This window comes from Oncorhynchus clarkii, chromosome 32 (assembly GCF_045791955.1).
Source record: "Oncorhynchus clarkii lewisi isolate Uvic-CL-2024 chromosome 32, UVic_Ocla_1.0, whole genome shotgun sequence".
NCBI classification, from domain to species: Eukaryota; Metazoa; Chordata; class Actinopteri; order Salmoniformes; family Salmonidae; genus Oncorhynchus; species Oncorhynchus clarkii.
The window spans coordinates 30,441,349-30,729,706 of NC_092178.1; the positions used below are offsets into that span (position 1 = coordinate 30,441,349).

General features: G+C 42.5%; 9 protein-coding genes and 3 pseudogenes across 34 annotated transcripts; 7 read left to right on the forward strand and 5 right to left on the reverse strand.

The window, feature by feature from the left end:
• Nucleotides 1–22,618: 22,618 nt before the first annotated feature.
• Nucleotides 22,619–28,527, reverse strand: LOC139392348 (proteasome subunit beta type-4-like). Its single transcript, XM_071140275.1, has 7 exons — nt 28,362–28,527; nt 27,612–27,818; nt 25,186–25,332; nt 24,840–24,921; nt 24,321–24,437; nt 24,100–24,188; nt 22,619–23,886 (listed from the first exon to the last, which is right to left on the reverse strand). Exons 1-7 carry the CDS (start codon nt 28,475–28,477, stop codon nt 23,874–23,876), a joined length of 771 nt encoding a protein of 256 aa, XP_070996376.1. The 5' UTR covers nt 28,478–28,527; the 3' UTR covers nt 22,619–23,873.
• Nucleotides 28,528–31,328: 2,801 nt separating this feature from the next.
• Nucleotides 31,329–43,435, forward strand: LOC139392346 (DNA-binding protein RFX5-like). Of its 6 annotated transcripts, none has more exons than XM_071140267.1 (11): nt 31,329–31,406; nt 34,391–34,540; nt 34,730–34,763; nt 34,862–34,944; nt 35,472–35,555; nt 37,062–37,196; nt 37,380–37,496; nt 37,829–37,907; nt 38,026–38,224; nt 38,344–38,438; nt 38,567–43,435. In XM_071140267.1, exons 2-11 carry the CDS (start codon nt 34,431–34,433, stop codon nt 39,485–39,487), a joined length of 1,857 nt encoding a protein of 618 aa, XP_070996368.1. In that variant the 5' UTR covers nt 31,329–31,406; nt 34,391–34,430; the 3' UTR covers nt 39,488–43,435. The 6 variants fall into 6 exon arrangements, with proteins under 6 accessions (XP_070996368.1, XP_070996370.1, XP_070996367.1 ...); XM_071140269.1 differs by lacking the exon at nt 31,329–31,406 and adding an exon at nt 33,590–33,725; XM_071140266.1 differs by lacking the exon at nt 31,329–31,406 and adding an exon at nt 33,753–33,915.
• A 1,532-nt stretch (nt 43,436–44,967) lies between these two features.
• On the forward strand, nt 44,968–71,262 carry LOC139392125 (phosphatidylinositol 4-kinase beta-like). Its single transcript, XM_071139844.1, has 12 exons — nt 44,968–45,149; nt 56,749–58,022; nt 65,569–65,796; nt 66,059–66,292; nt 66,409–66,518; nt 66,616–66,720; nt 66,993–67,116; nt 67,222–67,335; nt 67,594–67,745; nt 68,009–68,141; nt 68,369–68,489; nt 68,629–71,262. Exons 2-12 carry the CDS (start codon nt 56,763–56,765, stop codon nt 68,808–68,810), a joined length of 2,763 nt encoding a protein of 920 aa, XP_070995945.1. The 5' UTR covers nt 44,968–45,149; nt 56,749–56,762; the 3' UTR covers nt 68,811–71,262.
• Nucleotides 71,263–72,280: 1,018 nt separating this feature from the next.
• LOC139392126 (ubiquitin carboxyl-terminal hydrolase MINDY-1-like) lies at nt 72,281–88,766 on the reverse strand. 3 transcript variants are annotated; one of them, XM_071139845.1, is made up of 10 exons: nt 80,893–81,099; nt 78,979–80,593; nt 77,919–77,976; nt 77,492–77,556; nt 76,197–76,355; nt 75,989–76,091; nt 75,562–75,704; nt 75,143–75,340; nt 74,687–74,836; nt 72,281–73,970 (listed from the first exon to the last, which is right to left on the reverse strand). In XM_071139845.1, the coding sequence occupies exons 2-10, from the start codon at nt 79,693–79,695 to the stop codon at nt 73,890–73,892; spliced, it is 1,674 nt and encodes a 557-aa protein (XP_070995946.1). In that variant the 5' UTR covers nt 79,696–80,593; nt 80,893–81,099; the 3' UTR covers nt 72,281–73,889. The 3 variants fall into 3 exon arrangements, with proteins under 3 accessions (XP_070995946.1, XP_070995949.1, XP_070995948.1); XM_071139848.1 differs by lacking the exon at nt 80,893–81,099 and adding an exon at nt 88,576–88,766 and having other exon boundaries at nt 73,769–73,970; XM_071139847.1 differs by having other exon boundaries at nt 73,769–73,970; nt 80,996–81,096.
• On the forward strand, nt 82,431–103,900 carry LOC139392127 (exopolyphosphatase PRUNE1-like). Of its 3 annotated transcripts, none has more exons than XM_071139850.1 (9): nt 82,431–82,559; nt 83,655–83,755; nt 93,249–93,353; nt 94,317–94,522; nt 94,807–94,991; nt 95,237–95,395; nt 96,303–96,397; nt 99,684–99,842; nt 100,395–103,900. In XM_071139850.1, exons 2-9 carry the CDS (start codon nt 83,717–83,719, stop codon nt 100,878–100,880), a joined length of 1,434 nt encoding a protein of 477 aa, XP_070995951.1. In that variant the 5' UTR covers nt 82,431–82,559; nt 83,655–83,716; the 3' UTR covers nt 100,881–103,900. The 3 variants fall into 3 exon arrangements, with proteins under 3 accessions (XP_070995951.1, XP_070995952.1, XP_070995950.1); XM_071139851.1 differs by having other exon boundaries at nt 82,440–82,559; nt 83,686–83,755; XM_071139849.1 differs by lacking the exon at nt 82,431–82,559 and having other exon boundaries at nt 83,197–83,755.
• Nucleotides 103,901–105,375: 1,475 nt separating this feature from the next.
• On the forward strand, nt 105,376–126,139 carry LOC139392370 (BCL2/adenovirus E1B 19 kDa protein-interacting protein 2-like; annotated as a pseudogene).
• LOC139391596 (guanine nucleotide-binding protein G(s) subunit alpha-like) lies at nt 109,089–109,761 on the reverse strand (annotated as a pseudogene).
• Nucleotides 126,140–130,066: 3,927 nt separating the features above from the next.
• LOC139392371 (CDC42 small effector protein 1-like) lies at nt 130,067–151,116 on the reverse strand. 6 transcript variants are annotated; one of them, XM_071140319.1, is made up of 7 exons: nt 150,918–151,053; nt 141,334–141,465; nt 139,682–139,832; nt 138,774–139,076; nt 134,547–134,651; nt 132,944–133,015; nt 131,468–132,559 (listed from the first exon to the last, which is right to left on the reverse strand). In XM_071140319.1, the coding sequence occupies exons 4-6, from the start codon at nt 138,945–138,947 to the stop codon at nt 132,947–132,949; spliced, it is 348 nt and encodes a 115-aa protein (XP_070996420.1). In that variant the 5' UTR covers nt 138,948–139,076; nt 139,682–139,832; nt 141,334–141,465; nt 150,918–151,053; the 3' UTR covers nt 131,468–132,559; nt 132,944–132,946. The 6 variants fall into 6 exon arrangements, with proteins under 6 accessions (XP_070996423.1, XP_070996419.1, XP_070996418.1 ...); XM_071140322.1 differs by lacking the exon at nt 139,682–139,832 and having other exon boundaries at nt 130,067–132,559; nt 134,547–134,648; nt 150,918–151,110; XM_071140318.1 differs by lacking the exon at nt 139,682–139,832 and having other exon boundaries at nt 130,067–132,559.
• Nucleotides 151,117–151,718: 602 nt separating this feature from the next.
• Nucleotides 151,719–157,148, forward strand: LOC139392458 (protein AF1q-like). Of its 5 annotated transcripts, none has more exons than XM_071140454.1 (3): nt 151,719–151,865; nt 153,342–153,448; nt 155,084–157,148. In XM_071140454.1, exon 3 carries the CDS (start codon nt 155,090–155,092, stop codon nt 155,363–155,365), a length of 276 nt encoding a protein of 91 aa, XP_070996555.1. In that variant the 5' UTR covers nt 151,719–151,865; nt 153,342–153,448; nt 155,084–155,089; the 3' UTR covers nt 155,366–157,148. The 5 variants fall into 5 exon arrangements, with proteins under 5 accessions (XP_070996555.1, XP_070996553.1, XP_070996554.1 ...); XM_071140453.1 differs by lacking the exon at nt 153,342–153,448 and adding an exon at nt 154,731–154,943 and having other exon boundaries at nt 151,739–151,865; XM_071140456.1 differs by lacking the exon at nt 153,342–153,448 and adding an exon at nt 154,833–154,943 and having other exon boundaries at nt 151,754–151,865.
• A 9,552-nt stretch (nt 157,149–166,700) lies between these two features.
• LOC139392369 (GA-binding protein subunit beta-1-like) lies at nt 166,701–182,112 on the forward strand. Of its 8 annotated transcripts, none has more exons than XM_071140308.1 (8): nt 166,701–166,867; nt 173,315–173,422; nt 173,633–173,800; nt 174,069–174,263; nt 174,584–174,803; nt 175,385–175,558; nt 177,868–177,986; nt 178,270–182,112. In XM_071140308.1, the coding sequence occupies exons 2-8, from the start codon at nt 173,315–173,317 to the stop codon at nt 178,564–178,566; spliced, it is 1,281 nt and encodes a 426-aa protein (XP_070996409.1). In that variant the 5' UTR covers nt 166,701–166,867; the 3' UTR covers nt 178,567–182,112. The 8 variants fall into 8 exon arrangements, with proteins under 8 accessions (XP_070996409.1, XP_070996414.1, XP_070996416.1 ...); XM_071140313.1 differs by having other exon boundaries at nt 174,584–174,737; XM_071140315.1 differs by having other exon boundaries at nt 174,584–174,737; nt 175,388–175,558.
• A 3,005-nt stretch (nt 182,113–185,117) lies between these two features.
• Nucleotides 185,118–196,074, forward strand: LOC139391952 (phosphatidylinositol 4-phosphate 5-kinase type-1 alpha-like; annotated as a pseudogene).
• Nucleotides 196,075–254,522: 58,448 nt separating this feature from the next.
• LOC139391874 (tumor necrosis factor alpha-induced protein 8-like protein 2) lies at nt 254,523–262,445 on the reverse strand. The gene is made up of 3 exons (XM_071139484.1): nt 262,288–262,445; nt 256,880–257,204; nt 254,523–256,603 (listed from the first exon to the last, which is right to left on the reverse strand). Exons 2-3 carry the CDS (start codon nt 257,195–257,197, stop codon nt 256,361–256,363), a joined length of 561 nt encoding a protein of 186 aa, XP_070995585.1. The 5' UTR covers nt 257,198–257,204; nt 262,288–262,445; the 3' UTR covers nt 254,523–256,360.
• Nucleotides 262,446–288,358: the final 25,913 nt, after the last annotated feature.

Here is a 288,358-nt window from a genome sequence, read left to right on the forward strand (position 1 = left end):
ACCAGCTGAAAATAAAATATTGTTGGTTATGGAAAATATATTTCATAGCGGTTTAGATGGTACAATGATTCTCTACACTATTCTTGTTTTGTCACAAACTGAAATTAAGCAAACTATTAGAATTTTAGCATCCAGGAAATGGAACAGTGATTTCTGTATTGTGCATCTTTAATGGGATTTATACACACAGTTCATGCACAAAATTAGGTAAAGACAATAAAAATAACATACATTTTCTCTTCCTCTAACTACAACCACACCAGCTTCCCCCTTAACTGGACAACACATATGCAGCGAATAAAATACACAAGGAGCAAGAGCTGATGCTCCACTTTCTGACTTTGCATGATTGCCACACTGCCTTGTCCAGGTCATGTGCCAATATTCTAAAACATGATCATAGATATCATCATAACATCCATATTATATCAACTAATCTACAGTAATGAGCATGGCGGACTCAGACGTCAATATGACAGACTCTGAGGTCAACGCCACAGACTCGGAGCTCCACATGGAGTGTGTGGAGGAGGATCTGACACCGTGGCAACAGCACCCAGATGAGGAAATGGAAGAAACAAGCAAGGGACCCAGTAAAGGTGAGCGTGCTGTGTGCAGACTCAGTGTAACCTGCTTCCCCCGGTCATGTCATTCTGTATGTTTTGGGACTCAATAGCAACAGTTTCATCAGTATCATTGTCATTCTATCTTCGTCAGTTCACGGTTCTTTAAATTGCCTTCCCAGTACCTCCCGATGACACTTTGGTGATGCACCTAAGCCGCCGCAGTAACATCACAACCAAACCCATGCCTGCCCTTGGGGAGTGCTCTGGCATGATATTATTTTTATTTTTTTAGGAACATACAGGTAACTGGCAAATGAAGGAAAACTACGTGGTCCTAATAGGGTGTTGGGCCAACACAAGCCAGAATGGCTTTAATGCAATTTGGCATAGATTATACAAGGGTCTGGAACTCTATTGGAGGGATGCGACCATTCTTCCACAAGATATTCCAGCATTTTGTGATAGTGGTGGAAAATACTATCTTGGGCACTGCTCCAGAATCTCCCATATGTGTTCAATTGGGTTGAGATCTGGTGACTGAGACGGCCATGGCATATGGTTTACATTGTTTTCATAATCATCTAACCATTCAGTGACCTGTGGGTGGGTCCATTGTCACCCTATGGGGGCGTAGCCATGGTAGCCTAAATATTGGCTGCCTTTTTATGCATGACCCTAAGCATTGTGGGATGTTCATTGCTTAATTAGCTCAGGAACCACACCTGTGTGGAAGCACCTGCCTTCAGTATATACTGAACAAAAATATAAATGCAACATGTAAAGTGGTGTTTCATGAGCTGAAATAAAAGTTCCCAGATATGTTCCATGTGCACAAAAAGCTAATTTCTCTCAAATTTTGTGCACATTTGTTTACATCCCTGTTAGTGAGAATTCCTCATTTGCCAAGATAATCCATCCACCTGACAGGTGTTGCATATCAAGAAGTTGATTAAACAGCATGATAAATGTACAGGTGCACCTTGTGCTGGAGACAATAAAAGGCTACTCTAAAATATGCAGTTTTGTCACACAATACCATAGATGTCTCAAGTTTTGAGGGAGCGTGCAATTAGCATGCTGACTGCAGGAATGTTAATTTCTCTACCATAAGCCTCCAACATTTTTTTTGAGAATATGGCAGTATGTCCAACCAGTCTCAAAACAGCAGACTGTGTGGAATCACGCCAGCTCAGGACCTCCACATCAAGCTTCTTCACCTGTGGGATTGTCTGGGGGGGTGCTGAGGAATATTTCTGTCTGTAATTAAAGCCCTTTTGTTGTGAAAAACTATCTGATTGGCTGGTTTTTGTTTTCCAGTAGATGGGCCTGGCCCCCCCATGGCTGCGCCCTTGCCTAGTCATGTGAAATCCATAGATTAGGGCCTAATTAATTTATTTCAATCAACTAATTATATATAAAACTGTAACTCAGTAAAATCTTTGAAATTGTGCATGTTGCGTTTATATTTCTTTAACAGTATACTCTATCCCTCAGTTACTCAAGTGTTTCCATTATTTTGGCAGTTACACATACGCTTGGCAACTGTTTTGACTTAATTTATTTTTTGTTGACTTACTGACCTGTAGCATAAAACATGTTTCAATGGACACATGCAACCAACATGTTTAAGCCTCATAGGGAGTATATTGACTTTTGCCCATCTCTGCAGCACCATTACTACCCAAACCAGTGGCCCTGACTCAAGTGCTGCAGCCTCTTCAGACCTCCATGCCTCAGGTGCTGCAGATGCCGGCCACTATGATGCCTAGCACAAGCAGCACCACTGGGAAGAACATCATATTCACCACACAGGTACACAGACATGCTTCTCTGACATTCAGAATCATGTTTGTTCTACATCAAAAATGTATATATGAACTAGTGATGGAGGGATTGTTCTTAGTAGATTGCTGATGAGCAGCAGCACGTTTCTGGTTGACACATCTGAAATCAGGGTTCGGGATAGAACTTTGATAAATGCAGAAAATGTCAGATTTTGCCCATTCATCCTCAATGGCACACATACACAATCCATTTCTCAATTGTCTCACAGCTAAAAAATCCTTCTTTAACTGTCTTCGCCCCATCATCTACACCAGGTATTCCCAAACTGGGGTAAGGGGGTATGCGCAATACTGTCTGGGTACGCCAATTTAAAATGTTTCTTCACATTTTCAAACAGTCCATTTATGTTTTCCAACGGGGCTATACATTTGGGTGAGTTTTTTATTTATTTTTTCAAAAAAAATTCAGAGGGGGGGGCTCATTTCACTGCCAAAAATAAAATGAAACCATCTAGTGTTCAGCGAAATAACAACACAATGTCAAATACAGGTAGCCTATTCAAATAATTACCATCCAATCACATTAACTGTTACCCTCTCACAGGAATTCCACTAATGGTCCGTATGTAACCAAACGTAGCTGCTGCTCATGTTGGTATCTGTACTGATGGCGCAAAAGCCATGACAGGGAGACATAGTGGAGCGGTAACGTGCATGAAAGCAGTTGCTCCCGACGCCACTTGGGTACACTGCAGCATCCATGAGAGGCTCTTGCTGCCAAGGGAATGCCTGACAGCTTGAAAGATGTTTTGGACAGTACAGTGAAAATGGTTCACTTTGTTAAAGCAAGGCCCCTGAACTCTTGTGTATTTTCTCCACTATGCAATGATATGGGCAGCGACCATGTAACACTTCTACAACATACAGAAGTGCGCTGGTTATCAAGGGGCAAAGTATTGACACGTTTTTAAAAATTGAGAGACGAGCTTAGTTCTTTACTGACCGTCATTTTCACTTGTCAGACCGCGTGCATGATACGTTTCTCACACGACTGGCCTATCTGGGTGATGTTTTTTCTCGCCTGAATGATCTTAATCTAGGATTACAGGGACTCTCCGCAACTATATTTGATGTGTGGGACAAAAATGAGGCTATGATTAAGAAGTTGGAGCTCTTCTCTGTCTGCATTAACAAGGACAACACACCGGTCTTTCCATCATTGTATGATTTTTTTGTTTGTTGTGCAAACGAACTCAAGCTTACGGACAATGTCAAATGTGATATAGCGGGTGCAAATGTGGGTGCGTAATTACGCAGATACATTCCCGAAACGGATGACACAAACAACTGGATTTGTTATCCCTTTCATGCCTTGCCTCCAGTCCACTTACTGATATCTGAACAAGAGAGCCTCATCGAAATTGCAATAAGCGGTTCTGTGAAAATGTAATCAGAAGCCACAGACAGATTTCTGGATTGGGCTGCGCTCTGAGCATCCTGCCTTGGCAAATTGCTCTGTTAAGACTCTGATGCCCTTTTCAGCCACGTACCTAAGTGAGAGTGGATTCTCGGCCCTCACTAGCATGAAAACTAAATACAGGCACAGACTGTGTGTGGAAAATGATTAAAGACTGAGACTCTCTCCAATACAACCCAACACTGCAGAGTTATGTGTATTCTTGTCATGTATTCTTGTCATTAACATGTGGTGAGTTATCATTTTTTGATGAACAAATAAGGTTTTATATGTAAGATGGCTAAATAAAGAGCAACATTATTATTTGTGCCCTGGTCCTATAAGAGCTCTTTGTCACTTCCCACGAGCCGGGTTGTGACGACAACTCCCACTCTTATGTTTAATAAATGTATCATATAGTGTGTGTGTGTGTGGCAGGCTTACAATGATGGCAAAAAAACAACATTTGAGAGTGCGCTGACCCTGGTGCTGGAGGGAGTACGCAGCTGGAGGTTGAATGTTTGAAGGGGTACAGGACTATTAAAAAGTTTGGGAACCACTGATTGAAGTGAATTTAACAGTAAGGGATCACAGCTTTCACCTGGATACACCTGGTCAGTCTGTCGTGTTCCTAATGTTTTGTACAGTCTGTATTTCAAAGATCCACATTTAGTTCAGAAAAACTAACTTCACTCGCGCAAAAGAAGGAAGCTCATTGTCACGATCGTTATAATGAGTGGACCAAAGCACAGCGTGATCTGGGTTCCACATATATTACTAGGTGAAACTAACAGCAAAACAAAAACAATCATTCTCAAAACGAAACGTGAAGCTAACAATAGTGCTAACATAGTCAAGATCCCACAAAGGGGAAATGGCTGCCTAAATAGGATTTACCCCCCCAATAATAGACAACGATAAACAGCTGCCTCTGATTGGGAACCATACCAGGCCAACAGAAATATAATCACCTAGATGACCCACCCTAGTCACACCCCGACCTAACCAACATAGAGAATAAAACGCTCTCTATGGTCAGGGTGTGACACTCGTGCAAGCCTATGTGCAGATCAAATGCAAATCTAGAATGCTGATTAAGGCGTTTGCTTGTCCTAAAATTTCAAAAGATTGCTCAGAAAACCAGTTGTTTTAATCAGCGTATGCTTACTTTGATTATGACTGTACGTCAATTTAAGATATGCAGAGTAGAGGTCGACTGATTTAAAGTTTTCATAACAATCGGTAATCTGCATTTTTGGACGCCGATTACATTGCACTCCACGAGGAGACTGCGTAGCAGGCTGACTGACCACTTGTTACTCGTGTGCAGCAAGAAGCCAAGATAAGTTAGCTAGCATTAAACTTATCTTATAAAAACCAATCAATGTTAATAACATAATCACTAGTTAAACTAGTAATATTATCAACCATGTGTAGTTACCTTGATTGTCCTGCGGTGCATGTTTAATTTAATATCGAATCACAGCCTACCTCGTCAAACGGGTGATGATTTAACAAGCGCATTCGCGAAAAAAGCACTATCGTTGCACCAATGTACCTAACCATAAACATCAATGCCTTTCTTAAAATCAAAACACAAGTATATATTTTTAAACCTGCATATTTAGTTAATATCGCCTGCAAACATGAATTTATTTTAACTAGGGAAATTCTGTTACTTCTCTTATGTTCTGTGCAAGCAGAGTCAGGGTATATGCAGCAGTTTGAGCTGCCTGGCTCGTTGCGAACTGTGTGAAGACTATTTCTTCCTAACAAAGACCGTAATTAATTTTCCAGAATTTTACATAATTATGACATAACATTGAAGGTTGTGCAATGTAACAGCAATATTTAGACTTAGGGATGCCACTCGTTAGATAAAATACGGAGCGGTTCCGTATATCACTGAAAGAATAAACGCTTTGTTTTCTAAATGATAGTTTCCGGATTTGACCATATTAATGACCTAAGGCTCGTACTTCTGTGTGTTTATTATATTATAATTAAGCACTCATTCAAACAGCACTTTCCTGCATTTGCCAGCAGCTCTTCGCTGTGCTTCAAGCATTGTGCTGTTTATGACTTCAAGCCTATCAACTCCCGAGATTAGGCTGGCAATACTATAGTGCCTATAAGAACATCCAATAGTCAAAGGTATATGAAATACAAATGGTATAGAGAGAGAGAGAGAGAGAGTCCTATAATTCCTACAATCTAAAACTTCTTAACTGGGAATATTGAAGTTCATGTTAAAAGGAACCACCAGCTTTCATATGTTCTGAGCAAGGAACTTAAACGTTAGCTTTCTTACATGGCACATATTGCACTTTTACTTTCTTCTCCAACACTTTGTTTTTGCATTATTTAAACCAAATTGAACATGTTTCATTCTTTATTTGAGACTAAATATATTTTATTTATGTATTATATTAAGTTAAGTGTTCATTGTCATTATTACAAATATATATATATATATATATATATATATATATATATATATATATATATATATATATATATATATATTTGTAATAATGACCATTTTTATATATATCATCGGTATCGGCTTTTTTTTGGTCCTCCAATAATCGGTATCGGCGTTGCAAAATCATAATCGATCGACCTCTAGTGCAGAGTAAGGTGTTTACATGACTAATGTCATATTCGGCCTATTTCCATAATCAGTTTAATATTGAATTATTAGTGTGCATGTAAACGTACTGATTGCGGTGTCATTTCTGTGGCGTAGAACAGTCAAGTGGCCACACGGACCATAAGTGTCAAACCAGCGGGGTATATCCTGAATCGAGTAGACGTGATTGCTTCTTCTGAATTTCAGAGAGAGACGTGTTTGTTCTATATCATATTTCTAACTGAACCCTGCCCTGATTGTTCTCAATTAGATTACTGCTGAGCAGCGAACGTTTAGGTTGATGACAGTGGGCCAGGCTGCGCTTCACGGACTTGTTTTTCTATAGGAATAATGAGGTTAAGTCATTGCTAGGATCTTTTGTCTTTCTGTGGTGCAGAACATTCAAGGGGGGACACAGACTATAAGTGCCGAACCGGTAGGATATATCCTGAATGGCCAGCCCATCACCGTGCTGCCTGGTGGTAAGTAGCTAACCATTAGACATGTCTGTTCTTGTTATCTTATCAATGTCCTGATAACCCAAGTATTTCACTGCCCACCGGAAACCTAGAAGTAACCACCTTTTTAGTGGGATCCAGAGAAATGTGACAGGGAGTGTTTTGTGTTCTGTAATTGTGTCATGCAAACTTTGGGTCATAAAATAATGGATATATTTTTTCCAGTGGGAAGTGTTTTGTAAAGTGAAAATAGACAATAGCTATATTTCCATTATTATTCCAGTGATACATTTTTTTTTGTCTACATTTAGAAAGTTTGCATAGAAATAGATGCTACAATTGCCTGCTACAGTGCATTTCCATTAAACTGTCTTGTGTCGATTTAAAAACGGCTGGATGTAATAATGTCACACCTCGCAAAAACCTTGTGTCAAATAGAAATGTAAGTGGTTCATAAATTGGCAACCGGCTGCATGCCCTCCCACCCATCCGTTTCATGTCTTAGGTAGGCTGCAAAAGCCAGCATGGGTAGAATGCAAGAATTGACTAATATTTGTCATATTCTAATAATTGTTATATGCCAACATATCCTAACGGTCCGCGCCATGGTGAGACTTGCACTCCTGTAGATCTGACGTAATTTGATGGTGAAACTTGCATCCAGCCAAGCAGAAAAACAAAGCGTAGCAATTTTAGGCATTCTTGAAAGTCAGGACAATCTTTGTCCTGCAAACAGTCAGCATTTCAAATTAAATGTGGAGTAGAGCTTTATAGATAACATCACGTACCCCCGCATGCCATCAAAATGATTTGGCAATAATAATTTATTCAGTTTGACAAAAGTAAAAATCCACCTCTGTCGCACAGATAAAAATGTTGTCGACCATTAAGAACATTTCTCCTGTAGCTTCCGTCGCAATGTTATGTTTTTATGCGACATTGCTTTTGTTGAATAAACCTTCCTATTGTGAGCGACTCACTACTGTTTTTCCTCCAGGCCAGGGAACCCAGCTGCAGCTAGCGCCCCAGCAGGTCCCATCTCAGCCCAGGGGCAGACCGTCCACCAGCGGCTTCACCACAGTGCGGATCCCCGTCACCCTCACCATCCGCACCACTAACGGAGTCCAGACCATCAGCACTCTGGCCTCCGCCGGGGTCACCCTCTCATCCTCCCCCACGACCCTCCACACCACCGCTCCATCTGTCACAGGTAAGGAAGGCTCTATTCCTTGTGGGCCATCAGTCTCTCCACAAGTTGAACACAGGGATTGTAAGTTAAATTACAGTCTTAGCAAACCAATTATTGTCAGTATGAATTTAAGTCTAATCTCAAAGGGTAAACTTTATTGTTAAAAAAAAAGCCACCTTCTGATTTCTGTTATGGATCATTGTCTTGGACACTAATCCTGGTGTGTGTGTGTGTGTGTGGGGGGGGATTGTTTCAGACAGTTTTTCAGGTGCAGCAGGAAGCCATGCTGTGAGTCCCCTCACAATCTCACCCAGAGCACAACAGCATCCGACCCCGCAACCAGCTCCCAGCACTAACCCTGCTACCAGTGGTCCGAGCACGGCTCCCTCGCCTAGTGCACCCCTCAGAGGTTAGTAGTCTCCAGGAACACACAGCTTTCCTGTAACAGCTAACAGAAATAGGATGGTGTACTGCATACATCGTTCAGATATTACTACTGTGTAGCCTGTTGCTGTTTCACCACTCCAAACAAGACATTGTCTATACTAATAGAATATCCTATTGAAGTCAAAGGTAATTTACTACTGACCAAGCCCCCCATTGTGTACTGTGATTTGGCACATTAAATAGTTTTCATACCCAGTGTACTGGTGTTTGTTTTGCAGTGAGTGCACCAGCCCCCCCCGCCAGCCCCAAGATGTGCAAGCGCTGTGGATCAGAGTACAAATTGGTCAACGCCCTCCGGGGCTTCATGTGTGTAAGTGTGCCTTAGGTAGACTTTTTGTACTCTCTTTGGGAAATGGATATAACTTTTTAGTGGATGTTGACGTTCATATAGATATTATTAGCCCAGGCCCGACCGTGAAGGACTGTTGTGGAAAGCTCGTCCTTATGTGGCAAAATCCTCTGCTATTATGTCATTTTCTCTAGAAGCGTCCTGTGAAGTGTTAAACACTGATAATGGTAATAGATAGAGATGTGTGAATATTGATATTTACCATGCTGGTCCCTCTTCTAGCTCTGCAGCAAGCAGATCGCCCTGAGCCTGGATGCTATCAATGCCACGCTTTCCTCCAAATCTTCCAAGTCCTCCAAATCCACCGCCTCCTCTCCCTCCTCCTCCTCTTTGTCCTTCTCCAAGACCTCCAAGGAGCCAATCACCACGCCGGTGCGACCGGTGTGTGTGCCCGAGGGTGGCAGCTCCGTCGTGGAGACCGACCAGCAGGGCAAGCTCATCATGCTGGTGGAAGACTTCTACTACGGCGTGGACAAGGGCCGCAACCTGAGTGGTGCACCAGTGGAGAAGCCGCCGGGCGTCTTCAAGTGCGTCCACTGTGAAAAGACCCTGAAGACTAACATCAAGTGAGTGGATGTAGTGTGGGGAAACAGGAATTCATGTTCACGTTTTACTGAATTGACTGAAATCTTACCCTCTCACCCGCTTTGTCCTCCATCTTCTACTCCTCACTCTCTTCCAGGCTGATGAACCACATGCGTCACCACGTGGAGATGACGGCGCAGCAGAACGGCGAGGTGGACACGCACACCGCCTGCCAGCACTGCTTCCGCAACTTGGCCACGCCCTTCCGCTTGCAGTGCCACGTGGAGAGCGTCCACAGCCAGTTGGAGTCCACCAGTAAGGACTAGCTAGCTCCCCACTCGCCCACCAACCATTCAGTCATACCACATACAGTCACTGTCGCTAAAACAAAGTGAATCTATCGGCACTTGCCGTCCCACCAAAATTCTCCCACGTAGTCAGAGCACATTATCAGCACTAGATGCTGATATATTGCCTTGTTGGGAATTGGGTGAATTGAACCCTTTGCCTATGATGGTCACGCCCACCGCAGAAATCAAATGAACATAAATCCCCATCAAAATCCGTCTGTTTAAACTCGAAATATCCATTTTTTTTGTTTGTTTTTTGCATGGGCTGCAGCTCTATCCACCGTATTCACTGATATATCTGCGGTGAATGTCAGACCATGAGACATCCCGATAATCTGTCTTGTTACGAAATCGTATGTAGCGTCCGAATGATTTTGGCTACACACTAATATGACCCCTCTGTTGAAAGCTGAGACTCTCGTGAACATGCTCCAGGTCGCTCACAAGACTTGTCTCAAGGTTCCCGGTTTAAAAAAATAATGGAAGTGTATATGGAGATAGTTTAGTGCCTAAAATACATGTAAAAAAAGAAACAATTGTTTCCTGATCTTTCTTATCTCTCAGATATTAGGACCGTCACTTCAGAACAAACTTCCTTTAGATTTTTTTTTTTTGGACTATCTGTTGGACTATCTGTTCTTCCATGTAGTGAATCTGTTATTTAATACGTTTCTATTGGTTAATAGCAGTAATGCAAATTCAATGTTTCATGTTCTTTTTTTTGATACCTTAATAATTAAGGGGTCTTAAAATTCAAAACCAAATAGTTAAATGATCCTTGGCATGACCATCTTAAAACAAGTTCATGTAATAGTTTAGAATTTCATTGCCGCTCTAGTAAGCAGTCACTCTTATTCAGTGACTTTCAATACGTGCATACAACAAGAGGACTGAGCACTTAGACTCTCTGGCCTTTTTTCTGTTTATCACAGCTAAGTGTAAGATCTGCGAGTGGGCATACGAGAGCGAGCTTGCCTTCCTGCAGCACATGAAGAACACCCACAAACCGGGAGAGATGCCCTACATTTGCCAGGTAAACAGTGCCCACTTGGGGCCCGATTCAGACATAGGAAATCTGTTCCTTTTTTGCGCATTTTGATTGAAGCACTTTTCAGTAGTTGGTATTCAGACTTACCATATGCAGGTGTGTAACGGGCTTTGTTGGTTGTGGCTTAAATTTGATTAAACTGCTAAAAACACTCCCACTTGCTGGCCAACCATTTTTCATTCAATAGGGATTTCAGTACATTTATCAAAAGCCATCCCTTTAAATAAAATTAGAATTCTCTGCAGACTCAATATAATATATATCAAGCGAAATGCAGCAAAATGCGTTATACCGGGTTATTTCTGTATTTTGCAAGTTATAGATCTTCAAAATGTGATTGCTGACATGCAAAACATTTTGGGACTATATCAAAAATGGTTTACTGAAACAAAAAAAACAAAACAAATTGGTAGAGTTTTCCTTTACGTTCATGGTCATAAAACCCTTAGAGAAAAGTGCATAAAGGAATTGCGTTCCATTTAAGCGCACTTAACTCTGATCGGAATCGGCCCCTTGTTCATTATTTATACTGTCTCTAAGTCCATATACACTCTCCGACCAGTTCATTAGGTACACCCATGTAGTACTAGGTCAAACCCCCATTTGCCTCCAGAACAGCCTGAACTTTTTGGATAATTATGCAAGGTGTCGGAAATGTTCCACAGGGATGTTGGTCCATGCTGACGAGATGGCATCACTGCAGATTGGACGGCGGTATATTCATGCTGCGAGCAGCCCATTCCATCCATCTCACCCCTATTGGGTTGAGGTCCAAGGACTGACCAGGCCACTCAAGTAAACTAAACTTGCTGTCTTAGCATAGTTACAAATAGAAATCAAACTGGATGGACATCAGAAATAGAGGAAGGACTAAGAACAAACAAGAGAGAACTATTGTAAAGTAGACTGTGTATAAGATGTATGGATTGAAGGTAGAACCAGAAGTGTTTATTAGTTTACTTCAATTGGGGGATTGGCGGTAGAGTTTGCGGGGAATAATAATAAAGGTACATTTTTAAAGAATATATGTATGTCTATATAGGTATGTGTATGTACAGTGGGGCAAAAAAGTATTTAGTCAGCCACCAATTGTGCAAGTTCTCCCACTTAAAAAGATGAGAGGCCTGTAATTTTCATCATAGGTACACTTCAACTATGACAGACAAAGAGAAAAAAAAATCCTGAAAATCACATTGTAGGATTTTTAATGAATTTATTTGCAAGTTATGGTGGAAAATAAGTATTTGGTCAATAACAAAAGTTTCTCAATACTTTGTTATATACCCTTTGTTGGCAATGACAGAGGTCAAACGTTTTCTGTAAGTCTTCACAAGGTTTTCACACACTGTTGCTGGTATTTTGGCCCATTCCTCCATGCAGATCTTCTCTAGAGCAGTGATGTTTTGGGGCTGTTGCTGGGCAACATTGACTTTCAACTCCCACCAAAGACTTTCTATGGGGTTGAGATCTGGAGACTGGCTAGGCCACTCCAGGACCTTGAAATGCTTCTTACGAAGCCACTCCTTCGTTGCACGGGCGGTGTGTTTGGGATCATTGTCATGCTGAAAGACCCAGCCACGTTTCATCTTCAATGCCCTTGCTGATGGAAGGAGGTTTTCACTCAAAATCTCACGATACATGGCCCCATCCATTCTTTCCTTGACACGGATCAGTCGTCCTGGTCCCTTGGCAGAAAAACAGCCCCAAAGCATGATGTTTCCACCCCCATGCTTCACAGTAGGTATGGTGTTCTTTGGAGGACAAAGAATGCTGAGTTGCATCCAAACACGACGAGTTGAGTTTTTACCAAAAAGTTATATTTTGGTTTCATTTGACCATATGACATTCTCCCAATCTTCTTCTGAATCATCCAAATGCTCTCTAGCAAACTTCAGACAGGCATGTACTGGCTTAAGCAGGGGGACACGTCTGGCACTGCAGGATTTGAGTCCCTGGCGGCGTAGTGTGTTACTGATGGTAGGCTTTGTTACTTTGGTCCCAGCTCTCTGCAGGTCATTCACTAGGTGGTTCTGGGATTTTTGCTCACCGTTCTTGTGATCATTTTAACCCCACGGGGTGAGATCTTGCGTGGAGCCCCAGATCGAGGGAGATTATCAGTGGTCTTGTATGTCTTCCATTTCCTAATAATTGCTCCCACAATTGATTTCTTCAAACCAAGCTGCTTACCTATTGCAGATTCAGTCTTCCCAGCCTGGTGCAGGTCTACAATTTGGTTTCTGGTGTCCTTTGACAGCTCTTTGGTCTTGGCCATAGTGGAGTTTGGAGTGTGACTGTTTGAGGTTGTGGGCAGTTGTCTTTTATACTGATGAGTTCAAACAGGTGCCATTAATATAGGTAACGAGTGGAGGACAGAGAAGCCTCTTAAAGCAGAAGTTACAGGTCTGTGAGAGCCTATATTCTTGCTTGTTTGTAGGTGACCAAATACTAATTTTCCACTGTAATTTGCAAATAAATCCATAAAAAATCCTACAATGTGATTTTCAGGATTTTTTTTCTTCTCATTTTGTCTGTCATAGTTGAAGTGTAACTATGATGAAAATTACAGGCCTCTCTCATCTTTTTAAGTGGGAGAACTTGCACAATTGGTGGCTGACTAAATACTTTTTTGCCCTACTGTATATATGTGTATATATATGCATGCGTGTATGGATATATATATTTACCAAAAAAATATGGGGGATTGGAAATGATGCAGACAATTACATTGGAAGCAACATTCTTTTCCGCAATATTAAGCTGATCCACCCTCTACAAAAACACAAAAACAAACTTGCTGTCTTGTTCCAGGTGATGTTTTTCCACAATTGTCCAGTGTTAGTGATCATGTGCCCACTGGAGCCACTTCTTGTTTTTAGCTGATAGGAGTGGAACCCGGTGTGGTTGTCTCCTGCAAAAGCCCATCCTTGATGAGTTGTGCATTCCGAGATGCCGTTCTGCATACCACTGTTTTACTGCACCATTATTTGCCTGTTTGTGGTCTGCCTGTTAGCTTACACAAAATCCCCGAATGGCCGCCATTTCTGAGATATTGGATCCGGCGCACCTGGCACCGATGGTAAAACCACGCTCCGTCGCTTAGGTCACTCGTTTTGCCCATTCCAAAGTAAAACTGAACAATAAAGGAATGCCCTGATGTTTGTCTGCTTGCAAGCCAAGTGACTCACTGTCTGTATGAGCGATCCATTTTCATGAACGGGGGGGTCGAATAAACTATCCGGTCAGTGCATTTCTACGCAATGTCCTGTCGAGGGGAAAAGCTCACTATATCAACATGTAATGTCTCCTAATGCAATTCACCCCTCCCTCTTCTCTCTTCTTTGTGAAGGTGTGCGACTACCGCTCGTCCCTGTATGTGGACGTTTTTGCCCACTTCCATGAGTTCCACAACGGCACGGCCAATCTGCTGTGCCCCTACTGCCTCAGAGTGTTCCGCTCCAGCAGCAACTACCAAAACCACTACAGCCGCCACCAGGTAAACCCAATGAGGCTATATGCCACATCAGATACATGTGGTACATCTATGGCCATTGGCAGCCAGTCTATTCCACTCCACCCATTTTCCTATGTGTTTGTGTGCAGAAAAAAAAAGTGTTTAAATGCGACCGGTGCCGGCTTCAATTCCTCTTCGCCAAGGACCGGGCAGAGCACAAGGTGCAGTACCACAAGACCCACCTCAAGCCACGGCAGCTGGAGGGCCTGAAGCCTGGTACCAAGGTTTGTCTGTGTGTGTGTGTGATATTTTGAATTTGTGTGTGTGTTTTATTTATATATATATATGTGTGTGTGTGTGTGTGTGTGTGTGTGTGTGTGTGTGTATATATATATATATATATATATATATATATATATATACACTGCAAAAAAAAAAAGGGAACACTTAAACAACACAATGTAACTCCAAGTCAATCACACTTCTGTGAAATCAAACTGTCCACTTAGGAAGCAACACTGATTGACAATACATTTCACATGCTGTTGTGCAAATTGAATAGACAACAGGTGGAAATTATAGGCAATTAGCAAGACACCCCCAATAAAGGAGTGGTTCTGCAGGTGGTGACCACAGACCACTTCTCAGTTCCTATGCTTCCTGGCTGATGTTTTGGTCACTTTTGAATGCTGGCGGTGCTTTCACTCTAGTGGTAGCATGAGACGGAGTCTACAACCCACACAAGTGGCTCAGGTAGTGCAGCTCATCCAGGATGGCACATCAATGTGAGCTGTGGCAAGAAGGTTTGCTGTGTCTGTCAGCGTAGTGTCCAGAGCATGGAGGCGCTACCAGGAGACAGGCCAGTACATCAGGAGACGTGGAGGAGGCCGTAGGAGGGCAACAACCCAGCAGCAGGACCGCTACCTCCGCCTTTGTGCAAGGAGGAGCAGGAGGAGCACTGCCAGAGCCCTGCAAAATGACCTCCAGCAGGCCACAAATGTGCATGTGTCTACTCAAACGGTCAGAAACAGACTCCATGAGGGTGGTATGAGGGCCCGACATCCACAGGTGGGGGTTGTGCTTACAGCCCAACACCGTGCAGGACGTTTGGCATTTGCCAGAGAACACCAAGATTGGCAAATTCGCCACTGGCACCCTGTGCTCTTCATAGATGAAAGCAGGTTCACACTGAGCACATGTGACAGTCTGGAGACGTCGTGGAGAACATTCTGCTGCCTGCAACATCCTCCAGCATGACCGGTTTGGCGGTGGGTCAGTCATGGTGTGGGGTGGCATTTCTTTGGGGGGCCGCACAGCCCTCCATGTGCTCGCCAGAGGCAGCCTGACTGCCATTAGGTACCGAGATGAGATCCTCAGACCCCTTGTGAGACCATATGCTGTTGTGGTTGGCCCTGGGTTCCTCCTAATGCAAGACAATGCTAGACCTCATGTGGCTGGAGTGTGTCAGCAGTTCCTGCAAGAGGAAGGCATTGATGCTATGGACTGGCCCGCCCGTTCCCCAGACCTGAATCCAATTGAGCACATCTAGGACATCATGTCTCGCTCCATCCACCAACGCCACATTGCACCACAGACTGTCCAGGAGTTGGCGGATGCTTTAGTCCAGGTCTGGGAGGAGATCCCTCAGGAGACCATCCGCCACCTCATCAGGAGCATGCCCAGGCATTGTAGGGAGGTCATACAGGCACGTGGAGGCGACACACTACTGAGCCTCATTTTTAGGACATTACATAAAAGTTGGATTAGCCTGTAGTGTGGTTTTCCACTTTAATTTTGAGTGTGACTCCAAATCCAGACCTCCATGGGTTGACAAATTTGATTTCCATTGATAATTTTTGTGTGATTTTGTTGTCAGCACATTCAACTATGTAAAGAAAAAAGTATTTAATACAAATATTTCATTCATTCAGATCTAGGATGTGTTATTTTAGTGTTCCCTTTATTTTTTTGAGCAGTGTATATAGATATAGATATGTGTATGTATGTGTGACAAGAAACCTGGATTTCTGCATAAATTGGTCATAATGTCATCTGATCTTCATCTAGGTCACAACAATAGACAAACACAGTCTGCTTAAACTAATAACACACAAACAATTATACGCTTTGATGTCTTCATTGAACACACCGTGCAAACATTCACACTGCAGGGTGGGAAAAGTATGTGAACCCTTGTATTTAATAAATGGTTGACCCTGCTTTGGCAGCAATAACCTCAACCAAATCTTTTCTGTAGTTACGGATCAGACCTGCACAACGGTCAGGAGGAATTTTGGACCATTCCTCTTTACAAAACTGTTTCAGTTCAGCAATATTCTTGGGATGTCTGGTGTGAACTGCTCTCTCGAGGTCATGCCACAGCATCTCAATCGGGTTGAGGTCAGGACTCTGACTGGGCCACTCCAGAAGGTGTATTTTCTTCTGTTGAAGCCATTCCGTTGTTGATTTACTTCTGTGTTTTGGGTCCTTGTACTGTTACGTCACCCAACTTCTGTTGAGCTTCAATTGGTGGACAGAGCCTAACATTCTTCTGCAGAATGTCTTGATAAACTTGGGAATTCATTTTTCAGTCGATGATAGCAAGCTGTACAGACCCTGAGGCAGCAAAGCAGCCCCAAACCATGATGCTCCCTCCACCATACTTTACAGTTGGGATGAGGTTTTGATGTTGGTGTGCTGTGCCTTTTTGTCTCCAAATCAAAATCAAATCAAATGTATTTATATAGCCCTTCGTACATCAGCTGATATCTCAAAGTGCTGTACAGAAACCCAGCCTAAAACCCCAAACAGCAAGCAATGCAGGTGTAGAAGCACGGTGGCTAGGAAAAACTCCCTAGAAAGGCCAAAACCTAGGAAGAAACCTAGAGAGGAACCAGGCTATGTGGGGTGGCCAGTCCTCTTCTGGCTGTGCCGGGTGGAGATTATAACAAAACATGGTCAAGATGTTCAAATGTTCATAAATGACCAGCATGGTCGAATAATATTAAGGCAGAACAGTTGAAACTGGAGCAGCAGCACAGCCAGGTGGACTGGGGACAGCAAGGAGTCATCATGTCAGGTAGTCCTGGGGCATGGTCCTAGGGCTCAGGTCCTCCGAGAGAGAAAGAGAGAAGGAGAGAATTAGAGAACGCACACCTAGATTCACACAGGACACCGAATAGGACAGGAGAAGTACTCCAGATATAACAAACTGACCCTAGCACCCCGACACATAAACTACTACTGCAGCATAAATACTGGAGGCTGAGACAAGAGGGGTCAGGAGACACTGTGGCCCATTCCGAGGACACCCCCGGACAGGGCCAAACAGGAAGGATATAACCCCACCCACTTTGCCAAAGCACAGCCCCCACACCACTAGAGGGATATCTTCAACCACCAACTTACCATCCTGAGACAAGGCTGAGTATAGCCCACAAAGACCTCCGCCACGGCACAACCCAAGGGGGGGGGGGCAACCCAGACAGGATGACCACATCAGTGACTCAACCCACTCAGGTGACGCACCCCCTCCAGACATAGTGTTGTGTGTCTCTTCCAAACAACTCAACTGTAGTTTCATCTGTCCACAGAATATTTTGCCAGTAGCGCTGTGGAACATCCAGGTGCACTTTTGCAAACTTCAGACGTGCAGCAATATTTTTTTTGGACAGCAGTGGCTTCTTCTGTGGTGTCCTCCCATTAACACCATTCTTGTTTAGTGTTTTACGTATCGTAGACTCGTCAACCGAGATGTTAGCTGACACTATAGGATTCTTCTTAACCTCCATTGAGCATTCTGCATGGTGCTCTTGCAGTCATCTTTGCAGGATAGCTACTCCTAGGGAGAGTAGCAACATTGCTGAACTTTCTTCATTTATAGACAATTTGTCTTTCCGTGGACTGATGCAGTGGAATGGTGCATAAGCTGAAAACTGTAGTGTTTATTAAAGAAGCAATACAACTGGCCTTCTTTAGACTAATTGAATATCTGGAGCATCAGCATTTATGGGTTCAATTACAGGCTCTAAATGTCAAGAAACAAAGCACTTTCTTTTGAAACTGTCAGGCTATTCCATGTGAGAAATTGCCAAGAAACTGAAGATCTCGTACAACCCTGTGTATTACTCCCTTCACAGAACAGCGCAAACTGGCTCTAACCAGAGTATAAAGAGTGGGAGGCCCTGGTGCACAACTGAGCAAGAGGGCAAGTACATTAGCATCTAGTTTGAGAAACAGACGCCTCACAAGTCCTCAACTGGCAGCTTTATTAAATAGTACCCGCAAAACACCAGTCTCAATGTCAACCTTGAAGGGGCGACTCGGGATGCTGGCCTTCTAGGCAGAGTTCCTCTGTCCGGTGTCTGTTATTTTGCCCATCTTATTCTTTTATTTTTATTGGCCAGTCTGAGATATGGCTTGGATGGGCAAAATAACACACAGATGACTTGTGAGGCGTCTGTTTCTTAAACTAGACACTGTAATGTACTTGTCCTCTTGCTCAGCTGTGCACTGGGGCCTCCCACTCCACTTTCTATTATGGTTATGGCCTGTTTGCGCTGATCTGTGAAGGGAGTAGTACACAGCGTGGAATAGCCTTCATTTCTCAGAACAAGAATAGACTGAGTTTCAGAAGAAAGTGCTTTGTTTCTGGACATTTTGAGCCTGTAATCAAACCCACAAATTCTGATGCTCCAGATACTAGTCTAAAGAAGGCCTGTTTTTATCGCTTTTTTAATCAAGAGAACAGTTTTCAGCTGTGCTAACATAATTGCAAAAGGGTTTTCTAATGATCAATTAGCCTTTTAAAATTATACATTTGGATTAGCTAACACAACATGCCATTGGAACACAGGAGTGATGGTTGCTGATAATGGACCTCTGTAGATATTCCATAAAGAATCTGCCGTTTCCAGCTACAATAGTCAATTACAGCATTAACACTGTATTTCTGATCAGTTTGATGTTGTTTTAATGGACAAAACAGGGACATTTCTAAGTGACCCCAAACCTTTGAATGTGGGGAGTAACACACACACATTCGTGAGTGATTGCTAGGGTGTGATATTCTGAATTTTTGTGTGTGGTAGACCAAAAAATACATATTTTTGTCTCTTCTCCGTGATTCAAAAGTATATAGTGGTGTGAATGTTATGCATTTTCCCTGTGCATTATGGGAATATTAGTCATGTATATTAAGTGGTCTAAGAATATTTCTGTGTTCCAGGTGACTATCCGGGCCTACGCGCTGCAGGGCAAGCAGTACTACTATCAGGAGTCTTCGGGCCGAGGAGACCGCCGACCCTCCAAAGTGATTGATGTTCCGTCTGCTCCCCAAAAACCAGAGCCCAAGAAGAAGCCTGTTGAGAGCCTGATGAAGCTGCTCACTAAGTTCCAGATGAGGTAGAGGGTTGATGTTTTTCCCCCTGATTGTATTGGCACGAAATGGAATTGACGCCAAGCTTTATTCAGACTCGATTGAATTTAGCGTTTAGCTTTGCCGTATAGCAAAATTGTTGACCATTTTATCATTTGGAGCAGTTGTCTAGGATGATGCGGCTAGAAATGGAATATCAAAAATGGATAAGCTTGACATTCCATCGCTGTGCACCATGGGTAACCTGTCTCTGCCTTCCTTCCCCACAGTGCATCGCTGGCCCAACAGAACTGCATGGAGTGCACCTTTAAGATTCCCGACTTTGCCAACCACTTCCCCAGCTACGTCCACTGCTCCTTGTGTCGCTACTGCACCTGCTGCTCCCGAGCTTACGCCAACCACATGATCAAGTGAGTGACATTGTTCAACTGAAGATTCCTGAAATGTTGGTTTGGAGAAAGGTGTATGACACGTTTTCTGTCTCTCTTTGCAGTAACCACGTGACTCACAAGAGCACCACCCAATATCTGGCCATGTACGAGTCATACTCAAGGTAACAATCATTTCCTCAATTTTTGGGGGGCAGTGTTTAATTGAATGTAGTGTTTTTTTTAAAATCCTGATTGCTCAAAACCCTCTTGGTCCCATTTCAGAATGGATGAGATGAGGTGCACGTCGTGTAACTACAGAACCAAGGTGGGTGATATGATGGCCAACCACCTGGTGGATCACCCAGACCATGATGCTGCAAGCTTCAGCAAGCTGGAGGTGGAAGGTTATTAAGTTTTGAGTTCCACCTTCTGATAGTTAAATATCTTTGTAAAAGGTCAATCCTTTCTATATGGCAACCTTTTTGTTGATTTTTTTTCTCTCATTCAGATGTGCCCGAGAAGGCTTCTCAAAGGTATTTAATATCCTCTTTATATATAGAGTGAAATAACTTAGTAGGACAGAATTGAACTGGCTCTCAAGTTGAAGCCTAGTTACACTTTGGTTGCACTGTGACACCATTGCTTCATCAAATGTGTGTCATTGACTGAGCTTCCTGAAAACTAAAATGTTTTTCTTTTCCCCCTGTAGCATTGTTGTTCCAGAAATCAACCCAGGTCAAGGGGGGTATTTTGTGCCTATCCATCTGCTACCAGCTGGCAATAGTTCCACCCTGCTCTCTATCAAACCACTCCTATCCTCCAAACCCAGCATGACCATCCTTGGTCCCAATAAAACCATGCACTCCACTGTCCCTGCTGCATCCAATGGTGTCTGGACAACCCCCAAGGTTGATGGCTTGGGCCAAGGGATGGAGCCCCAGGCAGTGGGGTCCGAGGGGCTGAGCCACAGAGAGCTTTTCCACGGAGGAGAGGCCAGGATGGACAAATCCAGGAAAGAAGGGTCAACCAAATTAACGGTGCACCAGCTGAAGGTGATGCTCTATGCCCTGTGCAATGGCTTCTCCCAGGCATCCCTGCACTTTGGCACCCAGCCAGAGCTCATCCAGGCCTGGATGCTGCAGCAGGAGATCCAGCGCCTCCAGAAGGACTGGATCTGGAGCACAGACCGCATCGCAGAGTGGGTGATGTGCCAGCGGGAGCAGCAGCTGCCAGTCACAGAGGAAAACCTGCTCCAGACAGCCGCGCAGGCCTTGGAGGAGTCGCACGAGATCGGTGAGTTCTACGAGTGGGCTGTGGACTTCATGCTCCGCCACAACCTCAGCCTGCAGGCCACCTGCTCGGCCAAGCACCCGCTGCCACGCAACGTCTACGAGAGTGTCCGCATCTTCACTCGCTTTGTCTGCAAGCAAGTCAAAGATGTCGGTTTCCGGCCAACCTCCATCGGATGCATTGACGAGCTCTCTGTGTTCGTGGACCTGGATAAGCTCAAGACAGACCCCGAGGCGTTTCAGTTGATCGGCACCGGGGAGCCCCTGATAGAGGTGGTCCTAGCAGGGCTGGCCGACGGCACCATGCTGCCCACCATGGTGTTCCTCAAAGGCAACCCTCCACACCTCCCGAAAGCCATCCCGGACTCTGTCTTCCTGGAGGCGCGCCCGCAAGGCTTTACGGACAACGAGCGGCTCCAGCTGTGGCTCTCTAAGGTGTGGCAGAAGCATGTGAACCCCCAGGCAGGGGGAAAAGGTCTGCTGATCATGGACACCCACCACGGCCACCTGGCTGACAACTTCCTGGCTGCCCTCAACAGCAGCAACACCCTGCCGGCGGTGATCCCCATCGGCTGTTCATGCCGCCTGCAGCCCCTGGAGCTGTGCGTGGCACCTGTTTTGAAGGAGTTTCTACAGGCCCGCTGGTATGCAATGCACACCCAGAATGAAGGAGCTGTGACTCTGGGGCCAGGTGACCTGGCCTTACTGCTGGTGGAATGTCTAGGTGACGTGGTCTCGTGCTTGGCAACGCAGCCCCAGATCTTCCAGCAGTCCTTCATGATGGTTAGCATACCGCATGAGGAAGGAGAGAAAGGTCCGGCAGAACTGGTGCAGAGCCTGACCGAGGCTCTTGTCATGTTTTCTCCAGCAAGGTCGAAGAGCGCTGAAGTGCTAATGAAGGACAAAGGGGTGAGCTCGGACATTATGTCGGCGTACACCTTGCCCTCGCCGCCACCCAAACCGCAAGCACGTGTTTGAGAAGGACAGCGATCTGGAGTCTTTTCACGGTTTTGAGGAAACTGATTGTTCATCATTGGCGGACCGACACCTCAGACTACAGACTTGGATCTTTTGACACTTTCAAACCAAGGGAATTGTGACATTTGAAGCAGAGATGGGATAGCTCTGGAGACCGTACCGGACCAGTTAAACTGTGCACATGCTTGTTCCTTTCACTTGGGAAGGTGATGCAACTTTCAATGACAAGCTGCTGTGTTTTACATGTAACCCTATAAGGTTCAACAATGACTAATACAACCTGTCTGTTATAGGAATTAAATTCCTCTATGTTCATAAAGCAAAATACTTTGTCCACTTAAGAATTAAGGTTCTTATTTTTTATAAAATTAGTTTATATACCACACATAACGTCATGTCTTACAAAAATGTCCCTCCTCCTGGATCATGACAAAGCTGCTTTTCAATTCAATTCCAACACATACACATTGTGTATCTTCTGCTACCATGTTACAGAATCTACTGCACGCCCAACGGTTTCTCCCCTCCCTGGTTGGGGACCAGACATCTTTACTCTTTGTTTCACTGTGATCACGAGTTGTCTGTTGACCCTTCCTATTGGCCTATGTACCAACATATTCTTTAACAGACCACGCCGTGAATTATAACTCGACGCCAAATGTATACATTGTTTAGTCATTATTGATAAAAATCCTTCAACATTGTCTTATGCAATTAAAAAGTATCTTCCTGTCAACACTAGACTACACGCTTTGTAAATAATAATAACTTTGTAATTTCTTATCAGTGAGATCAGAATGTCACTTCTAGTAGGGAATGTTTGATATTCTATTAACTCAAATGTATGACTGTATGTGGATGTAGAAATGGTGCCAGAGCTCTGACACATCTTCCGATCTACTTTATTTATAAAGCTGTGATGGATTTAGCTAAGACAAACAGCCCATCCCTTATCAATTGGCCATCGTTTCAATTTATTGAAAGCAATGTAGCCATGTCTAATGAGAAATTACCTCAGACCAACCATGCCGTTCACAGGAAATCTCAGATCATGCCTTAGGATGGAATCCAAGAGATGGCAGTCTACCTCTCAGGTTTGTCTTTTATTTTCTTCACCTGAACGATTAACTATTTTTTAAATATGAAATAAAGTGTTGGGTCTGCTTTAATGGTGGGTTTCCCTTTGTGGTATTAACAGCATATAGTCTGGTGCAGTTCTGTATGGTTGAACCAAAAATGTGTTTAACATGGAAACAGACAAGATGATGTGGATAAATCTGGGCATTACAGAAGTCCAAAGATGTAATTTCTTCTCATGAATGTTTGCCCGCAGCTCTGCTTGTGTGGACCTTTCCAATTACAGTATATGAATATAATCCCAATTACAGTATATGAATATAATCTCAATTTCACCAGATTTAATTTAAGCCTGACTGTCATTCAAGTTTAAATAACTCACCCATTCTGAAGTTTACAACATTTATTTTTCATATTACAAAAGCGGGGTGGGGGGTAAATTTGTTACATAGCAGTCCTATCAAAGCGGTAACATTGTAGAATGGACAGACCAATAGTGTGGCTTAACGTACAGTCCTTATCGTCATCATTCAAACCCACTGCAAAAGAAAATGTACATTATTACGTTGTCATATTATATATAACAAGCACATGCTGTGTGAAATATTCCACAAGCTCTACATAGTTGTTCAATTTAGGACAAAGAAATGACAATTTTAAACAATTTTCCTGAAGTGATACTACAATGCCAACTATGGGCCTTTGACACTTCTGACTGGACAGTCGAAACAAGTTATGTGGCTATAACTTACCTGACCATGTGGGCAATTTCCCAGTTGGTCTCACAGGACATGGGGCCAACAATCTCCACGCCTTCTTTTGTCACAATGGCAATTTCATGCTATAAATAGACAAACAGTAACGTCACAAATAGCTACGAGACTGGTAGCTTCAAAATAGAAACATTGACATTCCCAATGTGCTGTTGAAAATAACATTAAATTCTGGACAGTTCCCGAGACTAACAACTCACCCTGTTGTAGGAGCGAGCGTCGCGATAGTATAGCACCTTGAGGCAGCGCTCAATTAGAGCCCGGGCCTCATCCTTCGTGATCTCTACCTTGTTCTCTACCACCTCCCTCATCAGGGGCTGCATGGACACAAAGAATAACCGTACACTAAACAAACCCAGACATACTGTAAGGTTCTGTGTAGTACTTCCAACTGTGGAACATCCATTTTTACATACAGTATCAACATGAGGTAACATCTTAATTTTATGCAGAAGCATCATGCAGTACAGATTACTTCCAATTATATTCATACAATTTCTTGTCCCAGAAGGGGTTGCCACTATTTCAATATGAACTAGTGTAGCTCAGCTCTACAACTTGGAAAATGAATTACAACTTTAGCCAATCTTTCAAATAGAAACTATGGCATCTTATCTTTCAATTGCTAAAGATAAGTTATAAACTATGAAATGTATAGAAGTTAATACTGCCACACAGTAGTAGTCCCCTCGTGTTTATTAGCTCATTTGTCCTCTCACCTGTGCCAGGTAAGCGCCAAACCCTGTAGCCACTGTAGGTGCCTCATAGGCCACACCCAGCTTGTCCACGTAGCCCAGGAAGCTAGAGAAAAATACAAGTTATTAATCTATTTTGTTGTAGCTAGCTACTATAATTATTTATAGCTGCAGATCCCCAGTCAGTTTGATGTTAACTTCGAAACCAGGGTAGGAGGTTTGTTAAAGGCAAAAACTAACCAGGATCATGGTTAAAATAGTCTAACATGACAAACGGGCACTCCCACATTTCTAAGCAATTTTAAGAGCTCCACCTCTTGGCATGAACTCTGATAAGGACAACAAAAAAAGTGCTGAAAACTCAAGCCACCTCTCGTCATTGTAGAATCCACCGATGACCACAGTGTTCCACAGTGGGTTCATCTTGCTGCGGCGGTTGTACATTACCCGCGTCAACCAGGAGTGGATGGCTTTTGGGCTGTAGCTGTGGCCGTCACCTAGGAGCTCCTCATCGATCCTGGGACACAACCAGAGAGATCTGATCACTGGTGGTCCTCAGGGAGATAACCAAGCAAAGGAAACGATGCCAGAAACCATTCAAACAAAGCAGCCCCTCCAGAATGTTTCTCAGTCTCTTCCCCACCTTTAAGATATCTTTAATGCTTCTAGAAAAATTGCAGGACACAAGATCAATTGGTGGAAGTCTGCATTACTACCACTGAACAATAACCCAGAGTCGTCTCTTCCTATATATCCCCCAGTAGTCCAATGTTTTATACATTGTCTGAATGTATCCTTCCTTGCTAAATATTGTACTGACATTTTAATAAAAAGTATTTAGATGTAGAAACAGATGGACTACATCTTACAATTTCACATTTCAGTGGTTGAACCATCCATTAATATATATTTTTCCCCCCAGTTTCAACACCACTTGATGGAGATTTAAATAAAATGTACTCCTTAAACTCCCATGTATCTGGAGGAACAAAACAAAAAAAATCCATATTACAGAGACAAAAGACCTCAGGTGGAATAAACCTCCCAAACTTCCATTTGCTCTGCATTCACTTGCTACTTGGCGAAATACAGAAGCCTCCTTGTCATGGCATGCAATTGTCAAGTTGACCTGCACAGATTACAAATGTTCCTCTGAAACAATCTAAATAAATTAGGATTTGGCCCTATTATTTCTCTCCATTTGCAGAATCACACCCAACTCCAACCGGTACCTCCAATTGCACCATCCCTACGGTGAAGTGTGGTGGCAACATCATGCTGTGTGGATGTTTTTCGGTGGCAGGGACTAGGAGACTAGTCAGGATCAAGGGAAAGATGAACGGAGCAAAGTACAGAGAGATCCTTGATAAAAAATACCTGCTCCAGAGCACTCAGGACCTCAGATGGGGCAAAGTTTCACCTTCCAACAGGACAACGACCATACGCACACAGCCAAGACAATGCAAGAGTGGCTTCGGGACATGTCTCTGAATATCCTTGAGTGGCCCAGCCAGAGCCCGGACTTGAACCCGGGGCGGCAGCGTAGCCTAGTGGTTAGAGCGTTGGACTAGTAACCGAAAGGTTGCAAGTTCAAATCCCTGAGCTGACAAGGTACAAATAGTTCAGCCACTGAACAAGGCAGTTGTTCCTAGGCTGGCATTGAAAATAAGAATTTGTTCTTAACTGACTTGCCTAGTTAAATAAAGGTAAAATATTTTTTTTTAAATGAAACCCGTTCGAACATCTCAGGAGAGATCTGCAGAGAAGAATGGGGAAAAACTCCCCAAATACAATGTGCCAAGTTTGTAGCGTCATACCCAAGAAGACCCGAGGCTGTAATCACTGCCAAAGGTGCTTCAACATAGTATTGCGTAAAGGGTCTGAATACTTATGTAGATGAGATATTTCAGGGTTTTTTTCCCAGTCTAAAAACCTGTTTTTGCCTAGTTAAATTTTTATTTATTTAGGACAAGGCTGTAATGTAAAAAAAAGTGGAAAGTCAAGGGGTCTGAATAGTTTCCGAATGCACTGTAGGTAGCACAGGTGACCAGGAAGGATTAGCACAGGTGAACAGGAAGGATTAGCACAGGTGACCAGGAAGGATTAGCACAGGTGACCAGGAAGGATTAGCACAGGTGACCAGGAAGGATTAGCACAGGTGACCAGGAAGGATTAGCACAGGTGACCAGGAAGGATTAGCACAGGCTAGAGAACAGGACATAGAACAGGACATACAGTTCTTACGGTATCACTGATACAGCTTATAGAATGCATCTCTCTGCACCTTCTGTATAGGAGCTATTTATATTTCATATGTGCAATAAAATGGGAACTTCACCCGAAAAGGTTAACGTTTGTACAGCTGATTCTTGTGGACGTGTTATGAACGGCTCTCTCCTGTGCCAGTAACTTTTCATAGGGAATCGCCACTACATATACTATGAACTACTCTATTTGTTGTGTATGTGCCTGCTTGTGTATTTGCTATACATGTGCCTTGGTCCATGATTGTGAATGGAAATATTTACCACATATTGGGCTCCCGAGTGGCACAGCGGTCTAAGGCACTACATCTGAGTGCTTGAGGCAGCACTACAGACAATCTGGTTCGAATCCAGTCACAACTGGCCGTGATTGGGAGTCCCATAGGGTGGTGGACAACTGGCCCCAGTGTCGTCTGGGTTTGTCCAGTGATGGCTGTCATTGTAAATACGAATTTGTTCTTAACTGACTTGCCTAGTTAAATAAAGGAATAAAAAAAAATATTTAGGTTTCTGAAAGAAACCTTAAACTTACACCATCTGTTCGATGATCTGCTTCATGTACTGGTAGTCTGCGTAGTCGCCGGAGGCACCCAGAATGGTGCTGTCGTTCACTTTCATGAGTCGAGAGATGTTACGGAACCGTGCTAGGGAACCATAGGAGCCCAGCATATCAGCTGCGATTATGACGCCACCTGTAAACTTCACTCCCAGTACTGATGTTCCCGTCACCATGGGGTTTCTTGAGTTCAGGGTGGGAAAAATGTGAAAGTTTGTCATGAGTAAGTCTAACGTTACACTACAATGCAATACAGAGCGATGCATGCTGGACGTTTATTTAGACTCATGCATTTATAATGAAACCATGCCGGGAGTAGGACTAGTTAAATAATATGCTTCAATAGTATCCTTTATTGTGGTGAGTTTTGTTAGCTAGCATTAACCACGTATTGGGCTCCCGAGTGGCACAGCGGTCTAAGGCACTACATTTGAGTGCTTGAGGCAGCACTACAGACAATCTGGTGACTATGAATAGGTAGCCAGCTAGCGAGGCATAGATGTGCAATTTATCATCAGCCAATTTGTTGGAAATAGAATAAGAAATCCCGAGAGCATATCAAGTTTAGTTAGATAACGTTACCTAGCTAGCGTTAGTAGCTCAACATAACTAGCTAGTAGCTCCATCGGCTTGCTCCGCCATGATGATGCAGCTTACCGAGGAAATCGAAAGCGTGAGGACATTATTAGGGATCTCTACTCAAATTACTCAAAATGATTCGCTTACAGCGTGTGTTTGATAGGTCCGCATCCTGGGGTTAGACTACTGCCTGGAAATGAATAAAATTGTCCGGGTTTTGGTCCATTTTCCCAGAAATTGAGTTTCAACCCGCTTGAATCCATGTTGCAAATTTGCGGATGTGACGACAAACCTTGTTTTGTGTTCTGCTGCAAAGAATATGGAATTGTGGGAAACAGGAGGCAGATCATTTTAACTGAAGCACAAAATTACATATCTTATTTCTAACCACATGTAAACGTTTACCAGTAGCATAATCAATACAACAACAAACTCAACAATAGCTGTATTAGTTTTATTATAAATGTTCGATGATTTAGTCCAAATGAAAGGAGTAGAAACAGAGTGGAGTTAAATTGTGCTGAATGCTGGTAGAAGGTCAAGTTTACATATGGTGCGTTCGTAAATGTACTCTGGGGTGCCAGATTGCACTGAAAGTGTGGTCTGGGCGTTCGTAAATTCTGAGCGTGCAGCTCTCGGAGCATTCAGGGCGCACATTGGACGGGGAGTAGAGTTGATCCGAGTGTTTTGACCTCACAACAGCTGTCAAGCACCCAAGCTAAAGCTAGCTAGCTTGCTATCTACTTCCAGACATAAATGAGAGAACACCTCACTCTGACCATTTTCCTCGACCTAAGCAGAGCTGGTTAGGCAGTGTTCATGTTATCCTGAGCGCTGGTGACTGTAACTGTGCAACAATTTCATTACGCTTTTTTTTGCCGACGTTTACTGACACCGGGCATTTTCAACGGGTGTTGGGTGTTCGTAAATTCATCAGTGCGCTCTGGCAAAAATAAGAATTTGTTCTTAACTTACTTGCCTAGTTAAATAAAGGTTAAATAAAATAAATAAACCCTCAGTCGAGAGTGCTTTTAAAACGGATAGCCAGAGCGAATTTACGAACGCACCCGTAGTAAACTGATTCTGAAAATCCGCCCCAATAGGAAATAACATATTCCCATACGTGTAAACCAATCAAGTTTCTGTCACTAGGCAGAATATTGCCAGACGAGCCATCAGCTCAGTTACTGGGCAGACCAGTCATAACGCCTCCTATCAGAATAATATTTAGCAAGAAAATAAAGCAATTGAACCAATAGAATTTAAGTTGCACTTGGTATCTGAGTAGAATTAGAACAATCCACCAATTGGAATTGACGTTTGCTTTGTAGTCAGGCAGACATAACATAGTTGTCCAATCACAAAAAATTCTGAAAGGGGATTTTTGCTGTAGCTTTGGCTCAGGTACTTTCTTTTTCTTTTATAAAATAAATACTTAAATAGGTTTTTATCATATATATCACAGAATAGTATGTGCAATTTAAACATTACTTTGATATATTGTTGAAAAAGTTTGAATTCTGTTACAATTCATGTTTCAAAAGATGTTTCAATGCTTGCTAATGTTAGCATTTAAAGCTAGCCCAGCTAGCTAGCTATTAAGCTTAGCTAACGTCAGTCACTTGCTAAGATTAAATAACAGCATTCCGTAAATCTACAAGTGTTAAATGCCTGTCGAATTTGTTTTGTTATCTTTGTTATATGTGCATTTAAATCCCCAGAAAACTGACAACCAGTGTGTGGCTAGCTAGCCACAGTGAATTGAAACATGTTGTGTCGATAAACCCAAAAAGCGGGAAGTATGCAAATTGTGGAATTGCATATGCCGAGACATGAAACATACATTGTTAACGGTCTCAAATAATTAAAGTTGGTAGCTAGCTAAGAAGGCGAAGCGAATAGCTTGCAACGCTAGTGAGATAAAGACCCGTCATGGCTGGTAGTGTTACTCCAAAACCATGCCTCTTATAGTATTTCGGCACCGTGCTACTGTAGTGACAGCCTGGTGAGCCAGCTTCACAGCGGCTGCACTCTGTCATTGCTCAATGCGCCATTGCATTATGCCTATCAAGCTTTATAATAATGAACACTTCTGTTTTAATTCTCCTACTTAATCGCCCTATTGTCATGTTTTGGAAACGCAGACAGCATCGTGCATGTTTTACTCCCATTTGTTATTATTATTCCAGACACTGATAGTGCCGTAGTGGGAGTGTCCCTGGCTGTTCAATTGACTGATGTGTTTTCTATTTTGGTGAAAGCCTTGTAGCTGTTGCACGCTTCATTGTACTAGATCTTGGCTATACAGTACACACCAGACTTTTATCATAAAAAAAAAAAAAAAAAAAAAAAAAAAAAATGCAAATATTGATAGTACATTGAATATATTAACAGGAAAAAAATATTCTATTTCACTTTTGCAGTACAATCCATTATGAATAATCCTGAATTAACCGTGAATAACGATGAGAGAGAAAGTTACAGAGGGTCAAATATCATACCCCCAGCCAAGACATGCTAACCTTTCCCCATTACCAATAACAGGAGAGGAGTACGATCTTTGGCCCTTTGTAACTTTCTCACTCATTGTTATTCACTATTAATTCGAGATTATCCGTAATCATGGTAGAATCCACATTAGGTTAATGTAGAAGTTTTTAGAGACATATTATATTCCAATTTACAATAAAGTGACTCAAAAATGACACTAAATTATTTACCATTAATTTATACTGGGCACAAAAGTATCTGAAACAACCAAAACGAAGTAGAAATGCATCCAACAAGTTTGTAGTCACAAGCTTGATGTAGTCATTGCGTGCTATGAATATGGGACAAAATTCTAATCTTTTGACTACTTTATTTATAAGAATCTTTAGACGTGTCAGTAATTTTGACCCCTATCTTTTTGAGAAAAAAATTATTACTTGTTAAACAAAATCAAATCATATCAAATCAAATTTTATTAGTCACTATTATGCTTGGGAATACTTTGGAACAGATTATTTGATCCATTGGTCAGAATATGCGGTTTTGATTGAACACCCTACTTCATTGCATTCCATTAAATCTTATAATTGAACCTGGCTGACAACTCCAGGGGGAAGAAAGTTTCTGATGAACTCCACCAACGGAGCGGAGCAGAGAACAGGCTTTGTGGAATTCAGCTCCGACTACATCGATTCGCTCAAGGTCAATACAAAACATTTCAATTATGAAATGCTTACCTTGTACATACAGTGCCTTGCGAAAGTATTCGGCCCCCTTGAACTTTGCGATCTTTTGCCACATTTCAGGCTTCAAACATAAAGATATAAAACTGTCTTTTTTTGTGAAGAATCAACAACAAGTGGGACACAATCATGAAGTGGAACGACATTTATTGGATATTTCAAACTTTTTTAAAAAATCAAAAACTGAAAAATTGGGCGTGCAAAATTATTCAGCCCCTTTACTTTCAATGCAGCAAACTCTCTCCAGAAGTTCAGTGAGGATCTCTGAATGATCCAATGTTGACCTAAATGACTAATGATGATAAATACAATCCACCTGTGTGTAATCAAGTCTCCGTATAAATGCACCTGCACTGTGATAGTCTCAGAGGTCCGTTAAAAGCGCAGAGAGCATCATGAAGAACAAGGAACACATCAGGCAGGTCCGAGATACTGTTGTGAAGAAGTTTAAAGCCGGATTTGGATACAAAAAGATTTCCCAAGCTTTAAACATCCCAAGGAGCACTGTGCAAGCTATAATATTGAAATGGAAGGAGTATCAGACCACTGCAAATCTACCAAGACCTGGCCGTCCCTCTAAACTTTCAGCTCATACAAGGAGAAGACTGATCAGAGATGCAGCCAAGAGGCCCATGATCACTCTGGATGAACTGCAGAGATCTACAGCTGAGGTGGGAGACTCTGTCCATAGGACAACAATCAGTCGTATATTGCACAAATCTGGCCTTTATGGAAGAGTGGCAAGAAGAAAGCCATTTCTTAAAGATATCCATAAAAAGTGTCGTTTAAAGTTTGCCACAAGCCACACCAAACATGTGGAAGAAGGTGCTCTGGTCAGATGAAACCAAAATTGAACATTTTGGCAACAATGCAAAACGTTATGTTTGGCGTAAAAGCAACACAGCTCATCACCCTGAACACACCATCCCCACTGTCAAACATGGTGGTGGCAGCATCATGGTTTGGGCCTGCTTTTCTTCAGCAGGGACAGGGAAGATGGTTAAAATTGATGGGAAGATGGATGGAGACAAATACAGGACCATTCTGGAAGAAAACCTGATGGAGTCTGCAAAAGACCTGAGACTGGGATGGAGATTTGTCTTCCAACAAGACAATGATCCAAAACATAAAGCAAAATCTACAATGGAATGGTTCAAAACTAAACATATCCAGGTGTTAGAATGGCCAAGTCAAAGTCCAGACCTGAATCCAATCGAGAATCTGTGGAAAGAACTGAAAACTGCTGTTCACAAATGCTCTCCATCCAACCTCACTGAGCTCGAGCTGTTTTGCAAGGAGGAATGGGAAAAAATTTCAGTCTCTCGATGTGCAAAACTGATAGAGACATACCCCAAGCGACTTACAGCTGTAATCGCAGCAAAAGGTGGCGCTACAAAGTATTAACTTAAGGGGGCTGAATAATTTTGCACGCCCAATTTTTCAGTTTTTGATTTGTTAAAAAAGTTTGAAATATCCAATAAATGTCGTTCCACTTCATGATTGTGTCCCACTTGTTGTTGATTCTTCACAAAAAAATACAGTTTTATATCTTTATGTTTGAAGCCTGAAATGTGGCAAAAGGTTGCAAAGTTCAAGGGGGCCGAATACTTTCGCAAGGCACTGTATGTTTGTCCTCTGTAATTGCGTGTCTTTCTTTGTTTGCTGAAATCCATACTTTTTCAATATACGTTAATCAAAAACCGCCGACTTGTTCCTTGTTGAGATTCAATTGGCACATGCACACTTGCTCTGATTTGCCATCTTAGTGCAACAGCGATGAGCAAACAGTCTGTGGTTGTATTTGACTAACAATTATAGAAAAAGTATGGATTTAAGCTGTTGGGTTCTAACTTGAAATACCCTTATTCATGTTACCATATTAGAACTGGGTGTATGGAAATCTACTGAGTAAGAAATGGGAGTGCAAAAAGTTTACATTCCATCAGAACATGTTATTGTTAAATCTCATGTATCCTTTGGAGAGGAGAAGGGCAACAGCCTGGTTTCAGTCACTGGTAAGGTAGGACAGACATGAGTTAGGGAGGAGTGAAGAATGTGGGCCGAGATGTATTGGCTATCCAGATGTTCAAGGAGGAGCCTCCACCTAGAAGGAGGGTATAAATATATGGGCCTGTGTAAACATGTCTTTTCAGCTGTTTGACCCAATGGGTGAATAAACTTGGTTTGAGCTTTGACTGGTTGTCTGTTAGTTTTTCACTGTGTTTGTCAGAACCTAACAAAGCAAACAAAGGCACGCAACTCCAGAGGATAAACATAGGTAAATGGAAGCGTTGCATAATATTTTTACTTTTTTTATTGACTGTGGGCATGTTGTCTGAGCTGAATTCCACAATGCATTGTCTTTGCTCCTTGGTGCAATTTATCAGAAACTAACTTCACAATGGAGTTGAGTTTAGTCAGCTATATTGAACCCTGCCAACTCATATCAGTACTACCATCATAGTCAGGTATGATCCTCAAGTTTTACCTTCCTAAACAGCTGCTATTGTCAGTTTGCATTTAAATTTAAATTGAAGGCTTCTTCTTTTAAACCTTTATTTAACTAGGCAAGTCAGTTAAGAACAAATTCTTATTTTCAATGACAGCCTGGGTTAACTGCCTTGTTCAGGGGCAGAACAACAGATTTTTACATTGTCAGCTCGGAGATTTGATCTTGCAACCTTTCGGTTACTAGTCCAATGCTCTAACCACTAGGCTACCTGCCGCCCTGGGCAGCATTGCTGTTCTTGGGCAGCTTATCAGATGAAAAATCACTAACATTGTGCATGTCCAATAACCAGCATTGTTGGATGTGGAGGGATATATTTTCCATCCTCAACTAAAACTAAAATGTACTTTTAAAATGTAAAATGACAGCCCCCAGCCAAATGCCATAGTGCTTTGAACAGTTTTATCACATTTACCCTCCTCTCCTAATTTCAGAGGCCTCAGGGTGCGTTTGCCACCGCTGTGTGAGCAAACAATGACGGAGGACAGGTTGAAGGCAGACCCCTCCAAGCGGGAGGGTCTGGACTCAGGAGAGGGAGACACAGAGCCTAGCCTGCTGCTGCAGAAACTAAAGAGCAACATCTCGTAAGTCCCACCCCTCTGTCCACACATCCACTGCTTAAATGATCAAAATGGACAATAAAGTATTGTGTCGTATCAGCACCCTCTCCAACATTACCTGCTATTTATCTCATACAGCTAATCCATCAGTGTCATTAGAAAGTCTTCAGAAATGTGTTTGTGTATAACTGTAATTGTTGTTTCTTTTCGTAGTAAGAATATACAGGGGAAAGTGGATGTTATCCTGGTGAGTGCCGAAACATCTTTGGTATTGTATTGTGTATGAATGGCCTTGTCTATGAATGGTTTAAGACCCAGATTTTCCTATGTCTCTCCTACCCACAGCAAGATGTGCAGCGCTTCTCTGACAACGACAAACTCTACCTTTACCTCCAGCTGCCTTCTGGCCCCAGTTCAGGGGAGAAAAGGTGAGCATCATTATCATCAGCAATCACTCTGGGTCTAGCACTCTATGATTGTCCTCCTGGTGGGACATATTTGTGTCTCTTCAGATGACTGAAGAGGCTGATGTATGACCCACAAATCCCACTAAAGAGGCCAGTGTATGTGGCGGTAGTGGTTAATAGTGGTTGATGTTTAGCCTCTCCTTTTGTTGTTGCCGCTTGTCCTCAGTGGCATGGTTGAGGTCTTTTTCATGTTGTGCAGCCCCACTGTGTATGGCCTTCCCCCATTTGTTTTATTTCCGTTCAGTCTGTTAGAGATGCAATAGGTGTCATGCAATCAAGCATTGAAGCAGTGCTCCATCCAGATGGGGTGTACTGTACCTACCTACTGGTAGTTTAAGGTTTGTAGAGAAGGAGTTTTGATCTGGATGTTATTGTGTGCTTTTGAGATGCAAAGATTCTGCACAGATCAACAGATTTCAACAGACCATGCAGATCTATGTATCTCGAACATGCACACATCTCCAAATTCCACAAACTCTTTTTCTCAGTCTGGCAATGGCCCCGCTGGCACAACTTAGGCGGTGGTGTATTTCTGCATCGATGTCAGCTTTGGAGGACAGAACACTGCCAAGGTAAGGGAAGAGGTCCACGTTTTCAAGGGTGTTATTGTCAACATGTACACACAGAAACTCAAGGAGCATACAAAGCTCAATAAAGGTCAGAGATGTACTACATCTGTTTGATAACCAGTGGCCCAGTCACATAGACTTTTTCCCCAGTAACACTTAAAAATATTTATAAATGCTGTTATAAGTAGTTTATAAACTCTTAATTATTTAGTTAATAGTTTATCAATCGGTTAAAAACAGTTATGACACAATGATTGAAATTGTGTGATTGTTATTTTGGTGCATGTCAAAATGTGAGTGCACATTGACTATTATTATTGCCAGTTCCACAGTGCATGTTTGAGCTGGAATAAAACAGCAGCAACATGAACCGTGTGCTGGCTTTTCATCTTATTATTTGTTAACATGTTCTGGGGCTCTGAAAAGTTTGGGATGTGCATATCTTCTTACATTTAAAAAAAAAAAATCACCACCTTAACTATACTAAACAAAAATATAAAGGCAGCATGTAAAGTCTTGGTCCCATGCTTCATGAGCTGAAATAAAAGATCCAAGAAATGTTCCACGTGCAAATGCCACCAAGTTTTAGGCGGAGAGTGCAATGGGTATGCTGACTGCAGGAATGTCCACCAGAGCTGTTTCCAGATAATTGAATGTTCATTTTATAAGCTGCCTCCAACGTCGTTTTAGAAAATTTGGAAGTACGTCCAACCGGCCTCACAACCGCAGACCAGGTGTAACCACGCCAGCCCAGGACCTCGTCTGAGACCAGCAACCCTGACGGCTGATGAAACTGTAGGGTTTGCACAACCGCAGACCACGTGTAACCACGCCAGCCCAGGACCTCGTCTGAGACCAGCAACCCTGACGGCTGATGAAACTGTAGGGTTTGCACAACCGAAGAATATCTGAACAAACTGTCAGAAACCATCTCAGGGAAGCTCATCTGCGTGCTCGTCGTCCTCTCCAGGTTCTTGACCTGACAGAAGTTTGGTGTCGTATCCGACTTCAGTGGACAAATGCTCACTTTCAATGGTCATTGGCACGCTGGAGAAGTGTGCTCTTCACGGATGAATCCCGGTTTCAACAATATTCCACAAGCCACAATCAACAGCCTGATTAACTCTATGTGAAGGAGATGTGTCACGCAGCATCAGACAAATGGTGGTCACACCAGATACTGACTGGTTTTCTAATCCATGCCCCTACCTTTTTTAAAAATGTATCTGTGACCAACAGATGCACGTATGTATTCCCAGTCATGTGAAATTCATAAATTAGTGCCTAATGAATTTATTTAAATTGACTGATTTCCTTATATGAACTGTAACTCAGTAAAATCTCTGAAATTGTTGCATGTTGGGTTTTATATTTTTGTTCAGTGTAGTTTCAAAATGTCGACATTGAACTGTCACTTTTTTCCTCCACAAGAAAAATATATTGTTTTATCAGCAAAAGATGGCTGCTGAGATATACTGATAGCTTGGTTATGTTTGTCCTGAGCAGCAGCAGCAGCAGCAGCAGCAGTGACCCTAGTTCCTTCAACACAGCTGACCAGCTGCACACCTGCAACTGGATCCGCAGCCACCTGGAGGAGCACGTAGACACCTGCCTGCCCAAGCAAGACGTCTACGAGACATACAAGTAAGTTATTGTAATGAGGCACAGCTGTGACTGTGAATTAGAAATGTACTTGTGAACCCGGACTACCTGGACATCAATAAGAAATACTCGTTTTTTGTTTTCCATTGCAAATGCTTTGCTACGGTGTGCCGTAATGAAATCGACACAGCTAATGTTATGATCTATTGCCCCGTAATAACCCAGGAGATACTGTGAAAACCTGCAGCACCGGCCTCTGAGTGCTGCCAACTTTGGGAAGATCATCCGTGACATCTTCCCCAACATCAAAGCCCGGAGGCTCGGTGGCAGGGGACAGTCCAAATATCCTTTTAGTCTGTCAGGAGGTTGTTTTGGGAGGCCCTTTAAGTATTTTAACACAATTTTACTTTTGCTTGCCACAACTGCACTGACACCTGCAAATTAGGTATTCAAGCATCTCCCTGAATGCTAGATGGAAATCAGGGATTCACCTGAACTTCAATGCATCCTATTTGCATCCTATTTTTATATTGTTGCACAATGTGGGAAATGTGGATAGAATGATGCCACCGAGTACGAAGGATCAAACAAGTATTACCATACCCTCTCCACTTATCAATAGGTTGCGGTTCCCCTTTCTGTTTACAGTTCATCCTTAACTCCTCCGCTGACACATATTGTTATAGTGGAATCCGTAGGAAGACAGTGCTAAACATGCCACTGTTGCCAAACCTGGACCTGAAAAATGACCCAGTACGTATGACTAGTCAACTGCACTTCCTGTTTATATGATAGGACACAACCATTGCTTTTGCTATAGTTGTGTGCAAAAATGACAGTCAATGGTGATTAAAACTATTCTTCCATATAGTCGGAGCTGACGGAGCTGGTGCAGACCTACAAGCAAGAGGTGACGGAGGCGGCTTGTGAGCTCATCTGTGATTGGGCCCAGAAGATCCTCAAACGTTCCTTTGACACAGTGGTCGAGATCGCCCGTTTTCTTGTGCAGGAGCACATCGTCAACCCACGCTGCAGCCAGGCTGAACTCGTCACTTCTGCCGCGATGGCAGGTGAGTCTCAGTTTCCTCATCTCCATTACACTGTGTTCAGTCATCTCCAATACCATCCGCAACCGTCTCATGATTGGAATTTCTTGTAACCATCAGTCATTTTTCTTTGTGTCTCACAGGAGGACCTGCAAAGCCCCACAAGGTGATCAAGAAGAACCCAGTACCGTCAAAAGGAGGTGGGCCGGAGACAGAAGGGAGCAGCTCTGATGCTAAGGTAGAGCATCAACAATACCCTTTCAAAGACTAAATGCAAAGTACAGAAACATACTTCTCGAAGTTGTAATAATGAGCCATATCTACTCATATCGACTTTATGTAACACAATGATGTTGTTTCTCTCAGAGAGATAAAGAAGTTGGGGATCAGTCGTCGCCGGGGACACTGCAGTCCAGTGACAAGCCAACCAAAGGGGCGGAGTCAGTACGCCCGGGGGATCGTGACCTGCAGGTGGAGGCTCTGATGAAGCACCTGCCCCGAATCCTGCCTCGCAGCTCCGTCCCGGATAAGTCCCAAGGCGGCGCCCTCCCCGTCATGATCCTCCCCCACACCGTCAGCCTATCCTACCCCGAAAAAGCCCCGCCGGTTACCATGGTGCCCGTGGCACCGACGTCGGTGGTGCAGAGGGCCCGTGCCGTGACCAAACGGGCCCTCGAGGCTCCGACTGCAACCAGTGGGGGCCCCGAGCCGGGAGGCACGCCGGCCAAACGGAAACGAGGACGACCCAGGAAGCCACGGCCAGAGGACACCACCTCTCCACAACCGCCCCCTCCGTCCCTACCTTTGGTCAACCAAGCCCACATCATGAAGTCCCTCACTGGAGGGGTGATCCAGAAAGCCTGCTCGTCCTCCTCCTCTTCCCAGGTGGTGGAGGTCGTGTTCCAGGACCAGCATGCCGTGGTGCTCGGCCAGCTACATTCGGTAGCGGACTCTGGCAACCCAGAGCACCGGGATGTGGTGCTCGAGACTGACCAACGGCCCTTGCTGCTGCTGCCAGGGACCAGCCACGCAAACTGGGACATGGGCAGGGCCATGGTAGAGGTCATCCAGAGGGCACCGAGACCCCCCACCACCAAGAACAACAACAACTCCCAGTCTATCCCCCAGCACCGCCTGCCCCTGCCCACTTTGCTGGAGGATCGAGGTGAGGTGGAGATCACCCTCACCCCCATGGAGCCTTCGGAAGATCTGCCGACCCCCACCACCCAGGCTAGCTTGGAGGGCCGCCCTGCGCCTGATGACAGCACTAAGGTTGAAAGACCCTAGCACTGGCCCTCCCAGTCCCGAACCTCACCCTCCTTGTCCCAGAGACTAGGGAGCACTAAGGGACTTTATACTACCCTCAGCATGAAGATAACCACCCCCAATCCCCCAATCATCTTCTCCCAGGTAGCAAGCTTCATCTGGCTCCACACAGTCCCTCTCCCATCTTACCGATTGGTGGAAATCCAAGATTGGCGGCACAGAGAGCCAAGAAGGATTGATGAAGCCAAACCGCTACATACCCCTGTTGACCTTCCATTAGCCCTTGCATTTGACAATGTAAAAAGGGCCGTTTATAACTCTTTGCTGTGACTCTAACTGCATGTTTTTCTTTGTAATTGTGAGCGAAGATATAGACAAAGGCGGCTCCATACTCCTGAGATTGGATTTCTTGTAGTTCTGATGACGAGGAGGGGCTATTTACGGGTTCAGACCATTCGAGGTTCTAAGTGCTACTCTCCCCGAGAGGAACTCCCCTCAAAGCGTATTTTTTTTAAATATCTTTGGTTGTGTTATGTTGATGTTTGTAGTTGTGCTTTCAAATAGACTTCCAGAGTAAAGGCGTCCGCATGCTTCCCAGACTAAACAGTTCGGAAGAGTTTGTGCATATATTATGATGACATTTTGTGACGTTTCTGTTCATTTTGGACTTCGGTAAGGATTTTTCGGCTGTTCGGGAACACCCCAAAAAATTCTAGAGGCAAGCCAAAGTCAGTAGCCGAAGTCGGTAGCCAAAGTCGGTAGCCGAAGTCTACGCCCATTCGTCAGTAATTGGTCAACAGTCGGGATTCTTCAATAAAGTCTTTGTTGTCATTTAACGAGAGACGACTCATTTTCATGCACATTATTTCATTGAGAAATACTGCAACAAACATCTTAGTTAGATGTAAAATTGCGCGACTAAGATCTTTGTAAAAACGTCCAAATTAATGACAGATTTCTTGAGTTATCTTAGATTAATTCTGTCTATTTAGAGGAAGTGTATACTGGCTACGGCATCTCAAAATGGACAAACAGTACTATTGCTGCACACTCGTTGGGTTTGCCAAGCCAAGTGTGGCTAGTCGCCAACCAGACTGAAGCATGCTGACGCCCTAAGAAAGGAGAAGGCATGACACTGCTGGTGGAACTACATTTAAATGATGCCCCTGTCAGGCATCGGAACTGGATCTGCGACTGTATTCTAAAACATTGTGTGACAAGATTGTGAGTTTGCCCCCCTTCCCCAAAACCCCTAAACTGGAGTATGACGGAAAAGCGAGCACTTACCTGGGCGTAATTCCAATATTACAGCACTTCCTGTTAGCGACTTAGTGTAAATGACAAAAGATTATAGACACCATATAGGCAAGACTATGACAAACAGTCGTTTAGGTTTGCCTTTGCATTTTGAATTTACAGCACCTCAGACGAAAGCATTAAAGCACAAACCTGCGAGCCTAGTGTAAAACCTTGAGCGTGGCAAAGAGACTTAATGGAATATTAGAGCTGATTTAGTAAATAATTTAGCCTGATGCTAATGCTAATGTAGGTTGCCAAACCCTTTTTTATAAGTACCTGTATACACTCTAGTACTATAATATAATTTTCACAAATTCAAACTGTCTGGCAGAGACAACTGTTTTTTAGCCACCATTGCCAAACGTTCAAACTCTGGCTTTGCCTAGGGGTGCATACATCTTATATGCATTACGTAGCAGTACATGATAATGTAAGATACTGATACCCTTCTCTCCAAATCCAGCATATCATCCAAAGTATGATCAACCTTAAATAGGCTGGTTATGTGTTTTTTTATACCTTCCATCCTTTGACAAGGGTAGATTTAAATTTGTAATCTCCAGCCTTAGCCCTTTTGGAATTAAATTGAAACAGATGTCAAGAATATTTGCACTGATATGAAGAAAGCAAAAAGGGAAGAGCCTGTTAGTTAATAATAGTAATGATTACTAGAAATTATAAACTGGGTGGTTCGTGCACTGAATGCTGATTGGCTGAAAGCTGTGGTATATCAGACTGTATACCATAGGAATGACAAAACATTACGTTGGTAACCAGTTTATAAATTCAATAAGGCACATCGGGGGTTTATGTTTAAAGGCTGTGTTTAGGCACTCCCCGTTGCGTCGTGACTAAGAACGGCCCTTAGCCCGTGGTATTTTGGCCATACACCACATCCCCTCGGGCCTTATTTCTTAATTAAACTACGATTAAAAACATGATTGTTATGCTTGAGGTAGTTTTGGAACAAGCAATGTTAGCTTTATTTTTCAATGGAGTTGATGGTCAAATTTGACTGAATTGAGAATAAGCACAACAGAATTATACTTTATTATTAGTTTATGCCACATTATTGTCCTTCTGTAAACTATGGGCTTATGAAGAGACAAACTGGATGTAAATTCATGGTGCATGCATTTGGTGCTGTAATGGTGATGACTCAAGATTGTCTACACACTACGCTATTTTCCCGGGAAAACAGGGATTCCCTATGTCTGTCTTCAAACCCTGACGATTTTCTTCCCTGCCTGTATGTAGTACAGGGGTGACCAACCATAGACATACATGTGGCCAACCTTCTTGTAGGCAGGCTTTTGTCCCTGCACTGTTCTTACACACCTGATTCTATTCTACTAATCAACTGCTCATTATTAGCTAAATCAGTTGTGTTAAAGCAGAGCTAGAACTAAATCCTGCACACTTTGTAGCTCCACGGTGAGGACGGTGTGCCGCCCCTGATCTAGTATATTCTATTGGTCTGTTAATTGTGTAATTACATGTACATGGTTATAGTAACTCACCTTATCCTCATTCATGACATTGGACTATGAGCTAGCAATGATCTCCTGAGTTGTATTAGTCAATTGACAGATCAAGTTAATATCAGTAAAAGAGGTAGGTTTGAATGACGACTACAGATTAACTGCAGGCCCAGGGGACTTACATGGGGAACCTCTTCCATAAATAAGTACATGTCCTTTAGTGTGCATTTAAATGAGTATTGCAGTAAGTGAATGAGTGAGTGGGAGAACTTTCACTGTGGAGCCACGGTGCTCAAAAGAAACGGGTCAGAGAATCAAAGATAAGGATCGGGATACGGGTAGCAGTGCCTTGACCTTAACTGCCGGTTAAACCACATCATGACCGACCACGGTCAAGCTTTGCAGATGCTCTGTTGATGGTGGTAACACTCTAAACTAGCCCGGCTAGCTATGTAGGGGTTAAGTAGCTTCATAGCTTTGCTTTGCAGTTTGTTTGAGTTCATGCAAATAAAAAGATTGCAAATGAGTAATTTTGTTAATATTGTTGTTTTATCAAATCTACGAAAACATTTTATCATATGTGCTTTTGTTGATATACGTCTGTGAAGTTTTTATGTATTGTACAGGTCACTTGATGTGCTGTTTTAACATGAATGTCTTTGAATTTCAAAGACACTTACAGTTCAAAGAAACCTATCCATGCATGGTTTTATGTGACAGTGATTCTATTACTCTAAAATAAAAAATAAAAACACTGTTACTCCTAGCTTAGAAACATGTCAAAACATAAAATGTATTGACTAGGGGGTTTATTAAAAATGGGATGTATTATCTGTTTTAGTTTACATGTATAATCCCCCAGGTTGTGTTTTGCACTTTATTCATACCGGAAGACTAAGTCATTTATAATTGGTGTACACATAAAAAACAGAATCCTGATTTGATAATTAAGTGTCACACCTTACATGTTAGTAATTTTATACATGCGACTCTGAATGCCCTTGTTTGAAATTGTTTCCAATTCGTTTTTTTTGTAAATCATCGTCTCAGAGATTTTGTGACATTTACATCTATGCTTCCTTTAAAAAAACACAACTAAACAAAATGATGCCAACGACTAATGTGAATATATTTTCCTATGCTGACTGTAATAAATGTTGTTAAAGGTAACTGGAGAGATGTTACAATATGTGTTGATCGTTTTTGTGTCATTTTTTTAACTCTTCTCTTGAAGTGGCAATAAGCAGTTGAAACAATAAGAAAGTGTCCTCTGTTTTGCTAAAAAGCTGAGGGATGGGGCTAGAGAAATGTAACCACTTCATAGACAGAGCTATGGATGCAAGGACTGACAATCCATGATATCACAATTATAGTTTTAGTCATGTTTTGAGGCTATACAGTGTATATTTACTTTGGGAGTAAAACAAGCTTATATTTTGGGTTCTGAGAGGGTATGCGAGTTGAACTAAGCTCATGAGGCATTTATAACCCACTGGGCACAAATTGGTTGAATCAATGCTGTTTCCACTTCATTTAAATTACGTTGAACCAACGTGGAATAGACGTTGATTTGACGTCTGTGCCCAGTGGGAAGCTATATTCTTCCAATAATTAATGGGTACGTATAATTCATGTTCAAGAGGCCTTTACTTTGAGCTCTTCCTAATCTCGGAACCCATATTAAGCTCTTCCAGACCAGATGCTATCACTGGAGAGTAAGGAGATTCTACAGTCATATGAATCAAATTCAGTCAATGATTGACAAGAGGTAAATCAATGATTGAATTGAAGTTTGCTCTGCCTGGCCACAGTGGCTAGGGGTCCCAAAATGTTGTTTTTTTCCTGCCAAAGTATTTTCAGAATTGCAGCCCTGAATTTTGAAAGGTATGTTATGTATTGTCTATTCATTTCCTTGTAGTTTGGGTAGTGTACCACAATGCCCTTTCTGGTCCCAATGATCAACCAATTTACAGAAATTCACCCGTTTTACTGGTACCAGTGATTTTACTGTACCACAGTGGAGTAAAAGGGAAATGAGGGTTCAGGCCAAGGACTGGTGTCTCTTCCCACATTGGCCACTGGGTGGCATACTATGCACAGACCAGTGGAGGCTGGTGGGAAGAGGTATAGGAGGACAGGCTTTTTGTAATGGCTGGAATTGAATTAGTGGAACTGAATCAAAAATGTGGTTTCCATATCTTTGATGTGTTTGATACTGTTCCATTCCAATCCAGCCATTACAATGAGCACATCCTCCTATAGCTCCCCCCACCAGCCTCCACTGCCACATACATACAATTAGTTAATGCAAATATGAGCACATCCTCCTATAGCTCCTCCCACCAGACTCCACTGCCACGGACATATGCAAATTAACGCAGTGAGTGCACAAGACAAATATAAAATCTTCCTGATATGCAGAGAGAAGTCACACAACTCAGTTGGGAAGATTCCAAATACTCGTGATTTTATTCTAGGTTGAGTCTTGGAGAAAGTTGTGTCATAGCAAGTTGATATTCCAATGTTATTTATTTCCAACATTGGTTATTCTGAGCTTTTCTTTTCAAATCACACAATGTAAAGTAGAGACCATAAACCATCATTTGGGTTTATGTATGTATGACTTTGGTACTGAACAGATAGGACCAATGACGCATCAAACGTTGGTTTCATGCCAAGGGATGTGTTCGCTCAGATTCTCTGCCCATTGATGTGATAACGCTGGCGTCAACAGCTCTTTTAAATATTTTGAGGCGGATCCGTCAGCTGGAGGAAGGCATTTCTTTCGGAATTTGCGCAGCATTAGAATGAGATTCGAGCTGGGGAGCTAGAGTCGTTCCAAATGGAATTACAAATCAAATGGATTGATTGAGACCCTAAAATCGACATTGTTTGTCAAGAAGGTAAGTTTGTTTTAATATATTTAATCAATTTACTTACCCAACGTTAGTGTTTCAACAACTAATATTTGTTGCTCCAGCTGGTCTGTTTAGCAAGGAATGTTTTCTCTTCCAGGGCGACGCAGTAACGTTAGCGAGCAAATCAGTCAGAGAAGCAAGCCTTTATTTGCTCTTTTTGAGTTTAGCTATATGAATGGATTTGTCTCTTTTTTTAAAATTATATATTTTTTTTTACGACGGGAGGTTGAAGCCAGTGATTTTGAAGAATCTAGCCTACTATGTATAGCATTCAGGATATTTTAAGTGGTAGCTAGTTAGCAGAAGTGTTGGGCTATGGGGGCGGCTAGCCTGGTTCTCTCACGCAGCTAGCTAACGTTAGTGCCAAAACATCCGGACAATGTGAGATTGTTGAACTGGCCTTCTGTGAACATTAGCCGAACAATGTATGTACGACGGAGACGGGGCATTGAATACAGATAGGACGCTAGTCATGCTCAGGTGTGCATTGGGCAGTGACGTGGATTTTGATTGTTTGATAGGTAACGTTAGCTACTTAGCTGCTGTGACTAATGACGATGGCGTTGTGGCACGCCTTGATAGCAAGTAAACCAGATTCTTGCCTAAGTTAAATCTCCATAGTAAATATATTATAGTTGATTGGTTTCGCCTATTCCTCTCTGGCTATAGCCAACAACTAACTGACTTTAAAGCGTAACCAGTTAGCTATCGTCTATGTACTTAAAACATTAAAAAATATATATAATGCCGGTTTAGGAGTCTAACATGACGGACCTTAGTGCACTGTTTTGAACTGCACGTGCCTCTTGACACTTTGCCCAGGACGAGACGTCACACCACTGTCCATCATTAACGCTCGAGAATTGACCCCTCTATCAGTTTCATGGAGATGTCATCATTCCTCCTAGTTAGGTAAATTGATTATTTGCCTGGTCATTTGTAACTGAAGAATATAGAATAATGCACTTTGTTCCCTTGGTCATGTCCAAGCAAACTGATTCACTTTCAGGTGGTTTATCTTACAGTGCACCAAGCATTTGCAATACAAACCAGAGTATGTGAACGGAGCGTGCCCCATTTGACTGGAGCGCTGGGCGAGATTTCCAAAGCCTGGGGCGACTCCGATTTCGTTCCAGTAGCGCTCACTTCAGGGCATGCCCGGGTAGCATGCATTTGTAGTCTGCATGTATACTGCTATAGTCCCTTGCTTATTAAGCTACTCGTCATGGAGTTCACTAAATATTTTCATAAAGAAACTGATGAAACACACAGGTCCAAAATCAAGGTGACTTACAAAGATAAGGACCAAGATGGAGAGCAGTGATGTAGTGTCCACAACGAAACAATCATTGTGGGATCAGAAAATGCACATATCCCGAAAGCATGATGGTGTACTTGCTACTTGCACATGCTAAAATAAATAAATTAGGTGGGTAGATGCCTAAGTGTGTCATTGTAGCAAAGTATTTATAAACAAAAAATCAGATCTCTTAAAAGTTTACTTCATTTTTGTTATATCTATACATGTATTTTGGCCCAATAGCCATGGCATATTCCCGCTTTCTGTTTTGATTAGGTTATTTTGCCTAAACAAAACGTGTATGTATAGCTCTCTCTTTCTCTGCTCACCTGGCAAGAATGTGGACAGGATATTTATTCTCCGCTGCTGGCCTGCTGGCACCATCGCATGAGCCTGGCCTAACTTGTGTTTCAAAATAATTAATGCAACGACACAACGAAGTCACAGCATATATGTACATTTTATAGACTAAGGATTTAATACAACTAAATGGCCCTACCAGCCCAGTGTCGCACTCGCAAATGCTTCACAATGTATTTCTTTGTAGGCTATAGCCTTGAAGAAAATAGCCTAAATAATAATTCATTTTCGTTCCTTCTTAGGCATCCTGTCTCCTAACCAATGTAGTGTTTATATGCTTTTTAATACATGTAGCCTATTTGAAATGACTGCTTCTTACATTCACCCTTTCATATTTATTAAAATAATTTTCATTCAAATCATATAGTTTGGTTTCATTATTTCAAAACCAAATGGTATGTCCAGGTAGTCACACAACTAGATGGGTGTTGGTTAAATTGTGATTTCTTTTTTTTAATGAATGGCAGTTATTTTTAATGGCAGTTATTTTTTCTCCATTTGCTCTAGGAACGTTTTTTTTAGCGGAGTGGTGGAACGCTGCAGCGGTGTGTAAGTACTGCTCCATGAGCGATGAACGTGATTTCCGACCACTCAACTCACTTACTCTGATACCAACCCATGTCCCCTAAAAGAAACACCAAAATGGTGTATAATCAGGATTGTGTTTTATCCAGACAAGATAGACCAAGTTCACTGCAAACATTACTTGTATTAGCTGGTGACAATGTGACATTTAGTTCAGGCCCATCTGTGTTCAATCGAACACTGAATTTCAAGAGCACAAGTTTCAATGTCACATGCACAAGTAGTGAAATACCGTTCTTGTAAACTCTAAACCGAACAATGCAGTGATCAATAACAATGTAATAGAACAATAACACAAGAGAAATACAAAAAAGGACAGTTGGTATCAGGAAGTGCTGTCTACCAGCATATGGACATGGAAGAGTAATTTAAAAGAATAAGCCAGCCAGTTCTCTTCCTGTTTGGTTGCTCGCTTCTATTGAATACAATCTTACTAGGCTAAACCTATATGGACAAGCTGCCTACTGAAGATGTATGTTGGAGGGTTTTTGTTGATTTATTGACGACACAACCACACATTCCCACTCTAAAATGACATGTAATATCATTCAGTTTATTCAATGTAGGTCTTCTAATAGCCAGGGGATTTTCTTGGTGAAGTCCTAATGTGTGAGAGATCATGATTTGAACCGGTGCCAGATTACTCACTCCCCTGCTATAGCAGAGGAACTTTACCATCTGTGCTGTGATGGAAAGACTGAAGTAACTGATCCTCCTGGTCACGGTTTCGGAGCGTAAGCGAGACCCCAATCAGGGTGTTCTGCCTGGGTGTGCCGCTACCTCATTAAATAATAAACAGGGACATGAGAGATGTAGGGCTTTGTGCGCTTGATATAACTGCCCTTCCTGTTATTTTGACTGTCCAGTGTCCACACTATATACAGTGCCTTGCGAAAGTATTCGGCCCCCTTGAACTTTGCGACCTTTTGCCACATTTCAGGCTTCAAACATAAAGATATAAAACTGTATTTTTTTGTGAAGAATCAACAACAAGTGGGACACAATCATGAAGTGGAACGACATTTATTGGATATTTCAAACTTTTTTAACAAATCAAAAACTGAAAAATTGGGCGTGCAAAATTATTCAGCCCCTTTACTTTCAGTGCAGCAAACTCTCTCCAGAAGTTCAGTGAGGATCTCCTGAATGCTCCAATGTTGACCTAAATGACTAATGATGATAAATACAATCCACCTGTGTGTAATCAAGTCTCCGTATAAATGCACCTGCACTGTGATAGTCTCAGAGGTCCGTTAAAAGCGCAGAGAGCATCATGAAGAACAAGGAACACACCAGGCAGGTCCGAGATACTGTTGTGAAGAAGTTTAAAGCCGGATTTGGATACAAAAAGATTTCCCAAGCTTTAAACATCCCAAGGAGCACTGTGCAAGCGATAATATTGAAATGGAAGGAGTATCAGACCACTGCAAATCTACCAAGACCTGGCCGTCCCTCTAAACATTCAGCTCATACAAGGAGAAGACTGATCAGAGATGCAGCCAAGAGGCCCATGATCACTCTGGATGAACTGCAGAGATCTACAGCTGAGGTGGGAGACTCTGTCCATAGGACAACAATCAGTCGTATATTGCACAAATCTGGCCTTTATGGAAGAGTGGCAAGAAGAAAGCCATTTCTTAAAGATATCCATAAAAAGTGTCGTTTAAAGTTTGCCACAAGCCACCTGGGGGACACACCAAACATGTGGAAGAATGTGCTCTGGTCAGATGAAACCAAAATTGAACTTTTTGGCAACAATGCAAAACGTTATGTTTGGCGTAAAAGCAACACATCTCATCACCCTGAACACACCATCCCCACTGTCAAACATGGTGGTGGCAGCATCATGGTTTGGGCCTGCTTTTCTTCAGCAGGGACAGGGAAGATGGTTAAAATTGATGGGAAGATGGATGGAGCCAAATACAGGACCATTCTGGAAGAACCTGATGGAGTCTGCAAAAGACCTGAGACTGGGACGGAGATTTGTCTTCCAACAAGACAATGATCCAAAACATAAAGCAAAATCTACAATGGAATGGTTCAAAAATAAACATATCCAGGTGTTAGAATGGCCAAGTCAAAGTCCAGACCTGAATCCAATCGAATCTGTGGAAAGAACTGAAAACTGCTGTTCACAAATACTCTCCAGCCAACCTCACTGAGCTCGAGCTGTTTTGCAAGGAGGAATGGGAAAACATTTCAGTCTCTCTAATTTTGCACGCCCAATTTTTCAGTATTTGATTTGTTAAAGTTTGAAATATCCAATAAATGTCGTTCCACTTCATGATTGTGTCCCACTTGTTGTTGATTCTTCAATGTTTGAAGCCTGAAATGTGGCAAAAGGTCGCAAAGTTCAAGGGGGCCGAATACTTTCGCAAGGCACTGTACATGAAAACAAATTTAAAGATAGTAAATACAGGCTGAAATTCTATTTCTCCTACATTTGAGTAATTTAGTAGATCCATATGCATACGGGTCCCCCACGGGAATCGAACCCACGATCCCGACATTGCAAGCACCATGCTCTACCAACTGAGCTACACAGGACCACCTGTCACACTCATTTTCACCTTCTCTAAATGCCTTAATTTGTGGCAGTGAAAATGCTCTATACATACAAGCTTTTGTATGTTACGGGGTCAGTGGAATGGTCGTTTTCCAACAAGGTTTTACATGCTGTTTAAGGGGTGATGTACACTGGCTGAAGACAGAATTTCAACTGTAGATTCCCAATAACTGAGGGTTGGCATTCAGGAGGGAAGGACAGCAGATGGGCTCCTCCTGCTACATCGCTGGTCGGTCAGTCCAACTAGGTCAGATGTTTTTTGTGTTTGGAGTGAGATTGGTAACAGTGAGCACCCTGCATTTCACTCCAGCCTTTACCACCCATCCACAATAAAAGCCATTCAGGCTGGCACACTGACTATTTGTGCATAACACATTAAGGGGCTACATTACATAGACTTGAAGGCCAAGTTGTCTACTGCCATGGTTTGGCCTACATTTACCTGCAAATATCTCCAGCCCAGTTGACAGTTGTAATACTTTCCTTAAATGAGAAACAGAGGTGCCAGCATGAGTCCTCATAATTATCAAGTGCAAATCTGCCTCAAACCTTTGGTCTGGTAAATAACTTTCTCACTGCCTCTGACATGCTCACACTCACACTTGTTGACGCTCTCTTCTTGTTGGAGGCTCTCTTGCCTGTACTGTATTTGACTTGCTCTGTGGCACAGCAGACCAATTTCCTGCAGAGTGCAGCAGCTGTGTGAAGGAAGAAAGGAGGCAGACGCCCACTCTCACATCCTCCAAACCCCACATCTGGAAGCCATCGTCCCATACACTGCCTGGAGGAGCCGACACGGGCTCCGTTATTTCATAATGTTTGTTTAATCTTGATCGTGTCGCATCTGTGCTGTATTATACAGTTGGCCGAGTGTGCAACCATTACAACCACAGAGCCTCGCATGGCCTTCACTTGTCGAAGTGCACTTTTTAAAATATATATTTTTTAATTGCTGTAAATATTTACTTCCAGAAATTCCGCATAAAGAATTTCTGATGGTGTCAACTGGCACATCACTCATGAAATCGGAACATCAAGCACATCCCACAAGAATGAGTCGTGTCCTAGGTTACAGCTTGTAAAGTCGGTTAAACGTTTATCTGAATAACTATTAGGCAGGTCTATCCATATCTCTGAGCAATACTTTTTTTTTAAAGAGCTTTCTGTGCTGTAGTAACATTTGTGGGAATGTCATTGGAGGTCAATGTGTAATCTTATCAGTACCAAATCAGAGCTTTGGGCACGTGTCACTGTTAATTGATACTCTAGGCCTATAGGCATGGGAAAGTCAATCTCCATTGTGTGCTAATCTCAGATCGGCTTCTAAAACAACATTGGCTGGCTGAATTAATTAGGCTTGGCCTAGCTTATACCTTTTGACTCTAAAGCTGTAGTAATAAGAACAGGCTTAGGCTAATAGCACAATGTGTTCTTGGGACCTGAAATAAGTGTCAGAATATTGTATTGTGGTCTGTGCTTAACATGTAGGCTAAGTGTTAAAATGCAAACATTGAGAGGGAAGTAGATTACTTGTGTTCTTTCAAAGTTGAGGCTGGAATGGCAATGTGTTTGCCACAAACTGTTCAGCTTAGCTGTGACGTATCAGTGCCCTCTGATTCTCTGAAACTGCAGGGACGGACGGGACTTTTGGACAGACATCGCTGGAGAGAACAACCTCTACACAACATTGTGTGTGTGTGTGTGGACACCCCTTCAAATGAGTAGATTTGGCTATTTCATCCACACCCGTTGCTGTGTACTCAACGTAAACAATTGAGTACACAGCCATGCAATCTCCCATGACAAACATTTGCAATAGAATGGCCTTATTGAAGAGCTCAGTGACATTCAACGTGGCACTGTCATAGGATGCCACCTTTCCAACAAAAGGTTTGTAAAATTTCTGCACTGCTAGAGCTGCCCCGGTCAACTGTAAGTGCTGTTATTGTGACATGGAAACGTCTAGGAGAAACAACGGCTCAGCCGCAAAGTGGTAGGCCACATAAGCTCACGGAACGGGACCACTGAGTGCTGAAGTGCGTAGTGCATAACAATTTATCTGTCCTCAGTTGCAACACTCACTATCGAGTTTCAAACGGCCTCTGGAAGCAACGTCAGCACAAGAACTGCTCGGCTGGAGCTTCATGAAATGGGTTTCCATGGCCGAGCAGGCACACACAAGCCTAAAATCAGCCTATACAATGCCAAGCGTGGTGTAAAGCTCACTGCCATTGGACTCTGGAGCAGTGTCAACGTGTTCTCTGAAGTGATGAATTACACATCACCATCTGGCAGTTCGACGGACTAATCTGGGTTTGGCGGATGCTTTGAGAACGCTACCTCCCCAACTGCATAGTGCCAACTGTAAACTTTGGTGGAGGAGGAATAATGGTCTGGGTATGTTTTTCATGATTTGGGCTAGGCCCCTTAGTTCCAGTGAAGGGAAATCTTAACGCTACAGCATACAATGACATTCTAGACAATTCTGTACTTCCAACTTTGTGGCAACAGTTTGGGGAAGGTCCTTTCTTGTTTCAGCATAACAATGCCCCTGTATACAAAGGGAGGTCCATACAATGCTCCTGTGGCTGAATGCTGCGGGGACTCCAATGTTCCAACATGTAGTGTAAAGTTTTCCCAGAAGAGTGGAAGCTGTAATAACAGCAAATGGGGATGACGTGGAAGCCATAGGTCCACTTTCAGTCTGTTATAAGTGTCAAACTTTGAAGGTACAGATAAAATAAGTGATTTATCGTCTTTTTCACTGTTATTGGTCAGACCTGTGGTATAAATAGGTGGCATTTGCACACAGTTTCCAGCCCTGTACCTGACTGCATGCTGAAACTTGTTGAATGACACGCATGCGGGTGATTCTCATTAAACCAGTTTTAACAATGGCAGTAGCAAATTCTGTTAGAATACCATTATGTATTTGCAACAAACCACTGTAATTCTGAAGACTGATGCCTAGTTTATGGCAGTGTCTTATTTTGAATACATTTGACATTTTTGCCAGAATTGAGTACATTTCACCCCAAATTCTCATTATAGAAATCTATCCATCCAAAAAGGCCTGGTTTTAGCCTCCATCGTTTAGCCCCCCCTTGAATTCATATTAAATACTACATGATAGTATTTTAAGGCAAAACCCTAGCTTTAGCAGAGATTTTATGAAAAGTGCCCATCTCCCTGTTTGCTGAAAATGACTAGCATTTTGTTCTCCTGACATTTCTATTTATGAATGATGGACACACAATGGATGTGAAATCTTGAGCTTACTTTCCCAGACATTTTGACTGGAAATGCTGTCATGGACACTGTCACATAAGTACCATCCTCTCCCCTTGAAGAAATGAGGTGAATCTGCCTGGTTGCGTAATGCTCTAATCCTTTCCGTTCCCCCGGGAATTGGAAAGGGCCTCAAGCACATCTGTGAGGCTTTTGATTCATTGGCTCAGACCCATTCTGGGAAACCTTGGCCGTGCAGCTGTGTAGAGTGCTGTTTGTCATGGATTTGGACTTGGTTATAGCATGAGTGTGATCACAGATGTCTGGAAGACTCTGACCTTGTGACCCAGTAGATCTTATGCTGATTGGAACTGCATGCTTTGTGAATTGATTTTGGTAAATGTACTGAACTAGATTGTTGATACAATGAACAAAAATATAAATGCAACAATTTCAATGATTTTACTGAGTTACAAATGCATTCATTAGGCCCTGATCTATGGATGTCACATGACTGGGAATACAGATATGCATCTGTTGGTCACAGATACAGTGGGGCAAAAAAGTATTTAGTCAGCCACCAATTGTGCAAGTTCTCCCACTTACAAAGATGAGTGTTCTGTAATTTTCATCATAGGTACACTTCAACTATGACAGACAAAATGAGAAGAGAAAAAATCCTGAAAATCACATTGTAGGATTTTTAATGAATTTATTTGCAAATTATGGTGGAAAATAAGTATTTGGTCACCTACAAACAAGCAAGATTTCTGGCTCTCACAGACCTGTAACTTCTTTGAGGCTACTCTGTCCTCCACTCGTTACCTGTATTAATGGCACCTGTTTGAACTTGTTATCAGTATAAAAGACACCTGTCCACAACCTCAGTCACACTCCAAACTCCACTATGGCCAAGACCAAAGAGCTGTCAAAGGACACCAAATTGTAGACCTGCACCAGGCTGGGAAGACTGAATCTGCAATAGGTAAGCAGCTTGGTTTGAAGAAATCAACTGTGGGAGCAATTATTAGGAAATGGAAGACATACAAGACCACTGATAATCTCCCTCGGTCTGGGGCTCCATGCAAGATCTCACCCCGTGGGGTCAAAATGATCACAAGAACGGTGAGCAAAAATCCCAGAACCACACGGGGGGACCTAGTGAATGACCTGCAGAGAGCTGGGACCAAGGTAACAAAGCCTACCATCAGTAAAACACTACGCCACCAGGGACTCAGATCCTGCAGTGCCAGACGCTTAAGCCAGTACATGTCCAGGCCCGTCTGAAGTTTGCTAGAGAGTAATTGGATGATCCAGAAGAAGATTGGGAGAATGTCATATGGCCAGATGAAACCAAAATATTACTTTTTGGTAAAAACTCGTTGTTTTTGGAGGATAAAGAATCCGGAGTTGCATCCAAAGAACACCATACCTACTATGAAGCATGGGGGTGGAAACATCATGCTTTGGGGCTGTTTTTCTGCAAAGGGACCAGGACGACTGATCCGTGTCAAGGAAAGATTGAATGGGGCCATGTATCATGAGATTTTGAGTGAAAACCTCCTTCCATCAGCAAGGGCATTGAAGATGAAACGTGGCTGGGTCTTTCAGCATGACAATGATCCCAAACACCGCCCGTGCAACGAAGGAGTGGCTTCGTAAGAAGCATTTCAGTCCTGGAGTGGCCTAGCCAGTCTCCAGATCTCAACCCCATAGAATATCTTTGGAGGGAGTTGAAAGTCCCTGTTGCCCAGCAACAGCCCCAAAACATCACTGCTCTAGAGGAGAGCTGCATGGAGGAATGGGCCAAAATACCAGCAACAGTGTGTGAGAACCTTGTGAAGACTTACAGAAAACGTTTGACCTCTGTCATTGCCAACAAAGGGTATATAAAAAAGTATTGAGAAACTTTTGTTATTGACCAAATACTTATTTTCGACAATTTGCAAATAAATAAATTAAAAATCATTTTTCTGATCCTGATTTAATTTTTTTCTAATTTTGTCTGTCATAGTTGAAGTGTACCTATGATGAAAATTACAGGCCTCATCATTTTAAGTGGGAGAACATGCACATTTGGTGGCTGACTAAATACTTTTTTGCCCCACTGTACCTTAAAAGGTAGGGGAGTGGATCAGAACCAGTCAGTGCTTTGTATGCCCACCATTTGCCTCATACGGCGCAACATCTCATTCGCGTAGTTGATCAGGGTTTTGATTGTAGCTTGTGGAGTGTTGTCCCACTTCTCAATGGCTGTCTAAAGTTGCTGGATATTGGCGGGAAGTGGAACACTGTTGTACACGTCGATCCAAAACATGCTCAATGGGTGACATGTCTGAGTATTTAGGCCATGGAAGAACTGGGGCATTTTCAGGACATTTTCAGCTTCCAGGAATTGTGTACTGATCCTTGCAACATGGTGCATTGCGTTATCATGCTGAAACATGAGTTGATGGCGGCGGATGAATGGCACGACAATGGGCCTCAGGATCTTAAAATGCAGTTGTGTTTGTGTAACCGATGTGAAATGGCTAGCTAGTTAGCGGTGGTGCGCGCTAATAGCGTTTCAATCGGGTGACGTCACTCGCTCTGAGACCTGAAGTAGTTGTTCCCCTTGCTCTGCAAGGGCCGTGGCTTGGGGTCGTGGCTGTTGAAGGGGAGCGTTTGCCCACTGAAGTCGGTTATGATGACAAACTGCAGTCAGGTCAAGATCCTGGTGAGGAGGACAAGTATGCAGATGAGTTTCCCTGATATGGTTTCTGACAGTTGGTTCAGGAATTCTTTGGTTGTGCAAACCCACGGGTTCATCACCTGTCTGGGTGGTTGGTCTCAGACAATCCCGCAGGTGAAGAAGCCGGATGTGGAGGTCCTGGGCTGGCGTGGTTACATGTGGTCTGTGGTTGTGAGGCCGGTTGGACATACTGCCAAATTCTCAAACTATGTTGGAGGCGGCTTAAGGTAGAGAAAGGAACATTAAATTATCTGGTATGCTGGTGGCATGCTGACTGCCGGAATATCCAATTGCATGCTCCCTCAACTTGAGACATCTGTGGTGTTGTGTGACAAAATTGCTAAAATATTTGGTGGACTATTTATTGTCCCCAGTAAAAGGTGACCCTGTGTAATAATTGTGCCGCTAATCAGCTTCTTGATATGCCACGCCTGTTAGGTGGCTGGATTACCTTGGCATAGGAGAAATGCTCACTAACAGAAATGTGAGAAATAAGCTTTTGTGCGTATTGAACATTTCTGGGATCTTTTGTTTCAGCTCATGATACAAGGGACCAACACTTTACATGTTGCATTTAAAAACATATTTTTGTTCAGTATACTTGGTCATGGACAAAGGCACCCATCTTATTTTCCAGATAATGAACATTTTTCAAATGGCGAAAAACTGACTCGTTCAGTAAAATTATAAAATGTATGTATGACTTCAAGAGCAAGCCCAAAGCATAACTTAACAAATCTATGTGATGTCATTTTTTTCCCCCCTGTTTGTACACTGGTCTCTTGGTTCACTGACTCATCTCTCCTTCTTCCAGATTTGACTGCCACCATGGCTGACATGGAAGTGTCTCTCTCCCCTGCCCAGATCGAGGCACTTTACCTCAGCCCCTCGCTGTCCTCCACCTCCACATTTTCCTGCCCTTCCTCACCTGGATCCTCTTCTTCCTCGTTCTCCTGCTCAGACTGCTCCTCGGACTGCCCCAACCAGCACCAGTCGTCTTCCAGTCCCAGAAGCTCCAGCCCCAGTGGCTGCAGCAGCAGCGACAGCGATGGCATGCGGGGCTGCAGCCCTCCTCTGGACATCATATCTGAGGACGCTGTGGTGCTGGACCTGGTCATCAATCCCGAAGTGGCCTTGAAGGCTTGCCAGGAGGTCCTGCAGAAGGTTAAACTCCTGAAGGTTGAGGAAGAACCGGAGTTGTTGCAAAAGTGCAGCCCACAATGGCGGCTGCCCAAAGAGACCGTCTACATGGAGCCTTGCAACACGGGTTCCACTAAAGAGGAAGAACAATGTTATTCTCCTCAACAAATAACGCAGAAATGCCCTCCGTCACAACAGCCTTGTGACACAGGTTCGATTAAAGAGGAGGAGGAGGAGGAAGAAGAAAAGCGTGACCCTCCCCGACAAATTACGCAGACATGCCCTCAGTCGCAACAGAATGGCGACCAGTCCTCTGCGGCGGCCAAGCAGTCCTTGCTTTTGCGGCTCTTTGAATCTAAGCTCTTCGACGTCTCCATGGCCATGTCCTACCTGTACAAGTCCAAAGAGCCCGGTGTCCAGGCCTACATTGGCAACCGCCTCTTTAGCTTCTCGGACGAAGACGTGGACTTCCACCTGCCCCAGCTGCTCAACATGTACGTCCACATGGACGAGGATATGGGCGACGCCATCCGACCCTATGTGGTGCACCGCTGCCGCCAGAGCATTGCCTTCTCCCTGCAGACGGCATGGTTGCTCGGCGCCTACTCCTCCGACATGCACATCTCTACCCAGCGCCACTCTCGCGGCACCAAGCTGCGCAAGCTAATCCTTTCAGATGAACTAAAGCCCCATGCAGCTTCTAAAGGTGTGGGTGCTGCGGATGCCAGGCCTGGCCTGCGGGTCGGTGCCCGCATTCACCACCACCAGCGGCACACCATGAAGCCGTCCCTGGCCCCCGACAGCCAAATCAAACCCGCCGATGCCTACCTCTCGCCTTCCAAGCGGACACACCAGCGGTCCAAGTCAGACGCCACGCATTGCACAAGCCTGGGGACTAGCCTCAAGAGAACAGCCAGCAACCCCAAGGTGGAAAGCGGCTACGATGAGGTGAGTGGCTTAACATATTTTGCCATGCTAAGAGGGACGGGAGAGTGGTGTCAGTTGTTGAGTATAGAATGTGTTTATGTTTTGTTTTTAATCATGTCTTTTAATAGTAGGCCTGTTGCATACATGTTCTCTCTTTTTATAGTCCCTATGTATGATAAAGCACAGTAAACCCTGTGTGGATTTTAGTTGAGGAATCTGAACCCCTACCCTGAATCCCAAGTTTTTCTCCATCTGTGTCAGTAGTAAGTAGTTGTCCTACATAACACTGTGGGAAACTTGGTTCAACCGTTCTGAATTGTGCTGTGCCAGCAATACTTTTATTATTTGCAGGTGCGGCCTCTTTCATATGGAAAAACTGTTCTGTCAAAATTGAACATTCTCTGGGAGCCCGGGATTACACGTGTTGGACCTTGAGGAGCTCTATTCCAGCTCTTTCTTATGGTCTAGCCAGACTACCCTCAGCCTAACTAATAAAGGGGTTGGGGTTAGGTAGCATCTGTCCCACATCTCCAGAGTTCCCTCCCTATTGTTTTGGGCGTGCAGTCTCCTCCCTCTCCATTTTGGCTGGACTTCTCAGCCAGATTGCTCTGCAGCTGGTGTCAGAGGTCAGAGTGAGGTTGAGGGTGGGTCCCTCTTGAATGGAGAGATGGTGAAAAAATGGGTCACTTTCTATCATTGCAGACAATGGATTGTTTTAGCAGATGTTTTTGTGAGCATGTTTGTGTGTTGGTAGGATTTGTCAGTGTTGACGAGTGATATAGTCCTTGTGGTAAATCGTATGAAAGCCATGCCTCTTGTTTGGAAGAGATACTTTCAGACTAGTTTCCCTATGATTGCTTTGAGTGCACAGGGAAAGAATGATGGAGAGTTTGTGTGCTTCCCCTTGTCTGGCCTTTCTCTCAGTCTCACTGTTTCTCTGGCTTGCAGCCTTCTGCCAGTCCTCTCTCTCATCAGGGATCAGTTATTTTATGAGAAATAAAATGGGGTAGTTTTAGATGGGACAATGTCCTGAACCAGAGCAGAGTGATGGTCACTCTCCCCTCCTTGATATATTTTACTGTCCTCACAGTTACACGCCTTAAAAAATAAAATAAAAAAATTAAGAGAGACTTTCTGGGCAAGTGGACTCCAAGACATCTTGCTGCGTTATGCATCATCTCGCTACTACCAATGTTTCCCCTCCCACCTCTTCTGTTTTGGTGCCTGTTTTTGTCATCCTTTTTAATATCCTCTACCAATCCCTCTCTCAGCTAATATCCTCTCACTCTCCCTCTCTCTTTTCCTCCCCTCCCTTCCCCACTTCTGCCTGCATCAAACCTCCCTGCAGACGTTGTGTCCAGTGATCCCTGTTTAATCTGTGTCGGTGCTGTGAAGAATCGTGTAGGGCACAATAACAATCCACAGCCCAAAGGACTTCAAGGGCGCTTCATTTAATTGACTTTGCTCTTTAGGATTTGTTAGCAAAGATGGGTAGAAACTGCTTCTCCAATAGAAATATCCGATCACCCTAGTAGGTGATGTCATGGTAATGTTAGCTAGCGAAGACCCAATGTGTTTCTGCACAGGACCTAACGGTCGTGCAAGCTGTCAAATCAAAGGCACTCCTTTTGATATAAAGTTGGTTTTGTTGGAAATAAAAACGTGTCACTTTCGAGGTTGTAGTAATTACAGTTTATGCTACTTAAGCTCGGCTCGAATCTGTTTTTGGGATTTAAAAAACAATTAACAACGAAGTTTAGATTTGTCACTTCTCCCATTGACTTGCCAAACTCCGGTCTGGTCTGCAGAGTCTGCTTCGCAAGCGTTACGGGAAGTCTCGCTGTTTGCGCCTCTGTTTAGAAACTAGTGATCACTAGTTGGATGGCAAGCAGTCCATTTTGCTTTGTAATAATAAATACTGTACTGATTGTCCTTATTGCTAAGGCTTCACTCGCCATCTTGTTAGTCCTGGTTATTTGCCTAAGAACTGACTCATTTTGTTTTGATCTTTTTACTTGGCCTCTGGCTGGATTGCAATAGTGAGGAAAAACCAAGAGGCACCAATCACAGTGAAGAGGAAGAAGAATGCTGTGAAATATGTCCACCATTTTGAGCCGCACTGTAATGTGAGTGGGACCGCCCCCACAGTGCAGGTTGGGTTGTGTGTTGCATAACGGCCCTTTTGTTTACAGTCTGGGCTCAGCTGTCAGTGCCCAGCATGCCTTCTCTGCCTCACTACTTCCCTCTTCCTGCCCCCTCGTGTTGTCTTGGCAACAGCTACTGGGCTGGGGCACTGGTGGATTCAGATGGCTCCCTTTTTCCCCAGAGTGGGTTTCAATGTAAACATACACTACCGGTCAAAAGTTTTAGAACACCTACTCATTCAAGGGTTTTCTTTATTTTTACTATTTTCTATATTGTAGAAATAATAGTGAAGACATCAACTATGAAATAACACATATGGAATCATGTAGTTCCTTTCCTGTGGTGGCCCTCATGAGAGCCAGTTTCATCATAGAGCTTGATGGTTTTTGTGACTGCACTTTAAGAAACTTTCAAAGTTCTTGATCTGTATTGACTGACCTTCATTTCTTACAGTAATGATGGACTCGTTTCTCTTTGCTTATTTGAGCGGTTCTTGCCATAATATGAACTTGGTATTTTACAAAATAGATAAATAAAATCTTCTGTGCAATTAACTTTTAGGGCTATCTTCCACAAATTAACTTTTAACGAGGCACACCTGTTAACTGAAATGCATTCCAGGTGACATCCTCATGAAGCTGGTTGAGAGAATGGCAAGAGTGTGCAAAGCCGCCATCAGTGCAAAGGGTGGCTATTTGAAGAATCTCATATAAAATATATTTTAATTGGTTTAACACTCTTTTTAAAAAAACATTTTTTTTAGTTACTACATGATTCCATGTGTTAATTCCTAGTTTTGTCTTCGCTATTATTCTACAATGTAGAAAATAGTACAAATAAAAACCCTTGAATGAGTAGGTGTTCTAAAACTTTTGACTGGTTTTGTATGTGTTTATATAAATGTTTTACTTATCCGTTCGGAACAAGTGTTAATGTCGAGCCCTGCGTTGTTGACTTGGACATCAAGACATTTGGTGGAAGGCAAATGCCTCAACATTGATTTGACTGCTGTGAAATCAGTTGTAAGTCTTTAGACTGACTTCCTTATCAGACAGCTCCTCTGTACTAGCCTATCTGTTGTCACCAGATTAGCTCCACCCTCAGAATACCGTGTTAAGCACTGGGCAACGTGTTACAAAAATCACCTGGACTGCAGGTGCAAAGGACATGTGCTCTACTGCTGACGTATATGCACAGACCATGTATTTCTGCCACACCTTGTTGCGTTCTGCAGGTAACCCAAGCCTCGGGCTCTTGTCTCCCTGTCGACTCTATCCCCAATGTAGTTGTCATCAGCAACGTGTACTTTGGTTACATGTCTATTGGGGGCGCAGCTAATTGCTCATTTTGGCTAGACTCCTGAAATGCATCACAAGAGGGCGACACGAGTAGCTCAACCTATTTTTGTGTCATTACGCACCAAAAGTATAATCGGGCACACAGCCATGCAATCTCCATAGAGAAACATTGGCATTAGAATGGCCTTACTGAGCTCAGCGACTTTCAACATGGCACCGTCATAGGAGGCCACCTTTCCAACAAGTCAGTTGGTCAAATTTCTGCCTTGCTCTGCTCTGCTCCTGCCCTGCTCCTGGTCAATTGTAAGCGCTGTTATTGTGAAGTAGAGATATCTAGGAGCAACAACGGGTGTGCCGCGAACACATTTTTATTTACAATGACGGCCTACCGGAGGACAGCGGGTTAACTGCCTTGTTCAGGGGCAACAACAGATTTGTACCCTGTCAGCTCTGGGATTTGATCCAGCAACCTTTCGTTTACTGGCCCAACGCTCTAACCACTAGGCTAACCACCATCTGGCAGTCGGACAGACGAATCTGGGTTTGGCGGATGCCAGGTGAACACTACCTGCCCAAATGCATAGTGCCGACTGTAAAGTTTGGTGGAGGTGGAATAATGGTCTGGGGCTGTTTTTCATGATTCAGGCTAGGCCTCTTAGTTCTGGTGAAGGGAAATATTAACGCTACAGGATACAATGACATTCTAGACAATTATGTGCTTCCAACTTTGTGGCAACAGTTTGGGGAAGGCTCATTTCCTGTTTCATCATGTCAATGCTCCCATGCACAAAGCGAGGTTCATACAAAATTGTCAATCGGTGTGGAAGAACTTGACTGGCCTGCACAGAGCCCTGACCTCAACCCCATCGAACACCTTTGGGATGAATTAGAACGCTGACTGCAAGCCAGGCCTAATCTCGACTCTATGATAGAGCAGGTATCCACTCAACCTTTTCAAATCTATGAATTTAATTTAGTATTACCCAGCCACTTTATTTGTTTGGAAAACAAATTATTTTTGCCTCATTAAGCACTGGTCCAGAATCAGTTTAGGTATTTTTCTGTTTAGAACAGTTGATTGGTTTGAATCGGGTCCCAGGAACACTCAGGGACCCTTCCTCAACAGGACGTCCTGTCCACTGGAAATAATGCTCAGGCAGTCTGCCGTTTGGTCATGATCCAGAAAAATACACATCTTCACAGGAAAGGCATTTTGACATTTGACTACAAAAGTAAAACACAAAGGAAGCTGCTTGGTTTGCCTGTCAACACAAAAAGACCAAGGAAATCCTATGAAATATGGGTTCCTCATTCTGGAAAATCAGTGCTTTTGAATATGCCTAACTAGGGCTGTGGCGGTCATGAAATTGTCAGGCGGTAATAGTCATGCAAATGACTGCCGTTCTCACATAAACATGTTTAGTGTGCCCTTTTGGGACATCTAGATTTTAGAAAGTCTAATACATTTTATATAGCCATCACAATAAAATCCATTATTTAGTTGTGATAGGCCTATAAACCTGGGAATGTCTTAAAATTCAAAATGGGCTGCATGATGCAGCTTTGTATATTGATGATTTGTAAGAGGGGGAGATCTAATCTATGGAATTAAAAGGGAAATGAGAGAAGGGTTACAATGACCAAAAGCCAACCGGTATGCTGCTATTTACGTTATAATCTGAGTGGAGTTATATGTAGGCTAACTGTAGGACGGTGAAAAGCGTGTTTAACTTTATGGCTAGCCTCAATTAGCCTAGTTAGCTTGCTTCTCTGGGTTTGATGCAGTCAAGACAGGTACTGTGTAATCAGATGGGAGGATGAATAACTAGCAAGAAGTTAAGGGGTTGCGGTCTCTACCTCCTGTGCCTCCAAGCTCATAGTGCTCCGAGCCTCCCGTGTTTTACTCACATGTTCACACACACCGAACTTTCTCCACTCACTAACAGCCTACAGCTTCTGTCTATGGCTCCGGTTGAATAAAGTAGCAAAGCAATTGGATCTGCTGCTTCCCTCACTCTGCTCGAACCAGTTGTCTTTTCGGATAGATGTTTTAAAAATATGCATATTGGGTCTGGTCCTTTTCGGGAACGGGAACTTTAACTCCAGTCACTATTTGTCCTCATCATTTAGATTATTGCAAATTCAATCATGATGTGTTTAGAGTGATTAGAGGGACAATAGAGTGCTGAGTTCTGGGCCATTAGCAAGTTTGGTAGGCAATCCATCAGTGCCATTAATTTGTGCAGTTTTGGATTGGGATTACCATTCCCAACGGTCATGGAATTTAACTGCGGTCAAGACCCGTGACTGCCGGTGTGGCGGTAATACAGCCCAAGGCCTAACCCATGTATGTCAACGCCACCTTTTTAAGGCTCTGTTTCAATGTCTACACCAACTAAAAAAAATGATGCATTGGGCATGATTTCTCTGTAGGATACTAATATGGACATTGGCATGTAGTTCAATGGTCTCTAACCCCTTGCGTTTTCGCTCTGTAATCGGATAATTTGCGTCATGTTTTTTTTTTAAATACTCCTGGGATTTTTGGAATCGGGAGACTCGGCTAAATGTAAAGACACCTGGAGTAACCTGTACTAAATGAAAGGTTAGTATGGGAACATGTTTGAATGGAAAGCTCCAAATTGAAATCCAATTTTATTGGTCACATGCAGATGTTAATGCAAGTGTAGCGAAATGCTTATGCGTCTAGTTCCAACAGTGCAGTAATATCTAACAAATTCACAATGACTACCTTCTATATACACACAAATGTAAAGGGATGATTAAGAATATGTACATATATGGATGAGCAATGGCCGTAGGCAAGATGCAGTAGATGGTATAGAATACAGTATATACATATGAGATGAGTAATGTAGGGTATGTAAACATTTATTGAAGTGGTGTTATTTAAAGTGACTAGTGATACCACTTTTTAAGATTACTTCATTTTAAAAAAGGTCAGAGATTTGAGTCTGTATGTTGGCAGCAGCCACTCTGTTAGTGATGGCTGTTTTAACAGTCTGATGGCCTTGAGATAGAAGCTGTTTTTCAGTCTCTCGGTCCCAGCTTTGCTGCACCTGTACTGACCTCGCCTTCTGGTGGATAGCGGGGTGAACAGGCAGTGGCTCGTGTGGTTGTTGTCCTTGATCCTGTGTCACATGCAATGTTGACACACAATGTTTACACATTTTATATGGTAGTCCTAAGCCACAATCATGCCACTGGCAGTAGTTCATGTTGCAAAAATTGTCCTACCTGGTAGTAAAGGTAGACTCAGCGGTATGATGTAGATGCAGAAAGTAAACTGCATTGTGGGTGAATTTCCGCAGCAACGAGGAGTATTGAAGCGCGAGGCTCAACATCTTCGTTGTTTTGGTCACCTGGCTACCGTGCTGTAGCAGTGCGACTGTGTGAGCGCAAAGTCTTGTATCTCGCTCATCTCAATATCTGCAGTGCTGCTCGTGGCAACAAATTTCATTGAGTCTACCTTTTTTTTCTTAAGTATTTTAACAATGTTAACCGTCCCATATGTTAGCCTACTTGGAGCTTGTTTCATTGTTTCCATTAAAAAAAACTAAATTTAAGTACGTTTTTAAATGGTAACATCTCAATCACAAGGTTATCTAATTTCAAAGTAGCCAAAATGGTGGACTGTAGAAGAAATAACTTCCTCAGTGTCGTTTTACCTATTATAATGGTATTGAATATTGCTCATACTTTAGATATGAATATTGGACACCATAAGTTGACTAAACATCTCCAAGGCCTAAGGTATCTGGGTGTCGCTCAACTCTATCATTTTAACTATTGTGGTACTGCAATGGTTTGACAGAATTGATTTGCTTCCTTCTCCCTGTGCCCATGCATTCTTAGTCTTATACCTCCCTTGGTTCTCTTCTGATTCCGCTCCTAAAACATCCTCCATTCAATTCCCATCATACCCATCTTCCTCCCTCCTTTCTCAGCCTTTTAATTTTGTTTTTGTAGTCATTCAAGAAAGGACCTGAAAGTTGTGCCACTTGTTATTTGCTGTAACTCATTGTACATTTCTTCAGAACACAAAAAGACATCGGTCTTGATCGAGATTCTAACTCTCCTCCTTACCTCTCTCCTCTCTGTAGCCGCTGCGCCTGACGCCGCAGAGGGAGTTCATCAAGTCTCTTATAAGCATCGGAAAGCAGCTGGCCACACTGCCCACCAAGGAGCAGAAGACCTGGCAGCTCATCTCAGAGCTGTCACAGCTCAACCACAAGCTGCCCGCCCGCGTCTGGCTGCCCACTGCAGCCTTCGACCACCACGTGGTGCGCATGCCCCACACACAGGCCGTGGTGCTCAACTCCAAAGACAAGGTGAGGCGACTTGTTGTAATATATATGTATGAGGTAAACACATACTACAGGCTCCAAAAACAAGGTGACCAGAAAACCTAGTAGTTTGACACGTTAGTTTTTGTTATTATTAATTTCCTGAGGAGCCTTGAGTGTAAATGGAGTGGGCCCCAATGCTCTTTGTCAATGGAACTTCCTGCTTAAATGTGTCTTAGAAAAATAGGTCTAGAACTCCAGTCCCTAAGTATGCCTTCTGACCTCTTCTTTCTCCCCTTCCTCTCAGGCCCCATACATCATCTACGTGGAGGTGCTGGAGTGCGAGAGGTTCGAGACATCCGGCATTCCCCTGCGCATCCCAGAGACACGCATCCGCAGTGCCCGCTCTGCGGACAACCTCCTCCCGGAGTGCATTGGCATCACAGCCGAGCAGCGCGCCGTCAGCTTCTCCACTGTGCCCAACTACGACAACGACGACGAGGCCTGGTCCGTGGATGACATTGGCGAGCTGGAAGTGGAGGTACCGTGTGGCACAATGTGACTTCTTCAAGTAACATTTTGATGATTAGGCTGTAAGGGAAGGAGGGAGGGAATCAGATTTGAATGTACTTTAACCCTGGGGTCCTATGGTTCCAGCTCCCAGAAGGCCACACCAGTAGCAGTGACAACATTTCCCAGTTCTCTGTGGACAGCATCACCAGCACGGAGAGCAAGGAGCCTGTCTTCATCGCCGCCGGCGACATCAGGTATAGTGTCACTGTCAGACAGAATTTCTCTGCTAGCTTGTTTCTCTTTAAGACATTCTTGTTATAGTTTTACAACCACATGTTTCTTTTGTCTTAGGCGACGTCTGTCAGAGAACCTGGCCCACACCCCCACAACGTTCCGGAAAGATCCAGAGGACCCGTCCGCTGTGGCGCTCAAGGAGCCCTGGAAGGAGAAAGTCAGGTGGGTGATTGGTACATAGAAATGGAATTACTAGAAGATACAAAAAATTGGTGGGCATACACAATCTCCCACTGAGGATGCATGTCTATCCCACTTTTTTATTTAACCTTAATTTAACTAGGCAAGTCAGTTAAAACATTCTTATTTACAATGACGGCCTACCCTGGACGACACTGGGCCAATTGTGCACCTCCCTTAGTTCAGCGAAGAACAATGCATTGTTAAGTAATTTGCTGTGTCCTTACTATTTCCTTCCTCTCTCCATCCCTCAGGCGGATAAGGGAGGGCTCCCCTTACGGTCACTTGCCAAACTGGCGGCTGCTGTCAGTCATCGTGAAGTGTGGGGACGACCTGAGGCAAGAGCTACTGGCCTTCCAGGTGCTCAGCCAGCTACAGGTACTTGACTCTCCACAGTAGAGTCCCATTCCACAGAAAAGTCCTCTGGTAGTATTATTAGTGTTCACTCACTAATTCGCTCCACTTCTCCTCTTTCTTCTCCAGTCCATCTGGGAGCAGGAGCGCGTCCCCCTGTGGATCAAGCCCTATAAGATCCTGGTGATGTCATCAGACAGCGGGATGATTGAGCCTGTGCTGAACGCTGTGTCTCTGCACCAGGTGAGCAGAGAAAATGAAATGGACCCAATTGGGCACTTGCTCTCATGACAAAGTTGCCTAACAATAACTTCAGGCCGTGTTGTTTAGCTTTGTAGTCCAGTTCCTCTTGGGATGACAGATTTTGGTAATATTAGTAATGGTTTGATCACACACTGGAATTTCGTGTCGGATGCTAATGGAATGCCGTGTCGGTAGCTTTTTCTAATGGACTACTGTGTCTGTTGCTATTTTATGCAAAATGCTATCTCTGTGCTCCAGGTGAGGAAGCAGAGCCAGCTGTCTCTGCTGGATTATTTCCTGCAGGAGCATGGCAGTTACACCAACGAGGCCTTCCTCACTGCCCGGCGCAACTTTGTGGAGAGCTGCGCCGGCTACAGTCTCATCTGCTACCTGCTGCAGGTTAAAGACAGGTGGGCAGCCCTCCCTTCTCACCCCTCTTCAGTTTCACTAGTTCTATTACTCATGTTCCATTTCCGCTCTTCTTTTGTCTTTGAGCCTGTTTGGCTGCGTTTACACAGGCTGCACAATTCTGATCTTTTTCCAATAATTAGGCAGAAGTGGGCTGCCTGTGTAAACTGTTTTTGTGGTTTGATCTCAACTACCACATCCCACCCTCTCCTGTATTCCTAAACTGTTTATTCAGTCCCCCTAACCCTTATCTCCATTTTTCCAGACACAATGGAAACATCCTCCTAGACTCGGAGGGCCACATCATCCACATTGACTTTGGCTTCATCCTGTCCAGTTCTCCCAGGAACCTGGGCTTTGAGACCTCTGCTTTTAAGCTCACCAGCGAATTTGTGGATGTGAGTCAAATAAATCCTACTGCATGCATAATTGCATTGTCATATAAAAGTGTAAACCGGAAAACACTGTGGAATTGATCATACAACTAGCTCCCTAACAATCTGCGTAAATACATTTGTCAGTGTTCGAAGACGCTATTGGCGACAATGAGTTTGCTGGTTAGCTGCAGTAGCCTGCTGGTTTTGTATGTGTAAAGACTAACCTCTTGTCTGTGGTTCTCTCTCAGGTGATGGGAGGCCTGGATGGAGACATGTTCAACTACTACAAGGTGCTGATGCTCCAGGGCCTGATCGCTGCTCGCAAACACATGGAGAAGGTGGTCCAAATAGTGGAGATCATGCAGCAAGGTACTGTTAGCTAAAACCGTATATTAGCATGATCAGTGTGTTGTGTTGGTTTTCCATAAACATGATCTATCTTTCTCTGTGGTCTTGGTATTGCAACTCCTCTGACTCCCTCTCCCTGGGTCCCCCCCCACCCCACCAGGCTCTCACCTGCCCTGCTTCCATGGTTCCAGCACCATCCGCCACCTGAAGGAGCGTTTCCACATGAGCCTGACGGAGGAGCAGCTACAGGTGCTGGTGGAGCAGATGGTGGATGGCTCCATGCGCTCCATCACCACCAAGCTTTACGACGGCTTCCAGTACTTCACCAACGGCATCATGTGAACAGTTCCCACCAAACTCTACCACATGGGACAACCACATGTGCGAGCAAGCGAACATGCATATAAAGATGGTGGTAACCTGTGCATATGGACTCACGCATGTGTGCTTGCCATAGCAGCACATTTAGGGAAATGGACTCTTGTATAGACAAGTGCAACAAGGTCCTGTTTGCGAACTATGTATGTTCTTTGTCTTAGACGGACCTCTGTTTTCCCCCTCCTTGTTTTGGCCTTGTGGAGGGGGGAGTCCGCACCTTCTCTCCCTCTTGTCCTCCTATCCATAGGACTTTTAGCGCATTGACTGTTCTAAAACGAGGCATAACGCACAGTTCAAATCACACGCACGAAAAGGATTTAAGTATCAATATCGGAGGAGGTACTTCATTGGAAAGGGGGAGGGGCAACACTGGAGAGGGTGTGGTCTATATTCAGAGGAGCCAAGAAGACTTTTATCAGAATGGATGAAAGACGAATAACTGTGGACCAATTGTGCAAGAGCGTCACAAAGCAGTGCATATTGAATATATTGACTTATTTTTGTTCTTAGAGAGCAAAATGGACTTTGAGAAGCCACTGTGTAACGACAAAGAAAGCACAAGACATATCATTTGCGGAGGTTTTCTAATGGACATTTTCTTTGTTCTCTGAAAATTCCTATGGTTATCAAGAATGAGCCAGCCCGAAGAGAGGGGGGAAAAAAAGGACTATTAAAAACCATTGGTGTATGAGTGTTATCTGTCAGGGAAAACAACTCCTTAATCCAAGGTTTAATGCATTTTGAACAATGTTTAAACTGGAAAGTTATGAACTAGGACCAACTCCTCTCTTATTAGGGGTCCAAGCATATGCAGCAAAGCTGCTGGTTGTATGTGTTTTTGTTCCCATCCTTGATAACAGGTGCAGTTTCATTTCAATCTGGGTTTTGGACAACTGGGGCTCGTTCAGTAGAGCACATCTAACACATTTAGTGTTATAGATAGAAATACCATGAAATAGAAAGTTCTTTATCTCAGTTCTCCAGGGACTCTTGTCCTTACTGAATAAGCACCAAGCATCACAGACGACCAGGAAAGGGCAGAATGTTTTACCATTTAATATGCCGACTGTGTTATACCAACATGCATCATGTAGAACTTTGCTTTGCTTGTTTCACTCTTTAAACCACCATACTTGAAGGAACGCTAGCATAGTGATGAGCCTCATGCACTTGAGTTATGTTGAACCAAAATGGCTACCTGTGGTTAAATTTATGCAAACACTCAACATTGATGTTCCACTAATCTCTAACGAAATGTGATTATTAATGCATTATTATTGTATGTTTTGTTAACTTAGGTTGCATATTTAAAGAATGCTCAACACTTTCCTCTCTGGTTGGCTCAGATGTATTCCTGTGAATAACTCGGGCCAATCTAGAGCGAGGGTTGTCCTTGAGCAGATTATGTAAATAATGGGAGTGATTTCTCATTCCTGTCCGTTTGTCTTGGTCTGTTTTATTTCTCCTTTGTTTTGAACAGTATGAGCTCACTATCACAAGTCTACTTCCTTTGTGACTTTTTTTTTCTTTTCTTGCGGTCTCAAACACACATGTATTCAGTATTGAAGAGAGTGGTTTCAAGAGCTACATGCTTGGATAGCCTATAACTTATATTACCTGCTCATGTCTCATGTTTGAAAGCTGAGTCGTTGGTGGGGGGGCTTTTGTGTGTAGCAAAAGTGACAACTTTTCTCTCATGCAGTCATTCCTGTGAGAGAACCGATGCCTTGACGTACGAGAGGTACAACTTTTATCAATGCAACAGTTGGGACAAGGGCATGCAGGTCATGGACCCAGGAAGTGCTTTTATCAGAAGTTGAACACTCCTGCTTACTCTTCTCTAAACACTACTACTGCATTGCTTTTCCCTTCATTAATTCCAACCCTAACCTTATTCTATAAAGTGCATTTTATCTTTGCTGGAGCGGGTGCTGTCCGTCAAACCTTTGTGTTGATTTTGATGTCTCCCCATTGAGAAGCAGAATTTTGTCCTTGTCCAGTGTCACACCAGATACATGCTTGTCCGTTCAGATGACACTGAGGCCAAGGGCTAAATTCAGACTGCTCCAGATAGAAATGTATTAGATCACTTGTTTTCAAATAGAAAGTGATGTCTGCTCTATATGAATGTTTTTTTTGCCTTCTAAGTTCTGAACATTGTGCCCTCCTGAAAGAGACATGGGTTTTATACAGAATTGGTCCACACCAAGCAAAGCATTTTTTCCAGTAATTAACTGTGGTTGATATGGAGTGCCTTTGTCCTTGATACTAAAGACATTTAGAATGTACAGGGGAAGCAATTGTCCACTTTACATTGTATCAAAACACTAACACTTAAGCTTCCTGATTGTTTAACTTTTCATTTGTGGTTGAGACTAAATGCATGACTCATTCAATAAATCAAATAGTTTTTTAACGAGTGATAATTTACATATTCAGACTAGTAATTTGTGTTGCAGTAGGTTTCTAGTTTCCCAATTAAATGACATTCCACTCTGCACATTCATCCAATGAGAGAAACACTGAGTAGACTAAACATTAGGAACACCTTTGTGTTGCCCTCACAACAGCCTCAATTTGTCAGGGCATGGACTCTACAAGGTGTCGAAAGCGTTCCACAGGGATGCTGGCCCATGTTGACGCCAATGCTTCCCACAGTTGTATCAAGTTGGCTGGGTGTCCTTGGACCATTCTTGATCCACACGGGGACTGTTAGTGTGAAGAAAAAAAAACAGCATTGCAGTTGACACTCAAACCGGTGCGTCTGTCCCCTACCATAACCCGTTCAAAGGCTCTTTTCTTGCCCAATCACACGTCTTAAAGCGTAATAGTTCTTTAACCTGTCTTCTCCCCGTCATCTACTGATTGAAGTGGATTTAACAAGTGACCTCAAAGGGATGATAGGATTAATCTGGTCATGAAAAGAGGTGTTAATGCCTTTCTTGGACTCCCATCCAAAGATGGAAACGAAAGAGGGGCAGAGAAGTTGAGACAGAGGTTTTTCAATAAAACATTTTTTATAAAAGGGTCAAGGAGTTGAAGTAGCTGGCTGCTTTTGAGAGAACGAGTGGGACAAACTTACACAAACACGGGTTCAAGTGGACAAGAAACAGGAGGACCTCGAAAGGAAGAAACCAAAAACAAAGCCAGAAGAGGCTGCCAGAGCAGAAGCTAAAACAAGAAAAACCTATGATTGATTTTGAAAAAATGCAATGGTCCTGCAACAAGTAGAAGTGTTTGTATGCGTGTGATTAACTTCCACTTTAGTGTCCAGTTCCACTGTACCCCTTTAACATAAACTATTCCACAAGAACTGGAAAATTAAGCTTTGCAGGTGAAAACAGCAGATAAGGATACGGAGCTGGTTTTATGAGTCGATGTGAAATAATGACATTCACCAGACAATAAATGAGTCATTGGACACCATGAGTTTGTTTAGATTTTCCTTTATTGACATGAAAAATTAAATACAAATGAAGAAGTGGCGAAGATTAAGACTTGGCGTCAAGGTGTGGTCTAGTACTGTAGCGTTGCTAAAAGCCCTTCCACCCTAAAGCTACTTCAAAAGGGCTTGTATATCTGACCTTTGCAAAACTGCAGTAACCGCCTGACCTGGCCTTTGTCCCTAAGTACTGTAAATCAAATGCAGACTTCTTACAGTTGGTTCAAATGCCAGGTTTGCTTAAAAATCTAGTGCAGTCAACGTGCTTTTCCTGTGTTATATATTTCCACACTGAGGTTGGAATAATATTGTGAAATTCTGAAAGATTATAATGCCGTTTTAGTAATAAGGGCTATTTGAAAAAAACGCCTGAAATGTCATTCTGTGATGAGAAAGTTTTGGCTTGCCTGGTGACATTAAACATGGTCTTGAGTGGGGAGGGGAAAACTGTCCTATCAAAATTCTTGCTTGAGAAAAGGCTCTTTGCTAAGAAGCTATTTGTTTCTTTTTGACCATTTTAATTGAAAACAAATCACAGTAAGGTACTTCAATTGTTACCCAGAAACAATTTGAAATGGAGATTAAAAAAACAGCTGCATTGGACCTTTAATGGGACTTCTCTTACTCCCATATAGTTATCTTTAACACCGCCCCCTACTGGTCTTAAGTCGTCCATAACAGATGCTCCAGAAGAACACCTTCACTGTCCTTATCCATTCACCTTTTGCATAATTCCTCCCTGCTACTAACTACAGCACAGTACACTATCGGACAGGGAAAGTAAGGCCAATGCTTAGTCTAGCAGATAGGACCTTTGGGAACTCAGCCCTCAAAGCCATATCTTTGTTTGGGCTCGCAGAATCCTCGTCTCGGGCCCTCGAGCCAAGCATAACTGTGCACCGTTCTGTATAGGACAGGAATGTACTCAAGTTTCCATCATGGCGTAAATGCAGATGGCGACTTCCCCAGAGTTCGCTTAAAAACCCGGGCTTTCTAAGGCTGTGAGGATGGCAAAAGAGTGTCGCAGAGAAGGGGGGGGGGGGGGGGTCGTCGTCTTTGTGCTCTAATTTTAACCAAACTTTCTTGCATCTCCTTTACACAATTTAAAAAGCTGCATTATCCATTTTAAGATACATCATCTGGTCTGAGCTGTAGTGACTGCCCTTTCATTTAGATCTTAGCTTTCTTTACACATTTGTTACAGATGTGTTTCATGACTCTACCTGGGTTGTAATGGGTCTTGGACAACTCAGCTGCGGCAACCCACCAACTGCAAAGGATTTCCTGTCTGGTGCCTCAATTGACATTTATATTCTATTCTATGGTTTTGCGAAGCGTGACTAGTACTGCCACCTTCTGGCCTGGATGTTCAAAGGAAACAGTGTGAGGGGTGGGTTTGGCATTGAGGTGGCAGGGGCACAATCCCCTAACTCTCTGTGTGTGTGTGTGTGTGTGATATATATATATATATATATATATATATATATATATATATATATATATGTGTGTGTGTGTGTGTGTGTTAGGGGTTGGCTTAATGCAAAGAAGGGCAGGCTAAAATCATAGGGAGATCATGGAGACTAGGGTAAGGTTAGATGCCGCTATAATATGGCACAGTCCGAATCATCCTTTTTCTCCCGTCTCCTCGAACCTCCCGGCTGGGCCGCCGCTTGACCTCTCACCTTGAAGCAAAACAAACCGTCATAGAGTAAGGAAGTGGAGAAGCTTCTATGTAGGTATTTTGTGATGATCAATGGGACTTTTTCAGCAGATGTGAATCAAAGATAACAGAAACCCAGTACCAGAAACCCAGTACCAGAAAAGTACAATAATGCTCTGTGGTGAGAGAATCTGTTTTCTGCTCAAATAAATTGTAGTGTAATTGAAAAAGCACCAGTGGGCACTGTTTCTTTACCAATCGCATATACCAGTGGTCAAACTTTTTACAGCAGGGACCCCACTTTTTCCACCAGAATTTCTGGGGACCCCATTTTTTACCACAATAATTTCTCGCGACCCCACCCCAGATCGAATGACAAATCTTCAAAATCTGAACATGTAGAATTTTTACATCAAGAAATAACCTTCAATTCATTACATTTTCATTGCTTATCCAAATTAAAACAAATACATACATTTACTCAGTTACATTTTTCAAATCTTTCTCAAAAACATTTGTATATTATGCCATACAATAATCTTTACTTTTACATTTTAGTTCTTAAAGTTTGTACAAAAATAGATATGGCGACCCCACTGCAGTTCCCCCTCAACTTTGAATACCACTGGTCTATACTGGTGTATTGTATTTATCTTTCATACTGTTGAAGTATTGAATTAAAGCCTAAAGAGGAGTCTCTTTCCTTCTAGTATATGCCCAGACAGTGTGGTTGGTTACCTGCTGTGCTGGGGCCTGGGAGGGACCTCCTTGTTGTTGTTGCTGCTGCTGGTACTCCTCCTCCTGCAGCTGTCTGGCCAGGTCCAGGTCACTGAGGGGCCCCGGGGCCACCCCCTGCTGCTGCTGCAGAGACATGGCCACCAGGTAGTCCTGGCAACCAAGCATACACCACAGGGTGAGTGAACGTGTAGTCATGGAAATGTGCAGAGAGGCTTAAATCCTTAATATCAATGCATGATTTCCTGTACATAGAGATCTCAAGTTAGGATCAAGTTAGACACAGACAGCGTGGCAGTTCTACCCATAAAAAACCTTAATAAGTATCTAGATGCAGCTTAAGATACGGAGATTGTCTCAGTAGTGCATTAGATACTGCATCTGGGTGCTTCTCAAATAACAGGCATCCTCAAACTGAAACCGGTGAGGCTGTGTGGTGGAGTGGGGTGGGTTACTGACCTGGTCGATCTGTCTCTGCTGCTGCTGGGGCGTGAGGTCTTCGGGCTGTGTCACGGGGACGCTCCTCTGGGGCGGGTGGCACAGGCGGAAGTCTGAGTCGCAGAAGTTGCCGTCACCCTCCACATTGTGCAGGCTCTCCCACACCAGCCCCCCCTCCTGCAGGAAGCCCTGGTCTGTCACCAGCAGGTACAGGTGGCCCTGTGGGGTCAAAAGTCATTCACTGGAGGGGAGTGAGCAGCGTTTTAGAGAATGTTGTGCTACTGCAGGGCACCTGAGGAGGGAACGTTACAGAACGTGCTACGTGCCTCATGTAGAATAGTCTGTTTTATATATTACATTTCTATCTGCAAGGTTCTATATGTTACACCCTATAGATTGATAAACACACACACTATAGATTGGTAAACAAACACACGCACCTTATGCTTTATCATAGTGCTAAAGTGGTTGTTTCTGAAGAACACAGACAGCTCGCCCTCCTTGGCCGTAGTGTTGAGTTCACAAAGTCCATGATACGACAGCTGGGTCGCTGTGGACTCCAGAAACTGCTCTGCCACCAAACCTGACAGCACGGAGATGGAGAAGTAGAGGCATAATAAAGCAAAGGGAATGGTTGTATTACAGAGGAAATGGCCAAGTGAACATGTATGCTTGTGAGAAAGAGGGGGGAGAGAGTACAGAATGCAATTGGGATTAAATGATCAACTTCCCATCAAGACCCTCGTAAATAAAACCAGTTTATTAGAGCTGGGCTTGAATTGAAGTCTGAACCACGTGTAGCTCACCAGGACAAGGGTTAGTGACAACTCAAATGTATGTGAAGTAAGGATTTGGAAAGTCCTGTACCTTCACTGACACGGCTGCTGTTGGCCGAATGCTTGTAGTCAATGATCTTCTCTACCAGCTGGTTGTAGCTTAGCTTTCCCACCGCTGCCACCATCTCAGGGCTCTGGAGAAAGAAAATATTTTGAAACTGATGCCCAAAACAAGGGATTTGGGGCATTAATTGTGAAAGGAGGGCTTTTACCTTCACATGTTCTACAATGTCGCTTACCTGAGGGTCCACCAGCCAGCCATGGTAGAGTGGGATGTCCAGCAGGTCAAAGGCGATACACTCTGGAGTGTACTCAAAGTCTGACACGCCTGTGAAGCGCACGTTGACATCAAGGCCCGTGGACAGCTTTGGCAGGACTGCCATGGCATCGCTCATGTTCTGCGGAATCAAAGATAAAAATACATATCATACAGAGGTTGGAAACCGAGTTGGAAACCAGGGTCAGGGGGTTACTTCCGTTTCGATTACAGTCGATTCAGAGATTGAACGAAGGTTAACTTCGTGAATTGGAGATCAGACCATTTTGAATTCATATTTTGAGCTGGAATGGAATCGTACATGCATGACACGTAGAGTTGGTTGCACAGAAGGCCAGTATCAGCTGTTCCTAGATTGATTTCTCATATGGTTAACACCACGGTTCCAGTGACATGTACGGTATGGAAATTAGATTGATGTGCGAAGAGGCAAAGTGAATATGCAGGTTAATCTTGTTGTACAAAATTCACAAGGGCTTGTAAGAGACCGGCACTCAATCATACCAGTCCACATCAGTTTTGCCTATAGTTTCTTTATCACTGTCGAGCAGCGAATGACAATCCTCTGAGCTCAGCCATGAATAATGAACCAGATTGTGGTTATACACACCCACAGCTCTGATGTCAGAAAACAAAAGCTTTCCAGTCGAAACAGCACATCTAATTGAGCTTCAAGTGTCAGAGCCAGGTGGTTGGATCATGGTGCTTACAACACCAAGGACAATGGGTTTGATTCCTGCAATCAGCCACACATACTGAATAGAATGGGCTGACTGTAAGTCACATTGTATTAAAAAGCTGCTAATGACCACATCATTGAGTTAATTGGCTGCATCCACACAGGCACCATCTTGCCACCTTGGTACAGTATAGTATGTTTTAATCCTTGTTCCCTAAACTCCTTATTCTTGTACTCTAGTGGCAGCTGGTGAGGCTTAGCATCGATGACACAGCTGATTTTACTGTGAGAACAGCCCCTGTGTGGCTTCTGCCTCTACAGTGAACTCCGCTTCCCCTTAAAAATGACTCAGTCTCAACCACAAACGATTTTGTGCCACACAGCTACAAAATAGATAAGACAGCACCTGCAGAAAAACACGCATGCGCACAGCTTCAGAAAAATGTTCTGACAACACACATAAGTGAGTGTCAAGTAAGTGGACAGACACTTACTTGAGTTTGTGTGTTAAATGTGTGTTAAATACAGAGGTGAGTTTACCTGCTGTGTTTGTGTGTTAAAAACAGAGGTGAGTTTACCTGCTGAAAGTTGAGCTCCATTCCCTCAGCCTTCTCCCTGGGTTTGATGGACAATACACACTCTCCTGAGGCAGAAACATCAGAAAGACAAATTGTGGGAGTTTAACGATAATGTGGTTCTCAGACAGTCAGAGACCAAACAGGAATGTGTGTTATAATTTATTTCCCCTATGGTAATGGTCAGATTTATCAAATCTGCTAGATATTTCAATGACGTAAGCCCTTGGCTCCTGGAGCACAGGGCCAGGGATGAGCTTTTGTTTACGGCCTGATAATAAGCAACCTCTTTAGTTGCCTGTACTTTCATGCATTGGTTGCATTTTCATGTGCCAGTGACAACCTCAGTGTATAAATGTGTGAAAAATACAATAGCTTCAGTGTTAAAGTCTGTATGGAAGTGCAGATAATACAGTCCCATGTTTCTTACCAAGGTGAGCCATCAGGTCCTCTGTGGTGATAACTTCTGTCTGGGCAGGTAGCTTGGCCTGGGGACAAATCACACACACGATTTTCATTCATAAGCCCTTTCCTTGATCCATGTTTGTTTATCAACAGATTCTGTGAAGTTGGATACAGATGTTATTGGAAGTTATAACATTAGAATGAATGGTGCTGGTCAAGGAACAATCGAGGCCTGGACAAATATACTTGCCTCTGAAGAACGATCTCAGCTAAAGCCTAACACACATAGAAACAAACTATAAAGCCCAACACGTACACACACATATATATACCTATTTGTATCTTTTTACTTTCAGGCCCACAGGAATGGGTGGAATGGGGAGGGCTTTTTCTCTTCTGAGTGAAATAAATATAAGTGGAAGAAATGTAATATGAAGGGAATATGAAATTATATATGAATTGGAATACTGTACCTCTAACCCCCCCCTAACAAAATACATTTAAAAATAAATTGAAATTGTCACAAAAAAAATGCATTCTCTGACACAGACATGCGGCCCTTCATAAACTTTAATTCTGCGTTGCTTGATTTTAAAAGCTAAAAGTGACAGACTGCTTTCATGTTGATAGTACAAACAAGATTATAGGATTCAGAAGTCCTCTGTCCTCTCTTAATACAACTCCCCAACATGAACCTGTAATTCCTGACTCTAGAAACTTCCCTCCCTCTAGTGTCATATCACTAATTCTGGCCTGCCTACACACCTCGGCTGTGTCATCCTCAGAGTGTGTCAATCTCATCCTTATTCTCAGTCACCTTAAGAAGGCCACTGAAGTCCCTCAACAGCAAAAGTGCATCTCAATAGCCTAAAGTGGCTTCCTCTCTTGGCTCATTTCTTTGATCTGCACCGATCTGGACCAGTGAATGCAAAATCCCCCAATAGTCCTCCAATATAGTGCTTTCCCCTATCATATGGTTTGACATCAGTGCAGATGAAGTAGGCCTAAAGCCACTTAAGACGATTGAGATGCGTAGTCACGGACCCCATTAGTCCCAGCTAGCTGGTTCTACAGTCCGACTTTACCTTCCAGCGCAGAAACAGGGTGTTCATGATGGCGAGCAGGGGACAGGGCCCGTTCTCACTCTGTGTGATGATGGGGGTCTTCTTCTCTTTCCAGGTGATCCACTTCACAAAGTAGTAGGCCGGCATCATGGGCTCTAGGTCCGCGGCGGTGGCCCCTCCTGTGGCTGCGGCAGCAGCGACGCCAGCCAGGACATCGTCGGCCAGGCAGGGGACGTCGGCAGACAGGGAGCTGCCCTCGACGCCCAGGGCAGAGTAGGAGGACAATGGCTCGTCGTTCCCGTTGTTGCCCTCAAAGAACTCTAGGCTGGGGATGGAGAAGGAGGCGGAGTCGGTGGTTGCTGACTGGCTATACTCGTCTGACCTTCCAAATGTGGCCTCCGAGCTCTCCCCGTTCCCTTCTGTCAGAGTTTGGCTCTGCAGGGTGGATTGAGCGTCTTCTGTCGTGCCGTTTTCAGACATGGCCGCACACGTGGTGGTTGGTGTGAGTGAGGTTTCCCTGTATCCGTCAAAACCTTCTGCTTCCATAATTGGAGTCTTAACTGATGGGTCTTTGGTGGAGTCTTCATGGTCCAAGGGCTCTGCTTCGTGGATTTCTTTAGCCGCAGACGATCCTGCTGTAAGGCCGCCCTCTTTAGAAATGGCCTCTGTCAGAGAGCAGTCATCTTTGACAACGCTCAGGAGATCTCCTCCAACTATCTCTGTGCCAGAATCCGCCATAGCTGGGCAATGTTCAATGTAGCACTTAATCAACTGAAAATAAGGCCAAGTCGTCGGTAAAGACTACTTCAGGCTTAGGTTGTATACGAATAGAAAAACAAACTCAGCCCTTTACATTAAGTATATTCACAGATTTAAAAGTTGGCAGTGACCTTATAGGTGAACCTTGAAGGAAATCTTGATGATCAGTTCCCTGGCATTCCTGAGTAACAGTGTCCTTAGTTTGCAAGACGGGGTTGATGGATGGCTACAGCAGAATCCACAGTGGCTCTGTCTGTTTTATGTCATACAGACTAAGAGAGAGTGGATTTCATACGGCCTTAAATATCTACTTGCACATTTTCTTTCAGTTCAAGTGTGGGATGTCATAACAAATTGGCTATCTTTTCGACATTGCACATGGGCTTCTGGTAAATTTAGTGCAAGTGTAAAACTACAAGCTTTCCTCCAACAAAAAATAAATAATTATCTTTACACAAAATATATACACACATTTAAACTTTAACAACAAATATCTTATAGATCATTTTCAGCACTGCCGCTGTCCATTAACGTTATAGAGTAAGATACCTACAGCTCCCTGTCAAATAGGTTTGGTTTGATAGCTTCTGGCAAGCTACAGCTGCAAACTAGAGCAAAGTTATCTTTGGGGGGATGCAAAACTTATCTAACTAGTTATAAAGTTGTGCTTTTCCTGACGATACAAGGGAATATACCAATTGAAGACTGACAGAAAAGCTACAGCGAAAACAAGTGAAGAGCGGGATGGCGCTAGTCAAGCTTGCCCCTTGTCTTGTGACATGAATGACTCGTAGGTTTTTAGGATATTAACGCGGCATGGTTGTCATCTTAACGTCGTCCAGAATGCGAGTAACCATACTCTTAAATTGTACCAGACCTGCAAGAAAAAGATCAGTGATCAGTCCGTCAAATAATACGCTATTCTCCAACAACACATCTCATTCCTGACCCTGGGTTTGACAAAATACTGAGAACGGAACTATAAAGCCGTGGTAGAAAATATTGCATCTGTCAAGTGACACCAGAACTGGCTACTGACCATAGCTTGCTAACGTTACACCCTCGTGTTGACGCTCAGAAGTTGGTAGCGCCCATCACTAACATGCAACAAATATCTTGATGATGGTGGCAGCTTGTTAGCTTGATAGCTGACCAGCAGAAAATAAAACAACTTACCATCAAAGCCAGTTGACAGCGTAAATTGGCAAAACGTCGTGAAATTTAGACAGGTGTTGGTCCAATCAAGAGCAAATTGAGATTTTTACGAAAAGATACTGACCGACTTGTCCACATTAACGAGCTTCGCTGGCTGACAACAGGCATGCTATTTACATTCCACGGTCTCTTCGCAATCTTGACTTCGCTTTACTCCACTTCCTCTACCACAGTCTGTAAACAATGATGTCACGAGCTGTATTAGCCACAGGGGGGAAACTATTTTTTAGATGTCAAGCACCAAGTTACATACATAAAATACATGTCGTATAATATGCCAACCAAAGATATTTCAGAAAAACTGAAGAAAAAAACATAGCAAATATGCGAATTAATTTAAAAAACAGCTACCTTAAATTATTTTGAAGTTAATCTTCATGGGGACACAAGTGGTTGGAGTACTGAACTGCAGGTGTTATAATGCTGGTAGTGTTCATGAGCATCATGTCTTCTTCTTGCTGCGTAGTGCGCAGTATTGCAGAGACAAAAGTCTAAAATGTGTTTGTATTATGGATTATAAACTGGGTGGTTCGAGCCCTGAATGCTGTTTGGCTGACAGCTGTTTGGCTGACAGCTGTGATATATCGGCAGCGTAGCCTAGTGGTTAGATCGTTGGGCCAGTAACGAGGTACAAACGAGGTACAAATCTGTCGTTCTGCCCCTGAACAAGGCAGTTCCTAGGCCGTCATTGAAAATATTAATTTGTTCTTAACTGACTTGCCTAGTTAAATAAAGGTAAAAAAAAATATATCAGACCGTATGTCAAAATGCCTATTTTTACTGCTCTAATTACGTTGGTAACTAGTTTATAATAGCAATAATGCACCTTGGGGGTTTGTGGTATATGGCTAATATACCACGGCCAAGGGATGTATCCAGGCACTTCGTGCTTAAGAACAGCCCTTATCCGTGGTATGTTAGCATATACCACACCCCCTCGGGCCTTATTGCTTAATTATGTGTCACATACTGTGTGTGTATAAAGACAATAAACACCTGCACTCACTAATGTAGGAAATGAATAAAATAGTATAATTGTCAAATTCTCACACAGCTTCATTTTTCCATTTATTGTCTTGACCATCAATGTGATTCTAATAATAGGATTTGTGTTGGCAAAATGTAGAATACTTAGCAAAGTTCTGGAAATATTTTCTGTTGATGTTGTCATTAGGCAAAAAGCAAGGGACACATAAATAGCCATAGGAGCTCTGAATAAATATATTATAATTATTTTTAAGCGTATTTTTGTTTTGTTTTTCGGGCTGCTCTAGAGTTTAATCACTATATCCTACCTTGACGCTCAGAGACGCAGGATCGTGATTAAAAGTATACATTTTGACTTGATAGCTAGCTAGGTAGCTGGCTGTTTGAATTCAAATCATGTGGCATTTTGTTTAATCTGTTTGGAACTATTACACCATGGACAGCATGCTGTGTCCAGAGGTAGCAGAGGAAGTTCAGGGACTTGTCAGGGAATGCTCCTAACCACTTCCAAATTGTGGTATCTTTTCGTGAGCTTTTTAGCAGCCGTGGCATCACCCAGGTGAGTGCTACATTCCTGGCAATTGAGGACCAGTACCAGAGGAGTGGCTCTAATGGAACGACTGACCATTCCCGAGAAGCAGGTGTGGTGCATTGTTAACCTGTTTTTTGTTGTTGTCAGATTGTCATTGTTTATCCTTGCCTGTCCCATCAATGCCCTCTCTATTGAACCTACGATGAACCTAGACTGCCTTTCCAGCCCCAAATGCCTCAACTTCATCCGAAGCCGACTGACTTTCAATCTCCAACATTAACATGTTTTGTTTGTTTGCTTTTTTTTTTTGATTCTTTGAAAATCGCAATATAAGTTAAAAATGTTATTCATCAATATACCTAAGTATGCCTAGTACGCTAGATCTACTGCGTAGCCTAGGCCTACGATGTTATTTGTTCGTAAATGTTTTGAGACATTTTTTAAGAGGACCACAATTCAAACTTTTTTTAATGTCATTCTCGATCATTTTACATGCATGTGTGGTTGTATTATGTTTTAACTTATCAAATAAATATATATATATATCTACCACACAGTTCTGTAGTGGATTGCTTTTTGGCACAACTCCGTTTGTGACATCACGAATTTAGTGGAATATTTACCCGCTTTCCGAGTCTTTTCAGTGAACCGGCTCATTGCCTCCGTTAAGCTAAAAGAGCCGCTCATTTGGCGCCTAAACGGCTCTTCGTTCAGTAGCGCTTTTAAAAAAAATACATAAAACCATGAAAACCATGCAAATATCAAATTTAAACCAACAAAGTTACCTCCCATTGTGTCAGATCGTGACATGTGTATTCAAATACATTTTTTTACCGGAGCATATTATTAGATGACCTGCAAAAAAAGGAATGTACAGCTAAATGCGTGTGGACTTGAAAACGTATCTCACCTCACTATTTATTCTTCCTGCAGTGAGGAATTACACTCTTCATACAATGTTTTTATAATTTATCTGCAGATAATCGTTGTATGTAGCTGAAAAAGCAGTAACAATATGCAAATCAGGGAGCTAAATGAACGGCTCTTTCACAGATGCAATTCGGATCCTTACGTTCACCAAAAAGAGTCGTTCATTCGCGAAGGACCCACCACTGCCACTTTCTACATTATAGCCGCTACACTTCAGGAGCTGCTGTTTTTCAAAACGTGGTGTTGAAATATTTGTCAACTTGTCTTTGCACAGGACCCAGGTCTGTAAACATTCTGTTTTACAGAATATCCCGGGCGTGCTCTACGCTGGCGAAAATGGAGGGGTTTCTACAGAGATGTAGTGCTGCAATAAAGGTAGGCAAACACACGAACACGTTTACTATGCATTGCATGTTTTACAAATGTCTCAGTTGCTCTGCTCAATAACTAGCCCTGTCCATCGCGTGCTCTCTCTGCTGTCTGTCATGCCATATTTGTTTTTTTCCTATTGAATTAGCTAGCGTATTACTAATATATTACTCATCATGTACTATTCTATTACTAAACCATTCCAACGTTTCTGCAACTACCTCCCCCTAACAAGTAACGTTTGAAATGTATTCTACCCTCTTGTGGCTTTGAGTCAGTTACTCTTGTCACGGAGTGAAATGTAAAAGTTTAGTCTTGACAGCCAACTGTCAACTAAAATTGAGAGTTTATTGATTGAACATAGAATCAAATGCAGTTTGGTTCAAGATTAATTTTTTTTTTGCATCTTCCTGTTGTAAAAGGTCTAACATACACAAACCACAGAGCCCCGTGACTAATGAGGGGGTAGTGTGTGGATGAGTTGTCAGAGAGCAAGAGGTAGAATATTGCCCACCGTAACTTCCATTACAGTCATTGTCGAATATTGCATGATGCAGTTCTTGCACAGCAAACCCTACACCAGGCCTCGTTGGTATGTTTTCAATATATTTAGCAAAGTGTTGTCACAGTAGAGTCAGGTAACCGATGCCGTGAGGGTTAATCATTTGTGTGACTTTGAGTCAAGTGCAAAGAGCTAGACATGGAAAACAATCTCTTAAGCAATTCCCTATCTGCCCCATTCCTGGCATTTACTGACCATGTATTCTCTCAGTGTGTGCCGAAAGCTGCCATGTGTGGTGGGTTCGCCTGTCTATATACAGTGCAATTGGAAAGTATTCAGACCCCTTGACTTTTTCCACATTTTGTCACGTTACAGCCTTATTCTAAAATGTATTAAATTGTTTTTTTCCCCCTCGTCAATTTACACACAATCGCCCACAATGACACAGTTAAAACAGCTTTTTAGAAATGTGTGTAAATTCATAATAAAAATAACGGAAATATCATATTTACATAAGTGTTCAGACCCTTTTCTCATTACTTTGTTGAAGCACCTTTGGCAGCGATTACAGCCTTGAGTCTTCTTGGGTATGATGCTACAAGCTTGGCACACCTGTATTTGAGGAGTTTCTCCCATTCCTCTCTGCATATCCTCTCAAGCTCTGTCAGGTTGAATGGGGAGCGTTGCTGCACAGCTGTTTTCAGGTCTCTCCAGAGATGTTAGATCGGGTTCAAGTCCGGGCTCTGGCTGGGCCACTCAAGGACATTGAGACTTGTCCCAAAGCCACTCCTGTGTTGTCTTGGTTGTGTGCTTCGGGTCGTTGTCCTGTTGGAAGGTGAACCTTCACCCCAGTCTGAGGTCCTGAGCGCTCTGGAGCAGGTTTTCACCAAGGATCTCTCTCTGTACTTTGCTCCATTCATCTTTGCCTCGATCCCGACTAGTCTCCCAGTCCCTGCCGCTGAAAAACATCCCCACAGCATGATGCGTCCAACACCATGCTTCACCGTAGGTTTCCTCCAGACGTGATGCCAGGTTTCCTCCAGATGTGACGCTTGACATTCAGACCAAAGAATTCAATCTTGGTTTCATCAGACCAGATAATGTTGTTTCTCATGGTCTGAGAGTCTTTAGGTGCCTTTTGGCAAACTCCAAGTGGGCTGTCATGAGTTTTTTTTTACTGATGAATGGCTTCCTTCTGGCCACTCTACCATAAAGGCCTGACTGGTGGCATGCTGCAGATATGGTTGTCCTTCTGGAAGGTTTCCCCATCTCCACAGAGGAACTCTAGAGCTCTATCAGAGTGACTATCGGGTTTTTGGTCACCTCCCTGATAAAGGCCCTTCTCCCCTGATTGCTCAGTTTGACCAGGCAGCCAGCTCTAGGAAGTCTTGGTGGTTCCAAACTTCTTCTATACATTTTTTTTTGTATTTTACCCTCTTTTTCTCCCAATTTCAATTACGATCATGTCTCATCGCTGCAACTCACCAACAGGCTCGGGAGAGGCAAAGGTCGAGTCATGCGTCCCCCGAAACATGACCCACCACTGCACTCCTTAACATCTGCCCGCTTAACCTGGAAGCCAGCCTCGTCAAGGTGTCGGAGGAAACACCGTTCAACTAACGACGAGGTCAACATGCCATAAAGAGTCACTAGAGCACTATGTGCCAAGTAAAGCCCCCCCAGCTAAACCCTCCCCTTACCCGGATGGCGCTGGGCCAATTGTGCGCCAACCTATGGGACTCCCAGTTACGAACAGTTGTGACACAGCCTGGGATCGAATGCGGGTCTGTAATGATGCCTCAAGCACTGAGATGCAGTGCCTTAGAACGCTGCTCCACTCGGGAGGCCCCCAAAACTTCTTCCATTTAAGAATTATGGAGGCCACTGTGGTCTTGTGGACCTTCAATGCTGCAGAACGGACAATTCCTTCGACCTCATGGCTTGTTTTTTGCTCTGACATGCACCGTCAACTGTGAGAACTTATTTAGACAGGTGTGTACCTTTCCAAATCATGTCCAATCAAATCAATTTAGCACAGGTGGACTCTAATCAAGTTGTAGAAACATCTCAAGGATGATCAATGGAAACAGGATGCACCTGAGCTCAATTTCGAGTGTCATAGCAAAGGGTCTGAATACTTATGTAAATAAGGTATTTCTGTGTTTTATTTTTAATACATTTTCAAAAATGTCTAAAAACCTGTTTTCACTTCATCATTATGGGCTATTGTGTGTCGATTGCTGAGGAATTTTTTAAATATATTAATCCCTTTTAGAATATGTAACGTAACAAAATGTGAAAAAAGTCAAGGGGTCTGAATACTTTCTGTAGTCTAGGTGGGCGTAGTCTGGGCTAAAGCTCTCACATCCAAATTCCTGTGGCCCAACTGCTTTACTGTTGTGCATGTGACATTAATAGTGACATTAGGTGGCACCTCTGTCACTATGCCTGGATGGCAGACATCTCATCCCCCCTTCCTTCCACTGTCTTTGGCTGTCAGGCACAGCAAAGGTTTAAAGGGTAGGTGTCTAATTTCAAGGGGTCGGCCATTTCTTTTTAGTAGTCACCATTAACGCTCTTCACTTTAGTTTTTTTCTTTCCGTTAGAGAACAGCTGTGGTTGGAGAACACATTTGAGACATGACGTAACACAAATTAAAACATGAAATGGGCTGAATTGAATTCCCTTCTTAAAACCCTCCCTGTATGACACTGTAGTACAGTATGGACTGTAGTAGCCCAGGTTGTAGTTTGTAGTGCCTATTTTCTTTTAGAAGTGCAGCGAGCAAGGGGCAAGCATTCCTTAACCCACCATTACTCCCAAGCCAATGGGCTATGATCTATTCACTTAAAAGTTCTTCACTCCTGGCATCCTCCAAGTATGATTTCCCATTTTATGTGGGCGTAATCAAAACTTTGTGGCATACTTCCTGGCTCTTGTCGCCTGTTAGATTGAATGTTTCTGCCCTCCAGTCAGATGCTTCTGTTTGGTTCATATTAGAGGTCGACCGATTAATCGGAATGGCCGATTAATTAGGGCCGATTTCAAGTTTTCATAACAATCGGAAATCTGTATTTTTGGGGGCCGATTAAAAAAAAAAATATATATATATATATATATTTTATACCTTTATTTAACTAGGTAAGTCAGTTAAGAACACATTCTTATTTTCAATGACAGACTAGGAACGGTGGGTTAACTGCCTTGTTCAGGGGCAGAACGACAGATTTTCATCTTGTCAGCTCGGGGGATCAAATCTTGCAACCTTACAGTTAACTAGTCCAATGCAACAACGACCTGCCTCTCTCTCGTTGCACTCCACAAGGAGACTGCCTGTTACGCGAATGCAGTAAGCCAAGGTAAATTGCTAGCTAGCATTAAACTTATCTTATAAAAAACAATCAATCATAGTCACTAGTTAACTACACATGGTTGATGATATTACTAGAAATTATCTAGCATGTCCTGCGTTGCATATAATCTGACTGAGCATACAAGCATACAAGTATCTGACTGAGCGGTGGTAGGCAGAAGCAGGCGCGTAAACATTCATTCAAACAGCACTTTCGTGCGTTTTGCCAGCAGCTCTTCATTGTGCGTCAAGCATTGCGCTGTTTATGACTTCAAGCCTATCAACGCCCGAGATGAGGCTGGTGTAACCGATGTGAAATGGCTAGCTAGTTAGCGCGCGCTAACTAGAGGGACGGAAGCTATACTGTTACACTGGCAATACTAAAGTGCCTATAAGAACATCCAATAGTCAAAGGTTAATGAAATACAAATGGTATAGAGGGAAATAGTCCTATAATTCCTATAATAACTACAACCTAAAACTTCTAACTTGGGAATATTGAAGACTCATGTTAAAAGGAACCACCAGCTTTCATATGTTCTCATGTTCTGAGCAAGGAACTGAAACGTTAGCTCGTCTTACATAGCACATATTGCACTTTTACTTTCTTCTCCAACACTTAGTTTTTTGCACTATTTAAACCAAATTGAACATGTTTCATTATTTACTTGTGGCTAAATTGATTTTATTGATGTATTATATTAAGTTAAAATAAGAGTTAATTCAGTATTGTTGTAATTGTCATTATTACAAATAAACAAAAAAAATAGTCTGAGTAATCGGTATCGGCTTTTTTGGTCCTCCAATAATCGGTATCGGCGTTGAAAAATCATAATCGGTCGACCTCTAGTTCATATCAACCACTTAGGTCAGGTTATGTCTGGATACTGCCATACAGGAGGTCTCTGTATTCTGATGGGCACTGAGCAACCTTAGTTTAGCCACTGTCACTTCACATTATTGCTTCCTCACCTGGCTGGAGACTAAGGGCTGGTTTGGGCCAGGAGCATACCACCCTGCATCCCACTGCTGGCTTGCCTCTGAAACTTAGCAATGTTGGTTCCTGGTCAGTCTCTGGATGGGAGACCAGAAGCTGCTGGAAGTGGTGTTGGAGAGCCAATAGGAGGCACTCTTTCCTCTGGTCTAAAATAATTATCCCAATACCCCAGGACAGTGATTGGGGACATTGCCCTGTGTAGGGTGCTGTCTTTCAGATGGGATGTTAAACGAGTGTCCTGACTCTTGTTGGTTACTAAAAGTCCAATGGCACTTATCTTAAGAGTAGGGCTGGCTAAATTCCCAGTCTTTCTCTCATACCTCATGGTGTAAGGGATTGGTCTCATTCATCCAGGTTGTTGCTGTAAATGAGAATGTGTTCTCGGCTAACTTACCTGGTAAAATAAGAGTTAAATAAAAATCAACAAATACACATTTCTGGACATGGATTAAGCCTAGTCCTGGACTGAAAGTCTATATCAATGGAGATTCTTAATTAAATGGGATTTTTAGTTGTAGGACTAGACTAATCGGTGTTTGGGAAACCAGCCCTATGTGTTAATGTTTATGTCTGGGGTCATCCCTGACTACCCTGCCTACTGTGGAGCTAGTATAAGAGAACTAGCCTAACGTTTTGTATGCCTGTCCTGTCTCATGCCCACACACTGGGGTTGGGGAGCCCACAACATGCTCATCCACATGTTCATCAACATGCTCACCTTTCCCATAATAGAACACTTAGAGTCAATATAAGGTTATTGGCTGCAGCAGTCTTTCTTTTCAGTGATGGGGCAAGACTACAGGTATGTTCAATAGATCGAGACAGTAGAGATCTGTAGAGGTCAGACATTTCCTTCCTTGACTATGTGTGCCATAATTCTGTTGTTATGACATTGTAATTACCGGCAGGATATATTGGTATTGGGAAATTCTGACATTGTTGAAATGGTCCATTTCTTTTCCTAAGATTTGATTTGATCTTTTATAAACAATACAAACACAATATTAAAACATATACATACAAACGACAACATCATACAAACATCAACTACATCACACCTGCCCAGACCCAGGAGCACACACCCTCATCTCCAGCGCCCGCATCACTTTCCGCCACATGGCCTCAAACTGCACCATTTTTGTTTCTCTCCGTAGACCACACACTTCCGTTAACGACGGACGATTGGTTCATTTCCAGTTTTTAAGTATACGTTTTTAAAAATATGATTGACGAGAAAAGTATCGTCCAACCCGTCGGGTATCTCACTGCACCCTCATATGTCATGTCTTGAAATATGCCGACAGACAGATTAAAATACATGTTTGCCTATCTAAGGTATTTCCAACTACCGAAGTTCATAACCGTTACCTACAATTACACCATTACCTACATAAAATAACACTGTTCCCAACAAAAGGGGACTCAAAGTGGAATGTATTTAACTGAAATGTTATACTGATGATGAGGATGAGAAAGAAATGTAGAATGAGGAAGAATAGGGCTTGTCTCTCCTCCCTCTCTCCACACGCCTTGCGACTCTGTCCACCAATTCCACGGTTTAGCAGGGTGTTAGCCTTACCTCTCCAAATCCCTGAGGCCTGTTCTAAGTGGATTGGAGAGAGAATGCCTCAGTGTGGTGTGGTTTTACATTAACCAGATGGAATGAGAGCTATGATAGGTCACTCTGAAAGGGAGACAAGTGAGAGTAGCCAGTGTGCGTTACTGCATTTGATTTGTGCTTGAGTAATAATGGAACACTGTTGACTCATCAATATCAACTCAATGAAGCTGACAAAGTGTCTCAGTGATCCTTGCCCAGAACGCTGCACTCAAATGCAGGCCTACATGGATTGTTCTGTTAAAGTGGTAGAATTCACATTAGCGTGGGATATGAGGATAACTGTTATAAAACAGCAGTGCCCTGTTATAAAACAGTAATTGACATTTCTCAGTAATAGAGTGAGCTGCATATGAAGCCCGTTGCAAAACAGTTAGCATTTCCCATTAACGCCATTATCTACAATTGATGGCGAACAAAACAGTCGCACAGGGACATGCATAAAGTTCAGAGCTGCGTGAATCAGAGCATCCTATCATGATCATTTTACTATCATAACATTCCCCCTCTGCACTTCCATATTTGTGTCACAGGCCTACATTTTCCCACCAACCAAGTTGTTCATCTCTTATCTAACCCTTGTTTATATTTCTGGCCTTGTCCTTGAATGGATACTGCAATACTGGATTACTATAGCTGTAGTAGAGGTGGCCCTGAATCGTTCTATTTGCCATGGAACAGTCGTGGAGTCACAGTTGGAGAGCTCTGCTGCACACACACTCTGTGGTTAAATATAGCCTCCTTTTGGTTCCTGCTTGCCTGCCCGGGTCTGACCACTACTACGGCTTATAGGAGGTGACAGGCACGCTGGGAAGAGGGAGATGCGAGGGAAGGGGAGGCTGGGCGGCCATGACACCATGTCGTAGTACACTCACACTGGCTGCCCATTACCGTCACCCTTGGGGCCCTTAACATGGGGCGGAATGGCTCTCTCCACCCAGTTAGCGACACCCCATACTGATGGTGAGAAAAACCAGTCTAGGAGACAGACCTGGCTATATTTCTTGATTTACCATTGAAGTCAATAGGATGCACATCAACTCCCAATATGTTGAGATCAACAGGAGAGATCCTATCCTTGTTACGCTGGTTCACAAAGTACAATCGTGGACCCACCTTATATATTCATTGTTAAATATATGGTGGCCTGAAGGGGCGAAGTAGTTGTTAGCATATAATACCTGCTAAACCGTTTGTGTTTGGGCCTTTTCTCCTAATTTACAGATAAATATAGGTTGAGAAACTAACTGAACTAGGTCATTCAAGTGTTCACAATGCAGAGGATAGGGGTCAGAATAACTTTGCTGAACCCAGATGGCTGTTTTTCATTTTTTGTGTTTATACTGAATGCTGCCACACACACTGGTAATTAGTGCTTTCACTGCTTTTGAATCATCACATCACAGCAAGGCCATCTCCCCCCGTTGTCAGTAATAACACTGTTTCTTACATCATGTCACAGATAAAGCGAGACTAATCACACTCATTATCACAGTGGGTCTATCAACCGAAAGCTAAATGGTCCAAATGAAAACATCCCGCTGAGTCCAATAAGGCTATATCACAGTTTCAGCTGCACATTCACTCACTGTTATTAAACTTAAGGTAGTTGATGTTCGTTGATACGCCTAATTAGATTATAATCAGCAGTCCAAACATGTTAGCATAGGCTAGATGCTAACTAACTACTGTGAGCCTGACTGGCAACCATTTCAGGCTGTCAAAATAGGATTTGTTTCAGTAGGCTAAATTTTGGCTAATCAATAACTGACTGCAGGTAGGTATCAAACATTCTGACGACTGTTTGGGTCTCCAACAGGTTGATTGCGAGCTACCAGAAGCTTGCAGCACACCTATAAGTAACTCAATAAACAATTCTGAAAGTGCATGTATTTTTCACGTGTTCCACCGCAAACTGTCATAAACAAATCTCACAAGTATCAGACACCTTAAGTTCATTATCCCGCCCCTAGTTAGCCACAATTGGCTTAAAAAGACAAACATAACACTATATCTGCCAATTAATTTCAAGCTATATTGACCCTGTATGTATTGTGTGGTGCACGCCTTTGTCTCTACCATTCACTTCGTGTAGCTAGTTAGCAATCATGATAACTGTCTTCTGCGTAGACAGAAATACTTTCTCCAACACCGTCTTAATTAAATATTAACTGAAAAGTAGGCTTAATTTCACGCCCTGACCATAGAGATCTTTTTATTCTTTATGTTTGGTTGGTCAGGGTGTGACTCGGGTGGGGAACTCTATGTTCTTTATTTCTGTTTTGGCCAGGTATGGTTCTCAATCAGGGACAGCTGTCTGTCGTTGTCTCTGATTGGGAATCATACTTAGGTAGCCTGTTTTGCCACCTTAGTTTTGTGGGATGTTGTTTTTGTACAGCTCTTGTAGCCTACCAAACATTACGTTCGTTTTCCTTCTGTTGTTTTTAGGTGGCCTACCACGCTGCACCTTGGTCCGATCATTTCCACGAGCATAACACATACCTGGCAGAATTATGGCATGATTATTTCTATCAATCGGGTTGGCTTTTGTTTATCAAACTCTGTCATGACATGACATATGCAGCAGCAAAACAATTGTTAGACAAGCACAGGACTTTTTAGCAAAATGCCCTCAAAAATGGTCTTCTGATGTGATTTAAGCATTGACATGGGCTCAGAACATCCAATTCCATTGTTTCTCTATGAACAATTGTAATTTTGAGAGTGTAAAACCAAGAAAAACGAATTTGGAAAAGTATAAAGTGTGCCTATTTGAAAGCTAGAGAAAATGTATGAGTAGCTCGCAACGTTTCATAATTTTGTAGCTCTCATTTCATGAAGAAACTCATGCTATAAAAGGTTGGAAACCCTTGGTTTAGATGATACTAATACTTTAAATTTTGACTAGTGTAGCCTTGGCTGTGTTAAAAAAAACTTTACAAATCTGCAAAGTATAAAGCTGACAGAATTTTACCACCCTCTTGCCCCCCCTCTTTTTCTTCCTCCTTTATTTTTTCATAACCTCCTTAGGGCAGTGCGGAGGGAAGCTCTGGGATCCACGTCATCCTTGGCAACGAGGCCTGTGACCTCGACTCCATGGTGTCGTCCCTTGCCTTTGCCTACTTTCTGTCCAAAGTGAGTCCAAAGCTAGCTTCTAGCCTGTACCGCCTCTCATTAGGGAATCCCTCAACCCAGGTCGGAAATAAGTTAGCATACCTGAATTATTCATTCCCCTCATATGTTTAGGTTTTTATACGGTAATAAATATTGACACTACTTCAGGGCTGCCGAAATTGGGGCCCGCGGGCCCTTGACAACATTTTAGGCTCTCCAGAGGCTTCCAGAATGAGCTTATGTAATTATGAGCAATATATATTTTTAAGTTCTATATCTTCAAAACTTGATTGCTGGCATGCAATACATTTTGGGACTGTATCAACAGTGGACTAATGAAACAAATACCAAAAGATAGTTTTTGACTGGAATTTTCCTTTTAAGTCCCATACAAGCAAAATGACAACTCTATAGTGCAGTTGTTTGAAAGCAAATTGGTGGACGAATACGTCCTGCTATGCGGTACTGAATAAGTATCTTCTCTTTGACTTGTGAACAGAGTTGAGAGAGCTGGGCCAAAGTCCTGAAGCACCGCAGGCGCGGAATTTGCGCTGAGTGACTCATTTGTAAGTCTTAGGGCCATGAATAGCTTGACCAAGCGTAATCAAAATGCACAGCATTTTCCAAAATAGGAGCAGACAACCCTCAGAGTCACTCAAGCATAAAAACAGTGTCGGTGCCCTGGCCATCGGGCACCAGTCTCTTCTTATCTTTCATTACTGCATTGATCCATCCGTCCTCCCTAACCCCTGGTTTAAGCTGCTCGCTAGCCTATACGCCCCCGCTACTCATGAAATATTCACACAACCTCAGATACTCAAGATCCCCCAAGGCCTGTGAAGATGGACAAAAACATTGCAGAGGAATCCCAGCTAGCCTCAGCAGGAAGGTGCGTTGGTGTCAGATATCTGTTTTGATCTGGTCTCCCTCTTCTATCCTTCCCTCCTTTTCTCCTCCTCTTCTTTTGTCCCCCTTTGTTCCCAGACGTCTGGCAGCTCAGGTAAGACTGTGGTGCCGGTGCTGAACATCCCGAGGGCTGAGTTCCCCCTGCGGTCCGACAACGTGTTCCTACTGAAGGAGAGCGGTGTTCCGCCTGAGGCTCTGGTGTTCCGTGACGAGGTGGACCTGGCAGGGCTCCATAGAGCCAAGAGGTTGATGCTCACCCTGGTGGACCACAACGTGCTTCCTAGGTCATCGGTTGCAACATTACTCTTTCTATTTATTTTCTGTTCTAAACTCGCATTCTCTTTCTCTCGTTCTCTCCGTTGCCATCGCTTTGCCTTTCTCTCACTCAGATTTTCTTCCACTGATACCTACAGTATCAAGTAGTATTGACAACACAGGTCACAGTTATGGGAAATACCTGATATGTGGAGGGCCAGTTTTCTGGACCAAGATTGAGGAAACACATAGTTAAAGATGTATGACACAACGTATTTCACAACATTCACTCAACCCTGACTTTTCCCTGTAGTGCCGACATCGACTTGGAGGATGCAGTGGTGGAAGTCATTGACCACCACCACCTCGAGAGGACACCCTCCATGTCCTGTTCCGTCACCGTGGAAACCGTGGGTTCCTGTGCTACCTTGGTGACAGAGCACATTCACCACAAGGCACCTGAAGTGCTAGACAGACAGGTGGCTCAATTATTATACGGTAAGGTTGCCACAGCAATAATTCTCTTACATCCAGCATTCTCTATAACGTGTCAAACTCCAGTCCTCGAGGGCCACAATGTCTCAGGGTTTTTAATCAATGTATACCTCAGAACTAGGCAGTGGGGAATATGGCAGGATGAATTATCACTGAATCCGACAATTCTCTTGTAGTTGCACTTGTTTGTCAATACCAGCAGTAACCATTGGCTCAGTTCACCTATACTTGGCAGTGTGCCCACACAGGGGCCATCGTGCTGGATTGTGTCAACATGGCCCCTGAGGCGGGCAAGGTCACACCCAAGGACAGACAACTGTCCTGCCTGCTGGAGTCGCGTTTCCCTGACCTGCCGCCCAGGGGCGCCCTCTTCCAGTCCCTACAAAGCGCCAAGTTTGACATCTCAGGTAAAAAGGTGGGAAAAACATGCCATGGGAGAGGTGTTGAGAGGTGCACAAAATGAATCTGCCTTGTCACTTGACATAAGATGTCATGACAATATGACATTATTATGTCAGTATTATGACACTGTTATGACATATCATTTGAATAAAGATGTACCATTATTTAAAGAGAATGTTGTAGAGTAAGTTTGAGATTTCACACAACCTCAAAAGAATGTTGTGGAGTGACCATCTAGAAGTAAACAAAGTAATATGTCAAACCCCTTAGGTGGGAACCTCTGCTCTGTTGACCCAATGACTGGAAAAAGACATTGATCACATGACACCATTCATTCCTATGTAAAACTTAATAGCACATTGAAGCCAAATAAAGTCTGTTAAGATGGCATCTCATAGAGAATTAACATGCACAGTTTGAGCTACTCCAGGAAGTGATGTTGCAGGCTAGCTCAGTGCTGCCCCCTCTCATTGAGTAACTCAAGTTGAAGGCCGACCGGGGTACCATGATATTGGTACCACTATTGTCTTCTTTAAAAAATTTATTCACACAAAGATTGCAATTCCGTTTTCTGGTCGGTCGGCCTTGATCTTCCATAGCTTCAAACCGAGGTGATGGTCGTTCTGCCTTGTGTTGACCAAATTCCAGGTTTGTGTTATGTTATACAGTGCCCTTGACTTTTTCAAAATGTTGTTGTGTTACAGCCTGATTTTAAAATTGATGAAATTTAGATTTTTAGTCACTGGCCTACACACAATATCCCATAATGTCAAAGTGGAATATATGTACATATGATCTACATGGTAACTTATGATATGCTGTAGTGTTTGTCATGTAGTGTTTGTAGTGTCTATACCCAATTCCATTGTAATGCCATTGTAATACTGCTTGTCCCATTGGTTTGTGTTACAGGTCTTTCTACAGAGCAGATCCTGCTAAAGGACATGAAGGCTGTCTCTGGGGGCGACCTGAGACTGGCAGTCTGCACTGTGTATATGACACTAGATGTACGCACTGTCTAGCCATGCTGTTACTTCAATTAATCCACTCTGCCACCACCATGCTTAAGCCACCATGCTTTAAACTGAGACTCAACGACATTAATAATCACAAGAGCAGTGCAGCAAGAGAGTGAAAAAGAGAGTGGCTGCACTCGTCAGCACCAACACATACACTGTTAAACATCTGCACAGGAGTTTGCATCTCTCTAATGCATTGTGACAGCTGCCTGACAACAAATGCCTCCTGCTTCACGCAGTCTTTGTGTCGGAAGTTGCCCTGCTCCTTGTGGTAAAGGAATATGGCTGAGTCTACCTTTAACAGCACCCTCTCAGGATCACACTGGGTGTATGTGAACATTTACTCTTCCCTATTAACAACAATGCATTAGAATTGCCTAATTTGCCTTTGAATGACCAACCAACTCTTTAACAAATTTGGGTTTGCAGATGATTCACCAAGTCATATTTCCTACTCCTTTGAGAGAATTGTATTCCACTATTATAATCTTAAATCTTCATTAATGCAACAATGCTACCAATTTGTCTATAATCTTGGGAGAATATCAATTTTCTAATTAATTTTGGCAATGGAGCCTCTGCCTCAGGGAGGTGCAGCTACGCTATATAGACAAAAGTATGTGGACATCCCTTCAAATTAGCGGATTCGGCTATTTCAGCCACAACCATTGCTGAGAGGTGTTTAAAATCGAGCACACAGCCATGCAATCTCCATAGACAAACATTGGCAGTAGAATGACCTTTCAACGTGGCACCGTCATAGGATACCATCTTTCCCACAAGTCAGTTTGTCAAATTTCTGCCCTGCTAGAGCTGCCCCAGTCAACTGTAAGTGCTGTTATTGTGGAGTGGAAACGTCTAGGAGCAACATCGCCTCAGCCGAGAAGTGGTAGGCCACACCAAGCACACAGAACGGGACCGCAGAGTGCTGAAACGTCTATCCTCGGTTGCAACACTCGCTACCAAGTTCCAAACTGCCTCTGGAAGCAATGTCTGCACAAGTACTGTTTTTGTCAGGAGCGTTCATGAAGTGGGTTTCAATGGCCGAGCAACCGCACACAAGCCTGAGATCACCATGCGCAATCCCAAGCGTTGGACTCTGGAGCAGTAGAAACACGTTTTCTGGAGTGATGAATAACGCTTCACCATCTGGAAGTCCAACAGACAAATCTTGGTTTGGCGGATGCAAGGAGAACGCTACCTGCCCCAATGCATAGTGCCAACTGTAAAGTTTGGCGGAGGAGGAATAATGGTCTGGGGCTGTTTTTCATGGTTTGGGTTAGGCCCCTTAGTTCCAGTGAAGGGCAATCTTAACGCTACAGCAAACAATGACATTCTAGACGATTCTGTGCTTCAAACTTTGTGGCAACAGTTTGGGGAAGGCCATTTCCTGTTTCATCATGACAATGCCCCTGTGCACAAAGCGAGGTCTGTACAGAAATGGTTTGTCACAATCGGTGTGGAATAACTTGACTGGCTTGCACAGAGCCCTAACCTCAACTCCATCGAACACCTTTGGGATGACTTGGAACACCAACTGCGAGCCAGGCCTAATTTCCCAACATCAATGCCTGACCTCACTAATGCTCTCGTAGCTGAATAGAAGCCAGTCCCTGCAGCAATGTTCTAACATCTAGTTGAATGTCTTCCCAGAAGAGTGGAAGCTGTTATAGCAGCAAAGGGGGACCAACTCCATATTAATGTCCATGATTTTGGAATGAGATGTTTGACAAGCAGGTGTCCATATACTTTTGGCCATGTAGTGTATATGCAGTGACAAGCCATCTAGGAGTGAAAGTGGCATGTGAATTTTCAATCCCAATGATAATAACTAACAATCAATAAGCTTTGACCAATCCCCAATGTTTGTAAGACCCTGGGTTTAATAATAATTAGGCAAAGACTCAGCTTATGTAAAAGGCTCGTATACATTATTCACGAGAGCGCTCTGAAGTCCATAATTCAAAGACATCCATTTTATAACTCACTCCCTATTTACGCACATACCAAACCGTAGATATCCTACCCACATACATACACACGAACAGTAGATGAGTTGTATCTTTTCCCCATAGTTCTCACCACTGTTTATCACTACCAAACCGACAGTTCCATTCCCCCGAGATTAGAGGAACCTTGAAAGGATTCCCTGTCCTATCATAAGTTTGTCAGAGTTCTAGCCAGGTCGGGTCAAACACAGTTGAATTGTTCTTCGTATTTTCTTAGACACACACACACACACACACACACACACATATCTCTCCCTCACATGTCTCTACCAAACCTTATTGGACGTATGTTTAGTACTTTAATCATTCATTATACATGCTACATAAACTAATAATCACTAATAGTTACGTTTCAGGGCGGAATTTTTTAATCATTACCTTTAAATATATAATTCCCTTATCAGAAAATGACACCTATATTAAACGTCTCTGAGTGTAAAATGTAGAGTCTGATTAGCGTAATCAAAATAGATCAGTAGCTACTGTGTTGCTTCAGACCAGGCTAAACAATAGTGACAGAGTCATGTCTGTTAGTTAAGAACACTCCCTGATATCTGAGTGGCCGTCGCTGCTGCAATGCAGTAGATCCCAGAATGTTAAAAAATGTACCGCTTTTTCTAGCTTGTCTCATCGCTGCAACTACCCAAAGGGCTCAGGAGAGGCGAAGTCACGCATCCTCCGAAACATGACCCACCTAACCCCACTCCTTAACACCCGCCAGCTTAACCCGGTAGCCAGCCGCACCAATATGTCGGAGGAAACGGCAACGACCGGGGTCAGCCCACAGGCTCTAGAGCACGAGGAGCCAAGTAAAGCCCCACCGGCCTAACCCTCCCCTAAGCCGCGTCGTCCTATGGGACTCCAGGGTTCATTTCTGTATCCGGGTCTGTAGTAATGCCTCTATCACTGCAATGCAGTACCTTAGACCGCTACGCCATTCAGGAGGCCAAATATATTATTTTTTACAAATACTTTCTATTTTACTGGCTTCAGCCCCATGCCATCACATGTATCATGCGTTGACTGTACACACATGCATGACACAGTTTTGTTGCATGCCAGAATATTTCTCTATCAGACCTCGGTTGAAATACTATTTGAAATAATTTATACTGTATCTGTACTTGATTGAACTTGGTCTTTGGAACGGAACCAAGCAAACGCTCAAAGTATTTTAAAGATTTTGAATTGTGTTTGAACCAATTTCTGTTCTCTATATAATAAAGTTTTTTTTGCTGTTGTACGTCATCCCGTTCGTTCGACAGGTGTTCCTACAGCGGAGGAGCCTACAACAGGAGCTTTGTGAGTTCTGTCACAAACATCGTTTCGGTGCGGTGGTCGCCATGACAATCTCTTTTAACGAACGCAGTGAGCCCCATCGGCAGCTGGCGGTCTACAGTTCCAGCACCCTCTATAGGGAGGAGGTATGAACTGCACTGTCATGCCCACTCTTACAATATATTGACCCCTAAGCCATATGATGTGTAATGATTTAATATTTATAGGAGTAGTAATATAATAGATTTGATAGGGGTAGTTGTATCATAAGTAGTAGTTCCACGTAGCCCTCTAATAGACTTGGCTGAATTGACCCATTTTGTGCTTTCCTAAATATGCGGCACATTTGTGTTCATGATCATGAAAGGTATTTTATAGGAGTTCAGTTTATTGTAAAGAGGCCATTTGAATATCGATGTGAATCTTTCCTCCCCACTGTTTAAAAATATCCCCAAAAAATGGTCTACTTTTGTGCCAACCAACCTATCTTAGTTAGTTTAATATTGGCCTTCAGAAACTATTCCTTGGTGTGAAAATAAATGGTATTGTTATGTATTATTCTTTGATATGTCTGTAAGTGAGATATATCAAAGTTGCCTTTTGGACAAATGCAGGCATGACAATTTGAGAATATTAGTCAATGTTAAAAAGGCAACTATGAAATAGCAATACACTGTGTGTTTCTCATTCTGCTGTAGGTGAGCCAAGCATTAGAAAAGTCGTGCAACCCCTCTCTGAGCTTCTCTCCAATGAGCAGCCCCTTCAACAACATCAAGTCTTATCTCCAAGGCAATGCACTGGCCTCCCGCAAGAAAGTGCTGCCTATTCTCAAGAACTTCCTGAAAGAGTGGGACAAGAAGCAAGTGCATTGTGGGGAGGCGGAGGACTTTGAGGAGCTGGACGACCACGTTGACCCCACGGGGTCGCCTAGTTTCGACGACGACGCCCGCCCCCGCTGCTTCTCAGCCTCCCGGCACCACCGCCGCCGCCTGCTGGGCACCGAGGACTCTGGGATGGAGGAGGACTTCCAGGTGCCGGCCACTCCCATGAACAGCCTGGTGGAGGGCTGTCCGCTGGACGCCGGCCTTCCCCGGATCAGCGCGGAAGCCATTTTGGAGAAGTTCAGCCGCATGGGAGGGGAAGCAGGAGAAAATAAAGATGGCAACTGGCCAGGTGAACAATAACCTTCTGTTGATGCCTTTTAATCCTAGTACCCCTGGCTGACTGTCCTCATGCACCTCAATCCAACCAACAGACTATAAGGAGTGTTCAAAGTTCATATTCAGAAGCATATCAATCAATTGTATGTTTCATAAGGGACATCTCATAGCAAATTATAATGACAATCCAAAGGGGCCATGTTCAGTAACTCACTGGTTATATAGCAATCCTAGGTTTGCTATCGGCAGCTCCGTTGACATTAACTGGAAACAGGGCCCTGTTCAGGAGGAACAAAACGGAACAAAACAGGGAGGTACCATCTGAACTAAGAAATGCTTGTTTTTGTTTTCCGTTGCAACACGTTTTGCTGCGGTGTGCCCAAATGAACACAACCCTGGACTACTGTGGCTGTCAGACTGATCACCAAGCTCTTATGGATGCTTTACTCAAGTCAGGACTAACAACACCATAGAACATTATGAAGAATAGGATATTCTTTAAAAAAATGGCAACCTGAAGAAAAAAGGGGATGACTAGTAGCACTGTATCAAGGACTCCAGATGGAGGTTGAATGAGGTGTGTGTTTTCTCTGTATCGCATCTGAGTACATGGGACTGCCTCGTTGGTTAGTTGGTGCCATCTCCAAGTGTAGGGGGAGTGGATTGGAAATGTGGAGAATACATAATGGACTAACATAATTAATCTTTGAAGGGCCTATTTCAATGTCACAGGCATTTGAGTGAACCTTTATGATGAGGGGGGAGAATCTTGCAGTGGAGAGTGACTTCATCCATTATGACAGCATGTGTTTCAGCAGTCCTGGTCCTGGAAGACTGCTGAGTCTGCTGGTTTTTAGTGCAACCAATCTATGTACAGCTTCATATGTGCGTTATTGGGCTGATGACTGGACGCGTGATATCTCTTGACGTGTGTGTGCGAGCACATGTGTTTGTTTCGTGTGTGTGGAGTTTTCATGGTTAGTGGGACGTCTTGATGACATTATCACCAGTCACAAAGTTCTCCTCATTGTCGGGATCCATCTGAAAAGGGGGAAGAATTCACATCCTCCCCACAAAGAGAGAGAGAGGTGGATAGATAGATACCAGATGATGGATGCAACTCTGCTGCTCATTCATGCATACGAACCTCCTGCCCCCGTTCAGAGACCTAACTATACTCAGTCACCTTTGCTCTCTCTCTCTCTCTCTGACTGAGATTTATATCGCAATGCTACTTCAGCTGTCCAAATATACTTATCATCTAGAATCACCATTGATTATGTTACCAGTGAGGAATTAGCCTGATCTGAGATCTGTTTGCATTCCTGCCAACCCCTATCATCAGAGTTGACTATACAGCACCAACAGATCTGGGACCGAGTTAGTGATGAATTGCTCTGATCTGTAATCTGTGTCGCTTACCCAGAGAGCCTCGTGGCAGTTAATTTGAGTTAACATTAGTTCAGATGTCTGCTTCATTAGCTGGCTGTAGTTGGGGCTGAGGAGTAGTTTTCAACTTACTGTACCACAGAGACGTGCAAACACACCCAGGCCAACCCACATACAGATACATGCATAGACACAAACACATTGGCTGCTATGCATGGTAATTATGTTCAGGCTGGTGCCTTGCCATGTTTTAATCGTTGAGGATGTGGAGTCATTATATGTCTGTTTGGGTAGACCTCTGTTCTCGACATACAGTACACTGCAGCTCTAATGTTATCTAGTTGGTGTGAAAATCTTCAAATTCAGTTGACCAAGTGAAACTGAGCAAAAGACAGAGACACTATTGCATTTCAGTCTCTTGTCTCTTCCTTTGGATCCTACCCTTTCAGTGTTCCCAGATCACAATGTTTCGTCACGTGGAAGTAATAAGATGATGGCTTCCTCTGATAGGCTATGTGAAGCTTTCACCATACTACTCTCACCTATCCAGTCCTTTAGGATCTTGGATCAAATGCAGGGAGGATGGTAGGGACTAAAATTGTATTTTGTTATAATTTGATTTAATATATTTGACAAAATAAAACATCTTTAAGTGTTGACTAGCACTGTGTTGAACCATTTAATTAAGATATTAAATTAAGATAGTATAGTTGAAGATACTTGATTATATAAATCAACCATGCAGTTTCATTGATAACCTCCCTACATCACAGTGAGAAGGTATGTTCAGTCATCTCGTTCATAGTTAAACAATATATAGCGTCTAAGCTAGCATGGTATTGATAATGAGTTTGCTAATAAACATACTCTGAAAGATTTCTATATTGAGCCTCAGGTATTAAGGATTTGGCAATCATTGGCTTGTAGATGTTCAGCAAGCTTAGATTTTAAAAAATTAAAATGTTTTGCCAGCTAAACATGCATGAGCAAATTTGTTTTTGACAATGTCAACACCAATGTACTGTATCTTGTATCCCAAATCCGTTGTTCCCAAGAGGGGTCACAAAAAAGCAAAGCTAATTATGTTTGTGTTATTTTTTATATCTCCAGTCCACATACCTTTTGTGGAAGTGTTTCATGGGAAATGTATTTACAATGCAATGGCTCAGTGACTGTGCAGTTTAAAATGAACACTAAACACTAGTTTGCCTTTTCATTTGAATGCCTTTCCCTATACCATTTGTCATGGTTACATGTTTTTGTATGTGCTCTGTGGTGTTCTAATTTCTCCATGTGTTTAAGGTTTGAAATGTTAGCTAGCTCGACTTGTTTAGCTTCTAAACAGGTTGAACAAAGACAAGTCATTCACAATGTTTTGTTTTTTTACCAAATTGGTTCCCTTTTTCAGTTTCTCATGGTTTAAATCAAAAGATGCCCCCCCTCAACATGCAGTTCCTTTCAGCATGGGTAGTTTTGTGAATTTTATGCAGTACAATCAGGATTCAACTTTCCTTGTATTCAAGTATGCAATATGAAGTGTTTGCTGTGTGGTTCCTTTATTTAAGTGAGAAAAAAACTGAGTGTGAAAACCACGTGTAAGAAAATATTCTAAGAGTAAAAATATGCTGTTCTATTAAAGATGGATTTGAAGAGTTTGTGTTGTAGTCCAGTTTCATTCAGGCTTCTTGCTGATTCTGGGTCATTGAGCTGATTCAAAATCATAACCTAAAGCTAATGTTTCTGCAAGGCACTATTGGAATCTTTAGTGTCCTGTCACTAACGCGCACCCCTCCAGTCAGCTGTGTCACATTGTTTAGAGTGCGCTCTCACCATTTTCCCCACCATATGCTGTGTGCTTCCACGCCCGGCCATTCCTGGTCATGTCCCAACATGCTATTGTGTGAATATACAGGGCTGTGAAAAAGTATTTGCCCCATTTCTAATTTTGTCCACTTTTACATATTTGTTTAACACTTAATGTTATCAGATCTTCAACCACAACCTAATATTATATAAAGTTAACCTGAGTGAACAAATAACGCAACAATTTCATACTTATTTCATAAACAAAGTTATGCAACACACAATGCCCCTGTGTGAAAAAGTAATTGCGCCCTTACACTCAATAACTGGTTGTGCCATCTTTAGCTGCAATTCCTCACATCACTGGAGGAATTTTGGCCCACTCTTCCATGCAGAACTGATTTAGCTCAAGAGACATTTGTGTGTTTTCAAGCATGAACTGCTAGTTTCAAGTCCTGCCACAACATCTCAATTGGGATTAAGTCTGCACTTTGTCTAGGCCATTACAAAACTTCAAATGTGTGGCTTTTTAGCGATTTTCATGTAGACTTGATTGTGTGTTTTGGATCATTTCTTGCTGCATGACCCAGCTGCGCTCTAGCTTCAGCTCACAGATGGATGACCTGACAGACGGATTCTCCTGTAAAATTACCTGATACAGAGCATAATTCATGGTTCGTTCTATTAAGGCAAGTCATCCAGATCCTGAGGAAGCAAAGCCGTCACACTACCACCACCATGCTTGACCGTTGGTATAAGGTTCTTACTATGGAATGTAGTGTTTTGGTTTTCGCCATACATCATGGGACCCATGTAGGCTAGAACTGGTTGAATCAATGTTGTTTCCACGTCATCAACCCCAATATTGTCATGTGATGACGTTGAATCAATGTGGAAAAGATTTTTCCATTATGAAAAAAGATTGCAGTCAAAGTGCAGTATAACTGCAGTATGCAGCAAATACTTCATCCAAAATAACACTGTTTATTTTACTGCAGTAATTTTGAAGTGTAACTGCAGTTAGAGTGCAGTATAACTGCAAATGCAGTGCACTGCAGTTATTCTGCAATTATTGCATCCAAAATACCAGACTGCAGTTATTGCACATTTACTGCAGTTTCAAAACTGCCATCTTTTTTTGTAAAGGTTACACCCAACTTGTGCTGCCATCCTGTTAGAAGGTAACAGATTATTTTATTACAAGGGTTCAATTGGATTTTCATTGTGTGCAATGGTGTTATTTGCCCCCTAGTGGATGCTTCTGGTACTTAGAAAGACAACGCAAACAGGAAGTAGAGAATTTGTTCCGCACGCATAGAAGCAGCTACAAACAACGCTACGGTGCAGGTCTTTCAATGTAGTTATTTCTTGTCACGCTTCAGCCTTGGAAAACATTTGTTTGTAAGTTCAATTCAAGCATTTAGCTAATGATTATAATCTTGTTATTGATAGAGTTGCTTACATGTCAATGTTGGTTGCATTTACTCACAAATTGCAATGCTTTTCATGTATGTCGTTAGCTGTATTACTTTGCTCGTGCGTCATGCAAACGAATTGTAAAATATACAATACTGTAGTTTGTTACTGTTCCTAGTGTAATATGCTTTGTTATTCTACATAAATGGTTGTACACTATTAGAGTAATGAAAGGAGCCAATTACCATATGAGTAACAATTAGCTATATGGTTTGGCATCATGCCAGATGCATGGTACCTTAGCGCGTGCTTTGTATTTATGCAACTTCAAATGTATAATGTACAGCTACTGTCGGTGTGAATTGAATACTAAAGTATATTCTTTTCTGTATTTTGCAGTTTCACAACATACACGTTTTCAATATATTCATTCAAGAAAAGTCACGCCTTGGGAGTTTTATTGAAGACTTAGTTGTTAGCTATCTGTCTAGTTTTGCATGGGAACGCAACTCAAGGGCAGAATAACTAAAATCCAGTGTCATGGTGAATGTTTTGGTTGAATTCAAATTAGTTGACAACTCAAGGATGTTTTGTGCCCAAAACATCCCTGGGTACAAAATCTATTATGTCAATTTTCTACGGGCCTTTCAAATCTACAGAAGCACATACCTTTTAGTATCAGAATAGGGGTTATGATATTTGTATGTGTTTTATAGTATAAATATCATTGAGACAAAGCTTTTTTTCTGCCCATGTTGTAATCATTTGTTTCAGTGCTGACGTTTTTGTTTGATTCTAGATGTCACACAGCCCAATAGCCTGATTACTGAACAAGCATGCACACGTTTTCACTCTAGAGTTTGTGCAGTCAATCCATGTTGCCTTGGTTACAGGGATGGGCTCCACTGGCAATAAATACACCACACCTTGACTGACTCTCAGGTGTGGCAATTGTGTCCGCGCAATTATGAGTTCAGCAAGCCATAACGTTTACCTCTTTCACTGAAAAGTTACTGTACTTTTACAAAGACATTGAAAAGCTTGTCGGCCCGTGAACCAAATACCATCAACAAGGTAATGTTACACATGTGTTGCTTCGTATTGTATCTACGCACATGCATTCATGTCTCAAGTTGTGTTTACCACTTCATCGCATGAATCTAAGCAAGACAAACGTGGTGATATTGGAGCAATTTAAATGTGTTTTAAGGGTCTTACAAAAGTCATTTTAAATTTCCATTGTAATACAAGTTTTGAAAAATAAAGTCCAAAACGGTGAAAGTCAGGGGTGTTGAATGCCTTGCCTTAGATACCGTACTATATATAGTACATTTATTGCGATCCATAAAACTGAACAGTGTACGTCTCTACGTTTTCCACTAGAGGCCAGCATAGGAAAAAATCCCTCAGTATCCAATAATTTGGCAGAATTGATCAGACATTAACTTGTTGGTGTTATATTTTTTTGTATCGTCATTTCTTTTCACACTCTTTATTATTCTCAAATAAAAATATGAAGTTACAGCAAAAGTTGCTCCTCAGTTGTAATTAGCTGTTTGGACTTGGTTTGCTGATACTCTGACATCAACTGTGTTCACCGCTACTATCAGGAAACTTGCCACTGTGACCTACACAGCAACAACATGGAGCAAAGAGAGGAGGCGCAAGAAGAGGAGGAGGAGGAGAAGGACATGCACATTCCCAGGTTATGGTCATCAGACTGAATTGTTTTGGTTGGACTAAATTCAATACATTAGTTATATTATCAACATACTAAATATCCAAACATCTGTTTTTTTTTGTACAATGAAACATCTATATCTAATTACAAATCCGTAGGTATATAATTGTTGACCTTTCTTAACATTGTAGGTCACCTCCCAGGAATGCTCATGGCACAAATGAAGTCTTGGGGAACCCCACATTAGCTGATGATGACAGACCAGGTAACACTTCAATTCAAAATGGCAATGTTGTAACAGAACAGTCACTGTTATAAAGCTACATATAAATACAAATCCTAGTAATTAAATGTCATGATAGACCCGCCCAGCAGCCTGGCTCTGATGGAGCCCCGACCCAGGAAGAAACGCCTGATGGCCCCTGCCCTAAGTCTGACACTGGATCGCAGTGACTCGGCGGTGTCTGACGACTATGCCACCGCTGCCCTCATTCCCTCCCCCGACGACGACGACCTGGGACTGGACTTCGACTTGGATGCCATGGAAACGCCCTCGGACAGCGAGTCCCTCCAGTGCACGACATGGATTTGGAGGGTGAGGAAAGGATGCAGTGGACAGGACAGACTAACAGCCTTTATCTTTGGTCTGTTTCTTCACTCTCACAGGTTCAAGATCAACCCATTAACTTATTGAACCACTTTCACTTTGATTATATTTGACATTTTTCACATTAGATAAGACACAAATGTTGTATAATACATAATATAGCTATTATCTTAATATATGCTTTGTATTAGGTGATCTTGACCCCATATATATAATATATTATAGATAGTACACAACCACTCTCTGTCTATGCATTGTGTTACCTACCAGACATTATGGGAAATTTACCATTGAAACATTATTCCCATTCAAAGATGATCTGGGAGTGGCATCATGTTGCCATAAGGCCCGTGGGTCAGTACCAGAGCAGATAGGAGTGGGCTCTCTTGACCAAGACCAGGTGGACAGCCAGGGCACTAGGTGGCGCAAGTTCTGCATGGGAGACCCTCCTCAGGAGAGTCTGGTCAACATGAGTGTACTGGAGCCTTACCTTCGAGTCTTGTCCCATGGGGGTGAGTCCAGATTCCCAGCACTTACTTAACCTATCGGACATTATGTGAGAATGTGAGTTTTTTTCAGGCCAATGGAATTTGGCTAATGTGAGCGTTTGTTGTGAGATCAACTTGGATGACACAAAGAGCGTCTTCACTTTTTTTTTTTCATCTTTATTTTTCCCTCATCCAAATGTTGTTTTCCTTCCAGGTTACTATGGAGATGGGTCTAATGACATCATTGTGTTCTCTTCCTGCTATCTCCCTGAAATCACCATGGAGAACTACCAGTATGTCATGGACAACCTATTCAGGTGTGAGAGCTAATAGTAAAACACTATCTGAATTGGCCACTCTTCAGGTCAACATAACTAACCCCAGCACCACTAAACATTGCAGGTACATTGTGGGAACATTGGACCTGATGGTGGCGGAGAACTACGTCATTGTGTACCTGTGTGCCATGGCCCAGCGCAACAAGCTCCCCGGCATTGGCTGGCTCAGAGAGTGTTATACCACCATTGACAGAAGGTTAGTTCTGTTTACTCAAATGGGCTTAGTTTGTGGTCCTATTTCAGAAAACTATATGCCACAGTGAGTAACAAAACAGAACAAAATCATTCAACTCATCAGTCTCTCATGTAAGTCAAGTCTCCAAGTTGTAGACCACGTTCCAAGCCGTCTACATTACCGTCATCAACTGTGCAATCAGAATGCTCAGGATGTGGTTAGTGGATATGTTTAACAGCTATCCAGGCATTGTGAGATCTGGAAACTGCAATGTAGTTGGCATGGAATGCAGCCAAAGTCAAGTCTAAAGTTATTTTATGCCAAGTAATTAAGTCTCAAGTAATCAAAATCGTTGAAAGTTGTCTCAGTCTGTGAAAAATATGTATCAGAGTGGAAAATCAACTAAGCAGGCTATCTCAAGACTTCGAAGGAGAGCAGGATGTTTTCCGTGTCAACTGTACAGGTGAAAACTGGATGACAATAGTGCCTAGTGTGTTGCATATTCAAGTGTGCAATTTTAGATTTTCCCGCCAAAACCCTCTCTGCTAGCAGGTTCTGTTTGTTCAGTAAGACCCAGACAGGAACGGTCCTTAGCCACCCGTTGTTCCAGATGATCTTGAAGAGGTTTAGTGCATCCTGCGTCGCCATGTCATAGCTGCTGCTGTCCACCACAAAAAGAACATCCCACACATCAGCAAAACATTGCATCCACTTTCTGCTTTTGTACCTCTGACCTCTAACATTAGATAAATTAAACCTTGAAAACATCTCACATCCCTGAAGCCTTTTTACTGTTGTTTTGTATGGAATGCATTTTCCACATGTAAATATGGCATCTGATTTACTATCCTGCTTTTCCCAGATTCACCAGCTCCTAATGGTAGTAACTGGCGCTGGCAAGTTATTTGGTTATTCTGCTTGTCTTCTCGTAGCTGTTTATTAAATCCTTTTGTTTGCTTCTCTCTGTGCCTTCTGAACACGTTGGTCTTTACTGCACAGGCAACCCATATTAAATTAATAATACTAGATTCCGAGACTTACCAAAGAAAAACAAACTTTTTCAAAATGTTAGAATTAGTTACGTTCGTAGGCCTATTGCCAGTTACAATTAAAATACAACCGGTCGATTAAAGCCTTGACCGTATCAGTAAAGCCTACTTCTTTATACACTTTCCCTAATTAGTTGATAAGTGTACATTTAATATATATATATATATATATAAAAAAAATAAGTCTACTTTCAGTCTGAGAAATTAAGAAAATGGCAAAGTGTTACAACAGACCCCTTCCTCCCCTAAAATGGCACTCTGTGTCTGGCAACGAAGTGGGACGACACAGAACGCGTCCTCTGCCCCTCTCAGAAAGTTGATTCCTAGAACGTTTTCACTGTGAATCCGCAATGAAGTCATCAAGCATAATGAAGATGTAAATGTTCAGCAATGAATCTAAATATAGGCTATGTGTTTTCAAATCGAAATTCCCACGATGTCTTATTGTGGAGACACAATGAATTTCAGCGCGATTCTCTAGAATCAATCGATTTTCACGAGTAGCCCAGAATTCTGACATTCTAAACAATGCAGTTCCGTCAAAGCGGAAGCGGTGGCTATATGTTCCTCTTCACTTCCCCACAGCGAGAGTAAAGCAGGTGGAAGAACGATAATTTAGAATGAAACTTCTGAAACAAATGTTTCCGCAATTCCTCTAAAATGGACGCATGCGATCATTACATAAAGCTTGTTGCTGATTCGAAAGTCTTGCTGTAGCAGCATTGCGCAAATTGTATATGTATATTCTTTATTGCCCAACTTGTAATTTCCCCAACTTGGCATCTAGTGAAATAAATGTAGGACTCGGCTAGTGGGAACGTGTTGTTTGTGTTAGGAAGTTGTGTAGAAGAAGAATTATTGTATCGAATGTGAATGATCCAGGGTGTAGTCCTTAAAGTCCAACTTGCTCTGATATGATCTGGCTGGATGCAAATCAGGGCAAAACACTCCACCCAAAACCTGTTAATTTGTAGTATTCTATGGTCCATTCAAATAAATGATATCATTATATGACATATTTTATTCAGCTGGGCAATTTGTTGTATGAATGATATAGTAGTGTCCCTACTCAAAGGCATGTAAGCCTAGTAGTTGATTAGTCTGGCTAACACATAACACTCAAAAGTCCTCTAGAGTCAGGAATGGCTCTTTGATGTTGTCGTCACAATGCGTCAATGATGGGGGCTGTGCTTTTACAGGTTGGCTCTACTCTGTGTCTGTCACTCAAACACCCACAGGCACAGCCCCAGAGTGCTGCCCCTTTCATTACAATGTTTTGATTTTCAAATCCAAACAACAAGAGGTCTCAACCCCCGAGGAAAATAACTACATTTGAGAGAACCAATCAGACCAGTGTGGTCAAAGCTCTCCCTGCGCTGTGAGTCACATGGGTTGTGTCATCCAGGTTAGTAGCCTGAACACCCATCCTGACTGCTGCGCTCTCCTTTAGTGAAACAGAATATCAGCTACCATGTCGAGTCTCAAGTCATCAAATTTGTGACTCATCGTGATCTAACTCAAGTCTGCACGTCATTAGGTAATTACTATGTAATGAATATTTAACCATACTATCACAAAGTAATACCAGTAGGTTACTTTTATACCACTACCAGTACTTGTATTTTTTTTAAAACAACTTTTAAAAAACAAAAAAAACAACTTAAAGAATAAACCTGCAGTTAAACCCTCAGTAAATATTCCCAAGTAATGCCATGTACTGTATACTTAAACAAATTGTGTATGAGAGTTTGAATGTGCAGTGTAGCAACCATACTGTATGTACAGTATAGGAAGCAACACACAGCAAGTAGCTGGCCATAAGAGTGTCCCATTGGGCCTTAGCATCCAACAAGTTCACGAGAGCCTGCTTTGTAACTCCTCCTTCTTCAGCCAGAGGATGGCGTCAAAGCCAAAGTGTAGTTATGAGTTTCCTCCTGACTTCCCTCACAGCCAACCTATAGTTCTCAGTCTAGGAGGAAGTAGATTCCAGGGTCGTGTCCATTAGGCACCAAATGGAAAAAAATGGACTGAAACAGGTACGGACAACATGGACTTTTAAAACGTTTGACATTGCGTGCCCTAATGAACACAACCTTGTCATGAGTGTTATTTTTTTCAGGATGGTTACAACAGTGTCCAAAGGCTTGTGTGCAGTATGGCCACTAACATACATTTCGAGAAAGCTTTGATGTTCTATACCTCGACCTGGGTTCTCCTTGATCCTAATAATGTGACTAAATGTCTGGACCCAGTAAAGGTTTCAAGTGAACTGCAGGAGGAAAACAACTGCTAAGACCATCACACTAACCTAGTATCTTGTTGAACTGAAGGTCTAAACTTGACTATTCATGTCCCTTTATGTTACCTGAATATACTTAGTCACATATCAAATACAGTGCCTTGCGAAAGTATTCGGCCCCCTTGAACTTTGCGACCTTTTGCCATATTTCAGGCTTCAAACATAAAGATATAAAACTGTATTTTTTTGTGAAGAATCAACAACAAGTGGGACACAATCATGAAGTGGAACGACATTTATTGGATATTTCAAACTTTTTTTAACAAATCAAAAACTGAAAAATTGGGCGTGCAAAATTATTCAGCCCCTTTACTTTCAGTGCAGCAAACTCTCTCCAGAAGTTCAGTGAGGATCTCTGAATGATCCAATGTTGACCTAAATGACTAATGATGATAAATACAATCCACCTGTGTGTAATCAAGTCTCCGTATAAATGCACATGCACTGTGATAGACTCAGAGGTCCGTTAAAAGCGCAGAGAGCATCATGAAGAACAAGGAACACACCAGGCAGGTCCGAGATACTGTTGTGAAGAAGTTTAAAGCCGGATTTGGATACAAAAATATTTCCCAAGCTTTAAACATCCCAAGGAGCACTGTGCAAGCGGTAATATTGAAATGGAAGGAGTATCAGACCACTGCAAATCTACCAAGACCTGGCCGTCCCTCTAAACTTTCAGCTCATACAAGGAGAAGACTGATCAGAGATGCAGCCAAGAGGCCCATGATCACTCTGGATGAACTGCAGAGATCTACAGCTGAGGTGGGAGACTCTGTCCATAGGACAACAATCAGTCGTATATTGCACAAATCTGTCCTTTATGGAAGAGTGGCAAGAAGAAAGCCATTTCTTAAAGATATCCATAAAAAGTGTTGTTTAAAGTTTGCCACACGCCACCTGGGAGACACACCAAACATGTGGAAGAAGGTGCTCTGGTCAGATGAAACCAAAATTGAACTTTTGGCAACAATGCAAAACGTTATGTTTGGCGTAAAAGCAACACAGCTGAACACACCATCCCCACTGTCAAACATGGTGGTGGCAGCATCATGGTTTGGGCCTGCTTTTCTTCAGCAGGGACAGGGAAGATGGTTAAAATTGATGGGAAGATGGATGGAGCCAAATACAGGACCATTCTGGAAGAAGAACCTGATGGAGTCTGCAAAAGACCTGAGACTGGGACGGAGATTTGTCTTCCAACAAGACATTGATCCAAAACATAAAGCAAAATCTACAATGGAATGGTTCAAAAATAAACATATCCAGGTGTTAGAATGGCCAAGTCAAAGTCCAGACCTGAATCCAATCAAGAATCTGTGGAAAGAACTGAAAACTGCTGTTCACAAATGCTCTCCATCCAACCTCACTGAGCTCGAGCTGTTTTGCAAGGAGGAATGGGAAAAAATGTCAGTCTCTCGATGTGCAAAACTGATAGAGACATACCCCAAGCGACTTACAGCTGTAATCGCAGCAAAAGGTGGCGCTACAAAGTATTAACTTAAGGGGGCTGAATAATTTTGCACGCCCAATTTTTCAGTTTTTGATTTGTTAAAAAAGTTTGAATTATCCAATAAATGTCGTTCCACTTCATGATTGTGTCCCACTTGTTGTTGATTCTTCACAAAAAAATACAGTTTTATATCTTTATGTTTGAAGCCTGAAATGTGGCAAAAGGTCGCAAAGTTCAAGGGGGCCGAATACTTTCGCAAGGCACTGTATGTGTAAAGATTTCTAGAGGTTGCCTTTTGTTCAGACACTCATATACAGTCGGAAGTTTACATACACTTAGGTTTAAGTCATTAAAACTCGTTTTTCACACCACTCCACAAATTTCTTGTTAACAAACTGTAGTTTTGGCAAGTCAGTTAGGACATCTACTTTGTGCATGACACAAGTAATTTTTCCAACAATTGTTTACATACAGATTATTTCACTGATTACTGTATCACAATTCCAGTGGGTCAGATATTGACATACACTAAGTTGAGTGTACCTTTAAACAGCTTGGAAAAGTCCAGAAAATTATGTCATGGCTTTAGAAGCTTCTGATAGGCTAATTGACATCATTTGAGTCAATTGGAGGTGTACATGTGGATGTATTTCAAGGCCTACCTAAAAACTCTGTGCCTCTTTGCTTGACATCATGGGAAAATCAAAATACCTCAGAAAAAAAATTGTAGCTCTCCACAAGTCTGGTTCATCCTTGGCAGCAATTTCCAAACGCCAGAAGGTACCACGTTCATCTGTGCAAACAATAGTACGCAAGTATAAACACCATGGGACCACGCAGCCGTCATACCGCTCAGGAAGGAGATGCGTTCTGTCTCCTAGAGATGAGCGTACTTTGGTGCGAAAAGTGCAAATCAATCCCAGAACAACAGCAAAGGACCTTGTGAAGATGCTGGAGGAAACAGGTACAAAAGTATCTATATCCACAGTAAAACAAGTCCTATATCAACATAACCTGAAAGACCGCTCAGCAAGGTAGAAGCCACTGCTCCAAAACTGCCATAAAAAAGCCAGACTACGGTTTGCTACTGCATATGGGGACAAAGATGGTACTTTTTGGAGAAATGTCCTCTGGTCTGATGAAACAAAAATAGAACTGTTTGGCCATAATGGCCATCGTTATGTTTGGAGTAAAAAGGGGGAGGCTTGCAAGCCGAAGAACACCATCCCAACCGTGAAACAAGGGGGTGGCAGCTTCATTTTGTGGGGGTGCTTTGTTGCAAGAGGGACTGGTGCACTTCACAAAATATATGGCATCATGAGGATGGAAAATTATGTGGATATATTGAAGCAACATTTCAAGACATCAGTCAGGAAGTTAAAGCTTGGTCGCAAATGGGTCTTCCAAATGGACAATGACCCCAAGTATATTTCCAAAGTTGTGGCAAAATGGCTTAAGGACAACAAAGTCAAGGTATTGCAGTGGCCACCACAAAGCCCTGACCTCAATCCTATTGAAGATTTGTGGGCAGAACTGAAAAAGCGTGTGAGAGCAAGGAGACCTACAAACCTGACTCAGTTACACCAGCTCTGTCAGGAGGAATGGGCCAAAATTCACCCAACTTATTGTGGGAAGCTTGTGGAAGGCTACCCAAATCATTTGACCCAAGTTAAACCATTTAAATGCAATGCTACCAAATACTAATTGAGTTGAGTGTATGTAAACTTCTGACCCACTGGGAATGTGATTAAATAAATAAAAGCTGAAATAAATAATTCTCTCTACTATTATTCTGACATTTCACATTCTTAACATAAAGTGGTGATCCTAACTGATCTAAGACAGTGAATTTTTACTTGGATTAAATATCAGGAATTGTGAAAAACTGAGTTTAAATGTATTTGGCTAAGGTGTATGTAAACTTTCAACTTCAACTGTATTTGTGATATGGTTTTGGACTCAAGAGACCAGGGGTGGTGGAGTACTCAGGTTGCGGTGTAGGGTTTGAGCATAGCCTGAAGGTAGGGAATCAAATCAAATAAATTTTTATTTGTCAAATACACATGGTTAGCAGATGTTTATGCAAGTGTAGCGAAATGCTTATGTTCCGACAATGCAGCAATAACCAATGAGTAATCTAACCTAACAATTTCACAAAAACTACCTTATACACACAAGTGTAAAGGAATGAAGAATATGTACATACAAATATATGAATGAGTGATGGTACAGAACGGCATAGGCAAGATGCAGTAGATGATATCAAGTACAGTATATACATATTAGATGAGTAATGTAGGGTATGTAAACATTATATGAAGTGGCATTGTTTAAAGTGGCTAGTGATACATTTTTCATACATTTTTACATTATTAAAGTGGCTGGAGTTGAGTCAATATGTTGGCAGCAGCCACTAAATGTTAGTGGTGGCTGTTTAACCGTCTGATGACCTTGAGATAGAAGCTGTTTTTCAGTGTCTCAGTCCCTGCTTTGATGCACCTGTACTGACCTCGCCTTCTGGATGATAGCGGGGTGAACATGCAGTGTCTCGGGTGGTTGTTGTTCTTGATGATCTTTATGGCCTTCCTGTGACATCGGGTGGTGTAGTTGTCCTGGAGGTCAGGTAGTTTGCCCCCGGTGATGCGTTGTGCAGACCTCACTACCCTCTGGAGAGCATTACAGTTGTGTGCGGAACAGTTGCCGTACCAGGCGGTGATACAGCCCGACAGGATGCTCTCGATTGTGCATCTGTAAAAGTTTGTTTTTGGTGACAAGCCAAATTTCTTCAGCCTCCTGAGGTTGAAGAGGCGCTGCTGAGCCTTTTTCACCACGCTGTCTGTGTGGGTGGACTAATTCAGTTTGTCCGTGATGTGTACGCCGAGGAACTTAAAACTTACTACCCTCTCCACTACTGTCCCATCGATGTGGAATGGTGGGGTAATCTCTCTGCTGTTTCCTGAAGTCCACGATCATATCCTTTGTTTTGTTGACGTTGAGTGTGAGGTTATTTTCCTGGCACCACACTCCGAGGGCCCTCACCTCCTCCCTGTAGGCCATCTCGTCGTTGTTGGTAATCAAGCCTACCACTGTAGTGTTGTCTGCAAACTTGATGATTGAGTTGGAGGCGTGGGTGAACAGGGAGTACAGAAGAGGGCTCAGAACGCACCCTTGTGGGGCCCCAGTGTTGAGGATCAGCGGGGTGGAGATGTTACCTACCCTCACCACCTGGGGGCGGCCCGTCAGGAAGTCCAGTACCGAGTTGCACAGGGCGGGGTCGAGACCCAGGGTCTCGAACTTGATGACGAGTTTGAAGGGTACTATAGTGTTAAATGCTGAGCTGTAGTCGATGAACAGCATGCTCACATAGGTATTCTTCTTATCCAGATGGGTTAGGGCAGTGTGCAGTGTGGTTGCGATTGCGTCGTCTGTGGAGCTATTGGGGCGGTAAGCAAATTGGAGTGGATCTAGGGCGTCAGGTAGGGTGGAGGTGATATGGTCCTTGACTAGTCTCTCAAAGCACTTCATGATGACGGAAGTGAGTGCTACAGGGAGGTAGTCATTTAGCTCAGTTACCTTTGCTTTCTTGGGAACAGGAACAATGGTGGCCCTCTTGAAGCATGTGGGAACAGCAGACTTGGATAAGGATTGATTGAATATGTCCGTAAACACACCAGCCAGCTGGTCTGCGCATGCTCTGAGGACGTGGCTGGGGATGCCGTCTGGTCCTGCAGCCTTGTGAGGGTTAATGTTTTACTCACGTCGGCTGCAGTGAAGGAGAGTCCGCAGGTTTTGGTAGTGGGCCGTGTCAGTGGCACTGTATTGTCCTCAAAGTGAGCAAAGAAGTTGTTTAGTCTGCCTGGGAGCAAGACATCCTGGTCCGCGACGGGGCTGGTTTTCTTTTCGTAATCCGTGATTGACTGTAGACCCTGCCACATACCTCTTGTGTCTGAGCCGTTGAATTGCGACTCTACTTTGTCTCTATACTGACGCTTAGCTTGTTTGATTGCCTTGCGGAGGGAATTGCTACACTGTTTGTATTCGGTCATGTTTCCGGTCACCTTGCCCTGATTTAAAAGCAATGGTTCGCGCTTTCAGTTTCGGGCGAATGCTGTCATCAATCCACGGTTTCTGGTTTGGGAATGTTTTAATAGTTGCTGTGGGTACGACTTCGCCGATGCGACAACGCCGATGCGATGGCCAGTATATCTTGCTGCTCGGTTGGCAGGTATCATTGCCTTGTAGTGGATGGGAGCTTCAACTGGAATCCAGTGGAGTGTGTGGAGGAGCGGGGTGACATGGGAGAATTTGGTACGGTTGAACACTAGTCGGGCTGCAGCGTTCTGGATAAGTTGCAGGGGTTTCATGCACAAGCGGGGAGCCCAGCCAACAGTGAGTTGCAGTAGTCCAGACGAGAGATGACAAGTGCCTGGATTAGGCCTTGCGCCTCTTCCTGTGTGAGGTAGGGTCGTACTCTACAGATGTTGTAGAACTAGAACCTGCAGGAGCAAGTTACTGCTTTGATGTTTGCAAAGAATGACAGGATGTTGTCCAGGGTCACGTCAAGGTTTTTTGCACTTTGGGAGCGGGACACCGCAGAGTTGTCAACCGTGATGGAGCGGGCAGGCCTTCCTTGGAAGAAAGAGCAGCTCCATGTTGTCGAGGTTGAGCTTGAAGTGGTGGGCCGACATCTAAGCTGAGATATCTGCCAGACACGCAGAGACGTGTATCACCACCTGGGTAGCAGAATGGGGAGAAAAGTGTCATCAATATAGCAATCATAGGAGAGACCATGTGAGGATATGACAGAGCCGAGTGACTTGGTGTATACAGTAGAGAGAAGAGGAGAGAGCCTAGAACCGAACCCTGGGGGACACCAGTTGTGAGAATACGTGGTTCAGACACAGATCCTCTCCACCTCACCTGATAGGAGCAGTCTGCCAGGTAGGATGTAATCCTACAGACCCTGAGGCGCCCAGCCCTGAGAGGGTGAAGAGGAGGATCTGATGGTTCACTGTGTTGATGGCAGCGGATAGATATAGGAGGACGAGAACAGAGGGGAGAGAGTCAGCTTTGCTAGTGCGGAGAGGGAGAGCCTCTGTGATACAACAAAGATCAGTCTCAGTTGAGTGACCAATCTTAAAGCCTGACGTTCTGAGAGAGATAGCGAGAGAGTTGGTAAGAGACAGCACACTCAAGTGTTTTGGAAAGAAAAGAAACAAGGGATACCTGTCAGTCGTTTTTGATGTCAGAGGGGTCGGACATTGGTTTCTTGTGGAGGGGAGAGACTCAGAGGAGACGCAGCCAGTGAGTTGATTAGGGAAGTGAGGAGTGGGAGGTCTCCAGGGATGGTCTGGAGAAGGGAGGAGGGGATTGGGTTGAGCGGGCAGGTTGTCAGGTGGCCGGACCTCGCTAGTCGCAGGATTTAATCTGCAGAGAGAGGGGAGAAAGAGGCCAAGGCTTACGGTAGTTCTGCGTGAGTAGGACCAGTGGATAGGCTGAGGGAATGAGCTGATGTCATCACCCTTCTTTTCAAAGTGGTTGATAAAGTTGTCCGCAGAGAGGGAGGAGGGAGTGGCTGGACGATTAAGGAGGGAGGAGAAGGTGGAAAAGTGTTTCCTAGGGTTAAAGGCAGATCTTGAAATTGAGTGATAAAAAGTGGCTTAAACAGTGAATACAGAGGAAGAGAAGTTAGAGAGGAGGGAGTGAAGGGATGATAGGTCCTCCGGAAGTGTCGTTTGCGCTCATCAAGTGTATTGCCTGCCTTGTCAGTGGGAGGGGACTGGGAAAGGGTCAAAGTGGCAAAAGGAGGGGAAAGAAAGAGTTGGAGAGAAATGAATCGAAGGAAGACGTCGGGAGGTTGAAGTCGCCCAATATGAGGAGCAGTGAGCCATGGTCAGAAAATGAGCTTATCAAGCTCATTGAGGAACTCTAAGGGCACCTGGTGAATGATAGATGACAACAATGTTAAGCTTGAGAGGACAAGTGACAGTGACCACATGGAATTCAAATGAGGAGATGGAGAGGTGAGTGAAAATCTCCACTTAAGAGAAATGAGCAGCCATGTGCCACCACCGCGACGACCAGATGCTCACGGACTATGAGAGAACACATAGTCAGATGAATAGAGATCAGCTGGAGTAGCAGTGTTGTCTGGGCTGATACATGTCTCCGTCAGGGCTAAAAGGTCAAGGGACTGAAGGGCAGCATAGGCTGAGATTAACTGTGTTCTTGACCACAGATCGGCAGTTCCAAACGCTGGCGGAGTCCAAGAATTCCACATGGGTTGTGCATGGAGGGTACACTAAATTAGAAGGTCAAGGGGAGCGGGAGCGTCTAAAGCCTACACGGAGAGGAGCGAACTGGGATAGAACACACACACACATATACTGAACAAAAATATAAACACAGCATGCAACAATTTCAAAGATTTTACTAAGTTACAGTTCATGTAAGGAAATCAGTAAATGTAAATAAATTCATTAGGCCCTTATCTATGGATTTCACATGACAGGATGTGGGTGCAGCCATACAGTAGGTGGGCCTTGGAGGGCATAGGCCCATCCACTTGGGAGCCAGGCACAGCCAATCCGAATGAGTTTTTCCCCACAAAAGGACTTGATTACAGACAGAAATACTCCTCAGCACCCCTCCTCAGATGATCCCTTAGGTAAAGAATCCGGGTGTAGAGGTCCTGAGCTGGCATGCTTAAACATGGTCTGTGGTTGTGAGGCCATTTGGGCATACTGCCAAATTCTCTAAAACAACATTGGAGGCAGCTTATGGTAAAGAACATTCAATTCTCTGGCAACAGCTCTAGTGGACAGTCCTGCAGTCAGCATGCCAATTGCACGCTCCCTCAAAATCTGTGGCATTGTGTTGGTAACAAAACTTCACATTTTATAGTGGCCTTTTATTGTCCGCAGCACAAGGTGCACCTGTGTAATGATCATGCTGTCTAATCAGCTTCTTGATATGCCACACCTCTCAGGTGGATGAATTATCTTGGCAAAGGTTATAAATGCTCACTAACAGGGATGTAAACAAATTTGTGCACAACATTTTAGAGAAGTAAGCTTTTTGTGCGTTTGGAATTTTTCTGGGATTTTGTATTTCAGCTCATGAAACATGGAACCAACACTTTACATGTTGCGTTTATATTTTGGTTCTGTATAGTTGAAAAGCTACAAAAGAGCAACATGAGAATCTGAAAATAACAAAGATATTCAAGTGAGAGAGTGGAGCCTTCCTCTCTATATTTCCTCGATTAACGCCACAGAGGAACTCGGCAGAACCGTCTTTGATTTCGGCGACGGTACCTCTGCTGACATGACCGCCACTTACAGCTGCCCATGAGAAAACAGGGGACAGTGATGTACTAACATCATCATGTTTTACATAGGTTGCCAAGTTCACAGTGTTTAAGAACTGGTTTCCGGGACAAGATGAAGTGTTTGTGGATGAAAAAGCACTTTCAATTAGAGGTCGACCGATTATGATTTTTCACTGCCGATACCGATTATTGGAGGACCAAAAAAAGCCGATACCAATTAATCGTTCAATTTTAAAAATTAATTTGTAATTATGACAATTACAACAATACTGAATGAACACTTATTTTAACTTAATATAATACATCAATAAAATCAATGTAGCCTCAAATAAATAATGAAACATGTTCAATTTGGTTTAAATAATGCAAAAACAGTGTTGGAGAAGAAAGTAAAAGTGCAATATGTGCCATGTAAGAAAGCTAACGTTTAAGTTCCTTGCTCAGAACATGAGAACATATGAAAGCTGGTGGTTCCTTTTAACACGAGTCTTCAATATTCCAAGGTAAGAGGTTTTAGGTTGTAGTTATTATAGGAATTAGAGTACTATTTCTCTGTACACCATTTGTATTTCATATACCTTTGACTATTGGATGTTCTTATAGGCACTTTAGTATTGCCAGTGTAACAGTATAGCTTCCGTCCCTCTCCTCGCCCCTACCTGGGCTTGAACCAGGAACACATCGACAACAGCCACACTCGAAGCAGCGTTACCCATTGCTCCACAAAAACCGCAGCCCATGCAGAGCAAGGGGAACAACCACTCCAAGTCTCAGAGCGAGTGACATTTGAAACGCTATTAGCGCGCACCCCGCTAACTAGCTAGCCATTTCACATCGGTTACACCAGCCTAATCTCGGGAGATGATAGGCTTGGAGTCATAAACAGCAGAGCTGCTGGCAAAATGCACGAGAGTGCTGTTTGAATGAATGCTTACGAGCCTGCAGGTGCCTACCATCGCTCAGTCAGACTGCTCTATCAAATCATAAACTTAGTTATAACATAATAACACACAGAAATACGAGCCTTAGGTCATTAATATGGTTGAATCCGGAAACTATCATCTCGAAAACAAGAGGTTTATTCTTTCAGTGAAATACGGAACCGTTCCGTATTTTATCTAACGGGTGGCCTCCATCAGTCTAAATATTGCTGTTACATTGCACAACTGTCAATGTTATGTCATAATTACGTAAAATTCTGGCAAATTAGGCGGTGCAAACTGTTACATATACACTGACTGCGTGCAATGAACGCAAGAGAAGTGACACAATTTCACCTGGTTAATATTGCCTGCTAGCCTGTATTTCTTTAAGCTAAATATGCAGGTTTAAAAATATATACTTCTGTGTATTGATTTTAAGAAAGGCATTGATGTTTATGGTTAGGTACACATTGGAGCAAGGACAGTCCTTTTTTCGCGAATACGCACCGCATCGATTATATGCAACGCAGGACACGCTAGATAAACTAGTAATATCATCAACCATCACCATAACTAGTGATTATGATTGATTGATTGTTTTTTACAAGATAAGTTTAATGATAGCTAGCAACTTACCTTGGCTTACTGCATTTGCGTAACAGGCAGTCTCCTCGTGGAGTGCAGTGAGGCAGGTGGTTAGAGCGTTGGACTAGTTAACTGTAAGGTTGCAAGATTGAATCCCCGAGCTGACAAGGTAAAAATCTGTTGTTCTGCCCCTGAACAAGGAAGTTAACCCACCGTTCCTAGGCCGTCATTGAAAATAAGAATGTGTTCTTAACTGACTTGCCTAGTTAAATAAAGACTAAGCAAAGGTGTAAAAAATAAAACTTTTTTTTTTTTTTTAAATCGGCCAAATCGGTGTCCAAAAATACAGATTTCCGATTGTTATGAAAACTTGAAATCGGCCCTAATTAAATCGGCCATTCCGATTAATCGGTCGACCTCTTCTTTCAATAGTTCTACATAGAACATGCTTTTCGGTCCATGAGTAGGTCTCACCCGTGTCTGGCAAAGCGGCCCTTAGAGTCTATGTTCCTTTGTGATGTGTTCTCTACCAATAGAGCTAGCGGTCTGCCTTTTGACACCTGACAGTGTCTATCCAACTTCCCCTCTCACTTCCTCTTGTTTGGCTTGGCCCCTGTTAGTGTGAGAGGTAGACTCCTTACTCAGCAGTTTGCGCCTGTCTGGGGAGTCACACAGACTGGGCCCCAAAGAACCTCTGGTAAAGATACAGGTCTTACGGAAGGGTTTAAACCGTCAATCATGGTGATGTGACAGGTGTGTGAGAGAGGTAGTGGACAACCGCAGTAGATATGCTGACAGATTGAAAGAACAACTGTAACCTTTACTCTTACACTTGATTATGTTTTTCTCATAGGTTGAGGAAGAGTCTGAAAGCTCTATACATTGTCCACCCGACCTGGTACATCAAGGCCCTGATCACCATCATCAAGCACTTCATCAGGTGAGGACCACCATCCCCTGAGACACCAAGTCCAGTCTTTCAGGGTTGCTGTTGTTATTGTTGTTGAGTCAATGGGCCCTGTTACTACATGAAGCAAAAAGGGACAGCGATAGAACAATGGCCACTGTTAGAGCAGCCGCCCTGATCTGGTAGCTGTAAGAGTACAAATGTTGTGTATATATTTGATCTAAATCATGCTGTCCACTACTCTTGTCTTTATTTTTGACATGTTGGCTCTGTGTCCTCACATAAAACGAATGTCTTCTGGTCCCGTCCTCCTCACAGCTCCAAATTCAGTCGCAAGCTTCAGTTTATCGACAGATTTCAGGAGCTGTCCCAGCACATCCCTATTGAGCGTGTGCAGATCCCCGACTGTGTCAGACAGTGAGTGACCTCATCAGACACTCTCACACATTCACAAAGAGCTATGTTAATGAATCCATGAATAGAAAAGCCCAACACCTATATGTATTGTGTGACTAATATAGAGTTATTCCTAATCACTCTGTAACTACTATTGAGCAAATAAAATGATTCACTTACAGCGAGAAAACAGGGAGCCCTTCTATTGTGACAGTTCATGAAAATGTATGGCCTTTGTGTATGTATTTATAGTTTTTTCAATCCATTTCCATTCACATAGGTTTGACGAGAACATGGACAGGTGACACGTTCAGAATGGTGATCTGGAACACAGTATAAGGTTAGGTACACAAAGCCAAAAATGTGGACTAAAAAGGCTCAAATCTGGCAACCCATGACTTTGATACTGAGGATGAACCGGGCTGCCCAATCTGATATCTGTTGTCCTATGAGATAACTTTAGTCATACATCACTTGGCAAAGTATCTACTGAAGGACCACAAGTAGATGCACTGTGTACAAAAACTTTATGAACACCTGCTCTTTCCATGACATACTGTCGACTGACCAGGTGAAAGCTATGATCCATTATTGATGTCACTTATTAAATACACTTCAATCAATGTAGATGAAGGGGAAGAAACAGGTTAAAGAAGGATTTGGGCAAGACAAAATATTAAAGTGCCAGGCGTTCATTCTCAACTGTGTCTTTTGTGTTTCAAGAATGGTCCACCACCCAAAGGACATCCAGCCAACTTGACACAACTGTGGGAAGCATTGGAGTCAACATGGGCCAGCATCCCTGTGGAACGTTCGACACCTTGTAGAGTCCATGCCCCGACAAATTGAGGCTGTTCTGAGGACAAAGTGAGGGTGCAACTCAATATTAGGATGGTGTTCTTAATGTTTTGTACACTCAGTTTTAAGTATAATGTAACAATGTGTACATACACTAATTATTACATTACTATCTACTACCATGTACAGTGGCGACCCGTCATTCAGGGCATTGGGGCAGAGCCCCACCTGTTTTGAGCCCAACATTTTTGGGGCTTTCCTGTTCTGCATGTTATGGTGTTAATACTTGTCACACATCAGTTTGCAAACAACGTAAAAAAACAATATCATTGAGTTAATAAAGCCGCATACAAACATGGCCTCTTTTTTGTTTTCCTAAGGCAGCTCCAAAATACAGGTGTTTCAGCTTAGCTCAGTGCTTTCTGTGGTGGTGGGGCAAGCCAGCAGAAAATACGGAGCGTTGCGCCGTGATTGGCTCAGTGTTCTGTCACTCATCGGGACACTACGTCACCGCCAAGTTTAAAGGTAGAGCTAGAAAATGTAAGCCTTTTGGGTGCTGCCATAGAGTTACATTAGAAGTGCCCATCCAAGAAGGTTCAAGGTCATTGGCCACAGATAAAATGACATCAAATCACATATCTACAGTAGCTTTGATTGGACTGTTAACATCATACTTTCAAAATCTTAGCTTGCAGTCATCATCATGAATCAAGTCGACAATCTACTGGCAAATAATTTTTAATCCTTCTCATATGAAGAGAATTTATAGATCAAAATGTACCGGTGCTCATTGGCCATTTGACATAAACATTACACAACGAGTTGGAAATCGGAAATTCAACAATGAGTGGTTTGGAAGGAATCAGTGGCTAACTGCAAGCATTGCAAAGCAATCATTACCCTGCTATTCAGTAGAGTGGTTATGTGGTCTACGATTAAGAGTCTCTTTTCCTAGTTTAAAATTATAAACATTCAAAATTGGCCATGCTGTCACTGAAGCATGCTTTGTGCCGCACTCACACCAATTGTTAACTCAGAACTGCAAAATCTGACTTCAGTGAGTTCAAGACAACTGGGAACTCGGGGAAAAACGAGCTATGGCTGGGAAAATACATTTTGAACTTTCACCCAACTCAGAACTCAGGCCTCTTTCTAGAGCTATGACCTGAAGATCATTGACGTCATCATGATTCAACTTTTTTGTTGTTGTTGGAGTTCCCAGTTATCTTGAAGGCACCATAAATCCAGAGAATGCCAGACTTTAATGACAAAGTTTGATGACAAAATTTGCTCATGAAGGACTGCCTCGCCACCTTCCTGTTTAAGTGAGCACAGCACAGCAAGGTGAGTCCAAAAATGTCTGGTATTGTCACGCCCTGACCATAGAGAGCCTTTTTATTCTCTATTTTGGTTAGGTCGGGGTGTGACTAGGGTGGGTAATCTAGGTTGTTTTATTTCTATGTTGGCCTGGTATGGTTCCCAATCAGAGGCAGCTGTTTATCGGTCTCTGATTGGGGATCATATTTAGGCAGCCATTTCCTCACTGTGTCTTGTGGGATCTTGTTTTTGTGTTGCCTGTGAGCACTCCAGAACATCACGTTTAGTTTGTTCTTGTTTTTGTGCCTTTCATTGAATAAACATGTGGAACCTATATCGCGCTGCGCTTTGGTCCTAGTATGCTTTTGACGATCGTGACATGTGTGCTGCTGCATAAATGATGTAATATGCCAGGGAGATAGTATTACTTTCTTAGCTACACTATACATAAGTATGTTGTGTAGTAAGCTTTTAGTAGCCCATGTGCCTCACCCTAATAATTGTCTATTTTCTCCTTTTTATTTCACAAACTCTTCTGATTTGGTGGTGCATATGTAGCCTATAAAGTGTTTTTGAGAAATGAAATCATCAAATATGGTTAGAGCTTTCATTCTGCTTATATGCCCCCTTTATTTATCCTAAGTGTTCTCCCTGTACACCAAGTCAGAACCAAAGAATGGCCCATGTTCTGAATTATGTTGCGGTACATTTCAAAAGTGCTGAACAAATAGTTATATTGACTACGTCCGTCCTAGCTTGGTCATTAATGTCTTAATCAAAATTACAGATTGCCTCTTATCTGCTTGTCGTCCCCTTATGCCAGTTTGTACATCTCAATTGTCAGCATAAACCACATTTGTTTAAGCAAGTCAACCATATCGGCTAAGTCAGTAAATGAGGCTGAATTAACTGTTTCGCTGCCAGACAAGGCTCCTCTGATATCCAGGCGTAGCAGTGGTAAGGTGTTGGGACAGCTTTATGTAGGCCCTAACAGTTTGTGGGCACTGTTATAGTGCAATGAATGTATTGTTTAGTGTTGTGAAGTGGCTTAGCTGGCATTCATCCCACCTTTTTGTGTGCTAAAATCACCACTGACCATGTAAATACATCGGTTTTAGGACACTAAAGTGAGGCCTTCTTTTCACATCTTTCTCTGTTACAAAATAAATTTTATAGATTGACATCACTCCTTGTGGTCCCCTTTCTTACTGTCATCAATGTATAAAGGAGGGACCTTTTTTAAACACAGTTCTGAATCACAGATTCATTCCCAACTATTGCGTAATATTGGAAGGATTTTATACTGTATTTTTTTTAACTACACTGGCATCAGATACAGTATGGCTCTCATTACTGTTACTGGGCAGATTGACAATGACTTCCTGCCAAAGCTCTGGCTCAGCTACAATAAAACCTATGACTTCACTGGCTTTAATTCCTCTAGCGACATTGATCTTTTTATCTCACTTTACACCAGTGAATAGTTTATCAGATAAATTGTGATCCACTCATGACGTTATTGGATTATAAAAAATATTTAAAAAAATGTATGCTCCAAGTTAACATTGATAAGGATGTGTGTTTAAATTGTCTTTATTGATTCCTTCATCTGCAATAATACAAAATTAACTGAGAAAGCTAGTGTCTACAAAGCTAGATAAGCGAGCTGTCATATGACTCATTGACAATGAGTTGACTGACTTTGATGGAAGCATTGGCTGGGACGTTTCTTTTCAAATGTGATTTATTTTGTCCTTTTCTATTTTCATTTTTGTCCTAATAGCATAACTTTCTCAAATGTTTGTCTACCAAGAGAAAACAATATGGCTCCCGAGTTTCGCAGCCGTCCAAGGCACTGCATCTCAGTGCTAGATGCGTCACTACAGACCTTGGTTCAATTCCAGGCTGTATCACAACCGGCCGTGAGCGGGAGTCCCATAGGGACGTCGTCAAGGTTAGGGTTTGGCCGGGGTAGGCCCGTCATTGTAAATAAGAATTTGTTCTTAACTGACTTGCCTAGTTAAACATTTTTTTTGTAAATACCTCATCAAATCTATTGGAAGTAAAACTACAGCACTTCTATAGATTATACTAACACTTCAAAATACTAAGTTTACTAAATTGTATTTGGCCAAAGTCTGCTGTATTTTCCTATAAATAGGAAACTAGTCCATGTGATAGACACGTTTATGAATAAACCCGATTGTCTCGTGTTCAACGTCATTCTCTCAATAGAACTCCTTATACATGGGGACTTGTTTTCCAGTGCATGAGTGAATGGGTTGTTTTTAAGAGCGCTGTTGGGTACGGAGGGAGGGTGTTTAGCCTCTACCCGCTTCCTCTCCTTCCACACAGAACTTAATAAAAGGAGCACAGGGGGAGGGAGAAAGAGGGAGGGAAAGGGGGATTTGGCCCAAAGCGCAGAAGGTGAGACTGGCTGTGCGAATTCACCGGACGCACAGGAAATGGAACCTGACAGTGAAAAGGAAGTGAGGTAGCTGTGGGGAAACTCAAACAGGAACAGAGAACAGTGTATGAAGTAGTGTGAGATTGGGAAGAGGCTGATGTTTTGAGTACGAAAAGTGACAGATAATTGCCGTTTTTGGCGGAAATCAGGCTTGAGAGATCCCATCTAGGAAAAACAAGTCCAAAGTTTGATTGATTCAGCCTTTAAAAGTGTTTTGAATCTAGAGAGAATTTACTGATGTTGCCACTTTCTTTACTTAGCATGCATCAATATTTGTTTTCAAGCCCTTGATTAGAAAAACATGTAATACTGTTCTCGGTTGAATACGGCGTAGATGGTTAGTTTCAGATAGTATCTCCTTAGCTTGTGTTTTCAATGACCATATGGGGTATTATATCAACACACATTTGCAAACACACACACACTTCTATATGATAAATGTCTCTGCATGAGTCAAACGAATGTACATAAACTAGGGATTGAAGGATCCAAAATGTAACGCATTATAATTTTATGATAACTTCATCCGTCAATACAGCATGTTCCATTAATTGGGCTCTAAAACAGGACCTGTAGTACAGTAAGTGCCGCAGTGGCTCAGTAGTCTGATGTCTACCATCAGTCATTGTGTAAGATTCATTACAGAAGTCATTATTTGGAGGCCCGATATAAAAACAGCCCCATGTTACATATTAACCAACAGCTCCAACTTCTCATGCTGAAAAACATTGATAAAGGCACTGTTATCTTGTTCCAGGCCCGATCCTATCTGCCGGCTGCCCTTAGTGTAATCAAGAAGCACAATGGGCCATAGATTTCCTTCATTCAGGCGATGGACTTTTGCTGAGCTCTGCCAAGGACAGGCCCTGTGTGTGTGTGTGTGTGTACAGTGGTATACATGCAGCCAAGGCCTGAGACTGTTGCCTATACCCAATGTTTTATATAGGAACAGAGTCCATTGTGAAAGAGGGAGTGTTGTTGGTTTAAATATCCTCTAGAAACACCTTGAAGAGTGACAGGCAAGAGAAGCTGAAAAGCACATGGTGAGGACAGGAGAGAAATCACTGGGCAAAACAAACAAAACCATTTTAGGGTAGATAGAATTTTCAATTTATTGGGTGCAAAAGAGATTCCAATGTATTGGGCCCATAGTAAAAGGGGTGATGCTGAGCAAAGGAACACGTAGTGACGAATATCCGGTCTACATTTAGTCTCATGGTTCAGTTGGAAGTTTAGAATGCTCTCAACATTCAAAAACCTTTAACGATGATTTTTAAATCTATTTTGTCCATCTTTATTGGACAATCTGGAAATAGTAAGTGATACTTTATGGTTCCCAAACAAATTTACTTTCAAGTGAAATATATTTCTAGTCTGTTGTGATAAATTACAAATAGCTAACTATGGCCAGCCAGAAGTTTGTTTATGCAGTCATCCTTGCCGTGTCAAGTTTACACTAGTCATTGCAAAGACAATAGCTTCAGACTTTTCCCACCAAACTACTACACCTACCACATCTTCAGTTTTTCCATGGGCACTTCCCCCCCCTCCCTAGTGAAGTAGGTAATGAATGTGTTATCCTGGGCTCTGCCCCATGGTTAGACTCTGGGCTGCTCAGACTAAAAGCATTATTATAGGTTGTTGAGATTACTGTGGTATCAGAAACAGCTGCTTGTAATAAAACACAAGATGGAGGATGAAATGTGCACAGGCTGGGTGAAACCTCTCGTAACAGTAAAAGTATCTTCCTGCAACTTTGCACAGTGAAATGTAGCTCAGACTGAAACAGGGGAACTTAAATTTGAGTTTAGTTCCTCACAGCAAATGTAACAGAAGTTATTATCAACAGTGATTTCTTTAGAGATGTTTGCTGTCAATCTGAGTCTGAAGACTAATTCAAACTTGAAAATGTTTGATTTCCCTAAACTCAGAAAATATTCTACAGTTACAGTCTACAGTTATCCCTAAACTGTTCAACTGGGTATAATTTGTCTGTGCAGGATTCCTTACGTGACAGACAAATGACTTTTTCCTATACACTTGAGGACGTGCATCTTCAAAAGTAAATGGCTCTTTCAAGTAAACAAACACATACATAAAATATTGACTGTATTTTCAGGAGGGGAAAAAGGCCAGAAGCCGAGAAAACACTCAAAGGTTTGCGAAACACTTACTCTCCTCTCACACATCTGTCCACCAACGTTCTCATAGGAGGACTGTGTAACACATGACCAATTAAAAACAGAGCAAAGAGGGAGACCCAGGAAAAGACTGCAACATTAACAGAGAGACTGAAAAGTAGGTACATTGCATCCTGGAATCTCTACTGTCTGAGATTAGAAATCTTAAGCATATGAAACAAAACGTTAACAAAGAACTTAAAAATCTGGCTCCAAAGCTGATAAAAATAAGGGCAGTCGTAACACATTAAAAACAAATAATTATAATAATTTCTATGCAAACTCACTCATACTGCAGTAGGCATCTAAATAGAATATGACAACAGTTGGTCCATTTAGCGGTCATGAGTCAAGACAACTTGTGACCTGTTATTTTTCGTATAACAAAAATGAGCCATCACTTTCTCTCTGCAGTATTATAGGCTCTGCCATTTCCTCTAACCTGAATTGTAGATTGTCATTGAAACAGAAAGCCCATAAGGTTACCTTTCAGAATAGCTAAAAAGCTAATGAGCACATCTCAGCTTAGAATGACAGGGGCCAATTCTAAGACTAACACTGTGCAATAGGAGACCCAAAGCCAAGTTGCCATGGTTTTTGATCAATTTGTGGCGTTGTTGACATAACCCTGCTGAACTGATAACTTTAGATAAAGCCAATTGAGATCGAGATTAGTTACTGCATCTTACGTTCAGCTTGCAAATGTTTAGAAGTGGACTGCTCAACAAGACTACTACCCCCCCCCCAAATAAAAAGGAGAATTCGGGATGGGTCAATTCTATAAGCATTCAGTGTAGAATTGTGCACACCACACACATTTTCTTTAAACACCAAGCGAGCGAGTCTATGGGACACTACAGAAGGTAATGAAAATATAAATAAAATATTATGTCACATACTGGATAGGTGCAGAGAAATGTGTTGTTTTTACAGGGTCAGCCATAGTAGTACAGCATCCCTGGAACAAATTTGGGTTAAGTGCCTTGCTCAAGGGCATATCGATAAGATTTCCCCCCCCCCCCTTGTCGGCTTGGGTATTCAAACCAGCAACCTTTCGGGTTAGTGCCACAACTCCCTAATGGCTAGGCTACCTGCCAATGCTATCCAGTGTTCAGATTGGCTGGTGTTAAATCATGCATGGTAGTAAAAAAAAGCACCTAATATATAAAAGGCATAACTTTGGCAATAACACTTAAGGTAGAAGTATGTACACGAGGGGGTGTCTATGAGAAACTTGGCGTGTTTGTAAGAAAGACAGTGACTAATGGTGGAATGTGTGAGATGATGTCTAAGAACTGTCCACGTGAAACATGCAAAGTGCCAAAACATTAGCACTGTAGGCCTGCAAGTGACCACTCCCACCCCTGGATGTCTACAGTGCTGCTAGGATTGGATCTCAAACTACTACAGACAAGTAGTGGGTGGAGCCAAGGTAGATGCCACATCCTGCTTGTCAATTGAGAAACGTCACTTCCAAAAATATCAATTTGGCCACTGCACTTTAGCAATACATATGAAAAATGCGTGCTTGTCAGGAAACAGATGGACTCAATTTCCACCATGCACTACTTATAAAGGCATTATAATCGTTAAAGGCACAACACTTTTAAAAGGGCAAACGCACCACTTCCGAGTCAAGAATAAAGAAGACCTGTTTGTTTGCGTTATTGCAAGAGCAGTATCACACTTGTGAGACGGTCTTGTTAGAGAAATATGAAATGTTCTTACAATCCCTTGCTTGAGACAGACAAAAATGGGAAAATCCGTATCCGCCAGTAGCTGAACCCTCCTATGTTTAATCAAAGCAACCTAAAAGCCCACAAATAATCCCATCCAGTCCCCAGTGCTGAGTGAGAATCCAGGGTACTTTCCCCTCTTCATGGCAGGAGTCATGTCCCATTTTAAACTGGTGATGGGGGCTGAAAGGGATTCTGGGAAATAAAGTCATTGTTTTAGATCTTTGTTTTTTTATTCTGCCATTTGCGGTGGTCATTGTGGGCCTAAGTGCAATATGCAGAGTTGGTCCATGCAGGTTGGCTTGAGGCTGGGTCCGAGGAAGGGGGAAATGAGGAACTCACATCGAGTCTCTGGGTTGGTCCATATGTCTGAAACCGCAACAAAATCTCATGTCATTGGACAACAGCAGTTTCTGAATAAAAAGTCTAACCTTGTTGAATAATATCAGATCCCCCCCAAAAATAATGATCTTAAATCCACAGAGTATGTAGTTAAGTGTTTAAAACACATTTTCCTAGAACTTAGGATAAGTTCATTGTCAACTTTTGGGGAAGTACAAAAGATTGTCAAGCAATGTGAATGGATGGCTTTCACTAACACCCCCCCCCCCCCATCTAAAATAAACAAACAACACTTTCAGCTGGACTTTCCAAATTTTCCCCAGAATTACATATTTATTTAACCCCTAAGTATTATCCAGAGTGAGTGTGTGTGCACAAGTGGGTGTACTGGAATATATAGAAGGTACTTACTGGCTATAAGAGGCTGCTTCGGCCATTGGTGCTGGGTCCTTTGGACCTCATCTGTTCCTGGACTGACCCTGACTGGAGACAAAAAGTCACAAACATCACTCCCTGGTAGAATTATGTAAAATACAGGGGAGTATCAGCCAGCAAGAATCGGGGATATTGACAATCTGACCTGCTTTCAGGTATTATATGACATGTAGTCAATCGTGTCACAAAAGTTCTATTAAAGAGTTGGTTGACAGCACCTTCATGGTACTGTGACAACACTGTGGTTGCTAAGTAAGTGCCCTTTGTTCACTCACAACGATATGTTGATATTTCATATCCCGAATGGGAACACACTGTAGCCCCACAATCCCTAGCAGAAGTAAATAGTTGATGGATAAACTAGGTGTGCGCATGTGTAAATACAAACTAACTTTGCAACATTCAAACTTAAAACAAACCTGTAGTGGGAACACTGACGGCACAGAAGGTGAGGCAGTGTCAAGATTACACAGAGATGTTTCATAATGGCGTTATGTAATCATGCTGCACAATAAGATATAGGCAGCAGGGGAAAAAAAGGTATGCCCAAACGCACTTTAGCCCAGCTTAAACAAAAGGCAGCCGTGTTTGTCTACCACACCTGTTTGCACTGTTCCAGTGCATTGACTCCAATTAAAATGGGCCTTCTATCACTATCAGGGTTTTGTCATTGTTTGCAATGGAGCCACTGGCTTAGTGCAAACACAAAACATATACACGACTCTCATTCGGCATTAAAAGCTCATTAATGCGTTTAAAGGTCGTCAATGCTAAGCAAACAAGATTTGGTCACTGGTGAGTTGACTTGATTTTCAGCGGGATGTCAGAGTTCCATTTCATCCAGGCACAGGAAGTAGCTCTCGTTTTGCGTTCCTGTGCTAGACGATTGGGGGGAATCATTTACCAGTGTCGCGGGACACAGAGTGGGCCTTTCATTTAGCAGCCAAGGCCTTCCAGCTGTGTCCCCTGTCACTGTCCCTTCTCTGTGTGCCCTCTGGAATCCCTCCCAGGGAGGGAGGAGGGACTGAGCAATAGAACCTAGGGAACATCATGGCATGAAGTGGTAGGAACACTTCCGCCTCTTGCACAGGCTGAGCCTTGTTCAAAAGTGGGCAGGTGGCTGGCTGGCAATGGGCCAGTTAACTGAATGTCTATTAGCCAACGAATGGGGGTGGGACTAGTGTAGCAGTTAATGTATCAAAGCTTCATTAGTGTTTTTGTATTAATTGCTGTCCAAAGAAAAACTCTGGACGATACCAGTTACCTGGATTGTAACATGCTGCAATTATGTTTTACACAATATCCTCCATTTCACTTGATGATACAATTTTGCTGCAGACAAGACTTGATCCAAGTGTTGAAATAACAGTTCAGGTATGGTGCAAATTAAACTAATTTGACATGTAATTTGTGTGTAAAGCAAAGGACAAATAACAAATTCACTATGGGCAGCCCAACGGCAATTGTTAAGAGATTGATCGGTCATGATCACTGACTGGCGCATCATTCTTCTAAAACAATGATTACGAAATGTGTAAAAGGATGATTTTCATTAAAGTAGCCAAAACCTTATACATACCGGCGGCAAACCTTCTGCCATCTCCCCAGAGCCAATGTGTGTGAGGTGCATAAAGTTTGTGGGCTCTCCGATCATGCTGCGGTCAATCTTCCTCCTCCTCTTCTTCTGAAACAAATGCAGGAGGTCAGTGACCAGTGACCTATAGTAATTAAAATATGACTAGACAACTGCATAGGACAGTGGCTGTGCAACCAAATTGTGATTTTCATTCAGAAGATGCTCTGAAATTATAACATAAACATGCAATTAACCGAACAATGATCTACCATTTTTCTGTCTCCAAATAAGCAGCTTGTACTATTAGAGATACAGGAGAGGAATGCTTATTTGGTTATATATGTATACCATGAGGTGTTTTTTGATCATGGGATGAAATACTATAGAACAAACAGAAGTTTATGCTTGATAGTAAACCATGTCGAAAAAGCCTCTGAGAAAAAAACTTCCAGAAGTAATCCAGCGGGAAAATTAAAAAGTCATTTAAAACAAAAAAGTGGCTTATGTATAACAAGAATAATAAATTAATCTTCTTGCGATGCGTAAGCCATAAAAAAATAAAGGCTTTTTAATTTTTCATTATATTAATTAGTTTATGCAGACTGGCAGATGCCATAGACTTTTCTTCTTGACGTCATCTTGAATTCTGAGGATCTGTTGGCGCATGCATACATACCCAATGAATCAGGCATTTCACCCACCCATTCTTGTTGCTACATCGTCATTGCAGAGGAAAATCAGGTGTCATTCCCACAGACTCATAAAGACAGCCTTATGACCATCTTAGCAAGCATATTTTGCTACCAAATTGAGTCAGTGAACACCCAGCAATGCCAGGAATTGAAATCAATGAACATATGTAATCAAATCTAGGCAGCATAAGGTAAATCTATACTCTTTTGACATTCTTTGTTAAATCAAGTAGGAACATCTGTGTATATCGACTTCGAAGTATCAATACGGCAACATTACAAGGCATACCCAACCTAACCAAATACCCAGCTGGTTGGCATCCACTGAAGTTGCAGCCATGCAGGCCATGAGTCATACCAAACCTCAGAAATAAGCCCTGGACTATAATGTCGCTTAATTGGGAGGAATGCCATCCCGTGGCTGATTCATGGATGTCTAGCTAAATTGGTCAGCTGTGTGTGCTGCAAAAGAGAAAGTCGCTTAGCAACTTATTTTAGGGGATGCCTTCAGCATATGTTGTGTATAGCAACCACTTGGTGTCAGTAACCCTTTGGCATAGGCTATGCTTAGACAAGTGGGTAGCAATTACATGACTTACATTTAGGAAGTTAGGCATACCCCAACATCTCATGAGAACATCAGTAAAAAGGGTCTCAATAGTCTTCTTCCAAAATTGACACGCCCCTACCCTTTCGAGACAGTTACATGTAAATCCTTGCCTGTGTTTATTGAAAGCGATGTCTCTGTATTGTCCTCCCCCCACAATAGAACAAACACAGGCCCTAAAAATAAAAGAGGAAGGAGAGAGGGAAAATGCCCTCCCATGGGACAGAGGCCCAGACCGCATCCTCTCTCCTGAGCCGCCGGGTTTCATTGTTGGTGAGTGGGAACGGACGGACACAACCCGCCATTACGCAACACTCCCTGCAAAACCTGGGCCAGGAAAGAGTGAGGGTCAGGAAGGGTACCGCCCTGAGGAGGTCAAGGGTCAGCGGTCGCTTCTGGAGAGCAAAAGGGAAGTTTACACTTTCCGGTGAAACACTGATATTTTGTGTCATCAATAGGACCTCTATTCACCCCTATAATGTGCGCTAGGATTCCATAAAATGTTTTGCTTTGAAACATCAAGCTACTATTGGGTCCAGGCATTATACTTCTCTGGACAGATCAATACAATTGTTAGGGTCTCCACATCAGACAAGAATGTAAGATAGTAAGGACATGCTTATCTATACAGTGTGTCCCCATATGATGCCTACATTACTGATGGACACATAACTACGCATGGTCAATAGTGCATTCGAAAAGTATTCAGACCCCTTGACTTTTTCCACATTTTGTTACGTTACAGCCTTATTCTAAAATGGATTAAATAAAATAAATCATCAACCTACACACAATTCCCCATAATGAAGAAGCGAAAACAAGTTTTCGTAATGTTGGCAAAAACAAAAAAAACAAATACCCGATTTACATAGGAATTTAAACCCTTTGCTATGAGACTCGAAATTGAGCTCAGGTGCAACCTGTTTCCATTGATCATCCTTGAGATGTTTCTACAACTTGAGCAGAGTCCACCTGTGGTAAATTCAACTGATTGGACATGATTTGGAAAGGCACACACCTGTCTATATAAAGGTCCCACAGTTGACAGTGCATGTCAGAGCAAAAACCAAGCCATGAAATCAAAGGAATTGTCTGTAGAGCTCCGAGACATCATTGTGTCGAGGAACAGATCTGGGAAAGGGTGCCAAAACATGTCTGCAGCATTATTCTTAAATGGAATAAGTTTGGACCCACCTAGACTCTTCAGGACAAGTCTCTTGTCCTTGAGTGGCCCAGCCAGAGTCCGGACTTGAATTTTTTTTTTTTTTTTTTTTACACCTTTATTTAACCAGGCAAGTCAGTTAAGAACAAATTCTTATTTTCAATGACGGCCTAGGAACAGTGGGTTAACTGCCTGTTCAGGGGCAGAACGACAGATTTGTACCTTGTCAGCTCGGGGGTTTGAACTTGCAACCTTCTGGTTACGAGTCCAACGCTCTAACCACTAACCACTAGGCTACCCTGCCGCCCCGGAGAGACCTGAAAATAGCTGTGTAGCGACGCTCCACATCCAACCTGAAAGAGCTTGAGAGAAACTCCCCAAATACAGGTGAAAGGGAGAGAAACTCCCCAAATACAGGTGAAAGGGAGAGAAACTCCCCAAATACAGGTGAAAGGGAGAGAAACTCCCCAAATGCAGGTGAAAGGGAGAGAAACTCCCCAAATGCAGGTGAAAGGGAGAGAAACTCCCCAAATGCAGGTGAAAGGGAGAGAAACTCCCCAAATGCAGGTGAAAGGGAGAGAAACTCCCCAAATGCAGGTGAAAGGGAGAGAAACTCCCCAAATGCAGGTGAAAGGGAGAGAAACTCCCCAAATGCAGGTGAAAGGGAGAGAAACTCCCCAAATGCAGGTGAAAGGGAGAGAAACTCCCCAAATATAGGTGAAAGGGAGAGAAACTCCCCAAATATAGGTGAAAGGGAGAGAAACTCCCCAAATATAGGTGAAAGGGAGAGAAACTCCCCAAATATAGGTGAAAGGGAGAGAAACTTCCCAAATATAGGTGAAAGGGAGAGAAACTTCCCAAATACAGGTGTTTGAGAAAAGTCGAGGCTGTAGTTGCTGCCAAAGTTGCTTCAACAAAGTACTTTTAATTTAAAAAATATATATATATATATATATATATATACACATTTGCTTTTTCATTATTGGGTATTGTGGGAACTATTTAATCAATTTTAGAATAAGGCTGTAACATAAGAAAATGAAAAAGTCAAGGGGTCTGAATACTTTCCAAACGCACTGTATAGCACAGTCTCTTTGTTGAACATGTGCTATGGGTCAGATGGTCAGTGAATTTTAATGGCTGTAATTCACTAAGTATAGTGAGTGTGCAATAAATCAAAGATGGCACTCCTTCAAGATATCGCTCATGATGTGGATGCCACTGAACTGCAAGCTATAAAACGTCACCCGTTTAAAGACATCAGCCGGTAAGTGATTGCAGATGGAGTCTGAAAAACACCAGCAATACATCAGCCTTTGCCAACAGATTTATTGGACTTTGATGCATTTAAAAAAAGGGTCCCCCATAACATCTTGGCGTAAAATCTAATGGGTAAAGAGGTCTTTCGGGCAGTGGTTCACTTTAGGCTGTTCTAAGCATGCATTTAAGACTCCAAAAATATTTGTTTTCAAGTTCTAGTGTGGTCAGAGTAAGCTTGCTTGGCTGCCTGGGATGCCCAAACCTTGCCTTTGGGTACTATACTTGCAAGACTTGCCAGGGACCTCCACAACCTCAAACATATTGTGGCATGAGAGGGTTGAATAGAAGTGGTCAGGGTCTAATATAGAGCATGCTTGTGGAGTATAGTCCATAGTCTATTACTAGTCTCTATACAACTATTAGATGAGGAATTTTGTGAAACCTGACATAGAGAACGTTTTATATAAGACTCTACATGAGTAAATAAGAGGCAGCTGGCCCAGACTCACCGGTGGGGGTTTGGCCACCACGCAGCAGCCCATCTTGTGCCAGAACTCGCTCATTCCCGGGCTCCGCCGGTTCAGCGCCCTGCTCTCTGTCGCCGCCTTGCAGGCTGGTGAAGAAAGGTAGCCCCTGTGACCCTCAATCTTGGGATAGTCCTGGTGCATCCAGATCCCTTGCATCAGATAGCCAAAGTGGGTCAATCCCCAAACCCAGCACCTGCAAAATATCAGGTCCTGATTCTCTCAAGCCTCCCAGTGTCTTAATCCTTCTTCTGGTATCCAGTCAGATTACAGTCTTTAGGGTTTAATCTGTTGAGACAGGAGTTTATTAAAATAATAGCCAATGTAATGTGAACATGGTCCTACTAGTTCATTTTATTTTGATGCAACATATCACTGAAAACCTACTAAGGCAGCGCCGTACCGGCATACTTTTTACTTGATTCTGCCCAAACCAGCGTCTTGAACAGTGTTTTGCTTTTGCACCATTTTAAAATAATGCAATTCTTTGGGAGTACTTGGGCCCCACCCCCCCACCCTCTGGTCCAGGTTCCAACCGAAGGGAACACAATCAGGCATAACATGTCTAACATATTGCTTCACAAACAAGTGACAAGCACATTAGACATGGGAAAGACATTCCAAGGGTGGAAAACATCTAAGCATCCTCCATTCGCCTCTAGGTGGTTCCTGTCTCGTCCCATGGAAAAGCCAAAACAACACACTGGAGGTCCATCCCTGAAGCCATTTATATTCCCTCTGCAGTGTGAAAGAAAGTTCTGCCAAGACCATTACACTTCATAAAGTTGGTTTATACTACTTAGTGTCGTCGTTTATTGCTATGTTTAAGATTGTCACTGATGATCCGCTAAGCCAAATTAGAGCTGCAGCTTTTTTTTGAGAGTAGTGGTTACCGCTTGCTGTGACGATTCAGCTTCTTTCTACAGGTTGTTTTTCACCACTGGGTTTGGACTTCAGTTTCCTTTGGGCCCGCTGCCGATCGTTTGATTACCCTTTTCATAATGACATGGCTCTCGTCCAGCTCTGTTTTATCATGCCCAGAGGCTGTGTGAGACAGGGAGGAAACTGTTAAGGAATGTGTGTGGTGGAGTCTCTCTCTCGACTCTCTCACACACACACACACACACACACACACGATACAAAAATACTGTAGAAATAACCTCCTTCAAACATTACAATTAGCACATTGTTCTGGAAAACATTTGGGCGGGGCAAAGTAAGATTAAAACTACACAGTGTGGGTTGCTTGATAGCACATTGCTGGCATATGGGCACCACCGTGGTTTTAACAGGTAAGCTACTCGCCTGACACTACTTCGAGTCAACTGGCCGCTCACTGTATAGTTCCCTTACTAAAAAGTATATTTGGTTAACAGTCCATCAGGGCAGTCAGAAAGTTAGTATCCTGATGTACAGTAAAAGCATCGGGTTGTAGAAGATGGGTGTCAGTGGACGTGGAGAAGTTCTCAACCCCCATGGCCCTCATGGATGAGGTGGAAGTCTGCACACACACGTATGGTGATATAAGGGGCGTGGATGGACGGCAAGGCAGGCTCTGCCAAAAACACTGGCCCATCATTATATCACCAAGGCCCTCCAGGCTGGCACAAGTCAAACAGGACACAGGCATCTGTAGAGTAGACACTAGTTGAGCCATCCTTGCTCTGTGGGGTTCAGACAGGCAAAGTCTGGGTCGAACTTCTCTCTACATTGACCTCTTACCGTATTCCCCCGAAGCAGGTGCACTTAATGATTATAGTGAGGACACACACAGCATTGTGAGAACACCGTACTCGGAAGGAGGGCTAGAACTGTGAACTGTCTGTAGGACAGAACTGGGGCTCAGAATCTCCTGTGGTACACTATTTAAAAGGAGAGGAACCTCATGACCAAGCTTCCCATGATTCACAGGACGACAAGAACAGAGGAAGGGGGTGGGGGGGGACAAACTCAGTGCAGTTGAAATACTTGTCCCGTGAGGTAAGGATTAACGGAAACTCCCGCTTTGGGCTCATCTGGTCTCTGACGGTATGCTCATCATCTTGTATAAATAAACCGGCTCTCCAGAGATCTGGGGCCATCTCGTTCTCTTCAGAAGAGTGCCAGTCCAGTTCTGTTCTGTTGAATTACAGTACTGTACTACTGGAGTCTCATCTGTTAAAGTGCTGGTTAGACCTTGATAAGATGGTGCCAATTGTAGATGTCCAAGTCCGCAGCCGATTATTTGTTCAACTACCACTGGCAACCATGTGGGAACTGGGAAGAATCCTTCTGGGTCCCCAGAAGAGATTATTTCCCCCCACCCAACTTCTTGTCATCTTAGCATTAAAAATGGCCAATGTGGTTTTTCAGACCATACAAAATGTACAAATGGTTGACAGTTTAAAATAGTTCATAACCCTGCCAGGATCCCTTGAGACAATGCCCCTTTGGTGCCAAAACCATCCAGCGGCCGACCTTCTACGAACGCATGTGTGTCTTTGTATTGACAGAGTGAGAACTCACAAAGTAGAGTGAAAACTGAGGTTGTCTGAGAGTGTATTACCCTAGTAGATTTCAAAAGTCAACTCTGTCCAAAACACACATGATGGAATCCTCCTGCCCTCATTCACTGGACTCCGTGTCAGTCTACATTAACATGATCCTTAGTGCAGCCAAGGCGTCCCTGTTATCTGTGCTGAACAGGCAGAAAAGCCAAAACAAGAAGGATGACAAAAGAAGCACTGAGACTAACCTTATTAAATGACACTAAGCGTGACATGACAAACACCACAATATAGCTACAGTAGCATGTGATGCATCATGAATCCCATTTTCAGAAGTTCTCACCTAATCCAGTTTCTCTCGTGAAAGGGGAAATTGATTAAATTATTGCCTTCAAGAAAATACGTTTTCAGAAAAGTCAACAACTTGACCTTTCTAAGGCAGTTAGCATAACTGCTATTCTCAGTATGGGTTTGTTCATGTCATTTCCCCATGGGTAGGCTGACAGTGATGCTACTTCCTGCTAACAACACTGACGTGGCTAAAAATTCCTCAGACCTGCCCACATACTCCCCATGTGAGATATATGTGGCTAAACACATTTCATTACAGCCCCTTCTTCCAAATAGTCAGAATGAACAGCAGATTTATATAAAAACATCAATGGCTACCCTCAGTCTATATTCAAAATAGATCCTGCTATAACTTGCTGGGATTTAGTTAATTGAGAAACAATACAACAGACAAGCGATACTGATGAAAAAGATGTTGAACCCTGACTAAAGACCAGCTCACAACACACACCAAGGCTAGTAGAGAGTAACCTAACAATACGATAACCAATTAATCGATCCAGCTCTAATAGCGCTACATGTGAGCTGGCAAAGGTTCTGTAGGGTTTCATACACTGGTCGTGACCCTCAAACCTCAACTCGTTCAACAATATCTAAAGCCTTGTTCAAACTGCAAGCCTTAATGCTCAAATCAGTTTTGGAATTACTGACTGCCCAAACAGTTAAATAAAAACAGCAAGTGTGTGTTCAAACAGCAGTCGTTTGCTGACATGGCTATGCTTGTTGTCATATACTGAACAAAAATATTTAAAAAAGGCAACATGCAACAATTTCTACGATTTTACTGAGTTACAGTTCATATGAGGAAATCAGTCAATTGAAATAGATTCATTAGGCCCTAATCTATGAACGTCACATGACTGGGCAGAGGCACAGCCATGGGTGGGCCTGGGAGAGCATAGGGCCACCCACTTCGGAGGCAGGCCCAGCCAATCAGAATTAGTTTCTCCCCCACAAAAAGGGCTTTATTACAGACTGATATTTAGGAGTATTTCTTCAGCTGTCCAGGTGGCTCTTCTCAGACAGGTGAAGAAGCCGGATGTGGAGGTCCTGGGCTTGCGTGTTTAAATATGGTCTGCGGTTGTGAGGGCAGATGGACATACTACCAAATTCTTGAAAATGACATTGAGGCAGTTTATGATAGAGATTAACATTACATTCTCTGGTAATAGCTCTGGTGGACCTTCCTGCAGTCAGCATGCCAATTGCACCTTCCCTCAAGACATCTGTGGTATTGTGTTGTGTGACAAAACGGCACATTTTAGAGTGTTGTTTTAATGTCCCCAGCACAAAGCGTACCTGTGTAATGATCATGCCATTTAAAATCAGTTACTTGATATGCCACACAAGTCAGGTGGATGGATTATCTTAGAAAATTAGAAATGCTCACTAACAGGGATGTAAACAAATTTGTGCACAACTTTTAAGAGAAATAATTGATGGGATCTTTTCTTTCAGCTCATGAAACATGGGACCAACACTTTCCATGTTGCATTTATATGTGTTCCGTGTAGTAACAACAGGTGTGTCCGCAGTGGTGTAGGCCGATTGGTGGTGGTGCTCGTGCTTCCTATCATTCAGAGGTTATGTAGCAAGCTGAGGTGACAACAATGCCGGTCATGGACGTTTACCAGTTGCTTTGAATGTTCAAAATCATTGTGTAAGAACAACTTCAAAAAGGATAAGATCTAACTTTCAAAACTAGTCCTTTTGGCTAACCACAGCAGACAACTAGCTAGCTGTTTAGCTATGTAGTACATGCACTAATTTGTTTGTAAACAATTAACAAGCTACCATCTCACATTCTTGTCAAACTGTCAGAGTAGCTAGCTAGCAAGCAACAAAATATGCCAAATAACTCTAAAACCACATTTGACCGTTCAGACAAGTCGCATGGCCAGGAATCAGATTTTTTAAATTTGGACTTAAAACCACCTACGAAGGTGGTTTGAAATGCGTCTTGAAAGATCTGATTCCATGTGGCTTTTGGCTGTTCAGATTTCAGGAAAAATAACAGATTCGAATATGCACAAAAAAATTAGATTTGAGTTACTTCAAACTGCCAATGTGAACAAGGCTTATTAGCAACAACTGCATTGAGACTAAAACTCTCAGTATTACGCCCTTGTTAGCACGTTCTTTGTTTTAAAGTGACAATCTGCAGTTGAAACAAAGCATACTAACTGCCACTTGTTCAGTAAAAAGCTGAGGGATGGGGCTGGAGTAATGTAAACACTCAGATTTCATAGACAGAGCATGTTATCCACAGGTAAAAATCTGTCGTTCTGCCCATGAGCAAGGCAGGTAACCCACTGTTGCAAAGAAAAAGCCATATCTCGGACTGGCCAATAAAAAGAAAAGATGAAGATGGGCAAAATAACACAGACACTGGACAGAGGAACGAGAAGGCCAGCATCCCGGAGTCGCCTCTTCACCGTTGAGACTGGTGGTTTGGGGGTACTATTTAACAAAGCTCCAGTTGAGGACTCAAGAGGCATCTGTTTCTCAAACTAGATAGTAATTTACTTGTCCTCTTGCTCAGTTGTGCACCGGGGCCTACCACTCTTTCTATTCTGGTTAGAGACCGTTTGCGCTGCTCTGTGAAGTGAGTAGTACACAGCGGTGTACAAGGTCTTCAGTTTATCGCATGGAATAGCCTTCATTTCTCAGAACAAGAATAGACTGACGAGTTTCAGAAGAAAGTTTTGTTTCTGGCCATTTTGAGCCTGTAATTGAACCCCCAAATGCTGATGCTCCAGATACTCAACTAGTCTAAAGAAGGCCAGTTTTATTGCTTCTTTAATCATCACAGCAGTTTTCAGTTGTGCTAACAATTGCAAAAGGGTTTTCTAATGATCAATTAGCCTTTTAAAATGATAAACTTGGATTAGCTAACCCAACGTGCTATTGGAACACAGGAGTGACAGTTGCTGATAATGGGCCTCTGTACGCCTATGTGGATATTCCATGACAAATCTGCCATTTCTAGCTACAATAATCATTTACAACATTAACAATGTCTACACTGTATTTGATCAATTTGATGTTATTTAAAAAAATTGACAAAAGTGCTTTTCTTTCAGAAACAAGGACATTTAAGTGACCCCAAACTTTTGAACGGTAGTGTATGTAGCAACTCCAGATTGCCCCTTTAATGGTCACAAACAGATGACATGCTCAATAGCTACACCCCTATGAAATAAACGTTTGCAAATGAAATAGTCCTGCCAGCTACCTACCTACCAACTAGGTCAAATCTAGACAGTGAGCCACATCCAAGAGAAGTGGAAAAGGAGGGGAGTGGTCTTTGATGGAGGAATTACAATGAGACCTTTCATGGGGTCTGGTTAAAACTTTCCAACTGGTTAACGGCACCTTTTAAAAAAAAATTGTCCGACGTCAGTTTTCAAGCAACGGCTTAAGAACAACATGGCTCTTTCACGGAATCCAGTGCACTGCTATCCACGATTAGACGGATGGTTCAGGTGTTTATATTTGCTTTGGAACGCTGAGGTCTTTGGGGCGGTTGCTTTAACAAATAATATATTTTTATTTGAAATGCATCTGTGTAGTGATGCCCGCCTGGCAGTAAATTTAAAGCAGGCAGGCCTAAATTGATATAGTAGGTGATGATAGATCTCTTCAAAATCAAGTTAGATGTTTTCAGGTCTGAAAGAGGTCTAGTGTTGATGTGTCCATTGTCCACATTATCTGTTGTGTAGTGTGCAACTATGTTTCAATTTCAAATGAATGGGGAGAGAACCATTAGTCCATACCAGGAGTTATCATAGTGCTCTGTCCACCCATAATGAGTTACCAGTAGGCCTACTGAAAAAGGTCTCCAAAGTAAGACACTCCCCTCATGAAAGGTTAAGTATGGTCAATGTACACATGAAAGTTTCACTTACAGTATAATTTGAAACAAAAAAATTAAGTAAGAAGTAGGTATTGGTCTGAAGCCAAAAAAAGGTAAGTCACATGAGCACTACATTGCCTACGTCACCCATGCTCTACCAAGGTTTTCCAGCAAACAGCTTTTACTTACGACAGTAGATCTGCTGATATATTGTACTTCAAACAATGTGCAGGCAAGTTGCTTAGGATTCAAACCTTCTCAAACAGCCTAATTGATACTCTTAGAGATGCTCCCACAATAATGTGATTTGTACTGCATACAAGATAAAAGTAGAGGAATAATCCAATTCTTTAAGTTTTTTTTTTTATTTGATTATATGAAAGCAAGCTTTGCTTCTATACTTACAAGACCATCTGGCTTGATTGAGTGAGCAGTTTTGTCTTGTAGTAATGTATGTGGTACGTGCCTGTTATTTTCCATTTAAAATGGTAATTTATTTAAGCAATACATGTCACTAAGAAAAATATTTAATAATCCCATAAATTTAAAAAAAGGTGTGCAACATAACAAGTGGTTGTGTGTTGGACCGTCACTCAGCTCTATTCGCCTCTATCTGCATTCCTGATGTCTGTAACCATTAGCTAATCTGTGTAATATTGATTTAGGCTCAAAACCACTTGTTTTGCAAACATGGTCCTGTTTTATCAATTGCTGTGCTGATCAAAGGACAGTTCAATGTCAAATAAATATGCATCTTAAAGTTGTTTGTATTTGTACTTATTTTTGTAGTAAAGATGGTGACACTACAATAAAACACATTTAGAACTACAATATGTATTTTTAGATATGCCTACTGCCTAATGATAGATATACATTATTTTAATATCAGGACACAAAAGTAAATTATCCCGCTGAAGAGTATTAATTTGCCTGTTTGAGGAGGTTTGAATCCTGAGAAACCTGCCTACAAATTGTTTGAAGTACAATAGACCAACATAGTTATTGTAGTAGGTTGTGGAAAATATTGGAGATCAAGAAAAAGGAGCAAGCGCTGTGTGTATATTTTGTGGAAAGAAACAGCCGAATTTGTGAAATTGTTTATCCGACATTATTTGAACACTCAAACAGGCAACACAAGCTGGATCTGTCTTATTTCTGGATAGACAGAGATAGCCAGGCACATTTAACAGTTAGGCTATTGATTATAGACCTAATTAAGTTGGAGTTTCCTCTCGCTCGCTTTTCTTAAACAATTAAGGCAACGGCGGTTCTCGTCTCCTGACTCCACTGCTGCCTCCACCCGCATTGTTCTCAACATCAATATGCTAAGTAACTTCGCTATTATGCACATAGCAACATGGTCTAGGAAAAGGCGCCAATTAAACACCGCACTGATGTTTCATAACCGCGGACAGCGTCCGCTATCCAATTTGTTATTAATTTATATTTTTATTAGTGTTGCACCATTGTATATGGTTATATTACACACAATTTCAATAGCACGCCTTAGAGTGATGGACTGTGCCATCCCCACGGCAGGGTAGCCTAGTGGTTAGAGTGTTGGACTAGTAACCGAAAGGAACCCCAAGCTGGGGAATCCCAAAACTGACAAGGTACAAATCTGTCGTTCTGCCCCTGAACAGGCAGTTATAACCCACTGTTCCTAGGCCGTCATTGAAAATAAGAACTTGCCTAGTTAAATAAAGGTAAACAATCGATTAGTACACTCAAACAGGCGCAAATCAGACCGATGTCTTGCACACCATGAAATGTAGATAAAAAAAAAATGTAAGTTGCTACTGCTCAACTGGCTTAGATATGATGGTATGGAGATTTGAATTTAACATTGCGCTTCAAATTGATTATAATACAGAAAAATGCAAAAAAAATGCTCTCTTCACCCCCACTACCTGTCGCTAACATGACAGTGTACATTAGGGTGTCCTAAAGAAAGGAGCAACTTCAAACATTCCTATCTGCAACAAGGACAAAGTAAAATGTACAGGAAAGAATGCAGTTAATGTCACAGTGGGATCCTCGACCTCCATGACTCAATGCAGCTAGTTTGACATTTCCTGCCATCTTTGTTGGAATTATCAACCCAGTGTGTGACAGGTCATAGGTTACACCACAGAGTTCCACACTAGCAAGGCTAAAGTACACTCCCCATATACCAGGCTCAGCTGTGCATGTTGGCTGTTCGGATCACCTCAGACATGAACTGAAAACCCTAACAAACCAAAGACAGACAGAATACTCATGGCTTTGCATAAAGTTTATATACTCTTTATACTTTACTGCTACCATATATTACATATACTTAAAGTTTCCTATTATACCAAAGAGTAGAAACAACAGTAGAGACAACTTCCAAATCCAGTGGTTGGAATTTGAGGTGACGTAAAGTAATAGTAAACAAAACTGGATTCTGCACGGATTGATTAAGACATTTTTACAATCATCCACCGTATAGCAATCCTCGCTATATGAGAAACGTTACAATTCCTACCAAGTGGACTATCCCGATTGGTGCGATGCACTGAGTGTTTGTCTTTCACACCAGCGACCCTGGTTCACTCTCCTGCCGTTCGCTACAATATTATCAAGCTGAAGAACTCAACATTGAGGTTGGAGCAGAGTACTGAAGTCGAGCCAAATCCAGCACTGACCAACGGGCTTTCCCATAATGGAGAAGCAATAGTCAGACCATTTCCAGTCTCATCCCAAAACTATGCCCTCCTGAAAATAGACCACAATGGCTTACTTTACCCCATGCACTCAACCGACTTTGAGCCACTGTCGCCAGCCTGACTTCCTTAAGTCTTAGACATCTAATTTGGGACTGCCCAAAAATGTTTTGTCGAGTCATGCACAGGCTATGCAATTTGTCAAGCGCTCTTCTTTTCAAGGAATGAATACTCAGTGTCTAGTTTAAAACATTAAATGTAAGTGAACAATACACAACAGAACATTGAATGAAAGCTGAGAGAGGGCTTGAATTACTCAAGCCCTTGATCATTACTCCGTTCCATTACACATAATAGTCATTGGATGAAGGCATCTTCTGTATGGGGGAAGTTTTGTTAAGAGCCCTGACACTCAGTCTGAACATTAACACACATCGTTTGTGGTACGGTTTTGGAAGCATAAAAAGGACCTTGTCTTTCATATCAGCAACAAATAATAATAAACCACTACTGGTCAAAGGTTTTAGAACACCTACTCCAAAGGTTTTTATTGTTTTACTATTTTCTACATTGTAGAATAATAGTGAAGACATAAATGATGAAATAACATATGGAGTCATGTAGTAAGCAAAATAGTGTTAAATCAAAATATATTTTATATTTGAGATTCTTCAAACAGCCATCATTTGCCTTGATGACAGCTTTGCACACTCTTGGCATTCGCTCAACCAGCTTCACCTGGAATGTTTTTCCAACAGTCTTGAAGGAGTTCCAACATATGCTAAGCACTTGTTGTCTGCTTTTCCTTCGCTCCATGGTCCAACTCATTCCAAACCATCTTCATTTGTTTGAGGGATTGTGGAGACCAGGTCATGTGATGCAGCACTACATCGCTCTCCTTCTTGGTCAAATAGCCCTTACACAGCCTGGGGGTGTGTTTGGGTCATTGTCTTGTTGAAAAACAAATGATAGTCCCACTAAGCGCAAACCAGATGGGATGGCATAGCGCTGCATAATGCTGTGGTAGCCATGCTGATTTAGTGTGCCTTGAATTCTAAATAAAATCAGACAGTGTCACCAGCAAAGCACCCCCACACCATAACACCTCCTCACCATACTTTACGGTGGAAAATACATATGCAGAGATCATCTGTTCACCCAAACCACATCTCACAAAGACACGGAGGTCGAAACCAAAAGTCTCCAATTTGGACTCCAGACCAAGGGACAAATTTCCACCGGTCTAATGTCCATTGCTCATGTTTCTTGGCCCAAGCAAGTCTCTTCTTATTAGTGTCCTTTAGTAGTGGTTTCTTTGCAGCAATTCGACCATGAAGGCCTGATTCACACAGTCTCCTCTGAACAGTTGATGTTGAGATGTGTGTTACTTGATCTCTGTCAAGCATTTATTTGGCCTGCAATTTCTGAGGCTGGTAACTAATGAACTTATCCTCTGCAGCAGAAGTATCCCTTGGTCTTCCTTTCCTGTGGCAGTCCTCATGAGAGCCAGTTTCAGCATAGTGCTTGATGGTTTTTGCGACTGCATTTGAAGAAACTTACAAAGTTCTTCAAATTTTCCAGATTGACTGACCTTCATGTCTTAAAGTAGTGATGGACTGTCGTTTCTCTTTGCTTATTTGAGCTGTTCTTGCCATATGGACTTGGGTCTTTTACCAAATAGGGCTATCTTCTGTATACCAACCCTACCTTGTCACAACACAACTGATTGATATATTAAGAAGGAAATAATTTCCACAAATTAACTTAATTTATGCCGCCACACCTGTTAATTGAAATACATACCAGGTATAATACCACCTCATGAAGCTGGTAGAGAGAATGCCAAGAGTGTGCAAAGCTGTCATCAAGGCAAAGGGTGGCTATTTGAAGAATCGCTACATTGTAGAAAATAGTAAAAAGAAAATAAAAACCCTTGAATGAGTAAGTGTTCTAAAACTTTTGACCGGTAGTGTATAATTCTTTTTTATTGATACATCTTTTTGGGTCAGTGTTCCCAAACAGCTAAATCTCCATGTTACAGCGCGTTTTAATTAAAGAATACCACCTATGCTAATTAGCTATCTAGCATGCGCCTAACACCTGTGTGCGTAATGGAAGAAGGCAGCCAGAAACGTGTTGTCACTGAATAATACTGTCAGTTGCAACTGTGATAAAGGCAGTTTAAAACAGGGTACAGGAAGTGTATATTTTGAATGTGTTAAATTATTTTTGAAGTGATATAAAAAGTAAAAGGCTTTATGTTTCTAGAGCCGTATCACAATTGAGAATCGATTCATGTTTAGAGATGGAGTATTTGGCTGTTTTTCCTACCAGAGCCAGTCTACCTCTGAAAATAACATTAGGTCCTTTGACCTTAACGAGTAACGGTAGGCTCTTTAAGTGTACATCTTGGGTTAGGCGACTAAACTCCACGGCGGAGGAAGTTTCTGATGAACTTTACCAACACTTCCTTCCCCACGATAAGCATAATTTATCCTTCAAATAGCAACGACTTGAGTTTGATTCATTGTTTTAAAATACCTGATTCTATCAATGTTGAAAATATCAAAGTGCAGGCAGATCTAGATTCTAGGCAACATTAACAAAATTGTCTCTGGGTTTGGCCAACTACAACCTTTATCAGTTAGAGAAACAATGACCACGTACCCACTTTCATTGACATAGTTAGTAGGCTAGCCTACATGAAGAGGAAACTCTAAATAGCGGCATAGGTATGGAGCTATCTTACCTTCGTTCTTAAATGTGCCCAAACAATTTGGATAGCCAGCAAAAGTATCCGTTTGATGCCTTTTCAAACACCAACATATAGCACCGACCGCACGTATGATGTTTCTCTCCGTTTTTGAGGTGTGGTTCCAAGTTGTTCAATCAGGAAATTCAGATGTTTTAAAATACTTGTTCAAAAGCATATTTTTGCCGGTAAAGTCAAACAGCACCCCTTATGGACATAAACGCACTTTGCGTTTTGAAATTAGATTAATTCCTTCGTGTCATCATAAAGTCAACACTGCAACCTACAGGGCAATTGCAGGTATATAGGCCTATTCTTACCATTCAATCCAATCCCATTTTCAATAAACCTACGCCGTGTGTAGTGGACTGAATATGGACCCAGGATGTGCCTATTTATGCTTTTCATATTATCATATGATGATATAGCCCAACGTTTATCAGCAAATTGCCCAACTTTATTAGCCTATCATTTATATTACATTATTATTATTACATTATCGGTATAGCCTTGATCATTATTGGTCGATTTTCGCAAAAATGACTGTATTTTGCCATAATTGAATAGCAACCCACATTATTTCTTTATGTACAAGAATTGCATTTTTTTAATGCACAATAATTAGTTAAGGCCTATTTGATTTTAAGTTAATAAAACAGTAGGCCTATTTGATTTTACGTCACAAAAACCCAATGCACTTGTTACTCGTTAAGGTCAAAGGACCTAATGTTATTTTCAGAGGTAGACTGGCTCTGGTAGGAAAAACAGCCAATGTCGTCACAAAGTGTGGGCGTGGCTGGTTCTGAAAAAGCAAGATTGTGCGCGAGGATTTTACAGCGTCGCCACAGCACTCGCACGAGCGTACGTTTTTTTAAAATTATAACGCAGTGGAGCGTACCCAGCGACAAACAAAGAGGAGCCTTGTCAGCCAAGATTTCTCAAGACGTAAGATAATATTTTATTTTCATTGCATTGTTGAAATGTAAATTGATATGTTTTTTAATTGCATTTTCATAATTTTGCCGCCTTGTCAGTGACCTACATTAGTGATATGGTGTTGCATTTAGTGCACCTGTGCTGGATAGTGGATACAAAATTACATGTAGACTAAACTAACAATATTGAATGTTGATAAAAATAAAATAAAAATGTATATAGCCTGTAATAGTAATGTTAGAATTAACTATTTATCTTTCCCAGTAGGCATAAGAAAGAAACTAAATACAATAGCCTATTACCTAATTTTGCCCATTAGGCTGGCAAGGCCGGATAGCCTGTTAAATAAAAATCATAAATGCACACAATTAAAAACGGGTAAGCTCCGAATTGAGTGTCAATGGTAGATAGATAACGCTCTATCGTGTTTTATTTTATGCTTGGCACATTATCTCAGATATTTTTAGGACTGCATGACCCAGTTTCTGGAATAGTCTCCATCGTTCGCACAGATGACATTCTGTCAAAAACGGAGATGTCATGTGTGAATCTATATTTACATGATTAAAGAATAACTGTCAAAATGGCTTGTAACTTCTCAAGCCCCATAGGCGTCAACCGCTCCGTTGAGGCTTTATGTCTACTTAATATGGTGAATTTTAACTGTAGCATACTACTGTATCTGTTGATATGATATACATTGGTGTCGTATTGAGGACGGGTGACGCTCTTAGTCAGTATGTGACCGTTCTACACGATATTATGACCTAATGGATAAGAACGATTTGTTCAATAGGATAAACAAAAAATGTATAGAGTAACTTGACACAGGGACCTTTATCCACCAATAGACTATCATCCTTAACCGATTTAAAATGGCATAACCTACTGACAGGATGGGGTCATTTCTTCCCTAAATGTTGATTTCATGCTACAGTAATGGCATTTTAACAACAGGATCTTGTCTGTTGTCCATTTTCACTATGTTCATTTTACATTGAATTGCTGTATAATTTTTAGTGTTTAACTGTGTTTAACCACAGACGTGTAGCCTTATTGTATAATAACGTTAGACTTTATTGTGTTATCATTTGGTTTAGGAAATTCACATTCACACCATTCACATTTTCTTTCAGATCTGTTTTGCAGTTGTAAACAGGTAGCCCATTACTGTAAATATAATGTTGAGGGTGCTTTAAAGCCTAAAAATAAGATGTTTTAAAATAGAATAAATGTGCCCTTGTTTGCACTCTTACGTTTGGGGAACCTATATTTATGTGGTCACAATTAACTTAGTAATGTTCAAAAAGTATTACGCATACAGTACCAGTCAAAAGTTTGGACACACCTGTATGCTACAGATAAAATTCACCAGGGTTTTTCATTATTTTTGATTATTTTCTACATTGTAGATAATAGTGAAGACATCAAAACTATGAAATAACACATGGAATCATTTTAGTAACAAATCAAAATATATTTCAGATTCTTCAAAGTAGCCGCCCTTTGTCTTGATGACCGCTTTGCACACTCTTGGCATTCTCTCAACCAGCTTCATGAGGAAGTCACCTGGAATGGATTTCAATTAACAGGTGTGCCTTGTTAAGTTACTTTGTGGAATTTCTTTCCTTAATGCGTTTGTGCCAGTCAGACAAGGTAGGGGTGGTATACAGAAGATAGCCCTATTTGGTAAAATACCAAGTCCATGGCAAGAACAGCTGAAATAAGCAAAGAGAAATGACAGTCCATCATTACTTAAAAACATGAAGGCCAGTCAATCTGGAAAATTTCAATAACTTTGAACGTTTCTTCAAGTGCAGTCGCAAAAACCATCAAGCACTGACAAAACTGGTTCTCATGAGGACCGCCACAGGAACGGAAGACCCAGAGTTCCCTCTGCTGCAGAAGTTCATAGTTACCAGCCTCAGAAATTGCAGGCCAAATTGCTTGACAGATTTCAAATAACAGACACATCTCAACATCAACTGTTCAGAGGAGATTGCATGAATCAGGCCTTCATGGTCGAATTGCTGCAAAGAAACCACTACTAAAGGACACCAATAAGAAGAGACTTGCTTGGGCCAAGAAACATGAGCAATGGACATTAGACCAGTGGAAATTCATCCTTTGGTCTGATGAGTCGAAATGTGAGATTTTTGGATCCAACCGCCGTGTCTTTTGTGAGATTTAGAGTAGGTGACTAGATGATATCCGTATGTGTGGTTCCCACCGTGAAGCATGGATGAGGAGGTGTACTGGTGAAGGGGTGCTTTGCTGGTGACACTGTCTGTGATTTTATTTAAAATTCAAGGCACACTTAACCAGCATGGCTATCACAGCATTCTGCAGCGATATGCCATCCCATCTGGTTTGCGTTTAAGTTGGAATGCAGAGTGAAGGAAAAGCAGCCAACAAGTGCTCAGCATATGTGGGCTCCCCTTCAAGACTGTTGTAAAAGCATTCCAGGTGAAGCAGGTTGAGAGAATACCAAGAGTTTGCAAAGCTGTCATCAAGGCAAAGGGTAGTTACTTTGAAGGATCTCAAAATATATTTTGATTTGGTTAACACTTTTTTTGGTTACTACATGATTCCATATGTGTTATTTCATAGTTTTGATGTCTTCACTATTATTCTACAATGTATAAAAAATAAAGAAAAACCCTTGCATGAATAGGTGCGTCCAAACATTTGACTGATACTGTATATCACACAAACATTTCAAGATTAGATCAGATTATGAGGAATGCCAAATCAGGTCATGTTAACAAATGTGCGACTCAACATTATTGCATTCTAGACCTACAACTTGAAACGTTAGTGTTCTATGTTTTAAAACCTATCACCAGAAAGCTTATGTAACCTAGTTTGCTTCAGTTTACCAACAGGTTTAAATGAGCAACAAGGATTGACCTAAATCTGCATCTCAAGAAAAAACAACTTGATCCTGTGCCCATTTGTTCTTATGTAATGGCATAGACTTCTCTTAACCTGAACTCTGCTATGGGAGAAAGCCAGTCAAGACAAAACGTTCTCCTAACCATGGCATCTACAGTATAGGGGCCCTTTGGAATAAAGAAAAAATATCAGGTAGCCATTTGAAATTATAGAAACATAGTACTGGAATGAAATACTGTATATGTGGGGACTAAGATTAGAGCAGTATGTATGTCTAATCTATTTTAAACTATGATCCCAAATCGCATTTTAATTTCCTATTTTACATTCAGGTAAAAATGCTGGTGAAATCAAACAGCGAGTATGACTCCTTCCTCTACTGGAGACAGCCCATCTCAGCCCCGGACCTGTCCGAGCTGGAAGACCTGGGTGTGACCAACAGCAAGCCAACCAAGAAGAGCAAGAAGGCCACCAAGAAACAGAATGCTGCCTTAGCCAAGCCAAGGAAGCAGCAAGAGGCACAGGAGGCTGAATTGTCAGAGTACACCACCTTCAACTACTGGAGAGAGCCTATCCCCAGCATCGACCTCCTCGACTTCAACCTGCTTCTGTGAGAACCATCCCCATCTCAGCCTCCCAGTCATAAGACCCTCCCTCTCCTCACACGGACCCTATCTGGATAAACATGGATTTTGTTAAGTTTCTGGTCCCAAGAAGAAGTACTGAATCTGTATTAGTCTGTACAGTGCATTTTTGTTTAGGATCCCGCCCTTTAAAAAAAAAAACATTTTTGCCTAAAATTACATACCCCAGTCTAACTGCCTGACCTGAAGCAAGGATATGCATATTCTTGATGCCATTTGAAGGGAAACACTTTAAAGTTTGTGGAAATGTGAAATTAATGTAGGAGAATATAACACATTAGATCTGGTAAAAGATGGTACAAAAAAAAAAAGCTTTTCTCTTTTTTGTATTTGAAATGCAAGAGAAAGGCCATAATGCATTATTCCAGCCCAGGCACAATTTAGATTTTGGACTCTAGATGGCAGCAGTGCATGTGCAAAGTTTTAGACTGATCCAATGAACAATCGCATATCTGTTCAAAATGTTGTATCAAGACTGCCAAAATGTGCCTAATCAAGTTTATAATTGTGCACTCTCCTCAAACAATAGCATGGTATTCTTTCACTGTAATACCTACTGTAAATTGGACAGTGCAGTTAGATTAACAAGAATTGAAGCTTTTTGCCCATATCAGATATATCCATGTCCTGGTATTTTTTTGTTTGTTACTTACGACCTCATGCTAATCATATTAGCCTACTTAGCTCAACTAGGAGTGGCAGGGTAGCCTAGTGGTTAGAGCGTTGCAAGTCCAATTCCCGAGCTGACAAAGTACAAATCTGTCGTTCTGCCTCTGAAAAGGCAGTTAACCCACAGTTCCTAGGCCGTCATTGAAAATAAGAATTTGTTCTTAACTGACTTGCCTAGTAAAAAAAAAAAACTGTCCCGGGGGACTGATCCCGTAGAGGATAAACTCCAAATAATACTGAAAGGACATTCTAGGGAGTTCTGCTTAGGTTTTCTCCACATGAGGGCTACATGACTCGATCACTAATTTCAACAAACATAACTAACTAGAAATGACAATAAGGTGAGCCTTTAAATTATTATAAATAGTTAAATTGCACATTGACTGCAAGGCTCCTGTCTCACATTAAGGACTTACACATTCATAATTTGTGAGAGAACTTGAGTATGCTACATCACATTTTTTAACAAATGTAAAGTGCTGTCTCATTTTTAGCCTCACCTAAAACAGGCTTGAAGGGTAGTGCCAACCCGAGCCTTGGAGAGTGTCCACATGTTGTATTTATAAGTAGTTATTTTTAAGTAGTAGAAAGTAAAGCACCTCCACACAGAACAGATATTTTAGAAGCTCTTAGGGAGCCACAAGCATGACTGTCTTTTGCACTTTGTATTGATTTGTTTAGTGTCTGAAACAGACATTGGGTGGCTCAAACCCACCCAATTAATTAATTTAGTATGCTGCTTTTAGCCTACCATAAGTAGGCCTCAACAGAGTGCAATGACTGAGGATAAATGTTAGAGATTCCAATGCAGAGCTGATCAACTGTTTTCTTTACTTTCTGCATAGACTACTGTACCGTCTGAATGTCAAGGAAAGAATGGATTGAAATGTTTTAATGAAAGAAGGGAAAGGAATGTTTTTAATTGTGTCAGACTGATGTTACACATGGTCTTGAAAGTACGGTAGTACACACACATTTTGGATACTTTTAATCATAAAGCTAACTTGTGCAATGAGCAGTAGATTCCCAAATGTGACTCATCGTACTTGGTCTGACTTTTCTGAAATAAATGGAGATTAAGATATGCACAGGATATCGATACACTTTGTTTACTGTGAGAAATAATCTCAAACTAAAGGGCTAGAACATGCAGCATTTTTTGAGGAGATACAGTGCCTTTGGAAAGTATTCAGGCCCCTAGACTTTGTCCACATTTTGTTACGTTACAGCCTTATTCTAAAATGGATTAAATACAAAAATCCTCTCAACACACACTACCCCATAATGACAATGTGAAAACAGGCTTATTTACATAAGTATTCAGACACTTTGCTATGAGACTCTCAATTGAGATCAGGTGCATCCTGTTTCCATTGATCATGCTTCAGATGTTTCTACAACTTGATTGGAGTCCACCTGTGGTACATTCAATTGATTGGACATGATTTGGAAAGGCACACACTTGTCTATATGAGGTCCCACATTTGACAGTGCATGTCAGAGGAAAAACCAAGCCATGAGGTCGAAGGAATTGTCTGTAGAGCTCCGAGACAGGATTGTGTCGAGGCAAAGAGCTGGGGAAGGGTACTAAAAAATGTCTGCCGCATTGAAGGTCCCCAAGAACACAGTGGCCTCCATTCTTAAATGGAAGAAGTATGGAATCACCAAAACTCTTCCTAGAGCTGGCCTCCTGGCCAAACTGAGCAATCGGGGGAAACGGGCCTTGGTCAGGGAGGTGACCAAGAACCCGATAGTGACTGTGATAGAGTTCCTCTGTGGAGATGGGAGAACCTTCCCGAAGGACAACCATCTCTGCAGCACTCCACCAATCAGGCCTTTATGGTAGAATGGCCAGACATAAGCCACTCTTCAGTAAAAGGCACATGAGAGCCCTCTTGGAGTTTGCCAAAAGGCACCTAAAGACTCTCAAAGCATGAGAAACAAGATTCTTTGGTCTGATGAAACCAAGATTGAACTCTTCTGCCTGAATGCCAAGTGTCATCTTTGGAGGAAACCTGGCACCATCCCTACTGTGAAGCATGGGGTCAGCATCATGCTGTGGGGATGTTTTTCAGCGGCAGGGACTGGGAGACTAGTCAGGATCGAGGGAAAGATGAACGAAGCAAAGTACAGAGAGATCCTTGATGAAAATCTGCTCCAGAACGCTCAGGACCTCAGACTGGGGAGAAGGTTCACTTTCCAACAGGACATCGACCTTAAGCACACAGCTAAAACAACGCAGGAGTGGCTTTGGGACAAGTCTCTGAATGTCCTTGAGTGGCCCGGACTTGAACCTGATCAAACATCTCTGGAGAGACCTGAAAATAGCTGTACAGCGACGTTCCCCATCCAACCTGACAGAGGTTGAGAGGATCTGCATGGAAGAATGGTAAAAACTCTCCAAATACAGGTGTGCCAAGCTTGTATCGTCATATCCAAGATTTGAGGCTGTAATCTCTGCCAAGGGTGCTTCAGCAAAGTACTTATGTAAATGTGATATTGCCATTCTTTTGTTTTTATACATTTGCAAAAATGTCTGAAAACGTGTTTTTGCTTTGTCATTATGGAGTATTGTTTGTAGATTGAGGGGGGGAAATTATTTAATCAATTTTAGAGTAAGGCTGTAACGTAACAAAATGTGGATAAAGTCAAGGGGTCTGAATACTTTCCAAATGCACTGTACGCACATAAGCATTAAACAATATTTAACTTCTCAATTTATTTCAAAATGTTTAAGGTTTCATTTCTCATGACACTTACAAAAACATGTCATAGGCGAGGTTGTCTCATCAAACCGGCTTCAGTGTAACAATGTCCATGCACCTTATATGCCTAAAATTGACAGTTTGTGAACAGGTCTTGTTAAATAAAGAGGCTTCTTGAACACCTCCAACTGCCAGAGTAGGCTATGGACTCATGTTTTGTCCATCAGACACCCAGTAAAATATATGGTTTACTGGATTTTTCAGGATTCTTATTCGAATAATATGAAACCACTTCCTTTGGGGCATTTGGTATTGAAAGCTCTGCCTATGACAGTACATGGGACCATTACACTTTCATTAAAATACCTACAGTTGAAGTTGGAAGTTTACATACACCTTAGCCAAATATATTTAAACTCAGTTTTTCACAGTTCCTGATATTTAATCTTAGTAAAAAGTCCTTGTCTTAGGTCAGTTAGGATCACCACTTTATTTTAAGAATGTGAAATGTCAGAATAATAGAGAGAATGATTTATTTCAGCTTTTGTTTCTTTCATCACATTCCCAGTGGGTCAGAAGTTTACATACATTCAATTAGTATTTGATAGCATTGCCTTTAAATTGTTTAACTTGGGTCAAATGTTTCGGGTAGCCTTCCACAAGCTTCCCACAATAAGTTGGGTGAATTTTGTCCCATTCCTCTGGACAGAGCTGGTGTAACTGAGTCAGGTTTGTAGGCCTCCTTACACGCACACACTTTTTCAGTTCTGCCTACAAATGTTCTATAGGATTGAGGTCAGGGCTTGGTGATGGCCACTCCAATACCTTGACTTTGTTGTCCTTAAGCCATTTTGCCACAACTTTGGAAGACCCGTTTGCGACCAAGCTTTAACTACCTGACTGATGTCTTGAGATGTTGCTTCAATATATCCACATAATTTTCCATCCTCATGATGCCATCTATTTTGTGAAGTGCACCAGTCCCTCTTGCAACAAAGCACCCCCACAACATGATGCTGCCACCCATGTGCTTCACCGTTGAGATGGTGTTCTTCAGCTTGCAATCCTCCCCCTTTTCCTCCAAACATAACGATGGTCATTATGGCCAAACAGTTCTATTTTTGTTTCATCAGACCAGAGGACAAAAAGTACGATCTTTGTCCCCATGTGCAGTTGCAAACCGTAGTCTGTCTTTTTTAGGGCAGTTTTGGAGCAGTGGCTTCTTCCTTGCTGAGCAGCCTTACAGGTTATGCCGATATAGGACTCATTTTACCGTGGATATAGATACTTTTGTACCTGTTTCCTAAAGCATCTGCTGTTCTATAATTGATTTGTACTTTTTGCACCAAAGTACGTTCATCTCTAGGAGACAGAACGCGTCTCCTTCCTCAGCGGTATGATGGCTGCGTGGTCCAATGGTGTTTATACTTGAGTACTATTGTTTGTACAGATGAACGTGGTACCTTCAGGCGTTTGGAAATTGCTCTCAAGGATGAACCAGACTTGTGGAGGTCTACAATTTTTTTCTTGGCTGATTTCTTTTGATTTTCCTATGATGTCAAGCAAAGAGGCACTAAGTTTGAAGGTAGAAATTGAAATACATCCACAGGTACACCTCCAATTGACTCAAATTATGTAAATTAGCCTATCAGAAGCTTCTAAAGCCATGGCATACTTTTCTGGAATTTTCCAAGCTGTTTAAAGGCACAGTCAACTTAGTGTATGTAAACTTCTGACCCACTGGAATTGCGATACAGTGAATTATAAGTGAAATAATCTGTCTATAAACAATTGTTGGAAAAATTACTTGTGTCATGCACAAAGTAGATGTCCTAACCTACTTGCCAAAACTATAGTTTGTTAACAAGAAATTTGTGGAGTGGTTGAAAAACAAGTTTTAATGACTCCAACCTAAGTGTATGTAAACTTCTGACTTCAACTGTAGGTGCAGTGCACATTGGTATTCATTGTAGCCTGTTCACTTACACTGACAGACATTGGTAAAATGTTGAAACTGTTTTTATTAATTGATTTTACATAGTTCAAATCCACAGTAGTTACTGTATAACCGTAGATATAGCAATACCAGCATTTAGTTAATTGCAATGGTTTACTGCCTTTGTACAATAAATGAATACAGCGTTTTTATTGTAGCAATTATTGCGAATGGCAAAATTCCTTGCAGGTCTCGAACCCGAGTCTCCTAGCACGTAGGCAGGCAAGACCTGCTAACCACTGCTCTAATAAAGGTTAATCCTTTTGGTGGATCTTGACAGGCCTACCTAGGCAAGTGTCAGTACACCAGTTTCTAAACCCAGAGGCGCAACATCGCAAGACTTCCGGGAACGCTTGTCAAACAGACCAGACCAAGGTTTGAGAAGTCAATGAGAAAAAAGTCAGAGCTCTGGAAAGAGGTCAGAGTTCCCGAGTTGGAATTCCACGTTGGATGACTATTCAAATCGATTTTTACCAGTCGGAGCTCGTTTTTGTCCTGAGTTGCCAGTTGTTCTGTTTTGCACTGAAGTTGAAAGTCAGATTTCAGAGTTTCCCAGTTCCGAGTTCCCAGTTGTTTTGAACGCGGCATTAGACCCAACATTATGTTTCAAGCCATGAGCTTAGCTAGCCAATGTCACAGTGACTTCATGCCTACAAGTGTTGCCTTGTTCAGGGAGCTCGGAAATGCCGACTTCCGAGCTTTCAAAACATCTGGAGAAAAAAATTAGCTACGACTGGGAAAAATAGATTTGAACAGTCATTACAACTCAGAACTCTTTCTAGAGCTCTGACATTCCGACCTGAAGATCACTGACGTCATGATTTGACCTAGTATTTTTCAGAGTTCCTAGTTGTTCTGAACGCGACGTGTCTTTGGCTGAACCCTGACCTCTCGCTGAACACAGTGTGCTACATCATAAATTGTCTGGAGGAAAAAAATGGTATAGTGAAGCGTGGAGACACTCCCGAACAGAAAGAAGTGTAACCAAAGACAGTACAGATTGAAGATAGGCTAAAACGGCTTCTCTAGAACTACTTAAGACATTTGCTCGAATCTACGTTGTGCCTTTAGATTTCGAGAAAATGAACAACTAAAAGGAAGACAGTTGCACTTCTCTTGATGACTTCATAAACCCCAAACCAGGCCTGTTTCGCAAGCGCTCTCAGAAGTCTCGCAATGTTGCGCCTCTGGCTTTAGAAACGCTGTGGTTCAGCCAAGGGGCAGAGCCCCACCTGTTTTGAGCTCCACATTTATAGCAGAAACATTTTTTTTGGGGGGGGTTGCCTGTTATAGATGTTATTTTGGATGTCACATATCAGTTGGCAAACAATGTAAAAAATAATCATCTTTGAGTCAATAAAGCCTCCATACAAACATGGTCTCTTTTTTGCTTTCTTGAGTAAGGCAGCTCCAAAATGCAGGTGTTTCAGCCTAGCTTAGTGTTTTCTGTGGTGGTGGGGCAGCCAGCGGGAGATAGGGAGTGTAGGGGTTGGTAATGTTCTCTAGTTGCATTGTGATTAACTAAGTGTTCTGTCACTCATGGGGACACTTTGTCACTGCCAAATCTAAGGTTAGAGCTAAAAAAAATCACGGCCCCTGGGTGCTGCCATAGAGTTACATTAGAAGTGCCCATCTAAGAAGGCTCAAGGTTATTGGCCACAGATAACTTGACGTCAAATCCCGTTATATCTACAGTAGCTTTGATTGGACGGATGTCAACATCATACTTTCAAAATCTTAGATAGCAGTCCTCCTCATGAATCAAGTCAACAATCTACTGGCAAATCCTTTTTAATCTTTGTCATATGAAGAGAAATAAGAGATAAAACGTATCGATGCTCATCTGCCATTGGACATAAACATTACACAACAACTTGGAAATCACAAATTCAACAATGAGTGGTTTGTAAGGAATTAGTGGCTATCTGCTAGCATGGCAAAGCAATCACTAGCCTGCTATTCAGTGGAGTGGGAGTGTGGCCCCAATTCTCGGTTTAAGGGTCTCTTTTCCAAGCTTAAAATTATAAACATTCAACATTGGCCATGCTGTCAATCCAGCATGAATTCTGCACTGCTCAAAACAACTGTTAACTCAGAACTGGGAAATCTGACTTCAGTGAGTTCAAGACAACTGGGAACTCAGGAAGAAACGAGCTCCGACTGGGTAAATACATGTTTAACGGTCATCCAACTTGTAAGTGGGGAACTCTGGCCTTTTTAGAGCTACGACCTGAAGATCACGGACGTCATCATGATTCGACCTTGTTTTTTTTTTCAGTTCCCAGTTGTCTTGAATGCACCGTACATCCAGAGAATGCCAGACTTTGATAAAAGTTTGATGACAAAATATGCCCACAAGTCTGTTGCGCCAGCTTCCTGTCAAGTGAGCACAAGGTGAGTCCAAAAATGTCTTGTATGCTGCTGCATAAATGATGTAATATGCCAGGGAGATATGTATACTGTAGCTAAGAAAGCAATACTATGTGTATGTTGTGTAGTAAGCTGTTAGTAGCCCATGTACCTCACCCTAATAATTTGATCTATTTTCCCCTCTTAATTTCGCCTACTGTTCTGACTTGGTAGTGCACATGTAGCCATTAATGGGGGGCAGCAGGTAGCCTAGTGGTTAGAGCGTTGGACTAGTAACCGAAAGACTGCAAGATCAAATCCCCAAGCTGACAAGGTAGAAATCTGTCGTTCTGCCCATGAACAAGGCAGTTAACCCACTGTTCCTAGGCCGTCATTGAAAATAAGAACTTGTTCTTATATGACTTGCCTAGTTTTAAAAAATTACCTGTTTTAGAGAAATGTAATCATTGAATATTGTAAGAGCTTTCATTGTCTGCTTATATGCCCCCTTTATTTATCCTACGGTTCTGATTTGGTGTTCAGGAAGAACACTGTAAGAACGGCCCGTGTTCTGAATTCTGTCGCTGTACATTTCAAAAGTGCTAAACAAATAGTTATATTGACTACATCCGTCCTAGTTCACTCATCAATGTCTTAATCAAAATGATGGATTGCCTCTTATCCTCTTGTCGTCCCCTTATTCCATTGTTAGTACATCTCAATTGGCAGTAGTTTAAACAAGTCTGCCATATCAGCTATGTTTTTTTTAAAGGCAGTAAATGAGGCTGAATTAACTGTTTTGCTGCAAATAAGGTTCCACTGATAGCCAGGGGTAGAAGCGGTAAGGCGTTGGGACTGCTGTTGCATCTCCAATTATTATTGTATTTTTTTGCCCCACCAATATTTACATGGTAAAATTGCCACTGGATATATACAGAACCAGTCAAAGGTTTGGACAAATCTACTAATTTCAGCATTTTTCTTTATTTTTACTATTTTCTACATTGTAGAATAATAGTGAAGACGTCAAAACTATGAAATAACACATATGGAATCATGTAGTAACCAAAAAAGTGTTAAACAAATCAACATATATTTTTTATTTGAGATTCTTCAAAGTAGCCACCATTTGCCTTGATGACAGCTTTGCACACTCTTGGCATTCTCTCAACCAGCTTCATGAGGTAGTCACCTGGAATGGATTTCAATTAACAGGTGTGCCTTGTTAAAAGTTAACTTGTGGAATTGCTTTCCTTAATGCGTTTGAGACAATCAGTTGTGTTGTGCAAGGTATGGGACTATAAATAAGATTCCCCTATTTGGTAAAAGACCAAGTCCATATTATGGCAAGAACAGCTCAAATAAGCAAAGAGAAACGACAGTCCATCATTACTATAAGACATGAAGGTCAGTCAATCTGGAAAATTTAATGACCTTTGAAAGTTTCTTCAAGTGCAGTCGCAAAAACCATCAAGAGCTATGATGAAATTGGCTCTCATGAGGACTGCCACAGGAAAGGAAGACCAAGGGATACTTCTGCTGCAGAGGATAAGTTCATTAGTTACCAGCCTCAGAAATTGCAGGCCAAATAAATGCTTGACAGAGATCAAGTAACACACATCTCAACATCAACTGTTCAGAGGAGACTGTGTGAATCAGGCCTTCATGGTCGAATTGCTGCAAAGAAACCACTACTAAAGGACACTAATAAGAAGAGACTTGCTTGGGCCAAGAAACATGAGCAATGGACATTAGACCGGTGGAAATTTGTCCCTTGGTCTGGAGTCCAAATTGGAGACTTTTGGTTTCGACCTCTGTGTCTTTGTGAGATGTGGTTTGGGTGAACAGATTATCTCTGCATATGTATTTTCCACCGTAAAGTATGGTGAGGAGGTGTTATGGTGTGGGGGCGCCACAGGAAAGAAAGACCCAGAGTTACCTCTGCTGCAGAGGATAAGTTAATTTGAGCTAACTACACCTCAGATTGCATCCCAAATAAACGCTTCACAGAGTTCAAGTGATAGACAAATCTCAACATCAACTGTTCAAAGGAGACTGCGTGAATCAGGCCTTCGTGGTCAAATTGCTGCAAAGAAACAACTACTAAAGGACACCAATAAGAAGAAGAGACATGCTTGGGCCAATAAACACAAACAATGGACATTAGACCATTGGAAATCTGTCCTTTGGTCTGAGGAGTCCAAATTTGGGTTGTTTAGTTCCAATCGTCGTGTCTTTGTGAGACGCAGAGTAGGTGAACGGATGTTCTCTGCATGTGTGGTTCCCTCCGTGAAGCATGGAGGAGGAGGTGTGGGGGTGCTTTGCTGGTGACACTGTCAGTGATTTATTTAGAATTCAAGACACACTTAACCAATATGGCTACCACAGCATTCTGCAGCGATAAGCCATCCCATCTGATTTGCGCTTTGTGGCATTATCATTTGTGAGAACTCCTTCAAGACTGTTTGAAAAGCATTCCTCGTGAAGCTGGTTGAGAGAATGCCAAGGGTGTGCAAAGCTGTCAGGGCAAAGGGTTCCTACTTTGAAGAATCTAAAATAACAAATATATGTTGATTTGTTTAACACTTTTTTTGGTTACTACATGATCCCATATGTGTTATTTCATAGTTTTGATGACCTCACTATTATTCTACAATGTAGAAAACAGTGAAATAAATAAAAACCCTTGAATGAGTAGGTGTATACAAACTTTTAACCGGTAGTGTGTGTGTGTATATATATATATATACAAAATATAAAACACAACATGTAATGTGTTGGTCCCATGTTTCATGAACTGAAATAAAATATTCCAGAAATGTTCCAGAGGTACAAAAAGCTTATTTCTCTCCAATTTTGTACACACATTTGTTTACATCACTGTTAGTGAGCATTTATCCTTTGCCAAGATAATCCATCCACCTGACATGTGTGGCATATCAAGAAGCTGATTCAAACAACATCTCAGATGAGTTGAAGTTGAGGGAGCATGCAATTGACATGCTGACTACAGAAATGTCCACCAGAGCTGTTGCCAGATAATGTTCATTTCTCTACCATAAGCCACCTCCAACCTCATTTTCGAGAATTGGGCAGTACGACCAACCGGCCTCACAACCGCAGACCACATGTAACAACGCCAGCCCAGGACCTCCACATCCGACTTCTTCACCTGCAGGATTGTCTGAGACCTTCTACCCGGACAGCTGATGAAACTGACAAGTGTTTCTTTCTGTAATAAAGCCTGTTTTGTGGGGAAAAACTCATTATGATTGTCTGTGCCTGGCTCCCCAGTGGGTGGACCTTGACCCCAGTCATGAGAAATCCATAGATGATGGTATAATTAAACTATTTCAATTGATTGATTTCCTTGAACTGTATCTCAGTAAAATCGTTAATTATTGCGTTAATATATTTTTTTCAGTATATATTATAGCTTGGGCAAGGGGTGCAGGTCTCATCATGTGCTCTGATATTAGTTCAGTTTCGTATTTTTACCGTAAAGCGTTAAAGTGGGCATTGAAGGAGGAAAGGCTGATCTCGCATCTGTCCTTGCTACTTTTCCAAGTCATGCGCCCGCCCACAAGAGGGTTCAAAAGGCTCGGTTTTCACCTCCGGTGTCGAGTAGCCGCCATCTTTGTATCTGTTCAAATACAAAAATAATGTTTATTTTCATTCACTAAGTTGAGAAAATAATTTGGTATAGGAACTTATGTCCGCAGCCTAAGAGCATTCATTTGAAGCCTTATCGAGGTAAGAACTACACAACGTTAGCTTGCTTCCATTCGGGATTCCGCCTGCAGCTAGCTAGCTAACGTTTGCTGTTATTAAAGTTAGCCAGGCATTAGCTAACTATGTGGAGCACATCTTAAATCTGACTGGCAACGAGACCGAGTAACTCCGCAACGTGGTAGTTTCGAAGTTGGCACATTGTGCGAAAATCCATCCATCACGCGCACAAAAGTTTGTAGAACTTTCTCATTTCTTAAAAGTGCATGTTCATACTTTTTAAAGTATCGTTAACGTTGCTAACTAACGTTACTGTAGCCAATGTAGGTGTAGTTATTACTTGCTAACTTTAGCTAGCTAGCTACATGGTTGGTTAGATAACAAACCTGGCGCCATCAGGCTCATAGGTGGTAGAAATACTCGTACACAAAGGTGATTGCGTCTCACGTCTTTGACAAACAAGCAATTCTAAATAAATCGAACGTTCAAATTTGAAGTTGCGCGAAACCATTTGAGGCATACGCGAAAGAATGCCGTTAACCGGATGTGGAAGTAGTTTTTTCTCTTCGTGTAAAATAGGAATTTCTCTACTGACTTCCCCCGGAAAAACAACAACTTAATATCAGTGTTTCCTGTCATGTATTTAAATGTCTTTGTTAGTGGTTGTTAAATAATGTGAGTGAAAGAATTAACGGATAATGTGACACATGGCCGCCTCTTGTTCGTTTTCACCACGGAGGCGCATAAGATGGCTACTCGTCTTCTCCATCAATGATGGCATCATCATCATCACGCTTTTGCAATGAAGAGAGCCTCATGTTAGTGGACTTTCATGATTGTAGCAATAATTAGTCACCGATAACCAATCAGCGAACTACTATGTAACGACAACTAAAAAAAAAATGCACATCTGCTATTCACATTTTACTTTGTGCTGGGTCATTGTTTGCCCATGCCACAGATCATAACGTTTTTCAAATGTAGAGTTAGCCTATTACCCGTTGGACGTCACTTATGTCAGCAATGAATGATAAAGGATTTTGAGTGATGTATGTTATATGTAGCATAACTGACTTCCGTATTTTGCAACATTCATTGTGTCATGCTCAAATGGAACGTCTGATAAGCATGTATCGGGAATGGCTACTCATTCGCCTGTATTGCACGAGTCTATGCAGCAGTAATATAAACAAACCTGTGTTGTCTCCGGAGTAGTGTCACACATGCACTCCACAGAACGAAAGGGCGTCTTTCACTATTGATTTCTTACAATTAAACGCCAAATTGAAAATCAAATCACATTTTGTATTTGTCACATGCTTCATAAAGAGAAATTCATATTGAGTCCATGTGCAGTGGTACGAGGTAATTGATGTAGATTTAAGCAATAATACACAAGGGTGTGTGGTAAATGGCTTTTCTTATACTCAAATACAACAGGTGTAGTAGACCTTACAGTGAAATGCTTATTTACAGGCTCTAACCAACAGTGCAAAAAGGTATTAGGTGAACAATAGGTAAGTAAAGAAACAAAAACAACAGTAAAAAAATAGTGGGAAAAAAACAGTAGCGAGGTTATATACATGTACCGGTTAGTCGGGCTGATTGAATGTAGTATGTACATGTAGATATGGTTAAAGTGACAATGCATATATGATAAACGGAGAGTAGCAGTAGCGTAAAAAGAGGGGTTGGGTAGCGGGACACAATGCCGATAGCACAGTTAGCCAATGTGTGGGGGTATGGGTTGGTCGGGCCAATTGAGGTAGTATGTACATGAATGTATAGTTAAAGTGACTAAGCATATATGATAAACAGAGTAGCAGCAGCGTAAAAGAGGGGTTGAGGGGGGGGCACACAATGCAAATATTCTGGGTAGCCATTTGATTACCTTTTCAGGAGTCTTATGGCTTGGGGGTAAAAACTGTTGAGAAGCCTTTTTGCCCTAGACTTGGCACTCCGGTACCGCTTGCCAAGTGGTAGTAAACAGAACAGTCTATGGCGGGGGGGTTGGGGTCTTTGACCATTTTTAGGGCCTTCCTCTGACGCTGCCTGGTGTAGGGGTCCTGGATGGCAGGCAGCTTATCCCCAGTGATGTACTAAGCCGTATGCACTACCCTCTGTAGTGCCTTGCGGTCGGAGGCCGAGCGATTGCCGTACCAGGCAGTGATGCAACGAGAGTGATGCTCTCGATGTTACAGCTGTAGAACCTTTTGAGGATCTGAGGACCCATGCCAAATCTTTAGTTTCCTGAGGTAGAATTGGCTTTGTCGTGCCCTCTTCACGACTGTCTTGGTGTGTGTTCTAGTTTGTTGGTAATGTGGACACCAAGGAACTTGAAGCTCTCAACCTGCTCCACTACAGCCCTGTTGATGAGAATGGGGGCGTGCTCGGCCCTCCTTTTCCTGTAGTCCACAATCATCTCCTTAGTCTTGGTTATGTTGAGGGACAGGCTGTTATTCTGGCACCGCCAGGTCTCTGACCTCCTCCCTATAGGCTGTCTCTGCGTTGTCGGTGATCAGGCCTACCACTGTTGTCGTCTGCAAACTTAATGATGTTGGAGTCGTGCCTGGCCATGCAGTCGTGGGTGAACAGGGAGTACAGGAGGAGACTGAGCACGCACCCCTGAGTGGCTCCAGTGTTGAGGATCAGCGTGGCAGATGTGTTGCTACCTACCCTCACCTCACCACCTAGGAGCAGCCTCTCAGGAAGTCCAGGATCCAGTTGCAGAGGGAGGTGTTTAGTCCCAGGATCCTTAGCTTAGTGATGAGCTTTGAGGGTACTATGGTGTTGAACGCTGAGCTGTAGTCAATGAATAGTATTCTCACATAGGTGTTCCTTTTGTCCAGGTGGGAAAGGGATTGCATAGAGATTGCATCATCTGTGGATCTGTTTGGGCGGTATGCAAATTGGAGTGGGTCTAGGGTTTCTGGGATAATGGTGTCGTGAGCCATTACCAGCCCTTCAAAGCACTTCATGGCTATGGACGTGAGTGCTACGGGTCTAGTCATTTAGGCAGGTTGCCTTAGTGTTCTTGGGCACAGGGACTGGTGGTCTGCTTGAAACATGTTGGTTTTACAGACTCAATCAGGGACATGTTGAAAATGTCAGTGAAGACACATGCCAGTTGGTCAGCACATGCCCAGAGCACACTGGTAATCCGTCTGGCCTCACAGGCTTGTGAATGTTGACCTGTTTAAAGGTCTTACTCGCGTTGGCTATGGAGAGCGTGATCACACAGTCGTCCAGAACAGCCAATGCTCTCATGCATGCCTCAGTGTTGCTTGCCTTGAAGTGAGCATAGGAGTGATTTAGCTCGTCTGGTAGGCCCGTGTCACTGGGAAGCTCGCGGCTGTGCTTCCCTTTGTAGTTTGTAATAGTTTGCAAGCCCCGCCACATGAGACTGGTGTCGGAGCCGGTGTAATACGATTCAATCTTGGCCCTGTATTGACGCTTTGCCTTTTTGATGGTTCGTCGGAGGGCATAGCAGGATTTCTTATAAGCTTCCAGGTTAGTGTCCCGCACCTTGAAAGCGGCAGCTCTACGCTTTAGCTCAGTGCGACTGTTGCCTGTAATCCATTCAGGGCTCAAACCACCCAGTTGATAAATTAACGCTACATGACCAAAAGTATGTGGACACCTGCTCGTCGAACATCTCATTCCAAAATCATGGGATTAATATGGACTTGGTCCACCCTTTGCTGCTATACCAGCCTCCACTCTTCTGGGAAGGCTTTCCACTAGATGTTGGAACATTGTTGCAGGAACTTGCTTCCATTCAGCCGCAAGCATTAGTGAGGTCAGACACTGATGTTGGGTGATTAGGACTGGCTCGCATTGTTCCAATTTATCCCAAAGGTGTTCATTGGGGTTGAGGTCAGGGCTCTGTGCAGGCCAGTCGAGTTCTTCCACATCAATCTCGATGAACCATTTCTGTATGGACCCCCCTTTGTGCACTGGGGCATTGTCATGCTGAAACAGGAAGGGGCCTTCCCCAAACTGTTACCACAAAGTTGGATGCGCAGAATCGTCTAGAATGCCATTGTATGCTATAGCATTGAGGGGCTGAGCCGAACCATGAAAAACAGCCCCAGACCATTATTCCTCATCCACCAAACTTTACAGTTGGCACTATGCATTGGGGCAGGTAGAGTTCTCCTGGCATCCGCCAAACCCAAATTTGTACTTCGGACTGCCAGATGGTGAAGCGTGATTAATCACTCCAGAAAACACGTTCAGAGTCCAATGGCGGCGAGCTTTACACCACTCCAGCCGATGCTTGGCATTGTGCATGGTGTCCTTAGGCTTGTGCTCGGCCACGGAAACCCATTTCATGAAGCTCCAGACGAACAGTTGCTTCCAGAGGTAGTTTGCAACTTGGTTTGCAACTTGGTTTTGAACGTTGCAACTGAGGACAGACTATTTATACGCACTACAGCACTCTGTAAGCTTGTGTGGCCTACCACTTTGCAGCTGAGCTGTTGTTGCTCCTAGATGTTTCCACTTCACAATAACAACATTTACAGTTGAACAGGGAAGCTCTAGCAGGGCAGGAATTTGACAAACTGACTTGTTGGAAAGGTGGCATCCTATGACAGTGCCACATTGAAAGTCACTGAGCTCTTCAGTAAGGCCATTCTACTGCCAATGTTGTCTATGGAAATTGCATGGAGGTGTGCTTGAATTTATACACCTGTCAGTAGGGCTGGGTGATATGGCCAAAATCTCATATCCCCATATAGGTCATTTCATATCCCGATTACAACGCATATCACGATTATAGCACATTTTCTGTAAATTCAATGAATAAATAGTTTATATAAAATGACACGTAAAGGCCTATTTCTTATTACATTTTGAATTATACTCAACAAAAAGGTACTTAATCTTATTTGATTATTTTTCCTTTTATTTAAACCTTTGTACACTTTTTATTAAGCATGTAACAAAATATAAAATATATGTATCAAATCTAAAAAGGTAAATGGAAACCACTTCAACTATAGTTTCAAACAAATATAGGCTTACAATGTATTTTTTGGGGCTTGCCTGTTTTGCATGTTATTTTGGCATTAAAACAAGTCACTTATCAATTTGCATTTGGTACTTTGGGTCGAGTGTTAGTACCAACTCATAAAACCCCTGTTTCTCGACCGTGTAAATTGGGACCATGTCTTTGCAGATAGATGTAAGTTGTAACGCCAGCTGTTATCTCCTATCTTCGTGATTCTTTGCCATATGGTGTGCGGCGAGCAAAAGCCTCTTGCAACATCGGGGGTTTGTTTTGAGCACTCGACTACTTTTTTGGGTCTCATCTGTAGACTCTCTCCGTACCGTTTCACATGATTCTGACATAGGTGGTAAGAGGTTAGTGGTGTTTTGAGCCTGTTGTCTGGACCGGCCTGCGGCATATTTTGCAGAGGACGGTTTTCTGGTCCGTGTCAGACTTTTCATACCCAAACCATGTCCATGTGACCGAAGTAGCCCCTCTTAGGCACGATCTCTGTGCTATGTGTCACGTTCACTCTCCTCTATGTTTGTTTGTGTTGCAAATTTCCATGCGAAGTGTCATCCAATTGATAAAAACTATTGCCGTAAAGAGTGATTTGCAACACAATGAAATAAATGATAGACGTTTTTCTATCGTTACACTATATATATATCGTGCAGCCCTACCTGTCAGCAACGGGTGTGGCTGAAATAGCAATATCCACTAATTTGAAGGGGTGTCCACATACTTTTGTGTGTCTGCCTATAGGTAGGGGTAAAGTGACTAGGCAGCAGGATAAACGGTAACAGCAGTATGTGAGGAGTGAAAGTTGTAAGTTCCATTACTACTAGAATACTTCCATGATGACTGCTGTTGTTAAAAAAAATGTATCTAACATAACTAATAACTTAACTTTATGTATGTAAGATCTGAAGTATGATTTAAACACATCTAGCTATGTTCATTTGTAAATATCTGCTAGGGCAGAGTCCTCTTATTTGATTAAGCTAGAGAACCCTAACCCATTATTGAGTTTCAAAAGCAGGCATAAAAGTACATACTGTAACGAAACAGCAGGGAGCAGGTCTCGAACCCTTGCGCTTTGAGCCTGAGGTCCTGCACGCTATCGACTGTGCTGCAAAAGCATGCTCAAGCGGCAGAGTCGATTTTGGCGCTTATAAACCCAGGGTCGTTACAATACCTTATCAAGTAGGGCCCTGTGTTTTGGTTAATCATGTCACATGGCCTGGATTTAAACTTTATTTTTAGCCTTTCCATAAATGAGAATTGGACCAAAATTGAAATCAGTTGTCTGAGGATGGTGCCGGACCATCTCACATAAAAAGAAAAGGGGACAGTTTGATGAAAAAGCATCAAATAAAGGTTAAAATCCAGATCAGGGAAAATATACTGCAACAGTTGTATACGTGTACAATCACATGGGGACAAATACTGCAACCTTTGTAATTGTGTTGTCTCAGATGTCGCTGGTGGATTTGGGGAAGCGGCTACTTGAGGCTGCACGGAAAGGCCAGGACGATGAAGTCAGGACACTCATGGCCAACGGGGCTCCCTTCACCACAGACTGGGTAATGATTCCGCTCTTAACTTCTCTATCCGGGCAATTTTTATTAACTGCTTCAGTTGAACTACTTTTACCCACCCCAGGGTTTTGGCTCGTTTGTGTGATCTAAATGCAAAACAAGATATGCAAGTTCATAAGTAAAAAAGTGCCAGTCCAATTGACCTATATGGTCTTTTGACTCTTTGTCCCTCTTATTCTTTGGCACTCTGAGCAGCTGGGCACATCTCCGTTGCACCTGGCCGCCCAACACGGACACTATTCCACCGCCGAGGTTCTGCTCAGAGCAGGTGTCAGCAGGGACGCCCGAACCAAAGTGGACAGGACCCCTCTGCATATGGCCGCTTCAGAGGGCCACACAGTCATCGTGGATCTATTAGTCAGGGTACACACGTCTCTAAGGTTTTAGCTGTTTATTCTGTGTTTAGGCCTGATATCTAGGTTGGGTCTGACCTGGCACCCTATTCCTAATATAGTGCACTGCTTTTGACCAGATGCCAATTTCAGATGCAGACCTAATCTTTCTCTGACCAAAATGTCTTCCATCTAAGTACACTAGAAAACGTGGATACATGTGTGAAGAAAGCCGAAAAACATCCAAATCTGCCAGGTGCCTTCCCCTCTCCTTATTTCTCCTGGGTCACCCTCTACAGAGTGGAGCAGACATTAATGCCAAAGACATGCTGAAGATGACTGCTCTCCACTGGGCCGCCCAGAACGGCCACCAAAGGGTAGCGGAGACGCTCGTCAAACATGGCGCAGATGTTCACGCTCTCAGTAAATTCGATAAGACGCCGTTCGACATCGCAGGAGACATCCAGAATGCAGACCTTATGCTCCTACTACAGGTGAGACCTTAAGTTGCATGTGGAGTTTAATTGAAAGTTCTCCATGCAAAATTATTATGGACTCCAAAAATAATGTACCAAAGGACTTGCACTCAAAAATACATTATTTTGAACTTATTTGACATTATGCTCCTTTAGGATTACAATGCATTTACATAATTATCAAGATACAGACGTTTTTGCATTACTACTTATTTCAATGCACAACTTCCTCTCTTTTGTTTGTAGGAACTCTTATGATTTCTATCTTGACGGTCTCCCCTGTCTGTGGCGGTGTTGTATGTATGCTCTGATAGTGTTGACGATGTGTCTGTCTATAGGAAGGAATGCAGAACCAGGTGAACATGAACGCAGAGGCTGGCATGACGGGGAGCTCGGCCCAGCCTCAGTTTATCATCCAGGGCATCCCAGGGCTCCAGGGGGGCGTGGTCAACCTGGCGGACCTCCTCAACAACGCTGCCAAAGCCAACTCTGGTAGGCTCCAGGGGGGCGTGGTCAACCTGGCCGACCTCCTCAACAACGCTGCCAAGGCCAACTCTGGTAGCTACTGGGTTTATACACACAGACTAGGCTAGGGTTCATACTATTGTCAGAAGACAAAAGGTTTTGTGGCTGAAATGTGTCCATCTTACTGCTTTTATGTTATGGAAACTGTGTCTCCAGTTAATAGCCGCATAAGAGTACAAGGATCCCCCTGCCTCAGAGCAATATGCCCCAAGCTCCTTTGTTTTCACTAATCTAGTGCCTGGCTTTTATCACTCTGATCTTATAAGCTGATAAAGTCTGCTGATGCTGTGTTGGACCCACACAAACGGGTAGCTACCACCACAATATGCAATATGTGGGAGTAAAAGGTCATGCCGAAAATAAACATTAATTCTCAGCTGAACGCTGAACGCTTATCAGATGTAAATACTTTCTCACAGCTTGAATTCCTTTGAGCTTTAGCATGTTACTGTATGTAATGCTTATTTAAACGAGAATATTGAGTCGACATGTTGACTGCCACAAACTACAGTGTATATAGGCTTATGAACTATTTCCCAGGACAAGAGCTGCAGTCGACAGTTAACTTGAACTTTTCCCTCCTCTCTCTCCCTATTTGACCCCTTGTCTGACAGCAGTTGAATCTGAGGAAGCCATAGCAGCCAATTCTTTGGACCCCGGCAGCATCCAGCACATGGTGAACGAGCAAGGTCAAAGGGTTATCACCATAGTGACCGACCAACACGGCAACCTGCAGACTGGAGGGCTTGGTCAGCCATTCTTTGTCACCATGCAGCACGGACAACAGAGTAAGCGAACGTCTCCCTTTTGGTCACTTAACAGTGACCCTGTTCCATTTCAGCCTGTAGCCACTTCCCATAGCCCCTATCCATTTGGGAACAGTTTCCCAGATCCTACTCCTGGAATAAAAAGCACACTCAGTGGAGAATCTCAATTGAAAGCTCTTTTTAGTCTAAGGGTAGGCTGGTGTTCTAATGCTGTGTTCATAACCAAGTGGGAAGGTGGTATTTACCGCATATGACAGGGAAAAATCCACTATCGCCCCTCCAACTGGTACTACTATTACTAGTGGGAAACTCATCCATCATCCCTGAGCTCTAACCTCTCCCATATGCTGACCTCTGAGGTCACCTATTAAGGCAATTACCTCGATAACAGCATTTTCGGTTGTTAAATACAACAAAACATTATTTATAAAAAGCAATCTATTAGTATGGTTGACGCAGCTTGTTGGCCATTAGCCAATCTGTGTTTCTCAACGAGTTCAAAGAACGTGAATGCATCCAACTGGTATTTATGATTTCTGATCTGGTAATTACCCCCTTCTCACTTGGTTATGAACGCAATATTAAAGTAGTAAGTTTAGCAATATGTTGGAACGTCCACTTAACCCACAAGAAACCTTATTGTTGTTACAATGTGAATCTTGAATTTGTAGACAACATTTTTTAGCTTTCTGGCAGATTTTTTTGTGCAAGTTGCTTTGTAGAACTGTGTGTTCTACTTCATCATTAATGTACAGTGCAATCGGAAAGTATTCAGACCCCTTCCCCTTTTCCACATTTTGTTACGTTACAGCCTTATTCTAAAATTTATGAGGAAAATGTTTTATTTATTCAATCTACACACAATACCCCATAATGACAAAGCAAGGAAAGGTTTTTAGATTTTTTTGAAAATGTATAAATAAATTATTTACATAAGTAAGCAGACTCTTTGCTATGAGACTTGAAATTGAGCTCAGGTGCATCTTGTTTCCATTGATCATCCTTGAGATGTTTCTAAAACTTGATTGGAGTCCTCCTGTGCTAAATTCAATTGATTGAACATAACTTGGGAAGGCACACACTTGTGCCCACAGTTGACAGTGACAGTTGACACAAGGTCCCACAGTTGACAGTGCATGTCAGAGTAAAAACCAAGCCATGAGGTTGAAGGAATTGTCTGTAGAGCCCCGAGACAGGATTGTGTTGAGGCACAGATCTGGGGAAGGGTACCAAAACAGAACAGTGGCCTCCATTATTCTTAAATGGAAGAAGTTTGGAACCGCCAAGACTCTTCCTAGAGCTGTCCGCCCGGCCAAACTGAGCAATCGGGGGGGCGGGCCTTGGTCAGGCAAGTAACCAAGAACCCGATGAGCACTCTGACAGAACTCCAGAGTTCCTTCCAGAAGGACAGCCATCTCTGCAGGACCCCACCAATCAGGCCTTTATGGTAGAGTGGTCAGACGGAAGCCACTCCTCAGTAAAAGGCACATGACAGCCCGCTTGGAGTTTGCCAAAAGGCACCTAAAGGACTCTCAGACCATGTAAAAAAAAAAAGAAAAAGATTATCTTGTCTGTTGAAACCAAGATCGAACTATTTGGCCTGAATGATGAAGCATGGTGGTGGCAGCATCATGCTGTGGGGGTGTTTTTCAGCGACAGCGACTGGGAGACTAGTCAGGATCGAGGGGAAAGATGAACGGAGCAAAGTACAGAGAGAACCTGCTCCAGAGCGCTCAGGACCTCAGACTGGGGCGACGCTTCCCATTCCAACAGGATAACGACCCTAAGCACACAGCCAAGACAACACAAGAGTCTCTGAATGTCCTTGAGTGGCCCAGCCAGAGCTCGGACTTGATCCCGATTTGAACATCTCTGGAGAGACCTGAAAATGGCTGTGCAGCAACGCTCCCAATCCAACCTGACAGCGCTTGAGAGGATCTGCAGAGAGCGGGAGAGATACCCCAAATTCAGGTATGACGCTTGTAGCGTCATACCCAAGAAGACTGCAGGCTGTAATCACTGCCAAAGGTGCTTCAACAAAGTTCTGAGTAAAGGGTCTGAATACTTGTGTAAATGTGTGTTTTTTATTTTATTATTATTATTTTTTAATACATTTGTAAAAACCTATTTTTGTCATTATGGGGTATTGTGTGTAGATGGAGGGGGGGAAATGATTGCATACATTGTAGAATAAGGCTGTAATGTAACAACATGTGGAAGGTCTAGGGGTCTGAATACTTTCCGAATGCACTATTTTAATAAGTGACATATAGTCACTTTTGAGACTGTATGATCCTCCAGGCTCTGAACTGTTGTCTGTTGATTTGCAGTGTTGGCGATGCCAGCCAATCAGGTGACAGAGGAGGTGGTTGATGAGGAACCCCAGCCCCCGCCCTCCCGCAAGAGGAAACTGGAGGCCTCGGCCAACCACATGGAGTCTGGAGACACGGTCAGGGGCGGACCACTTCTTAGATCATTTTTTTCTCTCTTGTGCAATACATTGAACTGATATTCTTCTGCCATTTTAACTGATTTAACCAGTTTTATTTAATATTGCTCTAGAGATTTTTGAATCTGCTGTGAAAATGTTTTTGCATAGATTATATGAAACCCTTAGATTATTTTGGTACTTTGATACTGTGGAGTTGGCACAAGTGGGGTGCAAGTGTGTGTGTGACCTGCAGTCTGACATTTCGGTCTCCTTTTCTCCATCCATCCATCCCTCTATCCAGGAGCAGTTACAGAGGCAGCTGCAGGAGGCCAACCGGAAGGCCCAGGAGTACCGGCAGCAGCTGATGTGCAAGGAGCAGGAAGCAGAGCAGTACCGCATGAAGCTGGAGGCAATGTCGCACAGCCATACCAACGGCACCTCGGAGCAGGAAGAGGTGGTTGGGGGTGAGGAGGAGGTGCAGGAGGAGGTGATGCTCCAGGAGGGAGACATCATCATCAAGACGGAGGGGCTGGACTCGGCCGAGGAGCAGGTGACGCTGGTGGACTCGGCGCCCTCCCACACCGAGGTCATCTCATAATGTCAGACAGACTGATGTCACTGATTGAAGGAGAAATGGACACGTGGACTCAGGCGACAGGCCAGCCTGTTGGTGTTTTCATAGCTCTTTTGTTAATTATTTTCCTGCTATGTTTTGTTTTTGTACAATATTTACTTTTTCTGCCGTTTTATTTTCCTCAACTGTGTTTATTTGTGTTTTATTTTTTACAAATAGCGAAGCGAGGAGCTGAATATATTGATTGAGGAGCAGGAACGGGACCTGCTCAGCCTGTGACTCGGTAAGGTTGCCTAGCTGAAGAACCTCTATGCTCCCTGGGAAAAACGGGGCCTCGGGCGCTCGGTCTCGGATATCTATGGTGTCTGAGACATGTCAATGTTGTGTGGGGAAATGCATTTTTCATGGTTCCAACAGCATGTCCTAAGGTGACCAAGATGCACATCCAAAGTTTATTAGACACGTCCATCCATAGAACCAGAGGACAGGCTTGTTGGAGAGAGCACTGTTTTGTTCAACTCCTTCAGGTCTCAAAAGTCTCCCTCTGCCTCAGTCTTCCATCCAACCACCCACCACCATGGGCAATGGGAATGGTACTTAAGCATGCCCACTTCCTATTTCAAAATAACCCTCTTACATGAGAAATGACAGCGCATGTAGTTGGCAACAGTCATTCTCAGCATGTATTGGGCTCATCATTCACTGTGTAATAATGAATTGTTTCAAAGTTGTGAATGGCAGTGTTTTGCCTTTCGTGGCACCACGTTAAGCTTTGTTCTCTAGTTGTCGTCGGTGCCACTTCCATAGTGCGGTAGTGATTGTAGGTTTACTGTTGCACAAGCCACAACTTTCCTCCCGCTGATGTTGACACAAAGATGAACTTCCCATCGTTTTAATGCCCCCGTGGCTTTAATCACTAGTAGCCCCACTCCCCAGAGACGGACAGGAATAAGGGTGTCTCATAAAATTAACGATGTTGATACACTATAAACAAAAGTATGTGGACTCCACTTCAAATGAGTGGATTTGGCTACTTCAGCCACACCCGTTGCTGACAGGATATAACATTGAGCACACAGACATGCGGTCTCCATAGACAAACATTGGCAGTAGAATGGCCTTACTGAAGAGCTCAGTGGCTTTCAATGTTTCACTGTCATAGGATGCCACCTTAACAAGTCTGTTCATAAAATTTCTGCCCTGTTCGAGCTGTCTCGGTCAACTGTAAGTGCTGTTATTGTGAAGTGAAAATATCTAGGCGCAACAATGGCTTAGCCGCGAAGTGGTAGGCCACACAAGCTCACAAAACGGGACTGCCAAGTGCTGTAGCGCGTAAAAAAAACGCCTGTCCTCTCTTGCAACACTCACTACCGAGTTCCAAACTACCTCTGGACGCAACGTCAGCACAAGAACTGTTCGTCGGGAGCTTCATGAAATGGGTTTCCATGGCCGAGCAGCCACGCACAAGCAAGCCTAAGATCACCATGCGCAATGCCAAGCGTTGGCTGGAGTGGTGTAAAGCTCGCCGCCATTGGACTCTGGAGCAGTGGAAATGCGTACTCTGGAGTGATGAATCACGCTTCACGATCTGGCAGTCTGGGTTTGGCGTATGCCAGGAGGATGCTACCTGCCTGACTGCATAGTGTCAACTGTCAAATCTGGTGGAGGAGGAATAATAGTCTCGGACGGGCTAGGCCCCTTAGTTCCAGTGAAGGGAAATCTTAACGCTACAGCATCCAGTGACATTCTAGATGATTCTGTGTTTCCAACTTTGTAGCAAAGGGGGGGACCAACTCCATATTAATGCCCATGATTTTGGAATGAGCTGTTCGACAAGCAGGTGTCCACATACTTTTGGTAGTGTGTGTGCGTGTACACACATTACCAAAAGTTTTTGAGATGAGCGTGCATCTTGTATAATTGATTTTTCATCATGGCTAACTGGGCGGATGAAATACACCACCAATTTTTGGTTCCAGAATTTTGGTTCCCCCTCCGATAACCCTTTTACTTACCAGCCCCAATACCTCTACTGCCCCTTTTGAAGTTATTGGAGGAAGAGGTCTGCTGTTTTGCTGGAATACCGTTCCTTTGGCCTATTGCCCTCTCCACTCACCTTTTGTAAACAAAGACCTGTCTCTTTCTTTGTTCAGAAGTCAATATTCTTCATGACTAATAGTTATATTTTATAAGCTCTCCACAAGCCTTTTTCTTATGTACATATAAAATTGTATTTTTTTAAGTATCTGAATGCAATGGGATGTAAACTGCCTATATATATGAAATATAAGCACATCTTTCATTTGGCATCTCTTTGCTAGATTGTATAGTTGAACATGTTTAGTATGCACCAATTTGATGAATAATCATATTTACCATGATTTGACTGTTGTAGCTTTACCTGTTTCGCTACTGCTTTCACAGTTGTGGCCACTTGACCGAGCCATGAATGACTGTGTGTACTTTGATTGCTTTGATTAAAAAACGATAAACTGTCTTTAAAATGTTAGAACTGGTATCTGCCACGTGCTTTACCGTGTGTGTTGGATAACCTCAGTCTTCTCAGAGATGGAGAACTCGTGGCTCAGTACAATTTCCTCTGTTTTTATGCATTGTTCCATATGTTGACCAGCAGGTGGCACTACACTAACGGACTGAGGTCTGTGAAATGACATTGAACAGGGATCATATATCTATATTTCTTTCCCTCAATCCAGTTGTTTTGCTACTAATACAGAATGTGGAACAACTGTAGAGTATCCCACAGTGATATTGAAGCTTTATTAAATACTTATTTTCTAACTCCCTTATCGCTATGACAAGTTGTCATTTATGTAAGAATGCATTTGTACTTTCTATCGAGATAATATAAAATACAAGCTCAAGCGATGTGGATCTTGGGTTCAAAGGCCCAGCCACATTTTAAAGGAAAATTCCACTCAAACTACCTTTTTCTAGTTTCTATCAACAATGGACTGATAGTTTTTGTGGGGTAATTTCCCTTCAACTTCCCTCATTTGATGCGTGCATGCCAAGTTCTCCAACTGTTTTGGATTTGCAATGTTACACTGCTGCTCATGGCACTGCAGTGAAGTAACCTCTTGTGAAGCCTCAAAATGTTCAATAATTTGACTTTTATCATAAAGCATCTCACCAAAGCATATTATAATAGAATATACCTGATCCGAATTCTTTCTAGATCTCCCTATTGGGATACAGTATAGCAGACTTGTGATAACAGACATCACAGCAGACACCATTTTGAAATCAACAGAACACTATTAGGGACTTTCCTCTTGATAAGGAATGATGATCTTGCCACAAGTTGTGTAATGAATAATGTAGGATGGTTTTGTATAATTGTTTTGTTATTTCAAGAGAAGTGTATGGACTATTTTTAAGCATCAAATAAATGCAAACTCTTTTATGAGAACTGCTTTTTCTTCTAACACCATGCAGGTTACCCTACAATAACCTGTGTAATAGATGCTTCTATTGTAGTAGGTCATTTCTGCCTGCTGCTGTAACCCCTTGTTCACATCTGTGTTAAAGGAAAATTCCACCCAAAAATGATCTTTTGGTATTTGTTTCATTAGTCCATTGTTGATATAGTCCCAAAATGTTTTGCATGTCAGCAATCAAGTTGTCAAGATATATACATTTCACAATACAGAAATCCCTTGTGAAGGAGTTAGACTTATTTCCCTCCGTGGCTCTTAGGCTTCATGTAAATGTTCTCCATAAGGGGCTACAGCACAGAAATGGCATCAGTGGATAATGAAGAGGAGTAAATAATTGTGTTCCTCTTGTTCATCGCTCATTCTCCTATTATCCGCACATTAAGTTGAAATTGATTCGAACATGTTTGCATCGCGCCCAAAGAGACTGCGTGAGGGATTTAATGTGACTCCATGTTGCTCCTAATAGCACCTTGAATTCCCATGATTTTGGAATGAGATGTTCGATGAGCAGAAACATCTTCTATTCTTATTATTATCTATTCTTAAAATGACACAATGTTATTTACCATTCATTTTTATTTCGCACAAAATAATCTGAAACACAACCAAAACAAACAGCAAATGCATCCAACAAGTGTGTAGAGTCACAAGCTTGATGTAGTCATTGCGTGCTAGGAATATGGGACCAAATTCTAAACTTTTCACTACTTTAATACACAAATAAGTGAATTTGTCTCAATACTTTTGGTTCACTAAAATGGGGGGGTGGGGGACTATTTACAAATAGTACTGTAATTTCTAAATTTCACCCAATATGGATGAAAATACTATCAAATTAAAGCTGACAGTCTGCCCGTTAACCTCATAGTTAAAGTGCTGGAGTACAGAGCCAAATAAAAAAATGTGTCACTGTCCCAATACTCTTGGAACTCACTGTATTTATCTTGTTTCTCTGTGACAATGGACAATAGAGTAATCTTCATCTACATAGACATTATGCAGCGGTATACCAATGTAGTTGTGCTGTTCAGCTGTACTATGGTGGTTCCCATAAGTCCTACTTTTTCTTGTGACCACCAGATAATCAAAACTTTTTCTAGCCACAGGTCAATCTATATATAAAGTCATGTATGACTATGTGAATGAACATGTCTGTAAATAATTTTGGATCACAGTGTTCTCACATCTATTTTCTTGTAGTCCGTAAGTAAGAGTGTATGAGAGATGGATAGCCTACACTCTTAGAAAAAAGGGTTCCAAAAGGGTTCTTCGGCTCTCCCCATTTGAGGGAACCCTGTTTGGTTCCAGGGAGAACCCTTTTTGGCTCCATGTAGAACCTTTTTGGGTTCCATGTTGAACCCTTTGTGGAAAGGGTCCTATATGGATCCCAAAAGGGTTCACTTGGAACCAAGAGTTCTACATGGAACCAAAAAGGTTTCTTTAAAGGGTTCTCGTATGGGGACAGCCAAAGAACCCTTTTGGGTTCTAGATAGTGTACTGTGTACAAAACTGCCAATTCTGTGCAGTATTTAGGTGCAGTGTTTCTTGTTGACAGAGTTGGAAAAAAATCACTTGTGTACAAATTATCTGGGATGTCTTCACCTTATTTTTCCCATAGACCACTGTGAAAAACTATTTGGTGCTTGCCTACGAGGCAAAGTGAAGGAAACCGTTCTCTCAAATAATATCCTTGAACTCATCATCTGATGCCAGTCACAAAATATGTTGCATGAGATCATAACTGATCTCCCCGCAGGAGCAGGGTTCTTTGTGGAGAAGGTCAAAACCATGTGCCCGTGCATCGACTACCGGGGTCTCAACGACATCAGTGAAGAACCGGTACCCCTCATCTCCTCGGCCTTCGAGCCGTTCCATGGGGCAACCGTGTTCTCAAGCTGGACCTACGGAACGCCTACCACCTGGTGCGGATACGGGAAGGGGACGAGTGGAAGACTGCATTCAACACGGCCAGCGGTCACTAAAAGTGTCTGGTCATGCCATTTGGTCTTACCAATGCCCCCACTGTATTCCAGGCTCTGGTTAATGATGTTCTCCATGACATGTTGAACCGGTTCGTCTTTGTCTACCTTGATGACATCCTCGTCTTCTCCCGTTCCGCCCAAGAACACGTTCTCCACATCTGACAGGTTCTCCAACGCCTCCTGGAGAACCAGCTTTTTGTAAAAGAGGAGAAGTGCGAATTCCATCATTCCGCCATCCCCATTCTGGATTACATCATCGCTGCAGGGAGTGTACAGATGGATCCCGGAAAGGTGAGAGAGGTGGTGGATTGGCCCCCAGCCTACGCCCTGGACCTCAAGTTACATCCTTGCACCGCCTTCTCCCACCGCCCCAATGCCACGGAGAGGAACTAAGATGTGGGAAATCGTGAGCTTCTCACGGTGAAGATGGCGTTGGAGTGGAGGCACTGGCTGGAAGAGGCAGAACATCCGTTCATTGCGTGGACCGACCACAAGAAATTGGAATATCTCACCTGAGGTATAGGGAAGCAGGTTCGTCAGGCGCAGCAATCCCAGCCGAACCCCGGGGGGCTCAGATAACCGGATGTTCGTTCCTGACGCGGTCTCTTTTACAGATGAGCCCTGAATTACAGAAATACACACATAAAATGCAAGAAGAAAGAAAACACAGACAGTCATAAAAAAATAAAGAAAACAATCAGTTAAGGTCCTCAATCAGCTTTCTGAATTGCCCTAGATTTAGAGGCACCAAAAGGTCACATTTAAGAATTTTAAAGATTGTTCCACAAATAGTTATGTATCTGCTGTTAGGCTACCATTCTCTCAACCATGCTTCATAGTTCACAATTGTATAAACTATCACGCCCGAAATTCAATTTAATTGACGTCACTGTTTAGTGTTTTTTAATCAGTTTGGTAAATATTTTTATCCCATTGTGGCAGCAAACAACCACGTATGGAATAATTAGTCATATTTTTGGTTCCCCAGAAAACCCTGTAATTCTAAGAAATAAGTGTAAAAATCACTGCAGTATTAAGGGCGATAATGAGTAGGGCTATGTTCATTAGTTTTTTGACAGCGAGCCCGCTGAGATTGATCTGCAAGTGGACGCTTCTGTGTGCAGCTTGTCTGATGCTTGCGAATGGTTCAGCAGTCTACTTGTATTGGAAATATCACGGCGTTGGCGAGGATCGACAGGCCACCTTGGGGAGTGTGGCCCGTGTCACGGTTGAGGACAGTAAGTTTATAGAGTTTACAATGTCCAGACAGCAGTATTACATATTTAAGTCTGGACGGACACTTAGTTTGTCCCAAATGACACCCTATTCCCTATTTAGTACACTACTTTTGACCAGGGCTTTGGTCAAAAGTAGCCTTGTGCACTACATAGGGAATAGGGTGCCATTTGGGACATAGAATAGATATGATTCCTAGCAAGCCCAGATGAGATTTGATACTTTGTTCAATGTAGCCCAGAAGCCATTAATAAAAACAAACAAACATGCGCTTTGAAACCAACCTGTTAAACTTAAAGAAAATAATCCTTAATTGTTTTATTCATAAAGATCATGAGCCCACCCTGGGCCAGGAAGACCCAGTCCTTGTTCAGGTAAGAATAGGCCTATCAATAGTCTGGGTACCAGTCTGTTCTGCTCTTGCCAATTTAATCGTGGCAATATGATATTGGCATGGCAATCCATGCAATCCATGCTTCGTTAGCAGGATTGGTTCAAAAACAATCTATCATTCAAACTGACTTAAATCGATCCTGTCTTGTTTCTTAGTATGTGGTTAAAAAGGTTGGTCAGTGGACCTGTCTGGCTTTAATCTCTTGGTCTGGACCATTGTGTGTTCCTATCTCCACGAGTCTATCCATTCTGATACTCTTTAGTCTTTAGAGGATATTAAACATTAACATCAAGTCACTAGTTTTCTATTAAACAACATAATGAAAATGTCTGTAAACATATTCCCTCCTCTCCAAGCCCAAACCAGTCAACTACCTCATCCGTACTGAGAGGATTCTGGTGAGAGACCTGGCAGTGTTAAACATGCAGGTAACCAATCACATTATTAACCAAATCTCATCTGATCTTATAGGGAGAATTTGTATAATTTGATGGCTTTAACCTGTTCCCTCTTTTTTCACAGACTTCAAAATTGGTGATTGAGGAGACTACCCTTCACTTCACGCAGGGAAACTAGTGCTTGACGAATAGTCAGCACTTGCAGATAGCCATTCACAGGAATCCAATCACATTATTACAGGGTATAGATCATTCAAAATAATAATTTCATTCCCCTTCCTGCAAATCAAAAATGTGTTGTATTTCAACTCCCAAGTGTCTTTGGGTTTTCCTAAATGTCTTTGTGTGACCCTAAATTAAACCTAAGAGAGACTTGTTGTACAAACAAGAGCATTCTGACAGGAATGTTTATGTGATTTTATCTTGGTTCACTAGGAACCAAGTGGGACGGAACAGGGAGGGGACCTACCTGAATTTGTTGAATAAAAACATTTGTTTTCCGTTGCATTTTGCTCCGATTTGAGAGCACTCCTCCTCTGAGTTTAAAGGGATACTTCAGGATTTTGACAATGAGGCCTTTTATCTACTTCTCCAGAGTTAGATGAACTTGTGGATACCATTTCTATGTCTCTGTGTCCAGTATGAAGGAAGTTACATTTAATTTAATGAGCCAAATGCTAACTAATGTCAGCCCAATGACTGGAAGTCTATGGTATTCTAGTAGAAGTCTATGTTTTCTGCTGGTATTCTAGTAGATACCCATAGACTTTGTCATTTCGTTAACACTAGTTAGCATTGGCTCGCAAAACTACCTCTAACTTCCTTCATATTGGACAGAGACATAAAGATGGTATCCCCAAGTTTATCTGACTGGGGAAGTAGATAATTCCTGAAGTATCCATTTAATATATACATATGTTCAACCTGCCCAGATAGCAGACGATTCCGGGCCACTTGCAGCAACTGTTTGGCACTGCTGGCTTTGCCTCGGCCAGTCCTGTGTGGACCAACAGTGGGACAAATTCATTGTGGGAGGCCAAATGTTGGCCAAATGCGATTTTTTTTAATGAAATATGCACTGTACATTTTATCCCTCACATACAGTGCCTTGCGAAAGTATTCGCCCCCCTTGAACTTTGCGACCTTTTGCCACATTTCAGGCTTCAAACATAAAGATATAAAACTGTATTTTTTTGTGAAGAATCAACAACAAGTGGGACACAATCATGAAGTGGAACGACATTTATTGGATATTTCAAACTTCTTTAACAAATCAAAAACTGAAAAATTGGGCGTGCAAAATTATTCAGCCCCCTTAAGTTAATACTTTGTAGCGCCACCTTTTGCTGCGATTACAGCTGTAAGTCGCTTGGGGTATGTCTCTATCAGTTTTGCACATCGAGAGACTGAAATGTTTTCCCATTCCTCCTTGCCAAACAGCTCGAGCTCAGTGAGGTTGGATGGAGAGCATTTGTGAACAGCAGTTTTCAGTTCTTTCCACAGATTCTCGATTGGATTCAGGTCTGGGCTTTGACTTGGCCATTCTAACACCTGGATATGTTTATTTTTGAACCATTCCATTGTAGATTTTGCTTTATGTTTTGGATCATTGTCTTGTTGGAAGACAAATCTCCGTCCCAGTCTCAGGTCTTTTGCAGACTCCATCAGGTTTTCTTCCAGAATGGTCCTGTATTTGGCTCCATCCATCTTCCCATCAATTTTAACCATCTTCCCTGTCCCTGCTGAAGAAAAGCAGGCCCAAACCATGATGCTGCCACCACCATGTTTGACAGTGGGGATGGTGTGTTCAGGGTGATGAGATGTGTTGCTTTTACGCCAAACATAACGTTTTGCATTGTTGCCAAAAAGTTCAATTTTGGTTTCATCTGACCAGAGCACCTTCTTCCACATGTTTGGTGTGTCTCCCAGGTGGCTTGTGGCAAACTTTAAACTACACTTTTTATGGATATCTTTAAGAAATGGCTTTCTTCTTGCCACTCTTCCATAAAGGCCAGATTTGTGCAATATACGACTGATTGTTGTCCTATGGACAGAGTCTCCCACCTCAGCTGTAGATCTCTGCAGTTCATCCAGAGTGATCATGGGCCACTTGGCTGCATCTCTGATCAGTCTTCTCCTTGTATGAGCTGAAAGTTTAGAGGGACGGCCAGGTCTTGGTAGATTTGCAGTGGTCTGATACTCCTTCCATTTCAATATTATCGCTTGCACAGTGCTCCTTGGGATGTTTAAAGCTTGGGAAATCTTTTTGTATCCAAATTTTTAAACTTCTTCACAACAGTATCTCGGACCTGCCTGGTGTGTTCCTTGTTCTTCATGATGCTCTCTGCGCTTTTAACGGACCTCTGAGACTATCACAGTGCAGGTGCATTTATACGGAGACTTGATTGCACACAGGTGGATTGTATTTATCATCATTAGTCATTTAGGTCAACATTGGATCATTCAGAGATCCTCACTGAACTTCTGGAGAGAGTTTGCTGCACTGAAAGTAAAGGGGCTGAATAATTTTGCACGCCCAATTTTTCAGTTTTTGATTTGTTAAAAAGCTTTGAAATATCCAATAAATGTCGGTCCACTTCACGATTGTGTCCCACTTGTTGTTGATTCTTCACAAAAAAATACAGTTTTATATCTTTATGTTTGAAGCCTGAAATGTGGCAAAAGGTCGCAAAGTTCAAGGGGGCCGAATACTTTCGCAAGGCACTGTATGTACATCTAAATTCTCCTTGTTTTATTTAATTTATTTTAACTGCCTGTTTGCACATTCTCTGTACCCTTTGATCCATTGTTAATCATCTTTTAGATTGGGTGTTACTATATTTTGCACTTGCTGAATACTTTCTCTTTATTTCTCTTTACTCTTTATTCACCTCCTCCATCTTGCTCTCTTTCTCTACTCTGCCCTCCTCCAGACCACCTCATCTGCCCTGAAATGTGCCATCCAGTTGGGCATCATCCACACATTTGGCAGCCTGTGCCAGAGGCAAAAGAGAGATGTACTATTCAAGGACTTTGAAGATGTGGAGAGCATCTCTTTCCCCAGGTGTGTGTGTGTGTGTTTGTGTGTGTGGTTGGTTGGTTGATGGAGAGGGAGGTATAGAGGGAGTGGGAGATATTCTCAGAAGCAAACTTGTATGGGTTTCTATTATGTTTTTATGTCAATATTGCATTCTGAACAAATGAGGAATGTGGGCTTGGCCGGTATCCAGATTTTCATATGTCATACTGTCTTTCTCTCATTCCGGGATTTACGGTACTACCCGCATAAGGGGGCTCTAAAAATACAAGAAAAGCCCATTGGGCCTCTATTACCAGAATGCTATCAGAATTAGCACAAACTAATAAAAAAATCACATGGACGCTGTTAGTTAAATGCTAATGAGCGAAAATGAACATAAACTAATTGCAATGACAGGCAAATCCTGCTCAGAAAGTTATACAAGCATAACTGGTAGCTCCCGAATGTCATTTTCACTGTGTGTGCACATTTACAAGCGGAAGTGAACGAGAGAAATTGTGCAAAGGAACAACATTTTGATGGATTCTTTTCTGGAACGTGTACATGGAGCAGATGGGAGAACAGAGAAAGAAAAAAACGCTAGTAGGAAGCACAGGGAAAAAATGGCAGCTGTACAGACTACTCATCCAGAGCTTTTTGACTTCTGCCAGAATTCCTTTATAAGATATCTGATGGGAAACATTTAGTAGTGAATTGCATAATTTCCTCACCTCATGTGCACTGCACAACAGAGACTCGCTGATAGATATAGAACGCCATGGACTCACCAGCTCGCTTTCTCCCATTGTGCCATTTACAAACAAACACCTGACTGGCTCAGCTGTTCTGGGGAACTACTGTAAGCTTCATAATGTCAAATAATGTGACAGTTGAAATGAAGAACGCAATCTGCTTTATCTCCTGACGTATTGCTCAAGTTGACTACAGGTATTAGCTTAAAGTAGCAACAATATAAAAAAATGTATTGAAAAACATAAATGAAATAGTATTGACGGTATTGAAAAATCATCCTGTGGCTTTTTCCAAATACATTAAAACAACAGTGGAGTATAAATTATATCAATGGAGAAATCATTGATGGGAATGTGAATGCAGGAGGTGGAATGGTCTATTTAAATACTGTGTAATGAATCACTGTTTTGGTTCCAGTACTCTCTGTGTGATGAGGAACTGATTGAGCTGTCCAACTCTGAACCCAGTGGATCTCAGTTCTGTCTCCAGCCATGACCACTTCCTCATTAAGACTGTGCATCACAAAGAGGCTGAGTTCTTACAATAACTACTGCCTGGCTACTTTGTGGTAAGAGAGAGAGTTTGTTAGCTAGTGTGTGCATGTTTTTGATCCAATGTGTACCTTATGTTTTGTGTTTTGAATTACCAAGTTAATCCCATTACTCAATTCAAGTTTAGGCTTCACTGTCTTCCTGGTTTATTCTCTATGTTTTGTTCTACACTAATAGACCAGTTCTAAAGTGGATTTGATTGATATACTTACACCCTCTCTCGTTTCCCCTCTCCTCCTCTCTAGAACCTACACCAGAATAAGAGAACCTTGTCTAAGTTTTATGGTCTGTACTGCGTCCAGGCGGGGGGCAAGAACATCTGCATCACTGTCATGAACAACGTGCCTCTGCGTGCATGCACTTCAAGTACGACCTGAAGGGCTCTACCTATAAGAGACGGGCTTCAGCTAAGGAGCGGGACAAGGCCGTGCCCACCTTCAAAGTCCTGGACTTCATCCAGTACCTGCCTGATGGACTGCTGCTGGAGCCAGACAACTACAATGCCCTGAGCAAGACCATCAAGAGAGACTGCCTGGCGAGGGAGACCATCAAGAGAGACTGCCTGGTGAGGGAGACCAAGAAGAGAGGCTGCCTGGTGAGGGAGACCAAGAAGAGAGGCTGCCTGGTGAGGGAGACCAAGAAGAGAGGCTGCCTGGTGAGGGAGACCAAGAAGAGAGGCTGCCTGGTGAGGGAGACCATCAAGAGAGACTGCCTGGTGAGGGAGACCAAGAAGAGAGGCTGCCTGGTGAGGGAGCCCATCAAGAGAGACTGCCTGGTGAGGGAGACCAAGAAGAGAGGCTGCCTGGTGAGGGAGACCATCAAGAGAGACTGCCTGGCGAGGGAGACCAAGAAGAGAGGCTGCCTGGCGAGGGAGACCATCAAGAGAGACTGCCTGGCGAGGGAGACCATCAAGAGAGACTGCCTGGCGAGGGAGACCATCAAGAGAGACTGCCTGGTGGGCCTCCCGGGTGGCGCAGTGGTTAAGGGCGCTGTACTGCAGCGCCAGCTGTGCCATCAGAGTCCTGGGTTCGCGCCCAGGCTCTGTCGTAACCGGCCGCGACCGGGAGGTCCGACGCACAATTGGCCTAGCGTCGCCCGGGTTAGGGAGGGCTTGGTCGGTAGGGGTGTCCTTGTCTCATCGCGCACCAGCGACTCCTGTGGCGGGCTGGGTGCAGTGTACGCTAGCCAAGGTGGCCAGGTGCACGGTGTTTCCTCCGGCACATTGGTGCGGCTGGCTTCCGGGTTGGATGTGCGCTGTGTTAAAGAAGCAGCGGCTTGGTTGGTTGTGTATCGGAGGACGCATGACTTTCAACCTTCGTCTCTCCCGAGCCCGTACGGGAGTTGTAGCGATGAGACAAGATAGTAGCTACTACAACAATTGGATACTACGAAATTGGGGAGAAAAAAGGGGTAAAATTTAAAAAAAAGAGAGACTGCCTGGTGAGGGAGACCATCAAGAGAGACTGCCTGGTGAGGGAGACCAAGAAGAGAGACTGCCTGGCGAGGGAGACCATCAAGAGAGATTGCCTGGCGAGGGAGACCATCAAGAGAGGCTGCCTGGTGAGGGAGACCATCAAGAGAGACTGCCTGGTGAGGGAGACCAAGAAGAGAGGCTGCCTGGTGAGGGAGCCCATCAAGAGAGACTGCCTGGTGAGGGAGACCAAGAAGAGAGACTGCCTGGCGAGGGAGACCATCAAGAGAGACTGCCTGGCGAGGGAGACCATCAAGAGAGGCTGCCTGGTGAGGGAGACCATCAAGAGAGACTGCCTGGTGAGGGAGACCATCAAGAGAGACTGCCTGGTGAGGGAGACCAAGAAGAGAGGCTGCCTGGTGAGGGAGCCCATCAAGAGAGGCTGCCTGGTGAGGGAGCCCATCAAGAGAGACTGCCTGGTGAGGGAGACCATCAAGAGAGACTGCCTGGCGAGGGAGACCATCAAGAGAGACTGCCTGGTGAGGTAGACCATCAAGAGAGACTGCCTGGCGAGGGAGACCATCAAGAGAGACTGCCTGGCGAGGGAGACCATCAAGAGAGACTGCCTGGCGAGGGAGACCATCAAGAGAGACTGCCTGGCGAGGGAGACCATCAAGAGAGACTGCCTGGTGAGGGAGACCATCAAGAGAGACTGCCTGGTGAGGGAGACCAAGAAGAGAGGCTGCCTGGTGAGGGAGACCATCAAGGGAGACTGCCTAGCGAGGGAGACCATCAAGAGAGACTGCCTGGCGAGGGAGACCATCAAGAGAGACTGCCTGGTAAGGGAGATCATCAAGAGAGACGGCCTGGCGAGGGAGACCATCATGCGAGACTGCCTGGTGAGGAAGAGTTTGTGCGTCCCAAATGGCACCTATTCCCTAAATATTGCACAACTTTTGACCAGGACCTATAGATACTTTTTTATGGGATGGAAATGTTGCTGAGAAGTGCCATACATTTTTAAAGTAACAATCCAGTGTTTTCAGATTTCTATGAAAAATGACCTATAAATTACAATTAAGTGCAATAGTTTTCCTTCTAAAATGGTTTATTATGTTAAAAAGCAGCTTTTCTGTTTTGGAATGGTGTGGGCGTAACCCAACAGCAGAATGGTGTGGGCATATACCTGTCATTTGCCAGCTCAGCCAAAGAGCCAACATGACCTGATGTTCTATGAAGGAATAGCAAGCATTTCTGAAACAGTCTGTTTGAGATACAAGTTAAAGGTGTTTTTTTTGTTGTCTAACTTATGCTTTGGCCTCAAATATGAGTATAGGATGAGTCAACAACATTATTTGGGTATGAGTTTACAGAATATGCACTTTTAAAATTTAGATTTTCACCTGATAGTTACTTTAATGATTGTGATAGCATATGTTCATCACGTATCATTTTGAATGTCAAAATTGTAGTGGAGTTGACTTGAACTTGGTCCCCTACCATTGGTATATGCGCTATACACTAACCCTACTTAATTTCTCTTATCTTCCCTGAGATACTTCACCACCACTTGTCTGTTTGTCTCAGTCCAGGGGCCGTATGTATCAAGTGTCTTAGAATAACAGTGCAGATTTAGAGTCAGATCCCCCTGTCCATATAATCTTATTCCAATGACTGTATATGAATGGACAAAGCCATCGATCAACTGACACCATTCATTCCTATGTGAAGGATAGCATTTCAATAGCATTTGAAGCCAAGGACGTCAGTTAAGATGGTGCCTCATGGAGACATAACATACGCAGTTTGAGTCCAGGAAGTGATGTTGCAGTCTAGCTCAGTGCTAGCTTTCATTAAGTATTTCAAGTTGAAGGCTGACCCCCCCCCCCCCCCCCCCCCCCTGGTCATTAGCAACTAAATTACCCTTAGAACTTCTTCTTTGTGTGATTTTAAAATAAATTGGTTAAAGGACATACAGTACAAGTCAAAAGTTTGGACACACCTACTCATTCCAGGGTTTTTCTTTATTTTTACTATTTTCTACATCGTAGAATAATAGTGAAGACATCCAAACTATATAACAACACATAAAATCATGTAGTAACCAAAAAAGTGTGCAACAAACCCAAAAGGAACAGACGGGAGCAAGGAAACAAAACCCTGTTAGGTTCTATGAAGAAAATTAACTGACAACAGACAGAGAACACCGGTATAAATACACAGGGGATAATGGGGAAGATGGGCGACACCTGGGGAGGGTGGAGACAAGCACAAAGACACGTGAAATAGATCAGGGCCTGACAGAATGAGTAGGTGTGTCCAAACTTTTGACTGGTACCGTACATCAGGTGTAATAGAAGCAATTATTGGTACCATGATTGTCTTCGATTTTATTTTTATTTACACGAAGATTGACATTTTCCCATTCACCATAATGAGGGATCCTGTTTTCTGAAAACAATGCCTGCAGTACCGCAGTCAGCTTTGAACTTCTTGGCTCAAATTAGTGGGGGCAATCGTCCTCCCCTGGCTTCTTCTTTGTAATCTAAAAGGCTAAACTGATCCTAAATTGGTACTCACTGTTTGTCTCTTGAGTCCTGACTCCTTTGTCCCTTCGTCCTCTATAGCTGCTGCAGAGCTTTAAGATCATGGAGTACAGCCTGTAAATGCTACACCAAGCCTACGGTATTTCACACATTTTCCCTGGTGTACTCCTCCATCCCTACTTAACTGTTTCTCTGACCCCTGCATATTGTCCCTCTGCTCTTCCTGTAGCTGCTGCAGAGCTTTGAGATCATGGACTACAGCCTGCTGGTGGGGATCCACAACCTGGAGCAGGCAGGTGGCTCGGGAGCTGGCTGGAGAGGAGGCAGGGGGTCAGCACACCAGAGGGGCCAGAGTTCCTTCTACTCCACCACCATTGATACCATCCAGGGAGAGGAAAATGGGTGCTCTGGGTGCACTGGACACTGAGGACCAGTAAGTATCCACTTTGCAGTCGCACACTTCTCAGTTCAGCTAGTTTGTTCAGTTGTTTGAATATTTAGTGTAGTAGAATTTGAAAGCTGATCTGTCCAGTTGAGGAAAATGTGTGTTGGTCCATAATATAGGAGGTTGTCCCTGTATGTTTTTGCAGCATGGGGGGTATCCCGACATGGAAGTCCAAGAGGGAGAGGATGCTAGTCTATATCGGCATAATCGACATTCTGCAGTCCTACAGGTAACCACTGCTCTGATTGTACATGAAGGTCTATTGGAAGTTTTGTCTGTGTTTGTGTGTCTGATGGGGTATGCTATGTGAAACTGTGAATACATTACTGTAGCCCATGTCCTGTGTTTTTACTCAAGTTTGCGAAGAAGAACGATCACTCGTGGAAAGCTCTGGTCAACAACGGGGTAAGACATCAGACAACTATGGGGACCTCCTTTATCATGGTATTACACCATACCCAAACCGGCCAAGCACGTGCGTGAGCAAATGGATTTTGTCCCCCCACAACAAACGCTATCACGACACGCAGGTTAAAATACAAACTCTGAACCAATTATATTAATTTGGGGACAAAAAGCATTAAACATTTAGGGCAATTTAGCTAGCTAGCTTGCTGTTACTAATAACGTTGAGTTATTATTTTACCTAAAATGCACAAGGTCCTCTACTCTGACAATTAATCCACATGTAAACCGGTCAACTGAATTGTTTCTAGTCATCTCTCCTCCTTCCAGGCTTTTTCTTTTTTGGACTTTATATGGCGATTGGCATCTAACTTTCATAGTTACCACGACGACCGACCAAACTTCAATCACCCATCTGGGTATAACCAATGAGGAGATGGCACGTGGGTATTTGCTTTTATAAACCAATGAGGAGATGAGAGACGCAGGACTTGCACTGCGTTCAGCATCAGAAATAGAACTGACTTCTATTTTAGCGCTTGGCCACACAGACGCTCTTTGGCGCGTGCGAGCAGTGTGGGTGCAATAACATGTTCAAATTTATTTTGCAACACTCGCGAATGCTACGCGAGCGGTGTGGCCAGCATGTTAGGGTGAATATTAGTGTATATTCTACATAAGTGTATGCACTACTGTACATTAGTGTGACTTGAAACCCTCTCTCTTCTCCCAGAATACAGTGTTAGTGCACGGACCAGGCTTCTACTCAGACCGCTTTCAGCTGTTCATCTGCAATACGGTCTTTAAAAAGAATCCACATAAATGCTTGAATGTTATTCTACGAAACCTTTTGCTTTACACAGAACCCAAACCGTCTGCGTTCGTGCGCCATCGTGCATACATTGATTTTGTCCCCATACACCAAACGTGATCATGACAAGCAGGTTAAAATATCAAAACAAACTCTGAACCAATTACATTAATTTGGGGATAGGTCGAAAAGCATAAAACATTTATGGCAATTTAGGTAGCTAGCTTGCACTTGCTAGCTAATTTCTCCTATTTAGCTAGCTTACTGTTGCTAGCTAATTTGTCCTGGGATATAAACATTGATTTATTATTTTACCTGAAATGCACAAGGTCCTCTACTCTGACAATTAATCCACATAAAACGGTCAACTGAATCGTTTCTAGTCATCTCTCCTCCTTCCAGGCTTTTTCTTCTTTAAACTTATATGGTGATTGGCATCTAAACTTTCATAGTATTACCACGACGATCGACAACACAGTTCGTCTTTCAATCACCCACGTGGGTATAACCAATGAGGAGATGGCCCTAGGGTATCTGCTTCTATAAACCAATGAGGAGATGGGAGACGCAGGACTTGCAGCGCGATCTGCGTCACAAATAGAACTGACTTCTATTTTAGCCCTTGGCAACGCAGACGCTCGTTGACGCGCGCGAGCAGTGTGGGTGCAATAATTGAATAAAATAGATTTCTAAAATTATTTTGCAACGCCCGAGTACGCGACACGAGCTGTGTAGTCAGGGTGTTACGCTTTACATTCTGGCTGTATTTCAATTTTCATCCCTTCTCCTAAAGTGTGTACTCCCCCTCATGTATTTAAAAGGAATGGACTGGTGTGAGGAATATGGTGGGAAACTCCTTCCAGCCATGCCTGCACCAATCCAAAGCTTTTAAATGCATAAGGGGGAGTGAACGAGTGCACACTTCAGGAAAAAGGAAGAGAATGGGAACATAGCCAGAGTAGAAGTCATCTCACCCCTCCCTTCTCTATTAATAACAGTAGTATTTTTTCAGACACGATGAACACCAGAGGCAGCGGAAAATGCCAAAAAGATGACAAGCCTGTTTCTAGCACGAGTGGTAAGTCTTAGGTAAATTGCTGTAGAATTAATTGAAGCCTATATGTTCAAAATCAAATAACTTTATTTTCAGTTTAATGAGTAATAGAAGAGGGTAAGCCAGATAATGAGAATCAGAGCCATATATTTAGGGTGCAATAGAATGTTGTGGTGTCATGTAAATGTATCATAATGCAGAAGCCACAATGTCCCAACTCTATCAATAAATGATGGCTCTGATGGGAACTAATTTCATTAATGATTTTAAGATGATACTTTGATGGCCGGAGAATTTAGCTAGGTGACAATTTTTTTTTTAACAAGAGTACGATGTCTCATTGAATGTTCTTTTTTTGGGAGTTTCTGCAGGGAATATAAAGAATATTAGTAATTACATTGCCTATTATAGTTACTGTTGTATTCAGCATGGTCAATATGATGAAGGGAAATGACTTTGAAGTTGTGATCCAACCTGCAATTAAAACATGAGCATCGTTTGAAAGGATCTTTTTTTTTTTAAATTTTTACTATTTTGATTGCACATTTAACAATATAATATGTTTATATTGATGCTAGTGTGTCACAATGTAGGCAAAACATGAAAAATAACTGGGATTTTGCAGTTTTCATTCATACCCCTTTTTTAAGTGGGGGATGGCCATTAAAATATCCCAGTAGACAAGTTGTGGTTATGCAATGCATGGGGAGCCTACAATAGCCTCACTTCCAGTTGATTAGAGAGAGAGAGAAGCAGTCTGGTGGGCGGGAGTCCTGACTTAAAATGTGTATCACAGCTGATCCAAAGCTGAGAGCTGAGCTACAGGCAGAAGACAAGAACAAAGTGCTGCTGTACACCATAACCAGCTTGAAGGAAGACAGACAAGGTCTTCCTCTAAAGCCAGCTGGCTTACCCAAGAGGTACATAATCTTTTAATTAACTTTTACATTTAAATTACAATTGAGAATTAGTCTGTCCTAAGATTAAAAGATGGACTGTATTGTTATGAGTATCATGATTTCAAACGCTACATTACTTATTTCATTTGCTGCTTTAAATAGTTAGTCTGTGTGTAAGGTCCGACCAGCAGTAGGTTACATGCTCGAATCAGGCGGAGACTCCAGCAGCAAGGGGGAATCAACCAGGGGACTGCAGCAGGGACTCGTCCTCATCAACTTCCTCTGTCTCTGTGGAGGAAAATCCATCAAAGAAGAAGAAGAAGAAGACACAGCTCTGAGGGTGAGCGGAGAAGAAGTAAGTTATATGTTTTGTTTAAAAATGTTGTTTTCACAAACTACCCAATTGTACTACCTTGCAATTGATCCCATCCTAGGGTAAAATAAGGTTGTTTTCCCCTTATCAAATGGAAAAGTACACACTAATGTTTTGTTTTGTTCTGTGTTTTCTATATTATTGTGAAAACAGTGAATGGTGTTATGCAGAGGTACAACCATATCTGCAGGAAGTAGGGGTGCTGAAGGTGCTGCAGCCCCCTCTGATAAATGTACATACATTTGACAAAATTATATAATTACTCCTGTCTTGCATAGTTGAGAAAGATGCGATTTGGGCAGTTTTATGCATTGCGGCCATGGAAATAGAATCCATAGAAGGGTGTTGGAACCTCTAACACTGGCAATTTGACTGGTAAACGTATGGTACACTCAAGATGGCTGCAACTCCTGACTTGAATGGGCACGGACAATCTATGAATTCAATTTCTATGGTTGAAAATGCAATTGAGGTAAAAACGTAGATTTTGGAAAGCAAAGGCCTATTTCTGAAAAGAGAATACTAAGCTAATCTGTCTTTAGGAGCTACCACATGTTTTCCCAACAACTCCAAATAAAATGTCAGACTTGATTTGCCCCCTCAAGAAATGTATCAACCCCTACACAAATGTCCATGAATACGTATTTATTTGGACAGTTAAGCTAAAACTTTTAGTTTGGCTCTATACGCCAGTATTTTGAATATGAGATCAAATGTGAGAGGACTTTTAAATGAGGTGACAGTTGAGAGGGTATTTTCATACATATCCGTTTAGAAATTAATGCACTTTGTGTACTGTATCTAGTCCCCTCATTTGAAGGTGTCATAACTATTTGGACACATTTACTTATAGTGTATTCAATTTAGTAAAAAGTTTAGTGTTTGGTCCCATATTCCTAGCATGCAATGACTACATCAAGCTTGTGACTCTACTAATTTGTTGGGTGCCATTGCAGTTTGCTTTGGGTGTGTTTCGGATTGTGTTGTGCTCAATAAAAATGTATGGCAAATAATGTATTGTGTCATTTTGGAGTAACTTCTATTGTAATTAAGAATATAATATATTTCTGAACACTTCTACATTCATGTGGATGCTACCATGATTACGAATAATCATGAATTTATCGTGAATAATGATTGGTGAGAAAGCGAAAGATGCACAAAGATCATGCCCCCAAAACATGCTAACTTCTCACCAGGTTAGGACAGTTGTGTAAATTTCAAACCACCTTTCAAGACACAAATGTCAAGATACAACTTTAAATTTAACAGCATGACAGTAATAGTAGTACATGCTATATTGCATATATATTGAGTATACAAAACATTAAGAACACCTACTCTCACCTACTGACCAGATGAATCCCGCGGAAAGCCATGATCCCTTTCTCATGTCACTTGATATATCCACTTCAATCATTGTAGATAATGGTGAGGAGACAGGCGAAAGAAGGATTTTTAAGCCTTGAGACAACTGAGACATGGAATGTGTATGTGTGCCATTCAGAGGGTGAATGGGCAAGACAAAAGATTTAATGGGGTATAGTAGTAGGTGCCAAGAAGTGTCAAGATCTGCAATGGTGCCTGGTTTGTCACGCTCATCAGTTTCCTGTGTGTATCAAGAATAGTCCACCACCCAAAGGAAGTCCAGCCAACTGTGGGAAGCATTGGAGTCAACATGGACCAGTATTCCTGTGGAACGCTTTCGACACCTTGTGGAGTCCATGCCACAATGAATTGAGGCTGTTCTGAGGGCGGGACTGAGCTTTGTGCTGAGCGGGACTATCATTTGTTTTTGACCCAACACACCTCCAGGCTGTGTAAGGGCTATTTTACCAAGAATGAGAGTGATGGAGTGCTGCATCAGATGACCTGGCCTCCACAATCACCCGACCTCAACCCAATTGAGATGGTTTGGGATGAGTTGGACCACAGATTGAAGGAAAAGCAGCCAACAAGTGCTCGGCATATGTGGACCTCCTTCAAGACTTTTGGAAAAGCATTCCAGGTGAAGCTGGTTGAGAGAATGCCAAGTGTACAAAGCTGTCATCAAGGCAAAGGGTGGCTACTTTGAAGAATCTCAAATCTAAAATATATTTTGCTTTGTTTAACACTTTTTTGGTTACTACATGATTCCATATGTGTTATTTCATAGTTTTGATGTATTCACTATTATTCTACAATGTAGAAAATAGTACAAATAAAGAAAAACCCTAGAATAAGTAGGTGTCCAAACTTTTGACTGATACTGTATACTATGCAAAACTCCTTTAAAAAGGACAGCTTATGATAATAATTACAATTACATATACAGTGGCAAGACAAAGTATGTGAACCCTTTGGAATTACCTGGATTTATGCATAAATTGGTCATCAAATTTGATCTGATCTTCATCTAAGTGACAATAATAGTGTGCTTAAACTAACAACACTCAAATGATTGTATTTTTCTTGTCTATATTGAATATGTCATTTAAACATTCACAGTGCATGTTGGAAAAAAGTATGTGAACCCCAAGGCCAATGACTTCTCCAAAAGCTAATTGGAGTCAGGAGTCAGCTAACCTGGAGTCCAATCAATGAGACGAGATTGGAGATGTTTAGAGTTGGTTTGCCTTATAAAAAACACTTACAAAATTTGAGTTTGCTATTCACAAGAAGCATTGCCTGATGTGAACCATGCCTCAAAAAAAAGAGATCTCAGTAGACCTAATTAAGAATGGTTGAGTTGCATAAAGCTGGAAAGGGTTACAAAAGTATCTCTAAAAGCCTTGATGTGCATCAGTCCACAGAAAGACAAATTGTCCATAAATGGAGAAATTTCAGCACTGTTGCTACTCTCCCTAGGAGTGGCCGCCTTGCAAAGATGACTACAAGAGCACAGCGCAGAATGCTCAATGAGGTTAAGAAGAATCCTACAGTGTCAGCTGAAGATTTACAGAAATCTCTGGAACATGCTAACATCTCTGTCAACGAGTCTTCGATACGTAAAACACTAAACACGAATGGTGTTCATGGGAGGACACCGTGGAAGAAACACCTGCTGTCCAAAAAACCCATCTGAAGTTTGCAAAAGTGCACCTGGATGTTCCACAGCGCTACTGGCAAAATATTCTGTGGACAGATGAAACTACAGTTGAGTTGTTTGGAAGAGACACACAACACTATGTGTGGAGAAAAAAAGGCACAGCACACCAACATCAAAACATCATCCCAACTGTAAAGTATGGTGGAGGGAGCATCGTGGTTTGGGGCTGCTTTGCCACCTCAGGGTCTGGACAGCTTGCTATCATCAACGTAAAAATTAATTCCCAAGTTTATCAAGACATTTTGCATGACAATGATAGGCTATCTGTCCGCTAAATTGAAGCTCAACAGAAGTTGGGTGATGCAACAGGACAATGAACCAAAACACAGAAGTAAATCAACAGAATGGCTTCAACAGAAGAAAATACGGCTTCTGGAGTGGCCCAGTCAGAGTCCTGACCTCAACCCAATTGAGATGCTGTGGCATGACCTCAAGAGAGCAGTTCATACCAGACATCCCAGTTTTGTAAAAAGGAATGGTCCAAAATTCCTCCTGACCATTGTGCAGGTCTGATCCCAACTACAGAAAATGTTTGGTTGAGATTATTGCTGCCAAAAGAGGGTCAACCATTTATTAAATCCAAGGGTTCACATACTTTTCCCACTTTGCACTGTGAATGTTTACATGGTGTGTTCAATAAAGACATCCAAGCGTATAATTGTTTGTGTGTTATTAGTTTAAGCCGACTGTGTTTGTCTATAGTTGCGACCTAGATGTAGATCAGATTACATTTTATGACCAATTTATGCAGAAATCCAGGTATTTCCAAATGGTTCACATACTTTTTCTTGCCACTGTATGTTGTATATTTTGCAGAGTAGCCAGGGCTGTCACTCCTTCTGTCACCACATGTGGACTGCCTACGATGTATTTCTATCCTGAACCATAGTGGAAATTTGATTTTTCTGTTTCCTTTTGTAATTCTGGTTTATGACCGGTAGGAACTAAATCAAATCAAATCAAATGTATTTATAAAGCCCTTCTTACATCAGCTGATATCTCAAAGTGCGGTACAGAAACCCAGCCTAAAACCCCAAACAGCAAGCAATGCAGGTGTCGAAGAACCAAGAGGACTGTAGAGCGAAGTATGCTGATCGCACAGGGAACGGTATTTTACATAGTTCAGCCCGTTATGTCTGTGAAAGTGGAACCAGTGAACAGCAGTGACGAAGCTTTGACTAGATTAGTCTGTGGCATCCCTCTAACATTTGGGCAAGATTCCCAACTTCCCATACATCCTTTGTGTTTGTAGATGACTTTTCTTCTGCCAGATGCCTTTTAAGATTTTGCGCTGAAGACCATTGTGTTATGTTCTTTTCCCTTTGAAGACCATTCAAAAAGCCGGCAAAAGAAAAGAAATGACAAGGCTACTTCCTGGAAAATGAATCAGCTCTGTCATAGTATATAAGGCATACTGCATAGACAGCATACTGCATCAAAAAATAGAAACAGCAAAATACATCCAGTTTTGCTAAATACAGTATGTTTGGCATGTTTCCAGTTCACGTTGTTCTAACTGACTATGTAGCATAGGCCAAATGTCTTTCGTCATCACATAGCCAACATTTACACTTCTCCAGAAATACAAAATAACTCAGGCTCATTGTATGTGCGAGGCACGTTTTCAATAAGAAATATAAATCTACCGTTGATGTGGCATGATAGGACTGAATCATTTAAATACGTTTGGAGGACGCGTCTTTGGCTAATCGGACGAGAGGCGCTCTTTTGAAATTGGGATGAATACTTGAACAAGCTAAATGAAGGAGCCTATGCAGGTATGGGAATTGTGATTAATTTGAATAATGCGGGCAAAAACCTCCAAAATATATAAGGCACTCTTACGAGTAGATCATTGAAAAACCCTTTATTGACTTAGCTAATGGCTAATTATTTTGTATTTGTTTAAAAGACACACAGACTCATTGCTGTTGAACCAGCCTTCGTTATTGTCGGCTACGGAGGGCTTGTTTAAAAAAAAAAAAATCAAAGTAAACAGAAAACAAGCAATTGCCACTGGGTCACCAACATCATCGCATCACTCGTTCCATGAGCATAATGGTCACGTGCATGGATGGGGGCTTTACGCACATCCAAATAAAATAACAGGAGCTGGATAAAATAATGTCCAAACGTCACCTTTTAATAAAGTTTTGGTGATGAATATTTAGACCTATTCCAAGGCAGTCTCATGAGCAAACCCCTTTTATTGATCGACTTGGCTGTTTGGCAAATGCATTGGGCAGGATAAAAAAGAGGCTTCCTTATTAAGGGGAGGTGAAGCTATGCATGGTTTTCAATCAAATAAAACGAAATGGGAAAAAAACATGTTTTTTTATGTTTCTAAACACGAGGTTCATCGGCACAAATTGGCACTGTGCATCACTGCTGGATAGGCTGCACTGATGGACAGGCTGCGTAGTTTGACAAGAGCAGCGCCTTACACCATGCCCAGACCAGACGCGCGCCATCGTGCGAAAATTTATTTTGTTCCCTCACACCAAACGTGATCAGGACACCACAGGTTGAAATATCGAAACAAACTCTGAACCAATTACATTAATTTGGGGACAGGTTGAAAAGCATTAAAGATTTATGGCAATTTAGCTAACTAGCTTGCAGTTACTAGCTAATTTGTACTATTTAGCAACTTGCAGTTGCTAGCTAATTTGTACTATTTAGCAACTTGCTGTTGTTAGCTAATTTGTCCTGGGATATAAATGTTGTTATTTTACCTGAAATTGACAAGGTCCTCTACTCCACCAATTAATCCACACATAAAACGGACAACCAAATTGTTTCTAGTCATCTCTCCTCCTTCCAGGTTTTTTCTTCTTTGGACTTTATATGGTGATTGGCATCTAACTTTCATAGTATTACCACAACCGACCCTACCGACCTCAGTTCATCTTTCAATCAACCACGTGGGTTTAAACAATGAGGAGATGGGAGAGGCAGGACTGGCACCGGTTCAGCATCACAAATAGAACTGACTTCTATTTTAGCGCTGGGCAACACAGAAGCTCGTTGGCGCCGCAAGCAGTGTGGGTGCAATGATTGAATAACATGTATGTGTACATTTATTTTGCAACGCTCGTGTGACTCGACTGGTGTGGTCAGCATGTTAGCACCAGCTGGAAATAGAGCCCTATGACTGAATTGAGATGGAATTGACCCCAACCCTCATACATATAGTATATAATTTACTCTGTATGTTGGCTACAAGGCTAAGACCAAGAAAGAGAATGGTGCTTAGCATCAGTCGGTAACATGTGAGCACCTCTGTAATATGCTCTAATCCAACAATATAGCCTATCCAAGATAGTGGGAGTAGATTTGTTTTCCTCCATCCCTTCCCAGCCTTTACAGGATAAATGCTGCCCTTTTGTTCAACTGTCATGAATGCTTTCACACCATTTATTCCCCTGAGGAGTTGGATAGTAGAGACGGAGGCGAAATCAGTATTTTTGCTGACACTCAACCACAGTAACAATACCTTACCCTCTCAGTGGAGGAGGGGGAGGGGGGGTAGTAATGTGATCAGGAGTCATCTTCCCCTTGGTTCCTCTTTTCAGTCCCCTGCCTCAGTAAAGTGATGACGGTTATTGATCCAGTCTGGGGCCTCTTGAGCCGAGAGCACCTTGAGGCAAGCTCCCCAATGGTTTGTGGCATTGGGAGAGAGAGGGACCAAATCGAACTGTCAGCCAGACTGTAGGGAGTGAGAGAGCATTTCTCGGCCCCACGGTGACAGCAGGTGATGAAGACAGATGAGCAGCATTCTTAAATTTCATCCACGCCACCTTCAACCCCTCAACCCATCTTATGAACTCCTCTCTGGACTCTCCCTCCAATGACTTGGCTACTAGATCTTACACAGTTTATTTTTATTTTTATATGTGACTAAGCATGACACAGTTGGCATTTCTGTATTACTGGTAGGGCCATGACGATACCAATATCGCAATATTTTTTGAATGAAAACAGGAAGCAGACCAAACTCTTTGGCCCTTTAAAAACCTTCTGTATGTAAAATACTGTGTGCTAAGCTTTGAAAATAAATAAATGTGACTGCTTGTTTCCAACATTAGGGCTGTTTTCATATAGAATTTAAATCCGCTTCGTGTTTTGATTCCTTGCCATGATACTAACAAGTATAGTGATACTGGTATCATCCCGGCCCTAATTACTGGTGACCTCCTTTCTAACAATTGGCAATGATAATTATAGATTAGAATAAGCAGCAGAAGACAATCTGAATAGAAATAACAGAAATAGGAACAGAAATATACTAAATATAAATATACAGTACCAGTCAAAAGTTTGGACAGAGATTCCAGGTTGTTTTTTAAAGTTTTTTAAAATGTATTACTATTTTCTACATTGTAGAATAATAGTGAAGACATCAAAACTATGAAATAACACATATGGAATCATGTAGTAACCAAAAAAAGTGTTAAATTTATATTTAATATTTGAGATTCTTCAAAGTAGCCACCCTTTGCCTTGATGACAGTTTGCACACTCTTGGCATTCTCTCAACCAGCTTCATGAGGTAGTCACCTGGAATGGATTTCAATTAACAGGTGTGCCTTGTTAAAAGTTAACTTGTGGAATTTCTTTCCTTATTAATGCGTTTGAGCCAATCAGTTGTGTTGTGACAAGGTAGGGGTGGTATACAGAAGATAGCCCTATTTGGTAAAAGACCAAGTCCATATTATGGCAAGAACAGCTCAAATAAGCAAAGAGAAATGACAGTCCATCATTAATTGAAGACATGAAGGTCAGTCAAATCTGGAAAATTTCTGTGCTGTCGCAAAAACCATCAAGCGCCATGATGAAACTGGCTCTAATGCGAAACACCAAAGGAAAATAAGACCTGGAGTTACCTCTGCTGCAAAGGATGTTCATTAGAGTTCATTAGAGTTACGGATGATCCCTGCATGTGTGGTTCCCACCATGAAACATGGAGAAGGAGATGTGATGGTGTGGGGGTGCTTTGCAGGTGACACTGTCTGTGATTTATTTAGAAGTCAAGGAACACTTAATCAGCATGGCTACCACAGCATTCTGCAGCGATACGCCATCCCATCTGGTTTGTGCTTAGTGGGACTATCATTTGTTTTTCAACAGGACAATTACCCAACACACCTCCAGGCTGTGTAAGGGCTATTTGACCAAGAAAGAGATTGACGGAGTGCTGCATCAGATGACCTGGCCTCCACAATCACCCGACCTCAACCCAATTGAGATGGTTTGGGTAGAGTTGGACCGCAGAGTGAAGGAAAAGCAGCCAACAAGTGCTCAGCATGTGTGGGAGCTCCTTCAAGACTGTTGGACAAGCATTCCAGGTGAAGCTGGTTGAGAGAATGCCAAGAGTGTGTGAAGCTGTCATCGAGCAAAGGGTGGCTACTTCAAAGAATCTCAAATATAAAATATATTTTGATTTGTTTTAACACTTTTTTGGTTACTACAAGATTCCATATGTGTTATTTCATAGTTTTGATGTCTACACTATTATTCGAAGATGTAGAAAATAGCAAAAATAAAGAAAAAGTATTGAATGACTAGGTGTTTCCAAACTTTTGACTGGTACTGTGTATATACAGTGGGGAGAACAAGTATTTGATACATTGCCGATTTTGCAGGTTTTCAAAAATCCAGAAAATCACATTGTATGATTTTTAGGTAATTAATTTGCATTTTATTGCATGACATATATTATTTGATCACCTAAATCAAATCAAATCAAATTTTATTTGTCACATACACATAGTTAGCAGATGTTAATGCGAGTGTAGCGAAATGCTTGTGCTTCTAGTTCCGACAATGCAGTAATAACAAGTAATCTAACTAACAATTCCAAAACTACTGTCTTGTACACAGTGTAAGGGGATAAAGAATATGTACATAAGGATATATGAATGAGTGATGGTACAGAGCAGCATAGGCAAGATACAGTAGATGGTATCGAGTACAGTATGTACAAATGAGATGAGTATGTAAACAAAGTGGCATAGTTTAAAGTGGCTAGTGATACATGTATTACATAAGGATACAGTCGATGATATAGAGTACAGTATATACGTATGCATATGAGATGAATAATGTAGGGTAAGTAACATTATATAAGGTAGCATTGTTTAAAGTGGCTAGTGATATATTTACATAATTTCCCATCAATTCCCATTATTAAAGTGGCTGGAGTTGAGTCAGTGTCAGTGTGTTGGCAGCAGCCACTCAGTGTTAGTGGTGGCTGTTTAACAGTCTGATGGCCTTGAGATAGAAGCTGTTTTTCAGTCTCTCGGTCCCAGCTTTGATGCACCTGTACTGACCTCGCCTTCTGGATGATAGCGGGGTGAACAGGCAGTGGCTCGGGTGGTTGATGTCCTTGATGATCTTTATGGCCTTCCTGTGACATCGGGTGGTGTAGGTGTCCTGGAGGGCAGGTAGTTTGCCCCCGGTGATGCGTTGTGCAGACCTCACTACCCTCTGGAGAGCCTTACGGTTGAGGGCGGTGCAGTTGCCATACCAGGCGGTGATACAGCCCGCCAGGATGCTCTCGATTGTGCATCTGTAGAAGTTTGTGAGTGCTTTTGGTGACAAGCCAAATTTCTTCAGCCTCCTGAGGTTGAAGAGGCGCTGCTGCGCCTTCTTCACGATGCTGTCTGTGTGAGTGGACCAATTCAGTTTGTCTGTGATGTGAATGCCGAGGAACTTAAAAATTGCTACCCTCTCCACTACTGTTCCATCAATGTGGATAGGGGGGTGTTCCCTCTGCTGTTTCCTGAAGTCCACAATCATCTCCTTAGTTTTGTTGACGTTGAGTGTGAGGTTATTTTCCTGACACCACACTCCGAGGGCCCTCCCCTCCTCCCTGTAGGCCGTCTCGTCGTTGTTGGTAATCAAGCCTACCACTGTTGTGTCGTCCGCAAACTTGATGATTGAGTTGGAGGCGTGCGTGGCCACGCAGTCGTGGGTGAACAGGGAGTACAGGAGAGGGCTCAGAACGCACCCTTGTGGGGCCCCAGTGTTGAGGATCAGCGGGGAGGAGATGTTGTTGCCTACCCTCACCACCTGGGGGCGGCCCGTCAGGAAGTCCAGTACCCAGTTGCACAGGGCGGGGTCGAGACCCAGGGTCTCGAGCTTGATGACGAGCTTGGAGGGTACTATGGTGTTGAATGCCGAGCTGTAGTCGATGAACAGCATTCTCACATAGGTATTCCTCTTGTCCAGATGGGTTAGGGCAGTGTGCAGTGTGGTTGAGATTGCATCGTCTGTGGACCTATTTGGGCGGTAAGCAAATTGGAGTGGGTCTAGGGTGTCAGGTAGGGTGGAGGTGATATGGTCCTTGACTAGTCTCTCAAAGCACTTCATGATGACGGATGTGAGTGCTACGGGGCGGTAGTCGTTTAGCTCAGTTACCTTAGCTTTCTTGGGAACAGGAACAATGGTGGCCCTCTTGAAGCATGTGGGAACAGCAGACTGGTATAGGGATTGATTGAATATGTCCGTAAACACACCGGCCAACTGGTCTGCGCATGCTCTGAGGGCGCGGCTGGGGATGCCGTCTGGGCCTGCAGCCTTGCGAGGGTTAACACGTTTAAATGTCTTACTCACCTCGGCTGCAGTGAAGGAGAGACCGCATGTTTTCGTTGCAGGCCGTGTCAGCGGCACTGTATTGTCCTCAAAGCGGGCAAAAAAGTTATTTAGTCTGCCTGGGAGCAAGACATCCTGGTCCGTGACTGGGCTGGATTTCTTCCTGTAGTCCGTGATTGACTGTAGACCCTGCCACATGCCTCTTGTGTCTGAGCCGTTGAATTGAGATTCTACTTTGTCTCTGTACTGGCGCTTAGCTTGTTTGATAGCCTTGCGGAGGGAATAGCTGCACTGTTTGTATTCGGTCATGTTACCAGACACCTTGCCCTGATTAAAAGCAGTGGTTTGCGCTTTCAGTTTCACACGAATGCTGCCATCAATCCACGGTTTCTGGTTAGGGAATGTTTTAATCGTTGCTATGGGAACGACATCTTCAACGCACGTTCTAATGAACTCGCACACCGAATCAGTGTATTCGTCAATGTTGTTATCTGACGCAATACGAAACATCTCCCAGTCCACGTGATGGAAGCAGTCTTGGAGTGTGGAGTCAGCTTGGTCGGACCAGCGTTGGACAGACCTCAGCGTGGGAGCCTCTTGTTTTAGTTTCTGTCTGTAGGCAGGGATCAACAAAATGGAGTCGTGGTCAGCTTTTCCGAAAGGGGGGCGGGGCAGGGCCTTATATGCGTCGCGGAAGTTAGAGTAACAATGATCCAAGGTCTACCAACCAGTAAGAATTCCGTCTCTCACAGACCTGTTAGTTTTTCTTTAAGAAGCCCTCCTGTTCTCCACTCATTACCTCTAATAACTAAACCTGTTTGAACTTGTTACCTGTATAAAAGATACTTGTCCACACACTCAATCAAACAGACTCCAACCTCTTCACAATGGCCAAGACCATAGAGCTGTGTAAGGACATCAGGGATAAAATTGTAGACCTGCACAAGGCTGGGATGGGCTACAGGACAATAGGCAAGCAGCTTGGTGAGAAGGCAACAACTGTTGGCGCAATTATTAGAAAATGGAAGAAGTTCAAGATGACGGTCAATTACCCTCGGTCTGGGGCTCCATGCAAGATCTCACCTCGTGGGGCATCAATGATCATGAGGAAGGTGAGGGATCAGCCCAGAACTACACGGCAGGACCTGGTCAATGACCTGAAGAGAGCTGGGACCACAGTCTCAAAGAAAACCATTAGTAACACACTACGCCGTCATGGATTAAAATCCTGCAGCGCACGCAAGGTCCCCCTGCTCAAGCCAGCGCATGTCCTGGCCCGTCTGAAGTTTGCCAATGACCATCTGGATGATCCAGAGGAGGAATGGGAGAAGGTCATGTGGTCTGATGAGACACAAATAGAGCTTTTTGGTCTAAACTCCACTCGCCGTGTTTGGAGGAAGAAGAAGGATGAGTACAACACCAAGAACACCATCCCAACCGTGAAGCATGGAGGTGGAAACATCATTATTTAGGGATGCTTTTCTGCAAAGGGGACAGGACGACTGCACCGTATTGAGGGGAGGATGGATGGGGCCATGTATCGCGAGATCTTGGCCAACAACCTCCTTCCCTCAGTAAGAGCATTGAAGATGGGTCATGGCTGGGTCTTCCAGCATGACAACGACCCGAAACACACAGCCAGGGCAACTAATGAGTGGCTCCGTAAGAAGCATCTCAAGGTCCTGGAGTGGCCTAGCCAGTCTCCAGACCTGAACCCAATAGAAAATCTTTGGAGGGAGCTGAACGTCCGTATTGCCCAGCGACAGCCCCGAAACCTGAAGGATCTGGAGAAGGTCTGTATGGAGGAGTGGGCCAAAATCCCTGCTGCAGTGTGTGCAAACCTGGTCAAGAACTACAGGAAACGTATGATCTCTGTAATTGCATACAAAGGTTTCTGTACCAAATATTTGGCTTTTCTGATGTATCAAATACTTATGTCATTCAATAAAATGCAAATTAATTACTTAAAAATCATACAATGTGATTGTCTGGATTTTTGTTTTAGATTCTGATTCTCTTACAGTTGAAGTGATCCTATGATAAAAATGACAGACCTCTACATGCTATGTAAGTAGGAAACACTGCCAATTTAGCAGGTTATCTAATACTTGTTCTCCCCACTGTATATATATATCTCCCTTAAAGGAAAACTACACCCCCAAATCTTTGCATCACGTGATGCTGTTTTTGCATTATAAGATGCAAAATGCATCACATAGGCCAGATTTCTGTATTTTGAAAATGACATATCTTGAAAACTTGATTGCTGACATAGAAAACCTTTTGGGACAAAATCAACAATGGACTAATGAAACAAATACCAAAATATAGTTTTGGGGTGAAGTTTTCCTTTAAATAATTCTTATTGTAGGCATTGTCTTGCAATACGTTGAGCAGTTCATTGATCCATCAGGGTAGTGTTTCTTGGCGATGGGAAGAAAGTAATTAGCCCAGGGTGTGTCCCTAGAGACCTGGAATGCCAGGACAGTCGAGACAGGAACTGTGGTCCGATAAGGACCCATTCTCATATGAATCCAACTCCAAGAAGGTCAAGAGCAAAACTCACCAAGGGAAATCTTGAGTTTCTTAAGTAGAAGAAAATGAGAATACAAAGTAGGTGCAAGTTGTTACATTTCTGCTATTGAAAAATATAATGAACCTTTCTCTTTACCAGGAGTGGGTGTGTAGCAGTTTTACAGCAATGCATTATAAAATGAAATGGGATGGTTTAAGGAGAAAATTATGAAGGCTGGACACCTAAGTCCCTATAATTTCTGTGATATTGATGTATGTATGATGGCTATAGATCAGATTGCTTAGTGGAACAACCAAACAATCGTATGGTATGTATTCATTTGTGGATTTCTATCAACCATTTCATATTCTATGTTACGAATGATAAAATGGGTGGTTCGAGCCCTGAATGCTGATTGCCTGAAAGCCGTGGTATATCAGACCGTATGCCACGGGTATGACAAAACATGTATCTTTACTGCTCTAAATATGTTGGTAACCAGTTTATTATAGCAATAAGGCACCTCAGAGGTTTGTGGTATATAGCCAATATACCACAGCTAAGGGCTGTATCCAGGCACACCGTGTTGCATCATGCGTAAGACCTGCCCATAGCTTTGTATATTGGCCATATACCACACCCCCTCGTGTCTTATTGCTTAATTCTAGCTAGGTGGCTAATGTTAGCTAGGCTAGGGGTTAGGATTAAGTTCAGGAGTTAGGTTAAAGGGTTAAGGTTAAGGGAAGGCTTAGCTAAAACGGTTAAGATTAGTTTAGGGTTAGGGTTAGCTCAAAGGGTTAAAGTTAGGGTTAGGAGAAGGGTTAACTAAAAGGGTTAAGATTTTTTTAGGGTTAGGGTTAGCTCAAAGGGTTAGGGGAAGGGTTAGCTAACATGCTAAGTAGTTGCAGAGTAGCTAAAAAGTAGTAAATAGTTGAAAAGGATGTCCATGATGAAATTTGAACTCGTCACCTTTGGGTTGCTAGGCATTTGCATTATATGCCCACCAACCCACCCACAAACTTACTTTCACCCCCCCTCCCCCCCCTTAAGTAACCGTCTGCCTTATGTAACCATACCAAATGCATCATGTCATACTAATTTACATTATGGTACATCTATCTATGAGACAAGGCTGAGTGGAAGTAAACATGTCATCGACATCGGTCCAATTATGGAAAGGAGCACAAGAGTATATGAGGTGCTCGGTTTGTAAAGCCATCCCTCCCATATACAAGTGATATTTTTGCACCATAAACTATGACATTACCCAACTTTTTAGTTGCAGGTTCACTAGTGTACTCAAGTATAGTATAGTTTTTTGGGGCATTGAATAAATGCATTATATTTCACCCCCAAATCTTCCTGTGTTGTCAAAGGCCCAGCAACAGACAGATAATCTCACTGATTCAGAAAAGAGGGATGAGGTTATGACAGGTTCACTTCTCCTCAAACAGGCAAAACAGACTTGAAAAGAGAGTCGGAGAAAGTTTGACTCAAGTCTGTGTGGTATCACCAACCAAATGACATGGGCTTTGGTGCCTTTCCCAGACATATGACCAGACTCAGAGGAAAGCTACGTAGACACAAGATAGATGAGTCTTTTGATCAGCTTTTAAACCAAGTCAAACTATGAAGCTGGGATTCAAACACATGCAGAACAAAGAAAATAAAAATGCAGACTGCCAACTTTGCACTGCACTTATAATGTTTTTGCTAAACATAGGAGGTGAAATCTCCATTGGCCATGTGGTTGTATTATGCACGATTCAATGACAATGAGAACATTTTCATTCAAACATTTTAGAAAATGTATTCAATAACAAAGCTTACTATACAGAAACATTTTTGAACAGTGTCCAGGAAACATTCTCGTCTAATGTTTCACAATGACAAAAGGGGAATCCAGACAAAAGAAAGGGCTTGAAACCTATCGTTTTAGTATTGTGACATACATGTAGACTGGTTCTCAGTGGCTGAGCAGATTTGAGACAGATCCTATGTCACCTACATGGCCTGTTGGACCTATGTAGCTGAGAGATTATCATTGAGACAAAGGAAGGCTTTCAATACCTAGATTCAGGGTTCCCACTGGCAGGCTGTTCAGTAATTTGGAAAAACTGTGATGTGAGAAAACATTACGGGAGAAAAAAATGTCAGAAGAAATTCTAGAGCTCATAGTCTTGTATGTTGTGCTAAAGCGATTGCTGTCAGAATTAGCCTTGAGGCCAGTTTGGCTCGAGGACAGGTCAATCGAGGGAAGAATTTGAAGGTTGAAATGTCCAGTTTGTTTGAATTAGCCTGGCTGTCGTTATCTCAATGGCTTAATGAATTGGAAATTATAATGTTTTCAGACTCCCTAAGCTATTGCACAGAGTAGGATTTTGAATGGGCTGACTTTAATGAAACAAAGATATCGCAATGATTGACTTGTTTACCAGCAAAAGGTTGTATTACACAAATTAAAAACATTTTTGAAAGAGCTTCATGTGTTGTCTGTCAGTTAGACGCTTTCATATCCCTCATGTCAGTGCAACCAAGTATGTGTTTCAACCAATCAGGCTGTTGAAAGTAAGATACTGAAACAATGTCATAATCCCACATAACTGCCCCCCAACAACAAAACGACTCTGAGATAAATTGATCTAATATTTTGCATATTAGAAACAGTTATAATTATAATCGAATTAAGTTAGATCTATAAACTTTATATATACACCACAGTATACAACACCTACTCATTCAAGGGTTGTTCTTTATTTTGGCTATTTTCTACATTGTAGAATAATAGCGAAGACATAAAAACTATGAAATAACACATATGGAATCATGTAGTAACCCAAAAAGTGTTAAACAAATCAAAATAGATTTTACTCTTGGCATTCTCTCAACCAGCTTCACCTGGAATGCTTTTCCAACAGTCTTGAAAGAGTTCCCACATATGCTGAGCACTTGTTGGCTGCTTTTCCTTCACTCTGCGGTCTGACTCATCCCAAACCATCTCAATTCGGTTGTGGTTGGGAGATTGTGGAGGCCAGGTCATCTGATGCAGCTCTCCATCACTCTCCTTCTTGGTCAAATAGCCCTTACACAGCCTGGAGGTGTGTTGGGTCATTGTTCTGTTGGAAAATAAATGATAGTCCCACTATGCCCAAACCATGGCGTAGCGCTGCAGAATGCTATGGTAGCCATGCTGGTTAAGTGTGCCTTGAATTCTAAATAAATCACAGACAGTGTCACCAGCAAAGCACCCCCACACCTCCTCCTACAGTGGGAACAACACATGTGGATATCATCCATTTACCCACACTGCGTCTCACAAAGATATGGCGGTTGGAACTAAAAATCTCCCATTTGGACTCCAGACAAAGGACACATTTCCACCGGTCTAATGCTCATTGCTCGTGTTTATTGGCCCAAGCAAGTCTCTTCTTCTTATTGGTGTCCTTTAGCAGTGGTTTCTTTGCAGCAATTTGACCATGAAGTCCTGATTCACACAGGACAGTTGATTTTGAGATGTGTCTGTCACTTGAACTCTGTGAAGCATTTATTTGGGCTGCAATTTCAGAGGCTGGTAACTCTAATGAACTTATCCTCTGCAGCAGAGGTAACTTTGGGTCTTCCATTCCAGTGGTGGTCCTCCTGAGAGCCAGTTTCATCATAGCTCTTGTTGGTTTTTGCGACTGCACTTGAAGAAACTTTCAAAGTTCTTGAAATGTTCCGTATTGACTGACCTTCATGTCTTAAAGTAACGATGGACTGTCGTTTCTCTTTGCTTATTTGAGCTGGTCTTGCCATAATATGGACTTACCAAATAGAGCTGTCATCTGTATACCACCCCTACCTTGTCACAACACAACTGATTGGCTCAAACGTGTTAATAAGGAAAGAAATTCCACAAATGACCTTTTAAGAAGGCACACCTGTTAATTAAAATGCATTCCAGGTGATTACCTCATGAAGCTGGTTGAGAGAATGCCAAGAGTGTGCAAACTGTCATCAAGGCAAAGGGTGGTTATTTGAAGAATCTCAAATATAAAATATATTTTGATTTGTTTAACACTTTTTTGGTTATTACATGATTCCATATGTGTTATTTTATAGTTTTGATGTCTTCACTATTATTCTACAATGTAGAAAATAGTAAAAATAAAGAAAAACCCTTGAATGAGTAGGTGTTCTAAAAAACGTGTGACCGGTAGTGAATATATACCATTAGGGGAGCCTAAAGACAAATAATCCACTTGTTTAGAGATAAAAATTGTAAGCAGTTTTTAATAAAGCAGTAAAAGTTAAGGTGATTGTGTTGGGGGAAACTGCCCCCCTCCCCTACAATGGAGCAATGTTTTTTTTGTATCCGCAATTGGACATTGTTCTTAGGAGGGATAGTTGCCCTACTTGCTACTGGAAAGTTATTCAGAGCAAACAAAAACTCAACATATCTGAAATGGAGAAAACCAGCTTACGTGAATATGTTTACAGGTATGCTAACACTTTTCCCATGGATTTACTCTCATCCTATTTTTTGGTCATGGTCTTTTCTTTTCTCCCTTCCCCGGTCCGTATGCCTGATAAATAGTAGAGGTTGCAAGTGGGAGACGGTGTTACCACTAGGTCCTATTTTGGGTCTGGTTTCCATGGGAACCGCTGGATTGGTAGAACAGAAGGCAGGTTGTGGTGATATGGGAAGTAGGGTGTGGGAGGGGGCAAAGTGGACTTGTCAATCAAAGAGCTCCGGCAAACACTATATATCTATCGCGTGGCCTCACTTTCATGGTTAGACAACACGGCCACCATTTTAGATATTCTCTTCAGCAAAACCTTACTACTTAAATACTCTGCATATATACAACAAAATTTGCCTCTAAACTCTGAATTGAATTGTAGGGTTTTAATTGTTATCGTTATCGTTCAGATTAGGCGAGGACATAGGCATGGTCTGTGTCCTGTCCTACATAGTGTGTTTATAAAAGGTTGAACTTGAATTAACTTGAAAACCAAAAACACGCTCATCATAGGAAACCACAAACTAACTTTGAACCTGAAATCCATCCCCGTCTTGATTGAATCTTCTAATTCTAAGCTGGATGCCTTTTACACATTCATTATGCATAAGGGGCGCTTTCGTTCCTGACTAAACTGCTGGATATTCTTACCGCACCAGAAAGGAAACCTCAGATTGCGCCTCCCCACGATCCTCCTCCATTAAGTAATTACATGAGTGTTTCGTTAACTGTGGGCTCATTACCCTCACATTACAAGTGGTAGGTCTGCAACATTGTTTCAAAGTGATTGCGGATTGTTCCCTCACTATGAAGGACCTTTTAGTGTAATTGCATTGTGGGGTTCACTAGTGTTCTTCACCCACCTGAAGAGAGAGGAAGCAAGGACAAGGTGAATAAATACAGAGGGAGCACTACAGGAACGTCCTACAGAACTTATAATATGCCTTGGGATCAGTAGTTTCTAAAATTGTAGTCAGAGTATAGAAGGACTATGCAGTTTCTTTCAAAATAGTGAAGTGAGTGAATTCCAGTGGTGCCCAAACAATATGATACGAATACTGTCACCTAACTAATCTTTTTAATGTTTCTTATTAGTTTGCATGTCTATTAATCGAACATAATCAAAAAAGTAAGCATTAAATAGCATAAGGTTTAATAAGAATAAAACAGGTACGTAATATTCAAGTTGTTGAGATCCTTTGCCTCAAGGAATTCATTATGTTTCTGTGCACGAAAATCAATAATGCTGAAAACCTTAAAGCCTCCACTCTAATGGCAAAGGATTTTTATTTTGAGAGAAATACATATATTACATATTGATAAAAGAATGTGTCACCTATCTGAAGACCTAAAGGCCTAAGCACTGAAGCACAGTTTGGAGTAATATGGAACAGTGAGGTTCAGCTGGCAGAGTTGCTCCTGCTTGCCCAGGGCACCAAAGACTTCCAAATTCCACGGTGACTGAAGTTGTTCAGCACTGAATCAGTCCACAGCCGATTCTCTATGCGGCAGATATGAATAGCTGTGTGTCTGTCAAGAAAAAGAAGTGCCACTGACTGAAAACAAATTGGCACTATCACTACCCCCCAGATAAGGCTGGCACTGCAGACAGTGTGATGACAGATTTTGCATGGCGGCTTGTGGTGACGCCCTGTGATTTTGCCGTGCGCTGAGTTTTTCTTTGCTTCGCCGCACCAACCGTCTGTTGGGGCTTAATTAACATGGCCGTCAACACTCCCAAGATGCAGCTGACCAGCACCAAAGCCAAGAGTTAGACTCCTCCATGTATGCAGAAACGTAATTCTATAGGTCCTGTAATGGAAATGACCTGTTTGTATTTTGATAGTATTTGGAGATGTATTTAATTACATAATGGTCAATAGATGAGCTGCCCATTGTAGTGGCCCAATACTACAACACATTTAATTTCCTGATAGTGATCTATGAACATTTAATTAAATAGGCAAAGTAGCATTTTGTGACAAAAAATTGTACAACTACTGCTTGATTCATAGATCGATAATTCAGACAACCTTTTCGCAGTCCAAAAGATTAGCATTGTTTGTTCTGCCATGTGACAGAGACTTTAATCCATTTATTCACTCAGATTTAGCTACAGTGCCTTGCGAAAGTATTCGCCCCCCTTGAACTTTGCGACCTTTTGCCACATTTGCTTGCTGCACTGAAAGTAAAGGGGCTGAATCATTTTACACGCCCAATTTTTCAGTTTTTGATTTGTTAAAAAAGTTTGAAATATCCAATAAATGTCGTTCCACTTCACGATTGTGTCCCACTTGTTGTTGATTCTTCACAAAAAAATACAGTTTTATATCTTTATGTTTGAAGCCTGAAATGTGGCAAAAGGTCGCAAAGTTCAAGGGGGCCGAATACTTTCGCAAGGCACTGTAGCTTGCGTGCTTTGCTGAACTCCGGGTTTGGCATCAAAAGGCAATATGAGAGGCCGTGCAGAAGTGAGCAACAGAGAACGACAACATAAATCTTACTCAATTCAAGAAGAAGCTTTATTTATTTACCAAACAAGAAGAAAAAAAAACACTTGTAAAAGAGATCACAGATTAAACAGTAGGCTGGACCATTGTACGTAAACAGCAGGTTTATCCTATTAGAATAACTCTCAATAACAACAAAATATATTGTAAAGATACTTTCTTTTCTAGTCATGTCAAGTAATTCAACACGTCGGAATTTGAACTCTGTACATAAAGTCTAAAATGGAATATAGGCTTGTTTCTAATGTAATTTGACCACCATCCCAAATCTGTATAATTTGCATTGAGACGGTGTATGTAGTAACAGAGTTGCAGTGGAATAAACTTCTAATGTAAACACAATATTCTCACTTAAGTCATGTTTTTGAAGTTACCCATGTTCAACTGAATGCTGAAACAAAAAAAGATTTTATGCACTGCCCTGTTTGTGAACAATGTGAATTGATGTTACCAATGCAGTAAGCCAATGAGCGAGTACAACAATAAGGACTTGTATACAGACATATGCAAAAACCAAAAAATGCCACAACCTTTTGGAAAATACAGTCAACTGAGTTGCGTCTCTCCTCTTGACATTCCAATGAAACAGATATGTATGTGGTCAATATGTCAGATCATAGCATCGCTGTCTAATAAAACATGTGTGGATATTTATGTCAAATGACTTATGATCTAATTCAATAATAAAATCACCCCATGGTTAACATTTACATTTTAGTCATTTAGCAGACGCTGTAATCCAGAGACATGCCTAACGGCCAGTCTAGAGCAGGGATGGGAAACTGGTCCTTTTGCACGCATGCGGATGAATTTCCCCCCAAAAAACAAAAACATTCTGCTCAGGGCCCCCAAAAGTCTAGGGCTGTCTCTGACTGCATGTGCGGTTATGGATGTGGGTATGCAGACCCGTGAGCCACTGCAGCCCCTCATAATGACTTCAGATTTATGGTGGCTCCCACCCACATCAAAGTTGCCCATCCCTGGACTAGAACATCAAAGGAGGAGCAAACATGTTCTAAGGTTTGGGATCTGCAAAAAAAATCCCAATTTAATCACATACAGTAATACGCATTTCCAGTTTACCAAACAACACAGATCATCCGAGTCTCTTTGCAGGTAGAGCAGCAGCTCATCATAACAGGAACTTTCATCAGATAATATACATGCAGAACTCCCTCAAAGGGCAACTATCTTAAAGGGTAATACATGTCTTATGACGCTATAGGCTCCCAGGCTGTTCCACCACCAGTTTGTCAAATGTAAACAAGCTTTATGTAAGGCAAAGAGCTAACAAAGAGGAGGAGACAGACTAAGAGCGGTGAAAATCGGCATTAAAGGTATTAGAAACAGAGAAAGTCTGCATTCGGTGAACATCTGTGCCGGTATACAGCACCAATAATGCCACCTGGTTACATGACTCTCAGTCGATTGAGATAGGTCCCCAGTTCAGAAACTATGAGTTACGCAAATGTATTTGAAGTTAGGATTCAGAACCTTCAGGAGCCTTGTGCTACATATGTAGGATCTTAATTTTAGTCTGCTTTAGTTTGCTACAGCAGGAAAATCATCCTCCAGCAACAGGACATTGTGAATTATTATGTGGATTATAATTAATGGACATTTTTGTAAAGGTTGATAAAACACATTTTTTGAATAAATCAAGTTAGAAATGTCTAAATGGAAATTATAGAAGCCTTTTTAAACCTCAAATACACTAAATGGTTGCATTTCCTGCTGTGCTTGTCAATTCTCAGCAACAAAAGACTGATCAAATTAAGATTCTACATCTGTGTAGTAGTAATAGCCGTGTTTCAGTGAATTGTTGCCCCACTGGGCACAGACGTCAGTTCAACGTCTAGTTTTGATTTACATTTGGTGGAGTTGTCAACTAATGTGAATTCAACGTGAAATCAACAAAAAAAAAATCACTGTCATTGGATTTAGGCAGAAATTCCCTCACATTGATTACTGTTTGCAAATTCAACCAGTTTTCCACTCTGATTCAACGTCATCACATTGAATTATTTTGTTGAGATGACGTGGAAATAATTTTCTTCAGGCTTGTCACTGCACTGTCAGTGACAGCCAGAGTAATAAGACTCATCGTCAGTGGCTGAACTGAAATGCACTCCCAGAAAAAGGACAACTGCAGGCTAATTTGAGAGATAACGACACACACTCCCACCCCTTGTCACAGAGAGGAAAGTGCTGCACTCGTTCCCCTGACGTGGCCAGAATAAACCCACGTTTGTCGAAAGGCTCCTGGGGTGTGATATTGGACAAAGTGTGATGGTCATTGTAGGTCTTTGCATGTTTCTGAGTATATATGAGCATAGAGTGCATGAGTGTTGCGAGTCTGTGTGGGTGTCTTTGTGTAGGAGAATAGTTTGTGTAGTGTGTTTGTACAGGGGGCCTGTATGACTGTGTGTGTGTGTGTGTGTGTGTTACTGACTGACTAAGTACAGGAACCTAAAACCTAGGCCATAGAATTACAGCTTTAAAGATCTTTCTCTTTACCAAAACCAACATTTTAGAACACAAATCAGAAAGGGCTGTGTACAAAAAGGTGGTCTTCTTAGCATGCCAGGTCAGGTTTAGGAGGTGATGTGATCAAGCTGTGCTCAGTCACTGGAGTAGTTATATCACTTGCTGCAGGAGAGGACAGGCTCCCCCTGTTCCTTCAAGAGAAAAACAGCTTTTCTATTTCAGTTACTATAGCCTGTCCCTTGGGCAAAACACCAGCTTCCCTCGTAGCACCAGTGAAGGACCCCTCTGGCATTGCAGTATCTCGGAAATGTTTAAGGGCTCAGGAAACACTGTGATCCCCTTGTGGCCAAGGTGAAGAACCTCCCACTGCCATTGTTCCTGCCTCAGAGTAGGAGTCCTCAGGCAATTCTATAGTCAGCCCGTATCTCAAGATAACACTCAGGAATCAGAAGATGTGTTTCAATGTGCTGAATCCGGACACGTGGAAACTCTCTTAGATAGTTATCTTTGATGCTTCTTTGGCAATGCAGCAGCTCTGGTCACCAGCACCTCAGGCTATGCAGTACAGCAGCCTTTGATAAGGAAGGCCCCTCAGGCAATACGGTAATCAAAGGTGTCCTTCTCCATGTAGTCAGTCCAGGTAGAGGAGGGCATGCTGCGGTAAGGGTCGAGCAAGATACGGAAGCAGCGTATGATCAGGAGGCCCAAGACGAGGAAAAGGATGAGGACAAAGATGAAGGCCGCCTTCGCCTCCAATGTCAAAAAAGAGGTTGAGGACAGGTCTGATTCAGAGGTGGTCAGGGTACTGCTCAGGAAATCCTCATCCATCTTGGGCGAAGTTGGGTCACTGATAAACTCTCCCTCCTTCTTCACCACCCGTCACACAAGCACTGAGGAGGTCAACTCAGTGTGTTAGGTAGAGGGATAGTGACGCTGCTGGCGGCTGTGGAAAACCAAAGGAGTTATTGTCTTGTAGTGTGTAAGTGAAAGTGGAAAAAATACATTCTCTTTTTTCAATGTTTTCTGTTTTTATCTTATGAAATTGTTTATGCAGGGCTCCCTTGTGAAAGAGACCCTGGTCTCAATGGTGACTCCCTTCTTAAATAAAGGTACAAATTAAAAACCTTTTTTAAAAACCTTTTCAAAACCTGTTGAAATGATTTCATGATCAGCTTTAATGTTTCCAAAAAGAGTTTCAGATAACAAACTGCACATTTGTTGTCGTTCTTTAAAAGCACTATTCTTTCCAACTTCAGGAGGTAACCTCCAACTGACAAGAAAATATAAGAAATTCAACAGTTTTTCCTTCTCTCCTTACTCCCTGTTAGGGCTATTCCTCCCGAACTGCGCCATGAGACGCTTGATTTTATTGATTGAAAAAATAAAATTCCCCTTGCCTCCCTCTTTCAGAATAACCTAGCACTGCTGTGTGAGAGGGCGTGAACAGTGGCATGGGGTTAGCACTAAGACCTCATTAGTCTACTGTGAAGACCGAACAAAAGAGGCTGCCATCCTTTCAGCTCGAGGGGTGGACCAAGTAAATTCACTGCGTGTGTCTCTGAGCATGGTGTGAATGGTGAAGGGTGCAATGTTACGATGCAGTGTGATGTTTGTGATCGTAATACAGAGAAAAACAAGTAGGAAAGTGTGAGTGACAACAGAGCTGTTCTTGTCAACGTGATTACATAATCACGGGGGTGTTGAGCTGTGCCTGATATATGTATATTGGTATGGATGGAGAGCCCAAAAATATATGTATACATATACTGCCGGGGCGGCAGCGTAGCCTAGTGGTTGGAGCGTTGGAATAGTAACCGAAAGGTTGGAAGATCAAATCCCCAAGCCGACAAGGTACAAATCTGTCCCTGAACAAAGCAGTTAACTCACTGTCATTGAAAATTACATATCTTGGAAACTTGTTTGCTGACATAGAAAACTTTTGGGGCAAAATCAACAATGGACTAATGAAACAAATACCAAAATATAGTTTTGGGGTGGAGTTTTCCTTTAAATAATTCTTATTGCAGGCATTGTCTTGCAATACGTTGAGCAGTTCATTGATCCATCAGGGTAGTGTTTCTTGGCGATGGGAATAAAGTAATTAGCCCTGGGTGTGTCCCTAGAGGTCCCTAGAGACCTGGAATGCCAGGACAGTTGAGACAGGAACTGTGGTCCGAGAAGGACCCATTCTCATATGAATCCAACTCCAAGAAGGTCAAGAGCAAAACTCACCAAAGGAAATCTTGAGTTTCTTAAGTAGAAGAAAATGAGAATACAAAGTAGGTGCAAGTTGTTACATTTCTGCTTTTGAAAAATAGAATGAACCTTTCTCTTTACCAGGAGTGGGTGTGTAGCAGTTTTCCAGCAATGCATTATAAAATGAAATGGGATGGTTTAAGGAGAAAATTATGAAGGCTGGACACCTAAGTCCCTGTAATTTCTGTGATATTGATGTATGTATGATGGCTATAGATCAGATTGCTTAGTGGAACAACCGAACAATAGTATGGTATGTATTAATTTGTGGATTTCTATCAACCATTTCATATTCTATGTTACGAATGATAAAATGGGTGGTTCGAGCCCTGAATGCTGATTGCCTGAAAGCCGTGGTATATCAGACCGTATACCACGGGTATGACAAAACATGTATTTTTACTGCTCTAAATATGTTGGTAACCAGTTTATTATAGCAATAAGGCACCTCAGAGGTTTGTGGTATATAGCCAATATACCACAGCTAAGGGCTGTATCCAGGCATGCCGCGTTGCATTATGCGTAAGACCTGCCCATAGCCGTGGTATATTGGCCATATACCACACCCCCCCCCCCCCCGTGCCTTATTGCTTAATTCTAGCTAGGTGGCTAATGTTAGCTAGGCTAACTTAGGGTTAAGTTCAGGAGTTAGGTTAAAGGGTTAGGGTTAAGGGAAGGTTTAGCTAAAACGGTTAAGATTAGTTTAGGGTTAGGGTTAGCTCAAAGGGTTAAAGTTAGGGTTAGGAGAAGAGTTGACTAAAAGGGTTAAGAGTTGTTTAGGGTTAGCTCAAAGGGTTAGGGTTAGCTAACATGCTAAGTAGTTGCAAAGTAGCTAAAAAGTAGTAAATAGTTTAAAAGTTGCTCATTGGCTAAAATGCTAAGGATGTCCATGATGAAATTTGAACTCGTCACCTTTGGGTTGCTAGACATTTGCATTATATGCCCACCCACCCACAACCTTACTTTCACCCCCCCCCCCTTAAGTAACTGTCTGTCTTATGTAACCATACCAAACGCATCATGTCATACTCATTTACATTATGGTGCATCTATCTATGAGACCAGGCTGAGTGGAAGTAAACATGTCATCAACATCGGTCCAATTATGGAAAGGAGCACAAGAGTATATGAGGTGCTCGGTTTGTAAAGCCATCCCTCCCATATACAAGTGATATTTTTGCACCATAAACTATGACATTACCCAACTTTTTAGTTGCAGGTTCACTAGTGTACTCAAGTATAGTACAGGCTTTTTTGGGGCATTGAAGAAATGCATTATATTTCACCCCCAAATCTTCCTGTGTTGTCAAAGGCCCAGCAACAGACAGATAATCTCACTGATTCAGAAAGGAGGGATGAGGTTATGACAGGTTCACTTCTCCTCAAACAGGCAAAACAGACTTGAAAAGAGAGTCGGAGAAAGTTTGACTGAAGTCTGTGTGGTATCACCAACCAAATGACATGGGCTTTGGTGCCTTTCCCAGACATATGACCAGACTCAGAGGAAAGCTACGTAGACACAAGATAGATGAGTCTTTTGATCAGCTTTTAAACCAAGTCAAACTATGAAGCTGGGATTCTAACACATGCAGAACAAAGAAAATAAAAATGCAGACTGCCAACTTTGCACTGCACTTATAATGTTTTTGCTAAACATAGGAGGTGAAATCTCCATTGGCCATGTGGTTGTATTATGCACGATTCAATGACAATGAGAACATTTTCATTCAAACATTTTAGAAAATGTATTCAATAACAAAGCTTACTATACAGAAACATTTTTGAACAGTGTCCAGGAAACATTCTCGTCTAATGTTTCACAATGACAAAAGGGGAATCCAGACAAAAGAAAGGGCTTGAAACCTATCGTTTTAGTATTGTGACATACATGTAGACTGGTTCTCAGTGGCTGAGCAGATTTGAGACAGATCCTATGTCACCTACATGGCCTGTTGGACCTATGTAGCTGAGAGATTATCATTGAGACAAAGGAAGGCTTTCAATACCTAGATTCAGGGTTCCCACTGGCAGGCTGTTCAGTAATTTGGAAAAACTGTGATGTGAGAAAAAATGACGGGAGAAAAAAATGGCAGAAGAAATTCTAGAGCTCATAGTCTTGTATGTTGTGCTAAAGCGATTGCTGTCAGAATTAGCCTTGAGGCCAATTTGGCTCGAGGACAGGTCAATCGGGGGAAGAATTTTAAGGTTGAAATGTCCAGGGAAGGTTTATTTGAATTAGCCTGGCTGTCGTTATCTCAATGGCTTAATTAATTGGAAATTATAATGTTTTGACTTTAAGAAACAAAGATATCGCAATGATTGACTTGTTTACCAGCAAAAGGTTGTATTACACAAATTAAAAACATTTTTGAAAGAGCTTCATGTATTGTCTGTCAGTTAGATGCTTTCATATCCCTCATGTCAGTGCAACCAAGTAATTGTTTCAACCAATCAGGTTGTTGAAAGTAAGATACTGAAACAATGTCATAATCCCACATAACTGCCCCCCAACAACAAAAAATTCCACACTACTCTTGCTCAACTAAACATTTTATCTGTATCATCTAAACATTTGAAATCGCTCTAACAAAACGACTCTGAGATAAATTTATCTAATATTTCGCATTTTAGAAACAATTATAATTATAATCGAATTAAGTTAGATCTATAAACTTTATATATACACCACAGTATACAACACCTACTCATTCAAGGTTTGTTCTTTACTTTGGCTATTTTCTACAATGTAGAATGATAGCGAAGACATAAAAACTATGAAATAACACATATGGAATCATGTAGTAACCCAAAAAGTGTTAAACAAATCAAAATCTATTTTACTCTTGGCATTCTCTCAACCAGCTTCACCTGGAATGCTTTTCCAACAGTCTTGAAGGAGTTCCCACATATGCTGAGCACTTGTTGGCTGCTTTTCCTTCACTCTGCAGTCTGACTCATCCCAAACCATCTCAATTAGGTTGTGGTTGGGAGATTGTGGAGGCCAGGTCATCTGATGCAGCACTCCATCACTCTCCTTCTTGGTCAAATAGCCCTTACACAGCCTGGAGGTGTGTTGGGTCATTGTCCTGTTGGAAAATAAATAATAGTCCCACTATGCCCAAACCAGATGGGATGGTGTAGCGCTGCAGAATGCTATGGTAGCCATGCTGGTTAAGTGTGCCTATTTAACTGACTTGCCTAGTTAAATAAAGGTAAAAAAATATATATATATATCACCCTGTTGCAGGATAAATGTCTCACAATGCAGGACATTTTTTAATTGTAGTGTATGTGAAGTTGAAAAAGGCTTCTGAAGTTAGTCATTTCAATGTAGATATTTCAGACTTGATTTTCCCTTACAAAAAAGTATTGTCATGACTGTCTTGATCAGGTCAGGTTACAGGAGACCACAACCCTACAGATTATCTCTCAACCCCAACAGAGGAGGAGAGATCTAGGGGTCTGAAGATGTGGGAGGTTTTATGGCACCTCACACCCCTGGTAAATCTCAGGCCACAGACAAATTCCTTTGTCCTGTTACTATGGAGAACCAGCCTCAGAACATTAAACATGAACTAAAGGGACTTTGGAACAATGGTGGTCATGACGATAGATGGAATATGAAAATTTATGTCATTTTTGTTCTGTTATTAAAGGTTAATAGATTACGTTATTACGAAAACATTGTAATGTGAAGGGTTTTCCTAGTATATGTTTGATATTTATACATTGTACGTTGTATGGAAAATATCCAAATCAAAGAGAATGTTTTGGGGAAGATGAAATGTTAAGTTAGTTGTCTAAAATTGGATTTGAGTCAAATCTGGACCTTACCTCATTAACTTGGTACGCCCAGAGAATTGCCCTAAAGGCAGCTACGCCCACTTCTGACCCAAGGGTATAAAACCTGTGAGTGTAGAATTTACAGCAGGGCTACGTGACCCCAGCTGCAGCGAGGTCTAAAAAAGTCAACGAACCCAGAAGTTTGAGGACAAAAAAATAATTTGCTACCCAAGCTACGGATGAGTAGCTGTGTCTAAGCGGGTGAATTCAAGTCAAACCACCTAGCCTCTATCTCCCATCGAATCGTGGTATCTAAAGGGTTTCATTCCTATGCTGTGAGCTCTGAGATATAGAGCTGTCTGTCCTTAGAAGACCCCTTCCAGAGAAAAGGGTGAGGGAACAGACTCCTAAGCCAAAAAAGGACACTGACACCGGGAGGACGAGCAGGGAGGTGCGCAGTAGAAGTGCGTCATCGAACAGCGGAATGGTCCACGCAGAGAATCCTCGGAGATCATCCCCACGTAATTACATCATTATATTCTGACCCATAAGAGCGGCAGTTTGGGGCAAGGCCAGGGTTAGAATAGCATAGCTGACAAATTCACCCAAATGAATATTTATCTTGTGTACTTTCTTTTTTCTCTCTCTTTTGAAATTCCCATTGTGGGTAACACGCGTCATAGTGTGTTGGCCCGTTATACAAAGTTCTAATCAATAGCCTATAATGTGTTTTGTCTATGTGTATCTTTTACCATCATTTTAGCTTTTTAGTAAATAAATATTCAACTAAGATTGGTGTGGTACAAATTCATTGGTGGGACCCAGGTCCGTGCAGTTTCGCAGGTTATACGACGTTCAGAACAAGATTGTTAGAGGCAACTGGTTAATTAGCGGCTGTTGTAAAATCGATATTCTGATATTCTTTGAGTTAATTTGGGAAATAGAAACTCAATAAAAACTAGTTTTCCCATGGTGCCCCAGGTTAATGAGTTAATAATTGCTTGCTTCAGTTAATCACGTAATTAAGAAACTTGTAATCATTCGATGAGCAACAGTTGTCACATTAACTAATACAACGTCACGACAGTATCAACCCCTACAACAATATCCATTAATTATAATCCAAATAATAATGCACATTTCTTGTTGATGCAGGATTATTTTCCTGCTGTAGCAAAGTGCCTCAAATCAACATCCTACATCTATCTGTATATTCAATTGCAGAGAATTTTATTTCTGGACATTTACTCTCAAAGCTTGGGGGATTTGTGGGGATATATCCATATATATCCCAGAATATGGCCAGTACTATTAAATTGCAGAAACTTGAAATTATAGCAAGCTTTTAAGCAAAAATTATATTTTGGACAAATATTACTATTAATCCTCCACCTGTAATCGTTAAATCAAAAGATTATTAAGCAGCACGCTTGACATAAAAGTGTTTACTCACCAAAATGCCAAAGAGATCTAGCTTCTTACGTAATTGTAGGCAACAGAAGTCTGACCTTTTGTATGCTTCATAATGTTCCACTGTCTGGGAGCAACAGGATCATGAGCAGGTGGTATTGTATTGTATAGGCAGGTGGGTGTATAAATCGTGCTATGATTACTGTCTTTTCCCATAGTCCCCAGTGTGCCCCGTGCTCCCCAGTGTGTGGCTGCTTTGTCATGCAGACGTTACTGGCGATAAAGCTGGGGCCCCAGTGCCAGCGGTCTGGAGTGCTCCACTGAGGCAAGTCAGTCTCTGATCCATGGTCACGCTTTGTGGCGTCATGGTGATGGGGAAATGGGAGTTGAAGGGGGTCGCCAGGGAGCCGTAGACGTAAGCAGGCGCCACAGGGCACCTGGGCATGTTCCAAAACGGCCAACAGCCCTGTGCAGATTTATGTTTACGTCTGGCTCTCTCTCTGTTTGTCTTGTCTCTGTTTTGTCTGTTTGTAAGTCTATGTTTGTCTTTTTCTATCACTGTTAATGTTTTTCTCTCTTCGTATTTTAGCTTTCTCTGTTCACATTTACATGTGTCTGTTTTTATTAATCAGTCTGTTTGCGTCTCCCTGTGAAACTGTCCCTACGTCTATCTGTCCATCAGTCAGTCTGTTTGTTTTCCCCTCTACTGTCTGTCTCTTTCCATTTCAACCACTTCCTTACCCCCACAGTTCCCCATCCTCGTCAGTCTTTGTTGCTATCTATTCATCTGATAACCTCTTACCCCAATGCAATATACCCTTCTGTGTTCCCAGCCTATTTATTCATAACTCTACTCCTCTGTCACTTTGTCACCCAATGCAGCGCCTCTCTCGCCTCTGTCTGCCTTTCAGAGGCCACTTATGGGCTCCTTGTCAGGTAATCCATCAAAGTTCTTTCTCCAAATGATATTTTGTCAATGCTGCCTCAAAAACCCATGGTGGGACAGAGTGACAGCCTCAATATTTGAAAGCTTTGCTCCTTAAAACCTCTAGTGACTCCCCATCCCGCATGAGGGAGCGTAATCATCGACTGACACTAATTAGCATAACGCAACGAACATAAATATTCCTATTCATGAAAATCACAAGTGAAATATATTGAGACACAGCTTAGCCTTTTGTTAATCACCCTGTCATCTCAGATGTTCAAAATATGCTTTACAGCCAAAGCTAGACAAGCATTTCTGTAAGTTTATCGATAGCCTAGCATAGCATTTTGTTCAGCTAGCAGCAGGTAACTTGGTCACAGATATCAGAAAAGCAATCAAATTAAATCTTTACCTTTGATGAGCTTCGGATGTTTTCACTCACGAGACTCCCAGTTAGATAGCCAATGTTCCTTTTTTCCAGAAAGATTATTTTTGTAGGCGAAATAGCTGTGTTTGTTCTTCACGTTTGGCTGAGAAATCGCCCGGAAATTGCAGTCACGAAAACGCCGAAAAATATTCCAAATTAGCGCCATAATATTGACAGAAACATGGCAAACGTTGTTTATAATCAATCCTCAAGGTGTTTTTCAAATATCTATTCGATAATATATCCACCGGGACAATTGGTTTTTCAGTAGGACCGATTGGAATAATGGCTACCTCTGTATTTTACGTGAGAATCACTCTGAGAGCCATCAGGTGACCAGTTGCGCAATGTAGCCGCTTACGGGTATTCTTCAACATAAATGCGTAAAACTACGTCACAATGCTGTAGACACCTTGGGGAATACGGAGAAAAAGTAATCTGGTTGATAGTCCATTCACTGCTCAATAGGGACGCATTGGAACGCAGCGCTTTCAAAACATGAGGCACTTCCGGATTGGATTTTTCTCAGGCTTTCGCCTGCAATATCAGTTCTGTTATACTCACAGACAATATTTGTACAGTTTTGGAAACTTTAGAGTGTTTTCTATCCTAGGCTGTCAATTATATGCATATTCTAGCATCTTGTCCTGACAAAATATCCTGTTTACTACGGGAAAGTTATTTTTCCAAAAATTAAAATACTGCCCCCTAGTCACAAAAGGTTGTTAACTTCTTGCTCCTACTTGAGACGCAGATGTCTCAAGTAGACACCTGGAAATGCAAATGCGCTACGCTAAATGCTAAATGTACTCGTTAAAACTCAAACGTTCATCAAAATGCACATGCAGGGTATTGAATTAAAGCTACACTCGTTGTGAACCTAGCCAACAAGTCAGATTTTTAAAATGCTTTTCGGCGAAAGCATGAGAAGCTATTATCTGATAGCATGCAACACCCCAAAATGCCTAAATGCGACGTAAACAAAGATTTAGCTTAGCCGGCGCTACACAAAACGCAGAAATAAAATATAAAACATTCATTACCTTTGACGAGCTTCTTTCTTGGCACTCCTATATGCCCCATAAACATCACTATTGGGTCTTTTTTTCGTTTAAATCGGTCCATATATACCCAAAATAGCTTTCTATGGAAGCTGTGTGATTCAGAAAAAAACATTGTTTTAAAACGCTGCGTCATTTTTTAAAATTAAAAAAGTCGACGATAAACTTTCACAAAACACTTCGAAATACTTTTGTAATCCAACTTTAGGTATTAGTAAACGTTTATAATCTATCAAAATGATTACAGGGCGATGTGTATTCAATAGCTCCTCGTCTTCAAATCAATGGCTGCCAATGTGCACATTCAAAACATCCTGGTGGAGACCGGAAGAAATTGAATCCAGTTAGTTGGATTTACCAACAAAAAAGTCCCTGGAAAATGACGACAATGGCGACATCATGTGGAATCTGTAGGAATTGCATGCAGGTAATAATAATAATAATAATAATTAATTTTGTGCCCTTTTAACAACCCATGAAAGTGACGCATGGAAATTATTTTTAGCTTTCAGAGAGCAGTTTTTCTTGCGCTTTTCGATGAAACACACAATCTGTTATAGTCACAGCCGTGATTTAACCAGTTTTAGAAACTTCAGAGTGTTTTCTATCCACACATACTAATCATATGCATATACTATATTCCTGGCATGAGTAGCAGGACGCTGAAAAGTTGCGCGATTTTTAACAGAATGTTCGAAAAAGGAAGGGGTAGACTTACTGTTGAATGTAACTAAATGTAATTGATAATGTAAACTATGTTATCCTCAAAAGTAATTATTTATTATGACAGGGCCATATACAATAACTAGTAATGCTGCATACTCCAAGAAAGGTTCAAATCTCACCTTTCTGGTAAAAATTGCAGAGGTGTAGTCACTTTTGAGGACACAAGCTCAAGTACACAGTACAAATATTGGTAATATTGGTGCCAGAGAAGGCAGGCGCAGGAGAGCAGAACTGGGTAATAACCAGAGATTTATTAAGCAAAACCAACGGCATCCACAACAACAAGAATAAATGTGCACAAAATAACCCATTGTGCGCTCCCGGGGAACGTACACAAGCACTACAATAAACAATCTCACACAAAGAAATGGGGTACCGTGACAGTACCCCCCTTCGGCTCCAGCAGCGCACCGACGCCGGCCTCAGGGAGGACCCGGAGGGCAAGGTGCAGAGCGGTCCGGATGGAGACGGTGGAACTCCCGCAGCATTGAAGAGTCCAACACGTCCTCCAACGGAACCCAGCACCTCTCCTCCGGACCGTACCCCTCCCACTCCACGAGGTACCGAAGGCCCCTCGCCCGACGCCTCGAATCCAATATAGAGCGGAAGGAGTACGCCGGGGCCCCCTCGATGTCCAGAGGGCGGAGAAACCTCCCACACCTCAGACTCCTGGAGCGGGCCAACCACCACCGGCCTGAGGAGAGACACATGGAACGAGGGGTTAATACGGTAATCAGAGGGAAGCTGTAACCTATAACAAACTTCATTCACTCTCCTCAGGACTTTAAATGGCCCCACAAACCGCAGGCCCAGCTGCCGGCAGGGCAGGCGGAGGGGCAGGTTTTGGGTCGAGAGCCAGACCCGGTCCCCCGTTGCGAACACCGTGGCCTCACTGCGCTGGCTTTCTGGCGCAGCACGGCCCGCTGGAGGTGAACATGGGCGGCGTTCCATGTCTTCTCCACGCGCCTGAACCAGTTGTCCACCGCAGGAGCCTCGGTCTGACTCTGATGCCAAGGCGCCAGAACAAGCTGGTACTCCCAGTACGCACTGGAAGGGGGAGAGGTTAGTGGAGGAGTGGCGGAGCGAGTTCTGAGCCATCTCGGCCCAGGGCACGAATGCTTCCCACTCCCCGGCCGATACTGGCAATACGGCAGAAACCTGCCCACATCCTGGTTCACTCCATGAACGCCTTCCAGACCTTCGAAGTGAACTGGGGACATCGAGCAGACACTATATTCTCAGGCAACCCGTAGTGCCGGAAGACGTGCGTAAACAAGGCCTCCGCAGTCTGTAGGGCTGTAGGGAGACCGGGCAGAGCGAGGAAACGGCAGGACTTAGAGAACCGGGGGGGGGGGGGGGCGATCGGTAAGAAAATCCACCGACAGGTGTGACCAAGGCCGCTGTGGAACGGGTAAGGGGTGTAGCTTCCCTCTGGGCAGCTGCCTAGGAGCCTTACACTGAGCGCACACCGAGCAGGAGGAAACATAAACCCTTAGGTCCTTGGCCAAGGTAGGCCACCAGTACTTCCCAATCAAACAGTGCACCGTCCCGGCCGACCGATCCCAGGATGACCAGAGGAGGGTGACGTGTGGGCCCAATAGATCAACCGGTCACGGACAACAGACGGAACGTACAGACGCCCAGCGGGACACTGGAGGGGAGCGGGCTCTGCGCGTAACGCCTGCTCAATGTCTGCTTACAGCTCCCACACTACCGGCGCCACCAGACAGGAGGCTGGGAGTTTGGGAGTGGGATCCATGCGCCGCTCCTCTGTGTCATACAGCCGGGACAGTGCTTCTGCCATCACGTTCTGGGAACCTGGTCTGTAGGAAAGGCAAAAAACCAAACAAGTGAAAAACATGGCCCACTTGCCTGGCGAAGGTTCAGTCTCCTCGCTGCACAGATGTATTCCAGATTGCGGTGGCCAGTTCAGATGAGAAAAGGGTGTTTAGCCCCCTCAAGCCAATGTCTCCATGCCTTCAGAGCCTTGACAACAGCCAACAGCTCCTGGTCCCCCAAGTCATAGTTTCTCTCCGCCGGGCTGAGCTTCTTCGAGAAGAAGGCACACGTGCGGAGCTTCGGTGGCTTACCCGAGTGCTGAGAGAGCACAGCTTCTATCCTTGCCTTGGACGCGTCCACCTCCACTATGAATGATAGCCAGCACGGGAGCCGAGGTAAACAGTGCCCTCAGGTGACCAATATCCCTGTCCGCCTCAGCCGACCACTGCAAGCGTACAGGGCCCCCCTTCAGCAGTGAGGTAATGGGAGCCGCTACCTGACCAAAACCCTGGATAAACCTCCAGTAGGAATTGGCAAACCCTAGGAACCACTGCACCTCCTTTACCGTGGTGGGAGTCGGCCAATTACGCACGGCTGAAATGCGGTCACTCTCCATCTCCACCCCCGAGGTGGAAATACGGTACCCTAGGAAGGAGACGGACTGCAAAAAGAACAGACATTTCTCAGCCTTGACGTACAGGTCATGCTCCAACAGTCGACCAAGTACCCTGCGCACCAGGGACACATGCTCGGTGCGTGCAGTGGAGTATATCAGAATGTCATCAATATACACCACTACACCCTGCCCATGCAGGTCCCTGAAAATCTTGTCTACAAAGGCTTGGAAGACTGATGGAGCATTCATCAACCCGTACGGCATGACGAGGTACTCATAATGCCCTGAGGTCGTACTGAACGCTGTCTTCCACTCGTCTCCCTCCCGGATTCGCACCAGGTCGTAAGCACTCCTGAGATCTAGTTTGGTGAAGAAGCGTGCCCCGGGCATTGACTCAATCGCTGTGGCGATGAGCGGTAGCGGGTAACTGTACCTCACCGTGATCTGGTTTAGACCTCGATAGTCAATACACGGGCGCAGACCTCCCTCCTTCTACTTCACAAAAAATAAACTTGAGTAGGCGGGTGAAGTGGAGGACCGAATGTACCCCTGATGCAGGGATTTGGAGACATATGTTTCCATAGCCGCCGTCTCCGCCTGTGACAGGGGAAACACGTGACTCCTGGGAAGTGCAGAGTCTACCAGGAGATTTATCGCACAATCACCCCGTCGATAGGGTGGTAATTGATTCTTCTTTTTGGAGAAGGCGAGAGCCAAATCGGCATATTCAGGGGGAATGCCCTCGGTGGAGACCTGGTCTGGACTTTCCACCGTAGTAGCACCAACGGAAACACTTAAACACCTCCCCGAGCACTCTCACGACCACCCTGTGAGAGCCCTCCGTTGCCAAGAAACAGTGGGGTCATGACAAGCTAACCAGGGTAGGCCTAGCACCAAGGGAAACGCAGGAGAGTCAATGAGGAAGAGACTGATTCTCTCCTTGTGACCCCCCTGCGTCACCATAGCTAGAGGAGCGGTGGCCTCCACCCTAATGGTCGACTATCTAAGGCGTGAACGGGGAAGGGCACAGCCACGGGAACAATGGGGATCCCTAAACTAAGGGCGAACGATCTGTCTATAAAATTCCCAGCTGCGCCTGAATCGATGAGTGCCTTATGCTGGGAATGCGGGGAAAACTCAGGAAAAGTAACATACAGAAACATGTGTGCAACAGAGGGCTCTGGGTGAGAATGGTGCCGGGTCACCTGGGATGAAGCCAGAGTGCCCTGCCTGCTGCCTCGATCCCCAGAGGAACCAACCCAGAACCAACCGGCAGTGTGACCTCTGCGGCCACAGATGGTGCACGAGACAGAACCTCCTCCAGTCTCCCTACGCACAGCCCCTCCTAGCTCCATGGGCACCGGAGTGGCGGTGCTGGGGGATGGAACCGACATAACCCGATCTGGACATCCACGGGTAGCCAGCAGGTTATCCAGCCGAATGGACAGGTCCACGAGCTGGTCGAAGGTGAGGGTGGTGTCCCTGCAGGTCAACTCCCGATGGACGCCCTCGCGCAAACTGCAGCGATAGTGGTCAATCAGGGCCCTATCGTTCCATCTTTATCAACTACGCAAATACTTCATCTCAAAGCTACTTTTAGATATGAAAGATATATATTACTGTAAAATATGAACACTACCAAACCAATCCCACCACATGTTACTAATGCCATTCAACTTCATGCCTGTGTGGCTGAGACTGTCATGTTTGCAATCTTGTCAATCTACAGACAGCCACCATTTTCTACTCCGTAGGAGTTTTATGTGCCCCAACCGATTGTGTTTTTTTTGTTAGTTCATCTGCATTGCTTGTAACTTTTTTTTTAAAACTATTTTTGTACATAATGTTGCCGCTACCGTCTCTTATGTCCGAAAATAACTTCTAGACATCAGGACTGCGATTACTCACCACAGGCTAGCAGAAAACTTTTTCTTCTTTCACGACTCTGACGAGCCCGAGGCGGAGGATATACGGCTCCCTCTGGAACAGGCCCTGACCCCAGTGATCTGCGTGAAGAGGAGGCGGAGAAAGAGAGGCTGGAGGTCGGTCTGCCTTCTGAGGAGTAGGAGGCGATCAAATAAACCCCCACTCCCCTCAATTCTGCTCGCAAACATGCACACTTTGGACAATAAAATGGACAAGTTATTGGGAAGATTAAACTACCAACGGAACATTAAAAACTGTAACATCTTATGCTTCACGGAGTCGTGTCTGAACGACGACAATATCAACATACAGCTGACTGGTTATACGATGTACCGGCAGGATAGAACAGCGGCGTCTGGTAAGACAAGGGGCGTGGTCTATGTATTTTTGTAAACAACAGCTGGTGAACAATATCTAAGGAAGTCTTGAGCCATTGCTCGCCTGAGGTTACATTACCTACCGAGAGAGTTCTCATCTATATTCTTTGTAGCTGTTTACATACCACCACAGTCAGAGGCTGACACCAAGATAGCATTGAATGAGCTGTATTTCCCCACATGCAAACAAGAAAACGCTCACCCAGGGGCGGCGCTCCTAGTAGCCGGGGACTTTAATGCAGGGAAACTTAAATCAGTTTCACCTCATTTCTATCTAGATGTTAAATTTGCAACCAGAAGGAAAATAACTCTGGACCACCTATACTCTACTCACAGAGATGCATACAAATCTCTCCCTCACCCTCCATTTGGCAAATCTGATCATAATTCTATCCTGCTGATAAGCACAAAGTAAAGCAGGAAGCACCAGTGACTAGATCAATAAAAAAGTGGTCAGATGAAGCAAATGCTAAGCTACAGGACTGCTTTGCTTGCACAGACTGGAATATGTTCCGGGAATCCTCCAATGGCATTGACTGAGCTAAAGGCTAGAGCTGCAGCTTTCAAGGAGCAGGACTCTAACCCGGAAGCTTATAAGAAATCTTGCTATGTCCTCCGATGAACCATCAAACAGGCAAAGCGTCAATACAGGACTAAATCGAGTCGTACTACACCGGCTCTGATGCTCCTCGGATGTGGCAGGGCCTGCAAACCATTACAGACTACAAAGGGAAGCACAGCCGAGAGCTGCACAGTGAAACGAGCCTACTGGACGAGCTAAACTACTTCTATGCTTGCTTCGCGGCAAATAACACTGAAACATGCATGTGAACACCAGCTGTACCGGAAGACTGTGTGATCACGCTTTCCGCAGCAGATGTGAGTAAGACCTTTAGACAGGTCAACATTCACAAGGCATTCAGGGACAGACGGATTACCAGGACGTGTACTGCGAGCATGTGCTGACCAGCTTGCATTTGCTTCACTGACATTTTCAACCTCTCCCTGTCCGAGTCTGTAATACCAACTTGTTTTAAGCAGACCACCATAGTGCCTGTGCCCAAGAACACTAAGGTAACCTGCCTAAATGACTACCGACCCGTAGCACTCATGTCTGTAGCCATGAAGTGCTTTGAAAGGCTGGTCATGGCTCACATCAACACCATCATCCCAGAAACCCTAGACCCAATCCAATTTACATACTGCCCCAACAGTCTCTATTGCACTCCACACTGCCCTTTCCCACCTGGACAGAAGGAACACCTATGTGAGAATGCTATTCATTGACTACAGCTCAGCGTTCAACACCATAGTACCCTCAAAGCTCATCACTAACCTAAGGACCCTGGGACTAAACACCTCCCTCTGCAACTGGATCCTGGACTTCCTGACGGGCCACCCCCAGGTGGCAAGGGTAGGTAACAACACATCCGCCACTCTGATCCGCAACACAGGGGCCCCCCAGGGATGCGTGCTCAGTCCCCTCCTGTACTCCCTGTTCACTCATAACTGCACGGCCAGGCATGAATCCAACACCATCATTAAATTTGCCAATGACACAACAGTGGTAGGCCTGATCACCAACAACAACGAGACAGCCTACAGGGAGGACAGCCTACAACAGATGTCAGTGGACTACAGGAAAAAGAAGACCGAGCACACACCCATTCTCATCGACGGGGCTGCAGTGGAGCAGGTTGAGAGCTTCAAGTTCCTTGGTGTCCACATCACCAACAAACTAACATGGTCCAAGCACAGCATGACAGTCGTGAAGCGGGCACGGCAAAACCTATTCCCCAAGATTTGGCATGGGTCCACAGATCCTCAAAGGGTTCTACAGCTGCACCAACGAGAGCATCACTGCCTTGTATGGCAACTGCTCAGCCTCCGACCGCAAGGCACTACAGAGGGTATTGCGAACGGCCAGGCTTCCTGCCACCCAGGACCTCTATACCAGGTGGTGTCAGAGGAAGGCCCTAAAAATGGTCAAAGACTCCAGCCACCCTAGTCATAGACTGTTCTCTCTGCTACCACACGGCAAGAGGTACCGGAGCGCCAAGTCTAGATCCAAGAGGCTTCTAAACACCCCCAAGCCATAAGACTCCTGAATATCTAGTCAAATGGCTACCCAGAATATTCATATCCCCCCCCCACACACACACACACACACCACTGCCACTCTCTGTTGTCATCTATGAATAGTCACTTTAATTAACACTACCTACATGTACATACTACCTCAACTAACCGGTGCCCCGCACATTGACTCTGTACTGGCACTCCCCTATATATATATTGTTATTTTTTTTACTGCTCCTCTTTAATTACTTGTTACTTTCATCTCTTATTCTTATCCATATTTTTTTTTAACTGCACCGTCGGTTAGGGGCTCGTAAGTAAGCATTTCACTGTAAGGTCTATTAAGGTCCTGTTGTATTCGGCGCATGTGACTAATGCTATTGATTTGATTTGACTAATATCCCCATTATTGTGCAATAAATGCTCATTTTTGCCATGAATTCACAATAACAGGTGGCAATCTGACAATCTTGATACTTAATTCTGACTTGTAAGACTACAGGTTTTCGTCTATTGGATAGAAAATTGACTTTGCCTTTCCAATCAGAAAACCCACTGCATTATTCAGTGGATCAAGTATGGCTCTTACATCTCAACACGATCAGTCTGAGAGGACATTCATGTAGTTCCACAACAGAGAGCATAGACGATGAGAATACTGACCAATCATTTACTTCACATTCTTGGCATCCCACCCAAACATCCATCTGGGAGTATGGTATAATACATTAACATGGCTGGAATTTGATTACTGTTATCTATTCCACTGCCAGGGAGACAGAGAGAGGGGGAGAATACATATCTATCTGCAGATAGTCAGTATTTACACGTGAAAAAAAGAAAGAACGCAGGTTTCTATAATGCGGAGAGGTGTGTGAATATGTGTGAGTGGGATAGGTGTGATTAATTAATATTGTTCACTTCAGCATTTCTGGATGATTCAAGAATACACATAGTTGATTCTGGGTCAACTATACTTTTTCATAATATGACATCAATACTTCAGTCCAGTGAATTAAAATGTAAAAACGTATCAGCATTTGAGTTGCTCATACGAGATAGGGCTGCTCTTTACAAACGCTGAAATAAATGCCTCTGGTTTGGTTTTTTTCTACAAATTCGACAGCAGTTCATGGCTCATGGTCGATATGCATTACAACACCATATGAAATGTGAGTCAAATGTGAAACAAGAACGCATAGGAAATGTCCACTATTTGAGACTAATATAAATCTCATGATTTTGCAGTCTTCCAGTGACAATTACAGACACAAGGGAATGAAAAACGGAATAATTCAGTGGTTAGGATAGGAATTATGGGTAACACAATGCTATGGAGAGCACCACGAATTTAATAATATTCAGACTATCAATGACTTCTGGTAAGTGTACACTAGGGTCACCTTAACAGACCTGCTACATTTTTGCTGGGCGTGAGCCGCAAGTGAAACTACACTTCCATTGCGGTCAATGAAAACCTGCTCCACTAGCCGTGTGAGCAAAGCAATGCTGCGTGCTGCGAGTTTAAAATTATGCTCTGGCTCTATTTCCAAGAAAACAATGTGTGCGGGCTCACATCTGAGAACACTGGATCACGTGGCTCGCACCTCTTCTTCTGGGATTTATACGCGTCCAATGTATCATGTAAAACCTACAATGCTTTCCTCTCCCTCATCCAGTGTATCAATTCTGTAAGTCTGTACACTGTGCATTTAGAAGAGAATTTCAACAATAAAAATATATCCTAATGGTTATTTTTAACAGGAATGCAGAGAATACTGACATTATTAGGCTAAATCCGCACTGTAAAGTTGGTTTGATGAACCACATCGTCGTTGGGCCCCCCAGGCGAGGACAACCCTTATTCTACTACATTTCATTTTGTACAACAGCAGTAAGGTTTGAGTACAGAATTGGCTTCATTAAGATTGATTCACATCCCTTTCCTTTCAAACCCTATGCTTAAAACATTTGTGTTACTCGTGGTAAATAATGGTCAGCTACTGTATGACTGCTTTTGGTTGACCCTCTCAGCCGCACTCGAGCCCTTTGGGGGATACGGTAACGTCGCGCTGCCATGTTTCACTGTTGCTATTAGCCTTGCATAGTCGTTATCGATCTCCCATTGTGTTCTTTGTCTGTGGCGGTAATGGCAGCTGTCACTTAGGATGACTCATGCGGCGCCAGCACGGTGAGCCAGCATGGTGAGCTCTGCAGCCGGTAACGGCCCATACATTTATGTAATCGGCGACTGACGGCGCTCACAGCTTCCTGAAGAACTGAATGAGGGCCTGAACAGTGCTGATGCCACAGACTGTCTTACACAGGCAACCGTGGGTTGCAGGCATAGCCAAGGAAAGTATGGGTGCTGAGGGTGCTGCAGTACCCCTTTAACTTTTTTAAAAAAGTCTTTCAAAAATATATACACTACCGTTCAAAAGTTTGGGGTCACTTAGAAATGTCGTTGTTTTTGAAAGAAAACTGTCCATTAAAATAACATCAAATGTATCTGAAATAGAGTGTAGACACTGTTAATGTTGTAAATGAATATTGTAGCTGGAAACGGCAGATTTTTTATGGAATATCTACATAGGTGTACAGAGGTCCATTATCAGCAACCATCACTCCTGTGTTCCAAAGGCACGTTGTGTTAGCTAATCCAAGTTTATAATTTTAAAAGGCTAATTGATCATTAGAAAACCCTTTTGCAATTATGTTAGTACAGCTGCATACTGTTGTTCTGATTAAAGAAGCAATACAACTGGCCTTCTTTAGACTAGTTGAGTATCTGGAGCATCAGCATTTGGGGGTTCAATTACAGGCTCAAAATGTCCAGAAAAAAAATTACTTTCTTCTGAAACTCGTCAGTCTATTCTTGTTCTGAGAAATTAAGGCTATTCCATAAGTGCCAAGAAACTGAAGATCTCGTACAATGCTGTATACTACTCCCTTCACAGAACAGCGCAAAACGGCTCTAAACAGAATAGAAAGAGGAGTGGGAGGCCCCGGTGAACAACTGAGCAAGAGGACAAGTACACTAGAGTGTCTAGTTTGAGAAACAGACGCCTCACAAGTCCTCAACTGGCAGCTATAATAAATAGTACCAGCAAAACACCAGTCTCAACATCAACAGTGAAGAGGCGACTCCGGGATGCTGGCCTTCTAGTTCCTCTGTCCAGTATCTGTGTTCTTTTGGCCATCTTAATCTTTTCTTTTTATTGGCCCGTCTGAGATATGGCTTTTTCTTTGCAACTCTGCCTAGAAGGCCAGTATCCTGGAGTCGCCTCTTCACTGTTGACGTTGAGACTGGTGTTTTGCGGGTACTATTTAATGAAACTGGCAGGATTCAATAGTTGGAATTGCAAGAGTTGTTGCCCTGTCCCTTTCTCTGCCATTGCCATTCTAATGGAATCCAGAAAGAACAAAACCCTGTCCTCAAACATTTACATCAAAAGGTGCAAAGTTATGGGCAAAGACACAAAACATCCACATCAAATGAAATATTTTTCTTAATCACATTTTTTATTTAACCTTTATATAACTAGGCAAGTCAGTTAAGAACAAATTCTTATTTACAATGACGACCTACCCCGGCCAAACCCGGGTGACACTGGGCCAATTGTGCATCGCCCTATGGGACTCCCAATCACGGCCGGATGTGATACAGCCTGGATTCAAACCAGGGACTGTAGTGACACCTTTTGCACTGAGATGCAGCGCCTTAGACCGCTGCACCACTCAGAAAACAACAACTGTTTGTGTTGTATTAATTTTGCATCCTTACAAACCTCTTAATGTAAATGTACATTACTGTATTGTACATAGGTTGGTCATTTATAGGTTTGTACCTGTAGACTTTCCATCACCATGAAGAAAAACAATGGACAACACAGTAATTGAGTACATTCAGGCATCAGGTGGTTTGTGATGATGTGGCTCATTTGGTAGAGCAGGGAGCTTGCAATGCTAGGGTTGTGGCTTCAATTCCCACGGGGGACCAGTATGAAAATGCACTCACTAGTGTAAGATCATTTTAGTTTTCACGTAGAAATAAGTTGCATTTGCAAAGTATGTCAAGAAACTGGGAAACATATATAGAGCATGTGTTTTTATATTCCACACTGGGCCTTTACTGGTTCTGTATTAGTAGACCGATTTAGACGGCTTCAGCTCTGGTAATAATTATTTTCAGAATTTTCCACAAACTACTTCCCATGGCTATGGTTGCAGGGTAGGGAAAAAAGTAGTCATAGCCTACGCTACAACTGTTTCAGCCTCCAGCATTAAGATTAATGGAGTTAGCCTGGAAGCGGAACAACCTAATTTCTCTTCACGTGACAATGTTTTCAGGCCCCGTAATGTTTTCAGTATGACCAGCTATAGCCACAGTTGTGATGCATCTAACAAGCTAAAGGTGTTACCTAGCTCAGGTCACGCAAGTCCTTACTCAGAGAATAACATGCTCTGAGGCTGATATGTGAGGACAGAATAAAATGTTAAGAAATCATTCAGAAGTGTAACGGGAGGAATGCGGTTTGACACTTAAATACTCGGCCCTATCTCCGGCACTTTGTCCTCCCCAAACTCTGTTCTCACACTTACAGGCATCTGATGACAAATGATTCAAACAGTATATCACTCATTGGATGATTGTATATGTGTGATACTAAAGTGTATTCAAACGCAATGCAAAGAACAGACTAATAGTATTGTTATGTATCTTGAGCAATACAACAAAATACAGTAAATTAAGGCACTGTATTGAAATAAAATATTTAAAGTAAAAAAATATCACTGCCATCCCCTGAGGAAGTGTCACGGCCAACTATATGTATGGTCGATTCCAAAGAAAATGTAACCTCTATCCAAGTTTTCTAACAGTCTTTCAAAACGCCTGGACCTGTATTTGAACATTTTTGTCAGACTTAGATAAGATTTAATCCCCCCCCCCCCCACACACATGTTTAGTTACAATGAATTCATGATTAAACATATGTTAAACAAAATGCACCCCTATATCTGGAGGACAGAAGAAATGGTAAGACATCATTTTGAAGTAGAACAGGAGGAATGAGGTTTAACACTTAAATACTCCGGATACTAGTACATTGTGGCAAAACTCAAATGGCAACGTATTTACACGGATACATCCTCATACTTACAGCTATGAATACACACACTTTCATACTCACATCCATACACGAACCTCTTCAATAGGTCTGATCACATACAATGCCCCGGGTTTGGCCTCATCTCCCTCACACTGGAGAGGCAATCGAGGAGGCTACTTCCTTACATCAAACTAGGCGTCGGTCCGGAGCAGATGTGCTCTGGCATTTCCATCACAGAACGTACTCTCTCTCCAATTCTTACCCTCTCACTGTTAATTATTTTCCTCTGTCTACCTTGCTACGGGTGGGTGTTGTTACCTTGCGCCTTATTTCTCTATTTTTATCTGTTTATGTCGCCTATCTTCCTTGGTCATGCATGTCTGTGATAGAGACAGAGATAATAAGACTTTATGGCAAACAACCGAGTTCTTAGAATCAAAACAGCACTGTTAGAACATAGCCTGTATAATAAGTAGTGTTAATTGCAGTGTAGCCTAGAATGCCTCTGGCTATGCCAGAGGGAATGTTTCTGTACTTGTATCAGTACATTTTAAGCTAATAACATAGACCTAACAATTATTGTAAATGTGTGTTTACCTTGTGTTATAATAACCTATGTTTAATATAAACGATAGGACTGACTGAAAAGCTGACTTCATTCGTTATAGGCTCCTGGTTGTAGTTAATTACATGTGAAAGCTCACAACAGCGTTGCTGTTAGATAGCTTCATTTATTTAGTTAGCTATACTAAAAATAATAATAGCCTAAAACTTATGACATGTATGGCTTGCTTTATTCAAAATAGCAGAACATACCTGCCAGGCTACAAGTGAGCTCTCCCGCGCTGCCTCTCAACGCGAAAATTGTCAGGCGGACTTGTGCCCTCGTGGAGATTCAGTGCAGTGAATAAATAATACGGAGGTATTTATTTGTGATACTTCCACTAGGCTAAAAGCAGCGTTTACTCGTTCATTCGTGTCAGCCAACCACTGAAAACATAAACGTGTCAAACTTTGTGTGCCTCTTATCCATTTGGTGGAATTTCAACCACGCTCCGTCTCCGCTTCCCACCCCTCCTCGTGCACTTTTCCAATCCCGCCTCTCAGTCACACAAGAGGATAATGGTGGTGTCTCGTTCCCTTAGCAACCAGTTGCTACAGTAATATTCCTAGGTAATTCAAAGTGTTGATGATGATGATGAAGAGTCCAGATGTATGACCACAACAGTTAGATTAGGCTAGTTATTCAATCAAACACATTTATTTTACAATTAGACCCTTAACCTAGGAAGAAACGTGTATATCATAAACGTATGTGTGTGGTTGCAGGTAGCCTACTCCAAAAAACAGAACATTTCGCGAAATCCACTTTTTGCATAGTGCTAGGAGCTCCTCCGCATTTTAGCTGCTGCACATTTGGCATTTCCCAAAATCTTTACAGTAACTAGTCGCTGCGGCGCTTTTAGTAGTAGCCTTAATTACAGCACTTCCCGTAGCGCGACCAAAAGAAAGATCTACACACATGCAATAGGCATTTCTCACTCAATACCGAAAGTGGATTTAATATTTTTCTGAATATTCTCTGTTTTTTGGAGTTCCACCTGCAACTCACACATGTGTTCATATGAGACATGTTTCCATCGAATCGAGAACAAAGAAAGTATCGCCAAGGACAAGGTTAATAAAACAATATCCTGATTACGGTAAACAGCAGCCTATTCAAGATCTCAGTAGCTCTGCCACTGAGGTTCGTATTTTCATGGCTATCTAGCAGTAATGTTAGAGGCTACTGGCTTTGATTCAATTAGTCTCCTGGGAGAAGAGGCACTGTGTAGTACTGTTGGCCACTATTGCCATTGTGTTCAATGAAATAGGCTACCAGAGAGAGAGTCAGTCAGACAATGTGGCTCCCTGACATGAGTTGTGGATATTTGAGTTAAATTATGTATACTAGGCCTAATTCCCATTAAATTGTATTTCCCCACGATACCCTTGCTTGTGGAGATAATGCTAGAAACGGAATGCTTTAATTTAATTTGTATTATCCTTTATTTAACCAGGTAAGCTAGTTGAGAACAAGTACTTATTTACAACTGCGACTTGGCCAAGATAAAGCAAAGCAGTGTGACAGAAACCACAACACAGAGTTACACATGGAATAAACAAGCGTACAGTCAATAACACAATATAAAAATAAAAGAAAGTCTATATACAGTGTGTGCAAATGGCATGAGGTGGTAAGGCAATAAACAAGCCATAGTAGTAAAGTAATTACAATTTAGCAAATTAACACTGGAGTGATAGATGAGCAGATGATGGTGTGTAAGTAGTGATACTTGTGTGCAAAAGAGCAGCAATGTAAATAAAAAATGGGGATGAGGTAGGTAGATTGGGTGGGCTATTTACAGATGGACTATGTACAGCTGCAGCGATCGGTTAGCTGCTCAGATAGCTGATGTTTAAAGTTAGTGAGGGAAATATAAGTCTCCAGCTTCAGCGATTTTTGCAATTCGTTCCAGTCACTGGCAGCAGAGAACTGGAAGGAAAGGCGGCCAAAGAAGGTATTGGCTTTGGGTATGACCAGTGAGATATACCTGCTGGAGTGCGTGCTACGGGTGGGTGTTGTTATCGTGACCAGTGAGCTGAGATAAGGCGGAGCTTTACCTAGCATAGATTTATACATGACCTGGAGCCAGGATGAATCAGCTGTGATAGCCTACTCTTCTCATTTATTTTTATTTTATTTTTTATTTCACCTTTATTTAATCAGGATGAAGGTATAGTAGGCCTAAGTAGCCTATTGTAAACTGTAACACATCTGACAATTAGAGTAACATACCATTTTATCATTGGGGACATCAAACTTTGTGCTAAAGAGTATAGACTGTTGGGTTTAACAACATTTCCAAAATTACATACAATGATCATAGGCTTTTCTTTTGAAATGTGTATGCCAGTATTGTTAATTTTATCACCAGCACTTTTGGAACCATAGCACCACTGTAGCTATATAGTACATCCACCTTGATTCCCTTTGGTCAGAGTGATGACTGTCAATTCATGCTGGAAGTTTCTAACTTTCACAGACTAACCAACCATTTTTAACTTTCACAGACTAACCAACCATTTCTAACTTTCACAGACTGACCAAATTTTTTGACAAAAGTTTTTAGAGTAAGATTGTTGGTCATGAAGATGTCCCTTTCCTAAAATATTGTAGCAAATAGAGGGGCGGGAAAGCGAACTCAGGTCATTGGCGTGAAAAGCAAGCACCCCTCGTATCGCGCCAATTTGGTGAGAATTGTAGTATGGGTCACTGGTTCATATTAGTGAGTATCACTACCCTGCTTTGACCAATTTGATCACCAATATTCAGTCTACAGTTTTTTAGAGAGACAACATATTTACGGGAGTCCTTCCTAATTACAACAATAACCCTAACCAGCGGTAACATACATATTCGATTTCTATTGTCTGCCATTTTTCTGTCTTTTAGCCTCTGATCACTTTTCTCTCCTAATGAAGATTTGTGTTGGTCTACTCGTTTTCCTCAACAGCTACCCTCTTTGGATTTATTATTGTTGCCGGCTGTACAGACATATTTTGTGTGTCCAGGATTTCTATTTTAGGATTAGGATTGTGTCATGCAATGTGGGCTGCTAGGCCTACATTTTAAATATGACACAATCAGCATTTTACTTTGGATATGAATTATCCAAATTATCAATCAGTTAACCACCATGGCGGAAGTGCGAAGAGATGATGAACTTGTTCTCAACTGGCCTACCTGTTTAAATAAAGGTGAAATAATAAAACATAAATGAGAAGAGTAGGCTATCTCAGTTGATTTATGCAGGGGATTTAAAATACGATTTAAAAAAAAATTCTGTAGGTGGTGCTTTTTAGTAACTGTTTGAATTATGTTTTAGTCCAATGCATGGTGGTTGAACGAATTGACACCTTGAACGTGAAAGTGAGAATGGCTCAGTGAGTGGGTTCGGCCTAGAACATCACGGAGCTGATGAACCTTCCCTTTTTCAGAACCATGGAGAGTGCAGCGTGCATTGTGGCGCAGTCCCTTCTTCTACTCCTACTCAGAGCCATAGATACAGTATTTTTTAGTACACCATTTTTATAAACTCCCAAATCATGCCCAAAATTCAATTTAATTGATGTCACTGTTGAGTTTTGTTTTAATCAGTTTGGTTAACATGTTCATCCCATTGCCCATTGTGACATAGCCAACCATGAAGTATGTAAGAATTTGACGTGTTAATGGTTCCCTATAAACTCTGTAATTCTAAGAAATAAGGGTCAGACAGTTTTGCGGAATGAAGGGCAATAATGAGTAGGCCTATGTTCAGTAGTTTTTTGACAGCGACCCCGCTGAGATTGCTCCGCGAGAAGTCGCTTCTGTGTGCAGCTGGCCTGGTGCTTACGATCGGTTCGGCAGTCTACTTTTATAGCAAATGTGGAGTCGGTGAGGATGCACCGGCTACTGTGGAGAGGGTGGACCGTGTAGTCACGGTTGAGGAGGGTTAGTTTACTTAATTGACAATGTCTAAATAGGAATAGATACATATTAAGTCCGGACTGAAACTATATTTAGGTTTCGTCGCAAATGGCACCCTATACCTTATTTTGACCAGGACCCATAGTTCTATGCTTGTTCAAAGTAGTGCACTAAATAGGGAAGAGGGTGTCATTTTGGATGCAGATTGATGATGACTAGCAAAGGCCAGAGGATATTTTATATGTTTACAGTGTAGCCTTAAATGCGATGGTATTCCACTATTAACAACAACAAACAAACATGCTCCTTTGAAACCAAACCTTTGCTTTAGGTTTAATTGAACATGTTAGTATATTATGCAGACACATAAATACATTTGATGTCATACAATATAAAACACAAGTAAAACATATGATCAGCCTAACTACATGGACAAATGTCTGATGTCTTGTAGCTGGTATTTCCTAAATTTAGAGAAAATATCCTTTATTGTTTATTCATAAAGATAATCAGCCCACTCTGGACCAGGAGGACCCAGTCGTGGTCCAGGTAAGAATGCTGTAGGCCTATCAATAGCCTGGGTGACAGTCTTTCTGCTCTCTTGCATCACAAACCCATAAGGAGTGGGCAGAGAGCTGAAACAGACTGGCACCCAGGCTATAACAACACTGCTTCATTAGCAGGATTGGTTCAATAACAATCTGTCATTCAAACTGTCATTTTACTGACTAGTAAATTGATCCAGATTTTTTTCCTTAGTATGTGGATGAGGAGGTTGGGCACTGGCCCTGTCTGGCTTTAATCCCTTGGTCTGGACCTGTGTCTGTTCCCAGGTCTGTAAATCCATCTATACTGATACTCTCTGGTCTTCTCTCTGGTCTTAAAACAGGTATTCATATGCAGGTCACTCAGATGTTGCCTTAGCCTTTGAACACAGACATGTAGTTCAACTACCAATTGTCTTAGAATCTATCATGCAGTGGCCCCCTCTTGCGATCCTCCCTATACTAGTCTGTCAGTCCTATAGGCTACCTGTCTATCATTCAAACTGACTCCTAATTTAATCCTGTCTTGGCTTTAATCCCTTGGTCTGGACCTCTGTAAATCCATCCATTCTGATACTCTTGGGTCTTTAGACTGGTTTATGTAACTTAAACATAAACATGGCATTTTCTGTAGAACAATATGGAAATACCTTTATTTAACTAGGCAAGTCAGTTAAGAACAAACTCCTTTTTTCAATGATGGCCTAGGAACAGTGGGTTAACTGCCTGTTCGGGGGCAGAACGACAGATTTGTACCTTGTCAGCTCGAACTTGCAACCTTCCGTTTACTAGTCCAACGCTCTAACCACTAGGCTACCCTGCCTCCACAAATTGTCAGGATTACCTTCAGTATCCACTATGGTAGTGGGATACTTTTATGTCCTTTAAACTGTTCCCTCATTTTCTTACAGATTTTCACAATTGAGCAGCACATTTTTATCTCTCGTGCTGGCACAATGGTATGGGATGAACTGTCCTCTCAGCTTGAAGAGGTAGACATTCACCTGCAGGTACTTCAGACATGTTCTTTAACTTCTATAGGGTAGGGGGCAGCATTCTGAATTTTGGATGAAAAGCATGCCCAAATTAAACGACCTGCTACTCGGGTCCAGAAGATATGATATGCATATAACTGGTAGATTTGGATAGAAAACACAGTAATGTTTCCAAAACTGTTACAATAGTGTCTGTGAGTATAACAGAACAGATTTGGCAGGCAAAAACCTGAGAAAATCCATTCAGGAAGTATATATTTCTTTGGTTTTGTAGTTTTCTATTCAATGCCATAACAGTATCCATTGACTTATGACTAAATTTGCCGTTCCTATGCCTTCCACTAGATGTCAACAGTCTTTAGAAGTTGTTTCAGGCTTGTATTCTTATAAATTAGGGAGTAAGACCAGTCTGAATGAGTGGACCCTGACGTGTCACAGAGCTTTTTCATGCACAATCCCGAGAGAGTGCATTTCTTGTTTACCTTTTATATGGACGACGTTATTGTCCAGTTGAAATATTATAGATCATTTAGGCTAAAAACAACCCGAGGATTGAATATAAACATCGTTTGACATGTTTCTATGAACTTTACGGATACAATTTGGATTTTTTGTCTGCCTGTTTTGACTGCGTTTGAGCCTGTGGATTACTGAAGAAAACGCGCAAACAAAACTGAGGTTTTTGGATATAAAGAGACTTTATTGAACAAAAGGAACATTTATTGAGTAAATGAATGTCTTCTGAGTGCAACCATATGAAGATCATCAAAGGTAAGGGATTCATTTTATCTCTATTTCTGAGTTTTGTAACGCTTCTGCGTTAGAAGTTAATCTTTAAACCTATGTAAAATATGTTTTGTTTTCTGAATTTTTATAATGAGTATTTCTGTATTTGAATTTGGCGCTCTGCAATCTCACTGGATGATGGCCAGATGGGACGCTAGCGTCCCACATACCCTAGAGAGGTTTTAACATTTATATCTCAGACCTGTGCATTTCAACAAATTTCATTGCAGCGGCCTCCTCTTGCAATCTTCCCTTAGCCAATCTTTTACTCCTAAACAGTACCAGTCTATCAATCAAACTGACTCTTAAATGTACCCTGTCTTGTTCATTATCATGTGAATGAGGAGGTTCGGCAGCAGCCCTGTCTGGCTTTAATCTCTTGGTCTGGACCTTCAAACGCTGTAAGTCCATCAATTCTGATACTCTCTGGTCTTTAGGGGCGTTTAAACATAAACATAACATTTTATAAAATAATCTTATGGAAATGCATTTCTGTAAACCTATTCCCTTTTTCTTAGCCTGTCAATCTGCAGCCAATTTATAACCTTACCCACTCTGGGAGGATGCTGGTGAGAGAGCTGGCAGTGTTAAACACACAGGTAACCATTCAGATGATTAACTAATACTAATCTGATCTAATAGGGATGATTACCTTCAGTATCCACTAGTAGAATACTTTGATGTCTTTAAAGCTGTTCCCTCATTTTCTCAGATTTGCACAATGGAGCAGCCCATTATTATCTGTTTCACTCCTGCTAGGAGGATGGTATGGGAGGAACTGTCCTCTCAAATTGAACAGGAAGTCATTCATATGCAGGTACCTCAGATGTTTCCTTACCCTTTGAACACAGGCATGTGTAGTTCAACTGCCGATTGTCTTAGAATCTATCATGCAGTGGCCTCCTCATGCAATCCTCCTTATACCAGTATGTCAGTCCTATACTGTAGGCTACCTGTTTATCATTCAAACGGACTCTTAATTTGATCGTGTCTTGTTCCTTAGTATGTGGATGAGGAGGTTGGTCAGTGGACCTGTCTGGCTTTAATCCCTTGGTCTGGACCCTTTTATGTTCCTATCTCCACGAGTCTATCCATTCTGATACTCTTTAGTCTTTAGAGGATATTAAACATTAACATCAAGTCACTAGTTTTCTATTAAACAACATAATGAAAATGTCTGTAAACATATTCCCTTGCCTTCATAGCCTGCCTTCTCCAAGGCCAAACCAGTCTACTACCTCACCCTTGCTTGGAGAATGCTAGTAACAGAGCTTGCAGTGTTAAACACACAGGTAACCAAACACATTATTAACCAAAGCTCATCTGTTATAGGGAGAATTTACTTAGTTTGATGGCTGTACCCTTTTACCTTTTCTTTCCACAGACTTCCAATTTGGTTATGGAGGAGCCTACCCTTCACCTTACAGAAGCTGGGAGGCTAGTGCTTGACGAACTGTCAGCACCTTCAGATTGCCATTCACAGGTAGCTGTTAGCAGTTGATGTTACTCTTCAATCACACTGACCCCAAATCAAATAAAGGGGTGGAAAACAGGTTTATTCTCATTCAAAGAGGATGAATCATGTGGGGAGGTAGATGGTAGATGTTCATGCTCCCCTGTCCTCAGTGATTCTCTTCAGTGATTATCTCCACAGAACAAAGAAACAGGATGTAATTTATAACCCCTCCACCCTAGCCTGAGGCTGACCAATTAGAAGTCCTTGCAAAACAACTGGACCAATGGCCAAATAACAAGTATCCTGCTCCAGACTCAGACCAATGAAAACACAGCACACATGAGTTCAGGACTGACATTCCGAAAATTTTCTAAACAGATGTTGACCTGAAAAACAACTATTTCCATTGATCGTTAATTCTAATCCTCTCGTCCTCTGCATTGTGTATTTATCTTCAACATATTCTTACATAGCCAATCACATTATTAGACAGTCATAGATGATTAGTAATAGTACACATGAACATGTCCTCTATCACCACAATTCTGTATCTTATTAATCACAGAGCAATCTCTAAAATTAGGTGATGTTTTTTTTTTTGCAGCCAAATAGTGAAGACTCCTTTTCCTTATGGGAAATTGCAGCTGGTTGGGAACTGGGGTTCGTTTCATTTTCATTACTGGAAGATCCATTATGGATGAGTGCTGGTACTTCAGCCATATTCTTAACATTTCTAAACACATCTGTGTATTTGAACTCCCAATTGTCTCTGGGTTTTCTTTTGTATGTCTGGCCCTAATTGAAACCTAGGGGAAACTTGTCGTACGAACATCATGCCAGGGATTACACTGAAATCGTCTGCCAAATGATATGAACATCTACAGCTAACATATAGAGAGAGGTCTGGAGTCTGAAGGCTTTTTTTTCTTGTTAGCAAAATGAAGAGGACATGCATCACCTGTGCATTTTGAGGGGAGTGGAGAAGCAGCTGTGGTGGAGCAGAGTCATTCAGGAAAAAATCCTGGACCCATGGGTGAGAGATCCTCAACTGATCTTTCCTCTGAAATGCACCTGATTTGTGTCAAATGATGCACAAACTATAGGTATACTTATATTTCCTGCCTGAAATGTAATGTTTCCCTGTGTCTCTTTTAAAGGGTCTCGTCCAGGTGGTCTTCAACAACAAGGAGGTGACTGGTATTAAGGTGCAGTCAAGCACTTTTTCACTGAATAAGTGGCAATGGTCCATTTACCTATTTGCATAAATACATGTTGACAGAAAATGAAATGATACATTCTAATCTCTTGCCTCATTTTTATTACCTTGGTAGAAGGAGGAGGTCAGAGTTCACCTATTATGAGGACGCCCAGGTTTATTTCAGAGTTTGGTTGGGGGGTTCTCAATATGGTGGTTTTCACAGTGTTGGGCTGGCAGTGTCACATGTTGTGTGTTAAACAGCAGGTGGATATCTCCACCACGGTGGAGCGGTTCCAGGAGATGAGATGACGGCATATCAACTCTCCACCTCTGACATCATCACCACCCCTCATGAGCCTTCCTTCCCCAATGATTCTCCGCCACCCCCTCCTCCTCCCCTTTTCCCTTCTTATTCCCCCTCACAGTCCCCCTCCACCCAGGACCAGGCCCCTGACAGCACTCCTCAGGTAAAACTCGTTCTACAGTCAATAACCCTTTTTTTTTCATTTGTACTTGTGTGTACAGGTGTGTCTAAGTGTCATTATTTTGGTATCGACAGGTTTGTATTGTCTGTCAAGGGTCAAGTTGTTAGGTCAAGATGAAAGTATTGTCATGATGTCGCTGAATGTTTTGTCTGCTTCAGTTGATGTTGCAAGTGAAATGCCGTTTAGTAGAGTTGAAGTTGATATCTGTTTGAGGGGGAGTTTGTGGAGGAGCAAAATAATGTTGTGGTGAGTTCACTTTCATGTGTAAATTTATAGTAAAAACATTTGTTTTGAAATAATCAGCCCAATATCGTAGTTATACAGACGTAGTATCTTAATTTGAGCCAGTTTGCTACAGCAGGAACAAAAATCCTGCAGCAACAGAATACATTTTTCTTTAAGGCAAATCAAGTCTTACATTTCAAAGTGGAAATTACAAACTTGAAAATACTTTTTAAAGTTTGCATTTCCTTCTGTGCAGAGAAATTATCAGCAACAAAAGAGTGATCAAATTAGATCATACATTGGTATGGTCTTTCTGAATCCTGCAGATATAACATAGGCTAACATAAAATTATTTCTTAACTTCATGGCACTGGTTTATGTTTTAGCTTCCTAGGTTGAACATTTCTTTTTAAACATTTCTATTTACAGGGGTTACTTTGCAAACCAAGGGACAACCAACTTCTCTCTGAGGATAGTCGGTATCCGACGTGGAGGTGAGAAGGTGTGAATTTAGCACATTTTGTATTTCACTTGATGAACATTTCTGGATTATTTGTAAATGTACTGACTTGTTTTCACAGACTCTGACATCCGCAGACAGTACCTCCCTCAAATACCTCACCCACGCTGTGTGGATGGTGTTGAGCGGACTGTCCGAGCTCGACCAGCAGGTAACCAATTTCAGAATTGTACTTCATCAGACCAGATATATAGTTCCCACTGGGCACAGATGTAAATTCAATGTCTGGTTTTGATTTACATTTGGTTGAGTTGTCAACTAATGTGAATTCAATGGGAAATCCCACCCAAACTTCTACCTCCTCGTTAAGGTACATTTCTCTCTTTTCTCTTTTTCTCTAACTCTTTCTCTCTTTCTCACAGGCTTAACACCTAACAAACAATTTGTACTTTTTAAATGCACCTTTAACATAGACCAGGCCCTGTTGATACCTCATATTGGCTCAACCATTGGCACGACTTTCCCCATGGCCATTGGCTCAACTTACCCCGAGGCAAATATTTTGATTTTATTAGCCCACACAGCTACTTTCAAGCCAGATTTAGGACCTCACATTGAAACTTATTGAGACCCCAACTGAAGTATAAAACAATCTTAAATGATTTACTTCGGCTTAGATACAAGCATCATAAAACCTCTAACACGATAACTCAACTTATCCTTTTGGCTCAAATTGCCCCACTCTCCCCTATGTAGATTTTGGATACATATGGAGTTCATTGGTCATTGTTTTAATACAAGCCTCTGATCTGATTCAAACCATAGGGATTAAATTATCATTATATCTAATGGATGTTGGAAGAATAATTCTGTCCTAACTGCTACAAGATGAGTTGGAGTCCCACCTCACAAGAAGCAGATTATTTTAAGGCTTTTATTGTAGCTTTCAATAATATTAATACAGTTGCCTATGTGATAGTACTGATTGTATATTCATCAGAATTGAAAGAAGCATCTTGAATTATGGTAAATTACAAGTGCCAGTAAGTAATCCAACTCCAGGTGCAATATTCACTATAGCCCACTAGAGGACAGCATGGCTTCATGAACCGGTCATTGTTCACAGTTTTGGCTAAGAACATGATAACCTGTTGCATTAATGGCATGTACTGAAACTGGAATGACACGTTAATTAATGTTTGCATATCTAGTCTCACAATGCAGGCAGGTGATGCATGCTTGCCTCATTTCCTGAGGCCATTTTCCGGGGAAAGCCTGAGGGTGCTGTCTTTTTGACGGTTCCTGTTTCCTTCTTTGCCAAACATTTTGTAGTCTGAAGTTTAACAAAACAGAACTCACAATAAGCCTTCAAGCCTGATAGATACACACTATATTTTGGCCCGTAAGTCCTGTAATTGCAGATATTCCCTTTCGAAATCTAAGACCGTTCTAGAAAACAGATAACTTGCAAAGGGGTAGGAAACACCCGTTAGAGTTCACTTGCTGTGCAGTTCTGTATCTCCTGTGGAAAGTGTTATGGTTCATGGTTAATTGTTGCCTCATTCTTCTCCCATTGCATAACCATCCACTAAGTGCTACTGCTGAAATACTACACACTTGTAACATGTTATAAACAAACGTTTAAACTGCTAGCCCCCCAACCCCATCCTGTAGTCTTAACACACTCGTAAAATAGCTAATAAAAGAGCTAATGTCTTAAAACAGGAGGACTAATCAATTGAAATTAGACCACAGATGCATTCTTATCGTGCTGGAAGCAGGGAGTCCTGACAAAGAAGTCAACAAAAAATATTTGGACGATTTCACAGGTGATTTTAGCAAAAAAAATTGCCTTTTGTTTCTTTCATATGTTATGTTTGAATGGACTTTACTTAGCTCCAACAGCATTTGACTGAAATGCATTTAGGCAGAGGTAGAGGTAATATCCTGATGGTGAAATGTGACTACGCATATCAATCACATTCATATTGTGATAATGATGAATGCACAATATATCGCCCAGCCCTAATGCAGATGGCTTATGTTGTAAAGCAAAGGCGACGATTCCATGCCCTCATAAAGATCCCAACATAAATCCATATCTACATCATCAACTCACACTGAGTCAATGTCCCCATTAAGCTACCAAAATGATATTTTCACGGGCAAACTGAATTCAGAATTATTTAATAGGCCTGCCACAGTTTCTCCTTTTTTCCAGCGTTGTTCGAAATTCCCACTCAAAGCTTGCCTTCCTCAACCAGTTTGTTCAGGCCATTGCAGATCTTGGTGAGATTAGGCCAGAGTGGGCCGCCGGGGGTGTAGAGGTTGGTCAGTAGGTCTGGGTCAGAGTAGTGGTTGAAGACATGCCGAATACGTCCAAAGGATTTGGGTGTCAGGTGTTTCTCCACGAGCTTCAGCAAGATGTCCCTGCAATCTGTCAGAAGCTCCATCATGACAGCCTTATCAAATGTGAACTCCACCTGGGCCAGAGGGATGGCAAATAAAGTATTAGTGACAGCACAGTAGTAATTACAGTTCTTAGAACAGCTGTAATCACCATTAAAGGTGCTAGTTTATGGTATTGGCTTCAGGATATAGACTTTTGTAAGTCCCCTTAGGATTTTGTCCAGATAGTTTGACATTTTAGTAGGTATAATCAATGACTGTAGGGAGATGTCAGTTCTATCACGCATGCTTTAGGTTGGGTTAAACTAAGTCTTTGAAGAGTTCTGATGAATGTTCTGATGTAAAGTTACCTCCTGGAAGCTGATTGTCGTCATGACCCCCTGGTGCAGCTTCTTCTTGAAGTCCTGAGCCAGGCTGAGCTCTTCTTTACTGAAGCGGTTGTGCCGAAAGAGAACCCCCACCTTTACCACCACCTTTACCAGGTCCTTGACCACCTTTTGGGCCTCTGTGCGGTTTCCAGAGTGTTCCTTGGAGATGCGGTAGAGCTCGTCCAGGATTTCGCTGCTGGTGTCGTCAATTAACATCTGCACCATGGATTTGCTGGCCATGTGGCTGAGGATTTTCTTCTGGGCCTTCATGGCCATGTCCTTAGAGCTGAAGGACTCCATTTTGACTCTGGGAAGGAATTAGAGTTGATGAGACAGAATAAATGGGTTAAGTGAAATATCTCATTGTCTGGTCCCAGTCCTGTTAGTTCACTGATGTACGCTGGTTTTCTCTGTCAAATTACCTTTATACTTTTACTGTAGTGGGCTAAATCTGGTCACACAGAGTGATTCTTGGTAGTCTTAAACAAATCTACTTTAAAACAAAAGTATACACTTCACACACATGGTTATGGTCGTAAAAAAAGACAACTGTACCATGTCAGATATACAGTTGAAATGTATTACATTTTGAGTTAATGGCCCAATATTACACCCTATATATCCTGAACAAAAACTCAACATGTAAAGGCACAAAAAGCATATTTCACTCAAAAATTACAAGATAGTCTATCCACCTGACAGGTATGGCATAGCAAGAAGCTGATTAAACAGCACGATCATTACACAGGTGCACCTTGTGCTGGGGACAATAAAATGACACTCTAAAATATGCAGTTTTGTCACACAACACAATGCCACAGATGTCTCAAGTTTTGAGGGACTGTGCAATTGGCATGCTGACTGCAGCAATGTCCACCAGAGCTGTAGCCAGAGAATTGAATGTTAATTTCTCTTCCTTAAGCTGCCTCCAACGTTGTTTTAGAGAATTTGGCAGTACATCCAACCGGCCTCACAACCGCAAACCACGTGTAACCACGCCAGCCCAGGACCTCCACATCCGGCTCCTTCACCTGCGGGACCAGCCAGTAGGACAGCTGAGGAAACTGTGGAGCATTTCTGTCTGTAATAAAGATCTTTTTTGGGGAAATTGGCTGGCCCTGGCTCCTCAGTGGGTGGGTCTGGCTCCCAAGTGGGTGGGCCTATGCCCTCCCAGGCCCACCCATGGTTACACCCCTGCCCAGTCATGTGAAATACATAGATTAGGGCCTTTTTCAATTGACTGATTTCCTTATATGAACTGTAACTCAGCAAAACCTTTGAAATTGTTGCATGTTGCGTTTTATTATTTTGTTTAGTATAGTATAAACAAAGGAGCAGTTCGAGGATAAAATGAACTAAGCGCAAATGTCAAACATTTTGGCATATGACCTTGTTCCTGATGACATATTCCCTCTAGGATCTTCTGAATAGCTCATCATGTAGCATTGCACAGTACATAAAGTACTGTAATTGTAGGAGTGTGTATGACCTGTTATTGCAGGGGTTAACATCGCTTCACTCAAGGTCCAGTGGCACAAATGGATAAAAGTGCAAACAATCATCTAATTTCTCCCGGAAACGGGTGTCTCCTCAATAAGTAAATGTGGTGTAATCTGTTGGATCTTCTATTCCTCAGGGGATGTTTTCAATGGAACACTCCATGACTCTGCATGGTTGCTCGGATACCAACAGGAAGTGTGATAAGCATGTCACATCACCCAGCCTTTGGAGCTAAATGGTTCTGATACCCTGAAGGGTAAAAACCTTTGTACAGTAGAGGACGTCTAAGATACATTGCAGCTGCCAATTTACCTTAAATGCACTGACTCTGTCATAGGTGTGTTTGACATAGTCTATGGTAAAAGGGTAATTAACCAATTGCATCCGTTATGAAGACCCACTTTGCAACCAGTCAGCTCCATGTTACTTCAATAATCTGTGTGAGAATGAGAGGGGATTCCGGACTGTGTGTATTATCACCTACTCATACGTGGTTATATAAACCGTAGCTAGGACTTTCATGTTGACCACATACGTTAGAAACCGCGAACAAAGATAAAACCAGACACGTAATGAAGTAGGTCAGATAGGTGGGGAAATCACACTGTAAACTCACTTGCGTATCCCTTCAAGTTTGCATAGCTAATGGTTACGCTTCTGGGTTTGCACTTAATGTACATTTTCCACACCCATCAGCATCTGCCTGTTTTGCCTGCTAAAAGTTACAGATACTGTATCAACTTATTTCCACGCTCTTCTGATTTGAATAGACCCTGATAAAATCAGCAATGTGGACCTCAGGTGGGACTCTATTATCATTAACATGTTGATCACTTACAGTGCCCTCCGTAATTATTGGGACAGTGACCCATTTTGTTGTCATTTTGGCTCTCTACTCCAGCAGTTTGGATTTGAGATTATACAATGCCTATGAGGGTATTTTCATCTTTATCAGGTGAATTGTTTAGAAATTACTGCACTTTCTTTACGTACTGACCCCATTTTAGGCAACGAAAAGTATTGGGACAAATTCAGTTATATGTGTATTAAAGTAGTCAAAAGTTTAGTATTTGGTCCCATATTCCTAGCACGCAATGATTATGTCAAGTTTATGAATCTACAAACTTGTTGGATGCAATTTGCTGTTTGTTTTGGGTGTGTTTGAGATTATGTTGTACCCAATAGAAATTAATGGTAAATAATGTATTGTGTCATTTTGGAGTCACTTATATAATATGTTTTTTAAACACTTCTACATTAATGTGAACGCTACCATGATTATGGGTAATCCTGAATGAATCGTGAATAATGATGAAGGAGAAAGTTACTGAAGAACAAATGTCATACCTCCACAAGAATGCTATCCTCCCCTGTTAATATAATGGTGAGAGGATAGCATGTCTTGGTGGGTATGATACAGTATTTGCTCATCTGTAACTTTCTCACTCATCATTATTCACGATTCATTCAGGACTATCCTTGATCATGGGAGCATCCATATTAATGTAGAAGTGTTAAAAACATATTATATTCTTATTTCCAATCAAATTTATTCAAAAAGACACAATACAATATTTACCATTACTTTTTCTATTGGGTGCAAAATAATCTGAAACACAACCAAAACAAACAGCAAAAATGTGATTTAATCATTGTATGCTAGGAATATGGGACCAAATACTAAACTTCAGACTACTTTAATACACATATAAGTAAATTTGTCCCAGTGCTGTGATTTCTAAACGGTTCACCCGATATGGATGAAAATACCCCCAAACAATTAAAGCTGACAGTCTGCACTTTAACATCATAGTCATTGTATCATTTCAAATCCAAAGTGCTGGAGTACAGCATCAAAACAACAACAAAAACGTGTCACTGTCCCAATAATTACAGAGAGTTAAAACTTGGAACAGTTAAAATGCCAAACTGCATTTGCACACCTTCCTCATGTGTGATTCCTTGAAACAGCCTACATGAAAGCTGACTTACTTCACAAGTCTGGCTGTTTTGTTTCAAAATGTGTTGCACCTTTTTACGGAAGTGTCTGACTTCCTGTGTGAAACAGTCATAAGATGGAGACATTGAAATGAAATAGAAGAAGTTGGCTACCAGTGCCTGTATGCTGTAACTATCTTCCTGTTGGGTCAATGTAAGCTAAAGCTAACAGAGCTAATAGTTAGCTGTCTGAGAAACTCATAACACGTAGGCTGCCAATTTCAATTTGCAACATGACCTTCTGTGTTGGTGTACTCCTGGAGAAACTTGTTTCCAAGTGTTTCAAGTAGAAACTCTTACAATCAAATCTTACACAAAATATATTGGGCAATTAAATGTGAAGTAACGCCAAAAACAACAAGCAGTTAATTATTCATGGCCTGTGCTCGACTTGGAAATGGGAGATGTTTGGTTGCCTTGATTGGCTGATGCCTAATGATTTTCAACAACATGTGACTGGTTTAGGCATCTAATGATTTTCAACAACAAGTGACTGGTTTAGGCATCTAATGATTTTCAACAACAAGTGACTGGTTTAGGCATAGGGTTAGCCAGAAGCACACGGGTAGACCATACTTCAGGTCTCAAGAAGGCAGTAGCATGCTAACAGGTTCATTCGCTACACATACTGTATCTATTGCCTTGAATGGGATCATAGCTGAGATCATGCCTATGGACACCCAGTTGCATTGTCAATGTTTGGATAACCTCAAATTGAATGTGTTTAACTCAGCTTTTACACAATGACTCAGCCCCTAAGTTTAGTTGTAGGTCACAGCTGAACAAACTGACAATCTTTTTTCTTCTTCATCCTTTTGCACCAAATTTATTCAGTTCCACAAAGTTCATATTTTCAACTCATCCTCTTGTTCATATTCAGACCTACAAAGGCTGATTAACTCTGATATCTGCCACAACCCCCCACCCCTTTACACAGGATGTTTTGATACAGATGTATGATCTTAATTTGATCACCCTGTTGCATAAATTCCCTGCAATTCAGGATATTTCAAACTTGTAGTGTATTTGAGGTTTTAAATTCCACTTAAAAATGTCAGACTTGATTTCCCCCGTACAAGTATCAACCCCTCCAAAAATGTCCATTCATTTCAATCCACATAGTAATTCACATTTCCTGTTGCTGCAAGATAATTTCCCTGCTCTAGCAAACTGGCTCAAATGAAGATCCTACATCTGTAAGAGGCCCAAGGAGCTTGAGGATATTGGTGCATACTATAATGATCTGTTTCCTTTCACGATATTGGGTAACTTTAAAGTGGAGCAATCACATGTAATATACTAGAATAAGCATAACAATCCCAAAAGCACACGTACAAACTCACAAACGTATACACACGCACACACAGTTGCCCACAGAGTTATTTTTAAGCTACTAGAAAGCTATTATCACTCTTTTCCCTCCAAGGTTTTGTCTTTGTCTTGTCTTGTCTTTAAGTGGCTCTGATAATCACAGACGTGGTCATTGTCGCTAAACCGATGGGACTAAAAATATGACCTGCTCATATTTTCCATGCATTCTCCACATCTAGCAATGTAGCCAAGCACCCACTCTTTAAAAAGAGGTTTGACATTATGGTTAATGTCTTACATAAAACTGAGGCTGTGGAGTTTAAACAATGCTGTTTTGGGGCATAAATGTCTGAGCTCATTTGAAGGCACATGGCTGCACTGTACACTGACAAACATTTGCTTATACACAAACACACAAGTATGCACAACAACACATACACTCACACACTGCGTGCTAGCAGACACCCGTAGACTTCCAGTGATTGCGCTAACGCTAGTTAGCATTGGCTCACAAAACTACCTCTAACTTCACAAACCACACATCATCTTCCACGGAAATTACAGTGCTATGACATGCTTACCTGAGTGCCTATGGACCCTTGGCTCCAGATAGACTCAGTGCTCCTGAGTCAGATGATAAGTCTCCTAGAGGAGCATTCACATAAAGGGGTTGGATGATCACAGCTCTCTCTCTCTCTCTCTCTCTCTCTCTCTCTCTCTCTCATCAGTGCAGATGAATGAAGAGAGGTGAGGAGAGGAAGCAATGTAACACTATTTAGACACACCCCTACAGCACATTAGGCAAGTTTTTTTTTTAAACCCTGAGCTAAAGTATCAGCATGCAATTACTTCAACAAAGGCCCTAAACCACTAGATTCAATTGAACATAAACTGTGATCCTCCAAGATGAAGTATTTTTGTTGGCAAGCTTAAGGTGGGCAAACATTCAGAATACTCCCTCAAAAGGAAGTAAGGCTTTTGTCAAAAGTTGGTACATTTGCAGAAAGGTTGATTATATATGCATCAAGTGTACTCTATATGCATGCAATGACACCATGTGCCTTGACAACAGACAGGAAGTGCAATGCAAGCAGTTTCCATCTTGATTCTTCACTATATTTATTTCATTTAACCAGGCAAGTCAGTTAAGAACAAATTCTTATTTGCAATGACAGCCTACCCAGGCCAAACCTTAACCCAGACAACACTGGGCCAATTGTGCGCCACCCTATGGGACTCCCAATCACAGCTGGTAGTGAAACAGCCTGGAATCGAACCAGGGTCTGTATTAACACCTCTAGCACTAAGATGCAGTGCCTTAGACTACTGCACCACTTGGGAGACCTATCAGCTAATTAGATCAAACTGAAGTAGAAATACTGTTTTGGTGACTACTGTGGGCTTTTCTCAGGCTTTTTCCCAAACATTGTGTGATTGCTCAGCTCATTGGTGCATTACTTTGATGTTGTATTGAGTTAACATTTGTCACATTAAAGGTAGACTCAGGAATATGACTACATATACACAAAGTGGGGCGACTTCCTGCTTTCAGCCATCAACAACAACAGAATTCTACAGAATTCCAAATCTGCCAAGACTTCCGCTATTGTCCCTTCCAAATCTGTGCCTTCTCTTGAGGCATGCCCATATTGAGGAGTAGTAACCGTGGCAGTGATGGCAGATTTTGAATTGTGTTGTTCATTTCTGTAAGCAGGAAGTCTCCCCACCGTGTATGAAGATGTCCTATTGTTGAGTCTACATTTAATTTCACTCTCCCTTGTGCAGTTACACATCATTATTATAGTATGCGTCTACCAGTAGATGGCAGTGGCCTTCTTGGTCTGAGCACTGACATTCACTTCTCCCCGTAATTTCCCTCCGGTATTCAGGATGATTGAATCGAGCCTACCCAATAAGCTGTGTCATCAGAAAACAACCAGCTGTTTCAGAATGTGTTAGGTATTGATGGACATATTTTGCTTACCTCAGATTCAAGTATTAAGTTGATTTGACTTTAGAGCACTGTGGTCCCAACAGTATGTGCTTCGGTGTCAATACTTTCTATACAAAGTCCTCTAGGGGCCACTGTTGCTCTTTAGAATCCTCCACTGACTTTTATGAAACTGAAAGCAGGGGTGTAGTGTACCTCTACTGCTGATGCTAGATCTGTTTATTCCACCAATACTGTGACATTTGGCAAAGAGTTCAAAGCCTCAAAAACTGACCCCAAACCAGAGTTCTGGGCACTTGCTCATCTGCAAGAATACCCAGGTTGGTCATTTTTGGTGAATAACTGTTCAAGGGGATTCTAGCACAGTGTGGTACAGACATTGGTAAAGGTGTAGAGCAGAGGTTAGGGAACAGGACTTGAGCCAGGACGTCAGCCTGTCCTGAGAGGGTAGCTGGCGCCAAGAGAGAGAACTATCATTCCACCCCAGTCTTGCTACAGTATAAATAAAGGCACCCTATGACTATGCGGGTGTCTGCTAAGCAGCAATGTAACCAAGGCGAAGAGGTGATTAAACAACGCTCAATTCACAGGAACTTCATGGCTCCATTTTGCACTTCTTCCCCATTGTTTGAACTCCCCCATACTCACAGGAGGTTTGACATCACACATCTTTGTAGCTTCAAATTCATACACTGTTTTCATGTTGGATTTGCCTTTTTTTGCCAGCAAATCTGTTTGAAGTGACTATGAAATGAAGTGACTCAAATGTTACTTGGGCAACATCAATGGACTTGGTTTGATGTGAATAAAACGATTATACTATACATTTTTGAATCACACACACTAAATGACCAAAACTATGTGGACACCTACTTGTTGAACATCTCATTCCAAAATCACAGGGCATTAATATGGAGTTGGTTCCCCCTTTGCTGCTATAACAGCCTCCACTCTTCTGGGAAGGCTTTCCACTAGATGTTGGAACATTGCTGCAGGGACTTGCTTCCATTCAGCCACAAGAGCCTTAGTGAGGTCGGGCACTGATATGGATGATTAGGCCTGGCTCGCAGTTGGTGTTCCAATTCATCCCAAAGGTGTTCGATGGGGTTGAGGTCAGGGCTCTGTGCAGGCCTGTCAAGTTCTTTCACACTGATCTCGACAAACCATTTCAATATGGACCTCGCTTTGTGCTGAAAAAGGAAAGGGCCTTCCCCAAACTGATGCCACAAAGTTGGAAGCACAGAATTGTCTAGAATGTCATTGTATGCTGTAGCGTTAAGATTTCCTTTCACTGGAACTAAGGGGCCTAGTCCTAACCATGAAAAACAGCCCCAGACCATTATTCCTCCTCCACCAAACTCTACAGTTGGCACTATGCATTGGGGCAGGTTGTGTTCTCCTGGCATCCGGCAAATCCAGATTCGTCTGTCAGTGTCAGATGGTGAAACGTGATTCATAGTTCCAGAGAACGCGTTTCTACTGCTCCAGAGTTCAATGGCGGCGAGCTTTACACCACTCCAGCAGACGCATTGCGCATGGTGATCTTAGGCTTCTGTGCGGCTGCTCGGCCATGGAAACCCATTTAATTAAGCTCACAACGAACAGTTTTTGTGCTGACGTTGCTTCTATAGGCAGTTTGGAAATCGGTAGTGAGTATTGCAACCGAGGACAGACGATTTTTGTGCGCTACACGCTTCAGCACTCGGTGGTCCTGTTCTGTGAGCTTATGTGGCCTACCACTTCGCGGCTGAGCCGTTGTTGCTCCTAGATGTTTCCACTTCACAATTATCATCGCTTACAGTTGACCAAGGCAGCTCTAGCAGAGCACACATTTGATGAACTGACTTGCTGGAAAGGTGACGGTGCCACGTTGAAAGTCACTGAAAGTCTGATGCCAATGTTTGTCTATTGAGATTGCATGGATGTGTATTCGATTTTATACACCTGTCAACAACGGGTGTGGCTGAAATAGCCAAATCCATCAATTTGAAGGGGTGTCCACATACTTCCGTATATTGCATGATTCCCAGTTTTCAACATCCTTCATAAGTTACCAACATCCTTCATGTCTTTGTATGCATTTTTCATGTTCTGCACTTGAACCAGTTGGATGTGGGTACAGTATATTTCCTTGTTCCCAGGTCTATGTGATGACAGATCTCAGATTGACAGGTGATCTGGAGTGGATCCACTATCAGGGTGGTGTAGTGTCCTCTTAGCAGCACTGTCTCTTTGGCCAGCTGTGCCAAGCAAGCCACAGAGGAGGGCATGTGAGATAATCTGTTAGCTTTGGGCAGGTTACTTTTTTAGCCCCTTTGCACTGTCAGCTGCCTGTGTTCATCCTCTGTGTCAGAATGTACTGTAGCGTCTGTCACCACCCTCACTCTCTAGCTCAACTGCCAGGGAATCTGATAGAGGATGGAGTGTCAAGATAATGGTCAAGGTGGATTGTAGAGTTTCTGATACAGAGACACAGAAACCCTAACACTTGGAATCTCCCCCCTCTCTCTTCCTCTCTAACTCTCTCTTCCTCTCTAACTCTCTCTCTTCCTCTCTAACTCTCTCTCTCTCTCTCTAACTCTCTCTTCCTCTCTAACTCTCTCTCTCTCTCTCTCTCTCTCTCTCTCTCTCTCTCTCTAACTCTCTTCCTCTCTAACTCTCTCTCTCTAACTCTCTCTTCCTCTCTAACTCTCTCTCTCTCTCTCTCTCTCTCTCTCTCTCTCTAACTCTCTCTCTCTCTAACTCTCTCTTCCTCTCTAACTCTCTCTCTTCCTCTCTAACTCTCTCTCTTCCTCTCTAACTCTCTCTCTCTCTCTCAAACTCTCTCTGTCTCTTTCTTCACACTCACACCATTCATTTCTCTCCCAGACACATTTCTCTCCCAGAGTGAGTGACAGCTGGTCTATGTGTGTGTGGGCGAGTAGATGTGGTCACAGCAGACCTTCCACATGCAGCACTTCTGTTTCAGGAATCAGGACCAGCAGCTAACCTGAGAGGCTGACAGGGCAGAGTGGAAAAGGGGAAACGTGGAGATGGAGAAGGAGGAGAGCTTTTTTGCAGGGTAAACTACAGCTGATACCTTGGCATTCCTTGGAATGATGGCACAGTACTGAACCCAGCCAACAACGGGGGTTGTCGAGGATTGTGTGTGTAAGAGGAGCAGGGGGAATAGAGGCCAAATGAGGGAGAAGATATGATTGTGTGTGTGCGTGGATGCGTGTGTGCACGTTTGTGTGTGTGTGTTTGTGTGCACACAGATGTTTTCGAGAGGGCATATTTGTGTGCATGTGCGTTAATCTCTGTATGGCAGATGAATCCCCCTATGATCAGTAATGTATGCACTTTACACTCCCCAAAGAATCTCAGTTATACTGACACTCCTCTCAGCTTCCCCTTCTTTATGGAAACCCTGAACAACACTTCCTGCCAGCCCCAACAGTCCTGAGTGACTGGAGGAACACTAGCGATGCAGTGTTTCTATTTTAATTAGGTCTGCTCTGTCAAACTACTGCTGTTGGCCTGAGTAAATAAACACAGTATCTGAAACAGTCTAGCCCCACTGGGCACAGGCATCAATTCAATGTCTATTCCACAACGGTTCAATGTAATTTCATTGAAATGACCTGGAAACAACGTTGATTCAACCATTGTGGGCCCCACATAATTGAATGTTTCCTTAACATTCTCAAATTGTTTTTGGCCTAACACATTTTTCAGCAACATGTTAAAAACAACATATTAAAAAGTAACACATGAAAAACAACTAACACTTTGGTAATGATTCATTTAGGACACATAAGAGGAAGCATTCCTTTTTAAATTCCCATTCGATGTGACGTACTATCCTATACACTGGTCAGTTTGGTTAAAAATATGTTTGTAAATGTTGCAGCAATGTTCTCTATAAGACTGATCAAAGTGGCAAGGAAGCTACAGTATTCACAACAATGTCCAGACATCATTTTGCAACCCTTTGCAAACATTCTGCTAACGTCCAAAGACCTACAGCTTCATCACCCTGGAGGAATATGGAGCAAATAAAATACCCATTCATCCTAGACTTGACAGGTTCTCCATGAGGTAGCTCTGACAGGCAAGGCGTTGCTGACATGCTCCTCTGCCTGCCTTGCCTACACACACAGAAAGGGATTTTCTATAAAGTGTAGAGAAGCTCACTAGCCAGTGTGTAAATGCCATTTCACACCACAAAGGCTACAGCCTGAGCTTGAGGGAAAGGGGAGACACATGAGGTGTGTGTGCCTGTGTGTGTGTGTGTGTGTGTGCTGGTAGCTCTTCGCTTAAAACAGCTGTTCAGACTAACTGGTCTATTTCCCACTTCCCTCCTTCCCAATTCGATATGGCTTGCCAATCCATCCAGGCCCACAGATAGCAAAGTCCTTTTCATTTTAGAAAGACTGCCGGCAAGACTACTTTAACTTCAGCAACCAGTGCTGCACTCAATATAAAATAACACTTACCCTGACTCTCCTCCGCTGCCTCTCGTGCAAACACACCTGCAGGTGACTGGAAAGAGGCCAGCACTCCTCCTGTGAGCGTAGAGAATACGATTTAACTAAACAAACAATGCAAGAATACAACAGCCTTTATGGAAGAGCTTAAACGCTAAGTCTGTGGGGGATGAGAGCGACAAACGAAGACTCAAGTACTACTGTATCTCTGAGCTCTTTAGTCCAACATATCTCCTAATTACCATATCTTTATCTAAAAAAACAACAATAAAGGAATTATTAATGATCTTAATTAATTGGGAATAAGATGTGGGTGTGGGGTGGAATGCTGTAATGCTGTATTCACAAGGAGAGAGCCAACTGTCCTTCCCATAAGCGAGCCCATTATTTTAGGAGAGAACATGGCATTCAACATATTAACCCTCGTGGATTTATGGTTTATGACTGAGTCATACTGAAGCAGACTCATTCTTAAGGCCTGAAGGCTACAACTCATTCATGCAATGAATCGATTGATTAAGTTCTTTCCAAAATAATGTCAACAAATAGCCCAGACAAGTGATAGCATTCTGCATTGCCTACAAACTGTTTGAACAAGCTGATCAGTCAGAATTAATCCAATATTAAATGTGTGAGTTGAAACAGATGATACCATTTAAAGCTTGCAGTTTGTTTGCTGTAGCTGGGCTGCATACTGAAAAAGGGTTTGGAGCAGATTGACACAACTGAACATTGACGGTTCCAGCTCCACATAACCGGTGTGACTGCAGTGAGGCTCTGACAGTTTCAGGTGTTTGGCTTCACATCTCCACGTGTCCTTTCTTTTCTCCCTCACACTTCCTCTCTTTGTGAAACAGATGAGGTTTTTCAGGGCTGTGGAAATGTCCCGTCAGCCACTGCCTCACCAAAGGCGCTTGTGTTCATGCGAGGCGAGAGGGAGTTGGCTCTACCACCACGGCAGCTCTCGCCTCCTTCTCCTCCTCCCCCGTCATTCCTATTTTTCCCATCCCTTCAAACACGACAGCGGTGCTAGCCACAGACTCATTTTGGGCTTTGAACATCCCTGACGATGTGCTCCTTCTTAATTGATAACTGAGATGTTTGTTTGGGAACCGAAGAGGGAGTGTGTAGGGGGAGCCTAAAAGAAGGCTTTGATTTCACTTCCATGCAGCGTGTCACGAATCTGACACCAGATTACTCACAGTGTCTCGTCTGTTTGATAAGGAGCATAATCATTCTGCCTCAAGATCCCCACCAACAAAGCGAGAATGGGTGTCAACAGGAAGAAGTCTGGAGGGAGGAATCAGTTAGGCAGAGGGAAGCAAAGATGCTATTTACACTCTGTCAGTGTTTACATATGAAAGGAAGCTTTAAAAGACTTTGCTGGCAAACTTTGATGCCTCGTGGGAAGATGATAGCGATGATAGGTCCCTGGAGAGAGAGAGTGAGGCAGTAGATGTGTTCATTAAGATATATGACTAAGCTTTTGAGTGACAGTGACTTTGAATGCTCAAGGGAAAATCGAAAGCGCTAAAGAACTTGAGGAAAGACAGACACAGTTGAGGAACTTCAGGAAGAACTGTCGAGGAAGAAATGCACCCAAGGCCACAGACCTTGAGATTTGACAATATCCTTGGTCTATTCCTCAAGTTCTCAAATTATTTGGATAAAGTTCCATCTGGAGACAGTTAGTATACTTATTCCAGGGAACTTCCTAGAGTGATTAGAACAATTCTAGATTTTTTTGTTTTTGTCCGTTTTTTTTACAGACATCATGATTCCAGTGAACATTCTCTTAGCATTTTGTCTGAACCTTTCATAGCTGATAGCCTACATGAAAACACAGGGTTCTCCATTACAACAAACATTAAAAAAAGTATATTTCTCTCTTATTCGCCTGCTTCCTCCCTTCTTGTTTTGAGAATCTTGGCACGCCCCCAATCTCCTTATGATGATATGATTTAGTTTTTTTGCCCTTCGGCGTGTCCCCCGGTAGCAGGCCACCATCAACTTCTCATCTCACTTCCTCCCATTCTTTACCTAGCATCCTCTGTCCTGTTTAGTTTCCTGCTCTGTGTCTCCTCAAGCCTGGCCTTATCACCAGACGTGTAAACTTCTGGATATTTGCAAACAGCACCTTTGCTACCATCCAACCCCCTGCAATTTGTGATCATTCTTTCAGAGGCATGCCATGGCACTGAATATAATTCCAAGTTCCTTCCTCCTTCAATGAGGCCAGGATGTCAGGGTTCATGGGCAATCACTTGTCAGAATGTTTCTGGGACAGCATCAGAGTTCTCTGAGGGAAAATGTTCAATCTTTGCCATCTTAGAATGTGCTTACCATAACACCGCGAAGCAGTGTAGGATATACCATAACACTACTTGGGAAGCCTTATTGCAACAAAGCAAGTTTTATTTGAAATAGAAAGCCATAGCTGTTCCACCAATTTAATGATATAATTACAGAGATTGTATCTGGAGTATTCTATCCTGCAGCAGTAAAGCAGCACACTGCTGCAGGGAAAGATCTCTTTCCTCCTGACAAGGAAGGAAGGAAGGAAATGTCCCACAAAAACAATCCTGGATGCAGGTGGAAGAAAAAAAGGGCATTGTTTCCACAGCGACGGCTGACATGGTCAGTAATGCCTGGTGCGCGGATAAGGATAGTAATGCCTGGTGCGCGGATAAGGATAGTAATGCCTGGTGCGCGGATAAGGATAGTAATGCCTGGTGCGCGGATAAGGATAGTAATGCCTGGTGCGCGGATAAGGATAGTAATGCCTGGTGCGCGGATAAGGATAGTAATGCCTGGTGCGCGGATAAGGATAGTAATGCCTGGTGCGCGGATAAGGATAGTAATGCCTTGTGAGCGGATAAGGATAGTAATGCCTGGTGCGCGTATAAGGATAGTAATGCCTGGTGCGCGTATAAGGATAGTAATGCCTGGTGCGCGGATAAGGATAGTATTGCCTGGTGCGCGGATAAGGATAGTAATGCCTGGTGCGCGGATAAGGATAGGTGAGAAAACTTACTGGCTGCATGCAGCACCATATTCTCTGTTATCATCACTCACCCCTTGTCTCCGGTGTCCGTGGTAGAGCTGAACCAGTCACAGACCAGTGCTCCTGGGCTCATCGCCACCGCAGAGAAAAGACACCTGATCACCAACACTGATACACACAGTAAGGAAAGCAGGACGGTGCTGTGAGCACAGTGCTCTGACAAAAACTGAGAGCGAGAACACATATTTGAAATGTTACAACATTCCCCTGAATATCTACCAATTCCTGTCCATGTCCCCTCACATTGTTGTATTGTGTATTGCTGTACCTTGCCAGTTGACTCTTGTGACACCTGAAAGTGGAAAAAAAATAGACTGACGAAACACCATTTGCCACAACCGTTCATATTTTTTAGCTCGTGTTTTTCTTCATTTTGAAGCTCTCTTCTGTTTTCCACCGCCCACCTTTCATATTACGTCCCTCTTCTGGCTCACTCACTTCATACTACAGGAAACGGTACACTACTGATTACTTACCTCAGCCTTTCCATCGTTATCTTGTCTCTCTCCTTATTTCCCTCACGGCATTAGTGTGATTGGATCTACTACAGCGGTTAATAGGCCTAATGCTATTCAAAATGTCTGTTTTTTTCCCCCAGAACATCGATTTGTAAATGCATTTTTCCCTAATAAAAAACAACCGCCTATCTCCAGGAGCCGGGCAGCCTATTTAGTTGGTGTGGAGCAGAAACAGTTTAGACCTAGTCAGAGAATCTAGGTGCAAAAATATGTGGTATTTTCAGTGCTGTAGGTGATGATAAAGACTGTATCCTGAGGATATTTACAAAATATACAAATAATGAAAAATCATGGAAAAAGCAGTTGACAAAAATAAATAACTTGTTTCAAATAATGAATTGGCCAATAGCAAAGTTTCCTTAACTCACCCATGAGATTGTTGAGGTAGTGTGTGCTTGCATGTGCTTTTGCACACCCGCACACACACACACTTTGTTTGCTTACTTATCAAAGCAAAATGCTTTTAAGTTTGTCACATTAATATTCCTATTTTTATTTCTTAATTTCATTTCCATACATAAAACAAAATTTGAATATACAATGAGCGAAAAAAGTTTTTGATCCCCTGCTGATTTTGTAAGTTTGCCCACTGACAAAGAAATTATCAGTCTATAATTTTAATGGTAGGTTTATTTGAACAATGAGAGACAGAAAAACAAAAACAAAAATCCAGAAAATGCATGTCAAAAATTTTATAAATTGATTTGCATTTTAATGAGGGAAATAAGTATTTGACCCCCTCTCAATCAGAAAGATTTCTGGCTCCCAGGTGTCTTTTATACATGTAACGAGCTGAGATTAGGAGCACACTCTTAAAGGGAGTGCTCCTAATCTCAGTTTGCTACCTGTATAAAAGACACCTGTCCACAGAAGCAATCAATCAATCCGATTCCAAACACTCCACCATGGCCAAGACCAAAGAGCTCTCCAAGGATGTCAGGGACAAGATTGTAGACCTACACAAGGCTGGAATGGGCTACAAGACCATCGCCAAGCAGCTTGGTGAGAAGGTGACAACCGTTGATGCAATTAAAATTATAGACTGATCATTTCTTTGTCAGTGGGCAATCGTACAAAATCAGCAGGGGATCAAATACCTTTTTTCCTCACTGTATACAGTGCCTTTGGAAAGTATTCACACCCCTATACTTTTATAGTATATAAGAAAAACATCTCAGCAATCTACACACAATAGCCCATAACGACAAAGCAAAAACAGGTTTTTAGAAAAAAAAAAAAATTTTTTTTTACATAAGTATTCAGACCCTTTGCTATGTGACTCGAACTTGAGCTCAGGTATTTCCGGTTTCCATTGATCATCCTTGAGATGTTTCTACAGCTTGATTGGAGTCCACTTGTGGTAAATTCGATTGATTGGACATGATTTGGGAAGACACAAACCTGTCTATGTGGAACCTGTCAATAGTGGAAGTTGACCAAGAACCTGACAGTTGACCAAGAACCTGATGGTCACTTTGAAAGAGCTCTAGAGTTCCTCAGTGGAGATGGGAGAACCTTCCAGAAGGACAACCATCTCTGCAGCATTCCACCATTCAGGCCTTTATGGTAGAGTGGCCAGACGGAAGCCACTCCTCAGTAAAAGGCACATGACAGCCCGCTTGGAGTTTGCCAAAAGGCACCTAAAGACTCTCAGACCATGATAAACAAGATTCTCTAGTCTGATGAAACCAAGATTGAACTCTTTGGCCTGAATGCCAAGCGTCACATTTGGAAGAAACCTGGCACTATCCCTACGGTGAAGAATGGTGGTTGCAGCATCATGCTGTGGGGATGTTTTCAGAGGCAGTAACTGTGAGACTAGTCAGGATCGAGGCAAAGTTGAACGGAACAAAGTACAGAGAGATCCTTGATGAAAACCTGCTCCAGAGCGCTCAGGACTTCAGACTGAGGCGAAGGTTTATCTTCCAACCGGACAATGATCCTAAGCACACAGCCAAGACAATGCAGGAGTGGCTTCGAGACAAGTCTCTGAATGTCCATGAGTGGCCCAGCCAGAGCCTGGACTTGAACCCGATCTAACATTTCTGGAGAGATCTGAAAATAGCTGTGCAGCAACGCTCCCCATCCAACCTGACAGAGATTGAGAGGATCTGCAGATAGGAATGGGAGAAACTCCCCAAATACAGGTGGGCCAAGGTTGTCGCGTCATACCCAAGAAGACACGAGGCTGTAATCACTGACAAAGGTGCTTCAACAAGTACTGAGTAAAGGGTCTGAATACTTATGCAAATGTATTATTCAAGTTTTTTTTTTTTTATACATTTGTAAAAATGTCTAAAAACCTGCTTTGCTTTGTCATTATGGGGTATTGTGTGTAGATTGATGAGGGAAAAAAACGATTGAATCAATTTTAGAATAAGGCTGTAAATGAACAAAATGTGGGAAAAGTCAAGGGGTCTAAATACTCTCTGAATGCACTGTATATATATATATTGTGCACAATTTGTGCTAAAGCCGTGAAGATGACTCGCACACGCTCACCTGTGATGAGTAGACTGGTTGGCAATACCAAACAAAATAAATATACATTCTAATTAAATTACATGAATACCAGACTCAGGTGTTTGTTCGTTTACACATTGCACAGTAGGCCTACAGCGTTCGACGGGACTAGCAATAACATAGTTAATTTACCGTTCATTACCGTTCAAATGTTTGGGGTCATTTTGAAATGTCCTTATTTTTGAAATTTTTTATTTTTTTTTGTACATTAAAATAACATCAAATTGATCAGAAATACATTGTAGACATTGTTAATGTTGTAAATGACTATTGTAGCTGGAAACGGCAGATTTCTTATGGAATATCTACATAGGCATACAGAGGCCCGTTTTCAGCAACCATCACTCCTGTGTTCCAATGGCACATTGTGTTAACTAATCCAAGTTTATCATTTTAAAGGGATAATTGATCATTAGAAAACCCTTTTGCAATTATGTTAGCACAGCTGCAAACTGTTGTTCTGATTAAAGAAGCAATAAAACTGGCCTTCTTTAGACTAGTTGAGTATCTGGTGCATCAGCATTTAGGGGTTCATTTATAGGCTCAAAATGGCTAGGAGCAAATAACGCTCTTCTGAAACTCGTCAGTCTATTGTTGTTCTGAGAAATGAAGGCTATTCCATGCGAGAAATTGCCAAGAAACTGAAGATCTCATACAACGCTGTGTACTACTCACAGAACAGAACAGCACAAACTGCCTCTAACCAGAATAGAAAGAGGAGTGGGAGGCCCCGAGGGAACAACTGAGCAAGAGGACAAGTACATTAGAGTGTCTAGTTTGAGAAACAGACGCCTAACAAGTCCTCAACTGGCAGCTTCATTAAATAGTACCCGTAAAACACCAGTCTAAATGTCAACAGTGAAGAGGTGATGTTGGCCTTCTAGGCAGAGTTACAAGGAAAAAGCCATATCTCAGACTGGCCAATAAAAATAAAAGATTAAGATGGGCAAAATAACAAAGACACTGGACAGAGGAACTCTGCCTAGAAGGCCAGCATCCCGGAATCGCCTCTTCACTAGGTGGTAGGCTTTCCAAAGGTCCAACTTGGAAAAGATGGTTGCCCGCTGGAGAGGTTCGAAAGCCGAGGAGAGGAGTGGTAGAGGGTAGCGACTCTTCACCGTGATGTCATTGAGGCCCCAGTAGTCGAGACATGGATGCAGGGTTTTGTCCTTTTTTTCCACAAAGAAGAACCCTGCACTGGTAGGGGAAGCAGAAGGACGAATGCTCCCAGCAGCCAGAGAGTCCTCAATGTACTCCTCCATGGCCTTGGTCTCAGGGCCAGACAGAGAATTTAGCCGTCCCGAGGCAGTGTTGTGCCCATGAGGAATTCAATAGCGCAATCATAGGGACAATGAGGAGGGAGGGAGGTGACGCCAGCCTTGCTGAACACCTCCAGGAGGTCCTGGTATTCCGTGGGAAAGCCTGAGAAATCAGAGGCTTTACCAGAGCCCGCAGAAGGACGTCCCAGGGTAGGCTGCACCACCTTAAGGTAATGTGAGTGGCAGAACGGGCTCCAACCCAGGATAGAACCAGTGGTCCAGTCAATAACGGGGTTGTGCCTCTGGAGCCATGAGAATCCCTAAACAACAGGAACATCGGGAGATTCAATAAGAAGCTGTATGGACTCACTGTGAGTGCCTGATACATGCAGGTTAATGGTCACCGTACTATGAGTGACCCTGCCTATGGTGCGTCCGTCCAGTGCTCTGGCGTCCATGGGAACGGAGAGGAGTTGTGTGGAGACAGCTTCGATATCAGAGTAGCGTCCATAAAACTCTCATCAGCTCCAGACTCAATGAGCACTCGGAGAGATTTAGTCTGGTCACCCTACAGCAGGATAATATGGAAGAGAGTACGAGTAATGGGAGTTAGAAAACTCCCAGTATGACTCACCATAGTACTCTTACCTAGCTGATGAGTCTGGTCTTTTCTGGACAGGCGTATTTGTAATGCCCTGTAGCATCACAATACATGCAACTGTTGGAGTTAAGCCTCTGTAGTTGTTGCTGAGGTGACAACCTAGTTCTGCCCCGTTGCTTAGGCACAGTAGAAAAGAAGTCGCTCGTTCCCGCGGGGACCCGGGTGCATTCGGATCCCTTCGGAAATGCAGGCGTCAGGGACATCCGGGGTTCTTCGGAGGCGAGCAAGCAGCCGTGGATGAACGAATGGGGCCGAAAACAGACCTCCTCTCCCTCCTTCGCTCCCGTAGACATCCATTGATCCTTTTTGTTAAGGCTATTAGGGAGTTTTTCAATGGTGTTTCCCTGCAGGGAGACAGCGTTGCGGAGCCGGTAAGAGTCTGCTGGGTCATTGCCAGTTTGTACTATAACAACACAGGCCGAGACCCAGATGCAGACACAGGAGGAAGATGGTTTGAGTCTCTGATATTTATTAGAATAGAAGGGGCAGGCAATAGGCAGGTTGAGGACAGGCAGAAGTTCATTAAGAAAGGTAGAGGGGGGCAGGCAGGCTCGATGTCAGGGCAGGCTGAATGGTCAGGCAGGCGGGCTCAGTGTCAGGGCAGGCAGAACAGGTTGGAACCGGGAGGGCTAGAAAACAGTGACTAGGAAAAACAGGAGCACGGAAAAACATGCTGGTAGGCTTGACAAGACAAGACGAACTGGCAACAGACAAACAGGGAACACATGTAAAAATACACTGGGGATAATGGGGAAGATGGGCGACACCTGGAGGGGGGTGGAGACAAGCACAAAGACAGGTGAAACAGATCAGTGCTTTTACTAGTTCTGTATTAGCAGACCGATATAGACGTCATCAATGCAAGGATTTATTTTCTTCTGCATTGTCGCCCCCCCAAACTACTTCCAGTGGCTATGCTGTGACAGTAATTACATTATGTGCACTAGCTGAAGACACCTTTATGAAGATGGCGCCGTACTGTATGGCTGCTTTCTTGCGTGCTCCAAACTATTTTTTTGTTGTTGATTCTTTTGTCATTTATCTTTATTTTTTTTGTATGAAATGTATCCTCTATCACTTCCTATGATGGGCAAAAACTTTTGAACATTAGATCGGCAGTTACTAACCTTAATTCTGGCTTTAACGTATAACTTTATCTCATCTGCCCTGGACTCTTTGTGTACCTCCGATCCAATCCTCTGGTTACCCAAGACGAAGCACTGGCTAAAGTGAGGCTGGAAAGCGGGCGTCCTGGTGAGACTAAGACAAAGAGAAAAATGGCCACCACTTCCCTTCATAATAAAATGGATGACCTCTGATCGCGGATTTGCTATCAATGGGACTCTCGAAACAGTACCATCCCCTGTTTCTCTGTCTTTCAGACAATATACCCCCCCCCCCTGATTAGGAAAGCTTACAGCTGTGGTGTTTATGTTGAGGTCATGAGGTCACCGGTGCCTATAGTGTCCATTGCTCTCAGGACATGAGTGACAGGTGTGGAACATATCAATGTATTGTTCAGAGAGGATACGTTATGATTGGGATCAATCCAAAACAGTGTATAATATAATGCATAATGTATGTTAAAGGAGCATGTAGTCTCTGAGCTCATGTGGTGAGGGCATATTAGAAACCATTCATGTGCAGAAATCCACCTCTAACCCAATATTTCATTGGTTCTCATTTTCCTCCCCAGAGAAATCTTAACATACACCCTTAGTAACAAAGGTGCTATCTAGAAACAAAAAGGGTTCTTCGGCTGTCCCTGTAGGAGAACCCTTTGAAGAACCCCTTTTGGTTCCAAGTAGAACCCTTTTGGTTCCAGGTAGGACCCTTCTACATGGAACCCAGAAGAGTGCCAAAAGGGGTTAATCTATGGGGATAGCCCTAGAACCCCTTTGAAACCCTTTTTTCTAAAAGCGTAGTGATTTGAAAAAATAATCTGTGTTGATTGTTCTGGGCCGACGGATAGTCTTGAAGGACCACCCTACTGACACCACCTGAGATCAGTTAGCAACCACCCCATGTTGCGGTTTCCTTTCATCATCACAGAGACGGCAAACACGACCCTAGCTGGTGTTTCCGTTTGGCCTCAACAGATAGAACCAAAAGGAAACATAGCGGCACATAAGTTGACACACAGTACAGGATGTACCTGAGTGTAGTAAGATCTCCTTTATTGCTGTGCATCATCAAGTAGAATCTCTCTGGTCTCATCGCTTGGGAAGATGCCTATATTCGGTCTGTTAGAAGCATGACATCCCAAATGTAATATCGTCCCTCATTTTCCTTGCCCCCCCCCACCACACACAACTTTGCCCTGACTCAAACTTTTTCTACGTATTTCAGGGAGGAGTCTTGCACACAAGAGACTGATCATCTTTACTAGTTCCGCCAGTTCCCCCCCTTCAAAATATTGAGAGAGCTTTCTTAAGGCGGTTCAACACAAAAGGCATCATTAATATTTAATCTGAAAATGGCTGGAAGAGGGGAGGGGGTTAAAAGAGAACAGTGGGTGTCATTTTCTTTCTATCTGGCCTTTGAAAGATAAGAAGAAGTAGACGCCTCTGTACAGGGTCCCTTTTCATGTTTCAGACCCACTTTTACCAATTCCTTTTAAAGGGGTAGAGGGGGACTCTGCTTCAGCCAGTGAGACTATTCATTTTGAGGGGTGTAATTTTAAGCAAGCGTTTTCAAAGGATTTGTTGTCAATGCAGAGGTGCTCTTGGGATCATTTTGGATTAATGGCCATGGCCCATATTTAAATATGAATTTTCTGCATTGGTGTAGGTCATGAGGAAAGGGTCATTTGGTTGACTTGAGATTTCAACACCCAGAGGTCATTGACATCCCGAGGTATGCAAACAGTAGGCCATTGAAAGTTGTAGTGAATGCATTGGTTGTTTGCTTGTTTTACGTAAGTCAGTACCTTACTGTTGGGCAGATGTAAATCATCACTGCTGTTTATTTTTGGAAAGACACATTTGGCAATAACAATCATGTTTTATTATTCATACTGTGAATAATGCTTCACTTATCTCCAGACGGGACCTCTGCCAGAGGGGTATGAGGAGGGGTGCACATGTATAACATAATGCTACCATACACTCAATATTTAACCTTGTTTAGGATTGGATTCCTCTGTAGAGAAAGACAATCCAAGCTATTACCTTGGTGACTTGTGTGGAATAGCATGTTTGTGTTTTACTGTATAGGCTTTTCCTGAAGTTCCTCTTTTAAGAACACATGCCCATTCCATTATGGTGTATGCAGATATTTTGGAACAAGTTCATCTGAGTGGTTTGATGAGTAAATAAAAATGGTAACTCAAGCTGATATTGGTCTTCTTTTTGTTATGCCAGTTTACAGTACAACGCCTATGAACGGAGTTTGACATGTTTGAGTGTTTCATTCTTTTGTGGGATTTGAACTGAATATCAAGTTCGCAGTCAAGAGTAGAATCCCTCTGTATTACGCTGTGTTTCGAATGAAGAGTGAGGCACAGCACTTTATAAGTACCTTGGTGAGAAAGGAACAGTGGCAACGGCAGCCGCCTCTTCCGTGCTTTGAGTGTGCGGGAACAGATGTAGAACTATGAAGTATTCACTCAAAGTCAGTTGTACTCATGAAACTTTTATCAGAAGTGTCTCCGCCTCCTTCTTTCATGAAGTGCAAATTCTTACAAAACTCTCTTCCCCTTTCTCTCTCTCTCCTATTCACTGTATGCCCCCTCCTGTACTCCCTGTTCACCCATGACTGCGTGGCAACGCATGCCTCCAGCTCAATCATCAAGTTTGCATACGACACAACCACCTGATTACCAACAATGATGGTAATCAGCCTACAGGGAGGAGGTGAGGACCCTGGCGGAGTGGTGCCAGGAAAATAACCCCTCCCTCAACGTCAACAACACAAAGGAGCTGATCGTGGACTTCAGGAAAAATCAGAGGGAGCACCCCCCTATCCACATCAATGGGACCGCAGTGGAGAAGGTGGAAAGCTTCAAGTTGCTCGGTGTACACATCACTGACGATCTGAAATAGTCCATCACAAAATTTTACAGATGCACAATTGAGAGCATCCTGTCGGGCTGTATCACCACCTGGTGAGGCAACTGCAACGTCCGCAACTGCAGGGTTCTCAAGAGGGTGGTGCGGTCTGCCAAACGCATCACCGGAGGAACACTACCTGCCCTCCAGGACACTTACAGCAACCGATGTCACAGGAAGGCCAAAAAAAGGACATCAACCACCCGAGCCACGACCTGTTCACCCCGCTATCATCCAAAAGGCGAGGTCAGTACAGGTGCATCAAAGCTGGAACCGAGAGACTGAAAAACAGTTTCTATCTCAAGGCCATCAGACTGTTAAATAGCAATCACAAGCTGGCTACCATACGGATACTCAACCCAGCACCTTAGAGGCTGCTGACCTATATACATAAACTAGTCACTTTAATAATGTTTACATACTGCTTTACTCATCTCATATGTATATACTGTATTCTATTTGACTGTACTTTAGTCAATGCCACTCCGACATTGCCCGCAATAACATCTGCTAAATGTGTGTATGTGACCAATAAAATGTGATTTGATTTGATTATACCTCCCTGCCTCCTAACATTTTTGCAGAACATAATTTTCTTCTCCTACCACTCAGTTTTTCATTAGTTCGAGCACTAGGCCCTGTTGGAATACTGTTAAAATGCATCCTTCCTTCCTCACTTAGTAATCATTGAACTTACGTGACATAATTGGGGATGGAAGGGATGAAGGAAAGATGCCATTTAAGAGTACTCGAGCAGGACCACATCTATGCCTTTTTCTCTTCTACAGAGAGGTCAAAGGTGAAGCTACAGTGGGGCAAAACAAAGTATTTAGTCAGCCACCAATTGTGCAAGTTCTCCCACTTAAAAAGATGAGAGGCCTGTAATTTTCATCATAGGTACACTTCAACTATGACAGACAAAATTAAGAAAAAAAATCCAGAAAATCACATTGTAGGATTCTTAATGAGTTTATTTGAAAATGATGGTGGAAAATAAGTATTTGGTCACCTACAAACAAGCAAGATTTCTGGCTCTCACAGACCTGTAACTTCTTCTTTAAGAGGCCCCTCTGTCCTCCACTCGTTACCTGTATTAATGGCACCTGTTTGAACTTGTTATCAGTATAAAAGACACCTGTCCACAACCTAAAACAGTCACACTCCAAACTCCACTATGGCCAAGACCAAAGAGCTGTCAAAGGACACAAGAAACAAAATTGTAGACCTGCACCAGGCTGGGAAGACCGAATCTGCAATAGGTAAGCAGCTTGGTTTGAAGAAATCAACTGTGGGAGCAATTATTAGGAAATGGAAGACATACAAGACCACTGATAGTCTCCCTCGATCTGTGGCTCCACGCAAGATCTCACCCCGTGGGGTCAAAATGATCACAAGAACGGTGAGAAAAAATCCCAGAACCACACGGGGGGACCTAGTGAATGACCTGCAGAGAGCTGGGACCAAAGTAACAAAGCCTACCATCAGTAACACACTACGCCGCCAGGACTCAAATCCTGCAGTGCCAGACGTGTCCCCCTGCTTAAGCCAGTACACGTCTGAAGTTTGCTAGGGAGCATTTGGATGATCCAGAAGAAGATTGGGAGAATGTCATATGGTCAGATGAAACCAAAATATTACTTTTTGGTAAAAACTCAACTTGTCGTGTTTGGAGGACAAAGAATGCTGAGTTGCATCCAAAGAACACCATACCTACTGTAGAGCATGGGGGAGGAAACATCATGCTTTGGGGCTGTTTTTCTGCAAAGGGACCAGGACGACTGATCCGTGTAAAGGAAAGAATGAATGGGGCCATGTATCGTGAGATTTTGAGTAAAAACCTCCTTCTATCAGCAAGGGCATTGAAGATGAAACGTGGCTGGGTCTTTCAGCATGACAATGATCCCAAACACACCGCCCGGGCAACGAAGGAGTGGCTTCGTAAGAAGCATTTCAAGGTCCTGGAGTAGCCTAGCCAGTCTCCAGATCTCAACCCCATAGAAAATCTTTGGAGGGTGTTGAAAGTCTGTGTTGCCCAGCAACAGCCCCAAGACATCACTGCTCTAGAGGATATCTGCATGGAGGATTGGGCCAAAATACCAGCAACAGTGTGTGAAAACATTATGAAGACTTACAGAAAACGTTTGACCTGTCATTGCCAACAAAGGGTATATAACAAAGTATTGAGATAAACTTTTGTTATTGACCAAATACTAATTTTCCACCATAATTTGCAAATAAATTCATTACAAATCCTACAATGTGATTTTCTGGATTTTTTTTCTCATTTTGTCTGTTATAGTTGAAGTGTACCTATGATGGAAATTACAGGCCTCTCTCATATTTTTAAGTGGGAGAACTTGCACAATTGGTGGCTGACTAAATACTTTTTTGCCCCACTGTATATTCAGACATAGGAAATGTACTCCTTTCTTACACACGCCTTTCCTGCACACTTCTCACCCATCCACACACAATACCCCACAATGACAACATCAAGAAAACATTACAATACCTGGAGTGTTGAATGTTTCCAAGAGCACAGTGGTCTCCATCATTGGAAAATAGAAAAGGAACATGAGACTCAGAGCAGAAAGCAAAAGATTCTGTGGTCTGATGAGATAAAAATTTAACTCTTTGGCATGAATGCAAAGCGCTATGTCTGGAGAAAACCAGGCACAGCTCATCACCATTGTAACACCATCCCTGGATATATAGGTGGTAGCATCATGCTATGGGGATGCTTTTCAGCGGCAGGGACTGGGAGACTGGTAAGGATAGAGGGAACAATGGATGGAACCAAATACAGGCAAAACCTTGATGAGAACCTGCTTCAGAGTACAGGACAATGACTCCAAGCATACAGCCAAAGCAATGCTGGAATTGCTTCAGAACAAGAATGTGGAAGTCCTTGAGTGTCCCAGCCAGAGATCAGATTTGAATCTCATTGAATCCCTCCGCCACTCCTTAATTTATTTGATCAAATCAAATCAAATTCTATTTGTCACATGTGCTGAATTCAACCGGTGTAGACCTTACAGTGAAATGCTCACTTACAAGCCCTTAACCAACAATGCAGTTCAAGAAATAAAGTTAAGAAAATACTTACTAAATAAACTTAAGTAGTTCAATAAAATAAATCAAATATCCACCCCGAACGAACAGCGGGTGAATAGCATGCTATTGTGATGCTTAAATTCAAGGTCAGAATACACAAAGAGAGAAAAGTGCACATTTCATACGCCGCTTAACTCGGGGCAGAATTCTCTGCATGTGAAGCCGTTGTTTGTTATTGCAGTCAGTCCAAAGCAGTGTGATGCCTCGCCTAGCATACTGTTCACCAGAACGCAGTATATGTTCACAATACCTGACATTGAGCTCCCTGCAGGTGGCAGCTTGGGCGGTGTGGTATAGCACTTCCCACCACTTTCTTCATAAAACAAGTACTGTACTTATCAATGTCCAAAAACAGCCTAAATGAAAGATTTGTTGTCAGGCTGGCAGTGTTGCTGTGGGGTTGACTGCTACTAGATGTCACACAACTGTTAGCTGTGGCTTGATGCTATGATGACAGTGAATGATGGTGTACTATTGCCACACTTTGCAGGTGGAAACTAAACTGGAAATGTTTAGGACGTACAGTCCTGATTGTCCTGCTTACTGTCCTGTAACTGCTTGAATTTCAAACATTTTGCTTAAGAGATTCAGAGTATGCTCATTTCCTTCAAGTAGCATATTGTCTTGCACCTTGACAACAAGAAAACCTGGTTGCCTCTACCAGGAGGCTGATACTTGGCTGCAAGTGGATCTTCCAGCAAGACAACAATCCCAAAATCAACATTTTGAGATGGCCATCTCGGTTTGAATTGAAGAGGACAGTCCATGAGCGCAGACGAAGTATATCAAGGATCTGGAAAGATTCTGTATGGAGGAATGGTCTAAGATCCCTCCCAATGTGTTCTCCAATCTCATAAAACATTTTAGGAAAAGGCTCAGTGCCTTTATCCTCGCTAGGTGAGGTATTGAAAGGTATTGAAAACAGGGGTGCCAATAATTTGGACCCCTATCTTTTAAAAATAATTTTGTTTTATTTTGTTTTACTTACTGATCAATTGTATAAGTATAACATAATTTCATCTCCCAATTTTTACATACAATATAGCTCAGTATTTTTGTTATTTATTTTTTGCTTATCTTTATCAAGGGTGACAATCATTTTGGACCTGATTGAACACACCTTTGAAGTGTGTACTTAGGCAGATGGAATTTTCCAGAAGGATCCTTCGAGGCCTGTTACCGTTAACGTATGCCTTATTTTCCTGACCCCCATGGAGTTGGTAGTGTTGGTGTCATTAACATATTGATTTAATGAACCCCGGTGAGCTTGGGGGATTGGAGTGGATCTGTGAGCGTGCTCAGAAGCCGTCTTGGTTTTCTCATTAGCTCAATGGAGTTGACCTTGGCCATCTTCATCTGTTTCTCTCTCTCTTCTTTCCCTGAAGCACCCAGCAGGGACCAAGGAGAGGACAAGGGATAATTAGCACCTGCTATTCAGACAGTCATGGTTTTGGACAGAAAGTAGAATAAAAAACAACAAACTGCTCACCATGTCACTTTTGATGAGATAGTTATCAGCTTTCTGCCGAGTTTCAAGAGTACTGAACTTCTCCTCAAACTCCCTCTTCAAATGAGCAGATGTGCTAGTGAGGCAAACCTGATTGTTCCAATCAGTTCCTATTGGAGACACTTTCTCACAATAAGTAATGAGGACAGTCTATAATCTAATCTTATATTACATTTATTATTTCCAGGCAGACAACCCAATAGTGAAACACATACTGAGAGATGAATGAAACCTCAATCCATTTAACCTCAAAGTCCTGTGTGAAAGGCTTGGTGTCTCTGGGGCTGTGTGATCAAATTTAGCCTGAGTCCATTTCACAAAGTAATGCATTTGGGCTGAAAGGAGAGGAGGGAAAGCTCTGAGCAGAGACCTTGGCAAAGGACAGGGCCTCTATAATAGGTGTTAGGGCAACATGCCAGCTTCACACTCATGCTCGCTTCTGCAGTGCCAGCATACCTACCAGGGGGTCGGCAGTTCAATCTGTCAGCTTTTATTGAAGGGGTGCGATTTTGGAAAAGCTATCGAACTGGAGACTAGCACCGATGTTGCACAATGCCAAGGCCTCATCTAGACAAACAGCAATCTGCATTTATTCCAACATGTAGTCTAGACGAGCATCGGCACAACTAATCAAACATTTGCCCATGATTCTCCTTGACAATGACCAATGTGTCTGAAAAAAAGAAACTAACTTCAACAAAGACCCCCAAAATATTACTTAATCCCAATCTGGAATTGATTTTAAGAGACAGCCTTGTCTTTCAAGTGCCCCCATGCCACTAAGTACGAGATGTGCACAGCTGTCAGTGACAGTGCAGTGGGGTTTAGAGATGACAGCAGTAATGGCCACCGTTGTGTGTCTGGGGTGGCAGCTGGAGCAAACAGCACAATTAAGACCAACCACAGGAGAGGCTGGCCCCGCCGTCTCTCAGTAGGAGGCCCTGTACTGGTTCTGGCCTGACAGAGCCTTTGTTTCCTGGCAACAGTTCCCAGGAAGTGATCCAATAGGTTGTGAACCAGCGGTTAGGGATATAGACTTGTGACAACTTAGTGATCAGATGGATGTTGCGGGCCAAATCCCAGGTGTAGAACTGCTATTGTGCCCTTGAGAAGGCATTTAACGTGATTTGCTTTAGCGAATGTTCAAATGGAGAATATGTAAGTAACTTTGGGTTAAACAAAACATTGTTTGTTAAGTAGAGGTAAGAATCATTTAGCCTAATTCATTTAACACTTTCACATCTTTAGAATACACTACTGAATTGCCTTACCGTGTTGGTGAAGATGTAAGTTAAACCTCTAAAAGTCTAAGCTAACATATGGAATTATTTTTAAATTATCATACCATGAATCATTTTGCTATTTGATTTTAAATTGTAGGACCCCGTAAGGTATATAAAAAAATCAAAATATTTTTGATGATTAAATATTGAATTTGGCCTTTCCTACTATAGCCCATAGAAATGCATTGAATAACTCATTCATAAATATCAAAAAAGACAGTAAAAAAAATATATCATAAGGAACAAGGTTTTGAAGTGTCTGTCCTTTATCTAGAAGATATAAGAAAACTAGATATACTAGATATTTAAACCCTTAATTTTGTTGGCACAAAACTACCTCCATACTTCCATTTGTTTGTATGGGTTACAGTCAGATGAGTCCCGTGACACTTGAGAGGGTCATAGAGCAAAACGGAGAACACCACCGTGTTCGTTTCAGTCTCCCCTTTCCATAGAGTGGTCAAAATAGTTTGACGCTACATACGTTTTCATGAGAAGACTGATTTTCGGGATGGCTCATGGTCTGACAAACGCCTCAGATGCGGAAGGCCGACATAGGCGGTTGCAGTGGATTGAGACCCAGCCCATGCAAAAACTCTAGCTTAAATTGATGGATTTTGATGGGGATTTTTTCATTATTTTACTTAGATTGACTCATGGGTTTGTCAATGGACTCTTAAGGATTATTAAGATGTAGGATCAATGACCATCATCTACTTTCATGAAGCTGGTGTGTGTCTGTACTGGTACTGAAGGCACTGCCCTGAAACAGATTCCTGAGGACATGCAGATTCTCCTGGGGTGTTTCACAATGGTTCCACTATGTCTCTTCATCCCTCTCCACTACGGGATTGATGCATATGTCAGAGAGAACTGTTCTCACAGATCTCATGTAGAGCCTTTGTTGATTCTATCTAACACAAGGTTTGTGAAAAATCTTCCAAATGATCAATTAGTGTTAATTGATATGGCTGGCGTGTGATAAGCTTTTCGGTTTTTGAAGTGAACCTGCCAGCCTCCAGACACTGATGTCTGTGTGTGTGTGTGTCTCTATTGAGACGTCTTTATCTGTCAGGAGGCACAGTGTCTGGGTCTGCCAGCCTTTTTACTGTGACAGTTGTGTGGACTTTGATTAATGATGTGCTCATTTCCTGCTCCCCCCCACCCGACATGTTTGTCAGACCATGAGCCATTCCCACCAGAAACACTTGTTCTTACATTCACTGTGGCAGAGTCAATAGACAAGACAAGCGTGTGTCTCCATTTGGAACTGCCTCTGTTCGATTGCATGTTTATTTTCCCCCATTATGTTTCCCCATTAGGCTTAAGTATTTGATATCGATCTGATTGCGAACAAAAGACCGTATGTGTTTTACAGTAATGAGGATTATGAAGGGACATGCATCCAGAGTTTTCCAGGAAATATATGCTGCACAGTTTCAAAAATCTATTTTGTTATTGATTATATCAATAACCTACTCCTGGGCCGAGGGAATACGCCAATGCACAATGCCAGCATCAACTATCCATAGTTCAATCTCCAATTTATAAATCCAACACCTTCTGGGTCTAAGTGGTTTTATATATTAAGCTAAGTTCCCTTGAGGACCAGCTCCTCTCTATAGGACATTTCAGTGGCACTCTTCATTTTCACAGCAGCATAGATAATTAGCAGTCTGGCCTAAGATATGATTCACTATCAGCGGGTTTGTTAAGGGAGTGAGTGACAGGAGTTCAGGATACTAGTGGTTCCTGTTTCAACAGCAACACTGAGTAAATTTGATGGTTGAGAAGTAATCTCAGGCATTTCTTGTCGTTCTGTGCTGTAATCGCCTGCATCTGCTAGGGCTCTGCGGGGGTGATAATTAGTGGTGCCTTACAAAAGTGCGTTGACAACGGCAGCCAACTGGAGCAAAAAAACAAAAGACTGTCACACATATGCTCCATTTTCTGGAAGTAAAGTGTACAATTATTACACTCTGCCAGTCTCTGCAACATCAATGTTCATTTGCATTGCCATCATGCCAAGGTGAATTGTGTTCCTCTAACTGGTTTATTTTTTAGTGATAATTCAGATGGGCCAAAAGTTCACTCTCAGAAACAGTCCGAAAAGTGAAAGATACCCCATAAGGTTAATTCAGTTTCTGCATTAGATATTATTGGGGTTGGCTAAGTTAGCATTGCAACTGCCTTCCTAGGACCTGAAGTACTTTCACATCCAGTAATACTCTTCTGGGTCAGTGATATTGATTGT

What these genes read in the sequence shown, in the direction of transcription:
- LOC139391874 (XM_071139484.1), bottom strand. Translation starts at nt 257,197, where the DNA reads ATGGAGTCCTTCAGCTCTAAGGACATGGCCATGAAGGCCCAGAAGAAA. An exon ending in CGACAATCAGCTTCCAGGAG is followed by an intron (nt 256,604 to 256,879) that starts GTAACTTTACAT and finishes CCTCTGGCCCAG; the next exon opens with GTGGAGTTCACATTTGATAA.
- LOC139392125 (XM_071139844.1), top strand. Translation starts at nt 56,763, where the DNA reads ATGGCTGACATGGAAGTGTCTCTCTCCCCTGCCCAGATCGAGGCACTT. An exon ending in AGGTGCTCAGCCAGCTACAG is followed by an intron (nt 67,117 to 67,221) that starts GTACTTGACTCT and finishes TTTCTTCTCCAG; the next exon opens with TCCATCTGGGAGCAGGAGCG. An exon ending in AGTGGAGATCATGCAGCAAG is followed by an intron (nt 68,490 to 68,628) that starts GTACTGTTAGCT and finishes CCACCCCACCAG; the next exon opens with GCTCTCACCTGCCCTGCTTC.
- LOC139392371 (XM_071140317.1), bottom strand. Translation starts at nt 138,947, where the DNA reads ATGCAAGGGATCTGGATGCACCAGGACTATCCCAAGATTGAGGGTCAC. An exon ending in TGGTGGCCAAACCCCCACCG is followed by an intron (nt 134,652 to 138,773) that starts GTGAGTCTGGGC and finishes CATTTGTTTCAG; the next exon opens with AAGAAGAGGAGGAGGAAGAT. An exon ending in TGGCAGAAGGTTTGCCGCCG is followed by an intron (nt 133,016 to 134,546) that starts GTATGTATAAGG and finishes TTTTGTCTCCAG; the next exon opens with TCAGGGTCAGTCCAGGAACA.
- LOC139392346 (XM_071140267.1), top strand. Translation starts at nt 34,431, where the DNA reads ATGACGGAGGACAGGTTGAAGGCAGACCCCTCCAAGCGGGAGGGTCTG. An exon ending in CCCAGTTCAGGGGAGAAAAG is followed by an intron (nt 34,945 to 35,471) that starts GTGAGCATCATT and finishes TCTTTTTCTCAG; the next exon opens with TCTGGCAATGGCCCCGCTGG. An exon ending in GGTGGCAGGGGACAGTCCAA is followed by an intron (nt 37,497 to 37,828) that starts ATATCCTTTTAG and finishes CTCCGCTGACAC; the next exon opens with ATATTGTTATAGTGGAATCC.
- LOC139392126 (XM_071139845.1), bottom strand. Translation starts at nt 79,695, where the DNA reads ATGGCGGATTCTGGCACAGAGATAGTTGGAGGAGATCTCCTGAGCGTT. An exon ending in GCACTATGATAAAGCATAAG is followed by an intron (nt 75,341 to 75,561) that starts GTGCGTGTGTTT and finishes TTGACCCCACAG; the next exon opens with GGCCACCTGTACCTGCTGGT. An exon ending in AGCAGAGACAGATCGACCAG is followed by an intron (nt 74,837 to 75,142) that starts GTCAGTAACCCA and finishes CTTGGTTGCCAG; the next exon opens with GACTACCTGGTGGCCATGTC.
- LOC139392369 (XM_071140308.1), top strand. Translation starts at nt 173,315, where the DNA reads ATGTCGCTGGTGGATTTGGGGAAGCGGCTACTTGAGGCTGCACGGAAA. An exon ending in TCGTGGATCTATTAGTCAGG is followed by an intron (nt 173,801 to 174,068) that starts GTACACACGTCT and finishes CACCCTCTACAG; the next exon opens with AGTGGAGCAGACATTAATGC. An exon ending in ACCTTATGCTCCTACTACAG is followed by an intron (nt 174,264 to 174,583) that starts GTGAGACCTTAA and finishes GTCTGTCTATAG; the next exon opens with GAAGGAATGCAGAACCAGGT.
- LOC139392127 (XM_071139849.1), top strand. Translation starts at nt 83,504, where the DNA reads ATGCAATTCGGATCCTTACGTTCACCAAAAAGAGTCGTTCATTCGCGA. An exon ending in GACCACAACGTGCTTCCTAG is followed by an intron (nt 94,523 to 94,806) that starts GTCATCGGTTGC and finishes TTTTCCCTGTAG; the next exon opens with TGCCGACATCGACTTGGAGG. An exon ending in GCACCCTCTATAGGGAGGAG is followed by an intron (nt 99,843 to 100,394) that starts GTATGAACTGCA and finishes ATTCTGCTGTAG; the next exon opens with GTGAGCCAAGCATTAGAAAA.
- LOC139392458 (XM_071140454.1), top strand. Translation starts at nt 155,090, where the DNA reads ATGCTGGTGAAATCAAACAGCGAGTATGACTCCTTCCTCTACTGGAGA.
- LOC139392348 (XM_071140275.1), bottom strand. Translation starts at nt 28,477, where the DNA reads ATGGATTCAAGCGGGTTGAAACTCAATTTCTGGGAAAATGGACCAAAA. An exon ending in CAGATCATCGAACAGATGGT is followed by an intron (nt 25,333 to 27,611) that starts GTAAGTTTAAGG and finishes GTTGTGTCCCAG; the next exon opens with GATCGATGAGGAGCTCCTAG. An exon ending in TTGGCGCTTACCTGGCACAG is followed by an intron (nt 24,438 to 24,839) that starts GTGAGAGGACAA and finishes GTGTCCATGCAG; the next exon opens with CCCCTGATGAGGGAGGTGGT.